Source organism: Coregonus lavaretus, assembly GCF_964263955.1.
Source record: "Coregonus lavaretus genome assembly, chromosome: 30".
Taxonomy (NCBI): domain Eukaryota; kingdom Metazoa; phylum Chordata; class Actinopteri; order Salmoniformes; family Salmonidae; genus Coregonus; species Coregonus lavaretus.
Window position 1 is genome coordinate 23,442,639 of NC_140017.1, and position 288,358 is coordinate 23,730,996.

The 288,358-nt window shown below is 43.8% G+C and overlaps 9 protein-coding genes and 1 pseudogene across 12 annotated transcripts; 8 read left to right on the top strand and 2 right to left on the bottom strand.

Annotated features, from left to right (window-relative positions):
- Positions 1-14,761: 14,761 nt before the first annotated feature.
- LOC311105408 (nectin-3-like protein) lies at positions 14,762-95,695 on the bottom strand. The gene is made up of 7 exons (XM_084147559.1): positions 95,552-95,695; positions 42,622-42,969; positions 22,821-23,005; positions 22,379-22,493; positions 20,812-20,929; positions 20,510-20,661; positions 14,762-17,891 (listed from the first exon to the last, which is right to left on the bottom strand). Exons 1-7 carry the CDS (start codon positions 95,643-95,645, stop codon positions 17,230-17,232), a joined length of 1,674 nt encoding a protein of 557 aa, XP_084003685.1. The 5' UTR covers positions 95,646-95,695; the 3' UTR covers positions 14,762-17,229.
- A 6,781-nt stretch (positions 95,696-102,476) lies between these two features.
- Positions 102,477-105,572, bottom strand: LOC311105914 (diablo IAP-binding mitochondrial protein-like). The gene is given in 7 exon segments (XM_084148146.1): positions 102,477-103,205; positions 104,061-104,157; positions 104,474-104,584; positions 104,780-104,905; positions 105,088-105,220; positions 105,376-105,449; positions 105,451-105,572. Coding segments are annotated over 7 exon segments (780 nt in total). The 5' UTR covers positions 105,487-105,572; the 3' UTR covers positions 102,477-103,002.
- A 6,979-nt stretch (positions 105,573-112,551) lies between these two features.
- Positions 112,552-146,693, top strand: LOC311106164 (odorant receptor 131-2-like; the record flags this gene model as incomplete). Its single annotated transcript, XM_084148488.1, has 4 exons — positions 112,552-113,567; positions 125,587-125,834; positions 142,680-142,776; positions 146,688-146,693. Exons 1-4 carry the CDS (start codon positions 112,632-112,634, stop codon positions 146,691-146,693), a joined length of 1,287 nt encoding a protein of 428 aa, XP_084004614.1. The 5' UTR covers positions 112,552-112,631.
- A 14,865-nt stretch (positions 146,694-161,558) lies between these two features.
- LOC311105805 (odorant receptor 131-2-like) lies at positions 161,559-163,153 on the top strand. Its single transcript, XM_084148005.1, has one exon. It carries the CDS (start codon positions 162,058-162,060, stop codon positions 163,087-163,089), a length of 1,032 nt encoding a protein of 343 aa, XP_084004131.1. The 5' UTR covers positions 161,559-162,057; the 3' UTR covers positions 163,090-163,153.
- Positions 163,154-175,084: 11,931 nt separating this feature from the next.
- Positions 175,085-185,897, top strand: LOC311106165 (odorant receptor 131-2-like; the record flags this gene model as incomplete). The annotated part of the gene is made up of 3 exons (XM_084148489.1): positions 175,085-175,091; positions 178,183-178,464; positions 182,582-185,897. 3 exons carry the CDS (start codon positions 175,085-175,087, stop codon positions 182,953-182,955), a joined length of 663 nt encoding a protein of 220 aa, XP_084004615.1. The 3' UTR covers positions 182,956-185,897.
- A 6,353-nt stretch (positions 185,898-192,250) lies between these two features.
- On the top strand, positions 192,251-193,853 carry LOC311106166 (odorant receptor 131-2-like). Its single transcript, XM_084148490.1, has 2 exons — positions 192,251-192,911; positions 192,986-193,853. Exons 1-2 carry the CDS (start codon positions 192,288-192,290, stop codon positions 193,160-193,162), a joined length of 801 nt encoding a protein of 266 aa, XP_084004616.1. The 5' UTR covers positions 192,251-192,287; the 3' UTR covers positions 193,163-193,853.
- Positions 193,854-193,859: 6 nt separating this feature from the next.
- Positions 193,860-211,036, top strand: LOC311105580 (prolyl 4-hydroxylase subunit alpha-3-like). 3 transcript variants are annotated; one of them, XM_084147765.1, is made up of 14 exons: positions 193,860-194,257; positions 194,496-194,549; positions 194,782-194,936; positions 195,141-195,370; positions 196,944-197,093; positions 197,253-197,304; positions 197,802-197,965; positions 199,121-199,297; positions 200,893-200,957; positions 201,423-201,582; positions 203,870-203,932; positions 205,839-205,907; positions 206,753-206,849; positions 209,124-211,036. In XM_084147765.1, exons 1-14 carry the CDS (start codon positions 194,067-194,069, stop codon positions 209,192-209,194), a joined length of 1,698 nt encoding a protein of 565 aa, XP_084003891.1. In that variant the 5' UTR covers positions 193,860-194,066; the 3' UTR covers positions 209,195-211,036. The 3 variants fall into 3 exon arrangements, with proteins under 3 accessions (XP_084003891.1, XP_084003892.1, XP_084003893.1); XM_084147766.1 differs by lacking the exon at positions 194,496-194,549; XM_084147767.1 differs by lacking the exon at positions 193,860-194,257 and having other exon boundaries at positions 194,769-194,936.
- Positions 211,037-221,172: 10,136 nt separating this feature from the next.
- On the top strand, positions 221,173-232,861 carry LOC311106167 (C2 domain-containing protein 3-like; annotated as a pseudogene). The gene is made up of 12 exons: positions 221,173-221,334; positions 222,920-223,051; positions 223,289-223,532; positions 223,833-224,080; positions 224,457-224,609; positions 227,607-227,781; positions 230,812-231,463; positions 231,687-231,856; positions 231,901-232,077; positions 232,230-232,346; positions 232,581-232,624; positions 232,758-232,861. The product of its transcript is annotated as a C2 domain-containing protein 3-like (transcript).
- A 4,220-nt stretch (positions 232,862-237,081) lies between these two features.
- Positions 237,082-241,935, top strand: LOC311106037 (dicarboxylate carrier UCP2-like). Its single transcript, XM_084148316.1, has 9 exons — positions 237,082-237,190; positions 237,339-238,781; positions 238,994-239,109; positions 239,233-239,454; positions 239,739-239,946; positions 240,118-240,321; positions 240,439-240,540; positions 240,648-240,828; positions 240,974-241,935. The coding sequence occupies exons 4-9, from the start codon at positions 239,329-239,331 to the stop codon at positions 241,086-241,088; spliced, it is 936 nt and encodes a 311-aa protein (XP_084004442.1). The 5' UTR covers positions 237,082-237,190; positions 237,339-238,781; positions 238,994-239,109; positions 239,233-239,328; the 3' UTR covers positions 241,089-241,935.
- Positions 241,936-263,028: 21,093 nt separating this feature from the next.
- Positions 263,029-283,172, top strand: camkk1b (calcium/calmodulin-dependent protein kinase kinase 1, alpha b; the record flags this gene model as incomplete). Its single annotated transcript, XM_084147580.1, has 16 exons — positions 263,029-263,292; positions 263,549-263,596; positions 263,737-263,790; positions 263,936-263,987; positions 264,091-264,224; positions 264,315-264,351; positions 264,550-264,571; positions 265,033-265,121; positions 265,524-265,723; positions 265,934-265,987; positions 266,247-266,320; positions 266,556-266,643; positions 266,802-266,930; positions 267,294-267,397; positions 269,033-269,077; positions 283,088-283,172. 16 exons carry the CDS (start codon positions 263,029-263,031, stop codon positions 283,170-283,172), a joined length of 1,479 nt encoding a protein of 492 aa, XP_084003706.1.
- Positions 283,173-288,358: the final 5,186 nt, after the last annotated feature.

Genomic DNA, 288,358 nt, shown 5'->3' on the forward strand with positions numbered 1-288,358 from the left:
GGCATTGAAGATGAAACGTGGCTGGGTCTTTCAGCATGACAATGATCCCAAACACACCGCCCGGGCAACGAAGGAGTGGCTTCGTAAGAAGCATTTCAAGGTCCTGGAGTGGCCTAGCCAGTCTCCAGATCTCAACCCCATAGAAAATCTTTGGAGGGAGTTGAAAGTCCGTGTTGCCCAGCGACAGCCCCAAAACATCACTGCTCTAGAGGAGATCTGCATGGAGGAATGGGCCAAAATACCAGCAACAGTGTGTGAAAACCTTGTGAAGACTTACAGAAAACGTTTGACCTGTGTCATTGCCAACAAAGGGTATATAACAAAGTATTGAGAAACTTTTGTTATTGACCAAATACTTATTTTCCACCATAATTTGCAAATAAATTCATTAAAAATCCTACAATGTGATTTTCTGGAAAAAAAAATCTCATTTTGTCTGTCATAGTTGACGTGTACCTATGATGAAAATTACAGGCCTCTCTCATCTTTTTAAGTGGGAGAACATGCACAATTGGTGGCTGACTAAATACTTTTTTTCCCCACTGTATGTATTCACTGACCGTTGTGTTACTCACTCTACTGTAAGTTGGAGGCCTAGCTGTGTTGATACAGGAATCACCATAATCACAACTGGATCTGTAGAGGCAATTAACCTTTAGCCTCACAGCAGCAATAGACCTGATCACGCTGTCACGCCTGCCCTGATCAATATATAACCATTCACACAATGCCTTTCACATAGGCATCCAAACACATAGATATTTCTTGCTGACTCTGAATGACCTTTTTCCTTGTTCTCTTGACCTGTGTTGTACCGGTGCTGAGTTAGCGTTCACACCCATGTTCACACAGGCCTGATGTCTATCTACCAGTGTGATCTATGGTTCTGATTGCTGATGACAGTCCACTATAGGTTTGAGAGGCAATAGTTTAAACCCCAGCCCTACCTCTCCACTCCCCATACTCCTCTCTCCACGCCTGACCCTACAAGCCTCATCCACCCTGGATCATTGTTGATGGAGATATTGATCCCCTTAATGGGCCAAAGTTAATTGAAAGTTAGTCATGTCCTGCACCTATATTGTGGGGAGTAATCTATAGTCAACTCTTATCTATGCCTGAGGCTCTGATCCTGTTGAAATCTATTCTGCTACTTCATACAATATGTGCACACACATATTAACATAAAATCTGCCATAATACATAATAACTATGGTATGTCAAATATGAAAGATGTCGCCAGACAGTGATATGGTAATACTGTATGTTTTGTTTATATAGTAGATATTATACAGTACTAGTGTATGATATGATTTGTCATATTCAGCGTGAGACAGGACAACAAGGGAAGTCCTTTTATATCCATGTAATGAAAAGAGCAGTCAGTCAGTCAGCCCTTCCCCGGACCCTGTTGATGGTCTCTCACCTGAATGTCAGGCAAAATGTCACAGACTGTGAGCTTTGGCACCACATCAGAGGCAGGCCTGCGTAGGAAGAGCACACCCATGCCACACTCGTACATAAACTCCATTATTCCCCAGGCCCACCACACCATCAAAGATAAGTAGAAACAACACCTTCAAAACAACCTTAACAGCCCTAGAAAGGTCACAATAGTTTCTTCTTACATTAGATTTAGTTTCCTGCATAAGAGGGAAAAGATTGGGGCTCATGTTGTCCTTGAGACACGCTATGTCAGTGTAGGAAATGAGGTTAATGATTGAGAGTCATGTTTCAGTGACTCAGTGCCTGGCAGTAGAAATGAAAGATGTTTAAACTGAAATAATAACCTTCAGTGAATTTTACGGTTTGGGTTTCTTTAGCATACAGTAGATTGGATAGTACAATAACTGCCGCAGTTTTCTAAACTGAGAGATGATCTTTATGATACAGTTTATTAGATTTATTCCAGTGCCATTGGATTGCATCTAAATCCTCTCAAACAACTTGAAACCCACTTAAATGTGAAACAGGAAATGGTACTTCATCAAAGAATCAGATGTGTCTTACTCATACAAACAATGAAACGTAAAACAAAAATCTAACAAAAATGTATTTTCCATTTCACAAGTTAATCTGCAACTATTTCAAAGAGTCAATGGCCACCAATAAAAAATAGCTTTGTTTTATTGTACTTGAGAAAAACCCACAAAAGGAAACATCAACAGAAGACGTTGTTGTGCTAGTGCTGACTATTAACTAAAGGCTTTGAATTATCCCCATAACAATTTAGAACCACTAATTACTGTAAAAGACTGGTCTAAATGGATAATTCACTGGAAACAAAAAACAGCTACATTCATAGCTATAAAATGGAGACAAAAAGTGCTGCAGAGTTTTAAAGCTAGAATCCTTAGTTGCTACATCCATTTTTGAACTTATAAATTAATATGTATCCATTGATCTTGAAGAATATAACTAATAAATGCCTCATGAGCTTAGTTCAACTGTTGTACCCCATCAGAACCCAACATATAAGCTTGTTTGTAAACAAAGTAAATGTACACAAACACTGTATGGCCTCAAAACATGGTTAAAACTCACATTTCTATATCTTGGATGGTCAGTCCTTGCCTCCATAGCTCTGTCTATAAATTTGAGAAAGGTTATATTTCTCCAGGCCCGTCCTTCAGATTTTTACCAAAACAGAGGCGGGGATACGCTTTGTTATTGTTTCATTTGAGCATTCTAACTTTAATTTGATTATAACTAAAGACTAAAGTCGTTGTCGTATCAACTCTTTATTCATATGGATGTGAAATTACTAGGCACTCAGGAGAATCATGTTGAGGAGGAATCACCACCCATCCCCCAGCTCTGAATGAACAGCAGACCTTGTCACAGTTGGGTGGCCCTGCCTGGCCTGGCGCCCCAACCTCCTCTGGCTACTCTGGCTTTACTTGACCGGTGTCCACACTTCCACGCCTCTCTCTCTCCCTCTCATAACATATCAATAATGACTCCACACTCAGACTCAGAAACACACATCTGCACAAATCTTGTTCTCTATTGCAGGGTTTCCCAAACTCGGTCCTGGCGTCCCCCCTAGGCACACGTTTTGGTTTTTGCCCTAGTACTACACAGCTGATTCAAATCATCAAAGCTTGATGATGAATTGGTTATTTGAATCAGCTGTGTAGTGCCAAGTTTGGGAAACCCTGCTCTATTGGCCAACATAAATATAGAGTGTCTGACTGGGATGACCTGTGTCCCTAGCAACAGAGTTACTGGAGTCTTGGTTTGATTCAGTAGACATGCAGAACCTCATTAAAACACATGGGCTGCATCTGAAATGGGACCCTATTCCCCTATGTAGTGCACTACTGACCAGAGCCCATAGGGATCTGTTCAAAAGTAGTGCACTATGTTGGGAATAGGGTGCCATTTGGGACACAGACATTTCTCTCCTCTATAATTAGTGACTCACTCCTGTCCAACATCAAGTAAAAATAGATATTCCACTTAATAATCTTAGGGGCTCAACATTTTCAGTCAATAAAAAAGGTCTGGAGCCAGACATGTCGGCCAGACGGTTTTATTGCATTCTGGGATTATACAACCCAGGCTGAAAAATGAAAGTGAATGGCACAGTTACCAGCTAGCTACCAGTCCTCTGATCCTCATTGCTGCTCCTCTCCAGGTAGCACAGCCAGGGGTGAATTAAAAAACAGAGCCATGGGTCCAAACGGCAGCGTGGCCAAAAGAGAGCTGCCACATAGGATTTGTTCTGATGTCACTACGGGAGCCACTTGGAGATTTAGCTAAATGAAAGAGCTCAATAATTTTATGATGTTAGTCACCCTTGAGGGCATCTAAAACCGTCTGTGTCTGCGAGCCATTTGTAGTTGAGGCATAACCTAAAAGGATGTTATTTTACTCTATGCACAGTAACTAACGGTAACAGTCACCTAAGTCATCTCTCAATAGGCATTATTACACCATACGTATCTGTCTCGTTTCATCTTCTTGGATCATGTGAATATACTCCACAACTTCCTTTTGAAGCTGTGTGATAAAAACAAACACTAACTGGTCTAAAAAAGGGTTTCAACCCTGACAGCACAGGGAGGGAGGAGGCAAGGGCCAAGGTTAACAATGTGCAATCTGATTCACATGGTAAACATCCCTCATGATGCCCTCTATAAGGTACTGTAATATGTAGCACAAATGGCTCCCTATTTCCTATGCAGTGCACTACTCCCTATGGGCCCTGGTCAAAAGTAGTGCACTATATAGGGAATAGGGTGCCTGCCATTTGGGACACAATCACACTAAGTCTTGACCAGCTCCTCTCTCTCTCAATCTCTGGTCCTTTTCCAAGTTAATTTTCTTCTCTCAGCGTGAACAGCAGGCAGTGCCATGTGATTGGTCAGCGGGGAGTAAATTGGGATCATTATTGCAGGTAAACTCAGTGAGCATGAAGGTTCAACCTGACAGGAGTAATGTTGAGAAAGTACCTGATTTGATGATGGAATATTCCTCTCCAGTCCTCCCCTCCTCTCTTCCTCAGACTGGACCAGTCAAGGTCAGAATGTTGTTTAACCTGATTATACCTAACGTTCCAGACAATGGATTACATCTGCCTCTATTTTCCCCTCAGTTGGCAGAAGAAAGTGGAAACGTCTCGTTATGCCCCAAGTCTCAGACCTGAAAGGCTCTGTCTGGTTGCAACCCGAATGGCACCCTATTTCCTTTATAGTGCACTACTTTTGACCTGGGCCCATAGGGCTCTGGTCAAAAGTAGTACACTATATAGGGAATAGGGTTCCATTGGGGACATATCCACTGCCTGCAGAAGAAGGGTCAGTCAGTCTCCTCTCCTTCCTCCTAGCAGCGGGAGCAGCAGGTCTAAACTCCTGACCAGCGCAGTGTGAGTGCAGCACAGGCCAGTGTTAAGTCCCTGTAATTGGGACTTCACGCTGCCCTTTATAGGCCTCTAGATGGGACCTGTCACATCCCCTCCCTTTCTATGTCAGTTGTGTTTTCACCTCATCTTCCCCTCCGCTGTCACACAAGTCTGTGTTTGGTTGTGGAACAATGGTATTACTTTGCTCCCATTGTGTGATTTTCACCATTATCATCTACCATGTTGTATACAGTACTGGTTGTGTTTAATTAAGTAAAAAGTGCTTCTGTCTTACAATGGACAAAACTTAAAACTATTACTTATCTGTAAGGCCAAACATTCCTAAAATCTAAGGCCAACAAAAGTACTTCAAGAGAGCAGGTCCCAAGCAGTCATTGAGTAGTGAAAGCAGGCATAGAGCACTGTTAGTGATTAGGGTTTTGAACTGATATCTGAGACAACAATCTCAAGTGGTGCTCAAACAAAACCTACAACTCTCTTGGCTGTGAGCCTCTTCATCAAAGCAGGATTCATATGATGTGTGGTGTCAAGTGTAGAAAGGCACAGCTGGCAGTAGAGAAGAGCAAGGAGACAATCATAGACACTATAAAAATTGTTCTATATGGAGACAATACTGCCAGTCTGCGAGCAAACAGACAGCAGAGCACTATGTTTGAGAGGAGGAGGGATGAGACATGTAGTATGTGGTCTGGTGTCTACTCCTGTTGTTCCTCTGCTGTCTGTGTCAGGAGGAGGGCCTGTCTGTCTTCAGTGACAGACAGCCAGAGGACAGGTGGAATAAACACAGCTTTAATGCTAAGGATACCAGCAGCAGATCTCTAAAGAACAACAACATGGCCGACAGACAACCTCTCAGACAGCCAGGGGAAATCACTGGACAGATGGTGCTCTCTGGCACCCTATTACCTATGTAGTGCACTACTTTTGACCAGAGATTGGCCCTGGTCAAAAGTAGGGTGTCATTTGGGATGCAGCTTATCTCTGGCGATCTTGGCTAGTTTGTTGCATCAGTCAGGACAATTATGTCTTAGGATATCTGAATGCATTATGTTCCTTTTGGTCAAACACATTACCCAGTTATGTACTGTATGGACAGTTGACACTATAACTACACTACCGGTCAAAAGTTTTAGAACACCTACTCGTTCAAGGGTTTTTCCTTATTTTTACTATTTTCTACATTGTAGAATAATATTGAAGATATCAAAACTATGAAATAACACATATGGAATCATGTAGTAACCAAAAAGTGTTAAATAAATCAAAATATATGTTATATTTGAGATTCTTAAAATAGCCACCCTTTGCCTTGATGACAGCTTTGCACACTCTTGGTATTTTCTCAACCAGCTTCACCTGGAATGCTTTTTGAACAGTCTTGAAAGAGTTCCCACATATGCTGAAAACTTGTTGGCTGCTTTTCCTTCACTCTGCGGTCCGACTCATCCCAAACCATCTCAATTGAGTTGAGGTCGGGGGATTGTGGAGGCCAGGTCATCTGATGCAGCACTCCATTACTCTCCTTCTTGGTAAAATTGCCCTTATACAGCCTGGAGATATGTTTTGGGTCATTGTCCTGTTGAAAAACAAATGATAGTCCCACTAAGCCCAAACCAGATGGGATGCAGAATGCTGTGGTAGCCATGCTGGTTAAGTGTGCCTTGAATTCTAAATTAATCACAGACAGTGTCACCAGCAAAGCACCCCCACACCATAACACCTCCTCCTCCATGCTTTACGGTGGGAAAAACACATGCGGAGATCATCTGTTCACCCACACGCGTCTCACAAAGACACGGCGGTTGGAACCAAAAATCTCCAATTTGGACTCCAGACCAAAGCACACATTTCCACCGGTCTAATGTCCATTGCTCATGTTTCTTGGCCCAAGCAAGTCTCTTCTTCTGTCCTTTAGTAGTGGTTTCTTTGCAGAAATTCGACCATGAAGGCCTGATTCACACAGTCTCCTCTGAACAGTTGATGTTGAGATGTGTCTGTTACTTGAACTCTGTGAAGCATTTATTTGGGCTGCAATTTCTGAGGCTGGTAACTCTAATGAATTTATCCTCTGCAGCAGAGGTAACTCTGGGTGTTCCATTCCTGTGGCGGTCCTCATGAGAGCTAGTTTCATCATAGCGCTTGATGGTTTTTGCGACTGCACTTGAAGAAACTTTCAAAGTTCTTGAAATGTTCCGTATTGACTGACCTTCATGTCTTAAAGTAATGATGGACTGTTGTTTCTCTTTGCTTATTTGAGCTGTTCTTGCCATAATATGGATTTGGTCTTTTACCAAATAGGGCTATCTTCTGTATACCCCCCCTACCTTATCACAACACAACTGATTGGCTCAAACGCATTAAGAAGGAAAGAAATTCCACAAATTAACTTTTAAGAAGGCACACCTGTTAATTGACATGCATTCCAGGTGACTACCTCATGAAGCTGGTTGAGAGAATGCCAAGAGTGTGCAAAGCTGTCATCAAGGCAAAGGGTGACTATTTGAAGAATCTCAAATATAACATATTTTGATTTCTTAAGCACTTTTTTGGTTACTACATGATTCCATATGTGTTATTTCATAGTTTTGATGTCTTCACTATTATTCTACAATGTAGAAAATAGTACAACTAAAGAAAAACCCCTTGAATGAGTAGGTGTTCTAAAACTTTTGACCGGTAGTGTACATTCGACTTACTCCAGGCCAGTCCTACTACCATAGTAGTATCTGAGCCTCCACCTCCACGTGCTCTCCCTCGTTCTGTTGTTTTTTTGTAGGCTACTCCATGGCTATTTCCCAGGGACCATTGCATTGTTTGGGCCTGAAGGATTTAAATTCATTGAGGATTATATGTGCTCCAGCACTGGAGAACAATGCCGGGGGATGTGGGGGTCTTGTCACGTCCCAGTGCGATGACCGCCCACCCATTCTGATCACAGCCCCTTGCATACCATGAGGGCAATTAGAGGTTGATCCATAAGGGGCTTAATCTCTCCTATGTGAAAGCATGCAGCTCTCTGCCCCTGCCTGCCTTCATTGTAGCATGTCAATGTTTTTGTGTTGAAGTAGCTATTGCATAGCCTGGTCCCAGATCTTGTTGTGCTCTTTCCAAGTGACAAGGATTTAGCATGATAGCACAAACAGACTGGCACTCAGGCTAGCTACTTTAGGCCTGTGATGTAGAGATGCATAGTGGTGGATTTTATTAAAGGGGCATTTGACCCATGGCTGTCATAAAACCCTGATATACAGACCTATGGTATCCAAAGACAGTACTGACCATACTGCACATCATCTGGACTCTGAGAATAGACACAATATGCCTGAAGTAGATTATTGTAGTACTGTCCACTGAGGGATACTGTAAGCTCCCATCACTCTCCACCCTCTCTTTACAACTTTGTGACAAACACAGCTATCTTCTCATCCAGCAAAGAGAGAGAGCAGGCTGGGAACAGCACAGCTACGGTAGCGTATAATCTGTGAAAGGCCCTCAGTCTGAAAATCTTCATTGTCTTTGCTTCCAGTCTCAGAGGAGGTGCTCAGTACAAAAGGGCTTTTGTTGTGCTATACTTACCTAGTCTTTTCCCAAATACAACCCTTTATCCAAAAACAATTCATCTCCACCGATCCATTCAAACAAAAAAGGCTGCTTCTTTCTTTCCTAAATTGCCCTGTTCATCTTGTGGGTATTTGTCAAAGAAGTTTCACGCATGCAAATTACTAAATGTACTGCACATTCAGCCACATGTCTGATTTGAAAAGGTAAAGTGACTAGGGGAGTAGATACTGCATGTTTCCAGGCTTTCATGATGTCTGCCAAACATGTCAAGAAAGAGAGATGGCAGTTTTATAGAGGAAAATTGTGAAAAACAAAGGCTTCAGAAGTAAACCCTAAACCCTCTCCATGGCCTGCTTTATGGAGTGTACTGAACCAAGTCGCCGTGGAGACAGCACTCCACTGCTGATGTATGGAGAACCTTGTCACCCCGCTCTCCCCCTCGTCTGTCGCCCTGTCTCTCTCTCACGGTCAGAGGTGCAGCACTGACCCATGTGTTAATCTGGGACTGAGAGGCTCCTCTTTCAAAACTGGGCAGTACGATCAGATCACTACAACCATCTGACAGACAGCAGAGAGTTGTTTCTCACTCTGCCATGACATCTCTGCTGTAGGTGTTCTGCAGTCCTCGTTACATCACAGCAAGGAGAGCTGGCCCGGCCTGTGGTGGCCCTAGACAACATTTGTGTTGTAACTGCGCGCTGCACTCTCCCACCCTCTGCGGCATTTAGTTATTTCTGAACCCATGAGTTCAAACAATTTCTCTGTTCAGCCATGTCAGCTGTGGCCTTTGATGTTCTCTCCCTGGTGCTCTGTTTGTGTTCATTAGCTAATAATTGTTGGGTTGTTTATGGCAAGACTCAAACATTGGGTGGGGTCTACCAAGAATGTTGAAAGTGTTAGCTGCTGTATAACAAGGTAACAAAAGCAAAACACAATCGCTGACAGATTCATTAAGTGTGAAAAAACCCAAACCAAGAAAAATAAAAACTCTAGCAGACAGCTGCAAGAGAGAGAGACCGAGCGAGAACTGAAGCCCACCAACAGAGCTATTTACTCCTGCAGCCTGCACAAACATGCAGATAGTAACAGTGATGAATTAGGCCGGGGTTATCCCAGTCAGGCAACGTGACGGTAATAGAGCGGGTGTGTTTGGGACGGCCGGGGCCACTGTGGCCAGTCAAGTGATGAACGCAGAGTAAGGCTGCGTCCCAAATGGCTCCTTATTCCATATGTAGTGGGCCCTGGTCAAAAGTAGTGTACTATGTAGGGAATAGGGTGCCATTTGGGAGACAATCCAAGACTGAAAGAGGGGAGATTTCAGCCTGACATGATAGAGAAGATTAGGGATCTGGTTTCTCTCCTCTCCCTCTCTTTAACTGGGCTGGAGTGAGTGTCACTCTGGCTTAGTTGAATAACAGACAATGATACTCTTCATGCCACCTCCAGAAGCAGGTTAACACAGAGGATTAGATACCAACACTTAGAGGAAGAAGAAGAGGCCAAACTGAAGAGCTGAGCTGGCATGTGACGGGACGATTAAGTAACAAAGGGGCCCTTTTGTGAACATCATGCAGTTTGATACGATACATTGTTTTTTTAAATAAATACATTTAACCGGTCATTTAATATGGTATATAAAAGTGGGATATGAAAACATTACACCATTTTCTATTAAATTCAATCCAAAGTGCAAAGGAAACGCCCGCCCTGAAACTTCTTGCAATAAGGCATTATTTTTTCACCAAATCAAGGCCAACAAAAGAATGGGACTCATCTCGCAGCAATCACTCAAGACCTCATTGGTGACTAATGGGCTTGGGGACAGGTTCAAGTCAATAAATAAAGAGGAAAACCTGCTAGGATTGTTGGTGGTCAGCAACCAAACCCAACCAGCTATCCCAGTACAGGTGTAATCCATTTGTCCATCAGTGGTTGGGTCTATTCTCTAGGCCAGTGATGGAGAGGGTGCTGACTGGGACAGGAGAGAGGTGATGGGTCAGTAACTGATCACCGCAGGTGTGGACAGTGGAGGCTGCTGAGGGTGACAGAGATAGATGGGTTAAGGTCTGAGAGAGGGGAACACCTTAGTCCCTTCAATGTGGATGCAAATGGCACCCTATTCCCAATATAGTGCACTACTTTTGACCCGGGCCCATCGGGCCCTCCACCCTTCTCTTCTGTCCCATAGGGCCCTGGTCAAAAGTAGTGCACTATATAGGGAATAGGGTGCCATTTGAGACACACAGTTCAGCCTCTTCCAATACAATCAGATGACACTTTATGGACCAAGAAAAAAACTATTAGTAGCAAAACAAAACACCTGTTCTTATAAATTACTTATGTCATGCACAAAGTAGATGTCCTAACTGACTTGCCAAAACGATAGTTTCTTAACAAGAAATTTGGGGAGTGGTTGAAAAACGTGTTTTAATGGCTCCAACCTAAGTGTTTTAATGGCTCCAACCTAACCTAACTTCCGACTTCAAGTGTACATACATACAGTGGGGGAAAAAAGTATTTAGTCAGCCACCAATTGTGCAAGTTCTCCCACTTAAAAAGATGAGAGAGGCCTGTAATTTTCATCATAGGTACACGTCAACTATGACAGACAAAATTATAAAAAAAAATCCAGAAAATCACATTGTAGGATTTTTAATGAATTTATTTGCAAATTATGGTGGAAAATAAGTATTTGGTCAATAACAAAAGTTTCTCAATACTTTGTTATATACCCTTTGTTGGCAATGACACAGGTCAAACGTTTTTTGTAAGTCTTCACAAGGTTTTCACACACTGTTGCTGGTATTTTGGCCCATTCCTCCATGCAGATCTCCTCTAGAGCAGTTATGTTTTGGGGCTGTCGCTAGGCAACACAGACTTTCAACTCCCTCCAAAGATTTTCTATGGGGTTGAGATCTGGAGACTGGCTAGGCCACTCCAGGACCTTGAAATGCTTCTTACGAAGCCACTCCTTCGTTGCCCGGGCGGTGTGTTTGGGATCATTGTCATGCTGAAAGACCCAGCCACGTTTCATCTTCAATGCCCTTGCTGATAGAAGGAGGTTTTCACTCAAAATCTCACGATACATAGCCCCATTCATTCTTTCCTTTACACGGATCAGTCGTCCTGGTCCCTTTGCAGAAAAACAGCCCCAAAGCATGATGTTTCCACCCCCATGCTTCACAGTAGATATGGTGTTCTTTGGATGCAACTCAGCATTCTTTGTCCTCCAAACACGACGAGTTGAGTTTTTACCAAAAAGTTCTATTTTGGTTTCATCTGACCATATGACCTCTTCTGGATCAAACAAATGCACTCTAGCAAACTTCAGACGGGCCTGGACATGTACTGGCTTAAGCAGGGGGACACGTCTGGCACTGCAGGATTTGAGTCCCTGGCGGCGTAGTGTGTTACTGATGGTAGGCTTTGTTACTTTGGTCCCAGCTCTCTGCAGGTCATTCACTAGGTCCCCCTGTGTGGTTCTGGGATTTTTGCTCACCGTTCTTGTGATCATTTTGACCCCACAGGGTGAGATCTTGCGTGGAGCCCCAGATCGAGGGAGATTATCAGTGGTCTTGTATGTCATCCATTTCCTAATAATTGCTCCCACAGTTGATTTCTTCAAACCAAGCTGCTTACCTATTGCAGATTCAGTCTTCCCAGCCTGGTGCAGGTCTACAATTTTGTTTCTGGTGTCCTTTGACAGCTCTTTGGTCTTGGCCATAGTGGAGTTTGGAGTGTGACTGTTTGAGGTTGTGGACAGGTGTCTTTTATACTGATAACAAGTTCAAACAGGTGCCATTAATACAGGTAACGAGTGGAGGACAGAGGAGCCTCTTAAAGAAGAAGTTACAGGTCTGTGAGAGACAGAAATCTTGTTTGTTTGTAGGTGACCAAATACTTATTTTCCACCATAATTTGCAAATAAATTCATAAAAAATCCTACAGTGTGATTTTCTGGATTTTTTTCCCTCAACTTGTCTGTCATAGTTGACGTGTACCTATGATGAAAATTACAGGCCTCTCTCATCTTTTTAAGTGGGAGAACTTGCACAATTGGTGGCTGACTAAATACTTTTTTCCCCCACTGTGTATATATATATATATATATATATATATATATATATATATATATATATATATATATATATATATATATATATATATATATGTATGTATATTTATATATATATATATTTATATATATATATATATATATATATATATATATATATATATATATATGTATATTTATATATATATATATATATACATACATATAAATACATATACATACATATACAGTGAGGGAAAAAAGTATTTGATCCTCTGCTGATTTTGTACGTTTGCCCACTGACAAAGAAATGATCAGTCTATAATTTTAATGGTAGGTTTATTTGAACAGTGAGAGACAGAATAACAACAAAAAAATCCAGAAAAACGCATGTCAAAAATGTTATAAATTGATTTGCATTTAAATGAGGGAAATAAGTATTTGACCCCTCTGCAAAACATGACTTAGTACTTGGTGGCAAAACCCTTGTTGGCAATCACAGAGGTCAGACGTTTCTTGTAGTTGGCCACCAGGTTTGCACACATCTCAGGAGGGATTTTGTCCCACTCCTCTTCGCAGATCTTATCCAAGTCATTAAGGTTTCGAGGCTGACGTTTGGCAACTCGAACCTTCAGCTCCCTCCACAGATTTTCTATGGGATTAAGGTCTAAAGACTGGCTAGGCCACTCCAGGACCTTAATGTGCTTCTTCTTGAGCCACTCCTTTGTTGCCTTGGCAGTGTGTTTGGGGTCATTGTCATGCTGGAATACCCATCCACCCACCATTTTCAATGCCCTGGCTGAAGGAAGGAGGTTCTCACCCAAGATTTGATGGTACATGGCCCGTCCATCGTTCCTTTGATGCGGTGAAGTTGTCCTGTCCCCTTAGCAGAAAAACACCCCCAAAGCATAATGTTTCCACCTCCATGTTTGACGGTGGGGATGGTGTTCTTAGGGTCATAGGCAGCATTCCTCCTCCTCCAAACACGGCGAGTTGAGTTGATGCCAAAGAGCTCGATTTTGGTCTCATCTGACCACAACACTTTCACCCAGTTCTCCTCTGAATCATTCAGATGTTCATTGGCAAACTTCAGATGGCCCTGTATATGTGCTTTCTTGAGCAGGGGGACCTTGTGGGCGCTGCAGTATTTCAGTTCTTCACAGCGTAGTGTGTTACCAATTGTTTTCTTGGTGACTATGGTCCCAGCTGCCTTGAGATCATTGACAAGATCCTCCCGTGTAGTTCTGGGCTGATTCCTCACCGTTCTCATGATCATTGCAACTCTACGAGGTGAGATCTTGCATGGAGCCCCAGGACGAGTGAGATTGACAGTTATTTTTTGTTTCTTCCATTTGCGAATAATCGCACCAACTGTTGTCACCTTCTCACCAAGCTGCTTGCCGATGGTCTTGTAGCCCATTCCAGCCTTGTGTAGGTCTACAATCTTGTCCCTGACATCCTTGGAGAGCTCTTTGGTCTTGGCCATGGTGGAGAGTTTGGAATCTGATTGATTGATTGCTTCTGTGGACAGGTGTCTTTTATACAGGTAACAAACTGAGATTAGGAGCACTCCCTTTAAGAGTGTGCTCCTAATCTCAGCTCGTTACCTGTATAAAAGACACCTGGGAGTCAGAAATCTTTCTGATTGAGAGGGGGTCAAATACTTATTTCCCTCATTAAAATGCAAATCAATGTATAAAATTTTTGACATGCGTTTTTCTGGATTTTGTTGTTGTTATTCTGTCTCTCACTGTTCAAATAAACCTACCATTAAAATCATAGACTGATCATTTCTTTGTCAGTGGGCAAACGTTCAAAATCAGCAGGGGATCAAATACTTTTTTCCCTCACTGTATATATACCCATAAAGCTTGTTTGTTCCTGATATGTCATTTGAGGTTAAATAAGATATTGCCGACTATCACTGCAACAGAGACCTATGAGACAACACAGTTCAGTATGATTCAGATAAGATACTCTTATTACAAACAGAGAAAATAATTATCTATCCCTTGTTTCCAATGTGATTTATGACAAACCAATTAATAGCACAATGGCAACAAAATAATTAGTCAAACTTTTGAGAACTAATATCTTGTAAAATGAAGCCAGAGGAAAACTCCCCAGTACAAACAGACTAGTGTTCGTATTTGAAATGAGTTTAAAATAATCTAATGCGCTGTGACAATTTCAGACAAAAAAAATACAAAGCATTTGTTTTTTTAATAAAGAATAAAAAAAGCCAGCATATTTACAAAACAATAATATTGACTATGATTCTGGCCTGCTTAGTACTAACAAAGTACTGCCCATGTAATTTTCCAGTTAAATACAATTTTCAGGTACATTGTAACTTGAGCTGCTACAAGAGTCTGTGTGTATAAGGCTAAACAATTCACCTTAAGTCAACTGCGCTGGTCTAAAAACAAGAAACAAAATATTAAATATTAAAAAGAAAGACATAAAAAGGCACCAACCTTTCTCTCCAGAGGCCTTCAGGACTTAAATCAACACATTAATCATCACACATAAAAACCATGAACATTTATACATAAGCAGAATAATAAACCATAAAGGATTCAAATGAAATGAAGGCAGTATAGGCACAACAATAACTTAATCTCTTTCCATTCCAAAAAAGGTCAACTTGAAAACAAAAGCTTTGCCAAAGAAAAAGAAAAAGAATTTCAGTAAACATTCAATCACTTTCTTCCACTCCCAATGAAATTACATGTCAAAGACCAGCCTGTATTTGGACAAATGTTCAAAACAGGGAGTAAGACCAAGCTAACCTCATATTGTGTGTACAGACAAACAGTCAAAGACATGAGAATGTATCCCTGCATTGTATCTAGCCTATGTGCCCACAACCCCTGGGTGGATGTCTGAGCAGTAGCTAAGCTAAGAAAAGTTTTCACCGAGGGGCTTTGTCCATTTTAGTCAGGCACACGCTGGAAGCCTTGAATCAAACAGATAAAAACACATGAGTGTGCTTGCATACACAGATGCTCTACACATCACTGAGGTCAAACATTCGACAAGTCCATCCAGGGAAGAGAAGTTAATTAAAAAGCTGAAACTTTGAGGTGAGGTCTGGGCTTTGAACATGGCAGGGCTGGAGTGACCTAGGCAGCATGTGGAGTGTGATTCACAAGTGTTTTATAAACCATCAAAGGGTTGGGAGCCAAAAAAAGAAGGATCATATTAAAAAGAGTTTGCCTTCAATCTGCAAAACCCCAGAAGAAGAAACAAAGAAACCTCAGGCTAAAACCAAGCCTCATCTTGAAATGCCACAGGGAGATGACCCCCTCTATAACCCACTCCTCCAACAGTCAGTGTATATATATATGCTCCCCTCCCCCCGACCCGTAGACTGAAGAGATCTCTTTCCTTTAATGGCGAGGCTTTAGAGAGGTCACTTTGATACTTTAGTTTCTCAGGTAGAAGGAAGCTGCCGGCTGAGCAGGAACAGGAAATGCAAGGTCAATACAAGCTAATGGAGATGAGATCACATGTGACGTCAACCCTTTAGTAACTATAACATCATGTCATGGACTGTGTCCCAAATGGCACGCTATTCCCTATATAGTGCACTACTTTTGACCAGGGCCCATGTCATGGTGCCTGGTTGTGTACTAGAAAAAATCCATCACAGAACATACTGACACACACTGGGTTCCACGCCTATCAGCTAAAAACAAGAAGAAGCGGTCACCAACACTGGACAACTGGAAAAAAATTGCCTGGTACGACGAATCCCAGTTCCTATCGCATCGTGCTAAAGGCAGTCAGGATTAGATGGGGGTACCTAATAAACTGGTCACTGAGTGTATAGGGAATAGGCTGCCATTTGGGACACAACCTAGAATGTTCCACCAATGCTAAAGAACATGTGCAATACTCTGTCCTAAATAGATGCAAACCTTGAGATGTATTCCTCCGATGTGCCTGAGTCATATCATGTCCCATAGTCCTGACAGTATCACTGTACATCATGCTCACATCAACATGTGGATATGTTCTATCGTCATCTAGAACACTAAACTTGGCAAATTGCTCCCTTTTTGTCACATTGTTGAATCCTTTTCCCTTTCACATCTGTATAACAGTTTGAAAACTAAAATATAACAATCTGATTTAGGTGCTCTCAACAGCAAGAAGCAATCAGAATGTAACCTTTATGAAAAAGTCATATGATTACAGGCAAGCAATAAAGTGTAATTTGTTTTGGTGTCGTCATTGAATATGAGGGGTTTGAATTGATGCAACATATGGGCACATAGTTCAGAATGTTAAAAAGGGATAGAAATATTTCACTAATGAGGGCTGAAATGCCAGACTCATGACGTAAGACAGGTGTTTACATACATAAAAGCAGAACGACACAATGTGAACCGCTCACATCTGTTGAAACAACGTAGTACAAAGAAACCCTTGCCAAATGAACACTAGTTCTAAAGTTAAGCGGATAATGACAGCAGATTACTGCCATTTCCAGCCTGCAATCATCTGTTGAGATACCACGACGTTATAACATACACCATATGGAAGTCATATAGAAGTTCTTGGGGTCAGTGGTTAGAGTCAGAGCACAAAAATCAGCCGGGAATGTTCATTCTTGTGTAGAAGAGTCTGTTTATTGAATTGATATAAATTCTCTATAATATATCTATTTCAACACCTGTTAAATTATTGTCTCACTGAGTCACTTTGAGCCAAAAGGTATTTTCCAGCTCCCCTGTAGCTCTCAGACATACCACTCCCTGCGTGAGATCACAGACCCATCCATGTGGGACACATATTCGCTGTCTGTGCCATTGTCATAGCAGTCCTCCGGCAGGTAGGGGGAGCCGTTGGTCACTGTGGGGGTTTGAACAGGCAGCCCTCTGGGGTGGTGGATGTTGTTGTGGTTCTCAGCAGGTTGGTAGCTGCCCTCCCGGAGGCCCCTGTGGCCGTCGCCCCAGTCCTCCCTGTCCTTGATGTCGTTGGGGTAGTCGTTGGGGTAAATGATGTCCCCTCCCGGCTTGGGTTTCAGCTCCTTGCAGGTAGAGTTCTGCCCGTCCCCGTAGACCTCCTGCAGCTCGTGTGGCTGGAGCACGTCCAGCTGGGACTCCTTCTGCATGTCGGAGGGGCCCAGGTACTGCTTGGTGTAGTAGTCCCCCCTGAAGGTCCTCCGTTGGCGCATGAAGCAGGCTCCGCCCAGGATCAGCAGCAGCACTAGGAGCAGGACCCCGCCCACGGCCCCGCCCACTATGGTACCCAGGCTGCTGTCTGACAGGGAGGCCAGGGTGGGGGAGGTGAAGTGGCCGCTCGCTCCTCGTCGCTTGTTGGGAGCCGTGCTGGTGTCACTGGTGTCCAGGAAGAGGGGAGTAGAGGTGGTGGGGACTGGTGCCGTGGTGGGGGGAGGATCTGACGGATGGATAGAGGATGGGTGTGTGTGTGTGTGAGAGAGAGAGAGAGAGAGAGAGAGAGAGAGAGAGAGAGAGAGAGAGAGAGAGAGAGAGAGAGAGAGAGAGAGAGAGAGAGAGAGAGAGGGGGGGGGGGGGGCAGAGATGAGGATTTATGGAGGGAGGGAATGTCATGACAGAGAATAAAAAAAACATTTCAATGTCAGTTAAAGGAATCAATGTTTTTTAGTATGAATCTGATTGGTGACACAGTATAATCACTGAATACAGAACAAATAAAATAAACAAATAAAATAAACAAATGCTTATAACCTGTGAAAATGACATTTAGAAAATGACAGTTCACAAAAAAGCTTTAGTCTTAATTGAAATTCTAACACTGTTGTTTTCAAAGAGCATATTAATGAAATAAGTAGTGTCTGGACAAACACCAAAGGCTCTGGGCTCTGTAAAGGAGTGATTGGCTCTGGTGGAAAGTCAAGAGAAAAAGGGGAAGTCATGTGAAAAGATGAAACAGTGTGTGATCGATGTGAGGTTCCTGCATCTGATTCGTCCTTCAGTGGCTAGTGACTGTGATGACACCCAGAGCCAGAGCCAGACAAGAGAGACACAGAGACAGAGAGAGACACACAGAGAGACAGTGACACAGAGAAAGACAGAGACAGAGAGAGGATTACTGTGTCTGAATATTGACCTCCCTTCAGGACAAAAAGCAGCCTGACCCTGTATCTCTAGAGACATCAAGAGCCTGACTACAAAGAAGCACTAAAAGCTGCATTAGGACTGCTTTGTATCTTCACTTAACACTGGAGTCTAAGCTACGACTGATCAAATGCAAACAGGATGGCAGGAAGCATAGCCTTCAGCTAATTACATCCTGGCTGCAATTTACCTGACTGAGTGAGAATCTAACTAACCTGCAACTATAAAGCAGTGACTAAGGGACCGGTCATAATGTGAAGGGGAGAGTACAGGCAGCTCAAGGTCAGTGAGCTGATATACAACCCCTCCTCCTTAGCCTTAAGACCACCACCCCCAACCTCCCCGGCTGGATCTCCTCATATCAAATCAAATGTTATTTGTCACATGCGTCGTAAACAACAGATGTAGACTAACAATGAAATGCTTACTTCCCAACAATGCAGAGAGAAAAATAGATAACAGAAAAATAATAACACAAGGAATAAATACACAATGAGTAACGATAACTTGGCTATATACACGGGGTACCAGTACCGAGTCGATGTGCATGGATACGAGGTCATAGGAAATGATTGCGGAAATATTATGTAAAAGTTAACATCAGCTTTAAAAAACACATAAAATAGCAGAATTGGTCAGGAGCCCGTAAGACGGCAGCTATCCACTGCAGCGCCATCTCATCCTGGTAGCTAGAGAGGGACATGGTGTATGATGGGGAGCACTGAGTCCCAGGGGACAATATAGGCTCCAATAGGCACAATATATACCCTCCATTGCCCGCTCTGGTCAAAAGTAGTGCACTATATAGGGAATAGGGTATAATTTGGGGCACACTCTTAGTTTTCCAGCGAGCGGGACTCCAGTCCAAACCAGGCCTACTCACAGATGGAGCGTGACCGCCTGCTTTAGTTTGAGGCTCCTCCAGCCTGCTCTCCCGCTCTCCTCTCAGTGAGAAACCAGAGAGATCGTGTGGCGGGGAAGAATGTGTCCAAGAGTAGCAGTCATTATGTTTGGATATAGATTAGAAGAAAGGGGGAAATGGGGAGCACAGTTCTCATGCTCCATACCTAAAGAATAATAGAGGAGCCAAACATGTAAAGCAAGGAGAGGAGAGGAGAGGAGAGGAGAGGAGAGGAGAGGAGAGGAGAGGAGAGGAGAGGAGAGGAGAGGAGAGGAGAGGAGAGGAGAGGAGAGGAGAGGAGAGGAGAGGAGAGGAGAGGAGAGGAGAGGAGAGGAGAGGAGAGGAGAGGAGAGGAGAGGAGAGGAGAGGAGAGGAGGAAGCTGCTGGCCGTGTGTTCTCCAAGCAGTGTTCGCTTGCATCAGAACAGCCCAGTACCGTAGCCAAGTGAGGCCTAATTTAGAAAAAAAATGTTTAGAAAGCTTTGGGGGGGGGAAATCCTCTGTTTAGCGACTCAGTCATTAATTCATGTGTATTAAATTAAATTAAATATAATTAGTAATCTCTTGATGAGTGAACGGAAACAGCATGCAGCTCTTACAGCAGAGCATGGAGCACACATCCTATTTTATGGGGAGGGAACATACTAGTGTCTGTTACTGTATCTGTGTGTTATTCATTGTGTCCAACCCTGACAAATGACCTTGGACAACAAACAAGAGAAACAAAAAAGGGCAAAATGTCTGCACACTGTGCTCCCATTGACAAGCAGGCATATTGTTGCATATTAGTGCATACTGTGTTCCCAAAAACAAACATGGTGAAACACTCTCTCTTATCACAGATATCTAATGTTGCCATAACCACAACAGTTTGAACCTTTGGTGTGGATACGGTGTGTTTATGCTGCTCTTTTCTCCTCTGGTGTCTGGAATGTGTGCAAATGGAGACAGGCACTGCTTTGTCTGATGGTGGGAGAACTCTGCTTGAAGCGTTTAACCAAGGCCATACTCTCTCACCTTGTATCCAGACGTGAACGTCCTGACTGCGTGGACCGATGTCATTGGACACCTCACACCTGTACAGTCCAGAGTCATTTCTCTCCAGAGGACGAGTGAAACTAAAAGTGTTGTTCACTATATCCACACCGTCAGGCATCGGCCCATCCAACCTTTTAAGAAAGGATATCATATATAAACACAGGGATACAAACATTATCTGTATATTACTAGCTAGAAATGATCACAGTAGTGACGCGGCCAGTGTCTAGCATGTTGTGGGGTGTAGTGGGTGGGTAAGCTGCTAGCTAGAGGATCCTGACCTGGTCCAGGAGAAGTGGTGGGCAGGTGGGTTTGCTTTGGCTCCACAGTCCAGCTTCACATTCTCTTGACCAACAAACCAGTTCTGGTCATACCCCACCACCGTCACCTCAGGAGCAACTGGAAAAGAAGCACAATATCTATTAAAATAATGCTTTGATTCTTTATTCTACAATCCTATTATAATTATTTATGATTATTATTGATTTATTTATTATTATTATTAGTTACTTACTGTAGTGTATCTACTTTGTAATGTAGGCCTATTGTACAAGATACACTATGATCAGGATCATTTAATAACACAAAACAGGAGATTCATTTAAAAAAGAAAATGTCCTAGTGTGCATTGTACACAATAGCCAATGTGACCCCTAGCAGTATAGTGATGACAAATGAGCTTTCCCCCCAGGGTGAAAAAGCAAGCAATATAAGAAGAAAACAAGGGATAATCAAAATGAAAAAGCAGGCAAAGGATTCTACTGCATAGAGGTTTTGTTGGCTGTATGAAGCCTAGAAAACAAACATGAGAGAGATACAGAGAGAGAGAGAGAGAGACAGAGAGCGAGACAGCGAGAGAATGAGAGGCTACATCAGACAGGTCTGGGCGAAAAAATGTAGGGGTAATAATCCACTCCAGCAGCTCACCACCAGACACAAACAGAACAAAGAGAAGCCTACCAGAGGTATTACAGATACCACTGACTGTACTGTAATAAATGTAGTAAACAATGACTCTGGTATCCAATTTCCCCCTTTTCATTTCTCTGGAGAGTGAGCAGGCAAAACGTATTACAGTACACGGCCGGGCAGGGAACAAGACGTTATCAGTTCGTCATGTTGACCTTTGCACTCTGTTCGTGGTGAAATTGTGCTTCTTTGGCACTTAAAATCCCCTGCCTCTGCATTTGACATGATTTATTGAGCTCCAAAGCCTTTCTCTTCCTAAACTCGGCTTTCTGCATCTCTACCCTTCTGCCCCCACCTCTCTTCCCCCTGCTGCTGCTGCTACTGCTGAGGCTTGATCAATATTTCATAAAACGCCTTCATTAGCCTGCACTCACATAGTCCAGACAGATACTACCCACTATTCACCAGTTCAGCTTGCCAAGGAACCATGCATCAATGATTATAAAAGGAAGATGACTCCTTAATGGCTCTCTTATGAGCAAAAGAGGGAAGACAGGGAGTCGGTCCGGTCTATGTGCATACTGCACTGTAAATCAGGCTATCAACATGATAGGTTATAGATCAAATACAGAAAGCAGCCCTTCACTGATCCATGTGGCAGTTGTCTAAATCTTTATGTAGTCAGAGAGCGCATGCTGAAACAACATGAGCAGCAGCTGTCTCTGGCAGACAACTGAGACAAGACAAATCATCTACCATAAAGCCCACCTATCAGCACAGATACTCCCCTCAAACAGAACACAAAGATAGCTTGCTACCCCTCTCCTTGTCATGGTGGCACTCAGCTCTATGTAGTAAATCATGAAAAAGGTGATCTAGTTGTTTCAATGACCCTACTGCTTTGCTGTCCTGTCCGCCTGATTCCCCCCCAACACTCACACTGCACATTGAGCACGTAGGGTATCCTGAACTCAGTCTGCAGGGCCGGGTGGCGCACCACACAGGTGAGGGTGTGGCCCTGGGAGTGTCTCCGTGGCTCCAACACATAGAGCACCTGGGTGGTGGAGGCGACATTTTGTTAGACGTGTAAATATTTAAGCATGTTTAAATAGTGTTAGTGTGAGCTCTGCATGCCTGCTTCATGATCTATATATTTACTCCATGAGGAGGGTGATTGTGTGAGAGACTATGGCTGTGTCCCAAATGGCACGCTATTCCCTATATATTTGGCAATACTTTTGACTAGAGCCCAAGGGCAAAACTGACCAAAACTGGTCTTAGTCAAAAGTAGTGCACTATATAGGGAATAGGTTGCCATTTGGAACACAGTATGTCGGTACTGTGGTGTGTGGTCAAAGCAGTAGCTCTTTTCTGTTTGTACCTGGGTGGTGGAGGTGCCGTTGGGCTCGTCCTGCGTCTGGACCACAGAGTGGCCAAACAGCTCAGTCTCCCATGACACCTCGGCTGCAGGCCGGCCGCGCTCCGCTATGCAGGTGGCCGCCACCGACTCATTACCACCATCCACCAGGGCCGTAGAGCCGGCGGAGACGTAGACCTTGGGCTCCACTAGGGGAGAGACAGATTAGAAAACTATAATGTTCTCAATGATGCAATTCATTTCGCAGCATAGACAATATACATACACACAAAATAAAAATAAATTACGAGAAAGAGAGAGAGGAAAAGGGGGAGACAGAGAGACAGAAGGAGAGAAAGAAAACAAGAGAGAGAGAGAGAAAAAGGGGGAGACAGAGAGACAGACGGAGAGAAAGAAAACAAGAGAGAGAGAGAAAAGGGGCATGCAGAGAGATGACAAAACAGAATGGAGAATAGATTACAAAATGAGTATTGATATTTTGTATATGAAGATGAATAAATAATGTGCATCATAAAACAGGGATGGAGAGATGGACATACAGGAGGAAGTGGCCACGGTACACTCACACACTGCTGCCAGACGCAGTAGATTGATTTCCTGCATTTCACAGATATCTATTAAAAATGTATGAGCCAAGCAATCTGATACTATAGGAGCACTTTGGAGGGAACTCAACTATTTTTATTGTTATTGTGCTGGAGATGTCTGTGAGAGATGTTTGTGTGTTTGTGAAAGGAATATTATTATGCAGCATCGACCAAGACATTTCTATTAGAGTGACTTTTGGAGCATCTCCATGAAGCTGTTTGAACTATATTCCCTTCCTCCTAAATCAAAACAATGGATTTGGTGTTGTAAATGCTGTACTTTCAAACTGCTCGTACTACTCATGGCTTGCTAATATGGTTCATAATGACTTGGAAAAACAGTTTAACACAGAGCAATGTCAGACATAATACTCAGTGCTGTTGTGTGTGTCTGTGTTTCATTGTGTTGTGTCCTGTCCTGAGCTGGGGAGTTGAGTTGCTGTTAATGTGTGCTTCTATTCAGTGCTTTAGAGCTAGGGTTATGTTACACTGGCTTCCTATGAGGACTCTGAGTTACTGTGGGTTGAGACATCAGTCGTGACACAGATTTCTCTCAATAGAGCAGCATAAACAGATCCATGTGAAAGGAAAGTGACCGCTGTAACACAGCACTCTACCTGTTCCACAGAGCACTACTTTAACGGTTCTAGGGCACCGACAGACATCATCCTAAATATAAGACACCTCTCATAATCACCAACTGTCAACGCTGACAGCCAGTAGGGTTTTCACTAGGGATGAATATTTTCCCGAAAGTTTCAATACCGGGAAAAATTCATATTTATCCTGAGAGTCCAGGGAAATACCGGAAGTGCCCAATTAAAGCGTTTAAAACCAAGATATGGTCACTATGCCAAGGTTCTCTCCAAATAAGAGCAAATTAAACTGATATTTAGTAATGATAGAGTAACTATCTTTGATCGCCAAAGACATTGTTGTGAATTGCGAAACAGGCCGTTCATAAATTCAGAGCGTTATCATGTTCCTCAATAGCCTAGGCTCTAGGACAGGAGAAGATAAAATTTTCCTCATTCCTCTCTGAATTGTTAATAGACTTTATATCTGTGACAGAGATGCCTATATAGTGAATTGTGCATAGGCCTATCAAATTTGTGACTGTCTGAAGAGTCACAATGACCGCTCAAAGAGACACGTTCTTTTATAGTCTATACTTTAGTCGTTTCTTGTAGGGTTTATTAACTGCATTCTGGTCGCGTGTGCAGTCCGGCAGTGTCAATTATGTGTGCGCTTTGAATTTATGGCGACTTTGTGTGAAGTAAATACTCTAGACTAAAGGCTTCCATGCAACAACCTGTTTGGATATTGTGCAATTAAATGTTTTGCTAATTTGATGCTGCACATGTTATGTATTTGTGAAATTGCAATAGCGCAATTCCACAGGAGAAGGTAGGAGAGAGAGAGGGAGAGAGGCTGGAAAGCAATCACTTCACAAATTGGCTCTAGCGGTTAAATCTATGATTCAGGAAGCAGCCATGCTGCCTTGCTTTCCATCATTACTCATCTGAATCTCTTGCCTGGCAACCAAACACTATGCCACGCCCTCTGACCTTAGTTTCTTCTCTGCAATGAGTCTGTATCTGAGCATCTCCTCAACCCTTCACTGAATGCGAACACATTTGGGGCAGTCTGATTTGTCCAGAAACCAATGGGTTGGGCCAGAGCCAGAACACACGTGGGTAAAGCGGTGGTTTGAAAAATTGCCATTGGCTTTGATACTCCGATTGGTTAGAGACGACTTTGTTTTGTACAACGCCCCTTGTGCCCCTCATCACAACAAACAACTTCAATGACGGCAGCCTCAGACTAAAGTATGTAGCGAACGACAGAGCAGCAGAAGAATTTAGTGTGAGTTGTCAGGCTACTGAACCACCCCCACCCTGCTCTCTCTTTGCCATGTCCATTTCTCCTTCCCCCTCTCTCTCTCTGTCTGTGGTACCCTTCTCTGCCTCCTCTCCCCACAGAGGGCAGGGCACTAACAGCTGCTGGACTTCCTGTTACAGTGACAGTGTGGCACACACACACACACACATACATCCACCAGACAAGGCCATCGCCCCCAGACATCTGCCATACCCCTCCTCACAGTGGAACAACACCCCAGAGACTCCCTCTTCTAAAAATATACTTGTGTCTCCTACGCCCGGGCATCAGGTAGCCGACTCAGTCAACCAGCTCACAATGTGCCCCCCACCCTCATCTAAATGTCACCCCCCCCCCCCCCCCCACCCCACTGACTGAGCACGCACAGTAGCTCTGTTGTGTTAGGGGGGCATCCCGGGACCCCATAGCCCACACCCCTATCCCCTTCCCTCCAGTGTAACAAAATGTTGGGGAGGTGCTAATTCGGAGAGGCTGTCGGGGAGGGAGGTGGGTCAGATTTATCTCGTTGAGTGCAGAGGATAATGACTTTCCGTCAGACAGGCAGAGAGCAGGCAGTGGGAGCCGTGTTGGCCCCGTCCCATTGCCCGGCTCCGCTAGGCTCTGATGAGCGCCTAGGGCTGGGCGGTATACCGTATTTTACAATATACCGGTATTGATGCACGGACCGGTTTGGGTTTTTACTTTACCTTCTATAATAGTATTTGAATGTTTGGTTTGTTAAATGTGATACGCTGTGTGTAACATCCATTTTTATAGTTTACTTCACTACTTGAGTCATCTCTCTCCTCTCTCGCTTAATGCCACTTTCCACACAGACCAAGCCCCGCCCCCTGTCACTCAAGGAGCGCATTTGTTGTTCCTCGAACATGAGACAGACACTTGCCTTCAGTCTACATAGTCAATGCAGCACATGCAACAATGTTGATGACAACGATGCTGTTTTCACTTTGCTTCTTGATATAAATCCACTAGTGTTCTATAATTACACTATTAGACTGTGTTTATTACATCTGCAAATAGCTAGTTTGTCTTTTCTTAGCAAGTTGGGCCTAAAAGCTAGCTAGCTAATAAATGTACTGAGTCAGAACAAATGTAATTAGCTATACAGCCTGATAATATTAGTGGAGGAATACGCGAAGCATGAATATGTTAGCTACTTGAAGTAGCTGTAACCAAATCAGGGGGACATGCAAAAAATTTTGCCACCCACTTTGGGCTGCATGAAGTAGCTAAGAGAAAACATTGAATGTTGCCAAAGATTATAGGGTCCCCTAGGAAACACTTATAAAAACTTTGGTTCCTACACTGTCACAATAACACCTCCCTGGCATTTCCATACGTTGTCATGTCAAACAACACTCTATTCAAAGTGCCCACTATTATATTCTAACTATAGAATTAGAATAATCATTGTATTTCCATGATTCCAACAGTTCACCCAAGTCAAATTGCAACATTTGGTTTAAAATAAGGCCTAGATTGTTTGCCCATATTGTGCAGCCCTACGTGGCAGCATGGAAATGATCTCAAATGAGTACAGGAAATGCTGAAATGTATGGAAATGCTAAAAAAATATTTGAACAGTATAAAACAATCAATCAGAATGGAGAAAGAGCCATTGGAATCACTTAGAATGTATGTGTTGCCACTAGGGCTGTTACGGTGACCGTATTACCGCCACACCGGCGGTCACGAGTCATGATGGTAATCAAATTCCATGTGACTGTTTAGTCACGGTAATTATGCTTCTCCATGTTCTAATGCTGCTGATAGTCATTAGTAGCCTACCAAACTTGATAACTGCCTGGTACTCAGCACTCTATTGTCCCTCTAATCACTCTGACATCAATTCTAATGTTTTCAAAAATCTAATCAAACACTTTGCGTGAGAAAACAGTGTGATGGCCTCTATTAGAAAGAAGAGGATCCCATCAGCTTTCTATAGGCTGCAGTTCTATCAACATATCGACTGTTGTACTCGGGATGCTAACATCCTCGACCATTGCTATTCAAACTTCCGGGATGGTTATAAGGCCTCCCCTGCCCTCCTTTCGGCAAATCTGACCAACGACTCCATTTTGCTCCTCCCTTCCTATAGGCAGAAACTCAAACAGGAAGTACCCGTGCTAAGGACTATTCAATGCTGGTCTGACCAATCGAAATACACGCTTCAAGATTGTTTTGATCACGCGGACTGGGATATGTTCCGGGTAGCTTACGAAAATAATTTTGACGAATACACTGAAACGGTGACTGAGATTATCAGGAAGTGTATAGGAGATGTTGTGCCAACTGTGACTATTAAAACCTACCCTAACCAGAAACTGTGGATAGATGACAGCATTTGCGCAAAACTGAAAGCGCGAACCACCGCATTTAACCATGGCAAGGTGACTGGGAATATGGCAGAATACAAACAGTGTAGCAACTCACTCCGAAAGGAAATTAAACTTGCAAAACATCAGTATAGAGACAAAGTGGAGACGCAATTCAACGGTTCAGACACGAGACGTACAGTGGGGAAAAAAAGTATTTAGTCAGCCACCAATTGTGCAAGTTCTCCCACTTAAAAAGATGAGAGAGGCCTGTAATTTTCATCATAGGTACACGTCAACTATGACAGACAAATGGAGAAAAGAAAATCCAGAAAATCACATTGTAGGATTTTTAATGAATTTATTTGCAAATGATGGTGGAAAACAAGTATTTGGTCACCTACAAACAAGCAAGATTTCTGGCTCTCACAGACCTGTAACTTCTTCTTTAAGAGGCTCCTCTGTCCTCCACTCGTTACCTGTATTAATGACACCTGTTTGAATTTGTTATCAGTATAAAAGACACATGTCCACAACCTTAAACAGTCACACTCCAAACTCCACTATGGCCAAGACCAAAGAGCTGTCAAAGGACACCAGAAACAAAATTGTAGACCTGCACCAGGCTGGGAAGACTGAATCTGCAATAGGTAAGCAGCTTGGTTTGAAGAAATCAACTGTGGGAGCAATTATTAGGAAATGGAAGACATACAAGACCACTGATAATCTCCCTCGATCTGGGGCTCCACGCAAGATCTCACCCCGTGGGGTCAAAATGAGAGGGTAGTGCGTACGGCCCAGTACATCACTGGGGCAAAGCTCCCTGCCATCCAGGACCTCTATACCAGGCGGTGTCAGAGGAAGGCCCTCAAAATTGTCAAAGACTCCAGCCACCCTAGTCATAGACTGTTCTCTCTGCTACCGCACGGCAAGCGGTACCGGAGTGCCAAGTCTAGGTCCAAAAGACTTCTCAACAGCTTCTACCCCCAAGCCATAAGACTCCTGAACAGCTAATCATGGCTACCCGGACTATTTGCACTGCCCCCCCACCCCATCCTTTTTACGCTGCTGCTACTCTGTTAAGTATTTATGCATAGTCACTTTAACTCTACCCACATGTACATATTACCTCAACTACCTCAACTAGCCGGTGCCCCCGCACATTGACTATGCAACGGTACCCCCCTGTATATATAGCCTCCCTACTGTCACTTTATTTTACTGTATATATAGCCTCCCTACTGTCACTTTATTTTACTTCTGCTCTTTTTTTCTCAACACTTTTTTGTTGTTGTTTTATTCTTACTTTTTTGTTTAAAATAAATGCACTGTTGGTTAAGGGCTGTAAGTAAGCATTTCACTGTAATGTCTGCACCTGTTGTATTCGGCGCATGTGACCAATAAAATTTGATTTGATTTGATTTGAAATGATCACAAGAACGGTGAGCAAAAATCCCAGAACCACACGGGGGGACCTAGTGAATGACCTGCAGAGAGCTGGGACCAAAGTAACAAAGCCTACCATCAGTAACACACTACGCCGCCAGGGACTCAAATCCTGCAGTGCCAGACGTGTCCCCCTGCTTAAGCCAGTACATGTCCAGGCCCGTCTGAAGTTTGCTAGAGTGCATTTGGATGATCCAGAAGAGGATTGGGAGAATGTCATATGGTCAGATGAAACCAAAATAGAACTTTTTGGTAAAAACTCAACTCGTCGTGTTTGGAGGACAAAGAATGCTGAGTTGCATCCAAAGAACACCATACCTACTGTGAAGCATGGGGGTGGAAACATCATGCTTTGGGGCTGTTTTTCTGCAAAGGGACCAGGACGACTGATCAGTGTAAAGGAAAGAATGAATGGGGCCATGTATCGTGAGATTTTGAGTGAAAACCTCCTTCCATCAGCAAGGGCATTGAAGATGAAACGTGGCTGGGTCTTTCAGCATGACAATGATCCCAAACACACCGCCCGGGCAACAAAGGAGTGGCTTCGTAAGAAGCATTTCATGGTCCTGGAGTGGCCTAGCCAGTCTCCAGATCTCAACTCCATAGAACATCTTTGGAGGGAGTTGAAAGTCTGTGTTGCCCAGCGACAGCCCCAAAACATCACTGCTCTAGAGGAGATCTGCATGAAGGAATGGGCCAAAATACCAGCAACAGTGTGTGAAAACCTTGTGAAGACTTACAAAAAACATTTGACCTGTGTCATTGCCAACAAAGGGTATATAACAAAGTATTGAGAAACTTTTGTTATTGACCAAATACTTATTTTCCACCATAATTAGCAAATTAATTCATTAAAAATCCTACAATGTGAATATCTGGATTTTTTTTCTCATTTTGTCTGTCATAGTTGACGTGTACCTATGATGAAAAGTACAGGCCTCTCTCATCTTTTTAAGTGGGAGAACTTGCACAATTGGTGGCTGACTAAATACTTTTTTCCCCCACTGTATGTGGCAGGGTCTACAGACAATCACGGACTACAAAAGGAAAACCAGCCACGTCGCCGACACCGACGTCTCGCTTCCGGACAAGCTAGACACCTACTTCGCCCGCTTTGAGGATAAGACAGTGCCACCGACACAGCCCTTTACCAAGGACTGTGGGCTCTCCTTCTCCGTGGCCAACGTGAGTAAGACATTTAAGCATGTTAACCCCCGCAAGGCTGCCGGCCCAGACGGCATCCCTAGCCGCGTCTTCAGAGCATGTGCAGACCAGCTGGCTGGTGTGTTTACGGACATATTCAATCTCTCCCAATCCCAGTCTGCTGTCCCCACATGCTTCAAGATGGCCACCATTGTTCCTGTACCCAAGAACGCAAAGGTAACTGAACTAAATGACTTTCGTCCCGTACCACTCACCTCTGTCATCATGAAGTGCTTTGAGAGACTAGTCAAGGATAATTTCACCTCTACCTTACCTGTCACCCTAGACCCACTTCAATTTGCTTACCGCCCCAATAGATCCACAGATGATGCAATCGCCATCACACTGCACACTGTCCTATCCCATCTGTACAAGAGGAATACCTATGTAAGAATGCTGTTCATTGACTATAGCTCAGCATTCAACACCATAGTACCCTCCAAGCTCATCATTAAGCTCGAGGCCCTGGGTCTGAATCCCGCCTTGTGCAACTGGGTCCTGGACTTCCTGACAGGCCACCCCCAGGTGGTGAAGGTAGGAAACAACATCTCTACTTCGCTGATCCTCAACACTGGGGCCCCACAAGGGTGCGTGCTCAGCCCCCTCCTGTACTCCCTGTTCACCCATGACTGCGTGGCCAAGCACGCCTCCAACTCAATCATCAAGTTTGCAGACGACACAAAAGTAGTAGGCTTGATTACCAACAATGATGAGACAGCCTACAGGGAGGAGGTGAGGGCTCTGGGAGTGTGGTGCCAGGAAAATAACCTCTCACTCAACATCAACAAAACAAAGGAGATAATCGTGGACTTCAGGAAACAGCAGAGGGTGCACCCCCCTATCCACATCGACGGGACCACAGTGGAGAAGGTGGAAAGCTTCAAGTTCCTTGGCGTACACATCACTGACAAACTGAAATGGTCCACCCACGCAGACAGTGTGGTGAAGAAGGCGCAACAGAGCCTCTTCAACCTCAGGAGGCTGAAGAAATGTGGCTTGGCACCTAAAACCCACAAACCTTTACAGATGCACAATTGAGAGCATCCTGTCGGGCTGTATCACTGCCTGGTACGGCAACAGCACCGCCAGCAACCGCAGGGCTCTCCAGTGGTGCGGTCTTCCAAACGCAATACTGGGGGCAAACTACCCGCCCTCCACGACACCTACAGCACCTGATGTCACAGGAAGGCCAAAAAGATCATCAAGGACATCAACTACCCGAGCCACTGCCTGTTCACCCCGCTATCATCCAGAAGGCGAGGTCAGTACAGGTGCATCAAAGCTGGAACCGAGAGATTGAAAAACAGCTTCTATCTCAAGGCCATCAGACTGTTAAATAGCCATCACTAGCACATTAGAGGCTGCTGCTGCCTATTGAAATCACTGGCCACTTTAAGAAATGGAACACTTGTCACTTTAATAATGTTTACATATCTTGCATTATTCATCTCATATGTATATACTGTATTCTATAATATTCTACTGTATCTTAGTCCATGCCGCTCTGTCATTGCTTGTCCATATACAGTGGGGAGAACAAGTATTTGATACACTGCCGATTTTGCAGGTTTTCCTACTTACAAAGCATGTAGAGGTCTGTAATTTTTATCATAGGTACACTTCAACTGTGAGAGACGGAATCTAAAACAAAAATCCAGAAAATCACATTGTATGATTTTTAAGTAATTAATTTGCATTTTATTGCATGACATAAGTATTTGATACATCAGAAAAGCAGAACTTAATATTTGGTACAGAAACCTTTGTTTGCAATTACAGAGATCATACGTTTCCTGTAGGTCTTGACCAGGTTTGCACACACTGCAGCAGGGATTTTGGCCCACTCCTCCATACAGACCTTCTCCAGATCCTTCAGGTTTCGGAGCTGTCGCTGGGCAATACGGACTTTCAGCTCCCTCCAGAGATTTTTTATTGGGTTCAGGTCTGGAGACTGGCTAGGCCACTCCAGGACCTTGAGATGCTTCTTACGGAGCCACTCCTTAGTTGCCCTGGCTGTGTGTTTCGGGTCGTTGTCATGCTGGAAGATCCAGCCACGACCCATCTTCAATGCTCTTACTGAGGGAAGGAGGTTGTTGGCCAAGATCTCGCGATACATGGCCCCATCCATCCTCCCCTCAATACGGTGCAGTCATCCTGTCCCCTTTTCAGAAAAGCATCCCCAAAGAATGATGTTTCCACCTCCATGCTTCACGGTTGGGATGGTGTTCTTGGGGTTGTACTCATCCTTCTTCTTCCTCCAAACACGGCGAGTGGAGTTTAGACCAAAAAGCTATATTTTTGTCTCATCAGACCACATGACCTTATCCCATTCCTCCTCTGGATCATCCAGATGGTCATTGGCAAACTTCAGACGGGCCTGGACATGCGCTGGCTTAAGCAGGGGGACCTTGCGTGCGCTGCAGGATTTTAATCCATGACGGCGTAGTGTGTTAATAATGGTTTTCTTTGAGACTGTGGTCCCAGCTCTCTTCAGGTCATTGACCAGGTCCTGCTGTGTAGTTCTGGGCCGATCCCTCACCTTCCTCATGATCATTGATGCCCCACGAGGTGAGATCTTGCATGGAGCCCCAGACCAAGGGTGATTGACCGTCATCTTGAACTTCTTCCATTTTCTAATAATTGCGCCAACAGTTGTTGCCTTCTCACCAAGCTGCTTGCCTATTGTCCTGTAGCCCATCTCAGCCTTGTGCAGGTCTACAATTTTATCCCTGATGTCCTTACACAGCTCTCTGGTCTTGGCCATTGTGGAGAGGTTGGAGTCTGTTTGATTGAGTGTGTGGACAGGTGTCTTTTATACAGGTAACGAGTTCAAACAGGTGCAGTTAATACAGGTAATGAGTGGAGAACAGGAGGGCTTCTTAAAGAAAACCTAACACGTCTGTGAGAGCCGGAATTCTTACTGGTTGGTAGGTGATCAAATACTTATGTCATGCAATAAAATGCAAATTAATTACTTAAAAATCATACAATGTGATTTTATGGATTTTTGTTTTAGATTCCGTCTCTCACAGTTGAAGTGTACCTATGATAAAAATTACAGACCTCTACATGCTTTGTAAGTAGGAAAACCTGCAAAATCGGCAGTGTATCAAATACTTGTTCTCCCCACTGTATGTATATATTCTTAATTCCATTCCTTACTTAGATTTGTGTGTATTGGGTATATGTTGTGAAATTGTTAGATATTACTTGTTAGATATTACTGCTAGAAGCACAAGCATTTCGCTACACCCGCAATAACATCTGCTAAGAACATGTATGTGACTACTACAATTTGATTTGATTGATTTATGCTAGGCCTACTATATTTATTTCTCAACAATCCTAAAAATAAGCACATTGCTTCTCTTTAAAACAAGAGTATAGCCAACCTGGCTGGCATGAAAATGAACCATGAGAAAAGCGTCCTACATTTGCTATTTAAGTGCATAGATGACATGTATTTTTTTTCCGCTGCCCCTGTTTCGAGACAGGTGCATGATAATGGTCCATTCTAAATCAAAACAAATTTCACGCATATATCATTTAGTATATGTAAAGACAAGATTAAATCAAGAATAGTGTGATGGGTGACAATATTAGCCTATCACATGTGATATATTTTCACTTGTGAATGATGCCCAGCTTATTGATACCCAGTAAACAGTGCATGCTTTTTTTGGCGACTTTTTCAAATCATAGTCGCACACCTCATGTAGCCTAGCCCATAGGCCTATATGTTTTGATACGGTTTGTATCACAACTAAAGTGGCCAAATAACTTCTTAAAATGAAGCACATTCATTCGCTTTACAATGGGTGTAGAGCTTAACTGGCGCATGAGTTTCAAGTTTGGGGAAGATAATTTTCACCATAAAAATGCACCTTTATAATAAAAGCATTACATGCATAATCGCATTTGTGGTCACTTTTGAAAATGGTGTCCTGCTAATGCAACATTTGCGCTTATAGCCTACTGCCGTGTGCGCATTGCTGCGCTTATAATGTGAAGAAATAGCCTAATAGTTTATCAACATTTTAAGCTAAACGTTCTCATCTGTTGTGTCAGGCTCATTGCTTAAAACAGGTTTTTTTATGCTAGTGGTTGTATTAATTTGGGATCTATCGCATCCCAAAACTGTCCCGGACTATGTTTGGAATATTGATTTCTCGCACAGAATAAAATAGGTCAACTTTTGTACTATGGGGGATAGTAGATTGACATAGGCTAGTGCTTTTGCTGTTTGTTAGGCCTACTGATCTTGTTGGCAGACGAAAATTAAATGTGGACAGTTCTTCCAATATCTTCAATATGCGCCTCGGAATTGGATAAGGACGCGCACAGTTGCGTCCCCGATGTGTCTGTCTTCACTTGTAGCCTGTGAGAAAGACCCAATCATGTGAATGAGAGGTGCTTCGGCACGCAGCGGGAGAAGGGAATTAAAATTATTATATTCAGCCCAAGGGCATAACGGCCACTGGCCGCAAAAGGCATGGATTCTTTTAGGGGGCATTACGGCCACACAAAGGGGATGCAGCTGGGAAATTCGAGGCATTATCAAGTGCTTGTCAAATTGTGAATGTGAGACTGATGAAGTGTGTACAGCCTGCGCAAAAAACAAAGCAGAGCTCATGCCTTTCATGCAACTTTTTTCAAATCATCATTAGAGTCGCATCATGCAGCCTTAGAATGTATTAAAAATCAAAACATATAGCCCAACATTTGTATCACAACTAAAGTTACATAAATAACTCTAAATTAAGCATATAAGAGTACCTGTGTCTTTGTTAACCGATAAACACAGAATAGCCGCATGCGCGCACTCCCTCAAATTGTTTGGAGAAAATATCCTTTCTATTTTATTCAGCTATGTTCAATTGTATTCTTCATACTATAAAATAATATAAAAGAATACTACGGAAATTCTAAGCAAATATTGTCTGCTAAATTAACTAGTGTAGCCCACAGCCATATGGCATAGCCAGATCAGGGCCTAACATAAGGACAACTCAGAGTATGCTATTCTTTTCTTCTGAAGTTGTCACGGAATCAGCCGAGGCTGCTCCTCCTCCTTGCTCGGGCAGGCTTCGGTGTTCGTCGTCCCCGGAGTACTAGCTGCCACCGATCTATGTTTCTGTGTTTGTCTAGTTTGTCTTGATTGTTTTCACCTGTTTCCCATTATGTTACATTGTTTTCCCTTTATAACCCCCTGTCCCTCATTGGTTATTGTGTGTGATTGTTTTCCATGAGGTCGGCAATGTTCGGGTGTATGCGTATTTTGTTCCTCCCTGTTTGGAGGTTTTGTTTGTATTTTTGATTACTGTGCAAGTAAAGTTTGTCTGCCAGTAGCTCGGTGTCCTGCGCTTGACTTCGCTCACAGCATACACGTCGCCCTGACAGAATCACACACCACACATGGAGTCAGCAGGAGCGGCGGTGCCAGCTGGATCAATGGACGAACGCGTCGAACACCAAGCGGCCATGATCCAGGCTCTCGGCACCGCCATGGAACGGGTGGTGAGCACTATGGAGCGATGGGAAAGAGGGGGTCTGCCTACGCCTCCTCCAACGATACCACCACCATCGGCGATGCCCATCGCTTCACCTCCGGGGTCCAGTGGGATTCGGCTCTCGCTCCCGAGGGCTTATTATGGCACAGCGGCCGGGTGTCAGGGTTTCCTGCTCCAGGTTGAACTCTACCTAGCAACCATTCACCCGGTGCCCTCGGGATACGAGAGCGTGTCCGCCCTCATCTCCTGTCTGTCCGGCAAGGCGCTGGAGTGGGCCAACGCCGAGTGGGGGGGAATAGACGCCGCTACTGTCAACTATGCGGAGTTCACCCGCCGCTTCAGGGCAGTATTCGATCATCCACCAGAGGGTAAAGCGGAGGGTGAGCGTCTATTCCACCTTAGACAGGGGAGGAGGAGCGCACAGGAGTTCGCGTTGGACTTCCGGACGCTGGCTGCCAACGCGGGATGGAATGAGAGGGCCCTCATCGACCACTACAGATGTAGCCTGAGGGAGGACGTGCGTCGGGAATTGGCCTGCAGGGACACCAACCTCAGCTTCGACCAACTGGTGGACATGTCCATTCGCCTTGATACCCTGTTGGCTACCCGCGGACGTCCGGATTCAGGGCCGTCCATTCCATCCCCCAGCACTTCCGAGCCGACCCCTATGGAGCTCGGAGGTGCTGGTGCTAGGGAGACCAGGAGAGAGACCAGGAGGGAGGCCGTCCCCTGCACCAACTGTGGCCGCAGAGGACACACTGCTGGTCGGTGCTGGGGAGGGTCTCCTAGGAATCGAGGCAGTAGGCAGCGCACTGATGAGTCATTCCAGGTGAGTAGGCACCCAACTCACCCAGAGCTCTCTGTTGCGCATATATGTATTAAAGTTGTGTTTCCCGAGGTTTCTCCTCACTCCCAGCATAAGGCGCTAGTAGATTCAGGCGCAGCTGGGAATTTTATCGATCGCCAATTCACCTATAAGTTAGGGATTCCTATTGTACCTGTTGATGTGCCCTTCCCCATCCATGCCCTAGATAGCCGCCCTTTGGGGTCAGGATTGATTAGGGAAGTCACAGCGCCTCTCAGAATGAAAACGCAGGAGGGCCATGAGGAGATACTATGTTTGTATTTGATTGATTCTCCTGCGTTTCCCGTGGTGTTGGGGCTTCCCTGGTTAACAGCTCATGACCCCAACATTTCATGGCAACAGAGGGCTCTCAAGGGATGGTCTGATCAGTGTTTCGGGTGGTGTGTAGGTGTTTCCGTAGGGGCAACGACGGTGGAAAGCCCGAACCAAGTTCCCACCATGCACATTCCACCTGAGTATGCTGATTTGGCACTCGCCTTCTGTATAAATAAGGCGACTCAATTACCACCTCATCGACAGGGGGATTGTGCGATAGACCTCCAAGTAGGCGCTGCGCTTCCGCGTAGTCATGTGTATCCTCTGTCTCAGGAGGAGACGGCGGCTATGGAGACATACGTCACCGAATCTCTGAGACAGGGATACATACGGCCGTCCACTTCCCCTGCGTGAAGAAGAAGGATGGGGGTTTACGCCCGTGTATTGATTACCGTGGTCTCAATCAGATCACAATCAAATACAGCTATCCTCTCCCTCTGATTGCTAGAATGACAGAGTCATTACATGGGGCGCGATTCTTCACAAAATTGGATCTCAGGAGCGCGTACAACCTGGTGCGCATTAGGGAGGGAGATGAGTGGAAGACAGCATTCAGTACCACCTCCGGTCACTATGAGTACCTCGTCATGCCATACGGTTTAATGAATGCTCCTTCAGTCTTCCAATCATTTGTGGACGAGATTTTCCGGGACTTGCATGGACAGGGTGTAGTGGTGTATATTGATGACATTCTAATATACTCCACTACACGAGCAGAGCATGTGTCCCTGGTGCGTCGAGTGCTTGGTAGACTGTTAGAGCATGACCTGTATGCGAAGGCGGAGAAATGTCTGTTCTTCCAGGAGTCCATCTCCTTCCTGGGACATCGGTTGTCCGCATCAGGGGTGGAGATGGAGATTGACCGCGTTTCTGCCGTGCGTAATTGGCAGACTCCCACCACGGTGAAGGAAGTGCAGCGGTTCTTGGATTTTGCCAATTACTACCGGAGGTTTATCCGGGGCTTTGGACAGGTAGCAGCTCCCATTACCTCCCTGCTAAAGGGGGGTCAGGTGCGTCTGCAGTGGTCGGCTGAGGCGGACAGGGCGTTTAGACATCTGAAGGACCTGTTTACCTCGGCTCCGGTGCTGGCACATCCGGATCCCTCTTTGGCGTTCCAAGTTGAGGTGGATGCGTCCGAGGCTGGGATCGGCGCTGTGCTGTCTCAGCGCTCGGGTACGCCACCAAAACTCCGCCCCTGTGCTTTCTATTCTAAGAAGCTCAGTCCGGCGGAGCGCAATTATGACGTGGGGGACAGGGAGCTGTTAGCTGTGGTTCAAGCCCTGAAGGTGTGGAGGCATTGGCTTGAGGGGGCTAAACACCCTTTTCTCATTCTGACTGACCATCGTAACCTGGAGTACATCCGGGCAGCGAGGAGGCTGAACCCTCGCCAGGCAAAGTGGGCTATGTTTTTTTCCCGATTTGTATTTAAGCTCACCTATAGACCAGGGTCACAGAACACTAAGGCAGACGCCCTGTCCCGACTATATGACACAGAGGAGAGGTCCATTGAGCCCACTCCCATACTTCCGGAGTCTTGTCTGGTGGCACCGGTGGTGTGGGAGGTTGATGCGGACATCGAGCGGGCGTTACGTACCGCTCCTACTCCCCCACAGTGTCCAGAGGGTCGGAAGTACGTGCCGCTCGAGGTTCGCAATCGATTGATATATTGGGCTCACATGTCCCCCTCCTCTGGTCATCCTGGTATTGGTCGGATAGTGCACTGCCTTAGTGGGAAGTACTGGTGGCCCACTTTAGCTAAGGACATGAGGGTTTATGTTTCCTCCTGCTCGGTGTGCGCCCAGTGTAAGGCGCCTAGACACCTGCCCAGAGGGAAGTTACAACCCCTACCCGTTCCACAACGGCCGTGGTCTCACCTATCGGTGGATTTTGTCACGGACCTTCCCCACTCCCAGGGGAACACAACGATCTTGGTCGTTGTGGATCGGTTTTCGAAGGCCTGCCGTCTCATTCCTATGCCAGGTCTCCCTACTGCCCTACAAACTGCTGACGCCCTGTTCACACACGTCTTCCGGCACTACGGGGTGCCTGAGGATATAGTGTCTGATCGGGGTCCCCAGTTCACCTCTAGAGTCTGGAGGGCGTTTATGGAACGTCTGGGGGTCTCGATTAGCCTTACCTCATGTTTTCACCCCGAGAGTAATGGGCAGGTGGAGAGAGTGAACCAGGATGTGTGTAGGTTTCTGAGGTCCTATTGCCAGGACCGGCAGGAGGAGTGGTCGGGATATATTCCCTGGGCAGAGATAGCCCAAGACTCACTCCGCCACTCCTCCACTAACCTTACGCCTTTTCAGTGTGTGCTGGGTTATCAGCCGGTTCTGGCACCTTGGCATCAGAGCCAGATCAAAGCCCCTGCGGTGGACGAGTGGTTTCGGCGCTCGGAATAAACCTGGAACGCTGCGCATGTCCATCTGCAGCGGGCTATCAGGCGGCAAAAGGCGAGCGCCGATCGCCACCGCAGTGAGGCTCCGGTGTATGCACCGGGAGATCGGGTCTGACTCTCGACCCGAAACCTGCCCCTTCGCCTGCCCTGCCGGATGCTGGGTCGGCGGTTTGTGGGGCCATTTAAAGTCCTGAGGAGATTGAACGAGGTATGTTATAGGTTACAACTGCCCATTAATTACCGCATTAACCCCCCGTTCCATGTATCTCTCCTCAGGCTGGTGGTGGCTGTTCCACTCCAGGAGAGTGAGGTACGAGAGGCTCCTCCGCCCCCACTAGACATCGAGGGGGCTCCGGCGTACTCAGTCCGTTCCATCTTGGATTCGAGGCGTCGGATGGGGGGCCTGCAGTATCTCGTGGAGTGGGAGGGGTACGGTCCGGAGGAACGGTGCTGGGTCCCTAGGAGGGACATCCTAGATCCCTCCATGTTGAGGGACTTCCACCGGAGTCATCCAACTCGCCCTGCTCCGCGTCCTCCTGGCCGTCCCCGAGGCCGGGGTCGGCGTCAAGTGGGGGGTACTGTCACGGAATCAGCCGAGGCTGCTCCTCCTTCTTGCTCGGGCAGGCTTCGGCGTTCGTCGTCCCCGGAGTACTAGCTGCCACCGATCTATGTTTCAGTGTTTGTCTAGTTTGTCTTGATTGTTTTTCACCTGTTTCCCATTATGTTACATTGTATTCCCTGTCTCTCATTGGTTATTGTGTGTGATTGTTTTCCGTGAGGTCGGCAGTGTTCGGGTGTATGCGTATTTTGTTCCTCCCTGTTTGGAGGTTTTGTTTGTATTTTTGATTACTGTGCAAGTAAAGTTTGTCTGCCAGTAGCTCGGTGTCCTGCGCTTGACTTCGCCTCACAGCATACACGTCGCCCTGACAGAAGTAGACTGCATTTTCTTCATATCATGTTTCCTTAGACCTGTCTAAAATAAATAATGGATTTATTGTATTGGTGTAGGCTATATTACATGGCTTTATTAGACTTTTTTAAATGTAGATGTTCCAAAGGTCTGCATCAGTGGCTTGTAGGCTATGCGTGGAATACAGGAGATACTAAATGTGTTAATGTTAATTAACGAGTCAATTACCATGAGACCGGCAGGTGTTTGCTTGACTATCACCGGTTGACAAAATGTCATGACTGCCACAGCCCTAGTTGCCACCCTACGGTCACACACTACTCAAAGCAAATGTAGAACTTTTATTATTCAAAAACATAAAAATACCAAATATCAAATACAGTCATACCGTCATTTTTTTTCTATTTTATATACCGTTATATAATATTTTGGCCATATCGGCCAGCCCTATGTGTGCAGTTGACAAAGTGAGCCAACCAGGACTACAGTTGAACTGTATGGCCAGTGGTCAAACCATGCAGTATCTCCACAGTTTTGACATATCAATCAATCAGTACACTTTAAAATAATTACAATTATCACCAATCACTGCATTTATGGGGCTCATTGGATGATCATGTAAATCCTAGAGAACGGATATTTTGATTATCTAATTAAACAACTTCTAACAATAAAACACTACAATTTTGACCCTGAACAAGTCTTGCCATGGCACTGCACTGCTGCAAGGTTATGTTCTCTTTAGTTTTTATGACTCACCTGAAAAGAGAAGATGTCATGGACAGTAAAACATGGCTATCAGTGAGCTATGCAGAGAGATCTGGGCTGGAGTAGAAGAACGCTTATGGTTTGATTATATAATAACTCAGAAAGTGAAAGTGGAGCTGGGCCAGACTGTGGAGTTTGCCGCAATGTCAGGCCTAGTAGCATCAGTTGACATCTTCATTAATGCAGCTTTTTTAAGTGTTGTCTTGTTAACTTTTAGAAGTCTTAGCAGAAAGTTTTTTAGAAAACTGCAGAAGGTTTCTCACTTCCTCGTCAGCAGTAACAATGCCAAACAAAAGGTCATTCTAATTCTCAGAGTTTCGGTGGTGGTGTATTATTCCTTTTCCATTGTTTCCAGGTGGGGGCTTGGGGCTCAAGTAGCAAGCTCCTCCTACCATTCAAATGTAACCCTGTGCCTTTTGTGTGGTTAGGAGGAAGGGGGTGGGAGAGGGGAGGGGGGGGGGGAGGGGGGGGGGTGTTCATTACCTGAAAGTAGACTGCACTCCTCTTATAAGATTAATATCTGTCCCAGACTACTATATTCTTACAACCGTCAGAGACCTAAAAAAAAGCGTTGTAAGAAAGGGAAGCATTTTTTATAATTTTTTACTGCTATGAGCTTTTGGTTTTTATATCAGTTATTATTCTCAGAAGCGGAGTGTACCCACTCACAGTGTTAAGAAATAAAACACCCCCAATAAACAACACAGAGTAAAAGAAGGCCGTGGAAGCCCAGTCTCAGTCCCAAATGACACTATTCCCTATGGGCCCTGGTCAAAAGGAGTGCACTAGAGAATAGGGTGCCATTTGGGACACAGACAGAGTAAAGGTAGAGGTGGGCTAATGGAAGGCTGTGGAGGCCCAGACACTGAGTCGAGTCAGGCAGCCCCCTGTCACAGCAGTACTTAATGGAGCCCTCATTAGTCATCAGAGCCAGCCTCAGGCTGAGTCTCAAATGGCACCCTACTCCCTATATTGTGCACTACTTTTACCAGTCAAAAGTAGTGCACTAAATAGGGAATAGGGTGCTATTTGGGACTCATTCTCAGGAGAGATACACATGAAGCCTGACTGGTTGCAGCTTTCATCACCGTCCACAATCCAATCAAGCATTATAGGGGTGGAAACACATGCTGACCGCACAACAATCCTCAAAGTTCACTTTCCACTTTCAGTAAGGTGCTACTTTAATGTGTCCAGACGAGTTGGAACCTTTACGTGTGGATTTGTTTATATTAAGTCAGTAAATCTATGTGGCATTTGGCTCCTACAGTAATAGCTGTATGAATATTGATCAAGGAGAAGTCTGAATTGCCCTCCTATTATTCATGGGACAGTGAGAACATTTTCTGAGAAAGGACATTCAGGTAAAATGGAGCTGGTGCTGTATGCTTCTACAGTACAAAAACTAACTGTTTCTTCATGGTGGACGCAGAGTGATTGTGTCCCAAATGGCACCCTATTCCCCATTTAGAGCACTACTTTTGCCCAGGGCCCATTGGGGCTGCATCCAAAATGGCCCCCTATTTCCTCTATAGTGCACTACTTTTGACCAGGACTGACGCAGTTTAAGAGTTCCACGTACCTAGTATATTGACGGTGGTGGATGCCTGCGTGTTGCCCAGCGGGAAAGTCGCCACTTTACACGTGTAAGACCCGATGTCCTGAAAACCCACGCCTTCCAGGACAATGGTGGCATCGTGCACGGAGGGGTTCAGGAAGGACAGGCGCCTGGCGTAGTCTGGGGAGATGGAGATGCCAAACTGGGGGTTGAAGACGGCTAGGGTGATGGTGCCTGAGGGCAGGCGACGCTCCCAGGAGCTCTGGGTGAGGCTGAGGTTGGTGCCCACCTCCACCCTGCAGCCCAGTGTAATGTTCTTCCCCAGCACAGCACTCACCCTCTCTGGGACCAGCACCTCGTTACTGCTCACACCTATAGACAGGGGGAAGGGGTGGGACACAGTCAGTTAGATATAGATCCATGTTGACAACAGTCATGAAAAGAAAGACTGAACCTCAGTCAAAAAGGACAACAACATAGGCTTACATATTTTCAACTTATTCAACTGTTTTTATTCCTCTTTCATGCTTTTATTCAGAAACAACAACCCCTTCCAAACCATAGAAACCAAATGGCCTTGAGGTAGGCCTACATTATGAAACATACTGTATCACGTCACTTCCCTCTCATGTTACTCTTCCCATGGGAATGGGCTGACCTGACTTCTTTCTGGAACAACTAGTCGTGCCGTATGTTTGTGATATTAAGATGGTATTTCAACAGTGTAGTAAGGGCTGGGCTTTTAGCTTTTTGAGGGGGTTTATCAGGGAGATGTGGCTGGGTCTGGAACCCCTCAGTGTGTGTTCACTCCTAATGAGCAACACACATTCAGCCTCACTGTACAACACATAACGTTCTCACTGTCCCTGCTGTTGTTGTTAGAGCACCTTGCCATATAAAGTCCAACATTTCTGGAAGGAGATTAAACATAACAAGCAATTTGATGTTTTCTTTCCTGTTTTTAAAAAGCCCTTTCATCTGTGTCTATGCACACCACATGTTTATTTGGGAGTTATTTTCAGCTTGCTGTAACATGTAAACATGGGATTTTCATGGGGGCTGGCTGGCTAGTTTGGATGCTGTGATTGAGTAAAGGTGCAGAAAGCCAATAGAGGAGAGAGGATGAGCAGTGAGCACATGATTATGGCACAATGCTGTCAACAGTGGGAATCAGCCGCTTCAATGGACGGAAATTAGGCAATGAAGCCTAACATGATTCAACAATATTGTGTCTTCTACTTTTTGTTTTCCTTTGCTTGGAAAGTAGAAGTTTTATGATACAAGCCTACTAGGCTAATTTGATTTATAGTAGATAGGTCGCTAGTCTGTCTAGGGGGTGTACTTGTACATCAAGCTGCTTAACGCTACAGAAACAGGAGATACCGGTAGGCGCCTCCTGACCTACAGTAGGCCTACTTCTTACTAGATAGGCCTAACGCCTCGTGCTGGATGTTTGCAATGACTAGCTAGGCTAACCATTTAAGAAATTGAGCAATACATGCCTACTGTAACATTTAGAAACACCACAGGAAGCGAACTCTGAATTAATCACTAGCCTACAACTTAAGGAGGGAAATGAATTTGAACTTGAAATAAATCTTAAATTACAGATTAGTCCTATGTCTAGAATCATCCAACCAAGAAAGACCCGGGTCAAATGTCTCTAAACATAATAACAGCAATTAGTTATCGATACCCACATATATATTTAAACATTAAGTTCATATGAACTTTTACAACCCTGTCGTCTAGATTTAATTGTTGGGGGCACCCCTCGTTGTGAATCTTGCACTAGCCTTCATGTTTTTACATGAACTGAATGCCATTCAAAACATTTAGTGCAAGGTCTAAGTTTTCTTAGCGCAATTTAAAGTTATATTTGGGAGATCTAAATTTCCACCTAACAATGTGTGTGGAGTATGCTAATAAAAGTGGCCTAATGGCTGGTACTTTGGATCCTTGGCATGAATATAAGTGGCAAACCACAGCTATGCTATCCTGACTAAGAGGGAATATAGGCTCTCCCTGCGCCCTTGCATCTCCTGTAATTTCAGGGATCACGTACATGCACACACGCACACACACATACACACAAGCACACAGACTATATTTCCACTATAAAAACTGAGGGTGAGCATGTGTGCATGATTCAGGCATTTTGTTTAGGTAGAGGATATGTGAATCATATAGCAAGCCTAGCTGGTGGGGGGTTTGTAAGAGATTTCCATGGCCAAATAGTTGTGTGTGTATTGCACCGCATTGAGTTGTGTTGTGCTGTGTTTGTTTAGCGTCAGCGTGCCATGCTGTCACAGTATCCTCTGTGTGTATTGGTGTGGTTGAGTGTCAGGGTCAGTTTATGCTATGCAGCCAGTCTCCACTCCACTCAGAACACTGAGCCGGGACAACAGCTGCTGCTGCTGCACTCTGACTATCCCTGGGACTACTATCTACTGGCCTACCTACCATAACAATGTCACACAGACACAGGTGCGCGCGCACACACACACACACACACACACACACACACACACACACACACACACACACACACACACACACACACACACACACGACACACACACGACACACACACGACACACACACGACACACACACGACACACACACGACACACACACGAGAAGGAGCTATACATAACCATGAAAACACAAGCTACTGTAACATGGGAATACATCAGTAAAAACAGACAGGAGGACAGGAGGGTAATAAAAAGAAACTAATCCAAAACATACAGCTTTTTCTGTGCAGCAGTCGCAGGAGAGTGAGTACACTGACATGCCTGGCATGTGTGACAGGCATGTTGATCCCAGGCACAGGCATGACCCACGTCTCAGACTGACTGGGACTGTGCCACTCCGCTCCACTAGGCTAGCAGCATGCCCCAAATACTGTACCTGCCACACAGTGCCACCATTCCTACATACATATCTAGGCTACTACAACAAGCAACCAGCAAGACAGTCATTGTGTCTGTCTGCCTCTGGGACTGCCTCCGAAATGGTACCCAATTAAATTCCCTATATAGTGCACTACTTTTGACCAGAGCCCTATGGGCGATGGTGAAAAGTAGTGCACTATATAGGAAAAAGGTTACATTTGGGATGGCAAAGCAGTCCAAGCAAGCATCAAATCAAAAAATGTTTGTCACATGCGCCGAATACAGCAGATGTAGACCTTACTGTGAAATGCTTACTTCCAAGCCCTTAACCAACAATGCAGTTCAAGAAATAGAGTTAAGAAAATATTTACTAAATAAACTAAAGTAAAAACTTAAATAAATAAACAATAAAATAACAATAAGGAAGCTACATAGATGGGGTACCTGTACCGATTCAATGTGCAGGAGTACAGGTTAGTCAAGGTAATTTGTACATGTAGGTAGGGGTAAAGTGACTATGCATAGATAATAAACAGCGATTAGCAGCAGTGTCAATGTAAATGGGGGGGGTCAATGTAAATAGTCTGGGTGGCCATTTGATTAATTGTTCAGCAGTCTTATGGCTTGGGGGTAGAAGCTGTTAAGGAGTCTTTTGGACCTAGACTTGGCGCTCCGGTACCACTTGCCGTGCGGTAGCAGAGAGAACAGTCTATGACTTGCATGACTGAAGTCTTTGACAATTTTTTGGGTCTTCCTCTGATACCGCCTGGTATAGAGGTCCTGGATGGCAGGAAGCTTGGCCCCAGTGATGTACTGGGCCATATGCACTACCCTCTGTAGCGCCTTACGGTCGGATGCCGAGCAGTTGCCATACCAGGCGGTGATGCAACCGGTCAGGATGCTCTCGATGGTGCAGCTGTATAACTTTTTGAGGATCTGGGGACCCATACCAAATCTTTTCAGTCTCCTGAGGGGAAAAGGTGTTGTTGTGCCCTCTTCACGACTGTCTTGGGGTGTTTGGACCATGATTTTGTTTGTGATGTGGACACCAAGGAACTTGAAATTCTCGACCCACTCCACTACAGCCCTGTCGATGTGAATGGGGGCGTGTTCGGCCCTCCTTTTCCTGTAGTCCACAATCAGCTCCTTTGTCTTGCTCACATTGAGGGAGAGGTTGTTGTCCTGGCACCACACTGCCAGGGGTCTCTGACCTCCTCCCTATAGACTGTCTCATCATTGTCAGTGATCAGGCCTACCACTGTTGTGTCGTCAGCAATCTTAATGATGATGTTGGAGTCGTGCTTTGCCACGCAGTCGTGGGTGAACAGGGAGTACAGGAGGGTATTTGGTATTTTATTAGGATCCCATTAGCGGTTGCAAAAACAGAAGCTACTCTTCCTGGGGTCCACACAAAACATGACATAATACATACACGTAGCCTACATATCAATACATACATACAAACGATCTTGGTCAAATAGGGGAGAGGCGTTATGCCGTGAGGTGTTTTCAGCTTTAATATTGCAGATAGATTGTAACTTCCATCAATGTAATTGTCTGCATCACTTCCAATCCCCCATGTTTTTTTCTTGCAGATTTTTCTTGTAACTGAGTCAGGTTTGTAGGCCTCCTTGCTCGCACACGCTTTTTCAGTTCTGCCCACATATTTTCTATAGGATTGAGGTCAGGGCTTTGTGATGGCCACTCCAATACCTTGACTTTGTTTTGTCCTTAAGCCATTTTGCCACAACTTTGGAAGTATGCTTGGGGTCATTGTTCATTTGGAAGACCCATTTGCGACCAAGCTTTAACTTCCTGACTGATGTCTTCAGAGGTTGCTTCAATACATCCACATAATTTTCCTTCCTCATGATGCCATCAATTTTGTGAAGTGCACCAGTCCCTCCTGCAGCAAAGCACCCCCACAGCATGAGGCTGCCACCCCCGTGCTTCACAGTTGGGATGGTGTTCTTCGGCTTGCAAGCTATCCCCTTTTTCCTCCAAACATAACGATGGTCATTACGGCCAAACAGTTCTATTTTTGTTTAAATCAGACCAGAGGACGATCTTTGTCCCCATGTGCAGTTGCAAACTGTAGTCTGGCTTTTTTATGGCGGTTTTGGAGCAGTGGCTTCTTCCTTACTGAGCGGCCTTTCAGGTTATGTCGATATAGGACTTGTTTTACTGTGGATGTAGATACTTTTGTACCTGTTTCCTCCAGTATCTTCACAAGGTCCTTTGCTGTTGTTCTGGGATTGTTTTGCACTTTTCGTACCAAAGTACGTTAATCTCTAGGAGACAGAACGCGTCTCCTTCCTGAGCGGTATGACGGCTGCGTGGTCCCATGGTGTTTATACTTGCGTACTATTGTTTGTATAGATGAACGTGGTACCTTCAGGCGTTTGGAAATTGCTCCCAAGGATGAACCAGACTTGTGGAGGTCTACAACTTTTTTTCTGAGGTCTTGGCTGATTTCTTTTGATTGTCCCATGATGTCAAAGAGGCACTGAGTTTGAAGGTAGGCCTTGAATTACATCCACAGGTACACCTCCAATTGACTCAAATTATGTCAATTAGCCTATCAGAAGCTTCTAAAGCCATGACATAATTTTCTGAAATTTTCCAAGCTGTTTAAAGGCACAGTAAACTTCTGACCCACTGGAATTGTGATACAGTGAGTTATAAGTGAAATAATCTGTCTGTAAACAATTGCTGGAAAAATTACTTCTGTCATGCACAAAGTAGATGTCCTAACTGACTTGCCAAAACGATAGTTTCTTAACAAGAAATTTGGGGAGTGGTTGAAAAACGAGTTTTAATGACCTAAGTGTATGTAAACTTCCGACTTCAAGTGTACATACATACATATATATAAATACATATACACATACATACATATAAATACATACATATACAGTGAGGGAAAAAAGTATTTGATCCCCTGCTGATTTTGTACGTTTACCCACTGACAAAGAAATGATCAGTCTATCATTTTAATGGTAGGTTTATTTGAACAGTGAGAGACAGAATAACCACAAAAAAATCCAGAAAAACGCATGTCAAAAATGTTATAAATTCATTTGCATTTTAATGAAGGAAATAAGTATTTGACCCACTCTCAATCAGAAAGATTTCTGGCTCCCAGGTCTCTTTTATACAGGTAACGAGCTGAGATTAGGAGCACACTCTTAAAGGGAGTGCTCCTAATCTCAGCTTGTTACCTGTATATATATATTTTTTTTTCCACCTTTATTTAACCAGGTAAGGCAGTTGAGAACAAGTTCTCATTTACAACTGCGACCTGGCCAAGATAAAGCAAAGCAGTGCAATAAAAACAGCAACACAGAGTTACATATGGGATAAACCAAACATAAAGTCAAAAATACAACAGAAAATCTATATACAGTGTGTGCAAATTTAGCAAGTTATGGAGGTAAGGCAATAAATACGCCATAGTGCAAAATAATGACAATTAGTATTAACACTGGAATGATAGATGTGCAAGAGATGATGTGCAAATAGAGATACTGGGGTGCAAATAAATAACAATATGGGGATGAGGTAGTTGGGTGGGCTAATTTCAGATGGGCTGTGTACAGGTGCAAAGACACCTGTCCACAGAAGCTATCAATCAATCAGATTCCAAACTCTCCACCATGGCCAAGACCAAAGAGCTCTCCAAGGATGTCAGGGACAAGACTGTAGACCTACACAAGGCTGGAATGGGCTACAAGACCATCGCCAAGCAGCTTGGTGAGAAGGTGACAACAGTTGGTGCGATTATTCGCAAATGGAAGAAACACAAAATAACTGTCAATCTCCCTTGGCCTGGGGCTCCATGCAAGATCTCACCTCGTGGAGTTGCAATGATCATGAGAACGGTGAGGAATCAGCCCAGAACTACACGGGAGGATCTTGTCAATGATCTCAAGGCAGCTGGGACCATAGTCACCAAGAAAACAATTGGTAACACACTACGCCGTGAAGGACTGAAATCCTGCAGCGCCCGCAAGATCCCCCTGCTCAAGAAAGCACATATACAGGGCCATCTGAAGTTTGCCAATGAACATCTGAATGATTCAGAGGAGAACTGGGTGAAAGTGTTGTGGTCAGATGAGACCAAAATCGAGCTCTTTGGCATCAACTCAACTCGCCGTGTTTGGAGGAGGAGGAATGCTGCCTATGACCCTAAGAACACCATCCCCACCGTCAAACATGGAGGTGGAAACATTATGCTTTGGGGGTGTTTTTCTGCTAAGGGGACAGGACAATTTCACCGCATCAAAGGAACGATGGACGGGGCCATGTACCATCAAATCTTGGGTGAGAACCTCCTTCCCTCAGCCAGGGCATTGAAAATGGTGGGTGGATGGGTATTCCAGCATGACAATGACCCCAAACACACAGCCAAGGCAACAAAGGAGTGGCTCAAGAAGAAGCACATTAAGGTCCTGGAGTGGCCTAGCCAGTCTCTAGACCTTAATCTCATAGAAAATCTGTGGAGGGAGCTGAAGGTTTGAGTTGCCAAACGTCAGCCTCGAAACCTTAACGACTTGGAGAAGATCTGCAAAGAGGAGTGGGACAAAATCCCTCCTGAGATGTGTGCAAACCTGGTGGCCAACTACAAGAAACGTCTGACCTCTGTGATTGCCAACAAGGGTTTTGCCACCAAGTACTAAGTCATGTTTTGCAGAGGGGTCAAATACTTATTTCCCTCATTAAAATGCAAATCAATTCATGACTTTTTGACATGCGTTTTTCTGGATTTTTTGTTGTTGTTATTCTGTCTCTCACTGTTCTAATAAACCTACCATTAAAATGATATACTGATCATGTCTTTGTCAGTGGGCAAACGTACAAAATCAGCAGGGGATCAAATACTTTTTTTCCCTCACTGTAGGTGTTCCTTTTGTCCAGGTGGGAAAGGGCAGTGTGGAGTGCGATTGAGATTATGTCATCTGTGGAACTGTTGGGGCGGTATGCCAATTGGAGTGGATCTATGGTTTCCGGAATGATGGTGTTGATGTGAGCCATGACCAGCCTTTCAAAGCACTTCATGGCTACTGATGTGAGTGCTACGGGGCAGTAGTCATTTAGGCAGGTTACCTTCGCTTTCTTGGGAACAGGGACTATGGTGATCTGCTTGAAACATGTCGGTATTACAGACTCGGTCAGGGAGAGGTTGAGAATGTTAGTGAAGACACTTGCCAGTTGGTCCGCGCATGCTCTGAGTACACGTCCTGGTAATCCATCTGGCCCCATGGCCTTGTGAATGTTAACCTGTTTAAAGGTCTTGCTCACATCGGCTATGGAGAGCGTGATCACACAGTCGTCTGGAGCAGCTGGTGCTCTCATGCATGCTTGAGCGTTGCTCGCCTCGAAGCGAGCATAAAAAGGCATTTAGCTTGTTTGGTAGGCTCGCGTCACTGGGCAGCTCGCGGCTGGGTTTCCCTTTGCTGTCCGTAACAGTTTGCAAGCCCTGCCACATCCGACGAGCGTCAGAGCCGGTGTAGTAGGATTCAATCTTAGTCCTGTATTGATGCTTTGCCTGTTTGATGGTTCGTCTGAGGGCACAGCGGGACTTCGTATAAGCGCCCGGATTAGTGTCCTGTTCCCGGAAAGCGGCAGCTCTAGCCTTTAGCTCGGTGGGATGTTGCCTGTAATCCATGGCTTCTGGTTGGGATATGTACGTACGGTCACTTTGGGGACGACGTCGTCAATGCACTTATTGATGAAGCCGGTGACTGAGGTGGTATACTCCTCAATGCCATTGGATGAATCCCGGTACATATTCCAGTCTGTGCTAGCAAAACAGTCCTGTAGCGTAGCATCCGCGTCATCTGACCACTTCCGTATTGAGCGAGTCACTGGTACTTCCTGCTTTAGTTTTGGCTTGTATGCAGGAATCAGGAGGATAGAATTATGGTCAGATTTGCCAAATGGAGGGCGAGGGAGAGCTTTGTATGAGTCTCTGTGTGTGGAGTAAAGGTGGTCTAGAGTTTTTTCCCCTCTGTGACATTCTGGTAGAAATGAGGTAAAACGAATTGAAGTTTGCCTGCATTAAAGTCCACGGCCACTAGGAGCGCCGCTTCTGGATGAGCATTTTCTTTTTTGCTTATGGCCTTCTACAGCTCGTTGAGTGCGGTCTTAGTGCCAGCATCGGTTTGTGGTAGTAAATAGACAGCAAAAAAATATATAGATGAAAACTCTCTTGGTAGATAGTGTGGTCTACAGCTTAACATGAGGTACTCTACCTCAGGCGAGCAATACCTCGAGACTTCCTTACTATTAGACATCACGCACCAGCTGTTATTTACAAATAGACACACACCCCCACCCCTCGTCTTACCAGACGTAGCTGTTCTGTTCTGCCGATCCATGGAAAACCCAGCCAAATGTATATTATCAGTGTCGTCGTTCAGCCACGACTCTGTGAAACATAAGATATTACTTTTTTTTATGTCCCATTGGTAGGATAGTCTCGAACGGAGATCATACAGTATATTTTCCAGTGATTGCACGTTGGCCAATATAACGGATGGTAGAGGCGGGTTACCCACTTGCTGACAAATTCTAACAAGGCATCCGTCCCCTGTATTTCACGCGAATGACGGGGATTTGGGCCTGGTCTCGGAGAAGCAGTATATCCTTCATGTCGGACTCATTAAAGAAAGACAGCGTGTCTTTCGGTTTCAGCCTCTGGGTCTAGGCCTGTCAAGCACACAGGGAAACTAGACTCAATCTATGTTTGTTTTACAGAACAGCATTTAGGAGGGAGGGGAGGGTTTATTGCTGCACCCTCCACCCTCCTCCCACCCCCACCACCACAGGAGAGGAGACAGATGGCTTCTGCCTGGGACACCTATACTACAGCCAGGAGAGTGTGGCCAGCTAGGCAGTCTCCCCAATGTGATCCTACCCTGTTTATAGTGCACTAATTTAGTTTTGACAAGAGCCCTATGGGTCCTGGTAAAAAGTATTATCGAACAGCTCTAGGCCCGCAATCAAAACAAATAATCCAACTATGAAATAGAATCTGAAAAAAAATGGGAGGTAAGTAAATGGGAACAGGGTGTTAAACAAAACAAGGCATGCTGTTCCACCAGGGAGGGAGAATACCTAGCCTTTAAAAACACTGAGGCATCCCTGTAGACCAGACAGGAGTGGAGGCACTGTAGGCTGCAAGATGGCACACTATGCCCTATGTAGTGCACTACTTTTTACTAGGGCCCATAGGGGCACTATATAGGGAATAGGATGCCATTTGGGGACGCATCCATTGTCTCCATCCAATCCACTGCCTCACTATCAAGAAACAATCTGTTCACTGTTCTATTCTAGGAGAAGTAGGCTACTTTCATTTCAGATCTCACTAAAACAAAGCCATTCTCTTTATTACTAGGCCTCGTTTTTAAAATGATGTTATGCCTTACTTACAGTTGATATTTTACTGCTTTCTGCACCTCACTCATTTTGATCTAGTTTTTGATTATCCTCTGTTCCTTAATGTAGGAAGAGAATAATCACCTAGCTCTGTTGTCACCTGCCTAAATGATGTGGTGTCTATTGGTTTCAATTGAATGTTTTGGAGTTTACAGCCCTGAATTAGCATGACCAAGGAAAAAGACTAGGGGAAACACTTATGCCTTCATGAATGGTAGTAGTCCTGCCATCAAATGAACAAGATGACTAAGGGAAATCAATTGATGATTGTTATGACTACTAACATCTGAGGACTCTCTCAGAGAATAGCCTAAGCCTACTAAAGACAGTATATTACAAAGAAAGGAAGCATAACTAAAATTGATATTAGGTCCCTATATGGATGGAAACCCTGAGAACCCATCAGGCAGGGCAGGAATGAACTCATGAAAAGGATATGCTATTCTGGCCCTTTGAAGCACAATTTCTGCTTGTTTCTCTCCCTCCTGACGCCACTAATTGTGACAAGTTGCTCTGAACGAAGACGCTGTAATGGTAAATCAAAACCTTCCAGTTTGCTTGGCAACCGGCTCAAACATTCCACACTGGCCACTTGATGAGCCAAAATCCCCCACCCACCCACCAAGAGCTGACCTGGCCTCGGCCCTGATCTTCCCCAAAGAACCTGCATGCTCCCTGGGTTGTAGTCCTCTACTCTCCACAGTCTGGTATGGAGGAAGCAAGAGAGACTTGGCACAGAGACAGAGACCCAAAGCTACAGTACAAACATGAGCAATGGGATAAACACACCACGTAGATGTGGGCAAACTCAATGAATCGATTAGCATTTCAAGTAACACTCACGCAGGACAGAACTAGATCTAAAGACCTCACAGTTGAGGAATGCAGACAAATTAAATCTGTGCAGGAGGGATTGTGGTTAGAACAAAAACTAAATCGAACTAATGTGTAATGTGAGGAGAAAGAAAGAAAGAAGGAGAGAGGAAGAGAGAGAGGAAGAGAGAGAGAGGAAGAGAGAGAGGAAGAGAGAGAGGAAGAGAGAGAGGAAGAGAGAGAGAGAGGAAGAGAGAGAGAAGAAGAGAGAGAGAGGAAGAGAGAGAGAGGAAGAGAGAGAGAGGAAGAGTGAGAGAGGAGAGAGAGAGAGGAAGAGAGAGAGAGGATGAGAGAGAGAGAGGAAGAGAGAGAGAGGAAGAGAGAGAGGAAGAGAGAGAGAGAGGAAGAGAGAGAGAGAGGAAGAGAGAGAGAGAGGAAGAGTGAGAGAGAAGAGAGAGAGAGGGAGAGAGAGAGGAAGAGCGAGAGAGGAAGAGAGAGAGAGGAAGAGAGAGAGAGGAAGAGAGAGAGAGGAAGAGAGAGAGAGGAAGAGCGAGAGAGGAGAGAGAGAGAGAGAGAGAGAGAGAGAGAGAGAGAGAGAGAGAGAGAGAGAGAGAGAGAGAGAGAGAGAGGAAGAGCGAGAGCGGTGAAGGACAGAATTGGTGATTAGACAATACAACGGAAAGGCTATACAAAGGAAATGATGGAAGAGTTGGGTTAAGATTTGAGAAGAGGAGGAAACAGATATGTGGCTTTGGCCAGGCAGTCAGGCAGTGAGTCAGTGTGGAGGAGAGGAGAGCACAAGGTTGGATGTTAGAACATACTGTAGGCCTGCATTCATATTATGATGCGTTAACAGGTTAGACAGCTTCAAGCTGGTGGTACAAGCTCTACAAGAGAGTGGAGGGGTGAACACAAGTTGAACACTTAAAAGGAGAATCAGAGTCAGAGCACTACCTTCCAAGTCTAACATAGTTGCCATCATGCAAGCCGGACAAAGGTAGGCCAGTTTTGCAGGAACAAAGGTAGGCCAGTTTTGCATGTTCCAAAATCATGAAGACAAAGTGCAAACACCATAGAAATTGATTCACTCGAACGTTCTACTCATTCCAATTCTATGGCGAACACAACTAAAATGGGGAACAGTAAGATAAAGATCATTAATGTCATGTGTATTAAAGTAAAACAAGCCTCTTCCTTCATATACAGTAGGCCTACCCCCATATAGATCCTATTAAATTACTAGAGGGGCTATGTCATAAACCCTCAAAGTTCCAGAATGGGGGAAAAATGGCAGCCATATTGGTCAGGGAGAAATCGGCATTTGCAACTTGTCTAAGTCCTATCATCAACTGATTTCAGTCTGTGTATGGCTGTGGATTGACTGCATTGTTTGAATGGAATGTTGGCATATTGGCAGTTAATTAAAAAAATTAGTGGAATCATTCCTCTAAAACTGTCTAGGTAGCTAACAAACATACAGTATAGCGCAGATACATTCTTCAAATTCATTATTTTACACAATATCTTATCACAGCACTGGCAAGTCATGGTTGACCAACTCCCTGACCAAAATGGCTGACCTTTATCCCATCATAAGGTTCATGTCCATTCTAGTATTCTAATTCCTAATTCTATGTCTACCCCCACATTGTTTGCTTTGGGAGACATGTCCTCACATTACTGATGAATGACCCACACCAATAGAGACTGACAAATGGAGAAGGTAATCGATTTAAGAACAACAATTAGCAGCCATTGAGCTGAGCTGCTCTACGGTCCTGATTGAATTTGTCCTCCCAAGAATCTGTATGCACACACACACACACACACACACACACACACACACACACACACACACACACACACACACACACACACACACACACACACACACACACACACACACACACACACACACACACACACACACACACACACACACACACACACACACACACACACACACACACACACACACACACACACACACACACACACACTTTACACTCCCTGAGAGATGAGTGGAGAGAATAAGAGGGAGAGCAGGGTAGGGGAGTACTCAAGTTGGGCGCTACCTTCACTCACATTAACCTGTGAGGGTATGATGAAACGCAAGACAGTTTACAGAAGGCCCACTAGTAAAAAAAAAAAAATATATAGATATATATTAATTTTTTTATTCCCCCCAAAGTAGCTTTTTTTTTTCAATAGGTTAGCTCAAATGACAGAGAGACATGAATGAAGGAATTCAGAAAAAGAATGTGAGAACTGAGAATGCTCTTCTGGCAAATAAATAACTTCCACAACCGGACACCATCTGTCTGGCAGTGAGTTATTAACCAAGGCACAGAGCTCTCACAATTAATCACTAGCTCTGAGAAGCTTACATCCATTTCCTGTATACTCACTCAATTCTTAGAGTACAGAATTGGCAGACAGTTGTCTAACATTTACCACTGTGCCAGCTTTTTCAAATATCATCCAATTCACCCTTTATCTTGTTTCCGTCGTTTTATAATTTTCCTATAATTGTTCATGCCCCCCAGACATAGGTCCTACACTAGACCTAGTGCTGAAACACCAGGCGGTCACAAACAGTCACGATTATTTATTGATGTGAAGGTAAAGAATTTGTTTCCACAAACTTCAGAAAGGAAGGAAATGGGACAATACAGGACAACATTTGTTTAAACAAACAATTAGCCTACTGTTGGAAAGGTAGAAGGATGCACATTCTAAAATGGTGACATCATTGCACTGTTGTCAAGGGCATGAGTGTGCAGCAAACTGTTCCCATTGCTCATCTATATGACTCAAGAGGTGGAATGATGTTTACACTTCTGCCTAAATGGCTGACATGCTTTTTTCAGCACCCTCAAATCTCTCCATGGAATGAGAGGCAGAAAGGTGGGAGATCACTTATCTCTAAGGGTGGTTACTGTCATCGGCTCTCTTTGTAATCATTGCCTCTTAAAACATTGCACACTCAGGAGACTCAATGGCCATTGAGTAGGCTTGGGCAGTATAACGTATATACCGTATACCAGGGTATTTGGAAAAAGCCAAGGGATGGTTTTTCAATCCCGTCAAAACTATTTATTTGAAGTTTTTCAATAAATGTGATTATTTGTAGCTCCTTTTTAAGTTAACCTGTGCAATACGTTAGAGGAGATCAAGCAGATTGCATTCTGAATTTCACCTGTCATATTATTTTACATTATGAAGCTTACCGTAGTTCTCCAGAACAGTTGAGCCAGTCACGTGTTTGTAAATAGCACAACGGGAGACGGCGGGAGCTTGTGAGTCCATAGTGTTCTATATCTATCGGCGTGTCTCTGGTGTGCGGCGCACATGAGGTGATGAAGTTACACTTGTATGCAATTCACTACTAAATGTTTGCCATGAGATATTTAAGTGAGAATGCCCTCGAAGACAGTGTTTGGAGGATATATTGGCACGGGTGTTGCTGGCAAACACCAGCTTCGAGGGCATTCTTTGTCTATTGTTATTTTACTGCTGCTCTTTAATTATTTGTAACTTTTTTTTTTTTTAGGTATTCTTTCTTAAAACTGCATTGTTGGTTAAGCATTTCACCTGTTGTATTCGGCGCATGTGACAAATACAATTTGATTTGATTTGATTATCACTTTTCTACAACGGGTTACCAACATATTCAAATAATGATTGACATATTTTCATTAAAAACGTTATTTTGATTAATTTATTCATACTATTTTCATCCTTCCACGAGATATAGTCCTGACACAAATCGATGGTTGCTACCCAAGCCGGCTGGTCGCTCGTTCTATCGGTTTTGTTGCCAGAGACGCGACCCAGTCGTTAAGTATTTTTGTTCTGTATTTATGTCGTTCTTTCTAAATGTTCTATTGCAAAACTGGCTGGCAACGTTCTTATCCTTTGCTTGATAGCTAGCCAACTACGGCTAACTTACAGTCAAACAGTGCAGCCAGAATAACAGCAAAGTAGCTGCATTTGTTTAAGCTGTTTTCTAGTGACATTTATTTGGATATATTCATAAGAATGAGCTAATGATGCGCGATTTCACCTGGCATAGAAAATATGCGCTCTCGTCAGGACACTGTTGTTCAGAGGAGCTAGCCAACAACACAGCTAACACAATCACTTCAACCTGAAGCTGGAAAGACTGCAAACTAGCTGCATTTCATTTCGTTTGACCTGTTTTCTATTTACATTTCTTTGTATATGTCCATAAAAACGATGGCGAGTCAAGATTTCGACTGGCTGAGAAAAGCTGCCTGCCTGTCTGTCTCATCCCGACTCCCGACCCCTACACGTTCATTACTATGGGACAGCTGGAGATCGAATTTCAATATTGAAACAATGTTGCAAATGTCAGAGCCAGACTGCAAGTTTTATACAAATCTCCATATTGAAAACCAATTGCTAGTCTAAAAAAAAGATAATGTCTAGATGCTTTTTACTGTAGAGATCAAGATTATAAATTGTCTGGCTGGGCTGATCAAATCAAATCAAATTGTATTTGCCACATGCGCCGAATACAACAGGTGTAGACATTACAGTGAAATGCTTACTTACAAGTCCTTAACCAACAATGCATTTTTTTTTTTAAGTGTTAAGTAAAGAAAATAAAAGCAAATAACTAAAGGCAGTAAAATAAAATAACAGTAGGGAGACTATATACAGGGGGGCACAGGCTAGTCGAGGTAATTGAGGTAATATGTACATGTGGGTAGAGTTAAAGTGACTATGCATAAATAATAAACAGAGTAGCAGCAGCGTAAAAGAGGGGGGTGGGGGTGGGGGGGCAGTGCAAATAATCCGGGTAGCAATGATTAGCTGTTCAGGAGTCTTATGGCTTGGGGATAGAAGCTGTTGAGAAGCCTTTTGGACCTAGACTTGGCACTCCAGTACCGCTTGCCGTGCGGTAGCAGAGAGAACAGTCTATGACTAGGGTGGCTGGAGTCTTTGACAATTTTGAGGGCCTTCCTTTGACACCGCCTGGTATAGAGGTCCTGGATGGCAGGAAGCTTGGCCCCAGTGATGTACTGGGCCGTACGCACTACCCTCTGTAGTGCCTTGCGGTCGGAGGCCGAGCAGTTGCCATACCAGGCGGTGATGCAACCAGTCAGGATGCTCTCGATGGTGCAGCTGTATAACTTTTTGAGGATCTGAGGACCCATGCCAAATTTTTTCAGTCTCCTGAGGGGGAATAGGCTTTGTCGTGCCCTCTTCACGACTGTCTTGGTGTGTTTGGATCATGATAGTTCGTTGGTGATGTGCACACCAAGGAACTTGAAGCTCTCAACCTGTTCCACTACAGCCCCGTCGATGAGAATGGGGGCGTGCTCAGTCCTCTTTCTTTTCCTGTAGCCCACAATCATCTCCTTTGTCTTGATCACGTTGAGGGAGAGGTTGTTATCCTGGCACCACACGGCCAGGTCTCGGACCTCCTCCCTATAGGCTGTCTCATCGTTGTCGGTGATCAGGCCTACCACTGTTGTGTTGTCAGCAAACCTAATGATGGTGTTGGAGTCGTGCCTGGCCATGCAGTCATGGGTGAACAGGGAGTAGGAGGGGACTGAGCATGCACCCCTGAGGGGCCCCCGTGTTGAGGATCAGCGTGGCAGATGTGTTGTTACCTACCCTTACCACCTGGGGGCGGCCCGTCAGGAAGTCCAGGATCCAGTTGCAGAGGGAGGTGTTTAGTCCCAGGATCCTTAGCTTAGTGATGAGCTTTGAGGGCACTATGGTGTTGAACGCTGAGCTGTAGTCAATGAACAGCATTCTCACGTAGGCGTTCCTCTTGTCCAGGTGGGAAAGGGCAGTGTGGAGTGCAATAGAGATGCATCATCTGTGGATCTGTTGGGGCGGTATGCAAATTGAGTGGGTCTAGGGTTTCTGGGAAAATGGTGTTGATGTGAGCCATGACCAGCCTTTCAAAGCACTTCATGGCTACAGATGTGAGTGCTACGGGTCGGTAGTCATTTAGGCAGGTTATCTTAGTGTCCTTGGGCACAGGGACTATGGTGGCCTGCTTGAAACATGTTGGTATTACAGACTAAGATGAGACAATGGATTGCGCAGTGAGATGGAACAGAGTAAATAGGCATTTCAACGTCATAGCTCTAACCGGTGGTAACTTGTGGAATAGACACTAGCTGGAATGCGGTTTTAACCAATCAGTGTCCAGGATTAGACCCACCCGTTGTATAACTTATAATGGCTTTCTGCAAGAAGTCAAAGAGCTCTGGGTTGGTTGTCTGTACAGCTCCCATTTTTTCCCTGTGCTTCCTACTAGCGTTTTTTTTAATCCTCCCCTCTGCTCCATGTACACATGCTGCTCTTCCTTCAGAAAAGCATGCAACACAACTGTTGATTTGCACAATTTCTCTCGTTCACCTTCGCTTGTAAATGTTCACACTCACCGAAAATGACATTCGGTAGCTACTAGATATGCTTGTATTAATTTGGATTTGCCTGTCTTTGCAAATAGTTTGTTAGTTTTCGCTCGTTAGCATTTATCTAACAGCGTCTATGTGATTACGTTATAATTTTGTTCGCATTCTGGTCCAATGGCCTTTTCTTGCGTTTTTATTGCCCCCTTGTGTGCTAATACCATACATCTGGTAATACTGTAAATCTGATAATACTGTAAATCTGGTAATACTGTAAATCCCGCGATGAGAGAAGGACGGTACAACAATATGAAAATCTGGATACCAGCCCACCATTGAGAGCCATTTGTCTAGTAAATTCAGTCAGAGAAAAATAACTGACAAGGTCTAGCTAGCTACAGGTATTTGTTTTTTTCATCTTTTATGGTCCATTATTCGGCATATATCAGTTTGAGACAGGAGTGGCCAAGTGTTGTGCGGTAGTGTTGCAGGGCTTGACATTAACTTTTTTATCCACTTGTCCTTCGGAGAAGTAGGACAGATGTTTTATTTGTCTGAAAGCTTAAGTCACTTGTCCCTCAAAAAATGTAATGGTCTGTAACACCATTGGCCAAAAAGGTGACTGTAAATTGTGTTGTATGACTCAAGGATTCACAAAAGAACATTCCTTATTATCACTGGTATTGACAATGGAAGGCTGCTGGTCTCTGGTCCCATGTATTATACAGTATCTCCTGCCGTTGTGGCCTTGAGCAAGGAATTTTATTTTATTTATTTTATTTTACTTTACTTTACCTTTATTTAACTAAGCAAGTCAGTTAAGAATTCCTATTTACAATGACATCCTACACCGGCCAAACCCGGATGACGCTGGGCCAATTGTGCGCCACCCTAAGGGACTCCCAATCACGGCCGGTTGTGATACAGCCTGGAATCGAACCTGGGTGACGTAGTGACGCCTCAAGCACTGAGATGCAGTGCCTTAGACCACTGCGCCACTTAACCCCCCCCCAAAATTAAAATACTGCACTGATAGGCTACTGTATAAAACACATGTGATCCATCAACCCTCCATCTGATCCAACCATGCTTAAACACACCAGAGTCAGCTTATCAAGGTCCTGTTGAGCATCTGATTTCTTTACAATGTGGTGTGTTCGAGCAGGGCTGGAGCAAAAGCCTGCACACCCAGTAGCTCTCCTGGAATCTCATGGAGGATGGTTGGCCACCCTGCAACATTACAATTACAACCAAATACGTTTTATGTCTTTATAAAATAATTCCCTCATTCAATGAACCAGGGATCAAATGGCTAAGGTAGCTAACTAAGATGTTTATCTATTTGTAAGGTAAAAATATTCAGTGTTCAGGTGAGATATTGACAGCATAGGAGTTACTTGTCAATTAGGCTATTCTAAGAATATTTTTATAACTTTGTCAGCATTACATGGCCAGTATTGAATAGAGGAGGATCCTAGCCAATTTTGATTGCTTGAGAGACTGTTTCACAACCGGATTATGCAGCATTGGTTTCATCAACTGTGTACCCGTATCAACCGAGTGTCGGCCATTTGCGTTTATACACGAGTGCCGGTGGAAAGTTATTTTAGGACATTGGACATGACAATACATGCTAATAGCTAACTAGCGAGATAACCAGCCAAACTACACAATATGTTTTGAATTGGCCATCTATACTGAACAAAAATATAAATGCAACATGTAAAGTGTTGGTCCCATGTTTCATGAGATCCCAGAAATGAAAGATAAAAGATCTCACAAATGTTCTGTATGCAGAAAAAGCTTATTTCTCTCCAGTTTTGTGCACACATTTGTTTACATCCCTGTTAGTGAGCATTTCTCCTTTGCCAAGATAATCCATCCACCTGACAGGTGTGGAATATCAAGAAGCTGATTAAAATGGCATGATCATTACACAGGTGCACCTTGTGCTGGGGACAATAAAAGGCCACTCTAAAATGTGCAGTTTTGTCACACAACACAATGCCACAGATGTCTTAAGTTTTGAGGGAGCGTGCAATTCTGATGCTGACTGCTGGAATATACACCAGAGCTGTTGCCAGAGAATTTAATGTAATTTCTCTACCATAAGCTGCCTCCAACGTCGTTTTAGAGAATTTGGCAGTACGTCCATCCGGCCTCACAACTGCAAACCAAGTGTAACCACGCCAGCCCAGGACCTCCACATCCGGCTTCTTCATCTGCGGTATCGTCTGAAACCAGCCACCCGGACAGCTGATGAAACTGAGGAGTATTTTTGTCTGTAATAAAGCCCGTTTGTGGGGAAACACTCATTCTGATTGGCTGGGCCTGGCTCCCAAGTGGGGCCCTCCCAGGCCCACCCATGGCTGCGCCCCTGCCCAGTCATGTGAAATCCATAGATTAGGGCCTGATTAATTTATTTAAATTGACTGATTTCCTTATATGAACTGTAACACTATAGAGAATAGGGTGCCATTTAAGACACTGTCCTTTTCTCCTTGCTCCCCCTGAGCACCCGCCTGACTGCAGCCCCTCTCATCCTGCCACATTTAATTAAAGATCAGCGCTTAAACAGAAAACAGAAATCAATAGTGTTAGCGTACAGAGTGTCAGGATGGGTTGCAACCTCTCGACACAGTGGACTATAACTATACTCTCAAGGATTTGTGAAGGACGATGTCTGCCAGTGTCCTTAAGCAAACCAATACATCCCTGCAGTGCTCAGCAGTCTGGGTCGTGTGTTATGGTTGGTTGCAGCGAGAATGTGGGACATGTTGGTGAAAATATGCAGTAACAGGGATATGAGTATTAGCCTAATTCAATTCCTCAAAGAAAACTGTGTCTTGCACAATACAAAATATCATATATATTGTAAAGAAACACTTAGCATCTTGGCAGCTCCAAATTAAGACTAAAGGGATGGCAGTTGGGGGGAGTGAAAGGAAGGGAAGAACTGAAGAAGGACAACTCATGGTCTAGTGGTTCACACAACCTGTTCTGTGAATGTGAATGAGATGGGCTAGTTTGGTAGCTGCAGTGTCAGAGGGTCAGGCTAGGACCTGAGTCTTGCTCCATTAGAACACAAGTGTATGACATCCCTGACATGCTTCTGGAAGAGTTATCACTCCAAAAGGTGTTGAGCTGACCCCGTTAGAGGCCTATCGTACAGTAAATGTACACTACTGGTCAAAAGTTTTAGAACACCTACTCATTCAAAGGTTTTTCTTTATTTTTAATATTTTCTACATTGTACAATAATAGTGAAGACATCAACATTAGGAAATAACACATATGGAATCATGCAGTAACCAAAAAAGTGTTAAACAAATCAAAATATATTTTATATTTGAGATTCGTGAAATAGCCACCCTTTGCATTGATGACAGCTTTGCACACTCTTAGCATTCTCTCAACCAGCTTCATGAGGTTGTCACCTGGAATGCATTTCAATTAACAGGTGTGCCTTCTTAAAAGTTAATTTGTGGAATTTCTTTCCTTCTTAATGCGTTTGAGCCAATCAGTTGTGTTGTGAGAAGGTAGGGGTGGTATACAGAAGATAGCCCTATTTGGTAAAAGACCAAGTCCATATTATGGCAAGAACAGCTCAAATATGCAAAGAGAAACAACAGTCCATCATTCATTTAAGACATGAAGGTCAGTCAATACGGAACATTTCAAAAACGTTGAACGTTTCTTCAAGTACAGTCGCAAAAACCATCAAGCACTATGATGAAACTAGCTCTCCTGAGGGCCGCCACAGGAATGTATGTCCCAGAGTTACCTCTGCTGAAGATGATAAGTTCATTAGAGTTACCAGCCACAGAAATTGCAGCCCAAATAAATGTTTCACAGAGTTCAAGTAACAGACACATCTCAACATCAACTGTTCAGAGGAGACTGTGTGAATCAGGCCTTCATGGTCGATTGCTGCAAAGAAACCACTACTAAAGGACAGCAATAAGAAGAAGAGACTTGCTTGGGCCAAGAAACAGGAGAAATGGACATTAGACCGTTGGAAATTTGTCATTTGGTCTGGAGTCCAAATTGGAAATTTTTGGTTCCAACCACTGTGTCTTTGTGAGACGCGGTGAGGGTGAACGGATGATCTCCGCATTTGTATTTCCCACCGTAAAGCATGGAGGAGGAGGTGTTATGGTGTGGGGGTGCTTTGCTGGTGACACTGTCTGTGATTAATTTAGAATTCAAGGCACACTTAACCAGCATGGCTACCACAGCATTCTGCAGCGATACACCATCCCATCTGGTTTGGGCTTAGTAGGACTATCATTTGTTTTTCAACAGGACAATGACCCAACACACCTCCAGGCTGTGTAAGGGCTATTTTACCAAGAAGGAGAGTGATGGAGTGCTGCATCAGATGACCTGGCCTCCACAATCCCCCGACCACAACCACATTGAGATGGTTTGGGATGATTCAGACCGCAGAGTGAAGGAAAAGCAGCCAACAAGTGCTCAGCATATGTGGGAACTCCTTCAAGACTGTTGGAAAAGCATTCCAGGTGGTTGAGAGAATGCCAAGAGTGTGCAAAGCTGTCATCAAGGCAAAGGGTGGCTATTTAAAGAATCTCAAATATATTGTGATTTGTTAAACACTTTTTGGGTTACTACATGATTCCATATGTTACTTCATAGTTTTGATGTCTTCACTATTATTCTGCTATGTAGAAAATAGTAGAAATAAAGAAAAACCCTTGAATGAGTAGGTGTTCTAAAACTTTTGACCGGTAGTGTACAACAAGTTTCAACACAAGGCATGAGTTCTAAGCCTAATATGTCAGGCTTAGCCTATACGGACACACTATTTGTGGAAGTTGGGTTTTGCTTTTCAGAATCAGAAACTCAGGAGCTGACATTACTAAGCCCCAAAAACATTCTCTCACCACCCCAGAGTCAGTCAGACAGCCATGAAATTCTTTGTAACGACATTTTTTTGTTTTTTTCACCTTTATTTAACCACGTAAGCCAGTTGAGAACAAGTTCTCATTTACAACTGCGACCTGGCAATGACATATGACATATGAGAGAACCAGAAAATTGAATTGCATCTATTCACTCAGTCTTTGTAGACAAGTGCTTTATGGTTTGTTTTGATCAATTTAACTGAATCCATAACTGAATTATTCCCAAACATCACATTACAGAGTCGTGACAAGACAAAGGTGTGGTAAGCTGAGCTCTTTTGGGCTGTAATTCACAGATGTTGGCAAACTCATTACAATCCATCCGATCATGCAGGCTTCCATACCATAGACTGAACACTATACCAACCAAGCATATCCCACCCCACTACGCGCTGTGTCAACAGTTGGGTGGAGGAGTATAACCAAATCATATGCTGTTCCTCCCAGCAGTCTATCTGGATGCATCCAAAATGGCAAACAATTTTTCCAATATGGTGCACTACTTTTGACCAGAGCCATATGGGCCCTCGTCAAAAGTAGTGCACTATAGGGTTAGGGTACCATTTGGGATGCAGCCTCTCTGACAATGCTCAAGTGTAAATCCAGCAGTGAACCATGCCTAGAAACACACACAGACAAACGGATGACACTCCAGGGGACAGTATACTACCGTGGGGAAAAAAAGTATTTAGTCAGCCACCAATTGTGCAAGTTCTTCCACTTAAAAAGATGAGAGAGGCCTGTAATTTTCATCATAGGTACACGTCAACTATGACAGACAAATTGAGGAAAATAAATCCAGAAAATCACATTGTAGGATTTTTTATGAATTTATTTGCAAATTATGGTGGAAAATAAGTATTTGGTCACCTACAAACAAGCAAGATTTCTGGCTCTCACAGACCTGTAACTTCTTCTTTAAGAGGCTCCTCTGTCCTCCACTCGTTACCTGTATTAATGGCACCTGTTTGAACTTGTTATCAGTATAAAAGACACCTGGCCACAACCTCAAACAGTCACACTCCAAACTCCACTATGGCCAAGACCAAAGAGCTGTCAAAGGACACCAGAAACAAAATTGTAGACCTGCACCAGGCTGGGAAGACTGAATCTGCAATAGGTAAGCAGCTTGGTTTGAAGAAATCAACTGTGGGAGCAATTATTAGGAAATGGAAGACATACAAGACCACTGATAATCTCCCTCGATCTGGGGCTCCACGCAAGATCTCACCCCGTGGGGTCAAAATGATCACAAGAACGGTGAGCAAAAATCCCAGAACCACACGGGGGGACCTAATGAATGACCTGCAGAGAGCTGGGACCAAAGTAACAAAGCCTACCATCAGTAACACACTACGCCGCCAGGGACTCAAATCCTGCAGTGCCAGACGTGTCCCCCTGCTTAAGCCAGTACATGTCCAGGCCCGTCTGAAGTTTGCTAGAGTGCATTGGGATGATCCAGAAGAGGATTGGGAGAATGTCATATGGTCAGATGAAACCAAAATATAACTTTTTGGTAAAAACTCAACTCGTCGTGTTTGGAGGACAAAGAATGCTGAGTTGCATCCAAAGAACACCATACCTACTGTGAAGCATGGGGGTGGAAACATCATGCTTTGGGGCTGTTTTTCTGCAAAGGGACCAGGACGACTGATCCGTGTAAAGGAAAGAATGAATGGGGCCATGTATCGTGAAATTTTGAGTGAAAACCTCCTTCCATCAGCAAGGGCATTGAAGATGAAACGTGGCTGGGTCTTTTAGCATGACAATGATCCCAAACACACCACCCGGGCAACGAAGGAGTGGCTTCGTAAGAAGCATTTTAAGGTCCTGGAGTGGCCTAGCCAGTCTCCAGATCTCAACCCCATTGAAAATCTTTGGAGGGAGTTGAAAGTCCGTGTTGCCCAGCGACAGCCCCAAAATATCACTGCTCTAGAGGAGATCTGCATGGAGGAATGGGCCAAAATACCAGCAACAGTGTGTGAAAACCTTGTGAAGACTTACAGAAAACGTTTGACCTGTGTCATTGCCAACAAAGGGTATATAACAAAGTATTGAGAAACTTTTGTTATTGACCAAATACTTATTTTCCACCATAATTTGCAAATAAATTCATTAAAAATCCTACAATGTGATTTTTCTGGAATTATTTTTCTCAATTTGTCTGTCATAGTTGACGTGTACCTATGATGAAAATTACAGGCCTCTCTCATCTTTTTAAGTGGGAGAACTTGCACAATTGGTGGCTGACTAAATACTTTTTTTCCCCCACTGTATCTGAGCTAACAAGGGTTGGGCACTGGACTTCCTTCCAAAATTCACAACACACAAGAGTCTCCTTTGAAGGACTAGGTACTTTCTCTGGTTCACAAACTAAGTTTAAAAATCACAACCTCAACTTGACTCACAATTACACGCAGACAGAAATAGACTGAAATACATCAAGCCAGAGTCTTAGTGGGATAGGTGGGGACTCACTGTTTGAGAGACAGTGGCCTATACAAATCCCAGCAGATGGTAATTAGTTAATGTGAAAAAACAAAAACTCATCCACATCCTCAACTAAATCATGTTAATGTAGTTTCATTAATTTCTCACAGTTTCCTACATGCCACAGAGACCCTGGAGGAAATGGGATTGTTTTGCTTCTGGCTTTAAAATGATTCTCATGGATTTTTCTTACCCTTTTCAGACTTCTTAAACAGTTTTTGCCTGTATTTTTAGTTAGCTAACAAACTCTTTCAACAATCCATAATCTAGCTGTCCTGACACTCCTTCATTCTAAACTGCTACATGATGATGATGGAGGCAGTCACAACAACAGAAAGGAAAGACGTGGGAGAGTCGTAGAGACTGAGGACATGCGATGGGGAGACGGGAGAGAAAGAGATATCAAACAGGAGGAAAACATGATGATTCAATATTAAGGGGATAAAACCACCTTGGACATTAAGCGTGGCCTTTGTATTTGAGAGAGACATTTCCTGTTATGCTGTGAATACCGATTTTATTTATGAGCCAGGGGGTTTCCGTTTGTTGTGGGGGGGATGGATACCCATGTGACAATGGATACCCATGTTCATTAGGCTACATACATACTCAGATCCCTCCTTCTCATCTCCATCTCTATGGGTGTGTTCCAAGTGGCAACATATGGTCCATTCCCTACACTCCCTCCATAGGGTTCCGGTCAAAGGTAGTGCACTGTAGGGAATATGGTGTCATTTGGGACTTACACCATCTCTATCTTTAGTACATTATGTGCACTTCATCTCCCAGCAACTTTATGCTAAACTCAACTCTGAGAGCTGTGTCATCTGTCTTTGTGTAACGTCTATAAAAAAAAACAAGACAGATTCTAGTCCTTTTATCCATCTCAAAGTAATACAAACGTCAACAAGGCTACACAAGTGTCCCACCAATTACTTTAATCGATGGTACATAGGCTAGATACAGGATGTATTGCATTTATATAGGATATGCTTATGCCTCAGAATTTGTTATACAAGAAATTACCAAAATATTCAAAGACAGAATACAGGGTTTGGAGCTAGGATGATTTGCTTTCGCTCTTTCCTAATAGAAGCCTTCCAGCATGGTGATTTCAGCAGAGGAATGGGTCCTGGGAGATTGGATCTGTTTTTGTGACAAGCTATAGCCTACAATTTAAACTTAAAATGATCGCTTACACTACCGTTCAAAAGTTTGGGGTCACTTAGAAATATCCTTGTTTTCGAAAGAAAAACAAGGATATTTGTCCATTAAAATAACATAAATTTGATCAGAAATACAGTGTAGACATTGTTAATGTTGTAAATGGCTATTGTAGCTGGAAACTGCAGATTTTTAATGGAATATCTACATAGGCGTACAGAGGCCCATTATCAGCAACCATCAGTCCTGTGTTCCAATGGCACGTTGTGTTTGCTAATCCAAGTTGATCATTTTAAAAGGCTAATTGATCATTAGAAAACACTTTTGCAATTATGTTAGCACAGCTGAAAACTGTTGTGCTGATTAAAGAAGCAATAAAACTGGCCTTCTTGAGACTAGTTGAGTATCTAGAGCATGAGCAATTGTGGGTTCGATTACAGGCTGAAAATGGCCAGAAACAAATAACTTTCTTCTGAAACTCGTCAGTCTATTCTTGTTCTGAGAAATGAAGGCTATTCCATGCGAGAAATTGCCAAGAAACTGAATATCTTGTACAATGCTGTGTACTACTCTCTTCACAGAACAGCGCAAACTGGCTCTAACCAGAATAGAAAGAGGAGTGGGAGGCCCCGGTGCACAACTGAGCAAGAGGACAAATACATTAGTGTCTAGTTTGAGAAACAGACGCCTCACAGGTCCTCAACTGGCAGCTTCATTAAAAAGTACCCGCAAAACACCAGTCTCAACGTCAACAGTGAAGAGGCAACTCCGGGATGCTGACCTAGGCAGAGTTGCAAAGAAAAAGCCATATCTCAGACTGGCCAATAAAAAGAAAAGATTAAGATGGGCAAAAGAACACTGGACAGAGGAAGATTGGAAAAAAGTGTTATGGACAGACGAATCAAAGTTTGAGGTATTCGGATCACAAAGAAGAATTTGTGAGATGCAGACCAAATGAAAAGATGCTGGAGGAGTGCCTGATGCCATCTGTCAAGCATGGTGGAGGCAATGTGATGGTCTGGGGGTGCTTTGGTGGTGGTAAAGTGGGATCATGAAGAAGGAAGGCTATCACTCCATTTTGCAACGCCATGCCATACCCTGTGGACGGCACTTGATTGGAGCCAATTTCCTCCTACAACAGGACAATGACCCAAAGCACAGCTCCAAACTATGCAAGAACTATTTAGGGAAGAAGCGGTCAGCTGGTATTCTGTTTATAATGGAGTGGCCAGCACAGTCACCGGATCTCAACCCTATTGAGCTGTTGTGGGAGCAGCTTGACCGTATGGTACGTAAGAAGTGCCCATCAAACCAATCCAACTTGTGGGAGGTGCTTCAGGAAGCATGGGGTGAAATCTCTTCCCATTACCTCAACAAATTGACAACTAGAATGCCAAAGGTCTGTAAGGCTGTAATTGCTGCAAATGGAGGATTATTTGACGAAAGCAACGTTTGAAGGACACAATTATTATTTTAATTAAAAATCATTATTTCTAACCTTGTCAATGACTACATTTCCTATTCATTTTGCTATATTTCCTATTCAAACTCATTTCATGTATGTTTTCATGGAAAACAAGGACATTTCTAAGTGACCCCAAACTTTTGACCGGTAGTGTAAATTCACAGGCCTATTAACGATGTCTGCCGTAGCAGTGCCTGGCTATAATTAGAAAATGGTCTTTAAGAATCTTGGCAACGGGGAGGGATTAGTGAGCGAGCAAAACGTTGCAATAGTTCCCATGCCTCAGTCTTCTTTTGGCCAGTCAGCTTGAGGAGGAGCAGGAAAACAAGTCAGTCATCTGATTTGTGTCTATAACCAAATTTAAATGTACTAGTTCAATTTCAACTCTATTGTAAGGTACAACAGTAGCATTCCTCTGTTGTGTGGTGGGAGAAAGGGAGCGGTCTTTTCTCTCATTGTAGTTGACAAGCATCCTAACAGTCCAAGAAAATAGTTGATCTGTACATTTAAGTTTCCTTGAGAATGCCTTGATCATTTAGGATAGAAATATAGGATATAATGCCATGTAAATCTCCATGCAATCACCAGTAACGATGACAGGATGATAAGATGTTTTACTATCTAATTTGTCCAATAGCGGGACCATATTCAGCCACTTAAATGATATGATTTACAGTGCATTCGGAAAGTATTCTGACCCCTTTACTTTTTCCACATTTTGTTACGTTACAGCCTTATTCTAAAATGGAATATTTTTTCCCCTCATCAATCTACACACAATACCCCATAATGACAAAGCAAAAACAGGTTTTTAGACATTTTTGCAAATGTATTAAACATCAAAAACTGAAATATTACATTTACATAAGTATTCAGATCCTTTACTCATTACTTTGTTGAAGCACCTTTGGCAGCGATTACAGCCTTGTGTCTTCTTGGATATGACGCTACAAGCTTGGCACACCTGTATTTGGGGAGTTTCTCCCATTCTTCTCTGCAGATCCTTTCAAGCTCTGTCAGGTTGGATGGGGAGTGTCGCTGCACAGCTATTTTCAGGTCTCTCCAGAGATGTTAGATCGGGTTCAAGTCCATGCTCTGGCTGGGCCACTCAAGGACATTCAGAGACTTGTCCCGAACCCACTCCTGCCTTGTCTTGGCTGTGAGCTTAGGGTCCTTGTCCTGTTGGAAGGTGAACCTTCGCCCCAGTCTGAAGTCCTGAGCGCTCTGGAGCAGGTTTTCGTCAAGGATCTCTCTGTACTTTGCTCCATTCATCTTTGCCTCGATCCTGACTAGTCTCCCAGTCCCTGCCACTGAAAAACATCCCCACAGCATGATGCTGCCACCACCATGCTTCACCGTAGGGATGGTGCCAGGTTTCCTCCAGACATGACGCTTGGCATTCAGGCCAAAGAGTTCAATCTTGGTTTCATCAGACCAGAGAATCTTGTTTCTCATGGTTTGAGACTCCTTTAGGTGCCTTTTGGCAAACTCCAAGCGGGCTGTCATGTGCCTTTTACTGAGGAGTGGCTTCCGTCTGGCCACTCTACCATAAAGGCCTAATTGGTGGAGTGCTGCAGAGATGGTTGTCCTTCTGGAAGGTTCTCCCATCTCCACAGAGGAACTCTGGAGCTCTTCTGTTGTACCTGATCATTAATTGCACCACCTGGTGTCCCAGGTCTAAATCAGTCCCTGATTAGAGGGGAACAATGAAAAAATGCAGTGGAACTGGATTCGAGGTCCAGAGTTGAGTTTGAGGGCTCTACACTATACATTGCTTGTTTTGTCACAAACTGAAATTAGGCTAACTATTAGAATTTTAGCAACCAGGAAATGGTGGAGCAATTCCATATTGCAATAAATTGCCTGAATTGATGCAATAACGATAAATAGAACGATACGTTTATAACATTAATATGCACCACATTTATTTTTATTTGTAACTACTAGTTTGATGGTTGTAGCCATCAATTGTCCCATTAACAATCACCCATATTAGCAAACCTATTTCATTTCAAACTTCACATTTCTCTAGTATAGGCTACTTATCATAATAAGCAAAATGCCTGCGATAAATGATCGATATGGTCAGTGTCAATAACTTTCGGTTTATCGTCCCAGCTCTACTGCAGTGCACAGTACTGTGTCAATAATTTGATGAAGACCCAGTTTGGGGCTGAAACATTGTCCTATTAAACACATTGGGAGCATTACACCAGTGTGCAGATTTACTTTTTGTTCTGTGTCAATCATTTGACAGCAAAGCAGAGGAGTTTCTTCCTGGTGCTCTGGGTGTTCCCAAACAGTCTACATCACTGCCCATGTCAGCAATCAGCACAAACAATCAAGGAGGAAGGGAAACCGAACCAAACCCAACAAAAACAAAGCCAGTGAACTGTGTGTACTCCAGTGCTCCGTAAAAGCAATAGTTTGGTCAGCGTGGCATCCTACCAGAGGACGTGTACTTTCTAGCCACTCCAACTCTCTCCCTCATGCTCTCTCGGTCTCACCCTTTTCCTCCTCCAGATTAGTGCAGTAACATTTTTCTTTTAAGGAGGGATGTGTAACCATCGCTTGGGACACATATTAAACAATCAAAACTGTCTGGACTAAAACATTTCCAGAATGACTTGACAGGAAGACAAGTGACTATTTATTATTCTAATCCTGCCCAGCCAAACGCTTACTACTCCTCCCATTCACAGATGGTACTATTGTCCTATCTTCTCTTTAGTCCTCCTTGTCTCCTTGACATTGTTTAGGGTGATTTGTGGTTAAGCCTAATTAGAAATATACCAGCATTCCTTTTTAAACTTTAAATAGAACTGGACAGTTGTTTTGATTTGATCCCTTGCTTTCACAATAAAAACCACAGCTAACTGACAATCATGTTTGTCGTAAGACAGCAGAGCAATCATTTTTCATCTATCTCCCCTGCTGTTTGTAAAGAGTAGCCTAGTGGGGTTGTTGACAGGTGGCCCTATTTCATCAACACAATCACAGATGCCTCAGTCTGCACCCCATGTCAACATCAAAGCCTGTCAGATTATATTCAAACTCAATCAAGAATAGTCTGATGGGTGACAATATTAACCTATCACTTGTGAATGATGCCCAGCCTGTGTGTAGTAAGGCAAGAAACAACGCATGCCTTTTTGTGTGACTTTTTCTAAATCATACTCGCACACCTCATGTAGCCTAGCTGTTAGGCCTATATGTTTTGATAAGGTTTGTATCACACTAAAGTGGCCAAATAACTTCTTAAAATGAAGCACATTCATCTGCTTTACAACAGGTGTAGAGCCTAACTGGCATACATACACAGCGCGTGAGTTTCAAGTTTGGGGAAGATAATTGTCACTATAAAAATGCCCCTTTATAATAAAAGCATTACATACAGTGCCTTCGGAAAGTATTCAGATCCCTTGACTTTTTCCAAATTTTGTTACGTTACAGCCTTATACTAAAATGGATCAAATAAAATAAATCCCTCAGCAACCTACACACAATACCCCATAACGACAAAGTGAAAACTGGTTTTTAGAAATGTTTGCAAATGTATTAAAAATGAAACACAGAAATACCTTATTTACATAAGTAGTCAGACCCTTTGCTATCAGATTCGAAATTGAGCTCAGGTGCATCCTGTTTCCATTGATCATCCTTGAGATATTTCTACAACTTGATTGGAGTCCACCTGTGGTAAATTCAATTGATTGGACATGATTTGGAAAGGCACACACCGGTCTATATAAGATCCCACAGTTGACAGTGCATGTCAGAGCAAAAACCAAGCCATGATGTCGAAGGAATTGTCCGTAGAGCTCCGAGACAGCATTGTGTCGAGGCACAGATCTGGTGAAGGGTACCAAAACATTTCTGCAGCATTGAAGGTCCCCACAGTGGCCTCCATCATTCTTAAATCTAAGAAGTTTGGAACCATAGAAAGTTAGCAAAAATAGATAAGATCTTGCTACTGTGGAAAGGAAAATACCTGTCTATTAGTGGAAAAATCCCCCTGATTAACTCTTTAGTCATATCCCTGTTTACCTATTTGCTTATGACCTTGCCTACACCTAGCGACTAGTTTTTTTAATTACATGAACAAAAACTATTCCATTTTATTTGGAACGGCAAGTCAGACAAAATTAAAACGGGCCTATTTATATAATGGATATGAATTCGGAGGGCAGAAATGCTTAAATATTAAAGTATTAGACCTCTCACTAAAGGCTTTAGTCATACAAAAGTGATACTTCAATCTGAACTGGTTCTCTAGCAGATTAGTGAGAATGTCCATGTTCAAGAATGGCCTTTTTCCCTTTATTCAGATTACCTCTCACTTAAATGTTATTTGAAAAATAAATAAATACATCTCCAAATATCACTATTTTTAAAACAAGCCATAGAAAGTTGGTTGCAATTTCAAATTAACGCACCAGAAAAGACAGAACAAATATTACAACAAATATTATGGTTAAACTCAAATATACTAATTGATTAAAAAAGGAATATGTTTAAAAACTGTATAATCATTGTAAATGATATCATAAATAGGACTAGTGGAGTTGTCACACATGCAGCTAACAAAAATATATTTAATTGTCTGCTCTACTCAAAATTACAACCAATTAATTGCAGCATTACTGCAAAAATGGAAGAAGCAAGTGGAAGGGAGAGAAAGTAAGGAACTTGTCTGTCGGCCCTGCATTAAAGACCAACATTGGTTAAATAAATTTTTTATAAATAAAAAAGTATACAAAAAAATGACAGCTGTGCCATATAGACTGCAAAATAGTTGGGAAGAGATTTTCGATGTAGCAATTCCATGGCACATGGTTTATGAACTGATACACAAAACAACGCTGGATTAAAAACGTAAGAGTTTTTCAATTTAAATTATTATGCAGAATTGCAACATTTACCTGGAGCTAACTCTGCAAATAGCACTGCTGGGTGATTTAAAAAGTAATAGTCAATCGATCAATAATACTCTTAGCAAAAATGTTTATCTTTAATTTACAATCTGTAGAAACTAAAATAAATACAACAACAAAAAACTCAGTCTGCACCAGGGCTTTCGTTATGAAAATGTGGCTCCGGACATTTGACCGACAGCATTTTAATTTAACGAACATTTACCGGACCCATATGCATTGAGTGCGTAACCTGATTAGGGCATCCACCCACGGTGCGCAGAATGACAAATCACATTTAGATTATGGTAATAAATCTTAACAGAACATGCAAGTTGAGGATGCAATGACGTGTGTCCTTTGAAGATGTTAGAATAACTGTCCACATTAACTTTTCCTCAACCAACAAGACGAGTAACGGACAGCAAATCCCTAGCCTATGCATAGACGTCACGTGAATTTCAAGTTTGAGGAAGCACATTTTCACCATAAAATTGCACCTTTACAATAAGCATTTCATGTATCATCGCATTTGCAGGCTTATGCAATACAGCCTACTATTCCTAATGTGATGAGTATTTTGGATAGTCATAATTTAGGCTAATAATATAACTCAATCACAGTTCACAAAAAAAAGACAGTTTAATGCATGGCTGAGCGCATATAGCGTAGAGGGCTATAGGCTATTTCAGATACATTTCTTCTTTCTTTGCACGGGAAAAACAGATTTCATGCAATTCTACTACAATTTATATGACTGGAGACATTAGTAGATTATGTTTTAAAACACCCCCAAAGCATAATGTTTCCACCTCCATGTTTGACGTTGGGGATGGTGTTCTTGGGGTCATAGGCAGCATTCCTCCTCCTCCAAACACGGCGAGTTGAGATGATGCCAAAGAGCTCGATTTTGGTCTCATCTGACCACAACACTTTCACCCAGTTCTCCTCTGAATCATTCAGATGTTCATTGGCAAACTTCAGACGGGCCTGTATATGTGCTTTCTTGAGCAGGGGGACCTTGCGGGCGCTGCAGGATTTCAGTCCTTCACGGCGTAGACTATGGTCCCAGCTGCCTTGAGATCATTGACAAGATCCTCCCGTGTAGTTCTGGGCTGATTCCTCACCGTTCTCATGATCATTGCAACTCCACGAGGTGAGATCTTGCATGGAGCCCCAGGCCGAGGGAGATTGACAGTTCTTTTGTGTTTCTTCCATTTGCGAATAATCGCACCAACTGTTGTCACCTTCTCACCAAGCTGCTTGGCGATGGTCTTGTAGCCCATTCCAGCCTTGTGTAGGTCTACAATCTTGTCCCTGACATCCTTGGAGAGCTCTTTGCTCTTGGCCATGGTGGAGAGTTTGGAATCTGATTGATTGCTTCTGTGGACAGGTGTCTTTTATACAGGTAACAAACTGAGATTAGGAGCACTCCCTTTAAGAGTGTGCTCTAATCTCAGCTCGTTACCTGTATAAAAGACACCTGGGAGCCAGAAATCTTTCTGATTGAGAGGGGGTCAAATACTTATTTCCCTCATTAAAATTCAAATCAATTTATGACATTTTTGACATGCGTTTTTCTGTTCAAATAAACCTACCATTAAAATTATAGACTGATCATTTCTTTGTCAGTGGGCAAACGTACAAAATCAGCAGGGGATCAAATACTTTTTTCCCTCACTGTATATATTTTTCTCACCAATCTACACACAATACCCCATAATGACAAAGTAAAAATCTGTTGTTAGAAATTTTTGCAAACTTATTGAGCTGTGAGTCTTTCTGGGTAAATCTCTAAGAGCTTTTCCACAATCAAGTAGATTTAAGTCAAAACTGTAACTTGGCCACTCAGGAACATTCACTGTCTTCTTGGTAAGCAACTCCAGTGTAGATTTGGCGTTGTGTTTTAGGTTATTGTCCTGCTGAAAGGTATATTCATCTCCCAGTGTCTGGTGGAAAGCAGACAATCAGGTTTTCAACTTGGATTTTGCTTGTGCTTAGCTTCATTCCATTCATTTTTTATCCTGAGAAACTCCCCAGTCCTTAACGATTACAAGCATACCCATAACATGATGCAGCCACCACTATGCTTGAAAATATGGCGAGTGGTACTCAGTTATGTGTTGTATTGGATTTGCCCCAAACATAACACTTAGTATTCACAACAAAAAGTCAATTGCTTTGCCACATTTTTTGCAGTATTACTTTAGTGCCTTGTTGCAAACAGGATGCATGTTTTGGAATATTTGTATTCTGTACAGGCTTCCTTCTTTTCACTATGTCAATAAAGTCAACTAAATTGTTGTTAATCCATCCTCAGTTTTCTCCTATCGCAGCCATTAAACAATGGTGACTGTTTTAAAGTCACCATTGGCCTCATGGTGTAATCCCTGAGCAGTTTCTTTAATCTCCGGCAACTGAGTTAGGAAGGACGCCTGTATTTTTGTGTGACTGGGTGTATTGATCCACCATCCAAAGTGTAATTAATAACTTCACCATGCTCCAAGGGATATTTAATGTCTACTTTTTAAATGTTTTAACCCATCTACCAATAGGTGCCCTTCTTTGCGAGGCATTGGAAAACCTCCCTGGTCTTTGTGGTTGAATCTGTGTTTGAAATTCACTGCTCGACTGAGGGACCTTACAGATAATTGTATGTGCGGGGTACAGAGATGAGGCAGTCATTCAAAAATCATGTTAAACACTATTGTTGCACACAGAGTGAGTCCATGCAACTTATGTGACTTGATAAGCAAATGTTTACTCCTGAACTTATTTAGGTTTGCCATAACAAAGGGGTTGAATAGTTATTGTTTCAGCTTTTCATTTTTAATTATTAGGCAAAAATCTTGAAAAATATTATTCCACTTTGACATTATGGGGTATTGTGTGTAGGCCAGTAACAAAAAAATCTAAATATAATCTATTTTAAATTCAGGCTGTAACACAACAAAATTTGGAAAAAGTTAAGGGGTGTGAATACTTTCTGAAGGCACTGTAATAGGCCTATGAGAAGGGGAGACAAATAGAATATGACGTTCATCCAAAAAAAAAACTTAACTGGCACTGACCCAACAATGATAGAGTGAATATGCCAGTGCTCACTGACCGTGGATATAGCCGATGCTCTCCGCTAGTGCCAATAAGATAGGCTCTAGGCCTACTGTTGTTCGCTCAATTAAGTTGAGGATTTTAATAACTAAAAGACATGTTTTCCCCCGATTTAATTTCGAAATATTGCGATATGCCTGGCTGGGCCTCTCTACCTTTCACTGACAGTCACAAATCAACAATCATCTATTAGGTATTTGCAACGTGCGCTGCCAAATTGTGCGTACTTGCCTTTCCTTCCGACTGTAGGCAATGGCATTTTTAACAATCCACAACTTTTTTATTTTTTAAGGCTAGGGGAAGTTAATTATCCTCTGTGGCCAAATCATGCTTTATTCGCCTATTTTGAATGATTGTATTTATTAATGTATAGACAGGAGTAGGCTAATTAAGCTATATAATTTTGGCTATTTCATTCAATTTACTTAGGGAAAGCTTCCCCTAGCCTCATGGAAGCGCCGCCTATGAGCCTACGTCAATCTACTATCCCCCATAGTAGAAAAGTTTACCTATTCTATTGGTCAGCTTGGTAAGAAACAAATAGCTTAAACAGACTCTGGGACAGTGGTGGGATGATAGATCCCAAATATGGAAGTCTTTATAAAATAATTGCCTCCACAGATATGGTCGGATTTTGCCTAGGCTACTTTGAAGCAAGGTAAAACGTGCCTCATGTTTTTCATGTTTTCAAAATGCATATTGCCTCCACCTCATTGCAAAGTGGTGTGTAACACGCTGATGAAGCCTGTCTTCCATTGCCTAGGCATTTGAATGGCGAATGGGAAGCGCGTTTCAATGATCAGTTGAGGAATACCATTTTTAACTATTTTTAATCGTGGCCCAAAAACTATTTTTAACACACGATTGCATTTAGAATTGTTGCGCAATGATTGGGCTTATAAAAGCGGTGTCTGACAGATTTTCCACTCAAAGGCTCTGTATGTTGTGCGTGTGTGATAAATAAGATGCATAACGAATATACACAGGCGCCAATTTAATTCCACAAAATTATGGCAATTAACCCATAGACCTATAAGCATGACCGATCAAATGTATTTACATCAACTGGTATTTACATCAATGAATAGGCTAAAAAGCATAACTCCGCAATGGGATTTTTTTTCTTATGTCGGACAATTGGCCGGTGCCAATATTATTTATCGGCTTAAAAAAAAAAATTACAACCAAAAGCTGGCTATTACCGGCTAATGGAAACCCTGGTCTGCACTCACCCCACACAGCAGCCCCTCGTTAAAAACTTCCAGCGTAACTACAAAGAGAGAGAGGAGCGCTGCAAACAAACAAGCTCTTTGTGTAATGTCCTTGGTGACAGGGACAAGGACACAGTAGCTCCCTCCCGAGTCATGACGAGTTTGTTTGATTCACATGGCCCACCGGGGCTCCCGTTCTTGTGAGCTAGAACTGTAGGGGAGATAAGAGTACAATTCAAATTGTCATTCATTCGCTTGGGATACATACCTCACATTCGCTAGGTACCACCTAAACTGTCACTCAAAGGGAGCTGATTACATGCAAAAATATGGAAGAAGCAAGCCAACTTTTTGTTGATTGAGCTTGGAAGGTGTCCCAACTGACACATCCAGAGTAAAGACTGATTATGATGTTTGGAAAGTGTCGCTTTTGTATCCCAGAATAAAAGTATTTTTACTTTTGGCTTTTAGGCTAGCCTTTGTCATAAGTGTGAGGGCTATTTGCAAGTGGAACTCAAATCACTGCAAACAAAGGTCTGTTGTACGTTAACAAGCACCGTCTGCTCAAATCACATACATCAACAGAGCATGTCTGCAGGAGTTACCGAGGTCTACGTGACAGGGTTAGCACTGTATGTGTGAGTTCATTACAACTGACAGTTGAGTGAGTGAAAGGTAGAGTGAGTGGTGAAAAAGGAGCAACACTAGTTTCCCATAACCCATGAGCTCCTATCCTAGAGGGACTACTCTGCTGACTGTGCACATCCTGCCTACCCTGCCCTGTGCCACTCTTTAATACCTCACTGTTAAACCACAATGCCCCATTTGCATCAGGTGCGTGCTGTGATCTGCTCTCACAGTGGAGAAAACTACATTCCTGACAGAGTGGCAGCGGTAGGCAAAATAGTTTTTAAAGGTTGCCTCTATTCATTCACAGTATGGTCATTAACCATGATGAATATCTGGAAGCCATTTATGCCACCCAGTTATAACTATGGAAGACTCAAAGAAGCCAGAATATAACCTAAGAAGCAATGGCAACTCTTAGGTTGCCCGTGTGCCATCATGTAGCCTAGTTACTTTGCATGAAACTACAGTTTAGGTAAATAAGACCTACATGAAATAGCCTAATGGTTGAATTGTAAGTTACAAACTTAACCTAGTTACTGTGTAGTTACATGTAAATAGCCTAATGCACACCACAAAATGAAGACGTAAGCCAACTAGTTTAATGGATTCTGTACAACTTTATAGAGCGACAGAAACATTCAGATTGACTTCGGTCATTCCAGAACAACAGAGTGCTTAGAATCTAGAAGAAAAAAACAGCACATCACAACAGTATAGCCTACTTCCTAAGGCTGTATTAAACAACAGCATGTTATGAAAAACATTAATTGAACATCATGTCACTAAAAGGAAAACAGAGCTCTGGAAGAAGTGCTGCAACACAGCTTCATAGGCAGCAGCAGCATTGCTTACTGTTTAATCCCAGTTAGAGCCAAGTTCACGAGTGGACGTCCCATGATGCCAGGGATGGAGGTCAATATGTTACATTCACTAATGGACTACTACTGTAGTACCAGCCAGGGTGCTGCTGTACAGCCTGCATGGCTACAGCTACGTCCCAAATCTTTCCGAGCCGCTCCCAACACACCCAGCCCGCTCCCCACACAGCCAGCCCGCTCCCCACACAGCCATCCCACTCCCAACACAGCCAGCCCACTCCCCACACAGCCAGCTCGCTCCCCACACAGCCAGCCCGCTCCCCACACAGCCAGCCCGCTCCCCAAACAGCCAGCCCCATCCCCACACAGCCAGCCCGTTCCCCACACAGCCAGCACACTCCCCACACAGCAAGCCGGCAGCCACCACTTCCCACAATAAAGCACAACACTCATCTTCTGATGGGCCTTCCTTCAAAAGAGCCTTTTAATGTGATTGGGAGATTTCAGACAGAGTCTGCTGTTGCCTCACAAGTGAGATTAAGAGAAGATCAGATGGGATACAACAGCTGCACATCACAGCTTCTTTTGAAGCCTTGTATAGCAATTATAATGTCTTGCTTTTCCAAAACATAGCAAGGCCAGAGTTGGTTTGTTGTGTGTACTGTGTAGACTTATTGAAATTGCTTCAAAATACTTTGGGTGACTCTGAAGACGTTGTCCAATAAGAGGAAGAACCAAATAATGATGAACCAAACTTCTTTGTGTGACACTCTGGCTCCGGGACTTTTATATTTGAGCCAGGGTGTATTTGTTTTGTTGGGTTTTGGTTTGGTTATGTTGGGTTTTGGGTGTATTTCTATGTTTGCAGTTCTGTGGGGTTTATGTCTAGGTTTGGTCAATGACTCCCAATCGGAGGTAACGAGTGTCAGCTGTCGGCTCGTTATCTCTGATTGGGAGCCATATTTAATCTGATTGTTTTCCTGTGGGAATTGTGGGTTTTTGTTCCGTTTCAGTCATAGTCACTGTTGGACTTCACTATCGTCTTTTGTTTTGTATTTACGTGCTTTATCTATTAAAGTCATCATGTTCACTCAACGCGCTGCGTATTGGTCTGCTCCCTTTATAGACGATCGTGACAGAAAAACCCACCGTAAAAGGACCAAGCAGCGTGTCAAGCGGCAACAGGACCTACCTACACAGGATTTATGGACGCCTCCAAAGGATTCATGGACATGGGAGGAGATACGGGCTGGAAAGGGTCCTTGGGCACAACCGGGAGAATATCGCCGCCCTCGTGAAGAGCTGGAGGCAGCTAAAGCCGAGAGGAGGTGGTATGAGGAGGCAGCACGGAGTCGAGGCTGGAAGCCCGTGGGTACTACCCAAAAATTTCTTGGGGGGGGGCTAAAAGGGAGTGTGGCGAAGTCAGGTAGGAGACCTGCGCCTACTCCCTGGACTGACCGTGGAGAGCGAGAGTACGGGCAGACACCGTGTTACGCAGTAGAGCGCATGGTGTCTCCTGTACGCAGGCATAGCCCGGTTCGGTACATTCCAGCTCCACGTATCGGCCGGGCTAGATTGAGCATTGAGCCGGATGTCATGAAGCCGGCCCAACGCATCAGGCCACCAGTGCGTCTCCTCGGGCCGGCTTACATGGCACCAGCCTTACGCATGGTGTCCCCGGTTCGCCCACATAGCCCGGTGCGGGTTATTCCTCCTTCCCGTACTGGTCGGGCGACGGGGAGTATACAACCAGGTAAGGTTGGGCAGGCTCAGTGCTCAAGGGAGCCAGTACGCCTGCACGGTCCGGTATTTCCGGCGCCACCTCCCCGCTCCAGTCCAGTACCACCAGTGCCTACACCACGCACCAAGCCTCCTGTGTGTCCCCCGAGTCCTGTGCGTCCTGTTGCTGCTCCCCGCACTAGCCCTGAGATGCGTGTCCTCAGCCCGGGACCACCAGTTCCGGCACCACGCACCAGGCCTATAGTGCGTCTCGGCCGGCCAGAGTCTGCCGTCTGCCCAACGGCGCCTGAACTGCCCGTCTGCCCAACGGCGCCTGAACTGCCCGTCTGCCCAACGGCGCCTGAACTGCCCGTCTGCCCAACGGCGCCTGAACTGCCCGTCTGCCCAACGGCGCCTGAACTGCCCGTCTGCCCAACGGCGCCTGAACTGCCTGTCTGCCCAACGCCGTCTGAACTGTCCGGCTGCCAAGCGCTGCATAAGCCGCCCGTCTGCCATGAGCCTTCAGAGCCGTCCGCCAGACCGGAGCCGCTAAAGCCTTCCGCCAGACAGGATCAGCCAGAGCCTTCCGCCAGACAGGATCAGCCAGAGCCTTCCGCCAGACAGGATCAGCCAGAGCCTTCCGCCAGACAGGATCGGCCAGAGCCTTCCGCCAGACAGGATCAGCCAGAGCCTTCCGCCAGACAGGATCAGCCAGAGCCTTCCGCCAGACAGGATCAGCCAGAGCCTTCCGCCAGACAGGATCAGCCAGAGCCTTCAGCCAGCCATGAGCAGCCAGATCCGTCGGCCAGCCATGAGCAGCCAGATCCGTCGGCCAGCCATGAGCAGCCAGATCCGTCGGCCAGCCATGAGCAGCCAGATCCGTCAGCCAGCCATGAGCAGCCAGATCCGTCAGCCAGCCATGAGCAGCCAGATCCGTCGGCCAGCCATGAGCAGCCAGATCCGTCGGCCAGCCATGAGCAGCCAGATCCGTCGGCCAGCCATGAGCAGCCAGATCCGTCAGCCAGCCATGAGCAGCCAGATCCGTCAGCCAGCCATGAGCAGCCAGATCCTTCAGCCAGCCATGAGCCGTCCAGCCAGGATCCGCCAGAGCCGTCCAGCCAGGATCCGCCAGAGCCAGCCAGCCAGGATCCGCCATTGAGTCCGGTGCTGTCCCTTAGCCCGGTGCTGCCCCTTATCCTGGTGCTGCCTCTTAGTCCGGTACTGCCCCTTAGTCCGGTGCTGCCCCTTAGTCCGGTGCTGCCCGTTAGTCCGGTGCCGCCCCTTAATCCAGTGGGGTTTAGTTGGGGGGTGGTCATATGGAGGAGGCTACGGAAGCGGATAGTGACTAAGGTGGGGTGGGGACCACGACCAGGGCCAGAGCCGCCACCGTGGACAGACGCCCACCCAGACCCTCCCATAGACTGTATGCTGGTGCGCCCGGAGTTCGCACCTTTAGGGGGGGGTACTGTGACACTCTGGCTCCGGGACTTTTATATTTGAGCCAGGGTGTATTTGTTTTGTTGGGTTTTGGTTTGGTTATGTTGGGTTTTGGGTGTATTTCTATGTTTGCAGTTCTGTGGGGTTTATGTCTAGGTTTGGTCAATGACTCCCAATCGGAGGTAACGAGTGTCAGCTGTCGGCTCGTTATCTCTGATTGGGAGCCATATTTAATCTGATTGTTTTCCTGTGGGAATTGTGGGTTTTTGTTCCGTTTCAGTCATAGTCACTGTTGGACTTCACTATCGTCTTTTGTTTTGTATTTACGTGCTTTATCTATTAAAGTCATCATGTTCACTCAACGCGCTGCGTATTGGTCTGCTCCCTTTATAGACGATCGTGACACTTTGACAATATATATAATAAATGATCAACTCTGCAAGCAATTCAAGACTATATTATTATGGTGGGAGACTATAATACAGTTTTAAATAGCTCAATGGACCGTAAAGGAAATCACACTACAAACAATCACCCTCATGCTCTTAAGGAAATCGTGAATGTCATGGATACATTAGAACTAGTAGATATATGGAGGCTTAAATATCCTGATCTAGTGGGATATACATGGCGGAGACTCAATCAAGCTAGTCATCTTGACTTCTTTCTTATGTCATTTTCGTTGGCACAAAAATTTTTAAAAGTGTTGATAGGGGACAGAATGCAGTCGGACCATCATATAATTAAATCATATACATTACTCTTACAGAATTTCACGTGGGCGAGGATATTGGAAATTTAATAAAAGCCTATTGGATGATAACTTGTTTTTAACTAGGACAGAGGAATTTATAACTGATTTTTTCTGACATAACATAGGTACAGCAAATCCCCTTATTGTATGGGACACCTTTAAATGTGCCTTTAGAGGCCATGCAACTCAATACTCATCTCGAAAACAAAAGCAATTTAGGTCAAAAGAGTCCACACTAACAAAGGAAATAGAAGGTCTAACAGAACCGATAGATAGCAATAAAAACTGTAACATAGAGGCTCAGAATAAATTAGAAGAAAAACTAAAAGAAATGGAGAAACTTATTCAAGAAAAATCAAGTGTAATATATTATAAAAATAAAGCAAACTGGATGGCATATGGGGAAAAATGCACCAAATTATTTTTTTATCTTGAACATAGGAATGCTACCAAAAATAATTTATTGAAACTGGTTACAAATGACGGCGTCACCCATGATTCACCAAATGATATTTTGAAGGAGGAAACAAAGTACTTTAAGCATATGTTTTCGTTTCAGTCGCCTCCATCTCCTCTAACTGAAGCAAATTGTAGAGATTTTTTTTCTATTGATAATGTAAAATTAACAGCCATACAGAAAGACTCATGTGAAGGTGAAACTTCTGGATGCAATTAAAGACTTTAAGTCCGGGAAAACTCCAGGGTTGGATGGCATACCAGTCGAGGTATACCAAACCTTTTTTGATATACTCAGAGGACAGATATTAGCATGTTTTAACCACTCCTACAGTGAGGGAAAAAAGTATTTGATCCCCTGCTGATTTTGTGCGATTGCCCACTGACAAAGACATGATCAGTCTATCATTTTAATGGTAGGTTTATTTGAACAGTGAGAGACAGAATAACAACAAAAAAATCCTGAGAAACGCATGTCAAAAATGTTATAAATTGATTTGCATTTTAATAAGGGAAATAAGTATTTGACCCCTCTGCAAAACATGACTTAGTACTTGGTGGCAAAACCCTTGTTGGTAATCACAGAGGTCAGACATTTCTTGTAGTTGGCCACCAGGTTTGCACATATCTCAGGAGGGATTTTGTCCCACTCCTCTTTGCAGGTCTTCTCCAAGTCATTAAGGTTTCGAGGCTGACGTTTGGCAACTCGAACCTTCAGCTCCCTCCACAGATTTTCTATGGGATTAAGGTCTGGAGACTGGCTAGGCCACTCCAGGACCTTAATGTGCTTCTTCTTGAGCCACTCCTTTGTTGCCTTGGCCGTGTGTTTTGGGTCATTGTCATGCTGGAATACCCATCCACGACCCATTTTCAATGCCCTGGCTGAGGGAAGGAGGTTCTCACCCAAGATTTGACGGTACATGGCCCTGTCCATCGTCCCTTTGATGCGGTGAAGTTGTCCTGTCCCCTTTGCAGAAAAACACCCCCAAAGCATAATGTTTCCACCTCCATGTTTGACGGTGGGGATGGTGTTCTTGGGGTCATAGGCAGCATTCCTCCTCCTCCAAACACGGCGAGTTGAGTTGATGCCAAAGAGCTCGATTTTGGTCTCATCTGACCACAACACTTTCACCCAGTTCTCCTCTGAATCATTCAGATGTTCATTGGCAAACTTCAGACGGGCCTGTATATGTGCTTTCTTGAGCAGGGGGACCTTGCAGGCGCTGCAGGATTTCAGTCCTTCACGGCGTAGTGTGTTACCAATTGTTTTCTTGGTGACTATGGTCCCAGCTGCCTTGAGATCATTGACAAGATCCTCCCGTGTAGTTCTGGGCTGATTCCTCACCGTTCTCATGATCATTGCAACTCCACGAGGTGAGATCTTGCATGGAGCCCCAGGCCGAGGGAGATTGACAGTTCTTTTGGGTTTCTTCCATTTGCGAATAATCGCACCAACTGTTGTCACCTTCTCACCAAGCTGCTTGGCGATGGTCTTGTAGCCCATTCCAGCCTTGTGTAGGTCTACAATCTTGTCCCTGACATCCTTGGAGAGCTCTTTGGTCTTGGCCATGGTGGAGAGTTTGGAATCTGATTGATTGATTGCTTCTGTGGACAGGTGTCTTTTATACAGGTAATAAACTGAGATTAGGAGCACTCCCTTTAAGAGTGTGCTCTAATCTCAGCTCGTTACCTGTATAAAAGACACCTGGGAGCCAGAAATCTTTCTGATTGAGAGGGGGTCAAATACTTACTACCATTAAAATTATAGACTGATCATTTCTTTGTCAGTGGGCAAACGTACAAAATCAGCAGGGGATCAAATACTTTTTTCCCTCACTGTATGTAAATGGTAGATTATCAGACACTCAAGTCGTGGTTAAACTCAAATATACTAATTGATAAAACACCATTTCTTTTTGAAAAAATGTTTAAAAAACGTATAATCTTCGTAAATGATATTATCGGTAGGACTGGTGGAGTTATGTCGCACATGCAGCTAACAAAAACATATGGAAATGTCTGCTCTACCCAAAATTACAACCAAATAATTGCAGCATTACCGCAAAAATGGAAAAGGAAAGTGAAAGGGGGAAAAAGTAATTAACTTGTCTGTTGGCCTTGCATTAAAGAATGTAATTGGTTAAAGAAAATTGTGATAAATAAAAAAGTATGCCAGTTTCATTTAAGGACCAAAGGATTGACAGCCGTCCCATATAGATTGCAAAATAGTTGGGAAGAGATTTTTGACGTAACGATTCCATGGCATAGTGTTTATGAATTGATACGCAAAACGACGCCAGTAGAATGTTATTTATATGGGGGATACAATCTTCCCAGCTCTGCAGATTTTGCTGCGAAGAGAATCATTAGATAATTTGTTTTGGTACTGTCCATTTGTAGCTTGTTTTTGGACACAGGTCCAGGAATGGCTAAAGGATTGCAATATTTACTTGGAGCTGACCCTGCAAATAGCACTACTGGGTGATCTGAAAAGTCATAGCAAAAATGTTTATATTCAATTTACGATCTGTAGAAACAATGAGAATAGAAAGGTTCAGAACTTTTGTAAAACATCACAGTACAGTTGAAAAATATATGGCAAATAGAAATCCAATATGGATGGTGTTACGAGATACAGTGGGGGAAAAAAGTATTTAGTCAGCCACCAATTGTGCAAGTTCTCCCACTTAAAAAGATGAGAGAGGCCTGTAATTTTCATCATAGGTACACGTCAACTATGACAGACAAATTGAGAAGAAAAAAAATCAAGAAAATCACATTGTAGGATTTTTCATGAATTTATTTGCAAATTATGGTGGAAAATAAGTATTTGGTCACCTACAAACAAGCAAGATTTCTGGCTCTCACAGACCTGTAACTTCTTCTTTAAGAGGCTCCTCTGTCCTCCACTCGTTACCTGTATTAATGGCACCTGTTTGAACTTGTTATCAGTATAAAAGACACCTGTCCACAACCTCAAACAGTCACACTCCAAACTCCACTATGGCCAAGACCAAAGAGCTGTCAAAGGACACCAGAAACAAAATTGTAGACCTGCACCAGGCTGGGAAGACTGAATCTGCAATAGGTAAGCAGCTTGGTTTAAAGAAATCAACTGTGGGAGCAATTATTAGGAAATGGAAGACATACAAGACCACTGATAATCTCCCTCAATCTGGGGCTCCACGCAAGATCTCACCCCGTGGGGTCAAAATGATCACAAGAACGGTGAGCAAAAATCCCAGAACCACACGGGGGGACCTAGTGAATGACCTGCAGAGAGCTGGGACCAAAGTAACAAAGCCTACCATCAGTAACACACTACGCCGCCAGGGACTTAAATCCTGCAGTGCCAGACGTGTCCCCCTGCTTAAGCCAGTACATGTCCAGGCCCGTCTGAAGTTTGCTAGAGTGCATTTGGATGATCCAGAAGAGGATTGGGAGAATGTCATATGGTCAGATGAAACCAAAATAGAACTTTTTGGTAAAAACTCAACTCGTCTTGTTTGGAGAACAAAGAATGCTGAGTTGCATCCAAAGAACACCATACCTACTGTGAAGCATGGGGGTGGAAACATCATGCTTTGGGGCTGTTTTTCTGCAAAGGGACCAGGACGACTGATCCGTGTAAAGGAAAGAATGAATGGGGCCATGTATCGTGAGATTTTGAGTGAAAACCTCCTTCCATCAGCAAGGGCATTGAAGATGAAACGTGGCTGGGTCTTTCAGCATGACAATGATCACAAACACACCGCCCGGGCAATGAAGGAGTGGCTTCGTAAGAAGCATTTCAAGGTCCTGGAGTGGCCTAGCCAGTCTCCAGATCTCAACCCCATAGAAAATCTTTGGAGGGAGTTGAAAGTCTGTGTTGCCCAGCGACAGCCCCAAAACATCACTGCTCTAGAGGAGATCTGCATGGAGGAATGGGCCAAAATACCAGCAACAGTGTGTGAAAACCTTGTGAAGACTTACAGAAAACGTTTGACCTGTGTCATTGCCAACAAAGGGTATATAACAAAGTATTGAGAAACTTTTGTTATTGACCAAATACTTATTTTCCACCATAATTTGCAAATAAATTCATTAAAAATCCTACAATGTGATTTTCTGGATTTTTTTTCCTCATTTTGTCTGTCATAGTTGACGTGTACCTATTATGAAAATTACAGGCCTCTCATCTTTTTAAGTGGGAGAACTTGCACAATTGGTGGCTGACTAAATACTTTTTTCCCCCACTGTATGTATATATTGGATTACTGCAACTCGCTGTTGACTGGGCTCCCTGCCTGTGCCATTAAACCCCTACAACTCATCCAGAATGCCGCAGCCCGTCTGGTGTTCAACCTTCCCAAGTTCTCTCACGTCACCCCGCTCCTCCGCACACTCCACTGGCTTCCAGTTGAAGCTCGCATCTGCTACAAGACCATGGTGCTTGCCTACGGAGCTGTGAGGGGAATGGCACCTCCGTACCTTCAGGCTCTGATCAGTCCCTACACCCAAACGAGGGCATTGCGTTCATCCACATCTGGCCTGCTGGCCCCACTACCTCTGCGGAAGCACAGTTCCCGCTCAGCCCAGTCAAAACTGTTCGCTGCTCTGGCACCCCAATGGTGGAACAAGCTCCCTCACAACGCTAGGACAGCGGAGTCACTCACCACCTTCCAGAGACACTTGAAACCCCACCTCTTTAAGGAATACCTGGAATAGTATAAAGTCATCCTTCTACCCCCCCTTACCCCACCACCAAAAAAAAAAAAAAAATATATTGTAAAGTGGTTATCCCACTGGCTATAAGGTGAATGCACCAATTTGTAAGTCGCTCTGGATAAGAGCGTCTGCTAAATGACGTAAATGTAAATGTAAATATATATTTGCGAGTAAAAAAACATATGGGGGATTGGAAGTGATGCAGACAATTACATTGATGGAAGTTACAATCTATCTGAAATATTAAAGCTGATCTACCCTCTAAAAAAAAATATATATAAAAAAATAAAAAAATAATAAGATGATTAAATAACTACTTCACACAGTGAAATAACCAGTAGTCATAAACACTCTCACATTTAAACATTCTCCTCTTGGGCAAAGATCTAAGAAAATAAAAAAGAAGCAATACTTCATGAAAATGAACGTGGGGAACATTGCATGACATAAAGTGATTACATTATTATTTTACATTTTAGTAGACGCTCTTATCCAGAGCGACTTACAGTTAGTGAGTGCATAAATTTTTTCATACTGGTCCCCCGTGGGAATTGAACCCACAACCCTGGCGTTGCAAGCACCATGCTCTACCAACTGAGCTACACGGGACTATTATGAGTTACTACATTATCTGTTAGTTATTACATGATAATTTGCTGTAGGCTATGCCTGCAGGGCCCTTCACTCGTAACCCCCCTCTTGCTGTTTTTCACAAAACAAACCAAAAATAATAAGAGGAAGAAAAATGATGGTAATTTATTAGTAACATAGAGATATTGTTGCGAGAGACTAATAGAGTACATCAGTAATGGCGCCTTTTTGTAGGCACTAACGGAAGCTAACTCTGCAATGGCTCGTTGGCCAAAGCCTATGGGGAAATGAATGGGTTTTTTGTGGGTTTTTTGGATAAACAACAAAAATAAGGTATTCGGTAAACACAGGTTTAGGAGATCTTATGCTTGTTGTTCTATTAGATCATCTTCATCAGCCAACATCACTTTGTGAATTTTTAAGTGGTCCTCTGATAGCTCAGCTGGTAGAGCACGGCGCTTGTAACGCCAAGGTAGTGGGTTCGATCCCCGGGACCACCCATACACAAAAATGTATGCACGCATGACTGTAAGTCGCTTTGGATAAAAGCGTCTGCTAAATGGCATATTATTATTTACAGTGCATTCGGAAAGTATTCGGACCCCTTGACTTTTTCTACATTTTGTTACGTTACAGCCTTATTCTAAAATTGATTAAATCGTTTTTTTCCCCTCATCAATCTACACACAATACCCCATAACGACAAAACAAAAACAGGTTTTTAGACATTTTTGCAAATTTATAGAAGAAAATAAAACTGAAATATTACATTTACATAAGTATTCAGACCCTTTACTCAGTACTTCCTTGAAGCACCTTTGGCAGCGCAAACATTTTTTTGTTCTAAAAACCTGTTTTCGATTAGTCATTATGGGGTATTTTGTGTAGATTGATGAGGATTTTTATTTATTTAATCAATTTTAGAATAAGGCTGTAATGTAACAAAATGTGGAAAAAGTCAAGGGGTTTGAATACTTTCAGAATGCACTGTATGTAATCAAAACAAGCACATAGAGCACATAAAGGCTTAATAATTAATAAAGGTAATGTTACCTGACTGATATCTCATAGAACAAAACGTATAAGATCTCCTAAGCCTGTGTTAACCTTATTTTCTGCATTTATCCCAATTAATTTCCCCCATAGGAATGGCCAACGAACCAGAGGTAGAAAATGCTAACTAATTTCAGGTTTTTAGGACTACAAGCTGACAAGCTCGATTGTGTGATGTCCTCCTACCTCACAAAGTTACTACAAACTAAAGGCCAAACTGATGCTGTAGTACGGCGCATTAGACCTGTTCTTTGCATGTCTTTTTCAAATCTATTTTCATTTTGAGCCTGTAATTTAGGTGGATCCATTACTAAATTATTTACTTTTATTGCGGAGGAACCACACAGCCCTGAGAGAAGAAAACACCAAACTATGGTCTTCAATTACAGACCTCACAGTTTGGTGGAACCATGCCTGTGACTATCCCCTCCCCTCCACAGTCGACCTCATCAGTCTTTCTATACTCTGGGAGTGCTGAAAATGACACATTCAGGGGATTTCGTCTGCCCTCCATCTCTATCAAATCTGCTCTTCTTAAAATCCCCCACAGTCCATACAGTCAGAGGAATCCCTAACACTGTTCAACACTAGTCTACACACTACATCACCTTTTACTGCAAAAATATAGCTCCTAAGCACTATTTATCTACTGTCTGACTGTTAAGATTTATGAACCCCATAAATAATGTGGTCGTAAAGAGAGTGAGAAAGATGGCATACATGCAGGCGTGGTTGTGTAGATGGGGAGTTATTACCAATCCCGGCTATAATGGGGTCATATCAGATTACTTCAGACTAAAACAACAATAATACAGATCAGTGATTTACTGTTATTTGCTTTGGTTAATGTCTGTTCTGGTTCATCTTTTACTAAAATAAACTGTAGTACAGTATGTGTTGTGTCCTGCTATGAGTATGGGGTATAGTATGGTATAGGTTACGTCCCAGATGACACCCTATTCCCTATATTGTGCATTATCTTTGACCAGAGCCTATGGGCCCTGGTCAAAAGAAGTGCACTATAAAGAGAATAGGGTGTCATTTGGGACTCACCCACAGAGTGGGGTATAGTATGCCTCCCTCCCCAGCTGCTCTGTTTGTGACAGCGAGACTGGAAGGTGCTCTGAAATGGAGCCCAACTGCAGGTCAATACTTCCAGACTCTGCGGCTGCAGTGCTTTTCCTCTCTCAGTCACTGAAATGTCTTCATTTCCCCTGCCGCTACACACACCCAGCTCCGCTTCTCTCCCCTGCTCGCCTCTCCTCCGCCTGACATGTTCCATTTCTTTCTCCTGTTTTTATTTCTCCATTTCCCAAACTTAGCAACCTTTTGTAGTGGGGCTACCTGTTCTGTCTTCCCTATTGTATACCAGCCTCCTTAATCCTCACATCATTCAGTTTCAACTCCCTATTTTTCCTCAAGCAGCAGCATAGGCACTGACATGTGGCATGGGATTTAGGAAATTAAAGTCTGTATTATTAGGAGATTCATGTGAGGTTAAATCAATGCAAGTCATTCAGGATATCATGATTCCAGTAGTTTGCTAAATCACTGTCACCCTTGAGATCAATGAAACATGATCCCATGGCTAAATTTTAATGTGGGGAATCTGAGAGGGGGGAATTTTTCTTAAAACTTTGTTACTATAGAGTATTACAGTATGAGTCATAATACCCATAAAACCTAGCGGTCAAACAAGGAAATGGTTTCGATAAGACCTCCAAGCCATAAAATGGCCACCCGGACTATTTACACTGACACCCCTCCCCCCTTTGTTTTTACACTTCTGCTACTCGCTGTTTATTATCTATGCATAGTCACTTTACCCCTACCTACCTACAAATTACCTCGACTAACCTGTAATATTTAGTAAATATTTTCTTAACTCTATTTCTTGAACTGTAAGTAAGCATTTCACGGTAAGGTCTACACCTGTTATATTTGGCGCATGTGACAAATAAAATTAGATTTAGATTTGAATCTTTTTTCCACCATTCATTTTTCCCATAGGGGATTTTAGAAACACTTAAAATAAGGTATGTGTTTCGTGTAGGCCTACCGTGGCGTGACATTTTGATAACCGTGTAAATCTCTCTAGGACAATGTGACATTTATAAATATATTAGCCTGTATTTACCCCCCAAAAATGAAATGCTAACTAGCTGCTAATGTGGCTATCATAAAGAACTACAAATGCCATGATGATCTGGACGAGACTGCCGAATCGAGGCAAAATGTTGTAATGAATAAATTGGCAACATTTCTTTCAATTGACAATTCTGTGAACTGTCTTGTGCAAGTTTTAAATTGACACAATACCGTTAGCAAAGGTGTCAGCTAGAGATGATGTGCAGGAGCTGGAAGGGATTTGTAGTCTTGCATGATGTCTACTCATCATTTTTAAATTTGAGAGTAAATAGAGCCGAATATATTGATAAAAGTCACCATGTCTGAGAGAGATTTACATGGTTATCAAAACGTCACGCCAGGGTAAGCCTACACCAAACACAGCCCTTATTTTCAGTGTTTCTAAAATTCCCTATGGGAAAAATGAAAGGTGGAAAAACAATTGGAACCATTTCCTGTTTGACAGCTAGGTTTTATGTGGTCCTCTGTAGCTCAGCTGGTAGAGCACAGCGCTTGTAATGCCAAGGTAGTGAGTTCGATCCCCGGGACCACCCATACACAAAAATGTATGCACGCATGACTGTAAGTCGCTTTGGATAAAAGCATCTGCTAAATGGCATATTATCATTTATATTATTATGGGTATTATGACACCTCCACTGTGGGCCAAATATTTTTGTAACTAAGATAGACCACAGCCTGTCGTTTCCAATGGGAACAAATGAGTCAGTGGGCAGAACAAGCAAGGAGGTAGGCAGAGTCAAGCACTAGATATCGAGATCCTATTGGCGCGTTCTAGCAAACATTTGCCGATTTCCGTTAGGGAACGCCTACTCTGTGAAATCCGCGTGTGCAACAACTCAATTCGCCTTTGCACTCCTTCTAAACAACTGCAGTTTTTTGTTTTTTTACTTTGGTAAAGTCTACAAAACTTTGTCCACTCTTTTCGGCACAGATTCTAGTTTTACGAACAGAAAACTGTATTGAGATCAAATGTTTAATTGATGAGAAAATGTGCAGAATGATGGGCCAGAATCCATCTCGTTCCATCTTCTCCCACTGCCGGCCAATGGGCTTCCTCTCACTACCATATATCTGGTAGTGAGTGGAAACGCAAAGTGGATATTTCACATTTATACGTCCAGTGAAATATCTGTCTCAGTCATTGTTCTATCTGTGGTGGGGCTCTATTCCAATCACTAGCTTGCGCCAGTCAAGTGAACGGTCTGTCATTCCACTCAAGAAAGAATAGAAACAGCAAACTTCATTAAAGCGCACAACAAACGAAATGGTCTGACACCTGAGATTAGCTAACGTTAGTTAGTTTTCAGCACACTATATCAGTTACTGTAAATAGATGCGGCAGAGCCACACAATAGATCAAGCAACATTTCTGTAGTTGCGATGGCAAATTTCGATTCGAAAGATGCCGGGGAAAAAGTGAACTTCATTACATTTGTTAGTAATAACGTACAGTAGCTAATGGAGTAAATACTAGAACGTTAACTAGCCTTGGGTTCATTCTTTAACTGAGGGAATATTAGCTAACTTTAACAGAGACAATTCACACAAACAACCTATTCGTCCCAACAAAACTGGTAACTCGCGACTGTACACACACACACACACACACACACACACACACAAGACAGCACAACCCACTTCGACACACAGGTCGTTCCCATTCCGGCCATAGAATTAGCATTCCCGTTAGCAAAGCTAGCTAGCTACAGTACTTTATCACGTAACGTTAGCTACCAACAACAACTTCAATATCCAGAACTTTAAAATACATTCGTAAATCGAGAAGTTAAAGGAAACTAATAACTTACAGGTAAACCCATAAATGAGAAGCAAAACTGTGGCGGCTTGCAGTCCATTGAGCGGCAGAGTCTTGTGGTAATCGAGTAGCAATCTTTTCGCCATGATTTCCCAGTGCACTTTCGCTCCTTACCTCGTTCAGCTTCTACGTCTGTTCTACTGCTGATTGCTTGCTTGCTTCTCTAGCAACTCCTCTCCATAGCGACCGCCCGGGCGCGTGAGCTGTAGCACTTCTGGGATTGACAGGGGCTCTCACACACCTTAATCAGTCAACAAATTCATTTGTTTATGCAACTTGTAAATACATGCATCAATTCTACAGTGTATAGCTAAGTAGTTAATGTGTCAATACTTTATAGACCTTTATTAGACTTAAACCCCTTATTATCGACCAATGACTAAATGAAATTGAAATGGTGCACTGCAAATTATCTTATATCAGTCATCCACTCAGGAATAGCTCAAATATAATTTCACAATTAGGCATATTTTTGTTGTGATACTGTACTTCATATGGCATTTCATTTCTATCAGTTGTGTAATGGAGTCGATCCTGTGTCAGTGATCACTTTGAGAATGATTCCTTGTCTGACAGACATTAATCAAATAAACATTTAAGAGAGGGCAAGACCTGAGTCAAGATCCTTTAAAACGTGTTAATTAAGTCTAAACAGCAGTGTTGGGATGGTTTACAGCCCCTTTAAAGAAAACACAGCAGCACCATTGCATAGCACCATTGCCAGGTTACCACAAAATTAACAATAAAGTCTCCATTTGGATGAGTGATAATCTTCTCATCAATGAGAATGATGGTTTTATCAGAAGTATTCACACCTCTTGACTTTTTCAACATTTTGTTGTGTTACAGCCTGAATTTAAAATGGATTAAATTGAGATTTTGTTATCAATGGCCTACACACAATACCCCATAATGTCAAAGTTGAATTATATATTTTGAAATTTTTACAAATTAATTAAAAATGAAAAGCTGAAATATCTTGAGTCAATAAGTATTCGGCCCCTTTGTTATGGCAAACCTAAATAAGTTCAGGAGTAAAAATTTGCTTAACAAGTCACATAATAAGTTGCATGGACTCACTCTGTGTGCAATAATAGTGTTTAACATATTTTTTGAATGATTGCCTCATCTCTGTACCCCACACATACAATTACCTGTAAGGTCCCTCAGTCGAGCAGTGAATTTCAAACACAGATTCAACCACAAAGACCAAGGAGGTTTTCCAATGCCTCGCAAAGAAGGGCAGGTATTGGTAGATGGGTAAAAATAAAAAAGCAGACATTGAATATCCCTTTGAGCATGGTGAAGTTATTAATTAAACTTTGGATGGTGTATCAATACACCCAGTCACTACAAAGATACAGGCATCCTTCCTAACTCAGTTGCCGGAGAGGAAGGAAACCGCTCAGGGATTTCACCCTGAGGCCAATGGTGACTTTAAAACAGTTACAGAGTTTAATGGCTGCGATAGGAGAAAACTGAGGATGGATCAACAACATTGTAGTTAATCCACAATACTAACCTAATTGACAGAGTGAAATGAAGGAAGCCTGTAAAGAATACAAATATTCCAAAACATGCATCATGTTTGCAACAAGGCACAAAAGTAATAATGCATAAAATGTGGCAAAGCAATTTACTTTTTGTCTTGAATACAAAGTGTTATGTTTGGGGCAAATCCAATACAACACATTACTGAGTACCACTCTCCATATTTTCAAGCATTGTGGTGTCTGCGTCATGTTATGGGTATGCTTGTAATCGTTAAGGACTGAGGAGTTTTTCTGGATAAAAAATTAACATAATGGAGCTAAGCACAGGCAAAATCCTAGAGGAAAACCTGACTCAGTCTGCTTTCCACCAGACACTGGGAGATTAATTCACCTTTCAGCAGGACAGTAACCTAAAACACAACGCCAAATATACACTGGAGTTGCTTACCAAGAAGACAGTGAATGTTCCTGATTTGCCAAGTTAGTTTTGACTTAAATCTACTTGAAAATGTATGGCAAGACCTGAACATGTTTGTTTAGAAAGGATCAACAACCAACTTGACAGAGCTTGAGGAAATTTGAAAAGAATAATGGTTAAATGTTGCACAATCCAGGTGTGGAAAGCTCTTAGAGACTTACCCAGAAAGACACAATGCTGTAATCACTGCCAAAGGTGGTTCTACAAAGTATTGACTCAGGGGAGTGAATACTTATGTAAATGAGATATTTCTGTATTTCATTTTCAATCAATTTACAAACATTTCTAAAAACATGTTTCACTTTGTCATTATGGGGCATTGTGTGTAGATGGGTGAGAAAAAAAATCGATTTAATCAATTTTTTATTCAGACTGTAACACAACAAAATGTGGAATATGTCAAGGGGTATGAATACTTTCTGAAGGCACTGTATACCCCACTCACCCTGAAAATGAATGTTGGGCTACCACCCGCCTTTACTACCTACACATTTCAGAAGGTGTTTCACCAAACAATGTTTCTGTGGCATTTCCTTGTCTGTTTTCCTGTGTGCATTCATGTGTTGTAAAAATACAAAGATAACACTAGAAAGTGGCAAATCCAAATGTTTGTCAGGGAACACCAGTTGTTTGGCAAATAAAGAACAAACAAACCTTAATGATTCCTAGTCATATAAGCAAAATAGACAGACAGGCACATGCAGACTGAAAACGAACACTTGTGTATAGGCTTGCAAACACCGAGATAAAATTCCAAGGCAACAATGGGGGAATGTAAGTGACACAGAGTTAATATTAACCTCAAGAGGCAGTTCAACCTACAAAGGTGTCACAGAACAATTAGAGCAGTAAACTGGTGTGGTGTCACAGTGCCAAGCAAGACAGGCAGAGAGAGCAGTCACATGCCACAAAGGCATTCCACACACAGATGAAGAATTACTGACACTGACACACCAGTAAGGCGTTCACCCTGCACACTCACTAACCAGTAACAGAAACATACTGGAGAACAGCTTTTCTGTGACACATAGCAAATATGTCACTTGTTAGTTTGTAGCACCAGATACATATCCATATCCATAAGAAAACAAACATGAAGCTGAGCTATAACTTTGTTGCAGGCTGCATCTATAACAATGTCCATTCTGCCTCTGTATGCACTGGGGTGTGTATGACATCTTCATAGCGAGGCCCTACAACAGCTGTAACTGAAAAATATTTGTTCTCTTAGATCTTCCCATTTACCCTAATCAATCACCCTCCCCAGACCACTTCAGAAATTAATTGTATGTTATGTTAATGTTGCTCGGTGCAATGGAAATACTTAAAATAGTAGCTTGTTGATGGGATTATTAATCAAATCATTTATTTCCGTTTCATTTTATACTAAGGTAATAGGATCTGGTAGTGGTATAGCACAGATCTGGTCAGAACTTTTTCCCGATCATAATAAGGAATTCCTGTGCTAGAATCAAATGGTTTATTGAGCCTTCATGGTGTGCGACCAGTAGGTGCACATCCACAGGCTGCTGTCTGGGGCATTTGGTTTTACAATCTGTAAAAACAGCCTTTGTTACAATTGACATTCCTCCCCAGTCGGTCACATTGGAGATTGTCAGAGAGCCAGCCCTAGTACACCTCAAACCCCCACGTCCCACACCCGCCTCCCGCTGTCCCTTCTCCTGCCAAGGCTTGGCCATCTAAGAGCAGTCTTGGGAGGATGGAGGTCATCCCAGTGCTGACGCGACACACTTTTGTTTACAGCTTGAGTGGGGCCTTTCTCTGCGGCTTAACTTGACCTTAAGGGACGTGAGGGAACACAATTATACCTCAATCGCTTTACGGATATGCATTCTCACAGATTATCCCTAAAATAATCTCTTACTGTAAATCATTATCATCACGGACTATTCAGTTGGCTTACTATGAGCAGCTATTTCTGATCTCTAACAATTGTTTGCCATGTTAAAAAAGTGTTATGTTAGCTTTGGCTACATAAGGACGTTATCCAGTCATATGAATGTCTCTCTGTCTAGAGCTTAGTGTGCAGCTTTCTACTGAGGTATGAGAAAAGTATTGTCAAACTACTATGTAATTACAGTTTTTCTCAATCGCATACAAGCAATTTTGTGATCTACGCTGAAATGTATCTATAGCGGAACGGCAATGATCAAATGCTGAAATACATTTACAGAACTTCTGATAATTGACTTGCTTTGTACCTGACTTGCATATCTTAGACCACCTTTTGCTAAACTTTAAATACAAATGTCCTCAGTGAATACAACATTTTGTTATGTTTTGTTTACCGAAAATTAACACATTGTTTTCAACAGAAGAGAAAGGTGTGCAATTGTGTTCACTGTTTCTGGCAATCAGTAAATACTACTGTCGAAAAATTAAGAAATGTCGTAACGAATCCAATTAACAAACCAAATAGCACTGTAACAGTAATACAAATACAATCTATACGTATACACACCAGATGAATATTTTCAAGATATACTAAGAATGATATGTACAACAGTAGATATATAGTATAAAGTGGGTAAAACAGTATTTAAACATTATTGATAAAGTGGCCAGTGTTCAATGACTCTATGTACGTAGGGCAGCAGTCTCTAAGAGTACTGGGTGGTAGCTGTAAGAATATAGAGCCGGGACACCATACTGTTAGCCTTAGGAAACTGTTTAGTAAGTTTAACACCGGATATCTTTACAGAGCATTATGGGTACTGTAGTACATCATGCTACATTAGCCAGCTGGTGACAGTGTCTAAGGTTCAGGGCAGGGTACTGGGCGGAGTCCGGCTAGTGGTGACTGTTTAACAGTCTAATGGCCTGGAGATAGAAGCTGTTTATCAGTCTCTCGGTCCCAGCTTGGATGCACCTGTACTGTCTGAGACTCTCCAGTAGCGGGGGGAACAGGCTGTGGCTAATGTCCTTGATGATCTTTTTGGCCTTCCTGTGACGCCGGGTGCTGTAGATGTCCTGGTGGGCAGGCAGTGTGCCCCTGATGATGCGTCGGGCTGATGGCACTACCCTCTGGAGAGTCCTGCGATTGCAGACGGTGCAGTTGCCATACCATGCGGTAATACAGCCCTACAGGATGCTCTCGATGGTGCATCTGTAGACGTTTGTGAGGTCTTAGGGGCCAAGACGAATTTCCACAGCCTCCTGAGGTTGAAGAGGTGCTGTTGCGCCTTCTTCACTTTGCTGTTGGTGTGAAGTGATTGCAACGAAAATGTATTGATCTACTAGGATTTTAAAGACAGAGTTCTGTGTCTTGTGGACTCTGTTTTGAAAATCAACAACACTGTTCCAAAAAATGCTCATACTGAAATACTGGAATTCCAGGTTTGATTGAATTTAGCCTTTTATTGTATTTTATTATGGATTTAGACTGCCATCTACAGGTAAATTTTTAAACTAACACAATATTACACATAGCGGTCAAACAGTAAAGAACACACAGAGCATGCTGTACAGTTAACTATGTTTGGGGATGTTCTGTTTCAGTTCCATTTGATTCCATAAAACCTCATAAAGATAGTTATATAAAGTATTAAAAAATCCATACAATTACCACACAATGAGACAAAGTAAAACACTAAATGTCTATACACAAATGTCTAATTAAAATTCACAAAGCAACCCGTAAAGCTGCTCAAATATTTCATGAAGTCTGAAGAGCCCAGTGAGTTTTGTTTTGAACTCCTTCCCACATCATGAACTTTGACAGCTGACATAAGTTGTCTTCAGCTCATTCACCTGTTCACACGTCCCCCCAAACCTTCTGTGTGTCTAATGGACAACACATTCCACTCTCATAGATTGAGATTTTTTTTTTCACCATTTCCTTTTTCTTCTGTCCTTTCACAAAAAAGAAACAGTACCAGACATTACACACATGATCACTGGTTTGCCTTATTTAAGGTAATATTAAAAACTAAATAAAAATTTCAAATAAACATAGACTGACCTAAAAGAGAAGCCAATTCAAGTATCATCCTGTTTTCCAAACCCATTGACCTTGTAGCTTAATGTTATTTTGTGTGTTGTCAGAGCCCCTGGTTTAGGTGACATGGTGGATTGGCTGATGACAGGAGGGGTTAGCAAAATAGACTAAAAGCTGTGAGGAGGAAATGTGTGCGGATTATTAGCAAAGAAGAAAAAATGTTGTGTGAAAGGGAAGATATAAATGACAAAGACATGGTAGAGGGGCAGATCCAAGTACCAAGAAACATTTTGATATTTAAATAAAGAAAAAAAAATTGTAAAGTGGTTATCCCACTGGCTATAGGGTGAATGCACCAATTTGTAAGTCGCTCTGGATAAGAGCGTCTGCTAAATGACGTAAATGTAAATGTTTCAGAAAACCTGAGAAATCAACTACTAGATGTGCATATAAAATACTGTTTTCCAACAACACAAAAAATGAAGTTCTTCTTGGCATAAAAAGTACTTGAAACCCTGAAAACATTTGGCACCTCGTTTAGATTGGTCAATGAATGTCTCAAAAGACGTAATAGACTGGCGTCACTGGTTTTATGCAGAGTTAAGAGGGACAAACTGCCCACTTTTGTAAACAGAATATATCCCCAAGAGGTCCACAAGTGGTATTTTTCTCTCCAGGTTGGGACAGACACAGTTCCCAACTATGACGTCTAGTCTCACCCACAACTTTACAAACAGTAAAGAAGAAATATACTTACTGACAAATACCACATTTGTACAGAACTCACACTGACTCTCAGGCAACCCAATAACATGCAGATAAATATTAACTTCCCTCCTTCTCATTAAAAGTTAGACAATTGTTTCGTTTTTTATTCTTCAGCTAAATTGTTTCGTAAACTTTGAGTATACAAATCTATAACGACAAGTATATTCATTCTGAGAAAATTTCCAACAAACTAAAAGAAACAGAATACAATCCAAATAGCTATATGAAAAATATACTTTTTATTATAAAGTTAGTTAATTTACATATCATAAAATACAAATAAACAAATGCAACCGTACTGTACTGCTATGTTGACCATAGTCCATACAATTCACTTAGGACACCCTAATTGTCAATTATTATTTTCAGTTTAAAGACTTGAAGTTGACATTCAAAGCTGTATTCAAATAAAGATTATACTTTAGTGTTACAGTTTAAATTAGAATAAGTGCATGAAATTGTAATCAAGTCAAATGTAATTCACAATTTTAGCTTTATAAACAAGGAAGCATGACATTACATCCTCTAAAATATAATGACTTATGTTATTCAATAAGATTTGTGTTATTCAATTCAGCACTAAATTCTCTACATGTTTTTTGTTGATCATCATAATTTAATATAAACAACAACCCCAAAGACTCAAAACTCCTGAACTTCTCAAATGGTGGACTGTGTACTGTCTACTTGTTGAGGATTTAAACCACAATAAATTAGTCAAACTTGTTTTACTCTCAGGATTAGTCTTAGTCCTCTCTGAGGTAAGCCTCATGCACGTCATCACCACCACTCTCTATGAAGGAGGCATACTCTGCCATCCTCTGGATCTCCTCGGCCTGGGTCTCAGCCAGCTTCCTCTCAGCATCCACAGATATCTGCCGTACCTCCTCCACCTGAACCTTGGCCACCTGCAAATTGGTCTTGGCTGTGACGGATGCATGCTCAGCTCCTGGGAAACAAACACAAGACGGTGGTCTTAGTTAGTCAAATTTCACCATAACAGAGAAAAGGGCCAAAGATGAAACATTCAATCCATGGTGATAACGGGTGACAATGAGCAGGTGGCCCTGTCCATCATCTCTCTATTGTGCTGCATCATGGGAATTAGAGTTAATGGTGACCTGGAGGTTTTAGTCTTCTTTACCATCACAGAGCCCTATTCACTAACAGCTACTGATCCATACATTGGTCAAAGTGTGAGACTGACAGCTCTTGAAAAAGAGGGGGCACAAACAGCAAACTACAAAGTAGTAAGACAGAGATACACAAAACGAACATTTTGGGGACCTTTCTCAGAGCTAGCAGGTTTATTACTGCACTGACAGGTTCATGTCTGTGTGAGAATCTCAGTGCTGACTGAGGACTATTGACTGTCATGGGGAGCAGGGAGCATCAGGTACTACACAACACTAACACTAGCTTGTGTATGTATCATTGTTGTGCAATTCAAGGTTGTGGTTCAGTTCCTCTTTTTAGTGATAAACAGGTTGTATTGGTTTATTCGGACCCCGTTATCTTTTGCCGAAACAGCAGCTATTCTTCCTGGGGTCCACACAAAAACATAAAACACGACAGTAAGTAACAATAATAATATATAATATGCCATTTAGCAGATGCTTTTATCCAAAGTGACTTGCGTGCATACATTTTTTGTGTATGGGTGGTCCCGGAGATCGAACCCACTACCTTGGCGTTACAAGCGCCGTGCTCTACCAGCTGAGCTACAGAGGACCACACTGATAGACAACAGTCACACACATGTTTAACACAACCTTTTCAGTAATGGCACTGGTAATAAACATACCTGTGTTGTACGCTGCCTCAGCTGCCATTTCACACAGGTTGATGGCATTAATCCAGTTTGACTCAAAGCGGTTGCATTCATCTAGTCTGTCACCAACCTGAGAACAGAGAGAGAGAGAAATCCATCAGAACATTTTATTACTTTCATGAGAGGTTTATAGAGCTCAAACTGTATTTACTTTTAGAACATAAATGACAAACATTGAACGGCAAACAGGGGTAACTAAAGCGTTTACTAATTGAGATAGTAAATCAAGTTAAATGTTATTTGGAAATAAACAAGACACCCTAAAGACATAGCTTTTCCAGATGGCTGGATACAAAAATACAGTATTCTTTTTTTCTTCTGAAATATGACTTTGTAAGACAACAGTGTATTTTTGGTGTATTTGAGTACACATTTCATACACCTACTTCAACACGCTGGCCAATGATCACTTGCCAAATGGCATCCTCCTCAGCAGTGGAGAGTTTTCCCAGTGAAGCCAGATATCTCCTCTGCAGGGCGATGAGGGTATGGAGAGCCTGAGGACAATGCAAACAAAACGAACACATGAACAAACACATGGTCAAAAGCATGAAGGGTCATTTAGGTAGCATGATGCCATTGCCTTACTGGTTAAATTCACATTTGATATTTCATATGGCTATAATTATCACGCTGTACATCTTAGCATACACGATAACAAAAAAAACACTATGATCCCTTCAGGTACTTACTTTGGCATACTGTGTGATGGAGTCTACGAGAGCCTGAGTGGTCTGGGAGAGGTAAGTGTTTGCACTGTCTGTAACCATAGAGGATGCTCTTCGGATCAGGGATTCATGAGAGAGGTTCTCCACTTGCTGGATAGAGAGAGAAACAGACAAGTTTAATATATGAGCTGAAAAGGGGGATTTCTATGATCAAGGCATTCATGTGATGTCAGCCTTATTCAAGTTATTCAGCATTATTCAATGACACTAATAGACAGTGATGAGTGACCCGCGCGTGCGCGCACAGAGAGAGAGAGAAAATGGTCCTGTACCTGTATGAAGGGGACAGCGCTCAATCCACTGCCAACACTCAAACAGGCCAAGCTCGTTCTGGTAACATCTGTGAAACGCACGAGCCTCTGGCGCGAGGGCTTCCTACTGTTGAGGACACTCGCTGCTGTGCTCCTGCAAGGTATTAAGAGGAAACAACAACACTGATATTAGAAAGCTACAGTGGTTACAGCAATTCGATATTTATCTTAGACGAAACTGTTTCTGTTTGCATACGAATACAATTCATTAGGGTGCAATGATGCAGTTGTTATTATAAAGTTATTTACCTGAAGAAATTGAGACATGCAACGCTTCTTCTGAGCGCGGCCATATTGGTCCGGAGCAAAAGGAAGTCCGTCCGACTTTGTAGAAGTCCCCCAGTAGCACAAGCAGAGCATTGTCTAATAGCTTGCATTTTACTTGTAATGTCGTTTATTACTCTTCAACTAAAATAAATTATGAGGTTACTTTTGTGATGTATTAATGTCTCAATAAATTGTTTTTAAACTAAAGATTCCTTTACCAGAATTCTTTACCACAAAAAGTAAGTATCTGTCGCCACCTCGTGGTAAAATAGTCAAACTTCAATGCTGTATTCCTGCTGTAGTCTTGTATTCCTTTGCCCAACTGTGCTTCCTGAATCCTGTAGAGTCCCAGGGGTATTTATAAGATCACAAAACAAGCAGCCTCCCACCACACATATGTATTGATTTGTTTACTGTCCCCTGAAATGTGCCAACTAGATATTGCCTGAAGGTCCAGGAGGAGACCTATGACGCACACATTACGTAAGCACAATGTTATGTAAATTGACTCATTGGTTTTTTTCTGGCAAAACAGATATTTCAATATCAGCCTCAAGAGTTACTTTACTGATGAATCAGTGTCCCTCCAATTAAAGTTAGTGACAGGCAGTTCACCCCAAAGTTTATCAGACATTCACATCAAAAGTGATCTAATGTTGAGAAGAGTCCATGTCCCCCCACTACATCTGTTGTGTAGATCTAGCTATACAGTATGTCAGACCCAAATAAATGGTAAAGTTATAGGTACCATCTAATTGGATTATTTAATGGTAGTTTGATCTACACATATCCCAACTACAGGCTGATCCTAACCTCAACCATTATGTGTGGCCAAAGGATTTGGTATGTAGTGACAATGAACATTATACTGGTTTTCAAAAGCCAGAGGCAAAGGTTAAACATATACGCTGGAATACAATAAGGAGAGTAATCTTGTTTGTGTTTGTGATATTTTCTAATTCGCTAAAGTGCCTCTTTGGTCTTATTCTGGTCATAATTTCTCAATAGTTTGATCTACACACATCGTAGATCAAACTATTGAGAGATTATGTGACTAAACTCAACAATAATAAGAATAAACTGTATTATGAAGCCAAGATCAATGATATAAAGAATTATGGAAAACATTTTCTGGAGTATTTTAAATGAAATTATGGGCAGATGTCACGAACGTTGACTGATGACTCGTGGAACCAAGGCGCAGCGTGATAAGCGTACATTTTATTTAGTACACAACACACGAACAAAACAACAAAACGAACGATACGTGAAGTCCTGAGGTTACAACAACACAAACCTTTACGGAACAAGATCCCACAAACTAACTGGTGCCAACAGGCTACCTAAGTATGGTCTCCAATCAGAGACAACGAGCTACAGCTGTCTCTGATTGGGAACCACCCTGGCCAACATAGATCAACACGATCTAGAACAAAAACATAGAAAACTAAACAATGAAAATCCACACCCTGGCTCAACATTTAAGAGTCCCCAGAGCCAGGGCGTGACAGTACCCCCCCCCCCCCAAAGGCACGGACTGCGACTGCGCCACACAAACACAAGAGGGTAGGGGCCGGGTGGGCATTCCGCCTCGGAGGCGGATCCGGCTCCGGGCGTGACCACCACCTTTTCTCCACCTCCCCGTTGCGCCCCTGGTCTGGTCCCGCTGACTGGAGCTGGACCCGACGACAGTGGACCAGACCTTACCGGCTCCGGACTGGAGCCGCTGGCCGGAGCTGGACTGGACACCGGTGGAGCGGATTGCTCTGGCTCCGGAGTGGATCCGCTGACTGGAGTTGGACCGGACCCCGGTGGAGCGGATTGCTCTGACTCCGGAGTGGAGCAGCTGACCGGTGCCGGACCAGGCACCGGTGGAACAGGCACGGGCCGTGCCGGACTGGACACACGCACCACTGGCTTGGTGCGGGGAGCAGGAACGGGCCGGACCGGGCTGACGACGCGCACCACTGGCTTGGTGCAGGGAGCAGGAACGGGCCGGACCGGGCTGACGACGCGCACCACTGGCTTGGTGCGAGGGACAGGAACAGGCCGGACCGGGCTGGCGACGCGCACCACTGTCTTGGTGCGAGGGACAGGAACAGGCCGGACCGGGCTGGCGACGCGCACCACTGGCTTGGTGCGAGGGACAGGAACAGGCCGGACCGGGCTGGCGACGCGCACCACTGGCTTGGTGCGAGGGACAGGAACAGGCCGGACCGGGCTGGCGACGCGCACCACTGGCTTGGTGCGAGGGACAGGAACAGGCCGGACCGGGCTGGCGACGCGCACCATTGGCTGGGTGCGGGGAGAAGGAACAGGCCGGGCTGGACTGGGAACACGCACCACTGGCTTGGTGCGGGGAGCCGGAACGGGCCGGGCCGGACTGTGGAGGCGGAATGGAGGTCTGGAGCGGAGAGCTGACACAACCCGTCCTGGCTGAATGCCTATTTCCACACAACATGTGTGAGGCATCAGCACAGGACGTACAGGGCTGTGCACTCGTACTGGCGCTACAGCACGTGGCACTGGCGCAGGATATACGGGAACGAGGAGGCGTACTGGAGGCCACGAGCGTTGAGCCGGCACACCCCGTCCTGGCTGCATGCCCATCTTAGCACGACACGTGCGTGGTGCTAGCACCGGACGTACAGGACTGTGCCGGAACACTCGCGGCACAGTACGTGGCTCCGCATAACACGGAGCCTGCCCAGTCTCACGCTTCCTAGCCTGAGTACGGGGAGTTGGCTCTGCTCTAACTCTAGGCTCCGCCAACCACCCTTTTAGCCCCCCAAAAAAAATCTTGGGGCTGTCTCTCGGGCTTCCTCCTCGGCCGGTACCCTCTGCGATGCCGCTGCTCATCTCTGTAGCGCGCCTCCACAGTCTCCTCCCAAGGACGGCGATCCATTCCGGCCTGAATCTCTTCCCAAGTCCAGGATCCCTTCCCGTCCAGGATCTCCTCCCAAGTCCAGGCTGTCTGTTCCTGGACACGCTGCTTGGTCCTTTTTTGGTGGGATCTTCTGTCACGAACGTTGACTGATGACTCGTGGAACCAAGGCGCAGCGTGATAAGCGTACATTTTATTTAGTACACAACACACAAACAAAACAACAAAACGAACGATACGTGAAGTCCTGCGGTTACAACAACACAAACCTTTACGGAACAAGATCCCACAAACTAACTGGTGCCAACAGGCTGCCTAAGTATGGTCCCCAATCAGAGACAACGAGCTACAGCTGTCTCTGATTGGGAACCACCCTGGCCAACATAGATCAACACGATCTAGAACAAAAACATAGAAAACTAAACAATGAAAATCCACACCCTGGCTCAACATTTAAGAGTCCCCAGAGTCAGGGCGTGACAGCAGAAAGACAAACTCAACTCCATCTTTCATCAAATCAGATGGCTTATTCATCACAAAACCATTTGATGTTGCCAATTATTTTAATTATTATTTCATTGACAAAGTGGGCAAATTTAGGCAGGAAATACCAACAACGAACAGTGAGCCATCGTATTCATGCATAAAAAAAGAATAATGAAAGAAAAGCATTTTAAGTTAGAATTTTGTAAAGTTAGAAAAATTATAGTTATCGATCAATAATGACAAACCGCCTGGTATTGACAACTTAGATTAAATGCTACTAAGGAAGGTAGCTGACTCTATAGCCACTCCTATCTGTCATATCAATGTTTTTTTGTTGTATTTTTTGTATTTGTTTTTATCCCCTTTTTCTCCCCAATTTCGTTATATCCAATTGCGATCCAATTACGATCTTGTCTAATCCCTGCAACTCCCCAACGGGCTCGGGAGAGGCGAAGGTCTCCGAAACATGACCCGCCAAACTGCGCTTCTTAAAACCTGCACACTTAACCCAGAAGCCAGCTGCACCAATGTGTCGGAGGAAACATCGTTCAACTGATGACCGAAGTCAGCCTGCAGGCGCCCGGCCTGCCACAAGGAGTCGCTAGAGCGTGATGAGCCAAGTAAAGCCCCCCCGGCCAAACCCTCCCCTATCCCAGCCTTTAGATGACAGAAAGGTGCCATATTTTTAGGTGACTGACAACTAAGTTCTGCCGCATGTCCCCTGTTATGCAATTAAAATATTCATTTGTTTTTAATTTAGTGTTTGTTGAATGATGGTATCACCTTGTTTGTTTGTTTTTTCATATTTACTCTTAGCATGTCTATCTTCTGATTATGTAATATTTTGGGAACATTGAAGAACTTGACCTCTTATGGTATGAGGTCATATTTTGGGACTTACAGTAGTGGGCTAGTAGCTGTTGATACATTGTTTTGTATAGATATACAGTATATCATTAAGACTTATTGTCTGAGAATGAGTGTCAGACGTGTTGCCATTGAGCATCATTACCACCAGCTGGTTGGGGGCTGATGGGCTCATTAGGACAACTCAGATCTCTCTCTAACTTTTGCCTAATTAAGCCTGATATTCCAGAGTAAATACTAAGCCCCGGCTCTCCCTGTACAGCAACGGATTGTTGTTGCTTTTCAAAACAAACAATGCTCATAAGGCACTGCAGAATGATGAATAATTAATGACCATTTTTAATGACTTTCAAAAAGTCTTAATAAGCCACACAGGAGTTCGAGCAAGTCTTTCATCAGCATTCTCACTATGAGGGACCAGCATGGAGAAAAACAGATCAACAGTGAAGAGAACAAAAGCAGGTCCAGAGAGGCTATGTTTTGGCAATGTTTTGGTCAGTTGCAGTTTGATGTCTGGCTACTACCTCCACCCACAGTATGATGTCTGCCTATTGGCTACTAACAGTCAGGTAGAGCAGGCTATGTTTTGGTCAGACGTAGTTTTACCGGTAGTCTTCCCAGCTGGCTGATGGGAAGATGGATCGGAAGCCATCTAGCTGTGTATTAGAAATTATAATTAATAACATGTGCATTGTAGTGGTCAGCAAACCTGGTCCCGCAGAGCAGCATGGTACAGACATTGTGTTGCATCAGCCAAAGACCAAAACAAGTAATCAACCCATGGTCGAAGCTATATGACCAACCTAAGGTGTTTTATTGTTGGGTTGAAACAAAAACATGCACACCCTGTTGCTCTCCAGGACCAGGTTTGGTGACTTCTGGTGTATAGCATAGAAATAGTTTTTCTGGGAAAGTGAGCACAGGTCAAGAGTCCTCTGTGCTGCAGGTGATCACACAGCCATACTCGTTGTGACCTCAACAAACTGTGCAGGTTCAGTTCCTGAGAATGACATCATACGCCTTTAACATGTGTATTCTCCAAATAACATTCCCTCAAGGCTGTCATATAGCAGTCCGTTTAGGAAGTGGAGTAGGCCTCATAGCAAGAAACAAAAGAAAGTTTGAATAGCCTACACTTTTAAAGTACATTCAGAATGTAGTGTTTATTTTCCCTGTTTTGACTATTATAGAGCATGATTGTTTGAACCATAAATCCAGAACATGCTGCATGTGAGTGAAGAGAACTTGTCTCTGTGTTTGTATGTGTCTAAGAACCCCCAATTGAGGCCCAAAGGGCTATCTACTAGTGATGCGCGGGTCAGCTGTTTGTTCACGCGCACCTGCCCGCCATTGCTAATAAAACATCCGCAACTGCCCAACTATATGTGATTCAGTGAAAATCTGAGACCTGCACCCATCCCTAACTAGCAAATAGGCCTATAGAAAATGTGCTGTAATGCGTAATGCCATTTTTTGACAGGCCTTCTTCAGGAGTTAATATTATATTAGGCTATGTGAGAGGTTATAGACCTATAGTCAGTGTCCAGAGTTCAGACTACTATTCCATTTAACCCGTCTGAACAGTAGCCTACAGTTCCCTTGACAGGCCATTTTTAAGTCTCCGTCTTGTGACTATCGAATTTGTATAGCACCTCACAATCATCACACATAACATAGCCACAGCACTGCTACCATCCTCTTTTACCATTTCACCAAATCTTTCCCAACATTAAACTACTGTTCTGGCCCTCCCTTCTATTTATTTTCAACCCTCCATTTTGCAGCTTTTCTCTTATTGAATTAAACTCCGACGTCCTTTTTGGCTCAGTGGATCGATGTCAACTTTTTCTGCCCAAGTTCCCAAAAGCATTTGGCAATTGGCGTGTATTTGGCGAGCGCAGCCTACCTACAGGTAGGGCCTAAAGTTTAGGCTTAGGCTACGCACTAACGCAATATAAAAATAATGAAAGAAAAGCCTCAATGGAGCCTATAGAATTATACATTTATGGATTTTTTATGCATTGTTTTCTCTTTATTCAACCAGCCAGCCACCCACCCACCCTTCATCCAACCAGCCAGCCAGCCAGCCAGCCAACCCACCCGCCCTTCATCCACCCACCCGCCTGCCCGCCCTTCATCCAGCCACCTGCCCTTCATCCAGCCAGCCAGCCAGACACCCACCCGCCCTTCATCCATCCACCCACCCGCCCGCCCGCCCGCCCGTCTTCATCCACACAATAGTTAATGACCCTAAACCCACCTGCCCCGAGAATATAACTGCGGGGACTGCGGGTTATGAGTTAGCCCACGCACCACTAGTATCTACAGTACAACTGCACTCATACTGCTACACAACAAACACTGCTCACACTCACATGTAGGCCTATTTACACATCTCAGTCAGAAATATCACTATATTTGATGAAAAATGTTTACTGTAATCTGTGTGTTACTCCTCGTGAATGCCACACATAGACATATATCCTGAAAACATGTTGAAATGTTATAATCCTATGAGATTACTGTGCATTACGTCGTTATATGGTTGGTCTAAATATAGGAATGTGGTGTATCTGAAGGTTCATGACAACATTCCTTTGAGAAATCCTCCTTGAGTTAAATTCTCTATAAAGACTTCATGCAGAGCACTCTGTCAGTAGATATTTGCCTGAGGACTCAAGAGGAGACTGAGAGAATACCTGTTTGTACTGTGCTGCTGCTATGGCATGATTCCTTTCTAAGGCAACCTGCCATATTTAAATATATGTCCTACAACCAAGAAGAAACAGAGCATTAGATTGGAAATGTGCTTGTGCTTTTTTTCTCCTGGAACAGAGGTTTTTGATTTCATCTAAGATTTTTAATATATTTAAATATGTTATCTATTGCTAGATGATTTCATATTTAAATGTCATCCTTTGTAACATGTTTATGAAATACAATTACTGTACATAGGCCTACTGTATATAACTTCTTGCTATTGGCCATTCCCTTGTGTGATATGGCTGACAACAATACAACAACTGCAGATGGTAGCAGCAGCTCCTCTCTGCGACAGGTTAATGAGAGGGTTGTAATAGTCCAGGTCCTGAATGCAATCTTTATTTACATCATCTGCCTGCTCATCTTCACCTTCTTCAAAAAGGACACCTTTCTCTCAAACACACGTTACGTCTTCTTTGCTCACACACTGCTGGTTGACTGCCTGTACCTAATCATGACTAATAACTTGCTCCTCCTGACTTACTTTAGTGTCACCATGCCAGCTGCTGTGTGTGTTGTCTTCTGTGTGTTGCTGAGTGAGTTGACCTTTGTCACCCCGCTGACACTGACGGCCATGAGCCTGGAGCGCTATGTGGCCATCTGCATGCCCCTGCGCCACGGAGAGCTCTCCACTGTACGCAGATCCATTCACTGCATCTTCTTAATCCACAGCATCAGCGCCATACAGCCCATCATAATTGTCTCCATCTTCTTTGCCTCAGTACCTCTGGGTTTCTACACGCAGTATAAGCTGTGTTCAGCAGAGATGTTTATTGCACAGAAGTGGCAGAGACACCTTAGATCAGTTATAGGTCAGTTCTACTTTCTGGTCATGTCTATCACCATTGTTTTCACCTATGTTAAAATAATTGCAGTGGCCAAAGAAGCATCAAACAGTAAGAAATCTATTTCTAAAGGTCGTAAAACTGTGATTCTCCACGCTATCCAGTTGTTCCTGTGTCTGATCCAGCTGTGGTGTCCGTTCGTGGAGGCTGCCATCCTGCCAATTCATTTGAAATTGTACAATGATGTGAGATTCTTTGATTACATTGTTTTTATTCTGGCCCCGCGATGTCTTTGTCCACTTGTCTATGGCCTAAGGGATGAAAAGTTTTTCCTTGCATTGAAATATTATGTATTTTTTGGGTTGAATAAGAACATTTCTCCAATACTTGTTGATAACTGAATTGCTGGTCATATGAAAATATAACACTTGCTTAACAGGCAAGGCCATTGGTATTGGTATTATTTATCACATGATTTTTTGGTATTGAAATGCACTCTGGTTTGCAAAGACGGCAGACAATTACATATTGTGTTCATCTTAAGGTATATTTGAATGAACAGCTATGTTACATATGCTTATATGTGTTTAAGCTAATTACAGTACATGCATTGCAGTGTGTCTTCTAATTAGAAAAAAATTAAACGTCTCAAACAACATTAACCATGTGTGTAATTTCAAAAATGACCTGATTGAGAGAAATGAAACATTCCTTCCTCCACCCAAGCAGTTGTAAAAAAAATGGTTCTGTAAATAAGTGGCTTTTGCAGTGAGTTACAGTTGTGATTAGCTCCAGGAAACGTACAGTAACTGTATCAATGACATGAACCTTAACTGTTGTGTGTCAGTAGATACATCTAAACAGACCTGTGAAAACCTGCAGTGAGGAGCTATAGACAGACTTGAAAGATTACAGTAACAAAGTATGAGCTGATTCTCAACTCTGCTGATTATGAAATTCACACAGCAATTATTGTGACAAACTCTTGGGGTTCTATTACTCACTGGGTCGTCTTCCCAGTTCCCGTCAAACTACATTAGTTCCTGAGAATGATGTCATAGGCCCTTGTGTGTTCTCCAAAAAACATTCCCACAAGGCTGTCATATCAGTCCATTCAGAAGTGGAGTAGGCCTCACAGCAAGAAACATAACAGCTGGAATAGCCTATACTTTTAAAGCATATTTAGAATAACTATTTTAAATTTGATAGAATAATAGCTACAGTTTGCACTTTTCTCATTAACCATAAATCACACTTATCCTACAATACATAATGCATGAAAGGGACGAGAGCATGCATCTGTGTTTGAATGAGGCCCAAAGTTTCAAGTTTCAAGTATTATTGTCCCATGCACAAGTACAGTGAAATGCCTTTCTTGCGAGCTCTTTTCCCAACAATGCAGTAATCAATAACAATATAGAGTACTATAAAATAAAGTAAAGTAGAACAAAAACACATGAGAAATAGAAATAAGAAGAACATGAGAAAGCTAGTAAGCTATGTACAGGATCAGTTCCAGGGTCAGTGCCAATACCATATTTACAGTGTTCAGGTATACTGGAGTGGTAGGGGTAGATATGTATAGGTGTGAAGGTGACTAGGCATCAGGATATATGATAAACAGAGTAGCAGCAGTGTATATGATGATTGTATGTGTGTGTTTGTGTGTGTGTGTGTGTGTGTGTGTGTGTGTGTGTGTGTGTGTGTGTGTGTGTGTGTGTGTGTGTGTGTAGAGTCAGTATAAATGTGTGTGTGTGTTATGTGTGTGTGAGAAAATTAAGTGTGTGAGTGTGTGTGTGTGTGTGTGTGTGTGTGTGTGAGTGTGTAGAGTCCTGTAAGTGTTCATAGAGTCAGTGCAAAAATAAAAATGTGTTAGCTATTTAGCAGTCTTATGGCTTGGGGATAGAAGCTGTTCTGGAGCCTTTATTTTTATTTATTTCACCTTTATTTAACCAGGTAAGCCAGTTGAGAACAAGTTCTCATTTACAACTGCGACCTGGCAAAGATAAAGCAAAGCAGTGCAATAAAAAGAACAACAACACAGAGTTACACATGGGGTAAACAAAACATAAAGTCAAAAATACAACAGAAAATATATATACAGTGTGTGCGAATGTAGTAAATTATGGAGGTAAGGTAATAAATATGCCATAGTGCAAAATAGTTACAATTTCGTATTAACACTGGAATGATAGATGTGCAAAAGATTATGTGCAAATAGAGATACTGGGGTGCAAATTAGCAAAATAAATAACAATATGGGGATGAGGTAGTTGGATGGGCTAATTACAGATGGGCTGTGTACAGGTGCAGTGATCGGTAAGCTGCTCTGACAACTGATGCTTAAAGTTAATGAGGGTGATAAGAGTCTCCAGCTTCAGAGATTTTTGCTGTTCGTTCCAGTCATTGGCAGCAGAGAACTGGAAGGAGGTGTTGGCTTTGGGGATGACCAGTGAGATATACCTGCTGGAGCGCAGACTATGGGTGGGTGTTGCTATGGTGACCAGTGAGCTAAGATAAGACGGGGATTTGCCTAGCAGTGATTTATAGATGACCTGGAGCCAGTGGGTTTGGCGATGAATATGTAGTGAGGGCCAGCCAACAAGAGCGTACAGGTCACAATGGTGGGGTAGTATATGGGGCTTTGGTGACAAAACGGATGGCACTGTGATAGACTACATCCAATTTGCTGAGTAGCGTGTTGGAGGCTATTTTGTAAATGACATCGCCAAAGTCAAGGATCGGTAGGATAGTCAGTTTTATGAGGGCATGTTTGGCAGCATGAGTGAAGGAGGCTTTGTTGCGAAATAGGAAGCCGATTCTAGATCTAACTTTTGATTGGATATGCTTAATGTGAGTCTGGAAGGAGAGTTTACAGTCTAACCAGACACCTAGGTATTTGTAGTTGTCCACATACTCTAGGTCAGACCCACCGAGAGTAGTGATTTTAGTCGGGTGGGCGGGTGCAAGCAGCGTTCGGATGAAGAGCATGCATTTAGTTTTACTAGTGTTTAAGAGCAGTTGGAGGCTACAGAAGGAGTGTTGTATGGCGTTGAAGCTCGTTTGGAGGTTTGTTAACACAGTGCCCAATGAAGGGCCAGATGTATACAAAATGGTGTCATTCGCATAGAGGTGGATCCGAGCGTAACCAGCAGCAAGAGCAACATCATTGATATACACAGAGAATAGAGTCAGCCCGAGAATTGAACCCTGTGGCACCCCCATAGAGACTGCCAGAGGTCCAGACAACAGGCCATCCGATTTGACACATTGAACTCTATCTGTGAAGTAGTTGGTGAACCAGGTGAGGCAGTCATTTGAGAAACCAAGGCTATTTAGTCTACCAATAAGAATGCGGTGGTTGACAGAGTCGAAAGCCTTGGCCAGGTCGATGAAGACGGCTGCGCAGTACTGTCTTTTATCGATTGCGGTTATAATATCGTTTAGGACCTTGACCGTGGCTGAGGTGCACTCATGACCAGCTCGGAAACCGGATTGCATAGCGGAGAAGGTACGGTGTGATTCGAAATGGTCGGTGATCTGTTTGTTAACTTGGCTTTCAAAAACTTTAGAAAGGCAGGGCAGGATGGATATAGGTCTGCAACAGTTTGGATCTAGAGTGTCACCCCCTTTGAAGAGGGGGATGACCGCAGCAGCTTTCCAATCTCTGGGGATCTCAGACGTTACGAAAGAGAGGTTGACCAGGCTAGTAATAGGGGTTACGACAATTTCGGCGGCTAATTTTAGAAAAAAGGGTCCAGATCGTCTAGCCCAGATGATTTGTAGGGGTCCAGATTTTGCAGCTCTTTCAGAACATCAGCTGTCTGAATTTGTGTAAAGGAGAAGCGGGGGGGGGGGCATGGGCAAGTTGCAGCGGAGGGTGCAGAGCTGGTGGCCGGGGTAGTGGTAGCCAGGTGGAAAGCATGGCCAGCCGTAGCAAAATGCTTGTTGAAATTCTCGATTATTGTACATTTATCGGTGGTGACAGTGTTTCCTAGCTTGTGTATATTGGTTCCTGACTTCCCTGAAAAGTTGCATATCGCGGGGGCTGTTTGATGCTAATGCAGTATGCCACAGGATGTTTTTGTGCTGGTCAAGGGCAGTCAAGTCTGAGGAGAACCAGGGGCTATATGTGTTCTTAGTTCTGAATTTTTTGAATGGGGCATGCTTATTTAAGATTGAGAGGAAAGCACTTTTAAAGAACAACCAGGCATCCTCTACTGACGGAATGAGGTCAATATCCATCCTGGATACCCGGGCCAGGTAAATTAGAAAGGCCTGCTCGCTAAAGTGTTTTAGGGAGCGTTTGACAGTGATGAGGGGTGGTCGTTTGACCACGGACCCATTACGGACGCAGGCAATAAGGCAGTGATCGCTGAGATCCTGGTTGAAGACAGCGGAGGTGTATTTAGAGGGTACATTTGTCAGGATGATATCTATGAGGGAGCCCATGTTTACAGATTTAGGGTTGTACCTGGTAGGTTCCTTGATAATTTGTGTGAGATTGAGGGCATCTAGTTTAGATTTTAGGGCGGCCGGGGTGTTAAGCATATCCCAGTTTAGGTCACCAAGCAGTACGAACTCTGAGGATAGATGGGGGGCAATCAGTTCACATATGGTGTCCAGGGCACAGCTCGGGGCTGAGGGGGGTCTGTAGCAAGCGGCAACAGTGAGAGACTTATTTCTGGAAAGGTGGATTTTTAGAAGTAGAAGCTCAAACTGTTTGGGTACAGACCTGGATAGTATGATAGAGCTCTGCAGGCTATCTCTACAGTAGATTGCAACCCCACCCCCTTTGGCAGTTCTATCGAGACGGAAAATGTTGTAGTTGGGGATGGACCTTTCTGCATTTTTGGTGGCCTTCCTAAGCCAGGATTCAGACACTGCTAGAACATCAGGGTTGGCGGAGTGTGCTAACGCAGTGAATAACTCAAACTAACTCGAAGCTTCGGATGTTAACGTGCAAAAAACCAAGGCATTTACGGTTACAGAAGTCAACAAATGATAACGCCTGGGGAGTAGGAGTAATACTGGGGGCTACAGGGCCTGGGTTAACCTCTACATCACCAGAGGAACAGAGGAGGAGTAGAATAAGGATACGGCTAAAGGCTTTAAGAACTGGTCTTCTAGTGCGTTGGGTACAGAGAAAAAAAGGAGCAGATTTCCGGGCGTTGTAGAATAGATTCAGGGCATTATGTACAGACAAGGATATGGAAGGATATGAGTACAGTGGAGGTAAACCTAAGCGCTGGGTAACGATGAAAGAGATAGCATTACTGGAGGCACCGATTGAGTCGGCCTCCGCGTGTATGGGGGGTGGGACAAAGGAACTGTCTAAGGCAGGTAGAGCTGGGCTGGGGGCTCTACAGTGAAATAGTACAAAAATAAATAACCGAAACAGCAATAAGCAAGGCATATTGACATGGAAGAGAGGCATAAAGCAATAACAGGTGTTATTCGAGAGAGCTAAGACAACAGCTGGTAATGGCAACAAAGTTTGGGCTGAGGCTAAACATAAACAGGATGCGGTACCGTATAAAGGAACAGTCCAGCAGGCATCAGCTGTATAGCTGAGTTATCATAAGGTCCGGTGAACAGCAATAGGAGAGTTCGGAGGTAGTTCGGGGGCTGCTACAGCACTGGCGAGCAAGAGGCCCGGCTTGCGTGTGCTAGAGGGCCGGGGCTAGCAGATGGATCTTCTGCTAGCCCCGGCCCACTGGTCGACGTCGTAACGGGAAGCCTGTTGAAACCACATCAGACGATTTCGTCGGCAAACCAGTCGTGTTGGATCGGCGGGGCTCCGTGTCAACACTAGGAGGTCCCGTCCGGTTGACAGAGAGGTAGATAGCCGGGAGATGGGCTCGAGGCTAGCTCAAGGCTAACTGGTGCTTGCTAAGGGGCAATGGTAATTAACCAACGACAACAGCCATTTGGTTGCAGCTAGCTGGTTGCGATGATCCGGCGCTAAGGTCCAGTGATTCCGGCAGAAAATCTGATATGCTCTGGGTCGATAGCACGCTGTGCAGACTGGCCGACAAATTGTCCAGGCTAGAGATAGAGCTGGCTGGTGGGTAGTGCAGGCCACGGACAATGGTGAAGACGCTAACAGTGGCTAATAGCAAGTAGCCATTCGGTTGCAGCTAGACTAGTTCTTGATAAAGGTTCTTGATAAAGGTTATAAAGAAATAATAGAATACAAAATAGACAAAAAACTAAAAAACTGGCTATTTACACAAGGACACAGAAAAAAACACGACCGCACTGCTACGCCATCTTGCTACGCCTGTTGGTGTCAGACTTGTTCCTCCGGTACCGCTTGCCTTGCGGAAGCAGAGAGAACAGTCTATGGCTTAGGTGGCTGGACTCTTTAACAATTTTCCAGGCCTTCCTTTCACACCGCCTGATATAGAGGTCCTCGATGGCAGGGAACTCTGCCCTAGTTATGTACTGGGCTGTCCGCACCACCCTCTATAGCGCCATGTGATCGAGGGTGGTGCAGTTGCCATACCAAGCAGTGATGCAGCCAGTAAAGATGCTCTCAATGGTGCAGCTGCAGAACTTTTTGAGGATTTGAGGGCCTATGCCAAATATTTTCAACCTCCTGAGGGGGAAGAGGTGCTTTCGTGCCTTCTTCACGACTGTGTATATGGACCATTTTAAGTCCTTAGTGATTTGGACACAGAGGAACTTGAAGCTCTCGATTAGCTCCACTACAGCCCCGTCGATGTGGATGGGGGCGTGCTCGTCTCCCCCCCCCATTTCCTGTAGTCCACGATCAGCTCCTTGGTCTTACTGATGTTCAGGGAGAGATTGTTGTCCTGGCACCACACTGCCAGGTCACTGACCTTCTCCCTGTAGGCTGTCTCATCGTTGCCTGTGATCAGGCCTACCACCGTTGTGTCATCAGCAAACTTGATGATGATGTTGGAGTCGTGCGTACAGGAGGGGACAAAGCACACACCCCTGTGGGGCCTCCATGTTGAGGGTCAGCTGGCAGAGGTGATGTTGCCTACCCTCACCATGTGAGGTCAGCCCAGTTGCAGAGGTAGATGTTCAGTCCCAAGGTCTCAAGCTTGGTGACGAGCTTGGAGGAGACTATGGCGTTGAACGCTGAGCTGTAGTCAATTAACAGCATTCATACGTAGGTACTCCTCTTATCTAGGTGGATGAGGGCAGTGTAGAGTGCAATTGTGATTGTGTCGTCTATGGATCTGTTGGGGCGGTATGTAAATTGGAGTGGGTCTAGACCAGGGATGGGCAACTCCAGTCCTCGGCAGCCAGAGTGGTGTCACACTTTTTCCCCATCCTTAGCAAACACAGCTGATTAAATGAGTTGCATTCTAAACTGAAGACCATGATTAGTTGATTATTGGAGTCAGGTGTATTAGCTGGGGCAAAAGTGTGACACCAATCAGGCCCCCGAGGACTGGAGTTGCCCATCCCTGGTCTAGGGTGTCTGGGATGATGGAGTTCATGTGTGCCATAACCAGCCTTTCAAAGCACTTCATGATTACAGATGTGAGTGCTACAGGGCAGTAGTCATTGTGGCAGCTTGAGACATGTGGAGATTACAGACTGGGACAAGGAGAGGTTGAAAATGACGTGAATATGCCTGCCAGCTGTTCCGCGCATGCGCTAAGAACACACCCCGGAATACCGTCCGACCCTGCGGCCTTGCAAGTGTTGACCTGATTAAAAACCTTACTCAAGTCAGCCTCAGAGTGTGAGATCACCCAGTCCTCTGGGTCGGTGGGTGGCCTCATGCATGGCACAGTGTTGTTTTTGTCAAAGTGTGCATAAAATGCATTGAGTTTGTCTGGTGGAGAGGCATTGTTGGGCAGATCACGTCTGGGTTTTCCTTAGTTATCATTAATGGACTTTATCCCCTGCCACATGCGGCAGGCGGCGGAGCCTGTGTAATAGGATTCCACCTTGTTCCTATATTGTCCTTTTGCTTGTTTGATGGCTCTGCGGAGGTCATAGCAGGACTTCTTGTACTTGTTTGTGTCCTCAGTTGTAGCCTCTGGGTTGGCTGTGATAGCCCTGTGTGCGGTAGCCCTGTCCTTTAGTTTAGTAGCGCCAACCTCTGTGTTAATCCAGGGCTTTTGATTGGGGAAGCAGCGAACCTTCACTGTGGGGACAACGTCAGTTATGCATTTCCTAATAAAGCCAGTGACGGCGGTGGTTAGCTCATGGATGCTATCGGCGGAGTCCCGGAACATATTCCAGTCAGCGCTAGCAAAGCAGTCCTGTAGCATTGCCTCCGATTCGGAGGACCATTTCTCTACGGAGCGCATCATGGGTACTTCCTGTTTGAACTTCTACTTGTAGACAGGAAGCAGCAGTATATGATCTGATTTGCCGAAGGGGGGACGAGGGAGAGCCTTGTATGCTTGCTTGTAGGTAGAGTAACAGTGGTCTAGGACTTATCACGCCTAGTGGCGAAGGAGACGTGTTGATGGAGGTTGGGCATCACGTGTCTTAATGACGTTGAATTAAAATCACCGGCAACCAGAAATGCAGCCTCTGGGTGGATGGTTTCCTGCTTGTTTATAGCCTCGTACATTTCGTTAAGTGCCAGCTTGTTGTTTTTCTTGTCCTGAGGTGGAATATATACAGCAGTTACGATAACAGCTTAAAACTCTCTCGGGAGGTACAAGGGTCTGCATTTGACCATCAGGTATTCCAAGACGGGTGAACAATGTGTCGAGAATTCCACTGCGCTAGAGTCAGCACACCATTTTCTGTTGATGAAGAGGCATACACCTCACCCTCTCGATTTTCCTGAATCCAATGTCCTGTCCACTTGGTGAATGGAGAATCCATCAAGTTGGATAGCCATGGTGGGTAACTTGTCCGAAAGCCATGTTTCAGAAAAGCAGAGAATATTGCTGTTACGAGAGTCCCGTTGATAGCAAATCTGCGATTGGAGGTCATCCATCTTATTATCAAGTGGCCAATAAAATGGAGGGAGGAGGAATCCCCACTCTCCTGCCTCTTTTTCACATGCATTTCCTCTTGGGTAGCCTGAAAATTGGGTCGGAATTCTACAAAGAGCTCAGGGCAGATGAGTGACAGTCAAAGTTGAAGCCAGAATTAAGGTTAGTAACTGCTGATCTTACTTTCAAAAGTTATTGTCGATCATAAGAAATGATAGTGGATATATTTAGTACAGATGAGACTAAAATGTAGCGTTTTGGCCATCAAGGAAAACGCTATGTCTGGCGCAAACCCGACACCTCTCATCACCCCGAGAACACCATCCCCACAGTGAAGCATGGTGGTGGCAGCATCATGCTGTGGGGATGTTTTTCATCGGCAGGGACTGGGAAACTTGTCAGAATTGAAGGAATAATGGATGGAGGGAAACCTGTTTCAGTCTTCCAGAGATTTGAGACTGGGACGGAGGTTCACCTTCCAGCAGAACAATGACCCTAAGCATACTGCTAAAGCAACACTCAAGTGGTTTAAGGGGAAACATTTGAATGTCTTGGAATGGCCTAGTCAAAGCCCAGACCTCAATCCATTTGAGAATATGTGGTATGACTTAAAGATTGCTGTACACCAGTGGAACCCATCCAACTTGAAGGAGCTGGAGCAGTTTTGCCTTGAGGAATGGGCAAAAGTCCCAGTGGCTAGATGTGCCAAGCTTATAGAGACATACCCCAAGAGACTTGCAGTTGTAATTGCTGCAAAAGGTGGCTCTACAAAGTATTGACTTTGGTGGGGTGAATAGTTATGCACGCTCAAGTTTTCTGTTTTTTTGTCTTATTTCTTGTTTGTTTCACAATAAAAAATATTTTGCATCTTCAAAGTGGTAGGCATGTTGTGTAAATCAAATGATACAAGCCCCCCAAAAATCAATTTTAATTCCAGGTTGTAAGGCAACAAAATAGGAAAAATGCCAAGGAGGGTGAATACTTTCGCAAGCCACTGTATATCCTACAATCAACAAGACACAACACATCAGATTGGAACAAGAATTGTGGCTTTTTTCTTGCCACTCTTCCGTAAAGCCCAGCTCTGTGGAGTGTACGGCTTAAAGTGGTCCTATGGACAGATACTCCAATCTCCGCTGTGGAGCTTTGCAGCTCCTTTAGGGTTATCTTTGGTCTCTTTGTTGCCTCTCTGATTAATGCCCTCCTTAACTGGTCTGTGAGTTTTGGTGGGTGGCCCTCTCTTGGTAGGTTTGTTGTGGTGCCATATTCTTTCCATTTTTTAATAATGGATTTAATGGTGCTCCGTGGGATGTTCAAAGTTTCGGATATTTCTTTATAACCCAACCCTGATCTGTACTTCTCCACAACTTTGTCCCTGACCTGTTTGGAGAGCTCCTTGGTCTTCATGGTGCCGCTTGCTTGGTGGTGCCCCTTGCTTAGTGGTGTTGCAGACTCTGGGGCCTTTCAGAACAGGTGTATATATACTGAGATCATGTGACAGATTATGTGACACTTAGATTGCACACAGGTGGACTTTATTTAACTAATTATGTGACTTCTGAAGGTAATTGGTTGCACCAGATCTTATTTAGGGGCTTCATAGCAATGGGGTTGAATACATATGCACACACCACTTTTCCGTTATTAATTTTAAACAAGTTCTTTTTTACATTTCACTTCACCAATTTGGACTATTTTGTGTATGTCCATTACATGAAATCCAAATAAAAATCAATTTAAATTACAGGTTGTAATGCAACAAAATAGGAAAAACGCCAAGGGGGATGAATACTTTTGCAAGGCACTGTAATAACACTATATCTCCATTGAAGGTGTTTAAACAGCAACCCTTAATTGAAACATTAACAAAGGGTTTTCTCCACCACAGTTTCAGTAAAAAGCTGAGGGATGGGGCTGGAGAAATGCAACCACTCCTGAATCAATAGACTACAATATGGATGCAAGGACTGATCATCCATGATTTAAAAAATAATAGTTTTAACCATGTTTTTATCCTACAGAGCGGTTGTTTACATTTACTTTGTTTACAAACATTGGAGTAAAACAAGTTAATTTTTTGGGCTCTGATGGGGTATGACAGTTGAACTAAGTTCATGAGGCATTTATACATTATATTCTTCAAGAATCAATGGGTACATATAATTAGTTTTTACATCCAAAAATGGATGTAGCAATTCCACATCTGAAAGTGAGTTTTTCACGTGAAACTGCAAATAAAATGTGAGGTGAAAACATGTTATTCTCCTCACATAAAAATGTGGTGTTAACATGTGAATTCAATGTAATATATGTGAAAATATGCTTTCATGTGTGAAATGTGAGATCAAAATGTGAAAACAACCATTTCACATATGAAAACACAATTTTCACATGTGAAACTGCAAATGTGACATTTTATTGTAAAGGTTGCACACATTTGTATGTCAATACGGGAACTTATGTTGATCATGGTTGCTATCTGCCAGTAGATGCACCTAGGTCATTAGTAATTCAAGCCTACACCTGAGTAGTAGTACACACTACATCTACTTTGTCATGGCACTGGGCCCTCGGACAGGAGGAGAAAGAGACTGGGCAAGGGTCATGTTCGACATCAATTAACCTTTTAGAGACAAACATATTGATACCATAATCGGTTATAGCTATTTTACAATAGTTATTGTTGGGTAATTATTTTTAAAGGATTACAGTAAGACCACCATCTCATGTTAATTTCAGATTCTGCTGACATTCTATATGGCCTAGTAAAAAGATTTGTGTCTTATGTTAGTCAATGTTGGTACTGACAAATTACTGTATGGTTTTATTTCATGTTTGTGTTGACAACTTTCCTGATATGGTTACATTGTGATTGACATTGCTTTTATTTTTGATCCTCTTTCTAAACAGGAAATACGATGCCGAATACAAGCCGTAGCAGTGACGGCATTGAGGGCAGTTTTGAGCTTCCGACGGCGCAATACCAAATACCTCTGAATGACAAAGTGGTGATAGTCCAAGTTTTGATTGGCATCTTCCTCTACATCAACTTCCTCATGATCTTCACCTTCAAGAGGCCTTGTTCTCCAACACACGATACATATTCTTTGCTCACACGCTGGTCTCTGACTGTAAGTATCTGGCTCTGACTGATGTATTGCTACTCCAGGGTACCAATGCCAGGTGGGCTATGTATATTTCTGGTTATGATCATACATAACCTGGACTATGCCACACCGCTGACACTGACATGATGAGCCTGGAGTGGTATGTTGCAATCTGCATGCCCCTGCACCACAGTGAACTCTCCACCCCGGTGAGGGCCATGCAATGCATCCTACTCATCCAGGCTCTCAGCTCTATTGAATGGATCATCGTGATCTCCATCCTCTTCTCGGCTGTACCTCTGAGGTTCTACACCTCTCCTCTAGTCTGCAGTTTCAGGCAGATAATTGTGTTCTCCTGGCAGGGCCACGTCAACTCGGCTCTGTGTCAGTTTTACCTCCTGGTAATGTCCGTAATCATAGCTTTCACCTATGTGAAGATCATGGTGGTTTTCAGAGCTGCCTCCTCAGACAGTAAGAAATCTACCAATAAGGGCATGAGGACAGTTATTCTCCATGGCTTACAGTTACTCCTTTGTTTGATCCAGTTATGGTGTCCTATGATAGAATTGGCTATAATGAAGATCAATTTGAATGTGTTTATTCAGCTTAGGTATTTTGACTATATTGTTTTTACTCTTGACCCTCGAGTCCACTTGTGTATGGATAAAGGGATAAGGATTTTGTGGTGGTTATGAAATATTATGCCCTGTTTGGATATTCTAAAAAAGTATTTATATGTAAAATGGACAAGCCTAATCGTAAATGAAGAAAAAAAACTCCCATGGCCTGCAGATTGATTTCAGTCGTGTAAAATCAAAGTATATTTTTGTTTATTTAGTTCAAATGTTTTTTTTCTCTGGTATTTGGCCCTCATGATCTCTGCAGTAACATAAATAGTATTTTACACCCATATTTTACTCCCCCTTGCTGAGTGACAGTTAGACAATTCTATTAAACTTCAATAATTTCTGTCTCTATTTGTCATGGTTCCTTGATTTTATGAAAAATAAACTGTAAAAGTTCAATAACATTTATAATTTTTCAAACCCTATCTCTGTTGTTTCAGAAGTTCATGTTAGTGGCCATTTTTTCATGATAGAGACCCAGGGAGAACACACTGTTTGGACCTGGCCCCAGCTCTCTTCATTACTGATGCATGACTTCTGTCAAGAGCAGACCAAGCCCTGGTGTGCTGCTCTCAACAGAGTAATCTTGTTTGCCAAACAAAAGAAAACATATGGTTGCACAATTAGGCTCAACTCAGAAGCGCTCCGTTAATAATCAACCAGTCTGTTAATTACTAATCAGGGAACAGGGGACCCGCGCTTTCCCTAACTGTACTCTTGAGATATCTGGCAGCACCGTGGACATGCCTCCCTGTTCATCAAATGCAATCCATGTAAATCCCCTCTTAAACAACCCCATCCCAATGTTTCCTTTACGGTTTCATCATTCTCTCTGAAAACTATAACAAACGCTGGTAGATGGACATGCCTTTTACTCTAGGCCCTGGTCTGCATGCATTTCACTCAAGGTTGATAGAACACCCTTTAAAAGTAGAACAAGGTTTTAGACATATAGTTGATACTTTATTACAAATACTGATATCACAGTACTGAGGACAATAAACACATTTGAAGAAATATTGATTCAAATTCATGAATAGCAGGCCTCCTGTTCAGCCTTAAACACCCACACCAATAGAAATCCACTTTTTCAAGCTGAAGGCCAGAGCTTACCCATGATGTTGCACAATTATTTAAGTCATTGTGTTAGTGAAAGTATGATATACAGTTGAAGTCGGAAGTTTACCTACACTTAGGTTGGAGTCATTAAAACTTGTTTTTCAACCACTCTGTCAGGACCCGGTGCGAGAAACAGTCACTAATAATTGTCAGAACCCAGAAGATGAGGCAGACACAGCAGTACTAGAGATGGTGGTTTAATAAAGAACAAAAATCCTCAGGCAAAGAAACTAAATCCACAATGTCAAAAAATAAAGCCAAGAGGCACAAAGAGGAAAACCTCCAAAAAACAAAGAAACTCCACAAAGTGGTAAAAATCCCACCAGATAAATATCCATATAACACAAGGCTTGGGCTGGGGCTGGGTGCTAACTTACAAACACTGAGCAAGGAACTGAGGAACACACAGGGTTTAAATACTAACAGGGGAATGACCTACAGGTGCAAACAATAATTAGATCAAGAAAAAACAAAAGGTACAAAAAAGGTGCAATGGGGACATCTAGTGACCAAAACCCGAACAGTCATGGCCAAAACCTGACAGAATCCCCCTCCTAGGAACGGCTCCTGACGTTCCTACCAGCCTTCTCAGGGTGGAGGGCCCTGAACTGACGAATGAGGTCAGGGTCCAGTATGTCCTTGGCAGGAACCCAGGAGCGCTCCTCGGGACCGTAGCCTTCCCAGTCCACCAGATACTGCCAGGACCGCTGCACCCGGCGGGAATCCAGTATCCGGTGGACGGTATAAGCCGACTGGCCACCGATGACACGGGGCGGAGGGGGAGGTCTGCCTGCCGGAATAAGGGGAGAAAAAACAACAGGTTTTAATAAAGAAATGTGAAATGTTGGATTGATCTTAAGGGATCTGGGTAAGTGCAGGCGAAAAGTAACGGGATTGACTCTCCTGGCAATCTTAAAGGGACCGATGAACCTCTGGGACAGCTTGCGAGACTCCACCCGTAGCGGTAGGTTCTTAGTTGAGAGCCATACTCTCTGGCCGGGGTACAGGGTAGGACCGGGACGGCGACCTCTGTTGGCTTGTCGTTGGTACTGCTGAGAGGAACGCAGAAGATTAAGACGTGCCTTCTTCCACGTAAGCCGACAGCGTCTGATGAACCTCGAGGCTGAAGGCACTCTGACTTCTGCCTCCTGGTCCGGGAACAATAGAGGTGCATAGCCAAACTGACACTCATGCGGGGACATACCAGTGGAGGAGGAGCACAAGGTGTTGTGCGCGTACTCGGCCCAAACAATGAAGGATGACCAAGTGGACGGGTTGTTGGAAACCATGCATCTGAGGGTGGTTTCCAGCTCCTGATTCATCCTCTCAGTTTGGCCATTGGACTCCGGATGGTACCCGGAAGATAAACTGGCCGTGGCCCCTATGAGTTGGCAGAAGGCCTTCCAAAACCTTGAGGCGAACTGGGGACCTCTGTCGGAAACCATATCTTGCGGGATCCCAAAGACTCGGAACACATGGTTAATCACCAACTCAGCTGTTTCCTTGGCAGAAGGTAATTTGGTCAAAGGAACAAACCTGGCCGCCTTAGAAAACCTGTCGATGATGACTAGGATCGTAGTATTACCATGGGACGGAGGAAGGCCAGTAATAAAGTCCAATGAGATATGGGACCAGGGTCGGTGGGGAATAGATAGAGGGTGAAGGAGTCCTTGAGGGCGAAGGTGAGAAGATTTGCCCTGGCAGCACACGGAACAGGCCTTGATGAAAGTGGCAACGTCTTCCTTCATGGTGGGCCACCAGAACTTACGCTGGATGAACTCCAAGGTGCGGCCTATGCCCGGGTGACAGGTGAGGCGAGAGGAGTGCCCCCACCGAAGGACTTGGGACCTTGCTGCCTTGGGAACAAACAACCGATTAGCAGGACCTCCACCAGGGCCCGGTTCGATGGCTTGAGCTTGTTTCACGGTATCCTCCACTTGCCACGAGATCGGAGCCACGATCTTAGCGGCCGGAAGGACAGTCATGTCAGTATCTTCTCGAATGGCAGGAGAGTAGATTCGTGACAAGGCGTCCGGTTTGAGATTCTTCGACCCGGGTCTATAGGTGAGGATAAACTGAAATCGGCTGAAGAAAAGAGACCATCGAGCTTGTCTGGCGTTCAACCGCTTCGCCTGCTGGATATACTCCAGATTCTTGTGGTCCGTAAGCACTTGAAACGGTTGAGAAGCCCCCTCGAGCCAGTGTCTCCATTCCTTCAATGCCATCTTAACCGCTAGGAGTTCACGGTCCCCCACATCGTAATTCCTCTCGGCCGGGGTAAGCCGGTGAGAGAAGAAGGCGCAAGGATGAAGCTTCTTGTCTTCACCCCTCTGAGACAGGACAGCTCCAACCCCAACCTCTGATGCGTCTACCTCCACCACAAAAGGTTCCTCCGCCGTTGGTAGTGTCAGGATGGGAGCAGAGAGGATGCGCTGCTTGAGTCCTTGGAAGGCCGTCTCAGCTTCTCTTCCCCACAGAAACCTTGTGTTGCCACCCTTGGTTACCGCCGAGAGAGGGGCTGCCACCGAGCTGAAGTTCTTGATGAACTTGCGGTAAAAGTTGGTGAAGCCCAGGAAACGTTGAACTTCCTTAACGGACTTGGGGGTGGGCCAATCCGCTACCGCCTCTACCTTCTTGGGGTCCATCTGGACTCGTCCGGGTTCCACTATAAATCCCAGGAATTGTACTCGAGAGGAATGGAATTCACACTTCTCCGGCTTAACGTACAAATGGCTGTCTAGGAGGCGTTTGAGCACTTGTCTGACATGCTTAGTGTGTTCTTGAAGGGAGCTCGAAAAGATGAGGATGTCATCCAAGTACACAAACACGAAGATGTTAAGCATATCCCTAAGCACATCGTTTATGAGCGCTTGGAACACAGCCGGAGCGTTGGTCAGGCCGAAGGGCATCACCGAGTATTCGTAGTGACCAGTAGGCGTGTTGAAAGCGGTCTTCCACTCGTCCCCGGGTTTGATCCGCACAAGATGGTATGCGTTCCGCAGGTCAAGCTTAGTGAAGACAACTGCTTCCTGGAGCAGCTCAAAGGCTGTGGCCATAAGAGGTAGCGGGTAGCGGTTACGGACGGTTATGGCATTGAGTCCCCGGTAGTCGATGCAAGGTCGTAATCCGCCGTCTTTCTTGGCCACAAAGAAAAACCCTGCTCCCGCCGGCGAGGTAGATGGACGCATGAGGCCTGCTGTCAGAGCGTCCTTGATGTAGGTATCCATAGCAGCTCGTTCGGGAGGAGAAAGGGAAAAGATCCGACCCCTGGGAGGGCAGGTCCCCGGCAACAGGTCGATGGTGCAATCGTAAGGTCTATGGGGTGGTAGTTTGGTGGCCCTCTGTTTGCTAAATACCAGTTTGAGGTCATGGTAACACTCGGGAACTCGGGACAAGTCGATGGATTCTAGAGACTCGGAAGGAGAACTCTGGGAACTCGGGAAGATACAAGTGGCTTGGCACGTGGGACCCCACTGCTTGATAGTGCCCACAGACCAGTCGATGTGAGGGTTATGGCTGTGAAGCCAGGGATAGCCAAGGACGAGAGGAAACTCGGAACAGGCGATCAGATGAAAGTTCATCACTTCCTTGTGTTGGGAAACTGAAAGTCGTAAGGGGGTAGTGGCACGAGTGACAAGTCCAGATCCCAAAGGACTTCCATCCAACGTAGCAACCCTTATGGGGTCACTTAGAGGTTCAGAAGGAACGCCATTCTCCTTCGCCCAGATCCCATCCATGAAGTTACCTGCGGCTCCAGAGTCTACCAAGGCTTGAAGAGAAACCTCGTGGTCGTCCCAGGAAAGGGTAACAGGAATGAGCAGGCGGGAGTTGGATAGATGGGAGGAGGTTATGTTTCCCGTTACAGTCCTCCCAGGCCTGCACGGGAGAGTGCGTTTCCCTGGAGCCCGGGACACGTGGAGCGGAAATGGCCCGGTTTGCCGCAATATAGACAGCATCGCTCCCTCATTCGGCGGTCTCTCTCAGCCTGGGAGATGCGTCCAACCTGCATGGGTTCTGGTGGAGCCAGCGAGGATAAAGGTGGAGACTCGGAGTTGGAACCGATAGGAACTAGGGTGAGCGGTCTATGGTTTTGTTCTCTCTCTCTCAGACGCTGGTCTATGCGTGAAGCCAACTTGATAAGGGACTCGAGGTTGTCCGGTGGTTCCCGAGTGGCCAGTTCATCTTGGATGGTGTCAGAAAGACCCTTCAAAAAACACACTGTGAGCGCCTCGTCGTTCCAGCCACTTGCTGCTGCCACAGTGCGGAACTGGATGGCATAGTCCGTCACGCTGCGCCGACCTTGGCGGAGAGTCAGGAGCTGTTTGGCTGAGTCAGGGCCGTTGGTAGGACCTTGAAACACTCGCTTGAATTCTTCAGCAAAGGTAGAGTAGCTGGCACAGCAGGGACTTTGGGCATCCCACACAGCAGTAGCCCAGGCTAGAGCCTTTTCCGACAGCAGGGTGATGATATATGCTATCTTGGACCGGTCGGTGGGAAACGACGATGGTTGCAGCTCAAAGGAGAGAGAACATTGGGTGAAAAACCCCTTACAAACACTTGGGTCCCCTGAGAACCGTTGAGGAGGCGGCAGACGAGGTTCCGCCAGGGGATTAACTGCCAGGAGCCCTTGAATCGGATGAATTGGAGCAGAAGCGGTTGCCGGGGAAAGTCGATCCGAAATCTGCTTTATGGAAGTCAGCATCTCTGACAGAAGTTGAGAATGTCTAGCCATTAAGGCCTCTTGCTGAACCAGAGCAGCTTCGTGGCGTTGGACAGTCCCCTCATGGTGGGACAGCATGGAAAAAAAATCCTGGGTACTGGCTGCCTCTGGGTTCATAATAATGGCTCAGTGTTTCTGTCAGGACCCGGTGCGAGAAACAGTCACTAATAATTGTCAGAACCCAGAAGATGAGGCAGACACAGCAGTACTAGAGATGGTGGTTTAATAAAGAACAAAAATCCTCAGGCAAAGAAACTAAATCCACAATGTCCAAAAATAAAGCCAAGAGGCACAAAGAGGAAAACCTCCAAAAAACAAAGAAACTCCACAAAGTGGTAAAAATCCCACCAGATAAATATCCATATAACACAAGGCTTGGGCTGGGGCTGGGTGCTAACTTACAAACACTGAGCAAGGAACTGAGGAACACACAGGGTTTAAATACTAACAGGGGAATGACCTACAGGTGCAAACAATAATTAGATCAAGAAAAAACAAAAGGTACAAAAAAGGTGCAATGGGGACATCTAGTGACCAAAACCCGAACAGTCATGGCCAAAACCTGACACACTCCACAAATGTCTTGTTAACAAACTATAGTTTTGGCAAGTCGGTTAGGACATCTACTTTGTGCATGACACAAGTAAATTTTCCAACAATTGTTGTACAGACAGATTATTTCACTTAGAATTCACTGTTTCACAATTCCAGTGGGTCAGAAGTTTACATACAATAAGTTGACTGTGCCTTTAAACAGCTTGGAAAATTCCAGAAAATGATGTCATGGCTTTAGAAGCTTCTGATAGGCTAATTGACATCATTCGAGTCAATTCGAGGTGTACCTGTGGATGTATTTCAAGGCCTACCTTCAAATTCCGCACCTCTTTGCTTGACATCATGGGAAAATCAAAAGAAATCAGCCAAAAATTGTAGACCTCCATAAGTCTGGTTCATCCTTGGGAGCAATTTCCAAACGCCTGAAGGTACCACGTTCATCTTAACAAACAATAGTACGCAAGTATAAACACCATGGGACCACGCAGCCGTCATACCGCTCAGGAAGGAGACGCGTTCTGTCTCCTAGAGATGAACATACTTTGGTGCGAAAAGTGCAAATAAATCCCAGAACAACAGCAAATGACCTTGTGAAGATGCTGGAATAAACAGGTACAAAAGTATCTATATCCACAGTAAAACGAGTCCTATATCGACATAACCTGAAATGCCGCTCAGCAAGGAAGAAGCCACTGCTCCAAAACCGCCATAAGAAAGCCACAATACGGTTTGTAACTGCACATGGGGACAAAGATCGTACTTTTTGGAGAAATGTCCTCTGGTCTGATGAAACAAAAATAGAACTGTTTGGCCATAATGACCATCGTTATGTTTGGAGGAAAAAGGGGGTGGCTTGCAAGCCGAAGAACACCATCCCAACCGTGAAGCACGGGGGTGGCACCATCATGCTGTGGGGGTGCTTTGCTGCAGGAGGGACTGGTGCACGTCACAAAATAGATGGCATCATGAGGAAGGACAATTATGTGGATATATTGAAGCAACATCTCAAGACATCAGTCAGGTAGTTAAAGCTTGGTCGCAAATGCACAATGACCCCAAGCATACTTCCAAAGTTGTGGCAAAATGGCTTAAGGACAACAAAGTCAAGGAATTGGAATGGCCATAACAAAGCCCTGACCTCAATCCTATAGAACATTTGTGGGCAGAACTGAAAAAGTGTGTGCGAGCAAGGAGGCCTACAAACCTGACTCAGTTACACCAGCTCTGTCAGGAGGAATGGGCCAAAATTCACCCAACTTATTGTGGGAAGCTTGTGGAAGGCTACCCGAAACGTTTGACCTAAGTTAAACAATTTAAAAGCAATGCTACCAAATACTAATTGAGTGTATGTAAACTTCTGACCCACTGGGAATGTGATGAAATAAATAAAAGCCTAAATAAATCATTCTCTCTACTATTATTCTGACATTGTCACGCCCCGACCTGGAGAGACTGTTATTCTCTAGGTAGTTTGGTCAGGGTGTGAAACTCTATGTTAGAATTTCTATGTTTAGGATCTAGAATTGTATTTCTAGGTTTGGCCGGGTGTGATTCCCAATCAGAGGCAGCTGTCGCTCGTTGTCTCTGATTGGGGATCATACTTAAGTAGCCTGTTTGCCTACCTTATTGTGGGATCTTGTTCCGTGTTCGGCTTGTATGAGTATAGCCTGAGGACTTCACGTTACGTTGTTTCTTGTTTTGTTTACGTTTATTTGAGTTTAATAAACATGTACGCTTTTCACGCTGCACCTTGGTCTGACCCGTCTCTCAACGTTCGTAACAGAAGATCCCACCAAAAACGGACCAAGCAGTGTGCCCAGGAGCAGCAGACACCCTGGACACAGGTGGGGAAGTCATTTTGGACTTGGGAGGAGATATTGGCAGGTAAAGGACCCTGGGCGAAGGAGGAAGCCCAGGCAGGAGAGGATCAACGGCGACATCAACAGTGCCGGCCGAAGAGGAAGCCCGAGAAGCAGCCCCAATAAAAAAGTTTTGGGGGGGCTCACGGGGTGGACGACGAGGCAGCAGGAGGCCGGGAAAGGGCTGACTAGAGAGGAGGAGGCCGCTATTCTAGAGGTCCTCCAAGACCTGCGGATCGAGAGTCTGAGAGAAGAGGCCACCACGTTACGGGAGCTGTTAGCTCAGAGGGAGCAGGAGTTATCCGTTCAGAGGGAGGCGCTACAGGATGCTCAAAGGGAGAAGGAAGTAGTGGAGGCAAGGAGAGAGGAGCTGGTCAGGCAACAGAAGGAGCGTGTGTTCATAGAGGAACCTAGGTATGCAGAGATACGCACTGTGTCGCCAGTGCGCATTCACAGCCCAGTGCGTCCTGTGCCAGCGCCCCGTACGTGTCGTGCGAAAGTGGGCATCCAGCCAGGACGGGTTGTGCCCGCTCAACGCTCCTGGTCTCCAGTACGCCTTCACGGTCCAGTATATCCTGCGCCAGTCCTACGCACTGTGGTGCGCGTATCCAGTCCGGTACGGCCCGTGCCAGCTCCTCGCACCAAACCAGTGGTGCATGTCTCCAGTCCGGCCCGGCCCGTTCCTGCTCCTCGCACCAGACCTGTGGTGCGTGTCCTCAGTCCGGCCGGCCCGTTCCTGCTTCTCGCACCAGATCTGTGGTGCGTGTCTCCAGTCCGGCCCGGCCCATTCCTGCTCCTCGCACCACACCAGTGGAGCCAGAGCAGTCCGCTCCACCGGTGCCCAGTCCAGCTGCGGTCAGCGGATCTACTCCGGAGCCAGAGCAGTCCAGTCCACCGGTGCCTAGTCCAGCTCCAGTCAGCGGTTCCAGTCCAGATCCAGAAGTCAGCCCCTCTCCAGGGTCGGGGTCTCCCACACCAGGGTCCAGACAGGGCTTGGTGCATCGTGGGGGGATTGCCGATCCAGGTCCAGACGTCAGCACCTCTCCAGGTTCGGGGTCTCCCACACCAGGGTCCAGACAGGGCTTGGTGCATCGCGGGAGGATTACCGATCCAGGCCCAGACGTCCGCCCCTCTCCAGGTTCGGGGTTTCCCACACCAGGGTCCAGACAGGGCTTGGTGCATCGTGGGAGGAAGGAGAGGGGAAGCCGAGGTCCAGACCAGACCAGGGGCGCAACGGGGAGGCAGAGAGGGAGAGGTCGTCACACCCGGACCCTCCCCTTATGAGTCAGGTTGGTGCGGCCGGAGTACGCACCTTTGGGGGAGGGGGGGGGGGGGTACTGTCACGCCCTGACCTGGAGAGACTGTTATTCTCTAGGTAGTTTGGTCAGGGTGTGAAACTCTATGTTAGAATTTCTATGTTTAGGATCTAGAATTGTATTTCTAAGTTTGGCCGGGTGTTATCCCCAATCGGAGGCAGCTGTCGCTCGTTGTCTCTGATTGGGGATCATACTTAAGTAGCCTGTTTGCCTACCTTGTTGTGGGATCTTGTTCCGATTTCGGCTTGTATGTGTATAGCCTGAGGACTTCACGTTACGTTGGTTCTTGTTTTGTTTATGTTTATTTGAGTTTAATAAACATGTACGCTTTTCACACTGCACCTTGGTCTGACCCGTCTCTCAACGTTCGTGACAGACATTTCACCTTCTTAAAATAAAGTGGTGATCCTAACTGACCTAAGACAGGGAATTTTTACTAGGATTAAATGTCAGGAATTGTGAAAAACTGAGTTTAAATGTATTTGGCTAAGGTGTATGTGAACTTCTGACTTTTATGCAAATGTGGTGTCTTTTCCTATGATATGACATACAAATTATTTTCAGGCAACGTTTCGTTTCATGGGCTGGGTTTTATTTTAATGTTACCACCCACCAGCTGCAAAGCTATTCCTCTTTACGGCTGAGATGAGCCAAACAGCCTTGTGGCCACTTGACCGACTGAGCAAATTAAAAGAGGGGAATGGAGGGGAACAAACATATGTTTTTGCACGTCCACTTTTTTTTTACCAGACAATTATCATAATCTATTGGATAATTTGTCAATTTTCACTTATTTTTTTATCTAGACTGTATACAATATATATGACAATTTTATAAATGGTATAATTGCATGATATGATAGCATTTAGCAAACCCGTTGCTCCAAGATTAATGGTTTGACTACTAAAGATTTGCTTTACTACACACTCCACTGCTTTGATTGGTGTAACGTTAGCTGGAAACCATAAGTATCTTTCCATATCATGAAAAGGCACCTGCGAAAGAAGGAACTTATAGCTACATTTAATTTGTGGTGTGCATGATCATGAGCAAAGTCATTATAGCCTATCATTTCACTTCCCCTGTGAGAACCATGAGCAGGGGCTGACTTGACTTTGCTGTCCCGCAGCCGAAGCCTGCTAGCCTCCTACCTACCAAAGGTTGCACCATGTCCATTGGAATGTAGAAAACTGGAGCTTCGTGTTATTCATTCTAACTATTTCTATGGCAAATTCACCGCCACAATTTATGGAAGCTGCGAAAACTTTGGCGATAACAATAGATGGCGAAGTCAAAGATAGGCCATTGTGAATAAGTTTTCTCTAAATCAATGCTTATGACAAATCCAGCTCCAGAACCAGCCATTGAGCCAGCTGGGTAAAGTTAAAAATAAATAATTTCAGAACATAGGGCACTTTCAAAACATAAGTAATAATTTTCCAAATCCAAAACAAAAAGAAACTAAACTGCATGTGAATTCAGTATGCTTTATCCCTGAACAGGAATAATTATCTTGAAGTCCACGAAAACTTAGAACTGGTGTTGATTGAATAGCACGCATAGTTACTCAGATGTGATCATCATTTTAAAGTGATTAAATATGACAAAATGGCCTACAGTGCCTTCAGAAAGTATTCATACCTTTACTTATTCCACATTTTGTTGTGTTACAGCCTGAATTAAAAATGGATTCAAATTAGTATATTTCCAGAAATATCACATTTATATACAGTGGGGAAAAAAAGTATTTAGTCAGCCACCAATTGTGCAAGTTCTCCCACTTAAAAAGATGAGAGAGGCCTGTAATTTTCATCATAGGTACACGTCAACTATGACAGACAAATTGAGAATTTTTTTCTCCAGAAAATCACATTGTCAGATTTTTAATGAATTTATTTGCAAAATATGGTGGAAAATAAGTATTTGGTCACCTACAAACAAGCAAGATTTCAGGCTCTCACAGACCTGTAACTTCTTCTTTAAGAGGCTCCTCTGTCCTCCACTCGTTACCTGTATTAATGGCACCTGTTTGAACTTGTTATCAGTATAAAAGACACCTGTCCACAACCTCAAACAGTCACACTCCAAACTCCACTATGGCCAAGACCAAAGAGCTGTCAAAGGACACCAGAAACAAAATTGTAGACCTGCACCAGGCTGGGAAGACTGAATCTGCAATAGGTAAGCAGCTTGGTTTGAAGAAATCAACTGTGGGAGCAGTTATTAGGAAATGGAAGACATACAAGACCACTGATAATCTCCCTCGATCTGGGGCTCCACGCAAGATCTCACCCCGTGGGGTCAAAATGATCACAAGAACGGTGAGCAAAAATCCCAGAACCACACGGGGGGACCTAGTGAATGACCTGCAGAGAGCTGGGACCAAAGTAAGAAAGCCTACCATCAGTAACACACTACGCCGCCATGGACTCAAATCCTGCAGTGCCAGACGTGTCCCCCTGCTTAAGCCAGTACATGTCCAGGCCCGTCTGAAGTTTGCTAGAGTGCATTTGGATGATCCAGAAGAGGATTGGGAGAATGTCATATGGTCAGATGAAACCAAAATAGAACTTTTTGGTAAAAACTCAACTCGTCGTGTTTGGAGGACAAAGAATGCTGAGTTGCATCCAAAGAACACCATACCTACTGTGAAGCATGGGGGTGGAAACATCATGCTTTGGGGCTGTTTTTCTGCAAAGGGACCAGGACGACTGATCTGTGTAAAGGAAAGAATGAATGGGGCCATATATCGTGAGATTTTGAGTGAAAACCTCCTTCCATCAGCAAGGGCATTGAAGATGAAACGTGGCTGGGTCTTTCAGCATGACAATGATCCCAAACACACCGCCCGGGCAACGAAGGAGTGGCTTCGTAAGAAGCATTTCAAGGTCCTGGAGTGGCCTAGCCAGTCTCCAGATCTCAACCCCATAGAAAATCTTTGGAGGGAGTTGAAAGTCTGTGTTGCCCAGCGACAGCCCCAAAACATCACTGCTCTAGAGGAGATCTGCATGGAGGAATGGGCCAAAATACCAGCAACAGTGTGTGAAAACCTCGTGAAGACTTACAGAAAACGTTTGACCTGTGTCATTGCCAACAAAGGGTATATAACAAAGTATTGAGAAACTTTTGTTATTGACCAAATACTTATTTTCCACCATAATTTGCAAATAAATTCATTAAAAATCCTACAATGTGATTTTCTGGATTTTTGTTTCTCATTTTGTCTGTCATAGTTGACGTGTACCTATGATGAAAATTACAGGCCTCTCTCATATTTTTAAGTGGGAGAACTTGCGCAATTGGTGGCTGACTAAATACTTTTTCTCCCCACTGTAAGTATTCACAGCCCTGACTATACATGTTAGAATCACCTTTGGCAGCGATTACAGCTGTGAATCTTTCTAGGTAAGTCTCTAAGAGCTTTGCACACCTGGATTGTACAATATTTGCACATTATTCTTTAAAAAATTATTCAAGCTGGTTGTTGATCATTGCTAGACAGCCATTTTCAAGTCTTGCCATAGATTTTCAAGCCGATTTAAGTCAAAATTGTAACTAGCCCCCTCAGGAACATTTAATGTTGTCTTGGTAAGTCACTCCAAAGTACTCCAAATGTACAAAACATTAGGAACACCTGCTATTCCATGCCATAGACTGACCAGGTGAATCGAGGTGAAAGCTATGATCCCTTATTGATTTCACTTGTTAAATCCACTTCAATCAGTGTAGATAAAGAGGAGGAGACAGGTTAAATAATAATTTTTAAGCCTTGGGACAATTGAGACATGGATTGTGTATGTGTGCCATTCAGAGGGTGAATAGGCAAGAAAAAAGATTGAACTGCCTTTGAACGGGGTATGCTATAGTGGATGCTCCTTAGAGAAGGAAGGGGAGGACAATCCTCCTCAGTGAATTTCATAAAAATAAAAATAGTGAAACATTTAAATGGTTATCCTTTTTAGATAAAACTATACTAAATATATTCACGTCACCAAATAATTGATTAAAACATACTGTTTTGCAATGAATGTCTATTGTAGCCTCAACAGCACTCTGTAGGGTAGCCCTATAGTGTAGCCAGAGGACAGCTAGCTTCCGTGCTCCTCTGGGTACATTGACTTCAATATAAAACCTAGGACGCTCATGGTTCTCATGCCCTTCCATAGACTTACACAGTAATTATGACAACTTCCAGAGGACTTCCTATAACCTATCAGCGCTCTTGCAGCCTGAACTGACATGTTGTCCACCCAATCAAAGAATCAGAGAATGAATCTAGTACTTAAAGCATAAGCTACAGCTAGCTAGCACTGCAGTGCATAAAATGTGGTAAGTAGTTGACTCAAAGAGAGAGAAAGACAATAGTTGAACAAGTTTTAACAAATTAATTTCTTCAAAAATGAAGGAGAAGCAAGAGAGAGAGAGAGAGAGAGAGAGAGATAGATAGCTGTATTTTGTCCTTTTTTTTCACTTTCACTATAATTTACTTAGCTAGCAAATACAGCTAGCTAGTTTAGCCTACTCAAACACACGGCTCAAACAGAGGGATGCTATGTTAGCTAGTTGGCTATGACTATCCAACACTCAAACTCTTCCAAGTCAAGGTAAGCTTTTGGTTTTACAAAAGTATTTTGCCACCGGGGCCTGCCGGTTTAACTGCTAAGCTGCTTACTGACTGTACACTATACTGCATGACTGTAGCGAGTTTACTAACGCATTAGTTCTATTAGCTATGTTGACTATGATGTTACTTTAGCTAATACGATGTAGGCTGTGTGTAGAGGTCAGCGGTTATGATAAAAGTTTTTTTTGCCTGGTCACAGACAACTGATGAGTTGTGCATTGAAGTCCACAAGTGAAAGGAAAAGGTGAGAGGAGGAGAGCGCGTAGATGCGAAAAGGAATACAACGTGGCTGCTATGAAAGTGAACTATGTTTACGCATAATCAGGGGTGTATTCATTCCGTCGATTCTGTTGAAAAACTTTTCTTAAAGCAAACGGAACGAAACGGGGATATACGTACCTGAATTTGGCTAATAGAAACTCTTGTTTGCAACTGTTGGACTAATGATTACACTGTCTGTCATCTCAACTTTTTCTCTCGACCTGTGTGCACCTACGTTGTAAACTTTAATTCATAGGCTAGGTTGTAGCAACCTCATGACGGGTATAGGGAAAATTTGAGTATCATGTAGTAGCCTAAACCTATCGATGTTACATTGAACTGGGTGAATGGAATATGAATGATAGTAATATGCTGTAATAGAAATAAGGCCATGTTCATAAAAAATATATAATCCTCCCTCATCTTCAACAGCACCGACCGCCACTGGGTTTTTCACGCTCAACAGTTTCCTGTGTGTATCAATAATGGTCCGCCACCAAAGGACATCCAGCAAACTTGACACAACTGTGGGAAGCATTGGAGTGTACATGGGCCAGCATTCCTATGGAATGATTTCGACACCTTGTAGGGTCCATCCCCCGACGAATTGAGGCTGTTCTGAGGGCAAAAGGGAGCACAACTCAATATTAGGAAGGTGTTCCTAATGTTTTGTACAATCAGTGTATGTTTGGCCGTGTGTTTTAGGTTATTGTCCTGCTGAAAGGTGAATTTGTCTCACAGTTTCTGTTGGAAAACAGACTGAACCAGGTTTTCCTCTAGGATTTTGCCTGTGCTTAGCTCTATAACGTTTACTTTTTTCCCCAAAAACTCCCTAGTCCTTGCCGATGACAAACATATCCAGAACACGATGCAGCCACCACCATTCTTGAAAATATGAAAAGTGGCACTAGGTGATGTGTTGTGTTGGATTTGCCCCAAACATAACACTTTTGTATTCAGGACATAAAGTTAATTTCTTTGCCACATTTTTTGCAGTTTTACTTAGTGCCTTATTGCAAACAGGATACATGTTTTGGAATATTTTTTTTCTGTACAGGCTGTGTGTATTGATACACCATACAAAATGTAATTAATAACTTCACCATGCACAAAGAGATATTCAATGTCAACTTAAAAAAAAAAGAAATCGAGGTATTGGAAAACTCCCTGGTCTTTGTGGTTAAATCTGTGTTTGAAATTCACTGCTCGACTGAGGGACCTTACAGATAATTGTATGTGTGCGGTACAGAGAAGAGGTAGTCATTCAAAAAGCACGTTACACTATTATTGCATACAGAGTGAGTCCATGCAACTTATTATGTGCCTTGTTAAGCACATTTTTACTCCTGAGCTTATTTAGGCACAAGACATTTAAGCTTTTCATTTTGTATTCATTTGTAAAAAATTTGTGGTATTGTGTAGGCCAGTGACACAACATTTTAATTTTATAATTGTTTTATTCATTCATTCTGTAACACAACAAAATGTGTAAAAGTCAAGGGGTGTAAATACTTTCTGAAATCACTGTATATGATTTTGCACAAATTATTTAAACTGAGTGAAGATGGCTCTGTTAGGTCAGTTGGTTGGAGCAAGGTGCTTGCTTATTGCATGGGCCACATAATTGCTCAAAGCATCAGTTTAATGACCATATTATGTTATCATTACTTCTAATGAGTTCCCTAAGTAAAAGTTAAGCACTAGACCTTTTCCCTGTTGAGGAATAAGCAATGATTATGAACATGATGCATTATGACAATGGAATGAAATTAATTTATCCCTTGAGAAATCAAGACACTATCCAAAACATTTGGAAAGAGGAAATGCCTCTTCCCAGAGATGTTTTGCATCATGGTGGTGCTATGTAGAAACATTTATAAAAATCCACAACCCATCCCTCCCAAACCTTAACAGTCTCCATCAGAGGACAAGTTGAGGTTAGTTCATGACTTCTTATTTATCTTTGGGATCATGTATACTGTCATTAATTATTGTTCTGTGTGCATATCAAGTATTTACTTTCCTCAACATTTCAGATTTGCAGACATCGACCATTCCTCAAGAGGGCCACACTGAAAAATGCAGAATCTGACCTACCTTCCAGGCAATGCCACCAACTCACAGAAGAGCCCCGTGTAGCTCAGTTGGTAGAGCATGGCGCTTGCAACGCCAGGGTTGTGGGTTCGTTTCCCACGGGGGGCCAGTATAAAAATGTATGCACTCACTAACTGTAAGTCGCTCTGGATAAGAGCGTCTGCTAAATTAATAAAATGTAAAGAGCCTGTCTATGATAATCAAGGTGTGTGTGGTGCTCCCCTTCTTCTGCATGTTCCTCAACTGCATCTGGTCATGTTGCACACATTCGCCTCTCACAGACAGTTCCTGGACAACTCCCGCTACAAGCTGATCAACGACACTCTGCAGCTCCTCTCCTCTGTCCACCTCATTGTGGGCAACGTGAAGTTCTCCATTGTATACTGTGCCCTTCTTCTCAACTGCCACCTTCCAGAACACCCCTGTGATCCTGGCAGAGACTACATTTTAAATTTTAGTCATTTAGCAGACGCTCTTATCCAGAGCGACTTACAGTTAGTGAGTGCATACATTATTTAATTTTTTTTAATTCCCGTGGGAATCGAACCCACAACCCTGGCGTTGCAAAGGCCGTGCTCTACCAACTGAGCTACATCCCTGCCGGCCATTCCCTCCCCTACACTGGACGACGCTGGGCCAATTGTGCGCCGCCCCATGGGACTAGTTGAGTATCTAGAGCATCAGCAATTGTGGGTTCGATTATAGGATCAAAATGGCCAGATACAAAGAACTTTCTTCTGAAACTCGTCAGTTTATTCTTGTTCTGAGAAATGAAGGCTATTCCATGTGAGAAATTGCCAAGAAACTGAAGATCTCGTACAACGCTGTGTACTACTCCCTTCACAGAACAGCGCAAACTGGCTCTAACCAGAATAGACAGAGGATTGGGAGGCCCCGGTGCACAACTGAGCAAGAGAACAAAGACATTAGAGTGTCTAGTTTGAGAAACAGATGCCTCACAGGTCCTTAACTGGCAGCTTCATTAAATAGTACCCTGAAAACACCAGTCTCAATGTCAACAGTGAAGAGGCGACTCCGGGATGCTGACCTAGGCAGAGTTGCAAAGAAAAAGCCATATCTCAGACTGGCCAATAAAAAATATAAGATTAAGATGGGCAAAATAACACAGACACTGGACTTTTCATTGCAACTCTGCTTCGAAAGAGTCAAACCAATATGGCGTAGCAGTGCGGTCATGTACTCTGTGTGTGTCCGCGTAAATAGCCAGTTTTTTGTATTTTTTTCAATTTTTCGTACATATTTCCCTATCACACTTTTCATCCTTCTACTAAATATACTTCCCTGCAACCCGCCTCCCTCAATGTGGAACGGATTCTATTATTGACTTACCTTTTATCTAGAATCTCCAGTTGAAACTAGCTAGCCAGTTAACTAGCTACTTGCTATTAGCCACCGTTAGCGGTTTTCACCCAGAACATCAGATTTTCTGCCAGAATAACTGAATCACTGGACATTAACACCTGATCGCAACTAGCTAGCCGCAACTGAATGGATGTTGCTGTTGGCTAATCACCACTGCCCCCGAAGCAAGCACCAGTTAGCCTTGAGCTAGCCTTGAGCCAGGCCCATATCCCGGCTATCTACCTCTCTGTCTACCGGACGGGAGTAGCCAGCTTACTAGCTACTTGCTATTTGCCACCGTTAGCGGTTTTTCACCATTGTCCGTGGCCTGCACTACCTACCAGCCAGCTCTAGGCTGGACTATTATCGGCCAGTCTGCACTGTCTACACAGCGCGTTATCGACCCAGAACAAATCGGTTTTTCTGTTGGAATCACTGATTCACTGGACCTTTAACACCGGATCATCGCAACTAGCTAGCTGCAACCAAATGGATGTTGTTGTTGGCTAATCAGCCTTGAGCTAGCCTCGAGTCAGGCCCATCTCCAGGCTATCTACCTCTCTGTCAACCGGACGGGACCTCCTAGAGTCGACACGGAGCCCTGCCGATCTATCACGACTGGTCTGCCGACGTAATCGTCTGTGGTTTCAACAGGCTTCCTGTTGCAACGACCGCGAAGATCCATCTGCTAGCCCCGGCCCGATAGCACAAGCAAACAACAGCCGTGCTTCCTGCTAGCCTGTGCTGTAGCACCAATTCGAACTGCTCTCGGACTCACATATTGCTGTTCACTGGACCTTATGATCACTCAGCTGCACAGCTGATGCCTGCTGGACTGTTCCTTTACACGGTACCCTGTCCTGTTTATCTGTTTAGCCTCAGCCAAAACTTTCATCGCCATTACCAGTTGTTGTCTTAGCTCTCCCGAATAACACCTGTGATTGCTTTATGCCTCTCTCCCATGTCAATATGCCTTGTGTATTGCTGTTCCAGTTAGTTCTTATTATACAATTTCACTGTAGACCCCCAAGTCCCTCTCAAACTGCCTCAAACACAGTGGGGAGAACAAGTATTTGATACACTGCCGATTTTGCAGGTTTTCCTACTTACAAAACACGTAGAGGTCTGTAATTTTAGGTACACTTCAACTGTGAGAGACGGAATCTAAAACAAAAATCCAGAAAATCCCATTGTATGATTTTTAAGTAATTAATTTGCATTTTATTGCATGACATAAGTATTTGATACATCAGAAAAGCAGAACTTAATATTTGGTACAGAAACCTTTATTTGCAATAACAGAGATCATACGTTTCCTGTAGGTCTTGACCAGGTTTGCACACACTGCAGCAGGGATTTTGGCCCACTCCTCCATACAGACCTTCTCCAGATCCTTCAGGTTTCGGAGCTGTCGCTGGGCAATATGGACTTTCAGCTCCCTCCAAATATTTTCTATTGGGTTCAGGTCTGGAGACTGGCTAGGCCACTCCAGGACCTTGAGATGCTTCTTACGGAGCCATTCCTTAGTTGCCCTGGCTGTGTGTTTTGGGTCGTTGTCATGCTGGAAGACCCAGCCACGACCCATCTTCAATGCTCTTACTGAGGGAAGGAGGTTGTTGGCCAATATCTCGCGATACATGGCCCCATCCATCCTCCCCTCAATACGGTGCAGTCGTCCTGTCCCCTTTGCAGAAAAGCATCCCCAAAGAATGATGTTTCCACCTCCATGCTTCACGGTTGGGATGGTGTTCTTGGGGTTGTACTCATCCTTCTTCTTCCTCCAAACACGGCGAGTGGAGTTTAGACCAAAAAGCTCTATTTTTGTCTCATCAGACCACATGACCTTCTCCCATTCCTCCTCTGGATCATCCAGATGGTCATTGGCAAACTTCAGACGGGCCTGGACATGCGCTGACTTGAGCAGGGACCTTGCGTGCGCTGCAGGATTTTAATCCATGATGGCGTAGTGTGTTGCTAATGGTTTTCTTTGAGACTGTGGTCCCAGCTCTCTTCGGGTCATTGACCAGGTCCTGCCGTGTAGTTCTGGGCTGATCCCTCACCTTCCTCATGATCATTGATGCCCCACGAGGTGAGATCTTGCATGGAGCCCCAGACCGAGGGGGATTGACCGTCATCTTGAACTTCTTCCATTTTCTAATAATTGTGCCAACAGTTGTTGCCTTCTCACCAAGCTGCTTGCCTATTGTCCTGTAGCCCATCCCAGCCTTGTGCAGGTCTAAATTTTATCCCTGATGTCCTTACACAGCTCTCTGGTCTTGGCCATTGTGGAGAGGTTGGAGTCTGTTTGATTGAGTGTGTGGACAGGTGCCTTTTAAACAGGTAACGAGTTCAAACAGGTGCAGTTTATACAGGTAATGAGTGGAGAACAGGAGGGCTTCTTAAAGAAAAACTAACAGGTCTGTGAGAGCCGGAATTCTTACTGGTTGGTAGGTGATCAAATACTTATGTCATGCAATAAAATGCAAATTAATTACTTAAAAATCATACAATGTGATTTTCTGGATTTTTGTTTTAGATTCCGTATCTCACAGTTGAAGTGTACCTATGATAGAAATTACAGACCTCTACATGTTTTGTAAGTAGGAAAACCTGCAAAATTGGCAGTGTATCAAATACTTGTTCTCCCCACTGTAGCTCCTTTGTTCCACCCCCCATACCCGCGGAGACCGGCTCAATCGGTGCCTCCAGTGATGCTATCTCTTTCATTGTTACCCAAAGCTTAGGTTTACCTCCACTGTACTCATATCCTTCCATATCCTTGTCTGTACATAATGCCCTGAATCTATTCTACAACGCCCGGAAATCTGCCCCCTTTATTCTCTGTACCCAACGCACTAGAAGACTAGCTCTTAAAGCCTTTAGCCGTATCCTTATTCTAGTCCTCCTCTGTTTCTCTGGTGCTGTAGAGGTAACCCAAGCCCTGCAGCCCCCAGTATCACTCCTACTCCCCAGGAGCTATCATTTGTTGACTTCTGTAACCGTAAAAGCATAGTTTTTTTGCACATTATCATCAGAAGCCTCCTCCCTAAGTTTGAGTTATTCACTGCATTAGCACACTCCGCTATTTTAATTCTTAGATGTTAAGTGCCCTTTATGGTGGACTTTGAGCGGTTCTGGACAGGTTGTGAAAGTCATAGGGTCCAGTGCGTTATAGTGCCAGAAAGCCCCATTTGTCAGCTCTCCGCTACCACACTCTCAGTGGAGCTGATTTAAAGTGTCAGGTTTCAGACCCCACATTTGCAATAGGGAGTGGTGTGTCACATTTTCTGTCCTATCCAGATAAAGAATCGATTTGCTCTCCCTCTGAGTGATGGAACCCAGCCTGGGAGATGGCATATGAATGGCGACAGTTCACAAACCCACCGTCGCTGGAACAGACAGGACTGGCAAAAGGTGCTCTTCACTGACGAGTCGCAGTTTTGTCTCACCAGGGGTGATGGTCGGATTCACGTTTATCGTTGAAGGAATGAGCGTTACACCGAGGCCTGTACTCTGAAGCAGGATCGATTTGGAGGTGGAGGGTCCGTCATGGTCTGGGGCGGTGTGTCACAGCATCATTCGACTGAGCTTGTTGTCATTGCAGGCAATCTCAACGCTGTGCATTACAGGAAAGACATCCTCCTCCCTCATGTGGTACCCTTCCTGCAGGTTCATCCTGACATGACCCTCCAGCATGACAATGCCACCAGCCATACTGCTCGTTCTGTGCGTGATTTCCTGCAAGACAGGAATATCAGTGTTCTGCCATGGCCAGGAAGAGCCCGGATCTCAATCCCATTGAGCACGTCTGGGACCTGTTGGATCGGAGGGTGAGGGCAAGGGCCATTCCCCCCAGAAATGTCTGGGAACTTGCAGGTGCCTTGGTGGAAGAGTGGGGTAACATCTCACAGCAAGAACTGGCAAATCTGGTGCAATACATGAGGAGGAGATGCACTGCAGTACTTAATGCAGCTGGTGGCCACACCAGATACTGACTGTTACTTTTATTTTGACCCCCACTTTGTTCAGGGACACATTATTCAATTTCTGTTAGTCACATGTTTGTGGAACTTGTTCAGTTTATGTCTCAGTTGTTGAATGTTGTTATGTTCATACAAATATTTACACATGTTAAGTTTGCTGAAAATAAACGCAGTTGACAGCGAGAGGACGTTTCTTTTTTTGCTGAGTTTATTTTGTTTGTTTTTGTTAGTTTTTTCGCATTGTTTGTAACTTATTTTGTACATAAAGTTGCTGCTACCGTCTCTTATGACCGAAAATAGCTTCTGGACATCAGAACAGCGATTACTCACCTCGAACTTGACAAATAACCTTTCTTTAATGAGTCCGACGTGAAGGATATACTGCTCTCCGGAGACCAGGCCCAAATCCACGTCATTTGCGTGAAGAAAAGGCGGAGATACAGAGGGAGAAGGTCGTGGTGCCTTGTTAGGATTCGTAGGCAAGTGAGTAAATCGCCATTACCATCAGTTATGTTGGCCAACGTGCAATCACTGGAAAACAAACTCGATAATCTACGGTCGAGACTATCATACCAGCATGTCACGTGCAACCAGAGAAAAAAAAACTCTAGACCACCTTTACTCCACACAGAGAAACGCCTACAAAGCTCTCCCTCATCCTCCATTTGGCAAATCTGACCATAATTCTATCCTCCTGATTCCTGCTTACAAGCAAAAACTAAAGCAGGAAGTACCAGTGACTCGCTCAATACGGAAGTGGTCAGATGATGCGGATGCTACGCTACAGGACTGTTTTGATATGTTCAGTGATTCATCCAATGGCATTGAGGAGTATACCACCTCAGTCACCGGCTTCATCAATAAGTGCATTGACGACGTCGTCCCCACAGTGACCATACGTACATATCCCAACCAGAAGCCATGGATTACAGGCAACATCCGCACCGAGCTAAAGGCTAGAGCTGCCACTTTCAAGGAGCGGGACACTAATCCGGACGCTTATAAGAACTCCCCCTATGCCCTCAGACAAACCATCAAAGAGGCAAAGCATCAATACAGGACTAAGATTGAATCCTACTAAGCCGGCTCTGACGCTCATCGGATTTGGCAGGGCTTGAAAACTATTACGGACTACAAAGGGAAACCCAGCCGTGAGCTGCCCAGTGACGCGAGCCTACCAGAGGAGCTAAATGCCTTTTATGCTCGCTTTGAGGCAAGCAACACTGAAGCATGCATGAGAGCATGCAAAATCCGGACGACTGTGTGATCACGCTCTCCGTAGCCGATGTGAGAAAGACCTTTAAACACGTCGACATTCACAAGGCCGCGGGGCCAGACGGATTACCAGCGCATGTATTCAGAACATGCACGGACCAACTGGCAGGTGTCTTCACTGACATTTTCAACTTTTCCATGACCGAGTCTATAATACCAACATGTTTCAAGCAGACCACCATAGTCCCTGTTCTCAAGAATGCAAAGGTGACCTGCGTAAATGACTACCGCCCCGTAGCACTCACGTCGGTAGCCATGAAGTGCTTGGAAAGTCATTGCTCACATCAACACCATCATCCCGGATACCCTAGACCAGAGTTCTTCAATTCCGGTCCTGGAGGGCCGAAACACTTCTGTTTTTTATTTCTACCTGGTAGTTAATTGCACTCACCTGGTGTCCCAGGTCTGAATTAGCCCCTGATTATTTTTTATTTATTTATTTATTTCACCTTTATTGAACCAGGTAAGCCAGTTGAGAACAAGTTCTCATTTACAACTGCGACCTGGCCAAGATAAAGCAAAGCAGTGCGATAAAACAACACAGAGTTACATATGGGGTAAACAAAACATAAAGTCAAAAAATACAACATAAAATATATATACAGTGTGTGCAAAATGCAAGTTATGGAGGTAAGGCAATAAATAGGCTATAGTGCAAAATAATTACAATTAGTATTAACACTGGAGAGGAGGAAAAACAGAGGTGTTTCGGCCCTCCAGGACCGGAATTGAAAAACCCTGCCCTAGACCCACTCCAATTCGCATACCGCCCCAACAGATCCACAGATGACGCAATTTCAATCGCACTCCACACTGCCCTTTCCCACCTGGACAAAAGGAACACCTATGTGAGAATGCTGTTCATTGACTACAGCTCAGCGTTCAACACCATAGTGCCCACAAAGCTCATCACTAAGCTAAGGGCCTTGGGACTAAACACCTCCCTCTGCAACTGGATCCTGGACTTCCTGACGACACAACAGTTTGCTGACGACACAACAGTGGTAGGCATGATCACCGACAGCCTATAGGGAGGAGGTCAGAGACCTGGCAGTGTGGTGCCAGGAGAGCAAGCTCTCCCTCAATGTGAGCAAGACAAAGGAGATGATCGTGGACTACAGGAAAAGGAGATGTCCACATCACCAACAAACTATCATGGTCCAAACACACCAAGACAGTCGGGAAGAGGGCACGACAACGCCTTTTCCCCCTCAGGAGACTGAAAAGATTTGGCATGGGTCCCCAGATCTTCAAAAAGTTATACAGCTGCACCATCGAGAGCACCCTGACCAGTTGCATCACCACCTGGTATGGCAACTGCTCTGCATCCGACTGTAAGGCGCTACAGAGGGTGTCAGAGGAAGGTCAAAGACTCCAGTCACCCAAGTTTTAGACTGTTCTCTCTGCTACCTCACGGCAAACGGTATCGTAGTGCCAAGTCTAGGTCCAATAGGCTCCTTAACAGCTTCTACCCCCAAGCCATAAAAATTTAAACAATTAATCAAATGGCCACCCGGACTATTTGCTGCTCGCTGTTGATTACTGTATCTATGCATAGTCACTTTACCCCAACCTACATGTACAAACTACCTTGACTAACCTGTACCCCAGCACATTGACTCGGTACCGGTACCCCCTGTTTATTGCCTCGTTATTGTTCTGTAATTTTATTGTGTAACCTTTTTTTTTTCACTTTAGTTTATTTTGTAAATATTTTCTTAACTAAATTTTTTGAACTTCATTGTTGGTTAAGGGCTTGTAAGTAAGCATTTCACAGTAAGGTCTACGCCTGTTGTATTCGGCGCAAGTGGGAAATAAGATTTGATTGGATTTGAAGACCCACTGGTTGATGCTTATTTATAAAACCCTCTTAGGCCTCACTCCCCCTTATCTGAGATACCTACTGCAGCCGTCATCCTTCACATGCAACACCCGTTCTGCCTGTCATATTCTGTTAAAGGTCCCTAAAGCACACTTATCCCTGGGTTGCTCCTCTTTTCCAATCACTGCAGCTAACAAAAACACTCAAACTGGACAGTTTTATCTCCATCTCTTCATTGAAAGACTCAATCATGGACACTCTTACTGACAGTTGTGGCTACTTCGTGTGATGTATTGCTGTCTCTACCTTCTTGCCTTTGTGCTGTAATGTTTGTACCATGTTTTGTGCTGCTGCCATGTTGTGTTGCTACCATGTTGTTGTCATGTGGTGTTGCTACCATGCTGTGTTGTCATGTGTTGCTGCCATGATATGTTGTTGTCTTAGGTCTCTCTTTATGTATTGTTGTGGTGTCTCTCTTGTCGTGATGTGTGTTTTGTCCTATATTTTTATTTTAAATCCCAGCCCCCGTCACTGCAGAAGGCCTTTTGCCATTTGGTAGGCCGTCATTGTAAATAAGAATTTGTTCTTAACTGACTTGCCTAGTTAAATGTTAAATAAAAAATAAAAATAATGAGTAAAAGTAAAAGTTGTAAAAAATATAAATAGTAAAGTAAAGTACAGATACCCCCAAAAACGACTTAAGTAGTACTTTAAAGTATTTTAATTAAGTACTGCAGATGTGTAATAAGTGAAGACTAACACATAAACACAACCAGTGGAATAACTGTTTTTGGAATTTTTTCAATACCATAGTACTACAATGTTACTACACATTGAATGTCCTCATTCTCTAATCATTTGAGGTGTGTTCGTTTTGATATTCACACTTTTTTATTGATTAACAAGGCAGGCCCAACATTTTTCAGATGTGTTCACTCATGCCCAAACATTTTAAACACGTGAATATTTGTAATTTTCCCTTTTTTCCATGATGTGATGGAATATATGATATCAAATCAAATCAAATCAAATTTTATTGGCCACATGCGCCGAATACAACAGGTGCAGACATTACAGTGAAATGCTTACTTACAGCCCTTAACCAACAGTGCATTTATTTTTAACAAAAAAGTAAAAATAAAACAACAACAAAAAAAGTGTTGAGAAAAAAAGAGCAGAAGTAAAATAAAATAACAGTAGGGAGGCTATATATACAGGGGGGTACCGGTGCAGAGTCAATGTGCGGGGGCACCGGCTAGTTGATGTAGTTGAAGTAATATGTACATGTGGGCAGAGTTAAAGTGACTATGCATAAATAATTAACAGAGTAGCAGCAGCGTAAAAGGATGGGGTGGGGGGGCAGTGCAAATAGTCCGGGTAGCCATGATTAGCTGTTCAGGAGTCTTATGGCTTGGGGGTAGAAGCTGTTGAGAAGTCTTTTGGACCTAGACTTGGCACTCCGGTACCGCTTGCCGTGCGGTAGCAGAGAGAACAGTCTATGACTAGGGTGGCTGGAGTCTTTGACAATTTTGAGGGCTTTCCTCTGACACCGCCTGGTATAGAGGTCCTGGATGGCAGGAAGCTTGGCCCCAGTGATGTACTGGGCCGTACGCATTACCCTCTGTAGTGCCTTGCGGTCGGAGGCCGAGCAGTTGCCATACCAGGTGGTGATGCAACCAGTCAGGATGCTCTCGATGGTGCAGCTGTAGAATTTTTTGAGGATCTGAGGACCCATGCCAAATCTTTTCAGTCTCCTGAGGGGGAATAGGCTTTGTCGTGCCCTCTTCACGACTGTCTTGGTGTGTTTGGACCATGATAGTTCGTTGGTGATGTGGACACCAAGGAACTTGAAGCTCTCAACCTGTTCCACTACAGCCCCGTCGATGAGAATGGGGGTGTGCTCAGTCCTCTTTTTTTTCCTGTAGTCCACAATCATCTCCTTTGTCTTGGTCACGTTGAGGGAGAGGTTGTTGTCCTGGCACCACACGGCCAGGTCTCTGACCTCCTCCCTATAGGCTGTCTCATCGTTGTCGGTGATCAGGCCTACCACTGTTGTATCGTCGGCAAACTTAATGATGGTGTTGGAGTCGTGCCTGGACATGCAGTCATGGGTGAACAGGGAGTACAGGAGGGGACTGAGCACGCACCCCTGAGGGGCCCCCGTGTTGAGGATCAGTGTGGCAGATGTGTTGTTACCTACCCTTACCACTTGGGGGCGGCCTGTCAGGAAGTCCAGGATCCAGTTGCAGAGGGAGGTGTTTAGTCGCAGGATCCTTAGCTTAGTGATGAGCTTTGAGGGCACTATGGTGTTGAATGCTGAGCTGTAGTCAATGAATATCATTCTCACGTAGGTGTTCCTCTTGTCCAGGTGGGAAAGGGCAGTGTGGAGTGCAATAGAGATTGCATCATCTGTGGATCTGTTGGGGCGGTATGCAAATTGGAGTGGGTCTAGGGTTTCTGGGATAATGCTGTTGATGTGAGCCATGACCAGCCTTTCAAAGCACTTCATGGCTACAGACGTCAGTGCTACGGGTCGGTAGTCATTTAGGCAGGTTATCTTAGAGTCCTTGGGCACAGGGACTATGGTGGTCTGCTTGAAACATGTTGGTATTACAGACTCAGTCAGGGACATGTTGAAAATGTCAGTGAAGACACTTGCCAGTTGGTCAGCACATGCTCGGAGTACACGTCCTGGTAATCCGTCTGGCCCTGCGGCCTTGTGAATGTTGACCTGCTTAAAAGTCTTACTCACATCGGCTACGGAGAACGTGATCACATAGTCATCCGGAACAGCTGGTGCTCTCATGCATGCTTCAGTGTTGCTTGCCTCGAAGCGAGCATAGAAGTGGTTTAGCTCGTCTGGAAGTCTTGTGTCACTGGCTAGCTCGTGGCCGTGCTTCCCTTTGTAGTCTGTAATAGTTTTCAAGCCCTGCCACATCCGACGAGCGTCAGAGCCAGTGTAGTACGATTCAATCTTAGTCCTGTAATGACTCTTTGACTGTTTGATGGTTCGTCGGAGGGCATAGCGGGATTTCTTATAAGCGTCCGGCTCCATGAAAGCGGCAGCTCTACCCTTTAGCTCAGTGCGGATGTTTCCAGTAATCCATGGCTTCTGGTTGAGGTATGTATGTACGGTCACTGTGGGGACGACATCATCGATGCACTTATTGATGAAGCCAGTGACTGATGTGGTGTACTCCTCAATGCTATCTGAAGAATCCCGGAACATGTTCCAGTCTGTGCTAGCAAAACAGTCCTGTAGCTTAGCATCTGTGTCATCATATATATATATTTGTACATGTTTATTTCCACCACTTCCAGCTATATCTGGTCTACCATCCAGGGACCGACCAGAATTGACCCTGCTTAACTTCAGAGGAAAACCAGAAGTGGGATGCAGGGTGCTATGTGGCTGTGAAAGCAAAGGCCAGGGTAACATAAACAAAGATAGGGAAAATTGCAGGAAAGAGGGACCCGTTTAATTTTCTCGCGTTATCATTTTAAAAAATCACATTATTTTTTGTTGCATCCATTTACAATTAATATATTCTCGCATTTCGAAATAATTTCCTTGCAATATTTTGTTTTCCTGTCAATACTTTTGGGTTTATGTTTTTCTTTCAATTTCATTATTTTTGTTTGCAATAGAATTTTGTTCTTGACTTCAGAAGTATTGCTTGATATTAATGTCACAAACGTAACTCACTCACTAAAGGATTGCACCATATAATAACACTATTACTCCATGAAAGGTGTTTAAAGCGGCAACCCTTAACTGAAACATTAACAAAGTGTTTTCCCCACCACAGTTTCAGTAAAAAGCTGAGGGATGGGGCTGGAGAAATGCAACCACTCTCGAATCCATAGACTACAATACGGATACAAATCGTCCATGATTTAAAAATAATAGTTTTAACCATGTTTTGAGTGTTTTTACAGTGTTTTGTTTACATTTACTTTGTTTACAAACATTGGAGTAAAACAAGCTTATATTTTAGGTTCTGATGGTGTATGACAGTTGAACTAAGGCATTTATACGTTAGGTATATACAGTGGGGAGAACTGTATATTTGATACACTGCCGATTTTGCAGGTTTTCCTACTTACAAAGCATGTAGAGGTCTGTAATTTTTATCATAGGTACACTTCAACTGTGAGAGACGGAATCTAAAACAAAAATCCAGAAAATCACATTGTATGATTTTTAAGTAATTCATTTGCATTTTATTGCATGACATAAGTATTTGATCACCTACCAACCAGTAAGAATTCCGGCTCTCACAGACCTGTTAGTTTTTCTTTAAGAAGCCCTCCTGTTCTCCACTCATTACCTGTATTAACTGCACCTGTTTGAACTCGTTACCTGTATAAAAGACACCTGTCCAAACACTGAATCAAACAGACTCCAACCTCTCCACAATGGCCAAGACCAGAGAGCTGTGTAAGGACATCAGGGATAAAATTGTAGACCTGCACAAGGCTGGGATGGGCTACAGGACAATAGGCAAGCAACTTGGTGAGAAGGCAACAACTGTTGGCGCAATTATTAGAAAATGGAAGAAGTTCAAGATGACGGTCAATCACCCTCGGTCTGGGGCTCCATGCAAGATCTCACCTCGTGGGGCATCAATGATCATGAGGAAGGTGAGGGATCAGCCCAGAACTACACGGCAGGACCTGGTCAATGACCTGAAGAGAGCTGGGACCACAGTCTCAAAGAAAACCATTAGTAACACACTACGCCATCATGGATTAAAATCCTGCAGCGCACGCAAGGTCCCCCTGCTCAAGCCAACGCATGTCCAGGCCCGTCTGAAGTTTGCCAATGACCATCTGGATGATCCAGAGGAGGAATGGGAGGTCATGTGGTCTGATGAGACAAAAATAGAGCTTTTTGGTCTAAACTCCACTCGCCGTGTTTGGAGGAAGAAGAAGGATGAGTACAACCCCAAGAACACCATCCCAACCGTGAAGCATGGAGGTGGAAACATCATTCTTTGGGGATGCTTTTCTGCAAAGGGGACAGGACGACTGCACCGTATCCAATTTGTAAGTCGCTCTGGATAAGAGCGTCTGCTAAACGACTTAAATGTAATGTAAATGTATTGAGGAGAGGATGGATGGGGCCATGTATCGCGAGATCTTGGCCAACAACCTCCTTCCCTCAATAAGAACATTGAAGATGGGTCGTGGCTGGGTCTTCCAGCATGACAACGACCCGAAACACACAGCCAGGGCAACTAAGGAGTGGCTCCGTAAGAAGCATCTCAAGGTCCTGGAGTGGCCTAGCCAGTCTCCAGACCTGAACCCAATAGAAAATCTTTGGAGGGAGCTGAAAGTCTGTATTGCCCAGCGACAGCCCCGAAACCTGAAGGATCTGGAGAAGGTCTGTATGGAGGAGTGGGCCAAAATCCCTGCTGCAGTGTGTGCAAACCTGGTCAAGACCTACAGGAAACGTATGATCTCTGTAATTGCAAACAAAGGTTTCTGTACCAAATATTAAGTTCTGCTTTTCTGATGTATCAAATACTTATGTCATGCAATAAAATGCAAATTAATTACTTAAAAATCATACAATGTGATTTTCTGGATTTTTGTTTTAGATTCCGTCTCTCACAGTTGAAGTGTACCTATGATAAAAATGACAGACCTCTACATGCTTTGTAAGTAGGAAAACCTGCAAAATCGGCAGTGTATCAAATACTTGTTCTCCCCACTGTATATGTAGTCCACTGTAGCTCAGTTGGTAGAGCATGGCGCTTGCAACGCCAGGGTTGTGGGTTTGTTTCCCAAGGGGGGCCAGTATGAAAATGTATGCACTCAGTAACTGTAAGTCGCTCTGGATAAGAGCGTCTGCTAAATGACTGAAATGTAATATTCTTGAAGAATCAATGTGTAGATATCATTAATTTATGTCCAAAATGGATTTAGCAATTCCACACGTGAAAGTGAGATTTTCACACGTGAATATTTTTCACGTGATACTGCATATCTGATTTTCACATGTGAAAGTTTTATGAACATTAAAATGTGAGTTAAAAACATGTTATACTCCTCAAATAAAAAGGTGGTGTTAGCATGTGGAGACAATGTAATTTTTGTGAAAATATGGTTTCACGTGTGAAATTTAAGATCAACATGTGAAAACAGCTATTTCACATGTGAAAATGCGATTTCACATGTAAAAATATGATTTTCACATATGAAACTCCAAATTGGACATATATACATATTTTTTGTAAGGTTTGCACAAATGTGTATGGCAATACTGGAACTTCTGTTGATCATGGCTGCTGTGTGCCACGAGATGCACCAAGGTGATTAGTAATTCAAGCACACACCTGAGTAGTACATCCTACATCTACTTTGTCATGACACTGGGCCCTCGGCTGATGGAGAAGACTAAAATCAACAGTCAGGAACTACACTCGCTACAGATTGACAGGGAGATCAACCGATTCTAAATCCTGTTGGTTCACACAGCAATCATGTGTCATTCAAGCAATACTGTGTGTAAAATGACAGGTGAAGGTGAGCTGCCTTTAGAATAGAATAAATACCATAAAATGATTGTAATAAACATCATATTACAGTCCATCTTAGAGTTTGTTTTTGAATTCTAGACAACATGATGACATTTTCTCTGACAAATGCAGTCTTTATCCCTCATGACATTGTCTATTAACAATGACAAGCCACCGGGGTCTGACAACTTGGATGGAAAATTGCTGAGGATAATAGCGGACAATATTGCCACTCCTATTTGCCATATTTTCAATTTAAGCCTACTAGACTGTATGTGCCCCCAGGCTTGGAGGGCAGCAAAAGTCATTCCGCTACCTAAGAATAGTAAAGCCCCCTTTACTGGCTCAAACAGCCGACCAATTAGCCTGTTATCAACCCTTAGTAAACTATTGGAAAAAATTGTGTTTGACCAGATACAATGCTATTTTACTGTAAACAAATTGAAAACAAACTTTCAGCATGCTTATAGAAAATGACATTCAACAAGCACAGCACTTACACAAATGACTGATGATTGGCTGAGAGAAATTGATGATAAAAAGATTGTGGGGGCTGTTTTGTTAGACTTCAGTGTGGCTTTTGACATTATCGATCATTGTCTGCTGCTGGAAAAACGTATGTGTTATGGCTTTACACCCCCTGCTATAATGTGAATAAAGAGTTACTTGTCTAACAGAACACAGAGGGTGTACTTTAATGGAAGCCTCTCAAACATAATCCAGGTAGAATCAGGAATTCCCCAGGGCAGCTGTCTAGGCCCCTTGATTTTTTCCATCTTTACTAACGACATGCCACTGGCTTTGAGTAAAGCCAGTGTGTCTATGCATGCGGATGGCTCAACACTCTACATTTACATTTACATTTTAGTCATTTAGCAGACGCTCTTATCCAGAGCGACTTACAGGAGCAATTAGGGTTAAGTGCCTTGCTCAAGGGCACATTTACGTCATTTAGCAGACGCTCTTATCCAGAGCGACTACAAATTGGTGCATTCATCCTATAGCCAGTGGGATAACCACTTTACAATTATACTTTTTTTTTTTTTTTGGGGGGGGGGGTAGAAGGATTACTTTATCCTATCCCAGGTGTTCCTTAAAGAGGTGGGGTTTCAAATGTCTCCGGAAGGTGGTGAGTGACTCCGCTGTCCTGGCGTTGTGAGGGAGCTTGTTCCACCATTGGGGTGCCAGAGCAGCGAACAGCTTTGACTGGGCTGAGCGGGAACTATGCTTCCGCAGAGGAAGGGGAGCCAGCAGGCCAGAGGTGGATGAACGCAATGCCCTCGCCTGGGTGTAGGGACTGATCAGAGCCTGAAGGTACGGAGGTGCCGTTCCCCTCACTGCTCCATAGGCAAGCACCATGGTCTTGTAACGGATGCGAGCTTCAACTGGAAGCCAGTGGAGTGTGCGGAGGAGGGGGGTGACGTGAGAGAACTTGGGAAGGTTGAACACCAGACGGGCTGCGGCATTCTGGATGAGTTGTAGGGGTTTAATGGCACAGGCAGGGAGCCCAGCCAACAGCGAGTTGCAGTAATCCAGACGGGAGATGACAAGTGCCTGGATTAGGACCTGTGCCGCTTCCTGTGTAAGGCAGGGTCGTACTCTCCGAATGTTGTAGAGCATGAACCTGCAGGATCGGGTCACCGCCTTGATGTTGGCGGAGAACGACAGGGTGTTGTCCAGGGTCACGCCAAGGCTCTTCGCACTCTGGGAGGAGGACACAACGGAGTTGTCAACCGTGATGGCGAGATCATGGAACGGGCAGTCCTTCCCCGGGAGGAAGAGCAGCTCCGTCTTGCCAGGGTTCAGCTTGAGGTGGTGATCCGTCATCCATACTGATATGTCGGCCAGACATGCAGAGATGCGATTCGCCACCTGGTTATCAGAAGGGGGAAAGGAGAAGATTAGTTGTGTATCGTCAGCGTAGCAATGATAGGAGAGGCCATGTGAGGATATGACAGAGCCAAGTGACTTGGTGTATAGGGAGAAAAGGAGAGGGCCTAGAACTGAGCCCTGGGGGACACCAGTGGTGAGAGCACGTGGTGCGGAGACAGCTTCTCGCCACGCCACTTGGTAGGAGCGACCGGTCAGGTAGGACGCAATCCAGGAGTGAGCCGCGCCGGAGATGCCCAGCTCGGAGAGGGTGGAGAGGAGGATCTGATGGTTCACTGTATCAAAGGCAGCAGACAGGTCTAGAAGGACAAGAGCAGAGGAGAGAGAGTTAGCTTTAGCAGTGCGGAGAGCCTCCGTGACACAGAGAAGAGCAGTCTCAGTTGAATGACCAGTCCTGAAACCTGACTGGTTTGGATCAAGAAGGTCATTCTGAGAGAGATAGCAAGAGAGTTGGCTAAAGACGGCACGCTCAATAGTTTTGGAAAGAAAAGAAAGAAGGGATACTGGTCTGTAGTTGTTGACATCAGTGGGATCGAGTGTTGGTTTTTTGAGAAGGGGTGCAACTCTCGCTCTCTTGAAGACGGAAGGGACATGGCCAGCGGTCAAGGATGAGTTGATCAGCGAGGTGAGGTAGGGGAGAAGGTCACCGGAGATGGTCTGGAGAAGAGAGGAGGGGATGGGGTCAAGCGGGCAGGTTGTTGGGCGGCCTGCAGTCACTAGTCGCAAGATTTTATCTGGAGAGAGAGGGGAGAAAGAAGTCAAAGCATAGGGTAGGGCAATGTGTGCAGGACCAGCAGTGTCATTAGACTTAACAAACGAGGATCGGATGTCGTCAACCTTCTTTTCAAAGTGGTTGACAAAGTCATCCACAGAGAGGGAGGGGGGGGGGGGGGGGAGGATTCAGCAGTGAGGAGAATGTGGCAAAGAGCTTCCTAGGGTTAGAGGCAGATGCTTGGAATTTAGAGTGGTAGAAAGTGGCCTTAGCAGCAGAAACAGATGAAGAAAATGTAGAGAGGAGGGAGTGAAAAGATGCCAGGTCGGCAGGGAGTTTAGTTTTCTTCCATTTCCATTTCCACTCTACACGTCAGCTACTACAGCAACTGAAATAACTGTAACACTTAACAAAGAGTTGCAGTTCATTTCGGAATGGGTGGCAAGGAATAATTAGTCCTGAATATTTCCAAAACTAAAAGCATTGTATTTGGGTCAAATCATTCACTAAACCCTAAACCTCAGCTACATCTCGTAATGAATAATGTGTAAATTGAGCAAGTTGAGGTGATTAAACTGCTTGGAGTATCCCTGGATTGTAGACTGTCATGGTCAAAGCATATTGATAAAAGAGTAGCTAAGATGGGGAGAAGTATGTCCATAATTAAGCGCTGCTCTGCCTTCTTAACAACACTATCAACAAGGCAGGTCCTACAGGCCCTAGTTTTGTCGCACATAGACTACTGTTTAGTAGTGTGGTCAGGTGCCACAAAGAGAGACTTGGGAAAATTGCAGTTGGCTCAGAACAGGGCAGCACGGCTGGCCCTTAAAAGTACATGGAGAGCTAACATTGATGACATGCATGGCAGTCTCTCCTGGCTCAGAGTGGAAGAGAGATTGACTTCATCACTGCTTGTTTTTGTGAGAGGTGTCGACGAGCTGAGTGTACCGAGCTGTCTGTTTGGAATACTGGCACACAGCTCGGACACCCATGCATACCCCACAAGACATGCCACCAGAGGTCTCTTCACAGTCCCCAAGTCCAGAACGGACTATGGGAGGCGCACATAGAGCCATGACTACATGGAACTCTATTCCACATCAGGTAACTGATGCAAGGAGTAGAATCAGATTTAGAAACAGGTAAAAATACACCTTGTTGAACAGCGGGGACTGTGATGGGACACACACACAGGTACATACACACATACATATAGACTCTCACTCTACACACACGTACACATGGATGTTGTATTGTAAATATGTGATAGTGGAGTAGGTGCCTGAGGGAACACAATACATGTATTGGGTCAAGTGTTATGAAACATAATGTCATATAATATTTTAAATCGTATATAACTGCCTTAATGTTGCAGGACCCCAGGAAGAGTAGCTATTGCCTTGGAAGCAGCTAATGGGGATCCTTAATAAATACAAATACAAAACATATATGACTGTTTACAACTACCTGAAAAAATTGAAGGTGAGCTGCCTCAAATTGCAGTCCATCTTAGAGTTTGTTTCTATATTCCAGAGAACATGATAACATTTTCTCTGACAAATGCAGTCTTTATCCCTAATGACACTTAATATATTACTGTTTACAACTACCAGAGAAAGGTGTTACCATAGCTCTTGTTTATCAACAAAATAGTTGCTAGATGACTTAACTTCAACCCACATCCCTGGAGAACTCGGGCCAGTGTTTATTTTTGCTATAAAGGTTTGGCACTCTGCTGTTGTCTTAGTTAGGGACGGGAGGAGGAAGAGACTGGGCAAGGGTTGTGTTCGACATCAATTAACCTTTTAGAGACAAACATATTGATAACATCATCGTTTATAGCTATTTTAAAATAGTTATTGTTGGGTAATTGTTTTTAAAGGATTACAGTAAAACCACCTTCTCATGTTCATTTCAGATTCTGCTGACATTTTTTATGGCCTAGTAAAAAGATTTGTGTCTTATGATGATCAATGTTGGTACTGACAAATTACTATATGGTTTTATTTAATGTTTGTGTTGACAACATTCCTGATATGGTTACATTGTGATTGACTTTTATTTTTGTCCTCTTTCTAAACAGGAAATACGATGCCTAATACAAGCCAGGGCAGTGAGGGAAGTGAGGGCAGTTTTGAGCTTCCGACGGTGCAATACCAAAGACCTCTGAATGACAAAGTGGTGATAGTCCAAGTGTTGATTGGCATCTTCCTCTACATCAACTTCCTCATGATCGTCACCTTCTTTAAAAAAGAGGCCTTCTTCACCAACACACGATACATATTCTTTGCTCACACGCTGGTCTGTGACAGTATGTTTCTGGTTCTGACTGATGTAATGCTGCTGATGAGCTACTCCAGGGTAACAATGCCAGGTGGGCTATGTATATTTCTGGTTGTGATCATAGAAAACCTGAACTTTGCCACACCGCTGACACTGACAGCCATGAGCCTCGAGCGCTATGTGGCAATCTGCATGCCCCTGCGCCACAGTGAACTCTCCACCCCCGTGAGGGCCATGCACTGCATCCTACTCATCCAGGCTCTCAGCTCTATTGAATGGATCATCGTGATCTCCATCCTCTTCTCGGCTGTACCTCTGAGGTTCTACACCTCTCCTCTAGTCTGCAGTTTCGAGCAGATTATTGTGTTCTCCTGGCAGGGCCACGTCAGCTCGGCTCTGTGTCAGTTCTACTTCCTGGTAATGTCCGTAGTCATAGCTTTCACCTATGTGAAGATCATGGTGGCTGCCAGACATGCTTCATCAGACAGTAATAAGTCCACCAATAAGGGCCTGAGGACAGTTATTCTCCATAGCTTACAGTTACTCCTTTGTTTGATCCAGTTCTGGTGTCCTATGATAGAATTGGCTATAATGAAGATCAATTTCAATGTTTTTATTCATCTTAGGTATATTGACTATATTATTTTTATTCTTGCCCCTCGATGTCTGAGTCCACTTGTGTATGGATTAAGGGATAAGGATTTTTTGGTGGTTATGAAATATTATGCCCTGTTTGGATATTCTAAAAAAGTATTTATATTTAATATGGACAAGCCTAATCGTAAAAAAATAAAAAATAATCCCATGCACACCTGTAAGGTAAATGCTGGCAACGTGTAATACTGAATTATGTTTATTGAGGCAATTTTCTTACATCTGTAAGAGGATCAAAAGGTATCGTATGTTTCAGGTGTCAGTTTATGACCCAGTTTTTCTATGGTTATCTTATGTTATGTCAGAGATGTCAAACATTTACAGCCTGCAGATTGATTTCACTCGTGTAAAATTAATGTACATTTTTGTTCATTTAGTTCAATTGTTTTTCTTTGCTGATATTTGGCCTTCCTAATCTCTGTAACAGAAATAGTATTTTACTCCCCCTTGCTGAGCGACAGTTAGACATTTCTATTAAACTTCAATAATTTATACCAATAGGTAGTTACAGTCTTGTCCCATCGCTGCAACCCCCGTACGGACTCGGGATAGGCGAAGGTTGAGAGCTATGCATCCTATGAAACACAACCCCGCACTGCTTCTTGACATACTGCTTGGTTAACCCTGAAGCCAGCTGCACCAATGTGACAGATGAAACACCGTACACCTGGCGACAGTATGCATGCGCCCGGCCCGCCACAGGAGTCACTAGAGCGCAATGGGACAAGGACATCCCGGCCGGCCAAACCCTCCCCTAACCCAGATGACGCTGGGCCAAATGTGCGCCGCCTCATGGGTCTCCCGGTCGGCTGGACTGGCTGCGACACAGCCCGGTATCGAACCTGGATCTGTAGTGACGGCGCTAGCACTGCGATGCAGTGCCTTAGACCGCTGTGCCACTCGGGAGGCCTAACGTCAATAATTTCTGTCTCTATTTGTCATGGTTCCTTGATTCTATAAAAATAAACTGTAAAAGTTCAATAACATTTATAATGTTTCAAACCCTATCTCTATTGTTTCAGAAGTTCATGTTAGTGGCCATTTTTTCATGATAGAGACCCAGGGAGAACACACTGTTTGGCCCTGGCCCCAGCTCTCTTCATTACTGATGCATGACTTCTGTCAAGAGCAGACCAAGCCCTGGTGTGCTGCTCTCAACAGAGTAATCCTGTTTGCCAAACAAAAGAAAACATATGGTTGCCCAATTAGGCTCGACTCAGAAGCGCTCCGTTAATAATCAACCAGTCTGTTAATTACTAATCAGGGAACAGGGGACCCGCTCTCTCTCTACCTGTACTCTGGAAATATCTGGCAAAATAGTGAACACGCCTCCCTGTTCATCAAATGCAATCCATGCAAGTCCCCTCACAAACAACCCCATCCCAATGTCTCCTTTACGGTTTCATCATTCTCTCTGAAAACAATAACAAACGCTGGTAGATGGACCTGCCATTTACTTTAGGCCCTGGTCTGCATGCATTTCACTCAAGGTTGATAGAACACCCTTTAAAAAACGGTAAAAGTTCAATAACATTTATAATGTTTCAAACTCTATCTCTGTTGTTTCAGAACTTGATGTTAGTGGCCATCTTTTTCATGACAGAGACCCAGGGAGAACACACTGTTTGGACCTGGCCCCAGCTCTCTTCATTACTGATGCATGACTTCGGTCAAGCTCAGACGAAGTCCTTGTATTCTGCTCTCAACAGAGTCATCTTGTTTGCCAAACAAAAGAAAACATACGGTTGCACAATTTGGCTCGACTCAGAAGCTCTCCGTTAATAATCAACCAGTCTGTTAATGACTACAGAGGGAAGAGGGGACCCGCTCTCTCTCTAACTGTACTCTGGAGATATCTTGCAACACAGAGAACATGCCTCCCTGTTCATCAAATGCAATCCATGCAAGTCCCCTCACAAACAACCCCATCCCAATGTTTCCTTTACGGTTTCATCATTCTCTCTGAAAACTATAACAAACGCTGGTAGACGGACCTGCCTTTTACTCTAGGCCCTGGTCTGCATGCATTTCACCCAAGGTTGATAGAACACCCTTTAAAAATAGAACAAGGTTTTAGACATATACTGTAGTTGATACTTTATTACAAATACTGATATCACAGTACTGAGGACAATAAACACATTTGAAGATATATTGATTCAAATTCATAAATAGCAGGCCTCCTGTTCAGCCTTAAATACCCACACCAGTATAAATCTTTTTTGTTGTTGTTGAAAGACGATGGCCAGAGCTTACCCATGATGTTGCATGATGATTTAAGTTGTAGTTTTAGTCAAAGTATGATATATTTGGCCTTGAAGTGACAAATCGGAACTGCCCACTTCATGCAAATTCATGTGAATGCAGTGTCTTTTCCTATGATATGACATACAAATTATTTTCAGCCAATGTTTCGTTTCATAGGCTAGGTTTTATTTGAATGTTACCACCCACCAGCATGGCATTGTTTATTAACCAGTAACAGCTTCAAAGTTATTCCTCTTCACTACTGAGATGAGCCAAACAGCCTTTTGTCCACTTGTCCACTTGAGCCTTTTGTCCACCTGAGCAAATTAAAATAGGGGTGTTTTTTGAATGTTTTTTGTTTTGGTTGTGGCCTTTGCTAAAAACATTCCATTAACTGTTGTTTGCCTATAGCAAAATTCTGCTACGCATAATGTGTTTTTTTTACGTAAAGTATAATGTGTGTGGGGTTATGATTATGTTTTTACACCTCAACTATTTTTTTACCAGAAGATTATCACAATCTATTGGCTAATTTGTCCATTTTCACTTATTTTTTAGCTAGTCTGTATACAAAATATATATGACAATTTTTATAAATGGTACAATTGTGTGAAATGATATCATTTAGCAAACCCGTCGCTCCAAGATTAATGGTTTTGACAACTAAAGTTTTGCTTCACTACATGCTCTACTGCTTTGATTGGTGTAATGTTAGCTGGAAACCACAAGTATCTTTACGGATAATGAAAAGGCACCTGCGAAAGAAGGAACTGATCACAACTCAGGATATGACCCATATGCAGACACAGGAGGCAGATAGTTTGTTTCTCAGAATATTTATTATAACAAAGGGCCAGGCAAAGGGCAGGTCGAGGGCAGGCAGAGGTTCGTAATCCAAGGCAGAGTCAATCAGGGACAAAACGGCAGGCAGGCTCAGGGTCTGGACAGGCAAAAAGGTCAGAACCGGGAAGCCTAGAAAACAAGAACTTGAGAACAGGAGAAATGGGAAACACGCTGGTAAGACCTGACAAAACAAGGCGAACTGGCAACAGACAAACAGAAAACGCATGTATAAATACACAGGGGATAATGGGGAAAATGGGAGTCACCTGGTGGGGGGTAGAGACAAGCACAAGACAGGTGAAACAGATCAGGGTTTGACAGAACTTGTAGTTACATGTCATTTGCGGTGTACATGATCATGACCAAAGTCATTGTAGCCTATCATTTCACTTCCCCTGTGAGAACCATGAGCTGACTTGACGTTGCTTTCCTTTAATTTCAGAACATAGGGCCCTTTCAAAACATAGGTAATCATTTTCCAAATCCAAACAAAAAGAAACTAAACTGCATGTGAATTCAGTATACTTTATCCCAGCACAGGAATAACTCTCTTGAAGTCCACAAAAACTTAGAAATGGTGTTGGTTGAATAGAGCGCATAGTTTCTCAGATGTGATCATCATTTTAAAGTGATTAAATATGACAAAATGGCCTACAGTGCCTTCAGAAAGTATTCGTATCCCTTTACTTATTCCACATTTTGTTGTGTTACTGCCTGAGTTAAAAATTGATTAAATTGACTGTTTTTCTCGCACATCTACACACAATACCCCATTATGACAAAGTAAAAACATGTTTTTTGAAATTTTTGCAATTTAAGTGCTTTTGAGGAGGATGGCCTCCTTAATCTAATCCTCCTCAGTGAATTTCATAAAAATAAAAATAGTGAAACATTTAAGAAGTTATCCTTTTAAAATAAAACTATACTAAATATATTCCTGTCACCAAATAATTGATTAAATCACACTGTTTTGCAATGAAGGTCTACAGTAGCCTCACCAGCACTCTGTAGGCTAGCACCAGGGTGTAGCCAGAGGACAGCTAGCTTCCGTCCTCCTCTGGTACATTGACTTCAATCCAAAACCTAGACAAAACCTCATGGTTCTCACTCAGTTCCATAGACTTACACAGTAATTATGACAACTTCCGGAGGATGTCCTCCAACCTATCAGCGCTCTTGCAGAATGAACTGTGGTCCTCTGTAGCTCAATTGGTAGAGCATGGCGCTTGTAACGCCAGGGTAGTGGGTTTGATCCCCGGGAACACCCATACGTAAAAATGTATGCACACATGACTGTAAGTCGCTTTGGATAAAAGCGTCTGCTAAATTGCATATTATATTATAACTGACATGTTGTCCATTAGAGAATGAATCCAGTACTGAAAGCATAAGCTACAGCTAGCTAGCACTGCAGCGTATAAAATCTGGTAAGTAGTTGACTCAAAGAGAGAGAAAGACAATAGTTGAACAGTTTTGAACAAATTAATTTATTCATGAAGGAGAAGCAAGAGCACGAGAGCGAGAGAGAGAGAGAGAGAGATTTTTTCAATTTCACTTTAATTCACTTATCTAGCAAATACAGCTAGCGTATTTAGCCTACTCAAACACCCTGCTCAAATAGGTAGCTGGCTTTGACTATCCAACACTGGAACTCTTCCAAGTCAAAGTAAGCTTTTGGTTTTACACATTTATTTTGCCGCCGCGGCCTGCCGGTGTAACTGCTAAACTGCTTACTGACTATACACTGTACTGCATGATTGTAGCGTTTTTTTCTAACGCGTTTGTTCTATTAGCTAGATTGACTATGATGTTACTTTAGCTAATACGATGTAGGCTGTGTGTAGCTGTAAGTGGTTATTGTCAAGGGCGACGTGTATGCGGTGAGAGAAGTCAAGCGCAGGACACAGAGCTACTGGCAGACGTACTTTACTAGTCAGTAAAGAACATACAAAACAAAACCTCCTAACAGGGAGGAAAACAAATACACGCATACGACAACAGCAATGCCGACCATACGAGACACAAAACAATAACACACAATTACCAAACGAGAGACATGGGTAAATATAGGGACTACAATCAAACATAATAGCATACAGGTGTAACCACTCAAGACAGAACAAGACAAACACCGAAACATCGATCGGCAGCAGCTAGTACTCCGGGGACGACGAACGCCGAAGCCTGCCCGAGCAAGGAAGAGGAGCAGCTTTGGCAGAATCCGTGACAGTTATAATATGGTGTGTCTTCTAAAGTTTTTTTTGACTGGTCATAGACAGCTGATGAGTTGTGCATTGAAGTCCACAAGCGAAGGAAAAAGGTGAGAGGAGGAGAGCGCATAGATCCGAGATGGATTACAACGTGGCTGCTTTGAAAGTGAACTGTGTATTCATTCCGCCGATTCTGTTGAAAAACGTTTCTTAAGCGGAAGCAAACGGAACGAAACAGGGATAACTCTCGTTTGCAACTGTTGGACTAATGATTAGCTACAGTGGGGAAAAAAAGTATTTAGTCAGCCACCAATTGTGCAAGTTCTCCCACTTAAAAAGATGAGCGAGGCCTGTAATTTTCATCATAGGTACACGTCAACTATGACAGACAAAATGAGAAAAAAAAATCCAGAAAATCACATTGTAGGATTTTTAATGAATTTATTTGCAAATTATGGTGGAAAATATGTATTTGGTCAATAACAAAAGTTTCTCAATACTTTGTTATATACCCTTTGTTGGCAATGACACAGGTCAAACGTTTTCTGTAAGTCTTCACAAGGTTTTCACACACTGTTGCTGGTATTTTGGCCCATTCCTCCATGCAGATCTCCTCTAGAGCAGTGATGTTTTGGGGCTGTCGCTGGGCAACACAGACATTCAACTCCCTCCAAAGATTTTCTATGGGGTTGAGATCTGGAGACTGGCTAGGCCACTCCAGGACCTTGAAATGCTTCTTACGAAGCCACTCCTTCGTTGCCCGGGCGGTGTGTTTGGGATCATTGTCATGCTGAAAGACCCAGCCACGTTTCATCTTCAATGCCCTTGCTGATGGAAGGAGGTTTTCACTCAAAATCTCACGATACATGGCCCCATTCATTCTTTCCTTTACACGGATCAGTCGTCCTGGTCCCTTTGCAGAAAAACAGCCCCAAAGCATGATGTTTCCACCCCCATGCTTCACAGTAGGTATGGTGTTCTTTGGATGCAACTCAGCATTCTTTGTCCTCCAAACACGACGAGTTGAGTTTTTACCAAAAAGTTCTATTTTGGTTTCATCTGACCATATGACATTCTCCCAATCCTCTTCTGGATCATCCAAATGCACTCTAGCAAACTTCAGACGGGCCTGGACATGTACTGGCTTAAGCAGGGGGACACGTCTGGCACTGCAGGATTTGAGTCCCTGGCGGCGTAGTGTGTTACTGATGGTAGACTTTGTTACTTTGGTCCCAGCTCTCTGCAGGTCATTCACTAGGTCCCCCCGTGTGGTTCTGGGATCGAGGGAGATTATCAGTGGTCTTGTATGTCTTCCATTTCCTAATAATTGCTCCCACAGTTGATTTCTTCAAACCAAGCTGCTTACCTATTGCAGATTCAGTCTTCCCAGCCTGGTGCAGGTCTACAATTTTGTTTCTGGTGTCCTTTGACAGCTCTTTGGTCTTGGCCATAGTGGAGTTTGGAGTGTGACTGTTTGAGGTTGTGGACAGGTGTCTTTTATACTGTCTGTGAGAGCCAGAAATCTTGCTTGTTTGTAGGTGACCAAATACTTATTTTCCACCATAATTTGCAAATAAATTCATTAAAAATCCTACAATGTGATTTTCTGGAGAGAAAAAAATCTCAATTTGTCTGTCATAGTTGACGTGTACCTATGATGAAAATTACAGGCCTCTCTCATCTTATTAAGTGGGAGAACTTGCACAATTGGTGGCTGACTAAATACTTTTTTCCCCCACTGTACCTAATGCACAACTTCAACCTTTTGTATGATAGTCAATTAAAATTGATCAAAAGAGTCAAACCCTGGCTGGATGACAGACATTATGTCATTATAAAGCATGTGTATTTTAATTTTTAGATGTTAGGTCCCCTTTATGGGTGACTTTGAGCGGTTCTGGACCGGTTCCGACTGAAATTCTGGTGTACTAAGTGCTCTGTGAAAGTCATAGGGTCCAATGCCTTATAGTGCCTGAAAGCCCCATTTGCCAGCTATCCGCTACCACTCTGTCAGTGGAGCTGACTTAAAGTGTCAGGTTTCATACCCCCCAATTGCATAGCCTTGGTTTCTCAAATGACTGCCTCGCCTGGTTCACCAACTACTTCTCAGATAGAGTTCAGTGTGTCAAATCGGAGGGCCTGTTGTCTGGACCTATGGCAGTCTCTATGGGGGTGCCACAGGGTTCAATTCTTGGGCCGACACTTTTCTCTGTGTATATCAATGATGTCGCTCTTGCTGCTGGTGACTCTCAGATCCACCTCTACGCAGACGACACCATTTTGTATACATCTGGCCCTTCATTGGACACTGTGTTAACAAACCTCCAAATGTCATTTACAAAATAGCCTCCAACACTCTACTCAGCAAATTGGATGTAGTCTATCACAGTGCCATCCGTTTTGTCTCCAAAGCCCCATACACTACCCACCACTGTGACCTGTACGCTCTTGCAACAAATAATCTGCTCAGACCCCAACCAAGGAGCATCAAAAGTCGTGCTATAAATTCTCAGACAACACAAAAATTCATTGATGCCCTTCCAGACTCCTTCTGCCTACCCAAGGACGTCAGAGGACAAAAATCAGTTAACCACTTAACTGAGGAACTCAATTTAACCTTGCGCAATACCCTAGATGCAGTTGCACCCCTAAAAACGAAAAACATTTGTCATAAGAAACTAGCTCCCTGGTATACAGAAAATACCCGAGCTTTGAAGCAAGCTTCCAGGAAATTGGAACGGAAATGGCGCCACACCAAACTGGAAGTCTTCCGACTAGCTTGGAAAGACAGTACCGTGCAGTACCGAAGAGCCCTCACTGCTGCTCGATCATCCTACTTTTCCAAATTAATCGAGGAAAATAAGAACAATCCAAAATTTCTTTTTGATACTGTTGCAAAGCTAACTAAAAAGCAGCATTCCCCAAGAGAGGATGGTTTTCACTTCAGCAGTGATAAATTCATGAACTTCTTTGAGGAAAAGATCATGACCATTAGAAAGCAAATTACGGACTCCTCTTTGAATCTGCGTATTCCTCCAGGGCTTAGCTGTCCTGGATCTGCACAGCTCTGCGAGGGCCTGGGATCGGGAGAGACACTTAAGTGTTTTAGTACTATATCTCTTGACACAATGATGAAAATAATCATGGCCTCTAAACCTTCAAGCTGCATACTGGATCCTATTCCTACTAAACTGCTGAAGGAGCTGCTTCCTGTGCTTGGCCCTCCTATGTTGAACATAATAAACAGCTCTCTATCCACCGGATGTGTACCAAACTCACTAAAAGTGGCAGTGATAAAGCCTCTCTTGAAAAAGCCAAACCTTGACCCGGAAAATATAAAAAACTATCGGCCTATATCGAATCTTCCATTCCTCTCAAAAATTTTAGAAAAAGCTGTTGCGCAGCAACTCACTGCCTTTCTGAAGACAAACAATGTATACGAAATGCTTCAGTCTGGTTTTAGACCCCATCATAGCACTGAGACTGCACTTGTGAAGGTGGTAAATGACCTTTTAATGGCGTCAGACCGAGGCTCTGCATCTGTCCTCGTGCTACTAGACCTTAGTGCTGCCTTTGACACCATCGATCACCACATTCTTTTGGAGAGACTGGAAACCCAAATTGGTCTACACGGACAAGTTCTGGCCTGGTTTAGATCCTACCTGTCGGAAAGATATCAGTTTGTCTCTGTGAATGGTCTGTCCTCCGACAAATCAACTGTACATTTCGGTGTTCCTCAAGGTTCCGTTTTAGGACCACTATTGTTTTCACTATATATTTTACCTCTTGGGGATGTTATTCGAAAACATAATGTTAACTTTCACTGCTATGCGGATGACACACAGCTGTACATTTCAATGAAGCATGGTGAAGCCCCAAAATTGCCCTCGCTAGAAGCCTGTGTTTCAGACATAAGGAAGTGGATGGCTGAAAACTTTTTACTTTTAAACTCGGACAAAACAGAGATGCTTGTTCTAGGTCCCAAGAAACAAAGAGATCTTCTGTTAAATCTGACAATTCATCTTGATGGTTGTAAAGTCGTCTCAAATAAAACTGTGAAGGACCTAGGCGTTACTCTTGACCCTGATCTCTCTTTTGACGAACATATCAAGACTGTTTCAAGGACAGCTTTTTTCCATCTACGTAACATTGCAAAAATCAGAAATTTTCTGTCCAAAAATGATGCAGAAAAATTAATCCATGCATTTGTTACTTCTAGATTAGACTACTGCAATGCTCTATTTTCCGGCTACCCGGATAAAGCACTAAATAAACTTCAGTTAGTGCTAAATACGGCTGCTAGAATCCTGACTAGAACCAAGAAATTTGATCATATTACTCCAGTGCTAGCTTCCCTACACTGGCTTCCTGTTAAGGCAAGAGCTGATTTCAAGGTTTTACTGTTAACCTATAAAGCGTTACATGGGCTTGCTCCTACCTATCTTTCCGAGTTGGTCCTGCCGTACATACCAATACGTACGCTACGGTCACAAGACGCAGGCCTCCTAATTGTCCCTAGAATTTCTAAGCAAACAGCGGGAGGCAGGGCTTTCTCCTATAGATCTCCATTTTTATGGAACAGTCTGCCTACCCATGTGAGAGACGCAGACTCGGTCTCAACCTTTAAGTCTTTACTGAAGACTTATCTCTTCAGTAGGTCATATGATTGAGTGTAGTCTGGCCCAGGAGTGTGAAGGTGAACGGAAAGGCTGGAGCAACGAACAGCCCTTGCTGTCTCTGCCGGGCCGGTTCCCCTCTCCACTGGGGTTCTCTGCCTCTAACCCTGTTGCAGGGGCTGAGTCACTGGCTTGCTGGTGCTCTTTCATGCCGTCCCTGGGAGGGGTGCGTCACTTGAGTGGGTTGAGTTACTGACGTGATCTTCCTGTCTGGGTTGGCGCCCCCCCCTTGGTTTGTGCTGTGGTGGAGACCTCTGTGGGCTATACTCGGCCTTGTCTCAGGATTGTAAGTTGGTGGTTGGGGATATCCCTCTAGTGGTGCGGGGGCTGTGCTTTGGCGGAGTGGGTGGGGTTATATCCTTCCTGTTTGGCCCTGTCCGGGGGTTTCTTCGGATGGGGCCACAGTGTCTCCGGACCGCTCCTGTCTCAGCCTCCAGTATTTATGCTGCAGTAGTTTATGTGTCGGGGGGCTGGGGTTAGTTGGTTATACCTGGAGTACTTCTCCTGTCTTATCCAGTGTCCTGTGTGAATTTAAGTATGCTCTCTCTAATTCTCTCGTTCTCTCTTTCTCTCTGAGAACCTGAGCCCTAGGACCATACGTCAGGACTACCGGGCATGATGACACCTTGCTGTCCCCAGTCCGCCTGGCCTTGCTGCTATTCCAGTTTCAACTGTTCTGCCTGCGGCTACGAAACCCCTACCTGTCCCAGACCTGCTGTTTTCAACTCTAAATGATCGGCTATGAAAAGCCAACTGAGAGACCTGAGCCCTAGGACCATACGTCGGGACTACCGGCCGTGGTGACTCCTTGCTGTCCCCAGTCCGCCTGGCCTTGCTGCTATTCCAGTTTAAACTGTTCTGCCTGCGGTTATGGAACCCCTACCTGTCCCAGACCTGCTGTTTTAAACTCTAATGATCGGCTATGAAAAGCCAACTGAGATTTATTCCTGATTATTATTTGACCATGCTTGTCACTTATGAACATTTTTGAACATCTTGGCATGGTTCTGTTATAATCTCCACCCGGCACAGCCAGAAGAGGACTGGCCACCCCTCATAGCCTGGTTCCTCTCTAGGTTTCTTCCTAGGTTTTGCCTTTCTAGGGAGTTTTTCCTAGCCACCGTGCTTCTACACCTGCATTACTAGCTGTTTGGGGTTTTAGGCTGGGTTTCTGTACAGCACTTCGAGATATTAGCTGATGTAAGAAGGGCTATATAAAATAAAATTGATTGATTGATTGATTGATTGTTGGCTGGTCCTCACTACATGTTCGTCGTCAAACCCACTGGCTCCACGCCATCTATAAATCACTGCTAGGCAAATCCCCGCCTTATCTTAGCTCATTGGTCACCATAGCAGCACCCACCCGTAGTCTGCACTCCAGCAGGTATATCTCACTGGTCATTCCCAAAGCCAACACCTCCTTTGGCCGCCATTCCTTCCAGTTCTCTGCTGCCAATGACTGGAACGAATTGCAAAAATCTCTGAAGCTGGAGACTCTTATCTCCCTCAATAACTTTAAGCATCAGTTGTCAGAGCACCTTACCGATCACTGCACCTGTACACAGCCCATCTGAAATTAGCCCACCCAACTACCTCATCCCTATATTGTTATTTATTTTGCTCTTTTGCACCCCAGTATCTCTATTTGCACATAATCTCTTGCACATCTAGCATTCCAGTGTTAATACTATTGTAATTATTTTGCACTATAGCCTATTTATTGCCTTACCTCCATAACTTGCTACATTTGCACACACTGTATATATATTTTCTGTTGTATTTTTGACTTTATGTTTTTTACCCCATATGTAACTCTGTGTTGTTTTTATTGCACTGCTTTGCTTTATCTTGGCCAGGTCGCAGTTGTAAATGAGAACCTGTTCTCAACTGGCTTACCTGGTTAAATAAAGGTGAAATTAAAAAATTAAAAAAATAGGGACTGATGTGTCACATTTTCTGTCCTATCCAGACAAAGAATCGATTTGCTCTCCCTCTTAGTGATGGAGCCCAGCCTGGGAGATGGCATATCAAAGACCACTGTTTAGCGAAACCAACAGTTGTGGTTTCATCTTTCTTTGATATTCTCAGCCAGATTTACAGCTCTCAATTTCATATAATTTTTTTAAGAAGACCACTTTCTCTTGGTCACAGATGAATGAAATCACTTTGGGCCCGATTTCGACCCGAGTTAAGAGCACTTAAATGGAACGTAATTCTGTTTTTATGCACTTTTCTCTCTATGCGTATTCTGACCTTGAACTTAAGCATGAGAATAGCATGCTATTCACCCGCTATTCATTTGAGGTGGAGATTGAATAAATTAAGGTCTTGTCAGGTGTGTCTGATATGCCGTATTCTGACCTTGACTTAATTCCCTCATAATTCCACCATGAATAAAGTGGAAAAATCATCTACTTTATTTTTTTCTGATAGAAATAACACAATTCTCCATGCACTGTAATTTACAACTTGATAAGAGCTATTGATAAGAGCTTGATATGAGTAATCTGTTTGGATAAGGGAATTGTAAATATAAATGACACTTGTTATAGATCTATTTTACCTTATAATCGCTGGAGACAAATGTGAAACAAGTCATATGGCAGCAAACTGAAGCATATCAGCATATCAACTTTCCCACAGTAAAGCTTATGGAATGCTGTGCCATTATGCAGAATTTAAATTGTACAGCCTTTTAAATTGCAGGGATAGGCTCTCTCGAATGTCTTAAATATAGGCTACCCGACTTTCTCTGTTTCCTATTTCTATCATGTTAAAGATTTGCCACTATCAGTATCGACCACCAGTAGGCCTAATAACCACACATATTCAAACAATAGGGCGTGTTCGAATCTCAAGGAGGACAACTTTAGCTAATTAGCAACTTTGCAACCACTTGCTACTTTGCAACTACTTAGCATGTTAGCTTAACCCCTAACCTAACATAGCATATCATACTAAAGCAGTGGAACGTAATATATCATACTAAACGGATTAAATGTGATCAAGACGTAGGATACTATACGTCCTACAATTCGTATTATATGTACAACCGCTATTACATTTAGTACGATACGTAAAGTAACATATCATACTAAATAGAGTGATATGGATTTTAATGAAATATAATATGTTTTGCTCTGTGACCAGGTTGGTTTTTACATTTGAACATGGATTAATCTAGAGGGCACTCCTAACATGAATTCCCTCCCTCCACCTTCATTCACAAGCTCCTCACATGTCATCTGGAGATGTGGTTGAGTAGGTCACATTCCAAATAAATGTGTCATCTTACTGCCCTACAATTCAGGGGTTTAATTCCTGTCCCACTTTCACTCCTTCTATGTATCCTCATGTTTCTAATCTGTCTAAACAAAGCATTGAAAAACACAGGAAAAGGTGGAATTCCTATTCAGACTTGAGATAAATTGACTTAACATGGACTTCATTAAAATAAATGTCAATGTTTTATTGACTTAAGTCTATGCGCCTCGAGTTTGAATCGGGCCCCATGTGCTCAGCCTACAAGGGTGGTTTAGTACAACAGTTAAGACTGAAGACTGGCTGAGTGGAGTAAGGCAGTGTTCTGACAAGGAAGAGACCCAGGTTCAAATCCACATTGTCACACAAATGCCAGCTTTATACATGTTACCTCTGCTATGACTTACATAATCTTAAAGATTTTAATTGTAACATCATGTATAATATTTCTTGGAGGGCGGGTAGTTTGCCCCTGATAATGCGTTCGGCAGACCGCACCACCCTCTGGAGAGCCCTGCGGTTGCGGGGCGGTGCAGTTGCCGTACCAGGTGGTGATACAGCCCGACAGGATGCTCTCAATTGTGCATCTGTAAAAGTTTGTGAGGGTTTTAGGTGCCAAACCAAATTTCTTCAGCCTCCTGAGGTTGAAGAGGCTCTGTTGCGCCTTCTTCACCACACTGTCTGCGTGGGTGGACCATTTCAGTTTGTCGGTGATGTGTACGCCAAGGAATTTGAAGCTTTCCACCTTCTCCACTGCTGTCCCGTAGATGTGGATAGGGGGGTGCACCCTCTGCTGTTTCCTGAAGTCCACGATCATCTCCTTTGTTTTGTTGATGTTGAGTGAGAGGTTATTTTCCTGGCACCACACTCCTACAGCCCTCACCTCCTCACTGTAGGCGGTCTCGTCATTGTTGGTAATCAAGCCTACTCAGTCATGGGTGAACAGGGAGTACAGGAGGGGTTATGAGCATGCACCCTTGTGGGGCACCAGTGTTGAGGATCAGCGAAGTGGAGATGTTGTTTCCTACCTTCACCACCTGGGTGCGGCCCGTCAATACATTTTAAAAAATTAGTCACTGGAAATGAATGTATGAGAGAGACGCTGCCTTTTACATGCAGGCTGACTTTGGGTATGTCAGAGTACTTCCATTCTGTTTTAAAACACATCCTGTGTATCAAAACACTTACATCGGGTTTACATTCAAACACCCTCATAACACCAGATCTCAGCTTTGGCGCACTACCCTTCATGGTTTCAGTACACAATTATGGTGTTTTGAGTCGTTGTATTTTAAAAGTGCACTTTTTAAGCATATTGAGATTGACCATTATTAAGAGAACATTAGCTATAGTTGAAATATAAATCACATTTAGCCTACAGTACTTCATGAAAGGGACGAGGTGCATGCATCTGTGTATCCACTACTGCTACACCAAACACTGCTCACAGGTAGACAGATATCCATACTTCTTGGTCAGATTACCAAAATATTTACACACAATACATAATGTTAACTTTAATCTGTGCTTTACGCCTAGTGAATGCCACATAGTCACATGTATCTCCTGTAAACTTCATGAAAAAAGTGATATAATCCTAGGAGATTAGTGTTTGTGCATTACGTAGTTATATGGTTGGTCTAAATATAGGAATGTGGTGTATCTGAAGATTCATGACAACATTCCTTTGAGAAACCCTCCATAAATTAAATTCTCTATAAGTACTTCACGCAGAGCACTCTGTCAGTAGATCTTAGCTTGAGGGCTGAAGTGAAGATTATCAGAGAATTACCACTTCGCAGGCTGCTATGGTATGAAAGCAATCTGCCATATATAAACTTATATCCTACAACCAACAAGACACAACACATCAGATTAGGACAAAATGTAATTTATTTACCTGGAAAATAGGTTTGAGATTTTATCTAAGATTTTAAATGTATTTAAAGATGTCAATATTTCACACTTAAACGTAAACCTTTATATTGTTTCTATGAAATACTGCATACTGTAGAACACATTTTAATTGGTTATTACAGATATATCTGACAACGTTACAGCTACAGGTGGCAGCAGGTCCTCTCTGCGACAGGTTAATGAGAGGGTTGTAATAGTCCAGGTCCTGAATGCAATCTTAATTTACATTATCTGCCTGCTCATCTTCACCTTCTTCAAAAAGGACACCTTTCGCTCAAACACACATTACGTTTTCTTTGCTCACACACTGCTGGTTGACTGCCTGTACCTAATCATGACTAATAACTTGCTCCTCAGTTTCTTTGCAGTCCCCAAATCCTCTTGCTCCGGGAGGAGCGGGGGCTGATAACCCAGGGAACACTCAAAGGGCGAAAGACCCGTGGCAGAGCAGGTAAGGGTGTTGCGGGCGTATTCGACCCACACTAGTAGCTGGCTCCAGGTGGTGGGGTTGGCGGAGACCAGGCAGCGCAGAGTCGTCTCCAGGTCTTGGTTGGCTCATTCCGACTGGCCATTGGACTGAGGGTGGAAACTGGAGGACAGGCTGGCCGACGACCCAATGAGTGTGCAGAACGCCTTCCAGAACGGGGACGAGAACTGAGGACCCCGGTCGGAGACATTGTCCACTGAGAGTCCATGGATCTGGAAGACGTGCTGCACCATGAGCTGGGCCATCTCTTTGGCGGAGGGTAGCTTGGGGAGAGGAATGAAGTGGGCGGCTTTTAAAAACCGGTCCACAACTGTCAGGATGGCAGTGTTGCCATCAGACGGGGAAGACCATGACAAAGTCCAGGGATAAGTGAGACCAGGGACGGTGAGGAACAGGCAGAGGTTGGAGGAGACCAGCCGGAGCTTGCCGAGTAGTCTTGTTCTGCGCACAGATCGTGCAGGCGGTGACGAACGCAGAAACGTCAGGAACCATGGTAGGCCACCAAAAGCGTTGTCGCACAAAGGCCATGGTCCAACGGGAGCCCGGGTGGCAGACAAGCATGGAGGAGTGAGCCCACTCCAGGACCGCGGAGCAGACAGCATCAGGAACAAACATCCGGTTATCTGGGCCCCCCCGGGGTCCGGCTGGGAACGCTGCACCTCCCGGACCTGCTTCCCTATTCCCCAACTGCGTGCCGTCGCTAAGCACGAGGTGGGAAGGATGGTTTCGGATTCCGGGGGTGTAGCCACGGGGCTATAGCGGCGTGACAGCGCATCTGGCTTGACATTCTTGGATCCCGGTTGGTATGAGAGGGAGAAGTTGAACCGGGTGAAAAGCAGGGCCCACCTAGCTTGCCTGGAATTGAGACGCTTGGCGGTGTGGAATTATTCCAAGTTATTGTGGTATGTCCACACAATGAACGGATGTTCCGCCCCCTACAACCATGTCCCTCCACTCCTCCAACGCCATCTTCACCACGAGAAGCTCACAATTCCCCACATCATAATTCCTCTCCGTGGTGTTGAGGCGATGGGAGAAGAAGGCGCAGGGATGTAACTTGAGGTCCAGGGCCGAACGCTGGGACAGGACCGCCCCCACTCCGTCATCCGAAGCATCGGCCTCCACCACGAACTGGCGGGACGGGTCAGGATGAACCAAGATGGGAGCAGTGGTGAAACTGTGTTTGAGGTCCCAGAACGCCCGGTCAGCAGCTGGGGACCATGTGAACGGAACATTGGGAGAGGTGAGTGCAGACAGGGGTAAGCCAGGGTGATATAACCCCGGATAAAGCAGCGATAAAAGTTGGCGAATCCCAGGAAACGTTGCAGCTGCACTTTGGATGTAGGCTGGGGCCAATCCACCACCGCTCTCACCTTCCCGGGATCCATCTGTTCACTCCCTGAAGCAATGATGTAGCCCAGGAAGGGGGTGATGGAGCGATGGAATTCGCATTTCTCCGCTTTCACAAAAAGCTGGAACTCCAGGAGGCGTTGGAGGACCTGTCAGTTGTAGAGCATGTGTTCTTGGGCGGAGCGGGAGAAAACAAGGATGTCATCGAGGTAGACGAAGACAAACCGGTTCAACATGTCACGGAGAACATCATTAACCAGGACCTGGAACACAGCTGGAGCATTGGTAAGGCCAAATGGCATGACCAGATACTTGTAGTGACCCATGGCCGTGTTGAAGGCAGTCTTCCACTGGTCCCCCTCCCGTATCCGCTCCAGGTGGTAGGCGTTACACAGATCCAGTTTGGAGAACATGGAGATGAATGGTAGCGGGTAGCGGTTCTTCACCGTGATGTCGTTGAGGCCCGGTAGTCGATGCACGGGTGCAGGGTTTTGTCCTTCTTCTCCACAAAGAAGAACCCTGCGCCGGCGAGGGAGGCAGAAGGACAGATGAACCCGGCAGCTAGGGAGTCCTCAATGTAGGTCTCCATAGCCTTGGTCTCCGGACCCGACAGCGAGTACAGTCGTCCCCGGGGCGGAGTGGTGCCTGGGAGAAGGTTGATTCCGCAGTCGTAGGGACGGTGCTGCGGAAGCAAAGTGGCCCGGGCCTTACTGAACACCTCCCGGAGGTCCTGGTACTCCGTGGGAATGGCAGAGAGGTCCGAAGCAACTTCAGAGCCCCCAGGAAAACATCCTGTGGCAGGCTGTGCAGACTTCAGGCAATGAGCGTGGCAGAACGGGCTCCAGCCCATGATGGCACCAGTAGACCAGTCAATAAAGGGGTTGTGTCGCTGGAGCAAAGAGAAACCCAATACCACGGGAACCTGAGGAGACTTAATTAGCAGGAATTGGGTCGTCTCGCTGTGGTTCCCTGATACTCGTAGGTTGATGGGGGTGGTATTGTGGGTGACCTGGCCTATAGAGCCCCTGTCCAGCGTTGGAACATCCATGGGAATGGAGAGGGGCTGAGTGGGGATGCCCAGCTCGGACGCCAGGGTAGCGTCCATAAAGCTCTAATCGGACCCAGAGTCGATGAGTACCCAGAGAGATTGCGACTGGTTCCCCCACAGCAAGATGGTATGAAAGGGGGTGCAAGTAAGGGGAGAGGAAAAGTTATCCGTATGGCTCACCAGAGTACTCGCTCCTAACGGTGAGTCTGGTCTTTTAGTGGACAGGTGAACACAAAATGACCAGTAGTCCCGCAATACAGGCAACTCTTCGTGTGAAGCCTGTATTGCCGTTTGGCTGGAGACAGCCTAGCTCTGCCTAGTTGCATCGGCTCGGGAAGAGGTGAATTGGCAGACTTCGGAGACTCTCAGGGGAACTCGGGTAGCCTCGGGTTCTCTCGGCAACGGAGCTGTTGGGGACTTCCAGGATGTCTCGGAGGCGAGGTGGAATCCTTGGGCGGGCGAGTGGAATCGGACTTCCTCTCCTTCCTTCGTTCCGGAAGTCGCCCATCAATCCGAATGGTCAAGGTGATGAGCGAGTCAATATCCGTCGGTAGTTCCCGGGCTGCAAGCTCGTCCTTTACTTCTTCTGACACTCCGTGCAGGAACGTGTCGAACAGTGCTTCTGGGTTCCAGGCACACTCAGCTGCCAATGTGCGGAAATCCACTGCATAGTCTGCCACACTGCGGGATTCTTGCCGAAGCTGGAGTAACTTCCGGGCAGCCTCTCTCCCGGACAATGGAGCATCGAAAACCTTCTTTACCTCCTGCATGAACTCCTCCAGATTGAAGCATACGGCCGACTGTTGTTCCCACTCTGCCGTAGCCCAGGCGGGAGCCCTCCCGGACATCAGCGTGATGAGGTACGCTATCTTAGAGCGGTGTGAGGGGAAGGAGGATGGCTGCAGCTCGATGATGAGCGAACACTGAGCGAGAAATGCCCGACAGGTTCCCGACTCTCCAGCGAAGCGTTCCGGGGAAGGTATGCAGGGTTCTCAGGAATCCGTGGTGGCCGGGGAGGCCGCGCTGCTAACCGCCGGGTTACTGAGGGGCTGGGAGGTTACCGTCGTGGTAGGCTGCCTAACAGACAACGGAATTGCGCCAGCAATGTGTTAAACACTCGGTCTTGGCATTCGAACAGGTCTGGAACCCTTCCATGAGACCACAAAGCAACTCCTCGTGCCTTCCAATGGTGGCTCCTTGGGAGGATATGGCATTACGGAGCTGGTCTGAGTCTGCTGGGTCAGTCATGGCCAGTTCGTACTATCACGTTTCAGGACAAGACCCAGATGCAGACAGTGTAGAAGTAACAAACGTTTATTACAAAAACAGGTGTCAGGCAAATGACAGGTCAAGGGCAGGCAGAGGTCAATCATCCAGGGTGGTGTGACAAGGTACAGAATGGCAGGCAGGCTCAGGGTCAGGGCAGGCAGAATGGTCAAAAGCGGGAAAACTAGAAAACAGGAACTTGAGAAAGACAGGAGCAAGGGGGAAAACGCTGGTAGGCTTGACGAAACAAAACAAACTGACAAACAGAAAACACAGATATAAATACACTGGGGATAATGGGGAAGATGGGTGACACCTGGAGGTGGGCGGAGACAATCACAAAGACAGGTGAAACAGATCAGGGTGTGACACCCCATGCCAGTTGCAGTGTGTATTATCATCTGTGTGTTTATGAGTGTGTTGACCTTTGCCACACCACTGACACTGACAGCCATGAGCCTGGAGCGTTATGTGGCCATCTGCATGCCCCTGTGCCACGGAGAGCTCTCGACTGTACGCAGATCCATTCACTTCCTGATCATCCACAGTGTCAGCTCCATACAGACCATCATAATAAAACATTATTTCATCCCCACATGTGAAAGTGAGATTTTCACAGTTGGAGTTTTCTTACATGTGAAACTGCAAATTGGATATTTACTAAGTTCACATGTGAAAAACAATGACGTAAAAATCGAATTTGAGGTTTCATATGTGAAAAATGTTCACGTGAAAAAACAATGATGTTTTTCACATATGAAATGGAAAATTAGATTTTAGCATGAATGTTCATCACGTGAAAATGCAATTCCACACGTGAATGTTTTTCACAGGTGAACCTGTATATCTGATTTTCACTGCAATTCACGTGAGGTGTCACTGATCCCCCCAGTACTGCTGCTCATTACGTTCACCAGCTCTGGAGGTCTACGTCACCGGCCTTCTAGGCATCATCATTACCACCAACCCCGGACTGTCTTGTCTCATTACGCATACCTGGTTCCCATTCCCCCTGATTAGTATGTGTATATATGTGCCCTCTGTTCCCCATTGTCCTTGTCGATTATTGTCCCATGTCCGTTGGTCTCGTGAGTACTGTGTATTGTGCTCTTGTTATTACGGGTCTCGTCCTGTGTATTGTGTAGAGGTTACACCTCGCTCTTTTGTTTGGGTTACATCCCTTTGTTATATATATACACGTGTTTGTTTTGGGCTTCGTCCCCGTCGTTTTCCATGACGTACCTTGTGTTGGGTGGAGTAATTAAAACCCCAATACGTATTCCTGCGCCAGTCTTCTAATCATTATACAACGTGACATGAGGTTAAAACATGTTATTCTACTCACGTGAAAAGGTGGTGTTAACATGTGAACTCTAAATGTAATACATGTGAAAACAGCTATTTCACATGTGAAAATACGATTATCACATGTTAAACTGCAAGTTTTACATTACTTTTTTTGTAAGGGTTGCACACATGTGTATGTCAATACTGGAACTTATGTTGATCATGGTTGCTATCTGCCAGTAGATGCACCTAGGTCATTAGTAATTCAAGCCTACACCTGCGTAGTAGTACACACTACATCTACTTTGTCATGGCACCGGGCCCTCAGCTGATGGAGAACAGTAAAATCAAAGGCCGGAAATGCATTTGCTACAGATTAACAGGGAGATCAACCGATTCTAAATCCTGTTGGTTCACACAGCAATCATGCGTCATTCAAGCAATACTGTGCCGGTCTTGACACCTTAACACTGCCATAAATTAGAGAGGAGGATAATATATCTCTGGCCCTCTAGTATGGTGAAAGGAATGCATTTGTTTCAGAGAATTTTTGCTGCCCAAAAACTTCAACATCCAACAATGAACATTGGGACAATATATTTCAACATCCAAATGTTGGGAATGATGAGAAATGGAAAATTAATGTATATTTTGTGATGTCATTAAAAATGGTATAAAGGCGTTATAAGGAAAATATTGTGACTTGAAGAGCTTTTACACTGTGGATATCAGGGTTACATCCTTTACCTTGTGTAGAAAATATCAAGGAGGAAGACAATGTTTTCGTGAAGATAGGAATGTGATTTTAGCTTTCTAACAAGATCAAAGTGACGATAATACTTTTGCCTTGTAACTAGTCACGCATGAGGAAGCTCAGAGAGCCTGTCAGTATGACGGAAACGCCCCTCTTTACCAGAGTGCATAAAATATTGAGTTAAGAATTATCAGATCAGACTAGACGGACCTCAAGCTGCAGCGAGGTCCATATTGGTCCCGACCCTGAAAATCAACACGAGGTGAAGATGACAAAGTTGCCTCCACTAACAATCAATATTACGGCTGAGTAGCTGTTCTAAGTACTGTATCTAAGAAGGTGAATTTAAGTGGGACCATCCTGTTACTCTCCTCAAACCATCGTCTACTACACTGCTCTCATCACCCCACAGGGGATCATCGACACGGCTGACTAGCTGTCCTCAGAAGACCACTTCCAGAACGAGTGAAAGTAAACAGACAACTAAGAAGAAGGACATTGTGACCTCTTGTGGACAATCTGGTCCCACGGGGGACCAGTATGAAAATGTATGCACTCACTAACTGTAAGTCGCTCTGGATAAGAGCGTCTGCTAAATGACTAAAAATGTTTTTTTTTTTTTTATAAAAACATCTGAGCCTTACATCTAAAAGGCCATCCGAAAGAGAAAGCCCAATCGACCCCTTCCCACGAAGGCCTGGGTCCAACAGAGATACACGACGAAGACCTCCAACACGTAAATACATGCATTACTTCTTACCAAACGGGTGGCAGTTCGGGGCAAGATATTAGGATTACTGTGAGCTAAGGTCCATGTGTATCCAAGTGTTTTCTCTCTCTCTCTTTAACTCGCCATCTTTTGTAACAAGTGTCATATTGTGTTAGTCCGCTAGGGACCCTTTTTCGTTGTATTAAATTTCTAATCCCTACCTATACCGTGTATGTGTTTGTATCTTGTGTTATCATTTTTTATTAGTTAGTAAATAAATAATTAAATAAATTTGTGTGGTACGGAATGATAAGTAAGTCCCGGGTTCGTGCAGACTTAAAGAGTCTACGACTTTCAGAATGAGACTGATACGAGGTAAATTATTAATAAATGACTGTTAAATGACAAGAGATATCTAGATATCTTTAGAGTTAATTCGGGAAACGGTAACTCGTTAAACAACTTTTCCTGTGGTGCCCCAAATTCCTAATGAGTTAATTGTTACGTTATTAATTTAATCTAGTAACAATTAAACATAGTAGGTAATTATTCAATAAATAATAGTCATCACAATAATGAAAGTCACGTCACAACAAAGGTTTGGCACTCAGTGCTGTTGTCCTAGCTAGGGCCAAGAGGAGGAGGAGACTGGGCAAGAGTCGTGTTCGACATCAATGAACCTTTTAGAGATATATTGACGGTAATCGGTTATAGTGATTATACAATAGTTATTGTTGGGTAATTGTTATTAAAGAATTACAGTAAGACCACCTTCTCATGTTTATTTCAGATTCTGCTGAAATTCTTTATGGCCTAGTAAAAAGGATTTGTGTCTTATGATGGTCGATGTTGGTACTGACAAATTACTATATGGTTTTATTCAATGTTTGTGTTGACAACTTTGTGATTGGCATTGCTTTACATTTTTATCCTCTTTCTAAACAGGAAATACGATGCCGAATACAAGCCAGGGCAGTGAGGGAAGTGAGGGCAGTTTTGAGCTTCCGACGGCGCAATACCAAAGACCTCTGAATGACAAAGTGGTGATAGTCCAAGTGTTGATTGGCATCTTCCTCTACATCAACTTCCTCATGATCGTCACCTTCTTTAAAAAAGAGGCCTTCATCACCAACACATGATAGATATTATTTGCTCACACGCTGGTCTGTGACAGTATTCTGGCTCTGACTGATGTATTGCTGCTGATGAGCTACTCCAGGGTACCAATGCCAGGTGGGCTATGTTTATTTCTGGTTGTGATCATAGAAAACCTGACCGTTGCCACACCGCTGACACTGACAGCCATGAGCCTGGAGCGCTATGTGGCAATCTAGTAGAGTAGAGCTGGTATGTGTCTCTTTGGACGTGGGCCTTACTTTTTTTTAAACCATTTATCCATTTTCGAGCAAACGGAATGAGCAGCAGCTACGTTTGGCTACATACGGACCGTTAGTGGAATTCCCGCGAGAGAGTAACGGTTAATGTGATTGGATGTTAATTATTTTACTAGGCTACCTGTATTTGACATTGTGTTGTTATTTCACTGAACACTAGATGGTTACATTTTATTTTTGGCAGTGAAACGAGGCTACTCAGGTGAGAGAAAAAACATCACCCAAATGTATATCCCCATTTGAAAATCTTAATGGACTGTTTGAAAATGTGAATCACATTTTTATTTGGAGTACCCCCGACGGCATTGCGCGTACCCCTGGGGATAAGGATTTTGTCGTGGGAATGAAATATTATGCCCTGTTTGGATAGTCTAAAAAAGTGTTTATATTTAATATGGACAAGCCTAATAGTAAATGAAAAAAAAACCTGCCATGAACACCTGTAAGGTAAATGCTGGCCATGTGTAATACTGAATTATGGCAATTTTCTGTCATCTGTAAGTGAGAGGATCAAAAGGTATCGTAAGTTTCAGGTAATTGTTTATGACACAGTTTTGTTATGGTTATGTTATGTCAGGGGTGTCAAACATTTGGGCCTGCAGATTGATTTCACTTCCTAATCTCTGCAGTAACAGAAATGATCTTCGACACCCCTATTTGACTCCCCCTTGCTAAGTGACAGTTAGGCATTTCTATTAAACTTCAATAATTTCTGTACTACTTTTGTCATGGTTCCTTGATTCTATAAAAATTTACTCTGTAAAAGTTCAATACAATCTATAATGTTTCAAACCCCCCTATCTCTGTTGTTTCAGAAGTTGATGTTACTGGCCATTATTTCATGATAGTTTGACTGGAACAATATATGTAGTTTTCATTTTGGGGGAATGTTGAGCTGGCATTTACAGTACAGGGGTCCAATGAGCATCAGGTTTGTCTGGGGCCCAGAGCCCCAGGGAGAACACACTGTTTGGACTTGGCCCCAGCAGTCTTCACTACTGACGCAAGACTTACGTCAAGATCAGACCAAGCCCTGGTGTACTGCTCTCTACAGAGTCATCTTGTTTGCCAAACCAAAGTAAAACATAAGGTTGCACAACTAGGCTTGACTCAGAAGCTCTCCATTAATAATCAACCAGTCTGTTAATTACTAATCAGGGAACAGGGGACACAGTCTCTTTCTAACTGTACTCTGGAGATATCCATCCAGCAACAGAGTGAACACGCCTCCCTGTTCATCAAATGCAGTCCATGAAAGTCCCCTCACAAACAACCCATGCCAATATTCACTTTACGGTTTCATCGTTCTCTCTTTCGCTGGCGTGAAAGGTAAACACCCTACGCATCGCACCAATGGGGTTAACCCACTTGGTGTGAATTGTAACGTGGCTCATATAGAGAGGATCACTACACGGCCCCCTCCGAACGGGAAGGCACGTCCCCGTGCTTCAACTACTCAGCACCCTCACACATCTGTGCATTCCGTTGGCGTCACGGCAGCCATCCCACTTCTGACATCACGGCGGGACAGGGAAGAGAACCCGGGTTGCTGGCATGAAAGGCAAACACCCTTCGCATCGCACCAATAGGGTTAACCCACTTGGTATGAATTGTAACGTGCCTCATATAGCAAGGATCGCTCCAATATACTGTGTTACAAATACTGACATAACAGTAATGAGGAAAATAAACACATTTGAAGAAACATTGATTGGTTTAAGTTAAATTTCATAATTAGCAGGCCTTCTGTTGAGCCTCAATTTCAAAATATAGGGCTCTTTCAAAATGTAGCAATTTTCCAAATTCAAATGAAAGAAACTGGCCTGCATATGAATTCAGACATGCTTTATCTCTGCACAGGGATAACGTGCTTGACTTTTCCAGGAAAATTTGAACTGCTGTTAATTAAATAGAGCCAATAGTTTATCAGATGTGATCATCATTTTAAAGTGACAAAATGGGCTATATGATTTTGCACTATTGCAAAAGCTTTTTTTTTTTTTTTTTTAAATCAGTTAATCTGAGTGAAGATGGTTCTAATATATAAATTGGTTGGAACAAGGTGCTTGCAACACCAGAGTTGTGGGTTTCATTCTTGCATGGGCCACATAACAGCTCAAAGCGTCAGACTATACTATTATTACGTCTAATTAGTTGTTCTAATAAGAACGTAGTTCTTCTAGTTAGTTATTTTGAAGAAATCCCTAAGTAAAGGTTAAGCACCTATTAGACCTTTTCCCTGTTGGGGAACTTGAGCAATACTTATGAACATGCTGCATTTTGAGAATGGCATGAAATTAATTTATCCCTTGAGAAATCAAGACACTATCCAAAACATTTGGAAAGAGGAAATGCCTCTTCCCGGAGATGTTTTGCATCATGGTTGTGTCATATGTATACAAATCCACAACCCATCCCTCCCATCCCTCCCATCCCACCCAAACCTTTACCTTCTCCATCAGAGGACAAGTTACAGTGAGGGAAAAAAGTATTTGATCCCCTGCTGATTTTGTACGTTTGCCCACTGACAAAGAAATGATCAGTCTATAATTTTCATGGTAGGTTTATTGGAACAGTGAGAGACAGAATAACAAGAAAAAAATCCAGAAAATCGCATGTCAACAATGTTATAAATTGATTTGCATTGGGAAATAAATATTTGACCTCCTCTCAATCAGAAAGATTTCTGGCTCCCAGGTGTCTTTTATACAAGTAACGAGCTGAGATTAGGAGCACACTCTTAAAGGGAGTGCTCCTAATCTCAGCTTGTTACCTGTATAAAAGACACCTGTCCACAGAAGCAAGCAATCAATCAGATTCCAAACTCTCCACCATGGCCAAGACCAAAGAGCTCTCCAAGGATGTCAGGGACAAGATTGTAGACCTACACAAGGCTGGAATGGGCTACAAGACCATCGCCAAGCAGATTGGTGAGAAGGTGACAACAGTTGGTGCGATTATTCGCAAATGGAAGAAACACAAAAGCACTGTCAATCTCCCTTGGCCTGGGGCTCCATGCAAGATCTCACCTCGTGGAGTTGCAATGATCATGAGAACGGTGAGGAATCAGCCCAGAACTACATGGGAGAATCTTGTCAATGATCTCAAGGCAGCTGGGACCATAGTCACCAAGAAAACAATTGGTAACACACTACGCCGTGAAGGACTGAAATCCTGCAGCGCCCGCAAGGTCCCCCTGCTCAAGAAAGCACATATACAGGGCCGTCTGAAGTTTGCCAATGAACATCTGAATGATTCAGAGGAGAACTGGGTGAAAGTGTTGTGGTCAGATGAGACCAAAATTGAGCTCTTTGGCATCAACTCAACTCGCCGTGTTTGGAGGAGGAGGAATGCTGCCTATGACCCCAAGAACACCATCCCCACAGTCAAACATGGAGGTGGAAACATTATGCTTTGGGGGTGTTTTTCTGCTAAGGGGACAGGACAACTTCACCACATCAAAGGGACGATGGACGGGGCACAGTACCGTCAAATCTTGGGTGAGAACCTCCTTCCCTCAGCCAGGGCATTGAAAATTGGTCGTGGATGGGTATTCCAGCATGACAATGACCCAAAACACACGGCCAAGGCAACAAAGGAGTGGCTCAAAAAGAAGCACATTAAGGTCCTGCAGTGGCCTAGCCAGTCTCCAGACCTTAATCCCATAGAAAATCTGTGGAGGGAGCTGAATGTTCAAGTTGCCAAACGTCAGCCTCGAAACATTAATGACTTGGAGAAGATCTGCAAAGAGGAGTGGAACAAAATCCCTCCTGAGATGTGTGCAAACCTGGTTGCCAACTACAAGAAACGTCTGACCTCTGTGATTGCCAACAAGGGTTTTGCCACCAAGTACTAAGTCATGTTTTGCAGAGGGGTCAAATACTTATTTCCCTCATTAAAATGCAAATCAATTTATAACATTTTTGACATGCGTTTTTCTGGATTTTGTTGTTGTTATTCTGTCTCTCACTTTTCAAATAAACCTACCATTAAAATTATAGACTGATCATGTCTTTGTCAGTGGGCAAACGTACAAAATCAGCAGGGGATCAAATACTTTTTTCCCTCACTGTAGTTCATGACATCTAATTAATCTTTGGGATCATGTATATTGTCATGAATTGTTCTGTGTGCATATCAAGTCTTTGTTTTCTTCAACATTTCAGATATGCAGACATCAACCATTCCTCAAGCAGACCACACCGAAAAATGCAGAATCTGACCAACCTTCCAGGTAATGCCACCAATCAAGGTGTGTGTGGTGATCCCTTTCTTCTGCATCTTTCTCTACTGCATCGTGGTCATGCTGCACACCTTCGCCTCCCACAGAAAGTTAACTCCCGCTACATCCTGTTTGCCTACAGTACCAGTCAAAATTTTGGACACACCTACTCATTCAAGGGTTTTTCTTTATTTTTACTATTTTCTACATTGTAGAATAATAGTGAAGACATCAAAACTATGAAATAACACATATGGAATCATGTAGTAAACACAAAAGTGTTAAACAAATCAAAATATATTTTAGATTTTTGAAAGTAGCCACTGTTTGCCTTGATGACAACTTTGCACACTCTTGACAATCTCTCAACCAGCTTCACCTGGAATGCTTTTTCAACAGTCTTGAAGGAGTTCCACATATGCTGAGCACTTGTTGGCTGCTTTTCCTTCACTCTGCGGTACAGCTCATTCCAAACCATCTCAATTGGGGTAAGGTTGGGTGATTGTGGGGGCCAGGTAATCTGATGCAGCACTCCATCACTCTCCTTCTTGGTCAAATAGCCCTTACACAGCCTGGAGGTGTGTTGGGTCATTGTCCTGTTGAAAAACAAATGATAGTCCCACAAAGCGCAAACCAGATGGGATGACATATCACTGCAGAATGCTGTGGTAGCCATGCTGGTTAAGTGTGCCTTGAATTCTAAATAAATCGCAGACAGTGTCACCAGCAAAGTATCCCCACACCATCTCACCTCCTCCTCCATGCTTCCCGGTGGGAACTACACATGCGGAGATCATCCGTTCACCTACTCGGCGTCTCACAAAGACACAGCGGTTGGAACCAAAAATCTCAAATTTGGACTCATCAGACCAAAGGACAGATTACCACTGGTCTAATGTCCATTGCTCGTGTTTCTTGGCCCAAGCAAGTCTCTTCTTCTTATTGGTGTCCTTTAGTAGTGGTTTCTTTGCAGCAATTCAACCATGAAGGCCTGGTTCACGCAGTCTCCACTGAACAGTTGATGTTGAGATGTGTCTGTTACTTGAACTCTGTGAAGCATTTATTTGGGCTGCAATTTCTGAGGCTGGTAACTCTAATGAACTTATCCTCTGCAGCAGAGGTAACACTGGGTCTTCCTTTCCTGTGGCGGTCCTCACGAGAACCAGTTTCATCATAACGCTTGATGGTTTTTGCGACTGCACTTGAAGAAACTTTCCGGATTGACTGACCTTCATGTCTTAAATTAATGATGGACTGTTGTTTCTCTTTGCTTATTTGAGCTGTTCTTGCCATAATATGGACTTGGTCTTTTACCAAATAGGGCTATCTTCTGTATACCACCCCTACCTTGTCACAACACAACTGATTGGCTCAAACACATTAAGAAGGAAAGAAATTCCACAAATTAACTTTTAACAAGGCACACCTGTTAATAGAAATGCATTGCAGGTGACTACCTCATGAAGCTGGTTGAGATAATGCCAAGAGTGTGCAAAGCTGTCATCAAGGCAAAGGGTGGGTACTTTGAACAATCTTAAATATAAAATATATTTTGATTTGTTTAACACTTTTTTGGTTACTACATGATTCCATATGTGTTATTTCATAGTTTTGATGTCTTCACTATTATTCTACAATGTAGACAATAGTAAAAATAAAGAAAAACTCTGGAATGAGTAGGTGTGTCCAAACTTTTGACTGGTACTGTACATGCTGATCAACGACACTCTGCAGCTCCTCTCCTCTGTCCTCCTCTTCCTCTTCATTGTGGGCAACGTGAAGTTCTCCATCGTATACTGTGCCCCTCTACTCTTCTTCTCCACCGCCACCTTCCAGAACACCCCTCTGATCCTGGCAGCTATGTCCCTGGAGCGCTACGTGGCCATCTTCTACCCTCTGCAGCGCCCGGCCGCCTGGCGCGCTGACCGCATCTGGATCATTATCCTGAGCCTGTGGCTGGTCAGCTGCATCCCGCCCCTTGTGGACTTCTCTCTGGGAGAACCTCAGCCTGGCGTGAATGTCCTCTCCACCCCAGTGCTCTGCAAAACCCTGGTCCTCAACTCATCCCCCGTCCAGATGCTGTTCAAGGTGTCGCTCAACGGGCTGTTCTTCGCTGTGTTGGCGGCCATCATCATGTTCACCTACACGAGGATCATGCTGGAGACCAGGAAGATGCATCAGGACCGGGCGTCGGTGGGCAAGGCCATGCACACAGTGCTGCTCCATGGCTTTCAGCTGCTGCTGTGCATGATCGCCTTCTCCCACCCTGTCACAGAGAGCCTTATCAGTATGCACGCTGGATGGCTGGCCGAGGACATCTCCTTCAACTACCGGGTTTGGCCGGTGTAGGCTGTCATTGTAAATAAGAATTTGTTCTTAACTGACTTGCCTAGTTAAATAAAGGTAAAATAAATAAAATAAAAATAAACTTCTGCTTCATCCTACTGCCGCGCTTCCTCAGCCCGCTCATCTATGGCCTGAGAGATGAGAGCCTGAGGGGCTACATGAGGGGAGCTGTCCTGTGCTGCTCAAACAGACACAGGATCAGCCCCAGAGCCCCGGCCACCAAGCCCAGGGTCAAATGAACTGGTCCTGAATTGGAACCACTGGTCAAATTAATGTTTTTATTTGAATCTGTACAGACTAGTAGCCTGTATATGTTAGTCAATTAAAACATATTAAAATAGTAAAACCCTGGCTGGATGACATTCATTATGCCATTATAAAGGTGTCTCTTTCAAAAACGTATATTTATTGGTTGCTATCTAATTAAACGGTACATTTTTCTTGAAACACAGAGGCTTGCTTTGGAATAGAGAAGATTGCTTCACAATTTGAAAATACTTTGAGAAACCGTAAACTCGTACGCTAGATGTCACTATAATTCCAAATGTATCAAGTGGTGCAACTTGGGTCACTGCACTGGATGAATGTGCGCCCATAGGAAGACGTTCAGTTTCTTTGGCGAAATAAGAACATTGATATCTAAAGCAGTAAGGGTCAGATTATTTGATATTCAGAGTTATTATAAAACCATTTAATGAGACTAATATATGTAGAGTGGAATGCAGGGACTGGGCACATTTACGCATGCCAATTCCAAAGGGAAACTGTTGCAATACATTTTGAGCATATCCAAATCCTAAAATACCTAATGTAATACGATTGTTCATTAATCACGCAACTTCATATATGAGATTGTTATAGTTGAACCATTCCTGATGACAGATGATGTGAAGTGGTGAAAACTGACGTCTCAGGTGTGAGCGGCGTGCACTGTTGAGAAAGAACATTGCGGAGATTCACACAGAACGGCAGGACCGAGCAAAGCTTTCCTGTAGGGCAGGATTCAGTGGTTTCAAACAAGAAACTGCGCTACCTTTAATACATTTAAAGCAAGAACCATTGATAGAGATTAGATTTGACAAAAAATCCAGCGCAAGCATAGGCTAATTTTAAACGTCATCGAGGGCATCATACGCGCACAAAATGCAATATTATGTGAAATCCATTTACTCAGTCTGTGTTATAATCAATATGATTTTGATTCCATTATCTTTTGGTGAGATGTATACGTCATTATTGAACGTCAAACAAGCCATAAATGTTGAAAGACAACTTATTGATCATTTAGAAACTTACATCGAACACGAATCGGAGAGACTTGAAGACATCAAAAGGTGAGTAACAGACAGGGAACATTGTCATGATGCACGTGGGCTTGATAGCCTATCACTCATTTATATTGTAGGCTTAATCATTAAGGCTTTAGAGTGGGTGGTTTTAGAAAGAGAGAGAACAAATAAAGCTAAATCATTGTGTCTAAGAATTAGTAAGCCATATGTTTGGGCTATGTGTCCTTTATTGTATGTTGTTCCATATAATTTCATGATAGGCTACTATTATCTTCTTACTTAGGCCTTTGTATTCCTTGCTGAACATATGCCTCGATGAATCGCCTCCATCCTTTAGGTAACTTTAGAAGGAACTTAACATTATAATGACTAATTACTAATGTTAAGTTCCTTCTAAAACCTATTATAAACTCAAGATGCATTCTATACTGATTTAGGAGGCAGTTTGATTTCCATGGAAAACCTTATGCATATATCATTGCATGGCTGTCTCCCCCCTGTCCATCTATCATGGTATCACCTTGATGTATTCTCTCTAAACCTTTAACACTTTTAGAATCTTTCTGCAGGTTTTATGCAAAGGTGTCAGACTTGCACAGTGAGGTGTACAATGGACCATCCGCTGCTATAGCAAACCCCTTGGTGGCGTTCACTCTTATCAAGCGCTTGCAGTCCGAGTGGCTGAATCTGATCTACAGTGATGAAGCACAAGAGAACACCCAAGGTTGTTTCCCTTTACGACTCTCTTTAAACACATCTGGTCCTTACAACTGACATAAGCAAGCCTCTGTGTTTCAAGAAAAATGTACGACATAAGTTGGGGGACATAAGTTTCACAGGTCCATCCCCCGCTTCTTGTGTCCTGTCGTCACCTCACCCCCACTCGCCCCCCCCCCCCCCCCCCCCCCCCCCCCGTGTTGTGTTTCAGCCTTCAGGTCTGGTTATGAGGAGGTGGAGGAGGAGGGCAGCTTGCCAAAACTGGAGGACCTTCAGGGAGCTGCCAAGGGGCTGATGAGACTGCAGGATGTGTATGCCCTTCAAGTGGGGGGACTTGTGAGAGGTCACTTCCAGAGGATCTCTAACGGCAACCCCATTGACATCTACAGTCCCACAGTATCTGTTTCTCTTTCTGGGGATGACTGCTTCCTGGTTGGGAAGGTAAGCCACCAATAAATCACCCATTTAATCATTGGCTGCACCAGATTCTCCACTCTTCTCCTGAAGTGTGCACTTGCACTCTATCTCGCATGGATCTAACAATGATGGAAGCTCCCTCCAGCCAATGGTTACACACATCCCACGCGTAAACTGAACAGGCATAAGCACTCCTTCATTCCCATGTCCATCATACCTGAACGTCAATAGTACGCCACTGACTGAATAAGGGAATGTACAATATGTATTATGTACAGGATGTGGCTATATGAGAAGTGTGTATGATAAGGGTAATGTGCAATGCATGTATTGTGTTGAGTGTGTAATGTACAGTGTCTTTTGTATACAGCAGTACACTGTGTGTCCAAGACAATTTCCCCCCTGTGGACATTAAAGTTAATCCTATACCATGTTTTTAAATCCATGATGGGGATTGTGCAAGTGCACACTTCTGGAAAAGGGTGGAGAAAAGGGATGCAGCCTTTATGGCTTCATTTTACTCAGCTCACTATGGGGGAGGAAGGGGCAACCAAAAGGGAATCCCTGCTTACATTGCACTCTCTAAACTGTCAACTGGAGATGTGCTAATGGAGTCATGGAGAAGAGGGGGGCATGTAACCGGAGGAGTGTTAGGCTGCTGGGCAGATTATGCTGTGAGATCTGGCTTCCCTGATTAGCATCCCATACCAGAAGACCATAAAACATAGTTTTGTCATACTCTGTGGTTAGAGGGAGTAAAGTCCTCTCCCTGTCTGTCAAGGGAATTCATATCATGGTATCACCTTAGGGTGATGTATTCACTCAGACAAATTTGAAAAAGGGTGCATGATGTGCATCCCAAATGGCAGCCTATTCCCCTATGGCAGCCTATTCCCTATTTACTGCACTACATTTGACCAGATCCCTATGGGTCCTGGTCAAAAGTAGTGCACTATAAAGGGAATAGGGTGACATTTGGAAGACAGACGAAGTCTTCCTCATGATGAATCACTCCACAATGGATCCTACTGTTTATGTACAGTGGCAGTGCACAAGGAGCACTGTGTGGGAGAGACAGTATGGAAAATACATAATCTCTGTTTAGGGAAGTCTAAGAATGTGGAGTAATGGCCTTTGCCTTTACTTGTGTTAACACCAGTCTCTGTTTGGGGTGTTACATGCAGTAACAGTTCTACAACTGCACTTTTATGGTGGCTAAAACCTAGTCGTTAAAACCAGCAGGGTTAGCTAAGGATTAGCTTTATTTCTCACATTTCCGGGGCCCGTACAAAGCCTCAGCCACCATCAACAATCATGACTGTAAGTCGCTTTGGATAAAAGCGTCTGCTAAATGGCATATTATTATTATTATTATTATTATTATAGTGCTACATTTACTTTATGTAGCTCTCTCTTCTCTTCAGCTCTAGATGTGGGAGAATGATATTTACAATGCTAAAAAGGTTTTTACTCTTTCCTTCCAAAATATATTTTGAGCATGGGTGTATGACTTTTCAGGAAAATAATGTCTCAATTTGTCGTCATAAAAGCTTTCTGTTGTTTTCTAATGCTAACATCCTGTGGTGTTGTATTGTAGGTTGCCTATGAGCTGGAGGACTACTACCACTCAGTGCAGTGGCTGGAGGAGTCAGTGCGTCTTTTCCGAGGGGCAGGGGGGGAATGGAGCCCAGAGAATGAGGGAACTCTTGAAGATGCTCTGGATCACCTGGCCTTCTCTCACTTCAAGGTGTGTCTATTTTGCACATAGAAATACAAGTTATTCTGATTTTGAGTATGATTATTTTCAAAATAGATAGACCTACTGGTTGAAAATAGTATTTGTAGAGAGAAGATGTGATTATTTTAGCATTTGTTGACCAACTTTTACTTTTTTGTTTTGTTTCAGACAGGAAACATCTCCTATGCACTGAGTCTCTCTCAGGAGTTGTTGAACCATGGTAAGCCTGTTCAGTTAAAACATCCCACTATACTGTGGCCTGGGGTGGTCCAGCGGTCTAAACTGCTGCCTCTGGATCACACATACTATGTTCCGTTGCGAGCATGGGTTATACTCCGACCCACTACTCCTTCCTTTCTCTTTATCCTGTCCAATAAACATAACATTCTGAAAGGAGTGGGACTGCCCCACTGCATAAAAAAACATCCCACTACTGTCCCACAGTATATAGAGGCAGCCTGGTCACCATCTGCTTTGTATATCAGCCTATTTCCCCATACGGTAGCTGAACCCTGAAGTACTGTATACTTACTGTTCATAATGCAGACGTGGACCTGGACCTTTCAATGCAGGCCTCTTTTAATAAAAGTACATACATTGACCAGGAAAACATCTGTACTGCTCGCTTGTTTGTATTTTACCTACTAGGCACTGTGATTTGTTTCTCCAAACTCATGGTATCATATTGATGGTATTTACATGATTCCCTTCCTGAAGATCCCATGAACGGGAGAGTTTTGAAGAATGTAGAGAAGTATGAGCGACTGCTTGTTGACAGTCCACCATTACTGAGCGCTAACACTGGGTTGAAGAGGCCCAACACCACCTATCTACGGACAAGGAACACCTACGAGAGACTGTGTCGGACACAGGGCAGTCAGGTATACTCATCTATGATATTATAATCTCATCCACCCAGCCGGCTATATGCTGTAGCATTTGAGTGATCAAATCAAATTTGATTTGTCACATGCGCCGAATACAACAGGTGTAGACCTTACAGTGAAATGCTTACTTACAAGCCCTTAACCAACAATGCAGTTTTAAGAAAGAATACCAAAAAAATCACACAAAAATAATATGTTAAATAATATGAAATAAAAGTAACAAATAATTAAAGAGCAGCAGTAAAAATAACAGTAGCGAGGCTATATACAGGGGGTACCGGTACTGAGTCAATGTGCGGGGGCACCGGTTAGTCGAGGTGATTGGGGTAATATGTACATGTAGGTAGAGTTATTAAAGTGACTATGCATAGAAAATATACAGAGAGTAGCAGCAGTGTAAAAGAGGGAGGGGGAGGGGGAGGGGGGTGGGGAGCAATGCAAATCTGGGTAGCCATTTGATTAGATGTTCAGGAGTCTTATGGCTTGGGGATAGAAGGTGTTTAGAAGCCTTTTGGACCTAGACTTGGTGTTCCGGTACCGCTTGCCGTGCGGTAGCAGAGAGAACAGTATGACTAGGGTGGCTGGAGTCTTTGACAATTTTTAGGGCCTTCCTCTGACACCGCCTGGTATAGAGGTCCTGGATGGCAGGAAGTTTGGCCCCAGTTATGTACTGGGCCGTACGCCCTACTCTCTGTATTGCCTTGCGGTCGGAAGCCGAGCAGTTGCCATACCAGGCGGTGCTGCAACCAGTCAGGATGCTCCTGATGGTGCAGCTGTAGAACCTTTTGAGGATCTGAGGACCCATGCCAAATCTTTTCAGTCTCCTTTGGGGGAATAGGTTTTGTCGTGCCCTCTTCACGACTGTCTTGGTGTGCTTGGACCATGTTAGTTTGTTGGTGATGTGGACACCAACAAACTAACATTTGCTTTTAGAAATGCTCCAAACAGCAACTGAAATCATACTGTTCTTTTTAAATGTATGAAACCATATGAACCACCATATGTGGAAAACAGAGATTTGGCTACAGTCTGGAGCTCACAGAGAGAGAAAATATTTGTAAAGTTCTGAGGATGAAAATAAAATAATGCTGCTTTCTTTCCATGTTTTGGCTCCAGTAATGGACTTCAGATGCCCTTCTCTCCTCACAGCCAACGCATTATGAAAACCCCCGGCTGTTCTGTGACTATTTTAACAATGACAGTCCTGGGCTGCAACTGCAGCCAATCAGACGTGAGGTGCTGAGCCTGCAGCCGTACGTGGTCCTCTACCACAGCTTCATCACTGACTCAGAGGCAGAGAGCATCAGGGACCTCGCCCAGACAGGGGTGAGTGTCTATCTACTGCCATGGTGTCACCCCTTTTACGCAGAAAAGGCCTATCGGGAAGTATGTATCAAGCGTCTCGGATAAGAAGTGCTGATCTAGGATCCAGTCCTCCCTGTCCAGTCTTATTCATTATGATCTAAAAGGCTAAACTGATCCTAAATCAGCCATCCAACTCTGAGACGCTTGATACATATAGCCCCAGATTCCATTGTCATTGTCATTACATTGATTCTGATTACCACATTCACATTCCAAGTCCATTGAAAATGATGTGTATTTTAAATAACATAACTGATAGAAGAGACCCCCCTGTGTCATGATTAGTTTTTGCACATCTGAAGGATTATTAAATGTGTTACATGTCAACTGCCTATTTTCTGTATTTTATGACTCCAGTAAAGATTGTGCAAGAGAATGACTACACACAGAACACTATTCATTTAGGCTCTGCTGGGATAACGGTTATTTTAGGAAATTTCCAATCAGCTATCTTTTTTTCCCTGTGGTCTGGCCGCTTAGACTGCCACTGAGGTGCTAGTTTTTCACCCGAGTAACAGTTACAGCTTAGATTACATTGGCAGGCAATGATTTTCATCATATATTAATCTTTCTATACTTGCATGTTTGTGATCTCAAATATTTCATATATCAAGGGCTTTAGAAAGGCTCAGTCTCTGTTCTGTGACCTGGTTGCAATATTTACAATATAAAAAAATATTTACAATCTGATAATGCATGCCAAAAATAGCTAAAATATGTCCATCAAGCTGGTTTGAAAAAAGAACGTCTGAGTGAATTGCCTTTGCTTTGTACTGATGGGCTCATTGTAATGACTGGAATTGACTTCGCGCCATTTATTCAATTTCAGCCATTACAATGAGACCGTCCTCCTATAACTCCTCCCACCAGCCTCCACTGGCTGACTGTTTTTCTGGCTAGATGCTGTAACCCAAATTATCTCCTAGATTGTGTGATGTTTTGGCACTGTTCAACAGGTTTTCCACCCCTTCTTCAAATGGAAATCCCTCCACTTATTTCACCATTATGTCAACATTTCATGGCGCTCTGGTGGGTTGATTAAAACCAGGCCTGGGCTGTGTCTCAAATTGCACCTTATTCCTTATATAGTGCACTACAAAAGTAGCACACTATATAGGGAATAGGGTTCCATTTGGGACTCACATCTGGAGTATTAGTCATTTGGAGCCTGGAGCATATGCAGCACTCCTTGCCCTGAGCACATAGACACATACGTCATTGCCTGAGCATGGTATTCATGTGTTCATGCTTGGCTCCAAGGGTTTAGTATTAGCTGTCTAGTCCAAAGTATTTAGAGAGGGTGTAGATAGAAATGCCAGTCAAGTATTTCCATCAGACACGGCTTCATTGGAAAATTACTGTGGTTGCCAGTTGTTGAGTTTTAACGTTGTTCTTTTTTGTATGTTATTTACTGTGCTCTTTTGGATGTTCTCTTCTCTATCCTCACATCATTCATGTTTCTCTTGTCAGACAGAGCCTTGCAATTTGATCCTAAAAAGTTAATGCTGTATAAAATCATTGAGTATTGACAGTTTTCTTTCTTCTTGTGCCATAAGTTAAGGAGATCTGTGGTGGCATCTGGAGAGGAACAGGCTACTGCAGAGTATCGCATCAGCAAGAGGTACTACTATCAGAGAGATGTCACTATTAAATGTATAGTTTACAGTTCCTTCTCATAACACTTAAAGCAGTAATAAAAGCACCAGCAGAACAATGCACCCTCACAGCAACCAGTGAATATACTGTATAACACTATAAAATGCTTGGGCAAATGTTATGGTGCACACATGATTTTCTGGCTTATTAGCTATAACATGTAATAGTTAACTGTGGGATAAACTGTAACCTTTGAATGGAAAGTAGCTGAACACCTCTGGAATCTACAGTATCAGTGGAAGAGGAATTGTACATCATTGTCTTACGTCAGGTAGGACGACGAGTCCATCTGCACTGATCGGTTGAGGACTGCACATCATGTAGGAATGACGTCACTTGTCAAAAGACAATGAGTACATAGCATCATGTCGAACTCAAACCAAGACAGTAACATTATCTGTATTATGAGAGTTTGTGGTTTGTTTTTCAGTGCATGGCTAAAGGAGACAGCCCACCCTATCATTGGGAGGCTGGACCAGAGAATCACCTTGCTCACAGGTCTCAATGTGCAGCCTCCGTATGCAGAGTACCTCCAAGTGGTGAACTATGGGATTGGAGGACACTATGAACCTCATTTTGACCATGCAACGGTGAGTGGGTTTCTCTATCTTTAGAACAGTAGATCTTGAATAAACCCTACATTTACTACATTAATAAACACTTGATGCAATAGTGTACCCTCATTTCATGTGTTAGTGTTGAGTGATGGTCTGTTAGTGTTGAGTGAACATTTTGTAGGTTTAATGCTTATTTCCTGAAATTCTACACATTTTGTCATGGGTGCAGATAAAATGTTGCAGTTTTAAAGCTCATTGTCTTGCAATTCTATACATTTTGCCATGTCTAATGTGTAGTCATGTGATATTTGAGTGACTCGAACATTACTCCAAAATCTATAGGCTAAAAAACCTAGCTAAAAAACGTTAGTTGATATGGGCTAGTTGATATGGACTTTTCTGACAAGTTATAAATAGCTCTCTAAGGTCTGCAATGACTGACATGGCAAGAGGAAAACTGATAATGCACTACCCAATTTCGATATTGCACGTTGTGCATTCTACTATTACAACTTATTTTGGGGAGGGGGACCCGCGCTCCCCGCACCCCCTGCCGGGCCTCCCCACCGTTTGGGAACCACTGCCCTAGTACACTACTGTTGACCAGGGCCCATAGTGCTCTGATCGAAAGTAATGCTCTATACAGGGGAATAGGGTGCCATTTGAGAAGTAGCCATGGTCTTCGGCGGCAACGTAAGGACATTATATACAGTACCAGTCAAAAGTTTAGACACACCTACTCATTCAAGGGTTTTTCTTTATTTTTACTATTTTCTACATTGTATAATAATAGTGAAGACATCAAAACTATGAAATAACACATGTGGAATCATGTAGTAACCAGAAAAGTGTTAAACAAATCAAAATATATTTTATATTTGAGATTCTTCAAATAGCCACCCTTTGCCTTGATGACAGCTTTTCACACTCTTGGCATTCTCTCAACCAGCTTCACCTGGAATGCTTTTCAACAGTCTCGAAGGAGTTCCCACATATGCTGAGCACTTGTTGGCTGCTTTTCCTTCACTCTGCCGTCCGACTCATCCCAAACCATCTCAATTGGGTTGAGGTCGTGGGATTGTGGAGGCCAGGTCATCTGATGCAGCACTTTATCACTCTCCTTCCTGGTAGAATAGCCCTTACACAGCCTGGAGGTGTGTTGGGTCATTGTTCTGTTGAAAAACAAATGATAGTCCCACTAAGCCCAAACCAGATGGGATGGTGTATCGCTGCAGAATGCTGTGGTAGCCATGCTGGTCAAGTGTGCCTTGAATTCTAAATAAATCACAGACCGTGTCACCAACAAAGCACCCCCACACCATAACACCTCCTCCTCCATGCTTTACAGTGGGAACTACACATGCAGAGATCATCCGTTCACCCACACCACGTCTCACAAAGACACGGCGGTTGGAACCAAAAATCTCAAATTTGGACTCCAGACCTAAGGACAACTTTCCACCTGTCTAATGTCCATTGCTCGTGTTTCTTGGCCAAAGCAGGTCTCTTCTTCTTATTGGTGTCCTTTAGTAGTGCTTTCTTTGCAGCGATTCGACCATGAAGGCCTGATTCACACAGTCTCCTCTGAACAGTTGATGTTGAGATGTGTTTGTGACTTGAACTCTGTGAAGCATTTATTTGGACTGCAATTTCTGAGGCTGGTAACTCTAATGAACTTATCCTCTGCAGCAGAGGTAACTCTGGGTCTTCCATTCCTGTGGTGGTCCTCATGAGAGCCACTTTCATCATAGCGCTTGATGGTTTTTGCAACTGCGCTTGAAGAAACGTTCAAAGTCTTTTAATTTTCCGTATTGACTGACCTTCATGTCTTAAAGTAATGATGGACTGTGGTTTCTCTTTGCTTATTTGAGCTGTTCTTGCCATAATATGGACTTGGTCTTTTACCAAATCTTCTGTATACCACCCCTACCTTGTCACAACACAACTGATTGGCTCAAACGCATTAAGAAGGAAAGAGATTCCACAAATTAACTTTTAAGAAGTCACACCTGTTAATTGAAATGCATTCCAGGTGACTACCTCATGAAGCTGGTTGAGAGAATGCCAAGTGTGCAAAGCTGTCATCAAGGCAAAGGGTGGCTATTTGAAGAATCTCAAATATAAAATATATTTTGATTTGTTTATCACTTTTTTGGTTACTACATGATTCCATATGTGTTATTTCATAGTTTTGATGTCTTCACTATTATTCTACAATGTAAAAATTTGTAAAAATAAAAAAAAACGCTTGAATGAATAGGTGTGTCCAAACTTTTGACTGGTAGTGTATTTATGATGACTATTTCCTACATGTAACCAGTCAGCATCAAGCCCCCTTTTTAGGCTCAACACTGGGAATCGAGTGGCAACCTTCATGATATACGTAAGTTAATAATTGGTTTTGTTTTATCCTATTATACAGTGGGGGAAAAAAGTATTTAGTCAGCCACCAATTGTGCAAGTTCTCCCACTTAAAAAGATGAGAGATGCCTGTAATTTTCATCATAGGTACACGTCAACTATGACAGACAAATTGAGAATTTTTTTTCCAGAAAATCACATTGTAGGATTTTTAATGAATTTATTTGCAAATTATGGTGGAAAATAAGTATTTGGTCACCTACAAACAAGCAAGATTTCTGGCTCTCACAGACCTGTAACTTCTTCTTTAAGAGGCTCCTCTGTCCTCCACTCGTTACCTGTATTAATGGCACCTGTTTGAACTTGTTATCAGTATAAAAGACACCTGTTCACAACCTCAAACAGTCAAACTCCAAACTCCACTATGGCCAAGACCAAAGAGCTGTCAAAGGACACCATAAACAAAATTGTAGACCTGCACCAGGCTGGGAAGACTGAATCTGCAATAGGTAAGCAGCTTGGTTTGAAGAAATCAACTGTGGGAGCAATTATTAGGAAATGGAAGACATACAAGACCACTGATAATCTCCCTCGATCTGGGGCTCCATGCAAGATCTCACCCCGTGGGGTCAAAATGATCACAAGAGCGGTGAGAAAAAATCCCAGAACCACACGGGGGGACCTAGTGAATGACCTGCAGAGAGCTGGGACCAAAGTAGCAAAGCCTACCATCAGTAACACACTACGCCGCCAGGGACTCAAATCCTGCAATGCCAGACGTGTCCCCCTGCTTAAGCCAGTACATGTCCAGGCCCGTCTGAAGTTTGCTAGAGTGCATTTGGATGATCCAGAAGAGGAATGGGAGAATGTCATATGGTCAGATGAAACCAAAATATATTTTTTTGGTAAAAACTCAACTCGTCGTGTTTGGAGGACAAAGAATGCTGAGTTGCATCCAAAGAACACCATACCTACTCTGAAGCATGGGGGTGGAAACATCATGCTTTGGGGCTGTTTTTCTGCAAAGGGACCAGGACGACCGATCCATGTAAAGGAAAGAATGAATGGGGCCATGTATCGTGAGATTTTGAGTGAAAACCTCCTTCCATCAGCAAGGGCATTGAAGTTGAAACGTGGCTGGGTCTTTCAGCATGACAATGATCCCAAACACACCGCCCGGGCAACGAAGGAGTGGCTTCGTAAGAAGCATTTCAAGGTCCTGGAGTGGCCTAGCCAGTCTCCAGATCTCAACCCCATAGAAAATCTTTGGAGGGAGTTGAAAGTCTGTGTTGCCCAGCGACAGCCCCAAAACATCACTGCTCTAGAGGAGATCTGCATGGAGGAATGGGCCAAAATACCAGCAACAGTGTGTAAAGACTTACAGAAAACGTTTGACCTGTGTCATTGCCAACAAAGGGTATATAACAAAGTATTGAGAAACGTTTGTTATTGACCAAATACTTATTTTCCACCATAATTTGCAAATAAATTCATTAAAAATCCTACAATGTGATTTTCTGGATATTTTTTTCTCATTTTGTCTGTCATAGTTGACGTGTACCTATGATGAAAATTACAGGCCTCTCATCTTTTTAAGTGGGAGAACTTGCACAATTGGTGGCTGACTAAATACTTTTTTTTCCCCACTGTATGTGCATGCTTGTCTCATTTGTGGATATACAGTAAAGGCATCTTTGGAGATACTGTATGCTAGATTGCATCAATCAGCATCAGAATTCAGTATTTTGTTATTGAAATTGCGATGAGATGTCAAACTTCCAGTTAAGGCGGTATGGAAAAGAATGTCTGCTTGTGAGATTTGGACAAACTCCACACTCTGTATTCCGGCACGGATGGCTTTTTTATGACATGTGCGCACAGTGGCTAGACTAGACACAACTCAGTGAGAATGTTGTCATCCTCCACAGCTCAGCTCTGTGGACGCAGGTGGGTCCACAGCCTTCATCCATGCTAATTTCAGCGTTCCTGTTGTGGAGGTAAATGCGCTGCACACATCAGCTGCTGGCTAAACTTGGTCTGTGTCACAAATGGCACCCTATTCCCTACATAGTGCTCTAATTTTTACCAGACTGTTTGACAAAAGGAGTGCACTATATAGGAAATAGGGTGCTATTTGCGGCATTGCCTTAATCTTCTTCTGTTTACCCATCGAAATTGCTTCAAGCCAGAACACGTACGCTCATAAGCCTTCACTCTGTGCAGCTGTTAAAATGGCATCAAGAATAATAAGAGATTCCTTCCTCAGAAAGGTCACATCATTTCTTAAGATGTTTTGAGGAGTACTGTTCTTATGACTGTAGGCCTGTTGAGTAAAGAGGAGCCATAGGCTGTGTCCCAAATGGCACCCAATTCCCTTTATATTGTACTACTTTTGACCAGGGCCCTTGTCAAAAGCAGTAAATTATATAGGGAATCCGATGCCATTTGGGATGCAGCCACAGTGTAGTGTTTGGTTTAATAAATGAGCTGCTGTTGAAAAGACACAGGGCCTCACCAGGTTTTAACCTCTCAACCTGGATTTTATTGAGGTTTCACTTCCTGCCTCAAGTGTTGGAAAAAATCTCTCTCACTGGGCACCCTTTCCTCCATATCCATGTCAAAGATGTTGTACTTGTAGCATAGCTATGCACGTGGGATTTTAACATACACGTATACAAAATAAAATGTTAATGGAGGAACAATGGTTTAGGATTGTCAAGTAGAGGAGTAGACCATACAAATTACCGGCACAATAGTGGCCCACACAAAATCCAAGCACGATTTTAAAATGTTTCTTTCCAATGTTTTTAGTGACACATTTCCAATGTCTCTCGTGTTCCAGAATGCTGCCCTCTTCTGGTGGAACCTCCATAGGAACGGTCAAGGAGATGGGGACACTCTGCATGCTGGCTGCCCTGTCCTTGTTGGGGACAAATGGGGTAAGAGGCTTTAATGGGACATCCAGGAACTCCACATAGTTCCTATAGAAAAACACACAGGTACAGTGAGCAGTGTCAGATGTGGAAAGCTAAGTACCCTACGTCTATTCCAGTAGCCCGTCTGTCATACTGAAGTCACAGCAGGAGCCCGGGGCCACATCTGCACTGCATTACACAGATAGAGTTAGGGACGATATAGAGAGGAGGTCAGGCATTGAGCAGTGCTCTGGGATGCTAAATATGTGCACCTCCATTCAACATAATTTAACTCCATCCTGGATCCCACAGTCAGTGACAAGGCTAAAGGAACCGCACAGAGAGGGGTATTAGTCATTACTGTGAGTGGCTGCATCTGAGAGACATTTACAGGAGCAAGTATATACTTTTTTTACTGTGTGTTCATATATTTGTAGATTATAACAAAGAAATAGGGCCCCATTTCCCATTATTGATGGCTCTATACAAGGGATCTATATATACAGTTGAAGTCGGAGATTTACATATACCTTAGCCAAATACATTTAAACTCAGTTTTTCACAATTCCTGACATTTAATCCTAGTAAAAATTCCCTGTCTTAGGTCAGTTAGGATCACCACTTTATTTTAAGAATGTGAAATGTCAGAATAATAGGAGAGAGAATTATTTATTTTAGCTTTTATTTATTTCATCACATTCCCAGTGGGTCAGAAGTTTACATACACTCAATTAGTATTTGGTAGCATTGCCTTTAAATTGTTTAACTTGGGTCAAACGTTTCGGGTAGCCTTCCACAAGCTTCGCACAATAAGTTGGGTGAATTTTTGCCCATTCCTCCTGACAGAGCTGGTGTAACTGAGTCAGGTTTGTAGGCCTCCTTGCTCGCACACGCTTTTCCAGTTCTGCCCACATTTTCTATAGGATTGAGGTCAGGGCTTTGTGATGGCCACTCCAATACCTTGACTTTGTTGTCCTTAAACCATTTTGCCACAACTTTGGAAGTATGCTTGGGTTCATTGTCCATTTGGAAGACCCATTTTGCGACCAAGCTTTAACTTCCTGACTGATGTCTTGAGATGTTGCTTCAATATATCCACATAATTTTCCTTCCTCATGATGCCATCTATTTTGTGAAGTGCACCAGTCCCTCCTGCAGCAAAGCACCCCCACAGCATGATGCTGCCACCCCCGTGCTTCACGGTTGGGATGTTGTTCTTCGGCTTGCAAGCCACCCTCTTTTTCCTCCAAACATAACGATGGTCATTATGGCCAAACAGTTCTATTTTTGTTTCATCAGACCAGAGGACATTTATCCCAAAAGTACGATCTTTGTCCCCATGTGCAGTTGCAAACCGTAGTCTGGCCTTTTTATGGTGGTTTGGAGCAGTGGCTTCTTCCTTGCTGAGCGGCCTTTCAGGTTATGTCGATATAGGACTCGTTTTACTGTGGATATAGATACTTTTGTACCTGTTTCCTCCAGCATCTTTACAAGGTCCTTTGCTGTTGTTCTGGGATTGATTTGCACTTTTTGCACCAAAGTACGTTTATCTCTAGGATACAGAACGCGTCTCCTTCCTGAGCGGTATGACAGCTGCGTGGTCCCATGGTGTTTATACTTGCGTACTATTGTTTGTACAGATGAACGTGGTACCTTCAGGTGTTTGGAAATTGCTCCCAAGGATGAACCAGACTTGTGGAGGACTACCATTTTTTTCTGAGGTCTTGGCTGATTTCTTTTGATTTTCCCATGATTTCAAGCAAAGAGGCACTGAGTTTGAAGGTAGGCCTTGAAATACATCCACAGGTACACCTCCAATTGACTCAAATGATGTCAATTAGCCTATCAGAAGCTTCTAAAGCCATGACATCATTTTCTGGAATTTTCCAAGCTGTTTAAAGGCACAGTCAACTTAGTGTATGTACATTTCTGACCCACTGGAATTGTGATACAGAGAATTATAAGTGAAATAATCTGTCTGTAAACAATTGTTGGAAAAATTACTTGTGTCATGCACAAAGTAGATGTCCTAACCGACTTGCCAAAACTATAGTTTGTTAACAAGACATTTGTGGAGTGGTTGAAAAACAAGTTTTAATGACTCCAATCTAAGTGTATGTAAACTTCCGACTTCAACTGTATATAAAAATGTTTGTCTACACTTTTAGGGGGTTTTAATGTCAGTGAATATTTAACGACTCCTTTTTACACACCTGTATATTATATTTTATGTTTGTTTGACTACTGTGTGACATACACCACTAACACATACTCTCTGTTGTCCATGCCGTGTTCTAGTGGCTAACAAATGGATCCATGAGCACGGCCAGGAGTTCCAGAGACGCTGCAGCCCCAATCCTGAGGAGTGAGAGGGGAGAAAGCAACTGCTGGGACCGCTTGGAGTACAAGAACCAGCCTCCACAATGGAGCCGCGCACGCCACGCAGGCAGAGAGAGGGAGGGAACGAGAGAGGGAATGAGAGAGGAGGGGAAGGCAGCTAAAGAGCAGCCTGCATCTGTGATTGGAACTTCAGGCCCAAGGGAAGGAGGAGCACAGACACTGCTGGAGGGGGCTGGAATGGCAGCGGGCTGAGTTGGTTTTGGGAAGGAGGAGGTGGTTGGGGGGGAGGGGGAGGGGGCATTTGGCAATCAGCCCCAAAGGCAGAGCGGCCTCTTGCTCCTACTCCCCAGTCAGTCCCTGCTGGAGCAGAGAGAGAGGGGCCTCTACCCTCACACACTGGGCTGGTTTCAGTTAACTCTGCTAGGCTGTTTGCCTCCGGTGTCAGTTTGTTTGAAAATAATAACAAAAAATACGTATAATGCAGCCTTTTTGAAAACTGATGCACTGAATCTGGCAGGATACTCTTCACATGGACTGATCTCATTAGCACAGCACTGATCTTTATCAGAATATTTAGTTATAATTATATTTCTCTAACCATCTCACACCTTAAGAATGTAGTTAAGAGCAGTGCTGTGATTCAGAGGAAAAGGGTTATTGTGACTGTTTCCCATTCATGCTCAGTCAGTTCAGGAAACCAAAGGAGATGAGGTAGTCATCTCTCCCACTGAGGGGCTTGATGACATTTGGTGTGTTCTCTATTGCTCATCTCCTTGTAGCTAATTGGGTGCATATGAGTCAAACCTGTTTAGTCTTCTAACTCCCATTCAGAGGCATCATTCATTAGTCATGGTCTGTAAACCAGATGATTGGGAAGTGGGAACGCATCTGCTTTAGTACAGAGTCTCTGACCTCCCTACAAATCCTGGGTGTCTAGCTGCATACCAGCCAGCCAAAAGATGTCTGTATGTAGGTCAAAACACCTCTGAAAAGAGAGTGCATGCCAGCTTTCACACCTAGTCTATGAGAGAGTGAGGAGTGAAATGTACTGTAGGAACTGTAGGCTCCAAGGGGCTTCTCTGTGAGCGTGATTCTTTGGGTGGGCTGCTGCCTTTTGAGTGACAGGGAGTGTTGAGGAAGGGAGAGGGGTTCAACAGGGACTATATCTCTGCCTGCTGGGATGTAAGGAAGTATTCCCTCCAGTGCACAACCCCCTACCACCCCTCTCCTTTAGACACACACACACACATACACAACACACAGATACAAACACAGGGGCCATATACTACAGGAATGATACATGCTCCCAGCTGCATTCCTAAACAGTAGACCTTGATTGTTCCCCTTGGAGTGGATTGACAGGAGGCCCATACTTGATAAAATGCATGGAGGATGGAGGTTATGGCTTTGGAGTTTCTCCAACCAAGAAAATGTGTATTCTCTGGAATTCTCAAACTTTATATGGTTTAAAAAAAAAATGTTTTGTTAATGTTATGTCTGCCTCATTACTAAGCACTTAAAACAAAACATACACAAAAGCATATTTAGTATGCTTACATTCAGCAGACTATTTATATCGAATTTCTCATCTCCTACACTGCGTTCATTCCTGACTGGCCCAAGCATGTCATAGGGAAATAAGTGTACAGTCTGATTCCATGTAACTCTCTAATACAGTGCATTCGGTAAGTATTCAGACCCCTTGACTTTTTCCACATTTTGTTACGTTACAGCCTTATTCTAAAATGGATTACATTGTTTTTTTTCCCCTCATCAATCTACACACAATACCCCATAATGACAAAGCAAAAACAGGTTTTTATAAATGTTTGCAAATGTATTAAAAATAAAAAACGTAAATATCACATTTACATAAGTATTCAGACCCTTTAATCAATACTTTTATTGAAGCACCTTTGGCAGGGATTACAGCCTTGAGTCTTCTTGGGTATGACGCTACAAGCTTGGCACACCTGTATTTGGGGAGTTTCTCCCATTCTTCTCTGCAGAGAAGTGGTCGTAATATTAGGTCAATGCAGAATTTCACAGTTGGGAGGAGTTGATTTGATGTGGTACATAGAAATTGCAAATAGGGTTGAAGTGGGAAGACAAACTGGAGGTAATTATAATTTTAATGCGACTAAATGCCATCATACTCCATCTGGCATAAAACATTTAAAAAGATGCACTGACTGACCCTACTGATGAAGCTGTGGAACAGGCTTACTTTGCAGAAACACTGATTGTGCTGAACTCAATTTTGGTGACCAAAATATTGTAATAGAATATGAACACTGAAAAGTGTCTTAGACTACCATGTAACTGACAAAATGGGAAATGCTAAACTACAGCACCAATTTGTTGCATAAATGTAAACTGTTGCAACTGTAGTACTTGAAGTGGCAGACAGAATAACTGTTTCTTCTAAAACTGGTGGCTTTCTTTTACACTAGACTGCTGTGAAACAGTGAAACTTGCAATTTCCTCAGTTCACAGGGCACAGGCCTTTACTTTCCTCTGTGGGAATTCCGATCCGCCCTTGGCACTCAGTGTTGCCCCCATCACCACAACACACATGGCTTCTGAGGTCCTAGTTGCTAGGCGCTTTAAAGTTTATTTCTCGTTTGTTTGCGGACCGCAATAATACCATAGAAGAAGAAGAAGAAAAAGAAGACGACACCTGTCTGTTTGAGGCATGTGACTTGTATCAGGAGAGGAAACTTACAGTAGATCATCAACCTATAACCTCTATTGTGACCAGAAGAACACACTGTATTGTAGAGAAGTAAAAGAAGATGTAGTCTAATTGTATATGTTACAACCAAAGTCTGGTAGACGCTCTTATCCAGAGCAACTTACAGTAGTGAGTGCATTCAATGTCATACTTTCTTCGTACTGGTCACCCATTGGAATCAAACCCACAACCCTGGCGTTGCAAGCACCATTCTCTACCAACTGAGCTACACGGGACTATATCAGGTGAAAATAAACTAGAGTAAATGGGATATTAAAATGTGGAGCTTTGATGCCATGTGGCACCAGAACTTTATATCAGTAGGCTACTGTGTACAACAGGGGTGACTACTGGGTGCATGTGTGCAGGGTTTTGTTCCAGCTCAGCTCTAGCCTCTAGCAAAGGGGTATTCAAATCTTACCCTAAAAAGTCTGTACTCCTGCTGGTTTTCTGTTCTACTACCTGATAATGAATTGCACCCACCTGGTGTCCTAGGTCTAAATCAGTCCCTAATTAGAGTGGAACCATGAAACAAAGCAGTAGAACTGGTTTTGAGGTCAATATTTGAATTTGAGGGCTCTAGCAAATCTGGATTTACATATAAGCTGCTCATCAGGACCTTGAGTTGCTGAATTAAGTGTGTTAGAGCAGGGGTTGGAACAAAAGCCTGCAAACGCAGTAGCTCTCCAGGAGGTGATGCCACAAATAATTGATGACTAGGATTTGCGAACGTTGATTTGGTGGATCGGATACATTACTGTATTTTACAGAAAGTGCTGCACTGCTGCTCTCTGGTGGTGACTGGTGCTGGTGACGAAAGGTTGGTGGAGAGCAGGTTTGCCATGTCCGCTGTTTTCTGGCAAAATTGGGCTACATTGAAAACGACGTCGCGGGTGAAAATGTATTGGTCGCGGATTGCAGGTTTTTGAGCTACTTCTAAATTGCACTGCTGCTGCCATGGCATTATTTCACTTTGACTTGCTGCTGTTGACTATCAGGCAGTGAGGCAGCCTGTTACTGAGTGAGTGAGTGCGTGAGCGGTGGGGAGTTGATTAGCTGTTCGGCAGTCTTATGGCTTGGGGGCAGAAGCTGTTAAGAAGCCTTTTGTACCTAGACTTGGGGGGGGGTGGGGGTAACCATTTGAATAGCTGTTCGGCAGTCTTATGGCTTGGGGGGGGGGGGGGGGGGGGGGGGGTAACCATTTGATTAGCTGTTCGGCAGTCTTATGGCTTGGGGGCAGAAGCTGTTAAGAAGCCTTTTGTACCTAGACTTGGCCTTCCTCTGACACCGCCTGCTATAGAGGTCCTGGATGGCAGGACGCTTGGCCCCAGTGATGTACTGGGCCTTCCGGAGACACTTGAAACCCTACCTCTTTAAGGAATACCTGGAATAGTATAAAGTAATCCTTCCTGATATGGGGAAAAGTCCACAATGAAACTGACATTGAATGTGGAGAGTGATACATCTGTTGGCCATTAAATAGCCTATTAATTTATATGCCTATGTAGGCTACTGTATGATAAAATAAATATGTTGAAATTACGATATGACTGGGGTCATTGCAAATCAATTTGTACCACTTGTGTAGCATACCTGGAGCTGGCAAACGGATTTAATAAATAGCCTATAACTTCAGTTTATTGTTGATATAGCCTTATGTTATTATGCAATTATTAATGGCCATGTTTAGTTAATGAAATTGGAAGTTATCAATTGTGATCATGGTCACAGTTCTATCGTAATTGCCGATCAGCTGTTGTTAGAATTCATTAGATTTAAGGTAACAGTCAAACAGATTAGGCTACAGGTAAAAAAAAACACTGGCTGTTGTTGACAAGCATAGGCCTATTCAGTTCATATCCATATTATTAATATATGATTCAGTGATTGAAATTACTACGAAATCGCCTCACTATTCATGTTAAATAAATTAGTATTGTCAAAGTCGCGTCAATTCAAATCTGGTATCAGGAACAAAAGAGGTCAACACGACTTCTAAGATATACAAGTTATTTTAATTAATGCAAAAACCTTCAATGGTAAATATGATGTTTCGTATATACGGGCTCCTTGAAATACCTCGCAGGGCACTTCAGAGAACTAACACATTGTTTCAGATCCAATACTCAAATACTCTGACAGAGGGAATTTCCCACTTCTCTGCTGGCCAATTAGAGTAAAGGACTTGAGCGTGGTTTAAACTTACTCAGCCAATCCATTGATGCACCCCTGTTGCCAGCCTCTTCTGTTACCAGGCATACGTTCATAACAACCTGTCATAGTGAGAAGAGCCAGCTCCCTTAGACATCATTCCTACGTCCAAGGAAGGTTCACAGATCACAAAGAACCAGTATAGTTTAGCATTTGGAGACACAATCCTTATCTCATTTTACCCCCTAAAACAGCTCTTCGCATCAATCACAGCCTGCCAGGTGTCACAGCCTACATTAGCCCAGTCAAGAATGCATTCTTTCTAAGTTAGTCATCCCATCAATTTAGGAGAATAATAAATCCCCAATAGTATGTCAATTTGAACTAAGCAAGCTGCTAAATCGTTAATCTTACATCTTGCCTAGGCTACTGTAGGTTGTCAGGGGCTATAGGCTACCTGCATCTAGCTAACCAAACCATGGGAAAATTGAATTGCAATCATAAACCCAGAATTTAGCATATGCCTATTGAAATTACAAGGCAATCTCGCAAATAGGCCATTTATAACGGTTTGTAGTCTTAACACCTGGAACATAATAAAGGCACAATTGCCAGAAAATAGCCTAACATTCTTCTGAAGTTCGTCCAAGTGTTTCTTGCACAGAAATTTAGAGATCCTCAGTCCAACTTTCATCCCTCAAACTGTCCTGTTGGATTTAGCTATAGTAATGCACATGCGCATCAGGGATTTATTTAACAATCATAGCAGTCGAACGAGTTAAATCGACATCATTGATGGAAAATTATCTGGCGAGTTTAATAAGGGCGAATTATATTTTTTCTTGCGACATTCAAATTCCATTATTAGTCACGTTAGCTCGCAATAATTATTATTTTGATGGAAAACCGAATTTTGCATCTTACGTTACAAGTTACGTCGATATTCCTTCTTAATTCACTCGATAACATTACGGAAAAAGGGTTTATTGGCTAAATGTGGCAACTCCTCTCGCTTCGGGGAAAAACATTTGGGCTAGTTTTCAAGTTTTGTGAGCAGGTTTTGAGTAGTCAAATGTTAGCTAGACGGGCAACCCTGGGGGCGCTCAGTCTCTGGTTATGAATGGCGTGCTGACAGACAATCGTTGATGGATATTTATAGAGCTCTGATCAGAACGACAATTGATTACGGGTGTATAGTTTATGGAACAGAGGCAAATACTTTGCTTCAGAGGCTGGACAGAATCCAGTATATAGCTTTAAGGATATGTATTGTCGCAGTTAAATCAACATCTGTATGTGCCTTACTACTGGAGGCAGGTGAGATGCCTTTGGATATATGGTGTAAAAAATTGGCATTAGCTTATTGGGTTAGGTTGAAAGGCTGTGAGGTTGAGCATCCCACTGCTACTGTTCTAGATGACTGTTGGGAATATACTAGTAGACAAGGCAGTGGTTTTGGTTGGACAGTTGGAAAGTTTGCTGATGAGAGCGGTTTGAGGGAGTTGGAGGTTGGCCCTTCTGTGGTGATAGGGGATGTTCCTCCGTGGTTACTCCCAGATCCTGTTGTTGATCTAACCTTGGTAGAGAAAAGGAAAGATTGGTCAAAAGTCAGTGATATAGGGAAACTGGTTGACAATTAAATTGGTAGAAGTTTCTACTTTTTACTGCTTTTCACAGATGGATCCAAGGACCCAGATAGTGGGAGTACAGGAGCAGGCGTTTACGTTCCTGAATTAGATTGGCAGATATGTAGAAGACTAACAGATGAACTGTCAGTATACTCAGTTGAAATGTTGGCGATAGTAGTTGCCCTCCAGTGGGTGGAGGACATACAACCTGTTAGAATTATAGTATGCTCAGATTCTCTCTCTGTATTGAATAGTTTATCATCTGGTAAATCTAATAGGAGTGATCTACTATTGGAGGTATTAATGTTATGGAGAATTGAGAGACTGGGTGTAGTAGTGAGATTCTGCTGGGTCCCAGCACATTCGGGTGTGGAAGGCAATTAAATTGTAGACCAGTTTGCCAAAAGAGCTTTGAAACTAGATATAATTTATATTAATGTTCCACTGGGTAGAGGTGAGGCCAAATGTGAAATCAGAGCCATTTTGATAGATGGAAGTCCTAATGACACAATTTCCCACAATGCACCACGGGACAACAGTGGCAGTTTTGGGATTAGAGGTGGGACTAGGGAAAAAAATTGCGTTAATGACGGCGAAAAGATGGCGGAAGCGGATGATGAAGTGGATTCTGAATCTAATGGCGGTAGAATCAAGGAGAATTTCAATATTGTCCAAAAGAAAGGAAAAAGGAGCAAAGTAGAGTACAGTGATGGGAATGTCACTTTGTATCTTGTAGGAGTACGGTTTGTAAATGAGGAACAGGGCACCCCTCAAGGGTGTTATATCTGGAGTCTCATGGGAAGTAGATGTTGAAGAGATGAAAAATATTCCTGGAGTGATTGATGCACGTCAGATGAATCATGTGGTGAATGAAGAAAAAGAGAAGAGTCTATCTGTTATTTTGTTTTTTGATATGGAGGTTCTCCCTACTTAAGTGCAGTTAGGGTATATTAACTACAGAGTCAGAGGATTTATTCCAAGACCAATGCAGTGTGATCATTGTAAAGGTTTTGGTCATGTTTCAAGTGTTTGCAGAATGGAGAAGCTGAGATGTCCAAGTTGTGGAAAATATCACATTATGTGTTATAAAAGTGATGAAAATGTGACATGTTGCAGAAGACCTACAGTACCAGTCAACATTTTGGACATTCCTACTCATTCCAGGGTTTTTCTTTATTTTTACATTTTTCTACATTATAGATTAATAGTGAAGACATCAAAACTATGAAATAACACATGGAATCATGTACTAACCAAAAAAGTGTTAAACAAATCAAAATATATTTTATATTTGAGATTCTTCAAATAGCCACCCTTTGCCTTGATGACAGCTTTGCACTCTCTTGGCATTCTCTTGCTGCAGACTGCTGTGGTAGCCATGCTGGTTAAGTGTGCTTTGAATTCTAAATATATCACAGACAGTGTCACCAGCAAAGCACCCCCACACCATAACACCTCCTCCTCCATGCTTTACGGTGGGAAATACACATGCACGGCGGTTGGAACCAAAAATCTCCAAAGGACACATTTCCACCGGTCGACAACTCCACCGTAGTTAATATACCCTAACTGCACTTAAGTAGGGAGAACCTCCATATCAAAAAACAAAATAACAGATAGACTCTTCTCTTTTTCTTCATTCACCACATGATTCATCTGACGTGCATCAATCACTCCAGGAATATTTTTCATCTCTTCAACATCTACTTCCCATGAGACTCCAGATATAACCCCCTTGAGGGGTGCCCTGTTCCTCATTTACAAACCGTACTCCTACAAGATACAAAGTGACATTCCCATCACTGTACTCTACTTTGCTCCTTTTTCCTTTCTTTTGGACAATATTGAAATTCTCCTTGATTCTACCGCCATTAGATTCAGAATCCACTTCATCATCCGCTTCCGCCATCTTTTCGCCGTCATTAACGCAATTTTTTTCCCTAGTCCCACCTCTAATCCCAAAATTGCCACTGTTGTCCCGTGGTGCATTGTGGGAAATTGTGTCATTAGGACTTCCATCTATCAAAATGGCTCTGATTTCACATTTGGCCTCACCTCTACCCAGTGGAACATTAATATAAATTATATCTAGTTTCAAAGCTCTTTTGGCAAACTGGTCTACAATTTAATTGCCTTCCACACCCGAATGTGCTGGGACCCAGCAGAATCTCACTACTACACCCAGTCTCTCAATTCTCCATAACATTAATACCTCCAATAGTAGATCACTCCTATTAGATTTACCAGATGATAAACTATTCAATACAGAGAGAGAATCTGAGCATACTATAATTCTAACAGGTTGTATGTCCTCCACCCACTGGAGGGCAACTACTATCGCCAACATTTCAACTGAGTATACTGACAGTTCATCTGTTAGTCTTCTACATATCTGCCAATCTAATTCAGGAACGTAAACGCCTGCTCCTGTACTCCCACTATCTGGGTCCTTGGATCCATCTGTGAAAAGCAGTAAAAAGTAGAAACTTCTACCAATTTAATTGTCAACCAGTTTCCCTATATCACTGACTTTTGACCAATCTTTCCTTTTCTCTACCAAGGTTAGATCAACAACAGGATCTGGGAGTAACCACGGAGGAACATCCCCTATCACCACAGAAGGGCCAACCTCCAACTCCCTCAAACCGCTCTCATCAGCAAACTTTCCAACTGTCCAACCAAAACCACTGCCTTGTCTACTAGTATATTCCCAACAGTCATCTAGAACAGTAGCAGTGGGATGCTCAACCTCACAGCCTTTCAACCTAACCCAATAAGCTAATGCCAATTTTTTACACCATATATCCAAAGGCATCTCACCTGCCTCCAGTAGTAAGGCACATACAGATGTTGATTTAACTGCGACAATACATATCCTTAAAGCTATATACTGGATTCTGTCCAGCCTCTGAAGCAAAGTATTTGCCTCTGTTCCATAAACTATACACCCGTAATCAATTGTCGTTCTGATCAGAGCTCTATAAATATCCATCAACGATTGTCTGTCAGCACGCCATTCATAACCAGAGACTGAGCGCCCCCAGGGTTGCCCGTCTAGCTAACATTTGACTACTCAAAACCTGCTCACAAAACTTGAAAACTAGCCCAAATGTTTTTCCCCGAAGCGAGAGGAGTTGCCACATTTAGCCAATAAACCCTTTTTCCGTAATGTTATCGAGTGAATTAAGAAGGAATATCGACGTAACTTGTAACGTAAGATGCAAAATTCGGTTTTCCATCAAAATAATAATTATTGCGAGCTAACGTGACTAATAATGGAATTTGAATGTCGCAAGAAAAAATATAATTCGCCCTTATTAAACTCGCCAGATAATTTTCCATCAATGATGTCGATTTAACTCGTTCGACTGCTATGATTGTTAAATAAATCCCTGATGTGCATGTGCATTACTATAGCTAAATCCAACAGGACAGTTTGAGGGATGAAAGTTGGACTGAGGATCTCTAAATTTCTGTGCAAGAAACACTTGGACGAACTTCAGAAGAATGTTAGGCTATTTTCTGGCAATTGTGCCTTTATTATGTTCCAGGTGTTAAGACTACAAACCGTTATAAATGGCCTATTTGCGAGATTGCCTTGTAATTTCAATAGGCATATGCTAAATTCTGGGTTTATGATTGCAATTCAATTTTCCCATGGTTTGGTTAGCTAGATGCAGGTAGCCTATAGCCCCTGACAACCTACAGTAGCCTAGGCAAGATGTAAGATTAACGATTTAGCAGCTTGCTTAGTTCAAATTGACATACTATTGGGGATTTATTATTCTCCTAAATTGATGGGATGACTAACTTAGAAAGAATGCATTCTTGACTGGGCTAATGTAGGCTGTGACACCTGGCAGGCTGTGATTGATGCGAAGAGCTGTTTTAGGGGGTAAAATGAGATAAGGATTGTGTCTCCAAATGCTAGACTATACTGGTTCTTTGTGATCTGTGAACCTTCCTTGGACGTAGGAATGATGTCTAAGGGAGCTGGCTCTTCTCACTATGACAGGTTGTTATGAACGTATGCCTGGTAACAGAAGAGGCTGGCAACAGGGGTGCATCAATGGATTGGCTGAGTAAGTTTAAACCACGCTCAAGTCCTTTACTCTAATTGGCCAGCAGAGAAGTGGGAAATTCCCTCTGTCAGAGTATTTGAGTATTGGATCTGAAACAATGTGTTAGTTCTCTGAAGTGCCCTGCGAGGTATTTCAAGGAGCCCGTATATACGAAACATCATATTTACCATTGAAGGTTTTTGCATTAATTAAAATAACTTGTATATCTTAGAAGTCGTGTTGACCTCTTTTGTTCCTGATACCAGATTTGAATTGACGCGACTTTGACAATACTAATTTATTTAACATGAATAGTGAGGCGATTTCGTAGTAATTTCAATCACTGAATCATATATTAATAATATGGATATGAACTGAATAGGCCTATGCTTGTCAACAACAGCCAGTGTTTTTTTTAACCTGTAGCCTAATCTGTTTGACTGTTACCTTAAATCTAATGAATTCTAACAACAGCTGATCGGCAATTACGATAGAACTGTGACCATGATCACAATTGATAACTTCCAATTTCATTAACTAAACATGGCCATTAATAATTGCATAATAACATAAGGCTATATCAACAATAAACTGAAGTTATAGGCTATTTATTAAATCCGTTTGCCAGCTCCAGGTATGCTACACAAGTGGTACAAATTGATTTGCAATGACCCCAGTCATATCGTAATTTCAACATATTTATTTTATCAAATGGTGGGCTACAGTAGCCTATATAGGCATATAAATTAATAGGCTACTTAATGGCCAACAGATGTATCACTCTCCATATTCAATGTCAGTTTCATTGTGGACTTTTCCCCATATCAGGAAGGATTACTTTATACTATTCCAGGTATTCCTTAAAAAGGTAGGGTTTCAAGTGTCTCCGGAAGGCCCAGTACATCACTGGGGCCAAGCGTCCTGCCATCCAGGACCTCTATAGCAGGCGGTGTCAGAGGAAGGCCAAGTCTAGGTACAAAAGGCTTCTTAACAGCTTCTGCCCCCAAGCCATAAGACTGCCGAACAGCTAATCAAATGGTTAAGACAACTCCCCACCGCTCCCCACCGCAAATGGTTAAGACAACTCCCCACCGCTCACGCACTCACTCACTCAGTAACAGGCTGCCTCACTGCCTGATAGTCAACAGCAGCAAGTCAAAGTGAAATAATGCCATGGCAGCCACAGTGCAATTTAGAAGTAGCTCAAAAACCTGCAATCCGCGACCAATACATTTTCACCCGCGACGTCATTTTCAATGTAGCCCAATTTTGCCAGAAAACAGCGGACATGGCAAACCTGGCTAAGGTGTATGTACATTTCCGACTTCAACTGTAGTGCACTGCTTTTGGTGCCATTTGGGACACAAACACATTTATTTAGCGTTATCAGGTTGATATTTCATTTTGTATTGTGCATTATTAGGAATGATAACATGACGGTTTTGTTAAAGATATCTGTCTCACTCTGCATTGTAGTGGTGAACTCCCAGCAGTGCAGTGTGTTTCCTGTCCACTTCAGTGGGTCAACTATTAAGCAGTGGTGGGGAACAGAACTCGCATTTAACATCTACTCCAGGAAAAGCTCCTAGAAGAAAGTATGTGGACACTTGTATGACAGTAACCAAGTCTCTGCTGCTTTACCCAAGTTATGTATGTATAGCTAGTATATACAGTGGGGGAAAAAAGTATTTAGTCAGCCACCAATTGTGCAAGTTCTCCCACTTAAAAAGATGAGAGAGGCCTGTAATTTTCATCATAGGTACACGTCAACTATGACAGACAAATTGAAAAAATATTTTCCAGAAAATCACATTGTAGGATTTTTAATGAATTTATTTGCAAATTATGGTGGAAAATAAGTATTTGGTCACCTACAAACAAGCAAGATTTCTGGCTCTCACAGACCTGTAACTTCTTCTTTAAGAGGCGCCTCTGTCCTCCACTCGTTACCTGTATTAATGGCACCTGTTTGAACTTGTTATCAGTATAAAAGACACCTGTCCACAACCTCAAACAGTCACACTCCAAACTCCACTATGGCCAAGACCAAAGAGCTGTCAAAGGACACCAGAAACAAAATTGTAGACCTGCACCAGGCTGGGAAGACTGAATCTGCAATAGGTAAGCAGCTTGGTTTGAAGAAATCAACTGTGGGAGCAATTATTAGGAAATGGAAGACATACAAGACCACTGATAATCTCACTCGATCTGGGGCTCCACGCAAGATCTCACCCCGTGGGGTCAAAATGATCACAAGAGCGGTGAGCAAAAATCCCAGAACCACACGGGGGGACCTAGTGAATGACCTGCAGAGAGCTGGGACCAAAGTAACAAAGCCTACCATCAGTAACACACTACGCCGCCAGGGACTCAAATCCTGCAGTGCCAGACGTGTCCCCCTGCTTAAGCCAGTACATGTCCAGGCCCGTCTGAAGTTTGCTAGAGTGCATTTGGATGATCCAGAAGAGGATTGGGAGAATGTCATATGGTCAGATGAAACCAAAATATAACTTTTTGGTAAAAACTCAACTTGTCGTGTTTGGAGGACAAAAAATGCTGAGTTGCATCCAAAGAACACCATACCTACTGTGAAGCATGAAGATGAAACGTGGCTGGGTCTTTCAGCATGACAATGATCCCAAACACACCGCCCGGGCAACGAAGGAGTGGCTTCGTAAGAAGCATTTCAAGGTCCTGGAGTGGCCTAGCCAGTCTCCAGATCTCAACCCCATAGAAAATCTTTGGAGGGAGTTGAAAGTCTGTGTTGCCCAGCGACAGCCCCAAAACATCACTGCTCTAGAGGAGATCTGCATGGAGGAATGGGCCAAAATACCAGCAACAGTGTGTGAAAACCTTGTGAAGACTTACAGAAAACGTTTGACCTGTGTCATTGCCAACAAAGGGTATATAACAAAGTATTGAGAAACGTTTGTTATTGACCAAATACTTATTTTCCACCATAATTTGCAAATAAATTCATTAAAAATCCTACAATGTGATTTTCTGGATTTTTTTTTCTCATTTTGTCTGTCATAGTTGACGTGTACCTATGATGAAAATGACAGGTCTCTCTCATCTTTTTAAGTGGGAGAACTTGCACAATTGGTGGCTGACTAAATACTTTTTTCCCCCACTGTAGATGGTATATTGCACCTGAATGCTCATGGATGTGTTCTGCAGCCTGTAGCCATTGGCAAGGCAGTGTTCCCCCTCCGCTGTCTACTGCAGAGGGAGCAGTTGAGTCAGACTATCATTCTGCCTTTCCAGAGTCTACAGGGGACTGGTGAGAGCCAGGGCATCGGCCCCCTCAAGGTGAGCCTGCCTGCCACTGTCCACCATTTTGTCTACATCCCAAATGGCACCCTATTCCCTTCATAGTGCTGTACTTTTGACCAGGGCCCATAGGGAATAGGATTACATAGGGAATAGGGTACCATTTGGGACAAAGCCTTTGTTACGTTCATCATATTTAGGAGGTTCTTGACATGTTGTTGAGTGTAGTTGGAATATTACTCATCTCAATAAATCTCCCTCTCTTGGTTTCTCCAGGTGTCACTTGAACTGGCTGCATACAGCAAATATTTATCATCAGCCAATGGTCAAAGATCAGCTGGAGCTGGTTCCAGAGCTCCCTCCTGTGCCCTGACCAGTCCCCAGAAAGAATCTAGCCCCTCCAGGGTGGACACGATGACCGTTAGGCCTCAGCATCAGGACCCTAGAGGGGAGGATACCCCTCTATCTACTGTTACTAATAGAGATTCCAGGACGGGAATAAGAACTGTGGCCCGTCAGGGTCAGTAAAGGAAGAGAACATGCTCAACTCAAATCCTTGTGTGTAGTAGCATACAATACATTTTCCTCTGTAGCTCAGCTGGTAGAGCACGGCGCTTGTAACGCCAAGGTAGTGGGTTCGATCCCCGGGACCACCCCATACACAAAAAATGTATGCATGCATGACTGTAAGTCGCTTTGGATAAAAGCGTCTGCTAAATGGCATATTATTATTATTATTATTATTATTATTAAACAAATAAAAAGAGTACTAGGAACCAAAACTCAGTCACATAAATGTTTTTTTTAATGGTCCCACAAGGTCCCTCGCCTCTTACCAGCCTCCAGACATCTCACAGACCTCAGGCCCATCAGGTGGTGGTGGAGGAGGAGGAGGACAGTGAGGTTCTGCTGCATGCTTTGCTCATGGTGCCTGATGGAAAGGACTTTAACTGTGGACCCATGCAGCCTCCTAATGTCTACCTGAACTGTTATCTCTTTGGCCAGGATGAGACGTCCAGATCAGTGATCAGCTGGGGCCAGACAAATCCGTGGTTTAATTTAATACAGGTAACTGAAGGAACTGAGAATTTTATACCCAGTCAGTGTGATGCTGCTAAGGGAAGAGAAGGCTGGTGGGAGGAGCTATAGGAGGATGGGCTCATTGGAATGGTATAAATGGAGCAGAGTCAAACGTGGTTTCCATATGTTTAATACCGTTCCTTTGATTCCATTCCAGTGAGCCCATTACAATGAGCCTGTCCTCCTATAGCTCCTCCCACCAGCCTCCACTGGCTAAGGGTATTCATATCATAGGCGATGAAAACCCCTCCCAAATGGGCCCTCAGCCTAGTCAAAAGAAGTGCACTATAAAGGGAATAGGGTGCCCTTATGATGTGATTCTATCTGCTTGTTAGATGTTGAGTTTAAATACGTGTTTCTCCAGGTGGCTCCTGTGGCCTTGACCTCGAGATTGCTGGAGAGAGGATGAGGACAATGTGATGGTGATTGAGGTTTGGCAGAGAGCAGGAAGCTCAGGGCAGGATCGTCTCCAAGGGCTGGTCAAACTACCCCTCCACCAGTTCTACATGTCCTTCAGGTGAGGGAAGGGTTTGAAATATCTTGTTATAACTCAACCTTTGTTCTATACAGTGCATTCGGAAAGTATTCAGACCCCTTGACTTTTTACACATTTTGTTATGTTACAGCCTTATTCTAAAATTGATTAAATCATTTTTTTCCCCCTCGTCAATCTATACACAATACCCCATAATGACAAAGCAAAAACAGGTTTCTTTTAAATGTTTGCAAAAAACTGAAATATCACATTTACATAAGTATTCAGACCCTTTACACAGTACTTTGTTGAAGCACCTTTGGCAGCGATTACAGCCTCACGTCTTCTTTGGTATGACGCTACAAGCTAGGTACACCTGTATTTGGGGTGTCTTGGCTGTGTGGTTAGGGCTGTTGTCCTGTTGGAAGGTGAACCTTCACCCAAGTCTGAAAACCTGCTCCAGTGCGCTCAGGACTTCATCAAGGATCTCTCTGTACTTTGCTCCGTTCATCTTTCCCTCGATCCTGACTAGTCTCCCAGTCCCTGCCGCTGAAAAACATCCCCACAGCATGATGCTGCCACCACAATGCTTCACTGTATGGAGGGTGCCAGGTTTCCTCCAGACGTGACGCTTGGCATTCAGGCTAAAGAGTTCAATCTTTGCTTCATCAGACCAGAGAATCTTGTTTCTCATGGTCTGGGAGTCCTTTAGGTGCCTTTTGGCAAACTCCAAGCGGGCTGTCATGTGCCTTTTACTGAGGAGTGGCTTCCGTCTGGCCACTCCACCATAAAGGCCTGATTGGTGGAGTGCTGCAGAGATCGTTGTCCTTCTGGAAGGTTCTCCCATCTCCACAGAGTAACTCTGTAACTCCATCGGGTTCTTGGTCACGTCCCTGATCAAGGCCTTTCTCCCCCGGATTGCTCAGTTTGGCCGGGCGGCGAGCTCTAGGAAGAGTCTTGGTGATTCCAAACTTCTTCAATTTTTAAGAATGATGGAGGCCACTGTGTTCTTGGGGACGTTCAATGCTGCAGAATTGTTTTGGTACCCTTCGCCAGATCTGTGCCTCGACACAATCCTGTCTCGGAGCTCTACGGACAATTCCTTCGACCTCATGGCTTGGTTTTTGCTCTGACATGCACTGTCAACTGTGGGACCTTTATATAGACAGGTGTGTGCCTTTCCAAATCATGTCCAATCAATTGGATTTACCACAGGTGGACTCCAATCAAGTTGTAGAAACATCTCAAGGATGATCAATGGAAACAGGATGCACCTCAGCTCAATTTCAAGTCTCATAGCAAAGGGTCTGAATACTTATGTAAATAAGGTATTTCTGTTTTTTATTTTTAATACATTTGCAAAAATGTCAAAACTGTTTTCGCTTTGTCATTATGGGGTATTGTGTGTAGAATGTGTGTTAGAATAAGGCTGTAACCTAAGAAAACGTGCAAAAAGTGAAGAGGTCTGAATACTTTCCGAATGCACTGTATATACACACATTCAAATACAAAAGCACAGTTATGTGTCCACAATCAATACTTTAATACACAAATAAGTCCACAATCAATACTTTAAAACATCAAGATTAAATGTAGTTTGAATTTTGTTTCAGAAATACGGTGCATTAAAACTAAAAGCAGATTTACCTAGCTCGGTGGAGACGTAGGAACCTTGAGTTAAGCAATCCTGTGAACGGGTTATGCAAGTTTATGAATTAGGGCCTTGTAAACAAAAAAGTGGTAATGTAGAGATCTACTGGTCTTTAGCGAAGTCCAGCCAACCTTTTGGTACAGGATGCAGTGATGAGTATCAAAACTGTCACCTGTAACAAAACTAAGGGCACTATGGTATTTTTGGAGGGTGGGCAATGAGCCTGTCATAGCGGATGTAAGCAATGTCCCCACACGCTCTGGCAGCTTTCATGGCTGGGATAAGTTCTTTCCTCTTCTGGCGCACAGCTTCAGGATAGTCCTCGTTGAGGAAGATATACGTTCCTCTCAAGTTCTTGGCTCTTTCCAGTACAGCTACCTTGTCCTTGAACCTCAGGAAGTTGACCACTATCGGCCTGGGCTGGTGGTGGGTTTTCCAGTCCGGTGGGCACGCTCCACCTCAATCTTCCTGTGGTCCATCTTCAATTTCTCAGAGATCATTTCCCTCACTTTGTCCTCAGACTCCGTCCAGGTCTCGTGGAGATTCTGCAATTCCGTCCACAACCATCTTGTTCCGCCTTGATTGTCCCTCGAGATAGTCTGATTTATCCGTCATTGTTATCATGGATTCACACACAGAACTGATGTCCTCTCTCAGTGACATACAAATTGCTGTCATCTTGCTGTTCTCCTGTTTCAACTCATCGAACTGACCCTGGGAGAACTGCAAACTGTTCTTCAGGTCCTGGACCTCTGGTCGGGTTATCCATTATTTTATTAGTTTAATCCACCAGTATTTGGACAAAACACTTGAAGCTGTTTTCTTGTTGTTGTAACAACTGCTTGTAGAACTATTTTTGTTCGTTTTAAAAGATCCTTCACGTGTGATAGAGAGACACCACTGTCCTCAACGGTACTCCCACCGGCTTTGGTCTTTGTCATGGTAGCTAGCAATGTAGGTTACGCTGTTACTCCTCGCAGTTCCAGTCAGGGCAGGTCACAGGGAAGATTGAAAACAACAAACAGCAGGGATCTAGACAGTCACAAACCTGGGACAATCCGCGGTCCCAGCCACAATGGCTAACCACGTTGCGGGCTGTGTTCAAGCCCTCGAGAACCCCGCTAGCTGCTACGCCAAATAGCTCCTCAGACCCGTCCTTGGACGGCAGGATCACTGGACAGAGACTAGCAGTCTCAGCAACTGATGCAAACTGCGTCGCGGATCCAAACTAAAAAGTTAGCTAGCTACTAAGAACTTTCTAATACACTTTCAAAACAACAAAACCGAGCTCTCCCTCGTTCTGCGTTCAACAGGAAGTGACGTGAAGTTTGGTGATAGATGGCATCTACACTCAATAATTTGTTTCTCACAAACATACACTCCCACAGGGATTTGTCAGAGCAAGATGAAACGTTCCAGTACTATGCTGATGTTGGGGTGAACGTGTACATTACTGCCCAGCTCTACTTCCTGCCTGCGAGTGAGAGGCGCAGTACCTGTGTAGCCGCCAGGACCTTCTGCCTAGAATCTGACCACCATACTAAGTTCCCCTGTGAGCTGCAGGTGATGGAGCTCACATGATGTAGATGAATGCCTGTATTGTTGTCACACAAGTTTCCCTATGGGACAATAAAACATTAATTCATTAATTGATTCATGCAGGTCCAGACGGGCTCTGGGGAGACCTGCAGCCTGCCTTAGCTCCTGCAGGAGGCCACAGCTGTCTTCACAGTCTGGAATAGAGACAGTCGCAAGGGTGAGGAAGCAGCTGCAATGGGGTTTATTCACCCAATACTGTAAACAACAGTCGTATCTGAGTGATCTGAAAAGTCATAGTCAATCGATCAATAATATAGTAATACTTTTAGCAAAAATGTTTATTTTCAATTTACAATCTGTAGAAACAATGAGCATAGAAAGGTTCAGAACATTTGTGAAACAGCACAGTTAAAAATATATGGCAAATAGAAATCCAATATGGATGGTGTTAAAATATGGATGGGAGGGGTTGAATGGAGCTGAAGGTTGGGACTAATAACAGCTAATAACAACAAGATAACTAATGTAAAACATACTGGGTCCGTAAGACGTTTATAGGTTAAGAACTTTTGTGAATGTCACGATCGTCTGGGTAAGGAGTAGACCAAGGCGCAGCGTTGCAGGCAAACATACTCATTTATTTAGTGAAACGCGATCAAAACAACAAAAGACGGTAACGTGACAGTAAACGGTCAAACACAACCAACACGAAACAAGAACCCACAAAACACAAAGGAAAACCGACAGTTTAAATATGGCTCCCAATCAGAGACAACCAGCAAACAGCTGACACTCGTTGCCTCTGATTGGGAGTCACTCAGGCCAACCTAGACATAGAACAACTAGACACTAAAACACAGCACAAAAACACACGGAATCTACACACCCTGACTCAACATATAAAGTCCCCAGAGCCAGAGTGTGACAGTGAAAGAGCACAGTTTGAAAGATATGGCAAATAGAAATCAAGAAATAGATGGGAGAGGTTTAGGGTAGAGGAAGGACAGGAGTAAAAACAAACAAAATAGAACTATTGTAAAATAGACTGTCCATAAAATGTATAGAGTATGTATAAGCTGGAAGTAGAGGCCTAAGCATTGTTGTTCGCTAGTTTACTCCCATTAAGGGAGGGGTGGTAGGGTTAGAAAGTAATAAAGAAAAAAAAAAAAAAAAAAGGATAAATATATATATATATATATATATATCTCTATCTATACAGTTGAAGTCGGAAGTTTACATACACCTTAGCCAAATACATTTAAACTCAGTTTTTCACAATTCCTGACATTTAATCCTAGTAACAATTCCCTGTTTTAGGTCAGTTAGGATCACCACTTTATTTTAAGAATGTGAAATGTCAGAATAATAGTAGAGAGAATGATTTATTTCAGCTTTTATTTATTTCATCACATTCCCAGTGGGTCAGAAGTTTACATACACTCAATTAGAATTTGGTAGCATTGCCTTTAAATTGTTTAACTTGGATCAAACGTTTCAGGTAGCCTTCCACAAGCTTCCCACAATAAGTTGGGTGAATTTTGGCCCATTCCTCCTGACAGAGCTGGTGTAACTGAGTCAGATTTGTAGGCCTCCTTGCTCGAACACGCTTTTTCAGTTCTGCCCACAAATATTCTATAGGATTGAAGTCAGGGCTTTGTGATGGCCACTCCAATACCTTGACTTTGTTGTCCTTAAACCATTTTGCCACAACTTTGGAAGTATGCTTGGGTTCATTGTCCATTTGGAAGACCCATTTGCGACCAAGCTTTAACTTCCTGACTGATGTCTTGAGATGTTGCTTCAATATATCCACATAATTTTCCTTCCTCATGATGCTATCTATTTTGTGAAGTGCACCAGTCCCTCCTGCAGCAAAGCAACCCCACAGCATGATGCTGCCACCCCTGTGCTTCACGGTTGGGATGGTGTTCTTCGGCTTGCAAGCCGTCCCGTTTTTCCTCCAAACATAACGATGGTCATTATGGCCAAACAGTTCTATGTTTGTTTCATCAGACCAGAGGACATTTCTCCAAAAAGTACGATCTTTGTCCCCATGTGCAGTTGCAAACTGTTGTCTGGCTTTTTTATGGCGGTTTTGGAGCAGTGGCTTCTTCCTTGCTGAGTGGCCTTTCAGGTTATGTCGATATAGGACTCGTTTAACTGTGGATATAGATACTTTTGTACCTGTTTCCTCCAGCATCTTCACAAGGTCCTTTGCTGTTGTTCTTGGATTTATTTGCACTTTTCGCACCAAAGTACGTTCATCTCTAGGAGACAGAATGCGTCTCCTTCCTGAGCGGTATGACGGCTGCGTGGTCCCATGGTGTTTATACTTGCGTACTATTGTTTGTACAGATGAACGTGGTACCTTCGGGCGTTGCTATGAAGGATGAACCAGACTTGTGGAGGTCTACAATTATTTTTCTGAGTTCTTGGCTGATTTCTTTAGATTTTCCTATGATGTCAAGCAAAGAGGCACTGAGTTTGAAGGTAGGCCTTGAAATACATCCACAGGTACACCTCCAATTGACTCAAATTATGTCAATTAGCCTATCAAGCTTCTAAAGCCATGACATCATTTTCTGGAATTTTCCAAGCTGTTTAAAGGCACAGTCAATTTAGTGTATGTAAACTTCTGACCCACTGGAATTGTGATACAGTGAATTATAATTGAAATAATCTGTCTGTAAGCAATTGTTGGAAAAATTACTTGTGTCATGCACAAAGTAGATGTCCTAACCGACTTGCCAAAACTATAGTTTGTTAACAAGAAATTTGTGGAGTGGTTGAAAAACGAGTTTTGATGACTCCAACCTAAGTGTATGTAAACTTCCGACTTCAACTGTATATCCTATTTACATAATAATTGGTTCACTGCAGCTCAAGTACTCGATCCTACAAGTCGTATATTACAGTCAAGGAAATGTTATGTAATGTTATAAAATCAAATTTCACAGTTTGCTCATCATTTTCCTAACGTAACACTCAATCAAATGTATTTATAAAGCCCTTTTACATCAGCAGTTGTCACAAAGTGTTTATACAGAAACCCAGTCTAAAACCCCTGGGATCCGTGGGTGGTTTGGAGTGTCTCTGCCTCAAGACCTGACCTCATCATCTCCCAGCCATCACATCTTAGTGAGCGGCGTGGACATCTCCATCAACTTTGCCCACCATGCAGATAGAGAGAGGGTCATCACTGCCGGCTGGGAGGTGGGCAGGGAGGAACGGGTGGAGGAGCAGGAGGAGGAGCACGCCAGTGAGGGAGAGGCGTGGGCTGAGACTCGGAGGACTGTGTCCCTGGCCGTGTCCATGCCCAGAGCCTGGCTGCCAGTCCACTGTCTCGTCCTGCCTGGACACAGCGTGCTGCAGCGCTCCACCTACTGCTACTTCAGATATAAACTCTATGACGCAGAGGCCTTCTGCTCCCAGCTCAGACACCTTTGCCTTGCTGTGGAGGAGGAGGGAGGTGGAGGGGAGGAGGGCCTGGCCACGGTGGCATTCAGAGGAAGCAGGACAGTGGAGCTGAGGAGCAGCCAGCCCCTGCTGTGGTACCTCTGGGAGGAGAGGCTGGAGGTGCAGGTGTGGGTGTCCTTTGGGAAGGACAGGAGACCTAGGCCTCGTGACATGGACCGGCTGGTGGGTTCAGCCTTCATGGACCTCTCCTCCCTGGCCAAGAGGGCAAGGCACAAGCTGACTCTCAGTGGTACGTAATCTAATAATACATTTAATAAAAAAATAATACATTGTATTTGCTCCTTTCAAGATACCCAAGGACACTAGCAGAGGTAAATAGAGAAATAGTACTGATATAAATAACAGTCAGTGATGACCTCAAACTAATCAATGACTATCTAGTCTTTTAAATGCTATGTTGTATTATGTTACATAAGGGTCATCAGTAACACACCTGTGTTTTGTTTGTGTAGGTGTGTACCCCCTGTTCAGGCGCACCGCCCCAGATCTGAGTGGAGCTGCCCTGAGGGTCCACATCACCCTGACCCCTGGATCCCTCCCAGAGGAGCACACACCTGGAGGAGGGGACAGCCAGGACCAGGAGGAATGTGACAGCCAGGGAGAGGATGAGGAGGAGGGGACAGCCAGGACCAGGAGGAATGTGACAGCCAGGGAGAGGATGAGGAGGAGGGAGGGCAGGGAGGCCTCTTATCCACAGCAGCTGTGTCCAGACAGTCTGGAGCACCCAGCAGGCACCAGACCAGGTCCTCCATGAGTGTAGAGCCTTCACAGCCCTCTGAGGTCAGCATGGAGGACACACTGTCACCATCACTGAGGACAGAGCCATGCACCTCAGTCTTAAAGGTACACATAGACAAGGGCTCTGGTTAAAAGTAGTGCACAAATAGGGAATAGGGTGCCATTTGGGACGCATCCTTCCAGTAGGGTCATCCATATTGATTGTGTCCTTTAACACCTTGTTGATGGTTGTGAGTGTTGTGTTGTCTCCTTGGCAGGCTGTCCTCTAGCTGAGCGTAGTGGAGGGCTGCCTAGATGTTGTGTGTCCTACCAGTCACCACAGCTCTCATAGCAGACAGTCACTGCCCCATCTGGGACCACCAGCAGGAGTGCAGGTAGACTACCTTTGTACCATCTATAGCTTACTTCAGATGTTTAGACAACACATACTGTTTATGTAATATTCAGGTTTAATGGGCCCAAAGATGTAATGGTTACCAATCCATATTATTGAATGTTTGGATGATTATGAACAAATGTGTTGATGAGATTATTGGAACCAGCTTAGTTGAGAATGACCTCTGTCAGACCATGTCATGATGAACTGATCTACTGTTTGATAATCACAGGATGTCAAAGCAGCTACTTCTTGATCCACAACAGTCCCTTGGAGGTACAGTACAGCAATGTAGTAACACACAATAATACTCTAGCTAACAGCCAACAATTCTTGAAGGGGATAAAGTTAATGTTGTTTTAATATGTGGAATGCACTTCTTCAATGGTGCTGTGTCTTGCCTTGTTAGATATGGAGCGGGTGATTGGGTTTTCCTCAGTGGACCTGTCCCTTCTCCTGTCAGGTTTCCAGTCACTGTGTGGCTGGTACAACATCACTGACTTCAATAGCTAGTGCCAGGTTGGGGAGGTTAACAACCTCATCAGTGGTGAGATGCTTTCACATCTCCTAATCGGTCCCAAATGGCACCTTATTCCCATAGGGCTCTGTTCAAAAGTAGTGCACTATATAGGGAATAGGGTGCGATTTGGGACACATACCTATTCAAAGGGTGTCCAAAATATGTTACTTAATGTCTAAGTCTTGGGGATTGCCTTGTTGATACATTATTATTATTATACTATTATTACAGTCAGGCCACTCAACACATCCCTCTCCTTTCTCCAAGTCTACAGGGACATCATCGCATGGAGACGATACCTTCTAGCCCCCAGACCAGCTCAACAACTCCCCCTGTTCCAGATGACCACCTTCTGCCTGAGGGCTCTGAAACATTCCCCCAGAGTGCTCTATGTTCCCACAAAGCATCCGGCTCCCCCCAGGAGGACATTTCTCCTGTCCCTTCACCTGTACCAAGTATGTCTCAGGAACATGATGATTCTCAGGCTGATGAAGAGCAGGAGGAGGACAAGACCCCTGCCTCTGAAGAGGTCCCAGAGAGGAGGAGGAGGACGATGGAGGTTATGAGGAGACAGTGGTGGAGCCCAGGCCTCTGAATGAGGCCACATCTCTAACAGACAGAACCAGCCCTGTGTCCAGCCTGCTGTCAGACCAAGACCTGGGCTCTCTGGAGACTCTGGCGGCACCAGAGGAGCACCAAGCCTCAGACTACTCCTACCAGCCCAGCCTCACCCAACAGGAGAGGGAGAGGTTAGGTCTGCAGAATGACACCCTGAAGGCTTGGAGCTCTGATGAGCCCATAGGCAGCAGACTAGAGGAGAGGGGGCAACATGTTCTCTCAAGGACCAGACACAGACGAGGAGGCAGACACTGTGAGAGATGGTGAGAGGACACTCCAAACCTCTGACCATGAGGCAGCACTACATCAGGAGACCATCACTGCTCCTCTACATGAGTCCTTATTGTGCAGTGGAGAGACTGGTAGCAGGGTTCCTGGTGACAGAGATGCTTTGTCAGAGGATGAGACCCCCGGGTTGTTGCACGACACAGCTGCTTTCTAAGAAGATGACACAGAACATGTCGTTGGCACATCTGACGCATATCAGCCAGAAACATTCCTACACAGAGAAACAGTATCCTTACATTGTCAGCGTTGTTTACTTGCCTCTCTTTATGTTATTCTATCTGTTTAGCTTTAGCTGATTTTCATTGATGTAGTGTTTACAGTTTTAACATGGACCCAAGAATAAGTACAGTACCTGCATGCTTGGTTTTTGCTTGTTCCTTAACTGCCTCTTGTCCAGCGCTGACCCTGTGGAGATCCCTCATTTCTTCCTCTCATCTCACCACATGGAGGCTTCTATGAGAGCTCTACGCATAGCACCAATCTTCCCCCTTGCCTCTTCTGACCCAGTAAGTATCAGCCCTCTACCATCTTTCTCTCGCTGCCTCAATCCCCTTTGAACTGAGTTCTACTGGTATAGCAGGTTTCTGGAAGTCTAGACATGAGTAACGGTCACACAGATAAAAATGTAGAGTAGTAGCAAATTCCACTATGTAAGATGATCGTAAGACTTATTCACTCTCGTTGCATTACGAGCCATGGGTTACAGAATATTGAGTCATTCATTCTATCAGGCATTGTATGGAGCCCACTGCTGACTAATGAGGAAACCGGCAGCGTTGCTCTACAGTCTTGAAGTTGCCAAGTCATCATCTTCCAGTGCCAATATCCTCTCATACCAATGCCAAAGGACAGAGTTACTAGTAGGTCACTATGTGCCATTCCTCGTCCAGCTTGGCTCTAGGCGAGTAAAGGGGGTCAGTATAGGAGTCACACAGAGTGCACCAGTCTAGACCAGTCTAGTGACTGCAAGAACTGAGCCAGTGCAGCAGCTAGGAGTATGAGGTCACCGCCTGCCTTCAAATATACAGGGGAGAGAACAAGTATTTGATACACTGCCGATTTTGCAGATTTTCCTACTTACAAAGCATGTAGAGGTCTGTCATTTTTATCATAGGTACACTTCAACTGTGAGAGACGGAATCTAAAACAAAAATCCAGAAAATCACATTGCATGATTTTTAAGTAATTAATTTGCTTTTTATTGCATGACATAAGTATTTGATCACCTACCAACCAGTAAGAATTCCGGCTCTCACAGACCTGTTAGTTTTTCTTTAAGAAGCCCTCCTGTTCTCCACTCATTACCTGTATTAACTGCACCTGTTTGAACTCGTTACCTGTATAAAAGACACCTGTCCACACACTCAATCAAACAGACTCCAACCTCTCCACAATGGCCAAGACCAGAGAGCTGTGTAAGGACATCAGGGATAGAATTGTAGACCTGCACAAGGCTGGGATGGGCTACAGGACAATAGGCAAGCAGCTTGGTGAGAAGGCAACAACTGTTGGCACAATTATTAGAAAATGGAAGAAGTTCAAGATGACGGTCAATCACCCTCGGTCTGGGGCTCCATGCAAGATCTCATCTCGTGGGGCATCAATGATCATGAGGAAGGTGAGGGATCAGCCCAGAACTACACGGCAGGACCTGGTCAATGACCTGAAGAGAGCTGGGACCACAGTCTCAAAGAAAACCATTAGTAACACACTACGCCGTCATGGATTAAAATCCTGCAGCGCACGCAAGGTCCCCCTGCTCAAGCCAGCGCATGTCCAGGCCCGTCTGAAGTTTGCAAATGACCATCTGGATGATCCAGAGGAGGAATGGGAGAAGGTCATGTGGTCTGATGAGACAAAAATAGAGCTTTTTGGTCTAAACTCCACTCGCCGTGTTTGGAGGAAGAAGAAGGATGAGTACAACCCCAAGAACACCATCCCAACCGTGAAGCATGGAGGTGGAAACATCATTCTTTGGGGATGCTTTTCTGCAAAGGGGACAGGACGACTGCACCGTATTGAGGGGAGGATGGATGGGGCCATGTTTCGCGAGATCTTGGCCAACAACCTCCTTCCCTCAGTAAGAGCATTGAAGATGGGTCGTGGCTGGGTCTTCCAGCATGACAACGACCCGAAACACACAGCCAGGGCAACTAAGGAGTGGCTCCGTAAGAAGCATCTCAAGGTCCTGGAGTGGCCTAGCCAGTCTCCAGACCTGAACCCAATAGAAAATCTTTGGAGGGAGCTGAAAGTCTGTATTGCCCAGCGACAGCTCCGAAACCTGAAGGATCTGGAGAAGGTCTGTATGGAGGAGTGGGCCAAAATCTCTGCTGCAGTGTGTGCAAACCTGGTCAAGACCTACAGGAAACGTATGATCTCTGTAATTGCAAACAAAGGTTTCTGTACCAAATATTAAGTTCTGCTTTTCTGATGTATCAAATACGTATGTCATGCAATAAAATGCAAATTAATTACTTAAAAATCATACAATGTGATTTTCTGGATTTTTGTTTTAGATTCCGTCTCTCACAGTTGAAGTGTACCTATGATAAAAATTACAGACCTCTACATGCTTTGTAAGTAGGAAAACCTGCAAAATCGGCAGTGTATCAAATACTTGTTTTCCCCACTGTAGGTCTGAGGTGAGGGTTTTTATCATGAGAGGAACTGTCCTTTCTGCCCTGAGGATTGACCCACTCTTTAGCAGTGGGGTGGTCTCTCTCAAATGGTTTTCATTGCTATTGAGCTAAGGAGAAAATAACCGTTAGGCTCATCTCTAGAAAGAGGGAGAGACACCAGACTCAGGGTGCGCTGCACGCCATTGGCTGGAATATCATAAAATGAGAATCCCTGAGTGTCTTTCCATCTCAACATTGTGTTGACCTTTAACTGTGGGGTCACAGTCACTCGGCTGATATCTGTCTTGTGTGGTTACACACTGGGCAGTCTGGCTATGGGAGATTCAGGCCTTATTTTTTGTGAGAAATCAACATGTGTCTTATCTTTTATCATTAATAGCTCCGGAGTTGTTGTTCTAATGAGAATAATCATTAGGGTTTGGCTCGTAACTCAGTTCAACTGTGGCGATAGAGAGGTATGCCTGCCTGTCCAGTCCCCTGCGTCAGACTGGCATGTATCCAGTTTCAAGAAGGGGGTGTGAAGGTACAGTTGTTTATCATGCAGTGGGACTACAGAGTTCACAGGACATGTAATAGAAAACTGGTTCCAGCTACTCACTCTCAATGCTAAAGTAAACTGGTTCCAGCTAGTCACTCTGTGCTAATATTAAAACAAACATCTGACCAGCCCTTTTAAGAGTAGAGCTCAGCGTGATTGATCACATATTTGTACTTATTTGACCAATGTGGGGCTGGTTCCTTTTGATGGAGAAAGGACTGACTTATTAACACACAATGGTAGACATTTAAATATTTGCATTATCATGTTTTTTTTATTTCCCAGTATCTCCATTTAAAGCTTAATGATGAATGTTGTTTGCTTGCAAACTCAGAAGAATAGACCAGGTTCGATGCTAAACAATTGATTTAATCTATTTCTTTCCAGAACGAGAGCTCTCTTAGACATGGGATTCTCTCTTGGCACGTTCCTCATCCCAGGACCAATATCCCACCATCGTCCATGAAGAGAGAAGAGACCATGAGAATAGCAAATATATTTGCATCTCATTTTAAGGACAAACATTAGCACTTTCTCTAATGCTATTTGATATTGTGTGTCATGCTATATATACGGTTGGGTGTATGTTTTCTAAAGGTATGTGAATGACCACACATCTTGATTACAAAAGTGGCTGCTCATGTAAAGAATATGTACATTTAATTTAAATACAGTTTTTCTATTGTTTTTATAAATTAAATGGTTTGCCAGTGTAACTGATGTTTTGTTTATATTTTATTATTACTGTGTGCACCCATGATCACTGATGTGGGAGACTCCCATAGCCTTTTAAGGATTATTGTCACAGGGGAAAACACTTTGTCAAGTACAGAATATCAAATATTGACACACCTGTCCAGTTGTTTTTCCAACAAAGTGATGAACAGTTTGTTCTTAAAGTGATGTTTGGATTTCAGCATGTGTCAGGGTTAGGGGGCTAGTGTTCTATGCTCTGCGTCACCAGGCAGTCACACACTATTCAAGAGCCACTTCTGTTCCTGATACCAGAGACTGTAGGAACTTCTGACTGTGTAAACATGTACTAGCTCAGGCACCCAGCCTCTCAGGGACATGTATGGATTGGCTGAGTGGATGGGTGGCCACACCACTATTATGGAGTGTTACATCATTATTATAAAGTCTAATTTGGGTCTATGCTATTTCAACTAGTCTTATTGCCTTGGCTCCCTGCTGCAAATTACATTAATTGGATGTAAGACCTTTACTTCTACTGTATCTTGCTTATTGGTTGGTCAGTGTTACTGAAGATACCAATTACATAATAAATTATGTATCCTGCATTTTTTTGACAGATATAATTAAATGCATATGTTTTTTTAATGTTCAACAGAACATTGACTGTTGTGATCTGTGAAACTGACGGACATAATTTTGCATAGTTTATTATACTCCCAAAAGGGAGAAATAGTTCATATGAACCTTTTTGTTATCATTATTCAAAAACATTTTTGGAGTAATGTTTTTTTACCAAAAAAAGAAAAACTAAATGCAGTTGAAAGTGTGGGATCTTGACTCATCACTTGGTTTGAATCGATAACAAAATTGGATCACTGTCTTCGGATACTTGACAAATCATTGAGCCAGCCATGTGCCAACATATCTCATGTACTACTCGGGCTTACGCATACTTTTCAGGTCAACTTATGTCATGGAACTATGTGTGACAAGGGACGGGCAGGCTATAATAACCCACACCGACCCCTGGGCGTGAGAATCAAATCCTAACTCTCAAAAAGCAGTGCTCCTCAATAGAACAGAACCTCTCAATTCAAATTTGGGATTACAGTACTTTTTTTAAATTCCAATCAGGTAAGCCTAATGTTATACCATAATTTTTTGTTTCATTGCTAGTTTGTTCAATATCCATTTTGCCTGTCTGCTTAACATTTATCTACCGTTTTAATTTAGAATTTGAGATTGTGATACACATTTTAAAAGCTTATTTAAATTTTTACACATGCTTTAGGGCATGCCAAAGTATTTTTTTCTTCATATTTGTTTCTTATTCATATGTTTCACAGGCAGTGGTATGCTTTTTTGGAGCAATTTTATGGAACAACAAAAGACAAGAGGATCTTACATTCATAAAGACAACTTTACAATACCTGAAACTTGAATATCCCTTGCATCTGTCCAAGTAAGTGTGATTTGGGCTGTTTACAATAATCATTCAATGAATACTGACCAAAAAGCCATCTTTATTTGTTGTTTGATTCATTCTGATTGACAGATTACTTACAATTTGCTTTATTCTCCTTAGGAACGGACAGAACCTATTAAACTACAGTTTATCTACTGTACTTGTAAGACCTTCAGTACTCTCTTTCTTTGGGAGATTATCTGCACCATCTCAGTCATGGTTGGAGTGAAGCCCACAGACTTGGCCCCTACAGCAGCTGTTAAGTTCTTTGGAGCTGGAACTGCAGCCTGTATTGCTGACTTGATCACCTTCCCCTTGGACACAGCTAAAGTTAGGTTGCAGGTGAGAGGGTGCATATGCTTTACATACAGTACAGTGATTTTATAACCATGATTATGCAAAAAAAAGTAAGGAAAGGTTTCTGTTCAATTATCTACACTAGTATACTATTTAGAATGACGCAATGTATTGGACATGTACTCTTAAGTGGTATGCTAGTATGGTCATTGCAATGTAGCCATGCTTTACATAATGATTATGTAAAGGTATTCTGTCTTGATTGAATTGTGTCACTAGGATTACTTTCAATACAAAGATGAATGAAGACTTGTGTTTGTCTTTCTTAGATCCAGGGCGAGTCCAAGTCCTCTGAAGGGAAGATGGTGGTGAAGTACAGAGGTGTGTTTGGCACCATCAATACCATGGTGAAAACAGAGGGGCCCAGGAGCCTCTACAACGGCCTGGTGGCGGGTCTCCAGAGACAGATGAGCTTCGCCTCGGTCCGCATCGGCCTCTATGACTCCATGAAGCAGTTCTACACCCGGGGAACAGACAGTACGTTACCTCCTAACAGACATTTTCAGTATAAAATACCAGTTTATTTATCTCTCAATCACATTTTTATCTGAGTTAGTGGAAGTAGAAGATCATGAATGTGGCTGAAAGAATGTGTCTTGGTGTTTTATGACTGCATCTCTCATCCTCGCTACTCCTCTACTCTCATAGATGCAGGCATTGGGAGTCGGCTGATGGCAGGCTGTACAACCGGGGCCATGGCAGTAGCCTTTGCTCAGCCAACAGATGTGGTGAAAGTGCGGTTCCAGGCTCAAATCAGGGGAGCAGAAGGGGAGGGGGTGAAGAGATATAACGGCACCATGGATGCCTACAGGACCATCGCCAGGACTGAGGGCATCAGAGGGCTCTGGAAGGGTAGGCCTAATGCAGTCTGAATTTCAGTCCAAATAGGAATATTACATTTGCTTTACATGCATAAAAAGATGATTCTGTAGTTATAATTAACAGTTTCATTTAAAATGTATCTTCCAGGTTGCGGCCCAAACATAACTCGTAACGCCATAGTGAATTGTTCGGAGCTGGTGACTTATGACATCATCAAGGAACTTATCCTGAAGTATAACATCATGACTGGTAAGCAGGCATGTGATTTGTTTTACACCTACACGGGGTACATTTGAATAGTTACAAGTACTTGAAAGTGTATATTAAGTAATTTTTGTATTTATTTTTTATTACAGATAACCTGCCCTGCCATTTCACGGCAGCCTTCAGTGCTGGTTTCATCACCACTATTGTGGCGTCTCCTGTAGATGTAGTGAAGACCCGGTTCATGAACAGTTCAGCTGGAAAATACAACAGCGCTATTAACTGTGCTATTACGATGATGAGAAACGAGGGACCCAAAGCCTTCTATAAAGGGTGTGTAGTAATCAAAAGCCACATTTCTAAATACAAATTGCTTTCAAATCATCTTTGGCTGAATCAAGATCATTCCTAGATATGAACAGTGAATTAAGGAAATCGTTCTGCTTAGTTAAATAATCTGATTCTCCTTCCCCTCCAGGTTCATGCCTTCTTTCCTTCGCCTTGGCTCCTGGAACATCGTAATGTTTGTCACATATGAGCAAATCAAGATACATGTGATGAGAGCTCAGCAGTCCTGGGAGTCTCCTATCTAACCTGTCTCATCCTGACAGACTGCTATGTGGATTTCTCTTACTGACTATGATGTTCAAAGCCATGACCGCGTGTATAGGCAGAGCACATCTTCATCTAAAGGAGGAACCACACAAGTATTAGCCTGGTCCCAGATCTGTTTGTGCTCTTGCCAACTCCATTGATGTCCTTGTCAAGCCTTGACAATGAGTGACAAGGAGTTGGCATGATAGCACAAACAGACTGGCACTCAGGCTACGAGTCTGACCTCTGTACAGGAAAGTACGCCCCCTGCAGGGATGTGTGACCATACGCGTCTCCATGACGCCTGGTACCAGACAGAGACCATTGGCCACACACAGAGACTATTGATACAACTTTGTGACTCAATAATGGAATGAATGGCCTGACTATTGATAGAGTGGTTTATCTAGCTAGTTTAGGTTAGGGATGATGTATTATGCTTCCTCGCTGGTCGATAAGGTGCATAATGTGACCATCAAATGTTATTTAAGTTGTGTTATTTATAATGCATATTTGTAAGGTATGAGAACTTAAATATCAAAAAATAGTTTTGTTTAATGCCTAATCCTGGTGGTTTTGTATTCATAACAAATAATCCAACATTCTAGTAAGCAATGCCATAACCATTAACTTTTAGATAAGGAGGTGGTACTGTGCATGTTACTACTGTATGTGAAGTTGTTTGATATTACTTTATTACTGTTGGTATGCAGTAACTGCAAGTTTGGACCAAGCCTTGAAGAGTCCAAAATAATTATGTCCTAAATATATTATTTATTATGTCCTGTTATGCTATTTTAGGAGTAAAATATTATTTATTATTAGTAAAATTACTGAATTTCAGAATGATTGTCTGTGGTAGCCTTTTTCTGCTTAGTGTTCAGATGTGAGTCCCAAATGACACCGTATTCCCTATTCAAATCACATTTATTTGTCACATACTTAGTAAACAACAGGCGTAGACTAACAGTGAAATGCTTACTTACGGGTCCTTTTCCAACAATGCAGAGTTAAAGATAAAAATAGAAATAGTGACACAAGGAATAAATACACAGTGAATAACAATCATAAGTAAAAAATAAATAACATGGCTATATACAGGGAGTACCAGTACTGAGTCGATGTGCAGGGGTGCACTACTTTTGACCAGGGCCCATGGGGAATAGGGTGCCATTTGGAATGCAGCCCACAGGTGCTTGTTAGTTAGAGAACGTTCACAGAACTAGGTCAGCCAAAGCTGCCCCACATGTATTCTTACACAATTAAACCCCTCTAAGAGTCACCCAATACCTACTATACCAACGGATAGTGACACAGATACCCCATAATCCCTATACACATTGCTAGTTGTTCTAGGAAGGAAATATAAACACCCTCATGAAGATGTATTCCTGAGTGATAGCCTTATTTGGTACTGCTGTGCATTGAAGAGGTTCCTTTCAGATACCTTTCAGTGCTGGGATAGTGTTATTAAATCTAAACTCCTTTAGTAATTGTGATCATTTGTAGGGTCATTTGTGGCCTGCGAATTGTATCTAGTGCTCACCTATTGAAATAAAATAACTGGAGCCCATTAACTTCAACCAAGAAAGGAGAGACACAGAGATATGGAGTTGACAGGCGCATGATGATTAGCTGACAGATGAGAAAATTGCCCAATTTGAGCCGCTTAGGACAATAGGGGCTGCTGACATAGCTGTAACAGAAGTAAGCTGTCTGACAAAGGCCTTCACATCCACCGCATCACTAATCAGCTCCTGTAAACTCACTGGCCTCTCACTGACAGCTAATTAGTGCAGTGAGCTTGATTAGGCTAGATGGCAGTCTGGCTAAACCTATGGCTGATCAGGCGAATCCTTGGTCTGGTGATCCACATAACTGGGGGAACAAATGACAGCCACTGAGTATTGTAGGCAGAGTGTTAGTCATTCAATGGAATCAGGCAACTGTGCTTTCATTATGAATTTTCAGAACAATTAATCAACATTCGGTTTGGATGTAATAAAAAGTATAGTGAACATGTGTAATTTTGAGGCTTGAAGAAGCTGGCAGTTTGACAGTTCCAGACGTGGTCCTTGGCTGACCTTAGAAATAGTCTCTGTGGAGAGAGGATGATCTGAGCTATCAAGTGTAGCTAGGTGAACCGTTCAAGTTCACCTTGTGACCCACTGCACTGAGGCACAGTGAGTTCAGGGTTTTCCTAACCCAAGAAACCATTGATACCTACAGTATGATGTTACAATGACATGAGGGGAGCCTGGATATAAAACAAACCCCACAATGTGTTGTGTTTATTCAACCTTCTTAATCAACTTGTTTCTTTTGTCAATCAATTTTCAATCAACTTGTTTCAAATGTGTGGTGCTGTTTTACAGACACAATCATAAAGTACACAAATTAATTATAGTCCAGAGTAACAGTTGATGCCCTTTCTACCCACAGTGTCAATGCGGGGGTGGGTACTGCTGATGATGTCTGGGCTGTATATTGTTGAGTCGCTGCAGACGTACAGGCCTGGCTGGCCACCTGGGAGCATGTCCCTTTCCATACACTCTAAGGCCTACAGGTTGGCCAGTGTCAAAGTGTGAGGCTACAGGCCTCATAAATTGAGCACTGTTGATGATGTGGTCACTCAGGGGCGGTAGATATGGACCCATCCGGCAGTGGACTGGAGCAGAGCTGACGGAGTGGTAGACGTTAGGCAGAATAATAGCAGGGGTGAGGCCATAGAAAACATGGCAGATATTGGGATGGGGGCTCAGGGGGAAGTCAACTGATGGCTCCCTACTATTATGATTCTCAGTGGGCCTTTGGGGTTTGTGTTCAGGCTTGATAAACTCTTGGATTTTCTCTGCCTGAACCAGACGGATATGGTAGACCTTACAAGATCTTTGACAGGACTCCACAAAATGCTCCAGGGATATTTTCCCATCTGTGAATTTCTGTGAGAGAGCCTATAAGATAGAAAGACACCAAATGTTTGGTATAGTCTACTATTACACTCAAATAGGATATTAATATGATTGCTTAATTGATAATTTGTGTTACACAATTAGTCCAGCCTTACCTCACATTCTTCTTCAGAGTGGGCCAGCTTGTTCAGGAGAAGCCACTGGACCATGTGAAGGCTACGTTTCTCTAGTAAAACTACTAGAAAGGCAACAGTAGATTTGTATAATGAAAGTGGCATAAACACAGTTGTGACTAACTGAAACAATTGCAGAAGCAGTTGGAGAAAATGGCAAGCATTCTAGAACTTTGATGTTCCCCAGAAAAATATACAACAATTTGACTTTCAAACTCACCAAGTTGGTTCTGTTTGGCTTGGATGATATTGGTGAGTTTCTCCAGTTCCTGGTACTTCTTGTCTAACCATAGCTTACCAGTACTGAGCTCTGGTTCATGAGAGAGACTAGTCTCTGCCAATCTACTGTTGGAGACCAACACGGTCTCCTTTGCCCCCTGAAGCCCCTGAAACTGGACAGGATAATGACATTCAAAAAACATACAATGCATTGGGAAAATATTCAGACCCCCTGACTTTTTCCACATTTTGTTATGTTACAGCCTTATTTTAAAACATATTAAATTAAGAATGTTCCTCATCAATCTACACACAATACCCCATAATGACAAAGTGAAAACAGGTTTTTATAGATTTTGTCAAAATTAAATTTTTTAAAATGAAATAAATACCTTATTTACATACAGTACCAGTCAAAAGTTTGGACACACCTACTCATTCAAGGGTTTTTCTTTATTTGTACTATTTTCTACATTGTAGAATAATAGTGAAGACATCAAAACTATGAAATAACACATATGGAATCATGTAGTAACCAAAAATGTGTTAAACAAATCAAAATATATTAAATATTTGAGATTCTTCAAATAGCCACCCTTTGCATTGATGACAGCTTTGCACACTCTTGGCATTCTCTCAATCAGCTTCACCTGGAATGCTTTACCAACCGTCATGAAGGAATTCCCACATATGTTGAGCACTTGTTGGCTGCTTTTCCTTCACTCTGCGGTCCAACTCATCCCAAACCATCTCAATTGGGTTGAGGTTGGGTGATTGTGGAGGCCAGGTCATCTGATGCAGCACTCCATCACTCTCCTTCTTGGTCAAATAGCCCTTACAGAGCCTGGAGGTGTGTTTTGGGTCATTGTCCTGTTGATAAACAAATGATAGTCCCACTAAGTGCAAACCAGATGGGATGGCGTATCGCTGCAGAATGCTGTGGTAGCCATCCTGGTTAAATGTGCCTTGAACTCTAAATAAATCACTGACAGTGTCACCAGCAAAGCACCCCCACACCATCACACCTCCTCCTCCATGCTTCACGGTGGGAAATACACATGCGGAGATAATCCGTTCACCTACTCTGCGTCTCACAAAGAAGAATACCATCCCTACAAAGACACTGCGGTTGGAACCAAAAATCTCAAATTTGGACTCCGGTCTAATGTCCATTGCTTGTGTTTCTTGAAACAAGCAAGTCTCTTATTATTATTTGTGTCCTTTAGTAGTGGTTTCTTTGCAGCAATTTGACCATGAAGGCCTGATTCACGCAGTCTCCTCTTAACAGTTGATGTTGAGATGTGTCTGTTAAGCATTTATTTGGGCTGCAATTTCTGAGGCTGGTAACTCTAATGAACTTATCCTCTGCAGCAGTGGTAACTCTGGGTCTTCCTTTCCAGTGGCGGTCCTCATGAGAGCCAGTTTCATCATAGCGCTTGATGGTTTTTGCGACTGCAGATGAAGAAACTTTCAAAGTTCTTGAAATTTTCCAGATTGACTGACCTTCATGTCTTAAAGTAATGATGGACTGTCATTTCTCTTTGCTTATTTGAGCTTGCCATAATATGGACTTGGTCTTTTACCAAATAGGGCTATCTTCTGTATACAACCCCTACCTTGTCACAACACAACTGATTGGCTCAAACGCATTAAGAAGGAAAGAAACTCCACAAATTAACTTTTAACAAGACACACCTGTTAATTGAAACAAATTCCAGGTGACTACCTCATGAAACTGGTTGAGAGAATGCCAAGAGTGTGCAACGCTGTCATCAAGGCAACGGGTGGCTACTTAGAAGAATCTCAAATATAAAATATATTTTGATTTGTTTAACACTTCTTTGGTTACTACATGATTCCATATGTGTTATTTCATAGTTTTGATTTCTTCACTATTATTCTTCAATGTAGAAAATAGTAAAAATGAAGAAAAACCCTGGAATGAGTAGGTGTGTCCAAACTTTTGACTGGTACTGTAAGTATTCAGACCCTTTGCTATGAAACTCGAAATTGAGCTCAGGTGCATCCTGTTTCCATTGATCATCCTTGAGATATTTCTACAATTTGACTGGAGTCCACCTGTGGTAAATTCAATTGATTGGACATGATTTGGAAAGGCACACACCTGTCTCTATAAGGTCTCACAGTTGACAGTGCATGTCGGAATTGTCCGTAGAGCCCTGAGACAGGATTGTGTCGAGGCACAGATCTGGGGAAGGGTACCAAAACATTTATGCAGCATTGAAGGTCCCCAAGAACACACTGGCCTCCATCATTCTTAATGGAAGAAGTTTGGAACCACCAAGACTCTTCCTAGAGCTGACCGCCTGGCCAAACTGAGCAATCGGGGGAGAAGGGCCTTGGTCAGGGAGGTGACCAAGAACCCGATGGGGAACTTTCCAGAAGGACAACCATCTCTGCAGCACTCCACCAATCAGTCATATATGGTAGAGTGGCCTGAAGGAAACCACTCCTCAGTAAAAGGCACTTGACAGCCCGCTTGGAGTTTGCATAAAGGCAACTAAAGGACTCTCAGACCATAAGAAACAAGATTCTCTGGTCTGATGAAACCAAGATTGAACTCTTTGGCCTGAATGCCAAGCGGCACGTCTGGAGGAAACCTGGCACCATCCCTACGGTGAAACATGGTGGTGGAAGCATCATGCTGTGAGGATGTTTTTCAGCGGCAAGGACTGGGAGACTAGTCAGGATCGAGAGAAAGATGAACGGAGCAAAGTACAGAGAGATCCTTGATGAAAACCTGCTCCAGAGCGCTCAGGACCTCAGACTGTGGTGAAGGTTCACCTTCCAACAGGACAACAACCTTAAACACACAGCCAAGACAATGCAGGAGTGGCTTCGGGACAAGTCTCTGAATGTCCTTGAGTGGACCAGCCAGAGCCCGGACTTGAACCAGATCGAACATCTCTGGAGAGACCTGAAAATAGCTATACAGCGACGCTCCCCATCCAAGCTGACAGAGCTTGAGAGGATCTGCAGAAAAGAATGGGAGAAACTCCCCAAATACAGGTGTGCCAAGCTTGTAGCGTCATACCCAAGAAGACTCGAGACTGTAATCGCTGCCAAAGGTACTTCAACAAAGTACTGAGTAAAGGGTCTGAATACTTATGTAAATGTAATATTTACAGGGTTTTTTAATGAATTTGCAAAAATGTCTAAAAAACGGTTTTTGCTTTGTCATTATGGTGTATTGTGTATAGATTGATAAGGGGGGACATTGAATCCATTTTAGAATAAGGCTGTAAGGTAACAAAATGTGGAAAAAGTCAAGGGGTCTGAATACTTTCCGAATGCACTGTATATTTTGTCATATCTTACTAATGATCCTATTATACCCTGTATTTGGACATATTTTACAGGAGAGAATAACTATATTGCAATATTTGCTGACCCTCAAAATATGCCTATTCTAAAGTGAATAAAAAGTTGCATCACTAAAAAACAAGAAAGAAAACACTATTTATACACACACTAACAACATCAAACTTTGTAACATTTTCGGTAAATAAAGGGAAAATACCTTTTGGCTGAATCTGATGATCTGGCTAATTTTTTCTTCATCCCGCAGAAGCTCCCGCAACTCAACAGTCCTCAAAGCCCTTAATTGGTCAGATACTGACTTTGAGTCGAAATGCTTAGGCATCATGTCCAAGCAACAGACTTTTGATATGGAAATGTTCCTTTATTTGGTCCCCATGATGCGCACCAGGTGCTTAATTACGCACGAGCATCACCCCAGTAACCCGTAATGACATGACAGTGTCATTATCTTCACGATCAAACTACAATTTACCCGTCCAATGAAGAGCAACAGAGAACACGCTGTAAAATAAAGATGTAAAGTGTCGTCCTCTGCTGTAGATTTTGAGTAGCACATGCGTTTCTGAGATGATATTGAGTTCTGTATTACCGGTACATCGCGGGAGAGTCGTCACTAGTTACCACAGCCACAAAGTCATAAACCCCGCCTATTTCTAGGGGCTTTCAGGCTCGCGCTAAAGGCGTCAGGGCCAATCAGAATACTCCTTCTCCTATACGGTCCACGCTATTCAGTATCCTTGGGAAGTCCCTAACTAATTGAAGTTCATACCACCCTGCATCCCACTGGCCACTGCTGGCTTGCCTCTGAAGCTTAGCAGGGTGGGTCCTGGTTGTTCCCTGGATGGGAGACCAATGCTGCTGGAAGTGGAGTTGGAGGGCCAGTAGGAGGCGCTTTTTCCTCTGGTCCCAAAAAAATATCCCATTGCCCCAGGGCAGTGATTGGGCACATTGCTATGTATAGGGTATTTCGGAGGGGACGCTGAACGGGTGTCCTGACTCTCTGTGGCCACAAACATCCCATGGCATTTATCGTAAGAGTAGTGGTGTTAACCCTGGTGTCCTGGCTAAATTCCCAATCTGACCATCATGGCCACCTAATCATCCTCAGCTTCAAATTGTCTCATTCATCTCCCCTCTCCTATAATTATTCCCCAGTTCATTGCTGTAAATGAGAATGTGTTCTCAGTCAATTTACCTGGTAAAATAAGGGTTAAAATTAAATATAAATGGTTAGTGTTTAGGGTAGCTGTGTGAAGCTAGCCACAATAAGGATTAGCCACAGTAGTGGAATTTGCTGTTTGCCTTTAAAATAAAAGTCCCCCATTGAAAGTGATACAAATATTGGAATAATGCCATATTTGGACTAGATAATGCTAAACAAGGTTGGAATCAATGTTCCCTCTAAACTGCACGCAGTAGCTCTGAGACTGCCCAGCAGAAATATCAGCCCACAGAGAGAATGAGGAGATTGAGTTTCGCTCAACTTTCTAGAGCAGTGGTCACCAACCAGTCGATCGCGATCTCCAAGGCGATCTCCAAGGCATTCCTAGTCGATCGCCAAACATTTCTGTAAAAAACCCAACGATAAAGCCTTGTGTTCCTTTTTTTCTTATTCGTCTCGGGATGTTGCCGGTAGGTGCATTCGATTTAGCTGCCCTGCGTGCCGGGTAGGCGAACTGTTGCCATTTTGAACCATTTAATGTGTCTGAAGGTACAAACTCTGCCTTCCCGGCGGGCCCAGAGAGCAAATCAAGTGCACTATAGGTCTACCAATGGCCAAACGGATGGCTGAGATTAAAGTGTCTGCAGTAATGTAGCAGGCATAAAAGAAAGCAACAGCAAAATTGATACTGTGAGATTTCAAAACGTTTAAAACCATGACTAGAGAGAGACTGTCAACGAATACAGTAAAGAGCTTCTGTTTTTATGAGTGAGTTCATGTTTAAATTCTTACTCAGCACTGTCAACACTTTGTATTCAACACTTTTATAAGCCATAAAATGCGCTTTCTTCCTATTTCCACTCAGCGCTACAACAAGCAGTGCAGCAGTAATGAATGAGTAGGAAAGTGTATCTATAGGCTTGCGTTGTTGTTATTATTAGCAGCTTGGGTCTTTTTTATTATAGAGGAATATTTCACTTTCTCTGTTCATAGGAGTAACAACATGAATTTGTGTATGAGGCAGAAATAATGCTGTGCGACTCGAGTTTCGCCATCAGCTGGAAGATGGTGCCCCTTTTTAGTCAGTGTCAGTTGAGGAAAGGGAGAGCAGGAGGATATTGAGAGGCAAACCCTCAGTCTGCTGCTCTCTCCCTCCACTGAGACTGACCATCCGATGCAGGCACCATCAGCCCAGTAAAATAAATAGCTTACTGAAGAAAACAAATCGCTACAGTGATCGAATCAATGCAATATTATCCACTTTCAATGCAACATACCAAAACAAAATTAACTATTCAAGAGATTTTGTTGTAGGCGGAATGTATCTGAGTAGGATTCTATTGCATTGACATGCACTACTCAGCCCGTACTCTACACAGACCGGTGTGGCATAAACAAACAGAGCTGCAGTAATGACAGCTTTAATGACAGCTTTGCACACTCTTGGCATTCTCTCAACCAGCTTCACCTGGAATGTTTTTCCAACAGTCTTCCACATATGCTGAGCACTTGTTGGCTGCTTTTCCTTCACTCTGCCATCCGACTCATCCCAAACCATCTCAATTGGGTTGAGGTCGGGGGATTGTGGAGGCCAGATCATCTGATGCAGCACTCCATCACTCTCCTTCTTGGTCAAATAGCTCTTACACAGCCTGTAGGTGTGTTGGGTCATTGACCTGTGTCACGCCCTGATCGAGAGAACTCTCGTTGGTTGGGTCAGGGTGTGAGTTTTCTGTTGAGATCTATGTTAGTGTATTTCTATGTAATAGATCTAGGTTGTATTTCTATGTTTGGCCGGGTGTGATTCCCAATCAGAGACAGCTGTTGCTCGTTGTCTCTGATTGGGGATCATACTTAGGTAGCCTGGTTGCCTACCTTAGTTGTGGGATCTTGTTCCGTTTAGGCTTGTATGTGTATAGCCTGAGGACTTCACGTTACAGTGTTTTATGTTTAGTTTTATGTTTATTGAGTTAATAAACATGTACGCTTTTCACGCTGCACCTTGGTCCGACCCATCTCTCAACGATCGTGACAGAAGATCCCACCACAAAAGGACCAAGCAGCGTGCCGGGGATGAGATATAATCGCTGGGAAAGGACCCTGGGCGAAGGTACAGGCCCTGGCAAGAGAGGATCAACGACAACGCCAACGGGACCAACCGCTGAGGAAGTCCGAGAGGCAACTCCAATAAATAAATGTTGGGGGGCTAGAGGGGTGGTCGGGGATCGAGAGAGAAGAGCCCCGACCACTGCACCCGGTTGGGGTTTCAGTTGGACTCCCTACGACCACGGGAACAGGAATGGGAACAGTTTTACACGATGGAGTTGGAGGATGACGACGACGATGAGGTTCTGTTCCCTAACTGGTGGGGGCTCCCGGAGGAGTCCTCACTGGAGGAAGATTGGTGAGAGAGAGAGAAGGACTGGAGCAGTCTGAGAGAGGAGGCCACCACGTTACGGGGGCTGTTAGCTCAGAGGGAGCAGGAGTTATCCGTTCAGAGGGAGGCGCTACAGGAGGCTCAAAGGGAGAAGGAAGTAGTGGAGGCACGGAGAGAGGAGCTGGTCAGGCAACAAAAGGAGCGTCTGTTCATTGAGGAACCTAGGTATGCAGAGATACGCACTGTGTCGCCAGTGCGCATTCACAGCCCAGTGCGTCCTGTGCCAGCGCCCCGCACGTGTCGTGCGAAAGTGGGCATCCAGCCAGGACGGGTTGTGCCAGCTCTAAGCTCCAGACCTCCAGTGCGCCTCCACAGCCCGGTACGGCCCGTGCCAGCTCCTCGCACCAAACCAGTGGTGCGTGTATCCAGTCCGGCACGGCCCGTGCCTGCTCCTCGCACCAAACCAGTGGTGCATGTCTCCAGCCTGGTATGGCCCGTGCCTGTGCTTCGCACCAAGCTAGTGGTGCGTGCTCCCAGCCCGGTACGGCCCGTACCTGCTCCCCGTACCAAACCAGTGGTGCGTGTCGCCAGCACGGTACGCCCCGTACCTGCTCCGCGCACCAAGCCAGTGGTGCATGTTCCCAGTCCGGTACGGCCCGTACCTGCTCCTCGCACCAAACCAGTGGTGCGTGTCCCCAGTCCGGCCCGGCCCGTGCCTGCTCCTCGCACCAAGCCAGTGGTGCGTGTTCCCAGTCCGGCACGGCCCGTGCCCGTTCCACCGGTGCCTGGTCCAGCACCGGTCAGCTGCTCCACTCCGGAGTCAGAGCAGTCTGCTCCACCGGTGTCCAGTCCAGCTCTGGTCAGCGACTCCATTCCGGAGTCAGAGCAGTCCGCTCCACCGGTGCCTAGTCCAGCTCCGGTCAGCAGCTCCACTCCGGAGCTAGAGCAGTCCGCTCCACCGGTGCCCAGTCCAGCTCCGGTCAGCAGTTCCACTCCGGAGCTCGAGAGGTTTCCGATCCACCGGTGCCCAGTCCAGCTCCGGTCAGCGGATCCACTCCGGAGCCAGAGTAGTCCGATCCACCGGTGCTCTGTCCAGCTCCGGTCAGCGGATCCACTCCGGAGCCAGAGCAGTCCGCTCCACCGGTGCCTAGTCCAGCTCCGGTCAGCAGCTCCACTCCGGAGCCAGAGCAGTCCGCTCCACCGGGGTCCAGTTCAGCTCCGGACAGCGTCTCTACTCCAGGCCCAGACGTCAGCCCCTCTCCAGGGTCGGGGCCTCCCACACCTGGGTCCAGACAGGGCTTGGTGCATCATGGGAGGATTTCCAATCCAGGCCCAGACGTCAGCCCCTCTCCAGGTTCGGGGTCTCCCACTCCAGACAGGGCTTGGTGCATCGTGGGAGGAAGGAGAGGGGAAGCATCGCGCCGAGGTTCAGACCAGACCAGGGGCGCAACGGGGAGGCAGAGAGGGAGAGGTCGTCACGCCCGGAGCCGGATCCGCCTCCGAGGACGAAGGCCCACCCGGACCCTCCCCTAATGAGTCAGGTTGGTGCGGCCGGAGTACGCACCTTTGGGGTTGGGGGGGGGTACTGTCATGCCCTGATCGAGAGAACTCTCGTTGGGTCAGGGTGTGAGTTTTCTGTTGAGATCTATGTTAGTGTATTTCTATGTGGTAGATCTAGGTTGTATTTCTATGTTTGGCTGGGTGTGATTCCCAATCAGAGACAGCTGTCGCTCGTTGTCTCTGATTGGGGATCATACTTAGGTAGCCTGGTTGCCTACCTTAGTTGTGGGATCTTGTTCCGTTTAGGCTTGTATGTGTATAGCCTGAGGATTTCACGTTACGTTGTTTCTTGTTTTGTTTTATGTTTATTGAGTTAATAAACATGTACGCTTTTCACGCTGCACCTTGGTCCGTCCCCTAAAGCCAAACCAGATGGATGGCGTATCGCTGCAGAATGCTGTTTCTGAGGCTGGTAACTCTAATGAAATTATCCTCTGCAGCAGAGGTAACTCTGGGTCTTCCATTCCTGTGGCGGTCCTCATGAGAGCCAGTTTCATCATAGCACTTGATGGTTTTTGCGACTGCACTTGAAGAAACGTTCAAAGTTCTTGAAATTTTCCAGATTGACTGACCTTCATGTCTTAAAGTAATGATGGACTGTTGTTTCTCTTTGCTTATTTGAACTGTTCTTCCCATAATATGGACTTGGTCTTTTACCAAATAGGGCTATCTTCTGTATACCCCCCCTACCTTGTCACAACACAACTGATTGGCTCAAACGCATTAAGAAGGATTTATTTAATACTTTTTTGGTTACTACATGAGTTCATATGTGTTATTTTATAGTTTTGATGTCTTAACTACTCTACAATGTAAAAAAAATGTGAAAATAAAGAAAAACCCTTGAATGATTAGGTGTGTCCAAACTTTTGACTGGTAGTGTATATGGATCTGTGCCATTTACTTTGAACTGGACTGTGTTTACAGCATGAGGGGTCATGAGTAGATGCGCTTGTTTTGAGATCAAAGCGAGAGCTGCATGTAGCCACATGCACATTTTATTAATATCCTTTGCTAGTTAGTGAATTATTAGCCCAGTTATAGATCATTTGTAGTCAGCAATTGGGGAGTGATTGCTTCCTACAAGCGCACAAAATGTGTACATTTCTAGACACCTTTGAAAAGCAAGTCAGGTAAAGAGCTGTTTTTTTTTGTCTTAAAGGGGCAGTGTTGTATTTTGAGACAGGCTTGAATAAGCTAATTAGCCAATAGACAGAGGATAGTATAATTTGTCTGATTCTCTGTAATTATGGTATGAGAATAATAATGCATTTTATTTTGTTAAGTGGTTTCTTGCATCAAACACAACAGCATTTTCAGTCACCTCCTTGTCTGAAGGACAAGTGGATAAACAGGTTAATGTTAAGCCCTGCATGTTTTTTTCAAAAGTCTAATGGAATGTAGGCCTACATTGAACACCACACATTTGCTGCTACTGTAGGCTGAATGATTGAACAGCTATTTCAATGTTAAAATGTTATGGGATGCATTTCCGTCATTGTTTTTGATGGTAGGCCACTCTGGTAGGCCTAGATTATGATCAAATAGCCACAGTAGCCTTAAAGCGGGTACATCCTCAGTGTTCACAGTAAACGCTTGCTGGAAGTTGCACAGAATTTTCACAATGTTCAAGTTTGCGCTCAGCAGACCTGAAATGTGCTCAGTGCCTGATAAAATTAGAGGGAACATTGGTTGGAATGTTGTTATATAAATTCAACAAAAGACAATAATTAGTTAATTTGTTGAAATCGTACTGTGGCTGTATTAGACGTTACAATTGCATTGGGGGCATACTTATAGGCACTGTACAGCCTTACCTATGGATCTTGGGTCCATGAATTGGGGTATCAGCCTACTCGGTGACACCCATAGATTACAAATCTGAAGAGTTTACACTAATATTAGCGTAGTAGCTCATGTTAGGGAGCTTTAGCTGTGGGAAATCACCTCACTAATAAGCCTATTGTGTGTATTGACATTCATATTGCAATATACAGCCTTACCTATGGATCTTGGGTCCATGAAATGGGGTATCAGTCATTGACATACACAGATTACAAATGTGAAGAGTTTTCACAACTATTAGCGTCGTAGCACTTATTGTGGAACTTTGAAACCGGTATGAAATGAGTCACATTGTATGAGTTGACAGTAAACAATGTACTTGTTTAGAAAGATCTAGCTGAGTGATATCATTTTATGATATGCCTGTTGTGAAATCATTATTTTTGAATGAATCATTACATGAATGAAGTAATCTAATGAAATGTAGATGGTGCTTGAATCTCAGATGTTTAACTTTGTCTTTCAGGAGCAGAAAGTCTGGAACCGTTGAGAGGTGATGCTCCTCACCATGAGAATTCACTCAAATCACAAAGAGAGAACAAAGTGGAAGTTGTGTTGATCTTCTTGTAAATATAGTGTTTATATTCATAATCTTATGACATTTTTTTTTTACAGGTATTTTCCTAACAGTATGTCATTTCTTACAATATTTGTCAGGGGTGGCTAACCCTGCTCTCAGAGCGACAGGATGAGCAGGCTTTTGTTCAATCACCATTCTACCACACCTATTTTACTAATCAACTGCTCAACAGCTCATCATGACCAAGAGTAGTAGAATCAGGTGTAGTAGGACTGGTCTGGAACAAAAGCCTGAACTGCCTTTGTCTCAAGCCCTGTCTAAGCTGGGGGAGGGGGGTCTACTAAGCTATATGGAATTGTTTTAAGAAGGCCATAGCAAGAATCATTTAGCTATTTGATTTTGAAATTTAAGACCCCTTGAAGTATCACAAAAATATAAAAAAGTATTTGTTGAAAAAGGTCAGTTAGGATCACCACTTTATTTTAAGAATGTGAAATGTCAGAATAATAGTAGAGAGAATGATTTATTTAAGCTTTTATTTCTTTCATCACATTCCCAGTGGGTCAGAAGTTTGCATACACTCAATTAGTAATTGGTAGCATTGCCTTTAAATTGTTTAACTTGGGTCAAACGTTTCAGGTAGCCTTCCACAAGCTTCCCACAATAAGTTGGGTGAATTTTGGCCCATTCCTCCTGACAGAGCTAGTGTAACTGAGTCAGGTTTGTAGGCCTCCTTGCTTACTCACGCTTTTTCAGTTCTGCCCACAAATGTTCTATAGGATTAAGGTCAGGGCTTTGTGGTGGCCACTCCAATACCTTGACTTTGTTGTCCTTAAGCCATTTTGCCACAACGTTGGAAGTATGCTTGGGGTCATTGTCCATTTGGAAGACCCGTTTGTGACCAAGCTTTAACTTCCTGACTGATGTCTTGACATGTTGCTTCAATATATCCACATAATTTTCCTTCCTCATGATGCCATCTATTTTGTGAAGTGCACCAGTCCCTCCTGCAGCAAAGCACCCCCACAACATGATGCTGCCACCCCTGTGCTTCACGGTTGGGATGGTGTTCTTCGGCTTGCAAGCATCCCCATTTTTCCTCCAAACATAACGATGGTCATTATGTCCAAACAGTTCTATTTTGTTTCATCAGACCAGAGAACATTTCTCCAAAAAGTACGATCTTTGTCCCCATGTGCAGTTGCAAACCGTAGTCTCGCTTTTTTATGGTGGTTTTGGAGCAGTGGCTTCTTCCTTGCTGAGCGGCCTTTCAGGTTATGTTGATATAGGACTCGTTTTACTGTGGATATAGATACTTTTGTACCTGTTTCCCCCAGCATCTTCACAAGGTCCTTTGCTGTTGTTCTGGGATTGATTTGCACTTTTCGCACCAAAGTACGTTTATCTCTAGGAGACAGAACGCTTCTCCTTCCTAAGCGGTATGACGGCTGCGTGGTCCCATGGTGTTTATACTTGCGTACTATTGTTTGTACAGATGAACGTGGTACCTTCAGGCATTTGGAAATTGCTCCAAATGATGAACCAGACTTGTGGAGGTCTACAATTATTTTAATGAGGTCTTCGTTGATTTCTTTTGATTTTCCCATGATGTCAAGCAAAGAGGGACTGAGTTTGAAGGTAGGCCTTGAAATACATCCACCTCCAATTGACTAAAATGATGTCAATTAGCCTATCAGAAGCTTCTAAAGCCATGACATCATTTTCTGGAATTTTCCAAGCTGTTTAAAGGCACAGTCAACTTAGTGTATGTAAACTTATGACCACTGGAATTGTGATACAGTGAATTATAAGTGAAATAATCTGTCTGTAAACAATTGTTGGAAATATTACTTGTGTCATGCACGAAGTAGATGTCCTACCCGACTTGCCAAAACTATAGTTTGTTACCAAGAAATTTGTGGAGTGGTTGAAAAACGAGTTTTAATGACTCCAACCTAAGTATATGTAAACTTCTGACTTCAACTGTGTGTTTGGTATGGTTACATAAGACAGAAGGTTACTTAAGGCAAAAACGAAAATAGGGTGGTAACTGTCACGGATCCCCCCGGTACAGCTGCTCATTCCGTTCACCAGTTCCGGAGGTCTACGTCACCGGCTTTCTAGGCGTCACTGACATGGATCATTACTACCAACCCCGGACTGTCTTGTCTCATTACACACACCTGGTTCCCATTCCCCCTGATTAGTATGTGTATATATGTGCCCTCTGTTCCCCATTGTCCTTCTCGATTATTGTCCCATGTCCGTTGGTCTCGTGTGTACTGTATATTGTGCTCTTGTTGTTTACGGGTCTCGTGTATTGTGTAGATGTTACACCTCGCTCTTTGTTTGGGTTACATCCCTTTTGTATATATATACGTGTTTGTGTTGGGTGGAGTAAATAAAACCCCTAATACGTATTCCTGCTCCTGTCTTCAAATCATTATACAACGTGACAGAATAATCAACCCAATAAAATGGAGACTACGAGAAAGGCCGAGCTGACAATCATCGTAGAGACAGTCCAGCATCACGAGGACTGTCTCTCCAGACTCGGCCACGCCATGGACAGCGTGCTGGCAACCATCCTGCGGTTGGAGGGGAAAGTGCAGTCCCTCCTGTCTCCAGTACCGGTTCTGGCACCAGCCCCAACACGACCACTACCTGCCTCCGTCCCATCTGAGCCGGTCCGCGGAATACACCTGTCCCTCCCTTAGCACTTTGACGGCGCGCCAGCAAGATGCAAGGGATTCCTTCTGCAATGCGACCTGTACCTCGCTCGCTACGCCAAGGCTGTCTCCGGGAGAGACAGGGTTGCCACTGTCATCTCTGCACTGACCGGAAGGGCCCTGGACTGGGATGCCGCGGTCTGGGAAACGGGTAGACCCGAGGTCGAGTCCTACGAGCGCTTCACCCTCCTCTTCCGCTAAGTGTTTGATCATCCTGTGGAGGGCCAAGAGGAGGGTGAGCGTCTACGCCAGGGATCTAGGACTGCCTCAGAGTTCGCCCTGGAGTACCAGACCATCGCGGCCTCCACCAGATGGAACGAGTCGGCTCTGGTCACCGTTTTCCGCAGCGGACTGCAGGAGGAGGTACAGAAGGATTTAGCCTGTCTTGATGACAACCTGTCAATCGACCAGCTTATCAGCATGGCGATCCAGTTGGACAACCTCCTGCGGTCCCGACGAAGACCGGTGCGGAATCCAGAGCCCATGGCTACACCTGCTCCGTGGCCAGAGCAGATGGAGGTGGGCTCTGCACGTTTGCCCGAGGCAGAGCGTAGGAGGAATCTGGGTTGGTTGCAGGAGTGTCAGGGGAGGTGTCTTGCGGTGTCTGTCAACATCGCTACGGTGGAAAATTCGGACCATGCCACTCAAGTGGATTTACCGGAGGAATACCAGGATCTGGAACGGGTTTTCTCTAAGACCCAGGCTACACAACTGCCTCCTCATCACCCCTGGGACTGTGCCATTGTCCTGCTGTCTGACGCAGTCCTCCTGAGAGGACACATCTATCCCCTCTCCTACGCGGAGACCGAGGCCATGGAGTGCTACGTACAGGAGAGCCTCCAGCAGGGTTTTATCCATCTCTATGTCACCAGCCTCCTCAAGCTTATTTTTTGTTAAGAAGAAAGATGGGGGACTGCGCCCCTGTGTTGATTATCGAACACTGAACAAAGCCACCGTTAAGTTCAGCTATCCTTTACCCCTCATCCCAACCATCATCGAACAAATGCACGGGGCGCAGTACTTCACGAAACTGGACTTGAGGAGCGCCTACAATCTGGTGTGCATTCGTGCAGGCAACGAATGGAAAACAGCCTTTTCCACGACCACGGGGCATTATGAGTATCTTGTAATGCCCTTTGGCCTGTCTAATGCTCCTTCAGTCTTCCAGGCCTTTATTAACAAAGTGTTTCGGGATATGCTTGGACGGGGTGTAGTAGTTTATATAGATTACATTTTGGTCTATTCTGCTGACCGAGCCCAGCATGTCTTGTTAGTCAGGTCTGTGCTGGGAAGACTGTTGGAGCATAATCTCTATGTTAAACAAGATAAATGTTTGTTTTTCCAGCGGTCGGTGTCCTTTTTGGGCTACCTCATATCCACGGAGGGAGTGGAGATGGAGGAGCAACGCGTCAGCGCAGTCAGGTCATGGCGCATCCCCAACTCTGCGAAAGCAATCCAGCGATACCTGGGGTCCCTAGCGGCTTCGTTGGACGGCGGAGAGGGCGTTCGAGACGCTGAAGGCACGCTTCACTACTGCTCCCATGCTGGCACATCCCGACCCCTCACTCCCCTTCATCGTCGAGATGGATGCCTCCGATGTAGGAGTCGGGGCATTGCTGTCCCAGCGCACCGGAACCCCTCCAAAACTGCGCCCCTGCGCCTTCTACTCCAAGCAGCTGAGCCCCCCGCCCAGAGGAACTACGACGTAGGGGACCAGGAACTCTTGGCGGTCAAGAAGGCTCTGAAGGCGTGGAGGCATTGGCTGGAGGGGACCAAACACCATTTTCTGTTGTGGACGGACCACCGAAACCAGGAGTACATCAGGGCAGCGAAGAGGCTAAACCTGAGATAGGCCAGGTGGGCTCTATTCTTCGCCAGGTTCCAAGTCACACTTGTGAAGGCGAACGCCCTGTCTCGCCTCTATGATGCAGAGGAGAGGCAGGTAGAGGAGAACCCAATCGTCCCTCCATTCCGTATCATCGCGCCAGTGGTGTGGGACGTGGATGTCAATATACGGCAGGCCCTGCGTACGGAACCCGCACCTGCACAGTGCCCGGAGATCCGCGACCGACCTGCCCACGGGTGTGCGGGACCACCTCCTTTCCTGGGCACACACCGCGCCTGTGTCGGGTCATCCTGGGATAGGCCGTACCATCGCCTGCCTGACTGAGAAGTACTGGTGGCCCACCTTGGCTAGGGATGTCCGGGTTTACGTCTCTTCCTGCTCCATCTGTGCCCAGTCTAAGACACACAGACACCTCCCTTATGGAAAGCTCCTTCCCCTGCTGGTTCCACAACGACCCTGGTCCCACCTCTCGGTGGACTTTGTCACTGACCTTCCCCCCTCCCAGGGGAACACCACCATTCTCGTCGTTGTGGACCGGTTTTCCAAAGCTTGTCGCCTCCTTCCTCTGCCTGGGCTCCCGTCGGCCATGCAAACTGCGGAGGCTCTTTTTACGCATGTCTTCCGGCACTACGGGATCCCGGAGGACAATGTGTCAGACCGTGGTCCTCAGTTCACCTCACGCGTATGGAAGGCGTTCATGGAACGCCTGGTCACAGTCAGTCTCACCTCCGGGTACCGTCCTCAAGCTAATGGGCAGGTGGAGAGGGTCAATCAGGAAGTGGGCAGGTTCCTGAGGTGTCACTGTTAGGACCGGCCGGGGGAGTGGGTGGATTTTCTACCTTGGGCTGAGTATGCGTAGACCTCACTCCTTTCCAGTGCGTGCTGGGGTATCAGCCGGCCCTGGCACCTTGGCATCTGAGCCAGACTGAGGCCCCTGTGGTGGACGAGTGGTTTCGGCGCGCTGAGGAGATCTGGAACACGCCCCTGTGGTAAACTCGCCTCCAGCGGGCCGTGCGTCGGCACAAGGATCAGGCCGACCTCCACTGCAGTGAGGCGCCTGTTTTCTCTCCAGGCGACCGGTCTGGCTCTCCACCCAGAACCTGCCCCTCCGCTTGCCCTGCCGGAAACTGAGCCCGCAGTTTGTGGGGCAGTTTAAAGTCCTGAGGAGGGTTAATGAGGTAACGTACCGTTTGCAACTCCCTGTTGATTACCGCATTAACCCGGCTTTTCATGCATCTCTCCTCAGGCCAGTGGTGCCTGGTCCCCTCGCTGAGGCTGGACCCAGTGACGCCCTGCCTCCTCCTCTGGCCATCGAGGGAGGTCCGGCGTACTCGGTACGTGAAGTCCTGGATTCGAGGCGTCGGGTGTGGCGTCTCCAGTACCTCATCAACTGGGAGGGGTACGGCCCAGAGGAGTGGTGCTGGGTTCCTGCAGTGGACATCCTGGACTCTTCACTGACCAGTGATTTTCACCGTCGGCACCCTGACCGACCCGCACCGCGTCCCTGTGGTCGTCCCCGAGGCAGGTGTCGTCCCGCTGCAATATATTTCAAATATTTTGATACAATTTTATTGTTTTGTATTAGCAGTCATCCAAACAAACAATATCTTCAATAATTTCTGGTTGATTGGTATTCTATGTTCAGTGTTGGAAACTTCAGGTATTCTATGTTCAGTGTTTTATGTAACACTTGAGCCAATTTGTTCTGAGGTAAATAGCAAGCTTAAGAACTTCCTGGGCACTCAACTCTCCTAGAAATCACAGACAGATTAGAAGGTTGTTCCACCATCACTGGTCCTCCTTCCCTTCCTGTGGTTTTCCTAACATCAATCTCCTGTCTCCATTAGGGCTGATCTAACTGTTTCCTGGCCGTAACTCCTAGTATGTGTCCCAAATGGTACCATATTCCCTATATAGTACAATACTTTTAACCAGAGCCCATAGGTGTTTGGTCAAAGTAGTGCACTATGTAGGGAATAGGGTGCCATTTGGGACACAGACCTAATGTCCCAATGACTCCTAAAGTCCAATCACCTTTATCCCCTGTTGCTTTGGCCCAGGGGTGGAGTTTATCAATGTATACACTGACTGCCACACTCAGAATAACTTTATTGAGGCTAAATACGGCCAGGGTTTATCGTTAAGGCTGGAGTAATCCTGTAGTCCTTGGCTCAGCAGTGAAAGTCCTGACCTGAGACACAAAGGGGTTTTCCTAACTTAAACATCAGCAGGACATATCCTGCAGCTTATCCACACTGACAGGCAATGTAGGATCCTCAAGCTGTGTGTAAGTAAAACAGCCATAATATGAATATGCTTCCTTTATGTCATTTGCTATGTTGAATGAATTTGCTGCAGAAAATCCGATTTGTGTGGGTGTGAACGTTTTAGTGGTGGATTTGGGAGGGATTTGCAGTTAGTGCTATTTGTGTTGACAGGAATCGGTAGGCAGCAGAGCTCAGGTGGTTGTCATCTATGATGCATTTAGACGTATTATTTCCATGAAAAGTCACAGTCATTTAGTTTTGTATTGTACCTGTAGAAATGTTCAAGCCAATTACACTTAATTCAATTGACATACCGTTTTTTTGCTTACTTACCCTGTTAAATAATAAGCTATTTCTACTTAATGTGCATGTCTTAATTCTACAAAATAGCATTTGGAAAACATTTTCAATATTAAAAGTTGGAAAGCCAGGTGAGTGTGGTCTCCCATATCAGGGAGATGTTACAGTTGAATGTTGGTTAAGTACTCCTGAGTGGCGCAGTGGTCTAAGGCACTGCATCACAGTGCTAACTGTGCCACTAGAGATCCTGGTTCGAATCCAGGCTCTGTCGCCGCCGGCCGCGACCGGGAGACTCATGGGCGGCGCACAATTGGCCCAGGGTAGGGAAGGGAATGGCCGGCAGGGATGTAGCTCAGTTGATAGAGCATGGCGTTTGCAACGCCAGGGTTGTGGGTTTGATTCCCACGGGGGGCCAGTATAAAAAAAATATGTATTCACTAACTGTAAGTCGCTCTGGATAAGAGCGTCTGCTAAATGACTAAAATGTAAGTAAGCCTTGTCTGAGGGCAGAATCTCTAAGGCAGAATCTCCTGTTTCTGTAGCGAGAAGCAGCTTGATGTACAAGTACAGAACGCTAGTGAATGTTGGCTAAAATGTATGATTTAATGATAATTATCTAATTAGCTGGCCCCTATGACATCTCTGACCTTTCTCTGTGATTGAACCGGGACTGGAACAGGGACAGCCATGAGTGAAGACACTGATGGACTGGCAGAGCTGGCAGAGCTGGACTCTGAGCACAATGTAGAGCTGGCTGACATGGTGGCCGCCATGAACGTGGCATCCAACCGGATGACCCCTCCCAACGGCCACCGAAGGCCCCCTGCACCAGCGCGCCGGAAGCTGTCATTGTCAGACAGGAAGCTATCATTGCAGGAGCGATCGACCCAGCCGCGAGAGGCCCGACAGCCCACCATCGAGTCCAAGCGGGTGTCCATCTCAGATTCCCAGGTCAGAGGTCAGGGCTGTGTCCCAAATGGAGGTCAGGGCTGTGTCCCAAATGGCACCCTATTCCTTATATAGTGTACTACTTTTGACAAGGGCCCATAGGGGAATAGGGTGCCATTCGGGACTTAGTATATGGAGGATAGGGTGCCATTTAGGACCCATCCATGAAGTCTCAAAAGAAATAGGCATGAGTCTAAATAATGTGTAGTCAATGTGCAATATCCCACCACCAAATACCCTTCACTTTGTCTCACCCTAGGATTGTATCCAGCTCAATCAATACAAGTTGAAGGATGAGATTGGAAAGGCAAGAAAAGTTAGAATACAAAACGTTATATCAAAACTAGATGCTGAATTTGTCTGACAAGAGAAACAATTATTTCATAAAGCATTCTTGCGCAATAATTTAAAACGATTCTGTCAGACTTCCTTCTTTTTCTATTCTAGGGCTCATATGGGGTGGTGAGATTAGCTTACAATGAAGATGATGAACAATACTATGTAAGAATCTCTTCAGCTCTGCACATTCCGTTCTTTATCATCTCCTTTGTGGGAGCAGAGAAATGTACAGTTCCTCTACTCTCTGTTTTGGCCTTATTGACTCTTATACCATAGGAGCAAACTGATCATATCTTTCCTTGCATAGGCAATGAAAGTTTTTTCCAAAAAGAAGCTGATGAAGATGTGTGGATTTCCTCGTAGGTGAAATTTTTCCTTTTATGTCTTTAGTATGTGCTATAGTACCGGTATGAACATGAACTGGTGATGATCACCACTATATATAATGGCGGTTGGTTATAGGACGTCCCCCTCCTCGAGGAGCCAGCACAGAACAGGGACTGCCACCCAAACCCCTGGGGCCACTGGAGAGAGTCTACCAAGAGATCGCCATCCTGAAGAAACTAGATCACCTTAACATTGTCCATCTGGTGGAGGTGAACACATTGACATACATAAGTGGAAGATTTAAAAGGTTCTACTATTACTACTTATTAATTTCAGAGATTTACACTTTCCAATTGTAGGTTCTTGATGATCCTGCTGAAGACAATCTCCACATGGGTAAGTATGCATTCATCATGTCAGTGCACTGAATGGTGATATAAGGTGTTATGTGGTAAATGTATGTTTTCTGCGGTATCTCCTTGTACTAGGTCCATAGTTTGTACATTATAATACAGTCTATCCAGTTTGTTTATTACATAAAAACTAATGTGAGCTCTGACTAGTCATTTCATTTTCTGTTTGTTTATTTTCTAGCCTTTGAGTTAATGCCAAAAGGGTAAGTTTTACCCCTTTCTAAAATGTACTGTATTGCATTACATTAAAACACTGGTCCTTTGTAGCTCAGTTGGTATAGTATGGCGCTTGTAACGCCAGGGTAGTGGGTTTGATTCCCGGGACCACCCATATCTAAAATGTAAGCACGCATGACTGTAAATCACTTTGATAAAAGCATCTGCTAAATGGCTTATATTATTATTATTATTATTATTATTATTATTATTATTATTATTATTATATTATTATACTGTATATAACACTGAAATGATGAATTTGGTTATTTATATATAACTCCACCAGTTATTGAATTTGGTGAATATAAGGTATCAATTCTTAAGGGATATAAGATACCAATGACAAGGTTCAGGTATTGTTAGTGGTAGGAAGACCACTGTTTGGAAGATTATGGTGGTGATGCTTACTTACCTTTGCCACTTTGTTGCTGATCCTGGGCCCTAGCCCAGTGATGGAGGTGCCCTCAGACACTCCCTTCACAGAGGAACAATCCCGCTTCTACTTCAGAGACATCATCCTGGGGATTGAATACTGTGAGTCCTCCACCTGGATTACGTCCCAAATGGCACCCTATTCCCTATATACAGTAGTGCACTACATTTGACCATGGCCCATAGGGCTCAGGTCAAAAGTAGTGCACTACTATATATAGGGAATAGGGTGCCATTTGGGACTTAGGGCCTACTAGCCTTCTGCTCAGAGACCTGCAGCATACTGCTAACCCTGCTCACGCTTTAGCAAAACATTGTTTTGAAAGTCACTAGTCAGATATGTTCTGAAAAGACAGGATCAGTTGGTGCTTTGACAGCTGAATATCAAGACCTAAATCACTCGGTCTGCTGTTTATATACTTATAAAAGTTGATCTAAAAAAAAGAGCTAATCAGTGTCTCCTGTCCTTTTCCCCTGGTCCCATTCTCTCTTCCTCCCTCTCAGTGCACTACCAGAAGATCATCCACAGAGACATCAAGCCTTCCAACCTGTTGCTGGGAGACAATGGGCATGTGAAGATTGCAGACTTTGGTGTCAGTAACCAGTTTGAGGGGAGTGATGCTCTCCTGTCCAGCTCAGCAGGGACTCCAGCCTTCATGGCCCCAGAGATGATGACTGACCATGAACAGAGCTTTACTGGCAAGGTTAGACACTAATCGCTAATTTATCTAATCAGATCATTCATCTTTGATTATATCCTAGAAATAATATTTACCCCATGAACATTTATTGCATTGACTGGTATCAAAAATACTTAGAAATTGACCTGGTATCAAACGTCAACATTTTATTGTACTGTAAAATATACAGCAAGCTCTCTTTGTAAAGTAATGGTCAATGTTCATGATTGTTAGGCCTTGGATGTGTGGGCCATGGGAGTCACCCTGTACTGCTTTGTCTATGGGAAGGTAGGTTCTGTTATTATCATAATGTACAGTATTCTGCCATGGATAATTTTGGCCCACTGGTTTCTCATCTGATTTACTGTGTCCATTATACTGATGACTACAAATATTGTTTGCTCTACCGTTGCATCTCACATAATAATGCTTCTAAAATCAATAAATGTAATGGTTTATGTGGGAAACAGACAGCATGTGTATGCATGTAGCCTATCTTTTTATAGCAGCATTTTCATGTTTTTTCTTCACTACCTTCCTATCTCAGTGCCCTTTCATCGATGAATACATCATCGGCCTGCACAATAAGATCAGGAATAGTCCTGTGGAGTTCCCAGACACGTGAGTTCCACTAAGGGACACTATTTACCATGTAAAAGCAATTTAGTCTGCACTCTATGCACCACTCTAAAATATGGGTAGAACGTCACATTATAGCATGCAATCACTTGATAATACCATAGTAATAGTATTGTTTTAACGTTCCTAGCCATTCCCTGCTACTGTAGTTACTGTACTGTAGATGGTTCCATTCTATTTGGTGGGTGGTCATATCAGTCCCTCTTTGGTACCACAGGCCTGAAGTATTCGAGGAGTTGAAGGAGCTTATTATAAGGATGCTGGATAAAAATCCTGATACAAGGATCACCATTCCTGAAATCAAGGTGAAAGGGGGCAGAGCTAGACCTTCAATGGTGCCTTTAAAAAACAAATCCTTCATGAAACCATCTTTGACACTTCAAATGAATTTTGTTACTGTCCTGGTAGAGCTGTCTCATGTGTGTTGTGGGACTACTGTCCTCCTCCTGCTGTGTGTTGCCAGGAGCACCCGTGGGTGACGGAGGATGGCACTGACCTTCTACCCCTGGAGGAGGAACACTGCACTGTGGTGGAGGTCACTGAGGAGGAGGTCCAGAACTCCATCAAACTCATCCCCAGTCTGTCTGCTGTGGTGAGTCAATTCACTGGCGTCCTGTCCAGGGAACGTACAGCTCTTGTTCTGGCTTGGACAAGGCTTACTTACTAACAAATAGGGTCAGGAGGTTCTGTGTCTTAACAAGGGAAAAAGTCTGGGACCTATACCAGGAAATACTTGAGGGCCCAGAGTTTTTCCAGGTCGAGACACATGGTCAGGGAAAAATGTTGTCATAAGGCATATTGCTAGAGTGAATATGTGTCCCAAATGGTACCCTATTCCCAATATAGTGCACTACTTTTGACCAGGGCCTATAGGGCTCTGGTCAAAAGTAGTGCACTATAGATAATAGGTTGTCATTTGAGATGCACCCTGTGACACTCACTCTCCCCACGTTAGATCCTGGTGAAGTCCATGCTGAGGAAGAGGTCTTTTAGTAACCCCTTTGAGTGTCACAACAGGAAGGCAGAGAGGTCCATGTCTGCTCCAGGAGGTCTCCTTGCGTAAGTCCCCTACAAATCCTCCTTATCTGCTTTCTTTATCTGCCAATTTTGGGATTAGGAAACAAACAAAACAAAACAAAGTGACAGAAATACACAGAGTCGGTTAGCTATATATGCTACTGTAAATGGGATTAACACAAAAGAAGCGTACATATATTGGGACAGTGACACATTTTCTGATGTTTTGGCTCTATGCTCCAGCATTTTGGATTTGAAATGATACAATGACTATGAGGTTAAAGTGCAGACTGTCAGCTTTAATTTGAGGGTATTTTCATCCATATTGGGTGAACCGTTATTGAGCCTACTATTCCTAATGTGATGGGTAGTGCCTACAGCAGACCTAGGCTATAGGCTATATCAGATACATTTCTTCTCCTTTCTTTGCACGGGAAAAATGTGGCTTTTTAGAAACACATTTCATGCAATTCTACACTTCAAATGACTGGAGATATTAGCAGAATCTTGTCCGCTGACACTGACAAACAGATCAATAAAAACGACGTTGATCCATCTAATATGCCTATGAGAAGGGGAGACAAATACAATATGACGTCCATCTATCCTGGAGGAGGAAATTATTGTCTTTCAAGTGGCACTGACCCAACAATGATAAAGAGTGAATATGCGCACTCACCGTTGACATGGCCAATGCTCTCCAGTGGCACCACTAAGATAGGCTACACTGTTTGCTCAATTAAGATGAGAATTTTGATAACTAAAAGACAGAGTATTTTCATTGTCTTCTCTTTACAGCAATAGCCATTTGCTTTCCAAACTGTTTTCCTGCTATTGTATTTTGAAATATTGCGATATACCTGGATGGGCCCTACTTTTCATTGATAGTTGCAACTCAACAATCATATAATTTGGTATTTGCCGCACGCGCTGCCCAAATTGCGACTGTAGGCATTGTGATTTAAAACAATTTTTAATAAAAAAGAAAAAAGAAGCTAATGATCCTCTGTGGCCAAATCATGCTTTCTGGTGTAGTAGCCTATTTTTAATGATTTCATTTATTTCTGTATAGACAGGAGTAGGCTTATTAGGCTATATAACTTTGGCAATTCAATTTACTTTAGTGGAAGCTGGATGCGCCATCTATGGTTAGACAACTAACTTGATTGATAGCCTGAAATGGCTTCTTGGTAGCTAGTCATGAGGTTGGGAGATTGGGAACCTATCTGGGTTAGCTAACGCCAACTTTGTAAGGTGGCTAGTAGTATTACAGAGAAACAACAAAACATAAAAAAAAATAATATAAGGGATTATTATTTTTAAACAGGACAAATCTGAGGGGGCATGTGCCCTTGTGCCCCCTATGGGCAGGACAACTCTGACGCCACACACAACTGTCTTCTTCTCACACACTTACAGTTCAGCTCAGTCAACTACATCAGGGCACACAACAGCTTTGATGACATTGCTAAGTGGTTTATTAGACTGTGCCTTAACTAAATATGCTAATATTAATTAGTCCATCATAAATGTTCAGATTTTTTGTCTACAGTATCTATCTCCATCATGTAATGTAACTTTATGATTACATTGCTTATTTACCATTGACGTGCAGTCTTTAACAAGCACGTATTTGCTGATATTGTCATTTTCTTGTCTATCTGTTACCCATTGCAGAGACTCTTGGGGGCGATTGGAAACCAAGGTTCATCCTTCATTGAGGTAAGAGCCCCGGTCAAAAGTAGTGCATACTATATAGGGAATATGGTGCAATTTGGAATTGGGACACAACCCCAGTCTTGTGCTAACAGGTTTCCTTCTGGGGTTTGAGCACTGTCATTCTACTCTATTTGATTCCATTTCTATGGTCTCAGTACTGTCCCTTCATACGCTGCTGAGAGTTTATGTGTATTGGACCTGATGGGTAATGCTGTTCCTGACATGCATGGCATTTAATGACCCTTCCCCCTTCTAGTTGCCTTTAACAACACACAGTAACAAGGCAACAGTAAACATGTTATCCCCCACGAATGATGCAGCGCCCCCCCTTGGGCCAATTAGTGACAATTAGTGACAATTATTCAAATGTATGTTGCATGGATTAATGAGAAAGATAAAAAAACAATCAAGTATTTTTTCCCTAGCTGGAAATCAAAACTTGATAGCTCACAATGGACGGAATGTCAGATATCGGACTGCTTGATAGGGAGATGCACTGATATAAAACTGGATTTATCATGAGGAGATGCATATATGTACAAAATGTCATGACTGTAGCTCAAAAGGGACAGGAGATATGCTTGTTCAAAATAAGCTGGGGGACAAAAAGTCTAATTTCTGGAAATTGTAATGGGCCGAGGTAGTAGGTCCATATGGGACACGTGTTGCTCATGAGGTTAACCCAGGCCCTGTAGCCCCCAGTAACCCAGGCCCTGTAGCCCCCAGTAACCCAGGCCCTGTAGCCCCCCTCCTACTCCCCAGGCGCTATCATTTGTTGACTTCTGTAACCGTAAAAGCCTTGGTTTCTTGCATATTAACATCAGAAGCCTCCTCCCTAAGTTTGAGTTATTCACTGCGTTAGCACACTCCGCCAACCCTGATGTTCTAGCAGTATCTGAATCCTGGCTTAGGAAGGCCACCAAAAACTCTGAAATGTCCATCCCCAACTACAAAGTGTTCCGTCTAGATAGAACTGCCAAAGGGGACGGAGTTGCAATCTACTGTAGAGATAGCCTGCAGAGCTCTATCATACTATCCAGGTCTGTGCCCAAACAGTTTGAGCTTCTACTTCTAAAAATCCACCTTTCCAGAAATAAGTCTCTCACTGTTGCCGCTTGCTACAGACCCCCTGCCCCCCCAAGCCCCCAGCTGTGCCCTGGACACCATATGTGAATTGATTGCCTCCCATCTATCCTCAGAGTTCGTCCTGCTTGGTGACCTAAACTGCGATATGCTTATCACCCCGGCCGTCCTACAATCTAAACTAGATGCCCTCAATCTCACACAAATTATCAAGGAACCTACCAGGTACAACCCTAAATCCGTAAACATGGGCACCCTCATAGATATCATCCTGACTAATTTACCCTCTAAATACACCTCCGCTGTCTTCAACCAGGATCTCAGCGATCACTGCCTCATTGCCTGCGTCCGTAATGGGTTCACGGTCAAACGACCACCCCTCATCACTGTCAAACACTCCCTAAAACACTTCATCGAGCAGGCCTTTCTAATTGACCTGGCCCGGGTATCCTGGATGGATATTGACCTCATTCCGTTAGTAGAGGATGCCTGGTTGTTCTCTAAAAGTGCTTTCGTCTCCATCTTAAATAAGCATGCCCCATTCAGAAAAGTCAGAACTAAGAACAGATATAGCCCCTGGTTCACCCCAGACTTGACTGCCCTTGACCAGCACAAAAACATCCTGTGCCGTACTGCATTAGCATCGAACAGCCCCCGCGATATGCAACTTTTCAGGGAAGTCAGGAACAAATATACACAATCAGTTAGGAAAGCAAAGGCTAGCTTTTTCAAACAGAAATTTGCATCCTGTAGCACTAACTCCAAAAAGTTTTGGGACACTGTAAACTCCATGGAGAATAAGAGCACCTCCTCCCAGCTGCCCACTGCACTGAGGCTAGGAAACACTGTTACCACCGATAAATCTAAGATAATCGAGAACGGTTGGCCATGCTTTCCACCTGGCTACCCCTACCCCACCCACCAGCTCTGCACCCTCCGCTGCAACTTGACCATGCCCCCCCCCCCGCTTCTCCTTCATCCAAATTCAGATAGCTGATGTTCTAAAAGAGCTGCAAAATCTGGACCCTTACAAATCAGCTGGGCTAGACAATCTGGATCCTTTCTTTCTAAAATTAGCCACAGAGATTGTAGCAACCCCTGTTACTAGCCTGTTCAACCTCTCTTTCGTATCATCTGAGATCCCCAGAGATTGGAAAGCTGCCGCGGTCATCCCCCTCTTCAAAGGGGGTGACACTCTAGATCCAAACTGTTACAGACCTATATCCATCCTGCCCTGCCTTTCGAAAGTATTTGAAAGCCAAGTTAACAAACAGATCACCGACCATTTCGAATCCCACCGTACCTTCTCCACTATGCAATCTGGTTTCTGAGCTGGTCATGGGTGCACCTCAGCCACGCTCAAGGTCCTAAACGATATAATAACCGCGATCGATAAAAAACAGTACTGTGCAGCCGTCTTCATCGACCTGGCCAAGGCTTTTGACTCTGTCAATCACTGCATTCTTATTGGCAGACTAAATAGCCTTGGTTTCTCAAATGACTGCCTCGCCTGGTTCACCAACTACTTCTCAGATAGATGTTCAATGTGTCAAATCGGAGGGCCTGTTGTCTGGACCTCTGGCAGTCTCTATGGGGGTGCCACAGGGTTCAATTCTCGGGCCGACTCTATTCTCTGTGTATATCAATGATGTTGCTCTTGCTGCTGGTGACTCTCAGATCCACCTCTATGCAGACGACACCATTTTGTATACATCTGGCCCTTCATTGGACACTGGGTTAACAAACCTCCAAACAAGCTTCAATGCCATACAACACTCCTTCCGTAGCCTCCAACTGCTCTTAAACGCTAGTAAAACTAAATGCATGCTCTTCAATCGAAAGCTGCTTGCACCCGCCCGCCCGACTAGAATCACTACTCTTGGCGGGGCTGACTCAGAATATGTGGACAACTACAAATACCTAGGTGTCTGGTTAGACCATAAACTCTCACATTAAGCATCTCCAATCCAAAGTTAAATCTAGAATCGGCTTCCTATTTCGCAACAAAGCCTCCTTCACTCATGCTGCCAAACATGCCCTTGTAAAACTGACTATCCTACCGATCATTGACTTCGGCGATGTCATTTACAAAATAGCATCCAACACTCTACTCAGCAAATTGGATGTAGTCTATCACAGTGCCATCCGTTTTGTCACCAAAGCCCCATATACTACCCACCATTGTGACCTGTATGCTCTAGTTGGCTGGCCCTCACTACATATTCGTCGCCAATCCCACTGGCTCCAGGTCATCTATAAATCTCTGCTAGGCAAATCCCCGCCTTATCTTAGCACATTGGTCACCATAGCAACACCCAACCGTAGTATGTGCTCCAGCAGGTATATCTCACTGGTCATCCCCAAAGCCAACACCTCCTTTGGCCGCCATTCCTTCCAGTTCCCTGCTGCTAATGACTGGAACGAACTGCAAAAATCTCTGAAGCTGGAGACTCTTATCTCCCTCACTAACTTTAAGCATCAGTTGTCAGAGCAGCTTATCGATCACTGCACCTGTACACAGCCCATCTGAAATTAGCCCACCCAACTACCTCATCCCCATATTGTTATTTATTGTGCTCATTTGCAACCCAGTATCTCTATTTGCACATTTACATTTACATTTTAGTCATTTAGCAGACGCTCTTATCCAGACCGACTTACAGTTAGTGAGCGCATACTTTTCCCCCGTGGGAATCGAACCCACAACCCTGGCGTTGCAAGCGCCATGCTCTACCAACTGAGCTACACGGGGCACATCATCTTCTGCACATCCATCACTCCAGTATTAATACTAAATTGTAATTATTTTGCACTATGGCCTATTTATTGCCTTACCTCCATAACTTACAACATTTGCACACACTGTATATAGATGTTCTATTGTGTTATTGACTGTATGTTTTGTTTATCCCATGTGTAACTCTGTGTTGTTGTTGTTTTTATCGCACTGCTTTGCTTTATCTTGGCCAGGTCGCAGTTGTAAATTAGAACTCTCAATTGGCCTACCTGGTTAAATAAAGGTGAAATAAAAAAATTGCTCATGAGGAGATGCCTTAAAAGTTGCAAAACTATTCAGAACCCTTGGATTTCTTCACATTTTATTGTGTTACAAAGTGGGATTAAAATAGATTTAATTGTATTTTTTTTGCCATCAATCTACACAAAATACTCTGTAATGTCAAAGTGGAAGAAAAAGTATATATACTGTATGTATTACATAACTAAAATATAGTTATTGCATAAGTATTCAACCCCGTTTTTTTAGGCAAGCCTAAATTAGTTCAGGAGTAAAATATTGCTTAACAAATCACATAATAAGTTACATGTACTCAGTCTGTTTGAAATAATAGATGTTGACATGATTTTTGAATTACTAACCCTTCCTCTGTCCCCCATATATACAACATCTGTACGGACCCTCAGTCAAGTATTGCATTTCAAGCAGAGCTAAAACTACAAAGACCAGGGAGCTTTTCGAAAGCCTCATAAAGAATGGCAGTGATTGGTAGATGGGTAACAACAACAAATCAGACATTGAATATATCTTTAAGTATGATCAAGTTAATAATTATGCTGTGGATTATATATTAAACCACCCAGACACATCAAAGATACAGTCGTCCTTCTTAACTGAGCTTTAGGACAGGAATGAAATGGCTCAGGGATGTTACCATGAGGCCATTGGTGATTTTAAAACAGCTACAGAGTTCAGTGTCTGTGATGGTAGAAAACTGAGGATGGATCAACAACATTGTAGTACTCCATTATAATGACCTAAATGACAAAAACTTGCATCTTGTTTTTAACAAGTTATTAAAGTAATACTGCAAAGCCTTATGTTTGGGGCAAATCCAACACATCACTGAGTAACTGCCTCCTTATTTTCATGCATTGTGGTGGCTGCATCATGGTATGGGTATGCTTGACAAAGGAAAATACTGGGGAGATTTTCAGGACAAAAATAAATAGAGCTAAGCACAGGCAAATCCTAGAGGAAAACCTGCTTCAGTCTGCTTTACATCAGAGACTGGGAGAGGAATTCACCTTTCAGCAGAGTGGCCAAGTTACAGTTTTGACTTAAATCTGCTTGAAAATCTATGGCAAGACTTCAAAATTGCTGTCTAGCTATGATTCCCAACATCTTGGCAGAACTTGAAGAATTTTGAAAAGAATAATGGGCAAATAAAATAAAATAACACAACATTTTATTTGTCACATGCGCTGAATACAACAGGTGTAGACCTAATCGTGAAATCCTTACTTACAAACCCTTAACCAACAATGCAGTTAAGAAAATAGAGTTAAGAAAATATTGAATAAATAAAAGAAAGTAAAAAAAGTAACACAATAAAATAACAATAACGAGGCTATATGCAGGGCGTAACCATTAAAGCATTAAACCTCTCACTAAAGGCTTCAGTCATACAAAAGTTATACTTAAATCCGAACTAGTTCCGTAGTATATTAGTAAGAATGTCTCACCCCTTGTTCAATAATGTTTTTTCCCCCCTTTATTCAGATTATAACCTCTCTCTTTCGGTTATTGGAAAATGAAATAATCACCAAATATCGTTATTTTTAAAACAAGCCATAGAAAGTTGGTTGCAATTTCAGTTTAATACACCAGAAAAGACAGAGCAAATATTACAACAAATATTATGGTTAAACTGAAATATACTAATTGATAAAAAAATTAAGGTATAATCTTTGTAAATGATATCATAAATAGGACTGGTGGAGTTACGTCACACATGCAGCTAACAAAAATATATAGAAATGTCTGCTCTGCCCCAAATTACAATCAACTAATTGCAGCATTACCGCAAAAATGGAAGAGGCAAGTGGAAGGGGGAAAAAGTAAGGAACTTGTCTGTCGGCCCTGCATTAAAGACCAAAATTGGTTAAAGAAAATTGTAATAAATTAAAAAGTATACCAGTTTAATTTAAGGACCAAAAAATGGACAGCTGTGCCATATAGATTGCAAAATAGTTTGGAAGAGATTTTCGATGTACCGATTCCATGGCACATGGTTTATGAACTGATACATCAAATGACGTCAGATTCAAAACATAGAATTGTTCAATTCAAATTATTATACAAAATTCTTGCAACCAATAGAATGTTATATATATGGGGGATACAACCATCCCAGCTCTGCAAATTTTGCTGCGAAGAGACAGAATCATTTGTTTTGGTACTGTCCATATGTAGCTTGTTTTTGGTCGCAGGTCCAGGAATGACTGAAGAATTGCAACATTTACCTGGAGCTAATTCTGCAAATATCACTGCTAGCTGATTTGAAAAGTCATAGTCAATCGATCAATAATATAATAATACTTTTAGCAAACATTTGTATCTTTAATTTACAATCTGTAGAAACTATGAGAATAGAAAGGTTCAGAGCTTTTGTGAAACATCACAGCTCAGTTGAAAAATATATGGCGAATAGAAATAAAAAATGGATGGTGATAAGAGATAGATGGGAGGGGTTGGTTGAGTGGAGCTGAAGGGTGTGACTAAAAACAACAAGATAACTAATGTAAAATATACTGTGTCCGTAAAATGTATATAGGTTCAGAACTTTTGTGAAACAGCACAGTTAAAAATATATGGCAAATAGAAATCAAACTGGATGGTCTTCCGAGATAGATGGGAGGGGTTGAGGGTAGCTGAAGGATGGGATTAAAAACAAACAAAAGAGAACTATTGTAAAATACATTGTATCCGTAAAATGTATATAGTATAGTATAGTGCCTTGCAAAAGTATTCATCCCCCTTGGCGTTTTTCCTATTTTGTTGCATTACAACCTGTAATTTAAATTGAGTTTAATTTGGATTTCATGTAATGGACATACACAAAATAGTCCAAATTGGTGAAGTGAAATTCAAAAAATTACTTGTTTCAAAAAATTCAAAAAAATAAATAACGTAAAAGTGGTGCATGCATATGTACTCCCCCCCTTTGCTATGAAGCCGCTAAATACGATCTGGTGCAACCAATTATCTTCAGAAGTCACATAATTAGTTAAATAAAGTCCACCTGTGTGCAATCTAAGTGTCACATAATCTCAGTATATATACACCTGTTCTGAAAGGCCCCAGAGTCTGCAACACCACTAAGCAAGGGACACCACCAAGCAAGCTGTGATGAGGTGATGTCGAAGGAGTCAGGCTCAGGAGGGTAAATCACAGAATAACAGGCTTTATTCCGCAACCACAGAGTTACGCAGTAACGCGTCAAAAACACTCCAGTGCGCCTGTTCTGGAAAATACAAGGGAAATATCCCGACGATACAAAATACAAGGAGCTTCACCGAGCTTCACTATCCTCCACAATAAACATTCACACACAAAGACAAGGGGGCAGGGGGAACACTTATACAGGTACTGATGAGGGGATATGAACCAGGTGTGTGTAATAAACAAGACAAAACAAAATGGAATGATGAGATGAGGAGCGGCAGTGGCTAGAAGGCCGGTGACGACGAACGCCGAAGCCTGCCTGAAGCCTGCCCCCTTGATGCGCAGCTCCAGCAGCGCGCCGACACCGGCCTCGGGGACGGCGAGGAGGACGCGGAGCAGGGCGAGCCGGATGGCGACGGTGGAAATCCTGCAATAGGGAGGGATCGAGGATATCCCTCACCGGTACCCAGCACCGCTCCTCCGGAACGTACACCTCCCACTCCACACAGTACTGAAGGCCCCCCACCCGACACCTCAGACTCCTGGAGCGGACCAGCCACCACCGGCCTGAGGAGAGACACATGGAACAAGGGGTTAATACAGTAATCTGGAGGGAGTAATAACCTATATGTAACCTCGTTTATCCTCCTCAGGACTTTGAACGGCCCCACAAACCGCTGACTCAGCTTCCAGCAGGGCAGGCGGAGTGGTAGATTCCGGGTCGAGAGCCAGACCCGATCACCCGGTACCAACACCGGGGCCTCACTGCGGTGGCAGTCACCGTTGGCCTTCTGGCGACACACGGCGCACTAGAGGTGGAACTGAGCAGCGTTCCACATCTCCCTGCGCGCCAAAACCAGTCATCCACCGCAGGAGCTTCGGTCTGGCTCTGATGCCACGGTGCCAGAACCGGCTGATAACCTAAAACACATTGAAAGGGCGATAGGTTAGTAGAGGAGTGGCGGAGGGAGTTCTGGGCATATTCTGCCCATGGCAAGAACACTGACCACTCCCCCGGCCGGTCCTGGCAGTAGGACCGCAGGAACCTGCCCACATCCTGATTCACCCGTTCCACCTGCCCATTACTCTCAGGATGAAACCCAGAGGTCAGGCTGCCCGAGACCCCCAGACGTTCCATGAATGCCTTACAGACCCTGGATGTAAACTGGGGACCCTGGTCAGACACTATGTTCTCTGGCACCCCATAGTGCCAGAAGATGTGAGTAAACAGGGCCTCCGCAGTCTGCAGGGCTGTGGGGAGACCGGGCAGAGGAAGGAGGTGGCTGGCTTTTGAAAGCGGTCCACAACGACCAGGATGGTGGTGTTACCTTGAGAGAGGGGAAGATCAGTGAGAAAGTCAAAGCACAGGTGGGACCATGGCCGTTGTGGAACTGGTAAGGGCTGTAACTTACCCGCTGGGAGGTGCCTAGGTGCCTTACTCTGGGCGCACACCGAGCAGGAGGAGACATACACCCTCACGTCCTTAGCCAAGGTAGGCCACCAGTACTTTCTGGTCAGGCAGCGCACTGTACAACCGATACCTGGGTGACCAGAGGAGGGGGACGTGTGTGCCCAATAGATCAGACGGTCACGGACAAGAGACGGCTCGTACTGCAGCCCAGCTGGACATTGAGGTGGAGATGGCTCTGTGCGTAACGCCCGCTCTATGTCCGCGTCCATCGCCCAAACTACCAGCGCCACAATGCAGGAGGCCGGGAGTATGGGGGTGTTTTCTATGGGCCTCTCCTCTGTGTCGTACAGCCGTGACAGTGTGTCTGCCTTCACGTTCTTCATACCCGGGATGTAAGATAGTGTAAAATCAAACTGGGTGAAGAATAGGGCCCACCTGGCCTGGCGAGGGTTCAGCCTCCTCGTTGCCCGGATGTACTCCAGGTTACGGTGGTCCGTCCAGAATACGAAAGGGTGTTTCGCCCTCTCGAGCCAGTGCCTCCACACAGTCAGGGCTCAGACAACAGCTAACAGCTCCCGATCACCAACATCGTAGTTCTGCTCTGCCGGGCTGAGCTTCTTGGAGAAGAAGGCACAGGGGCGGAGCTTGGGTGGCGTGCCCGAGCGTTGAGATAGGACAGCGCCTATCCCTACCTCGGACGCATCCACCTCCACTACGAACGGTAGTGATGGATCGGGATGGGCCAGTACCGGGGCTGAGGTGAACAGAACCCTCAAGTTACTGAAGGCCCTGTCAGTCTCAGCAGACCAGCGGAGCCGGGACAGCTCACGCTTCAACAGAGATGTGATGGGAGCTGCGACCTTGCCAAAGCCCCGGATAAACCTCCAATAGTAGTTGGCAAAGCCAATAAAGCGCTGCACCTCCTTAACCGTGGTTGGAGTCGGCCAATTACGCACGGCTGAAATGCGATCTCCCTCCATCTCCACACCTGAGGTGGTAATGCGGTATCCGAGGAAGGAGACGGACTGTTGGAAAAACAGACACTTTTCTGCCTTGGTATAAAGGTCATGTTCCAACAGTCGGGTCAGCACTTTGCGAACCAGGGACACATGCTCGGCGTGCGTAGCGGAATACACCAGAATGTCGTCGATGTAGACCACTACACCGCGACCAAGCATGTCCCGAAACACCTCGTTCACAAAGGACTGGAAGATGGATGGAGCATTCATCAAACTGTAAAGCATCACCAGGTATTCGTAATGCCCCATGGTTGTGCTGAATGCTGTCTTCCACTCGTCCCCCTCTCGGACACGCACCAGGTTGTACGCACTCCGGAGATCTAATTTTGTGAAGAAGCGCGCCCCATGCATTGACTCGATCACAGATGGAATGAGGGGTAGAGGATAACTATAACGCATTGTCCCCTTGTACAGTGCTCTGTAATCAATGCAAGGGAGCAGACCTCCGTCTTTCTTCTTCACAAAAAATAAACTTGAGGAGGCGGGCGAAGTGGAGGGACGTATGAACCCCTGGCGCAGGGACTCGGAGATGTCTCCATCGCCTCCGTTTCAGCCTGCTACAGGGGATTCACATTACTCCTGGGAGGCACAGGGTCTACCCGAAGGTTTATCGCGCAATCCCCCGCCCGATGACGTGGTAATTTGGTTGCCTGCGTTTTGGAAACGCGTGCGCCAAATCGAGGTATACGGGGGGAATGCGCACGGTGGAGGTAGTGTCTGGACTTTCCACTGTGGTTGCACCAACGGAAACACCTAGACACATACCCTGACACTCTCGCGACCACCCCGTGAGAACCCTCTGCGGCCATGAAAAGGTGGGGTTGTGTAGTGCTAACCAGGGAAGACCTAACACAACAGGGAAATCAGGAGACTCAATAATAAAGAAGGTGACTTGCTCTCTATGGGTCTCGTGCGTAACCATAGTGACTGGTGCTGTAACTTCCCTAACGAACCCGGACCCTAACGGTCGACTGTCAAGGGCTCTGATGGGGAGTGGAATGGATAGGGGAACCAATGTAATGCCTAGACTATGTGCAAATGACCTGTCCATAAAGTTCCCAGCTGTGCCTGAATCGACCAGCACTTACACTGGGGAACTACCGTGTAATCAGGAAAATGGATGTGTAGGGTACAGTGCGCAGCAGAGGGCTCTGAACGAGTGTGGATGTTGGATACCTGGGGTGGCGCAAGAGTGCCCTGCCTGCCGCCTCCAGACCCAAAAGATCGCAGATGACAGCATGCAAGAGAATGTCCTCTCGTGCCACCAGATTGACGCTGGCACTGTCGACACTGGCGCTGTCGTCCAGTGCGCAAAGATTGCTGCACACCAGCGGAACCCATCCAACTTGAAGGAGCTGGAGCAGTTTTGCCTTGAAGAATGGGCAAAAATCCCAGTGGCTAGATGTGCCAAGCTTATAGAGACATACCCCAAGAGACTTGTAGCTGTAATTGCTGCAAAAGGTGGCTCTACAAAGTATTGACTTTGGGGGGGTGAATAGTTATGCACGTTCAAGTTTTCTGTTTTTTGGTCTTATTTCTTGTTTGTTTCACAAAAAAAATTATTTTGCATCTTCAAAGTGGTAGGCATGTTGTGTAAATCAAATGATACAAACCCTCCAAAAATCCATTTAATTCAAGGTTGTAAGGCAACAAAATAGGAAAAATGCCAAGGGGGGTGATTACTTTCGCAAGCCACTGTATAAGCTGGATGTAGAAGCCTGGTGTTGTTGTACATTAGTTTACTCCAATTAGGGGAGAGGTGGTAGGGTTAGGGGAAAATAATAAAGGAAAATATATTGAGAAATATGTATATATAATTTATGTATATATTCACTACCAGTCAAAAGTTTGGACACACCTACTCATTCAAGGGTTTTTCTTTATTTTTACTATTTTTTACATTGTAGAATAATAGTGAAGATATCAAAACTATGAAATAACACATATGGAATCATGTAGTAACCAAAAAAGTGTTAAACAAATCAAAATATATTTTATATTTGAGATTGTTCAAATAGCCACCCTTTGCCTTGATGACAGCTTTGCTGATTACTACATGATTCCATATGTGTTATTTCATAGTTTTGTTGTCTTCACTATTATTCTACAATGTATAAAATAGTAAAAATAAAGAAAAACCCTTGAATGAGTAGCTGTGTCCACTTTTGACTGGTACTGTTTTTATATACAGTGGGGGAAAAAAGTATTTAGTCAGCCACCAATTGTGCAAGTTCTCCCACTTAAAAAGATGAGAGAGGCCTGTAATTTTCATCATAGGTACACGTCAACTATGACAGATAAAATGAGGGGAAAAAATCCAGAAAATCACATTGTAGGATTTTTTATGAATTTATTTGCAAATTATGATGGAAAATAAGTATTTGGTCAATAACAAAAGTTTCTCAATACTTTGTTAAATACCCTTTGTTGGTAATGACACAGGTCAAACGTTTTCTGTAAGTCTTCACAAGGTTTTCACACACTGTTGCTGGTATTTTGGCCCATTCCTCCATGCAGATCTCCTCTAGAGCAGTGATGTTTTGGGGCTGTCTCTGGGCAACACGGACTTTCAACTCCCTCCAAAGATTGTCTATGGGGTTGAGATCTGGAGACTGGCTAGGCCACTCCAGGACCTTGAAATGCTTCTTACGAAGCCACTCCTTCGTTGCCCGGGCGGTGTGTTTAGGATCATTGTCATGCTGAAAGACCCAGCCACGTTTCATCTTCAATGCCCTTGCTGATGGAAGGAGGTTTTCACTCAAAATTTCACAATACATGGCCCCATTCATTCTTTCCTTTACACGGATCAGTCGTCCTGGTCCCTTTGCAGAAAAACAGCCCCAAAGCATGATGTTTCCACCCCCATGGTTCACAGTAGGTATGGTGTTCTTTGGATGCAACTCAGCATTCTTTGTCCTCCAAACACGACGAGGGGGGGACACGTCTGGCACTGCAGGATTTGAGTCCCTGGCGGCGTAGTGTGTTACTGATGGTAGGCTTTGTTACTTTGGTCCCAGCTCTCTGCAGGTCATTCACTAGGTCCCCCCGTGTGGTTCTGGGATTTTTGCTCACCGTTCTTGTGATCATTTTGAACCCACGGGGTGAGATCTTGCGTGGAGCCCCAGATCGAGGGAGATTATCAGTGGTCTTGTATGTCTTCCATTTCCTAATAATTGCTCCCACAGTTGATTTCTTCAAACCAAGCTGCTTACCTATTGCAGATTCAGTCTTCCCAGCCTGGTGCAGGTCTACAATTTTGTTTCTGGTGTCCTTTGACAGCTCTTTGGTCTTGGCCATAGTGGAGTTTGGAGTGTGACTGTTTGAGGTTGTGGACAGGTGTCTTTTATACTGACAACAAGTTCAAACAGGTGCCATTAATACAGGTAACGAGTGGAGGACAGAGGAGCCTCTTAAAGACGAAGTTACAGGTCTGTGAGAGCCAGAAATCTTGCTTGTTTGTAGGTGACCAAATACTTATTTTCCACCATAATTTGCAAATAAATTCATAAAAAATCCTACAATGTGATTTTCTGCATTTTTATTTCTCAATTTGTCTGTCATAGTTGACGTGTACCTATGATGAAAATTACAGGCCTCTCTCATCTTTTTAAGTGGGAGAACTTGCACAATTGGTGGCTGACTAAATACTTTTTTTCCCCACTGTATATATATATATATATATATTTACAAAAATATATATGGGGGATTGGAAATGATGCATACAATTACATTGATGGAAGCTGCACTCTATCTGCAATATAAAAGATGTAAAACAGAAAAAAAAGAATAATGTACAAATATTGCACAATCCAGGTGTGCCAAGCTCTTATAGACTTACCCAAGAAGATTCACAGCTGTAATCGATGCCAAAGGTGTTTCTAACATGTATTGACTCAGGGAGCGGAATACTTACGCAACTACTATATTTTAGTTATTTAATTAACTAATTAATTAATTAAACTTTTTTTAAAATCATTTTAATCCCATTTTGTAACACAATAAAATGTGACGAAATCCAAGGGGTCTGACTACTTTTGCAAGGCACTGTATGTATAAAATCTCATGACTGTAGCTCAAACGGGACAGGAGATATGCTTGTTCAAATTGTTGAATTTCAGTTGATCACTATAATTTTGTAAATGCCGGATCTCTATGGGAAGACGCATCATTCACCCAAGTTTCATCAAAATTGGGTCAGTGGTATCTGAGATATTGTGTGTGACTAACGTATGTACGAACGTACGGAGACCAATCCATAGTCGTCCCCCTTGCCCTGATTTCATCATGGGGGACAATAAAACATGTGTTGCCCGCAGGAAATCAAGCAGAGAAGGAGAGTTGGATGGAAGTGGAGAAGGAGCGTTAGAGGACCTTACTGAAGATGATGGTGGACTTGCATAGGCCTGCTGGTAAACCTGCTCCCACACTATTTTTTATTTATTTATTTTCTTTCTTCTTTTTTTCTTTTCTGGTTGACCTGTTTAAATTAGGGGACAGACCTGTTCAAAGCAAACTCTTTGCTGTATCTTCACATAATATGTAATATTACAGTTTTTCTCCATTGGTTTGGCTCATTTCTTGAAACAGAAATTACATTCTCAAAACTCTAAGATCATTTGGCAAAACAGTCTTACAGTTCAGCACAACACTATAGCTCACTTGCAAAAGCTCATATCTCTCCTAAAACTGTTCACTCATGCTTCAAAACTAAATTCCTTTCCCATATAAGGAGTCAGTGCCACGAAAATGGCAAAGATCCTTCTCAATTGCTTTGGCTCATTTCTTGAAATAGACCGGACGTTCTCAACACTCTTGGTGCTTTAGCCAAAATAACGTGGATGGTTCGGCACAACACCATGGTTCACCTGCAAAAGCTCATACCTCTCCCAAAACAGTTCACGCATGTGTCAAAACTAAATTTCCTTCTCATTTAAACAGTCAGTGCCCCCAAAATGCTTCGTCCGTTTGGCATTGTGTAAGCACTGCAAGTCAAAATGTTTAGATGTTTTGTCACTATGGCAGAGGACCATTGAAATATCCCTCATGTCCACCTTTCAGTCTTAGCCCTTCATTGACAATGGTTACTGTACTGTTTTTTGTCTAGCTAACAGAATACAATTGTGTATAAAACTGAAAAAAATAAATAGGATTTTAGGGTAAGAGTAGCCTCCAAGGTTTGACATCACACATTGCACTCATACTGCCAAGGAAATTGTAACCATTATCATTCACACACATAAAGTAACTTCCATACATCAGAGTAAAAAGAAAATGTATACAGCATAATATACTGTAATATAAACACACAAACAAAAAACAATGAAAATTATATGCAGCCTACAGTGCTGTAAATAAAGCTGGAGTTTCACAACTAACAGTTCTTCACTGGTCGCTGTCCTCACCCTCCTGGCCATCCACACGCTGCTGTCTGTCTGGCCACAGATTCTCGTCCACATCACAGCGTATATTCTCCCTTGCGATGCAACGAGGGAAGAAACGGCGTGCATGTCGCAACCATCCCCTACACTGATCTGCTGTAATATCCTCACACGCAGCGTCCATTGCATGGAGCAGGGACCTCTGATCTTGAGCCCGATGCTCATACACTCTCCACCTCCAAGCGGAGAAATACTCCTCAATAGGATTGAGGAAAGGAGAGTAAGGTGGTAGGAACACCATGACCATCCTTGGATGAGTAGTGAACCAGGCCCTGATGAGCGGGCCACGGTGGAAATTCACATTGTCCCATACAATGACATATTGTGGTAGGTGAGGCCCTACGAGACCGCTCTCATTTTCAGGGATCAAATCAACATGAAGGCGGTCCAAGAAGATGAGGAGCTTCTGTGTATTGTATGGGCCAAGACTGGGGATGTGAGTGGCCACACCATTCTCCGATATGGCAGCACACATAGTTATATTGCCCCCTCGCTGGCCTGGGACATCCACCATGGCCCGGTGGCCAATAATATTACGGCCACGTCTTCGGCCCTTGGCCAGGTTGAAGCCAGCTTCATCCACAAACACGAGGATGTGATGGGTCTCGTTTCCTTCCAATGCCATTATTCTCTACAATAGCGTAAAAAAAGAAAACATCAAATCAGTCATACAGAAGAGTCATACACTACAGTTACAGACAATTACATAGGAATGTTCTATGTTCTCCACAAGTTCAATATACTACTGGCCACTACTCCAGTGGTTCCAAACCTGGGGTACATGTACCCCTATGCAGAGGTACTACAGGGGGTATTTGACAGAAAGGGGAGGGGGGAAATCATCAATGACTAGACTTACTGAAATGTTACAGTAAAACCCACAGTATTAGATAGATTTACATGGGAGGCACTAATTGCAGCTCTTTCACCCCTTTTCTTATTGTATGTTATATTCTTCAAAATAAGGATTATAATGATAATTGCATCATACAGTAAGCTGCAGTTTTTAGGCGAAATGTTGAAGTCAGATAAATCAAATACTTCCATACCTGGATTACCTGGATACACAAATCAGGTAAAGTGGGTACTGAAGCCAAAAAAGTTTGGGAACCACTGCTTAATTGTAAAAATGTTATAATGATGGACAACCAGTAACTGACTTACATGTACATACTGGTACCGCAGCTCTTTCACTCTATCAGAGTTCCTCTCAAATGGTACCCTGTAAATTTGCTTCATTGTCATCTGATGCTTCTTCAATATCCGGTCTATTGTGGAGATGCTTATAGAGTTGACATTTTGGAATATGGCATTGTCTTGTAGGATTGCAGCGCGGATCTGTCTCAATGTGATGGCATTATTTGCCATCACCATGTTACAGATCTCTTGTTCTTGTTGTTCATTGAGAAGTTTTCCTCTGCCACCTGTGCAAGGTTGTCGTCCAATCCTAGATATAGAAGTCAAAGGACAACACTCCATTCGTGATGTATACCTTATGTATTCCTTACAGAATGAGTTACCTATGTAATTGTATTGTTGTTTTACTTACAGTAACTTTACCACAATTCTAATGCATCACTGCACAGTGACTGGAATACTACTGTAAACTGTATCATCAATACTGTAGAAAATAAACTATTCCATAGTTTATTTTCTCCAATGTTTTTCTTGTCATTTTTAGTATCATAACATCCCATTGAGGTAAGATATTACTGTAGGCCTATCACACACACACACTAAATGAATAGGTAAATATGTAAATAAATATATTTCTTGCTCTATGCACAGTGTCCTGTCCTATACAACATATAATTCCATCATTGACTGACTACATACCTGTTTTCCCTGCGAAAGGTTTGGATGATGGAGGAGACTGTTGAGCGAGGCACATTAGGCTGCACTCGCCGACCTGCCTCCGCCATTGTGAGGCCATGGTTGATGACATGGTCTATAATTGTGGCCCGAATTTCATCCGGGACAGCATGGTGTCTTCGTGCTCCTCGGCCTCTTCCCCCTATTCCACCACCACGCACCCTTACTCCTCCTCCTCCTCTTCTTCTTCCTCTTCCTCGAGCAGGCAGTTGCCCTTGTTCATTTACTTGGCCAGGTGCCTCCATGTTCAGAAATTGTACTGGTCCTGCATGGTCAAGCTCTTTACATACATGTTTGGCAGCATTCACAGTCATGGACAGCACCTGTCAGGTAACTAAACATACTGTTTGATTGGTCATCTGAGATGTGTGAAACTCCTCCTTCGTTAGTCAAGTTCTAGTTTCACCTGACTGTCAATTGCTGTAATAAATGTATCAAATGTTCCAAGGGATTCATATATGGTATTCATGGTATTATGTTCTTGACTAATTTTGACAATTGAACAGACTATTGTGCATGTGATGACTTATACAATGAAATGACGCTGACACGTTTTGGAGCGAACAACCATTAGACTGAGAATCAACAATCAGTTTAGATCAACAAGATCTATTCACTTGGAAATTGTGCTAAATGTAGGCTACCTGTACTTAATCATTTGCAAAGATGTACTGAGACATTGAGACATGTACTTAGACATTTGCAATTTGATGAAATGAATGACAAATTCAATTCTGTTGTGAACAATTGCCAAGTGGTTTGGAGGTTTGTCCATGTAGTTTTGAGAATGTAATTTCTGTTTCAAGAAATGAGCCAAACCAATGGAGAAAAACTGTAATGTAATGTATTTGAAGAGAGATCCAAATGAAAGAGCTCACCCTGATAGTATTTTAGAAAGAGTTGTGATTAACCTTATAGATCATATTATTACAGTACAAACCATGTGTTAGGTTTTTAACTTTTGTCTTTTCCCATCTGTGTGATGTTTGTGTCTGTTGTTAACATTGGGTTTCATTGTCTGTTCATGATGTACTGTACTATATTACTCATAATAGTCTGAATGGCCATGCCTTTTGTACTATTAGCTCTGTGTTTCTCCAAATATTACACCTATGTGCTGAACTGAAAAGTGTTTGTTACAATGTAAATATGTACCATTCTAAATAAGTACTTTTTGCATGCTTTCATACTGTTGATGTTGAAGATAATAAGTTAGCAAATGAACATTCTTGTTTGTTCTCTGTATGGCTCTCTCTAACATGATGTGCTGGCTCTTGTACGCAGGTGTTTTTAAAGTCCTATAGTGCAAACAATCTTTCATCTAGAACTCCATCAAGATGTCAAATGGACTTCTGAAACATGTGTCAGAATAGCCTGACCACAGCTTTTAGGTCATCATATAGATTTAAGAGGGAGAAACAAGTTACGTTGACACAAATTCTGCATTGCGATGAGCTAAAAGGTGCATCTTATTCTGAATAATCTCAGCTGACATGAAAGTTTGAAGTCATAGAACATCACAATGTGAACACTTGAATAAGAAGAAAAAAATCCACCTGTTTTTGTTTTCGGTTTGACTTTTTTCTTGGGTATTTCTGAAATGCTGAAGTATACCACATAATTTTCAACAATATGGCCACCTATTTGTTCAATAGTTCATATTGATATTCCCTTATGTCACAGCCCAGTAGGCTATTCAAGTATGGCTCTCTGACACCATCCACATATGTTTATAAAAAACTAACTGTAATAACACTTGTATTATTTTGACAGGGTAGGAACCTTAGTTTTGGTCAGTGTTTCCCCTGGGACCTTAATTATGATGGGACAGTTCAAAAGTATCAAAGCGCCCCAATGACCTGTTTATGTAAGAGATTTTGTACCTAAAGTTGGTGGAGACTGTGTCTGAGAACCATTTTGAGAACCATGCTGTTTTGAATAAATGTTTGGGGTGTGGTCAGTTGTACTAAGGTATATTTTTACTTTGATTATCAGTGTTAGTTTATTCAAAATTTACAGACAAATAGTCATAAGCCTTATGTTCAATGTCCCTGTTTCTTTGTAAAAATACCACTAGATGGCACCCCTGTGTCTAACTGTATCATCTATTGTGCCTCAGGTCCGTTTTTTTTCTTCATTGTTCTTCATACAGAGGCTACATTAGCCTTGTTTCAGACATATTATAACGTATTTGACACCTAATACCACTTGCCAATGACCACAATGAAACATCATGCCATTTGTCCCATGTTTTTTTTATTTAAACAGTCAGGGAAC

Excerpts from the sequence above, each read along its gene's own strand:
- LOC311105580 (XM_084147765.1), top strand. The coding sequence starts at position 194,067 with ATGCAATATTATGTGAAATCCATTTACTCAGTCTGTGTTATAATCAAT. Across the intron at positions 194,550-194,781 it reads GAATCGCCTCCATCCTTTAG|GTTTTATGCAAAGGTGTCAG; the intron begins GTAACTTTAGAA and ends ATCTTTCTGCAG. Across the intron at positions 200,958-201,422 it reads GAGTATCGCATCAGCAAGAG|TGCATGGCTAAAGGAGACAG; the intron begins GTACTACTATCA and ends TTTGTTTTTCAG.
- LOC311106166 (XM_084148490.1), top strand. The coding sequence starts at position 192,288 with ATGCTGATCAACGACACTCTGCAGCTCCTCTCCTCTGTCCTCCTCTTC. Across the intron at positions 192,912-192,985 it reads ACATCTCCTTCAACTACCGG|ATAAATAAAATAAAAATAAA; the intron begins GTTTGGCCGGTG and ends AATAAAGGTAAA.
- LOC311105408 (XM_084147559.1), bottom strand. The coding sequence starts at position 95,645 with ATGGCGAAAAGATTGCTACTCGATTACCACAAGACTCTGCCGCTCAAT. Across the intron at positions 22,494-22,820 it reads ACGGCACCTCCACCACCCAG|GTGCTCTATGTGTTGGAGCC; the intron begins GTACAAACAGAA and ends TCCACCACCCAG. Across the intron at positions 20,930-22,378 it reads CTACGTGCTCAATGTGCAGT|TTGCTCCTGAGGTGACGGTG; the intron begins GTGAGTGTTGGG and ends CTTCTTTTCCAG.
- LOC311106037 (XM_084148316.1), top strand. The coding sequence starts at position 239,329 with ATGGTTGGAGTGAAGCCCACAGACTTGGCCCCTACAGCAGCTGTTAAG. Across the intron at positions 239,455-239,738 it reads CAGCTAAAGTTAGGTTGCAG|ATCCAGGGCGAGTCCAAGTC; the intron begins GTGAGAGGGTGC and ends TGTCTTTCTTAG. Across the intron at positions 240,829-240,973 it reads CCCAAAGCCTTCTATAAAGG|GTTCATGCCTTCTTTCCTTC; the intron begins GTGTGTAGTAAT and ends CTTCCCCTCCAG.
- LOC311105805 (XM_084148005.1), top strand. The coding sequence starts at position 162,058 with ATGCCTAATACAAGCCAGGGCAGTGAGGGAAGTGAGGGCAGTTTTGAG.